Genomic DNA, 286,573 nt, shown 5'->3' with positions numbered 1-286,573 from the left:
TCTTCTTAACATTTTTATTTAAATTTATATTGAAATATATGTATAATAAGTTTTTTACACACTTTATATAAATTCATAAATATTTGACAAAATCGTGTAATTTCGCTTTAAGTTGAACTATTTGATTTTTCAAAAGATAATATGAAATAAGGCAAAGCCTCAAAGCGATTCATGATTAATAGAAGAAACTAACAAAAAACTTTAATAAAGATAATATTTGAATTAAATTATTAAAGGCACTTCCTAGCTAAGAACGTGGAGTTCGTAAAGACTGGTATAAAACTAAGGAAATGAACTTTTAATTATTATGTTAATCAGCAATTAAACAACAAACGGGCTTCATGTTCATGAAAGGGTTTCATGTGACCTGATGAACTGAACTGTTAGCCCAAAACCGTCCAAAACAGATTGTCACACTATCAGTTGCCAGCCTTGCAACCACAAGTTTACCTACGAAGGTCAGACCGGGATTCGAACCCAAATCCACACATGAGCCATCTAATGCTACCGGCCTGGGTTGCTCTACCATTTAAGCTATCTGACCTTTTGAAAAATTATATAGGTAAACTGCAATGCTGTATAATAGCACGATTACCTTGCTTAGGAAAATTTTACAAAGAATTACATTTAATTGAAATTTTGTTATGATTTAGAACAGTATATTGTCAGTTCAAAAGCTCACACGATGTAATGTTTGAAAAGTACACAAAAGTTTCTGTTTGTAAAATGGTGCTAGTTTGCCGACTGTGTAGTTTAGATAAAATCACCTTATTTTGCACAAATCTGGTAGAAATATATGTGGTTCGAATACCAACTGCGTATAAGAGCAACAGAACAGTCCTTGTAACTAAATAACTTCAATATTTTTTATAAGTAATTATCTCAACCATAAAGTGACCTATACTTAAATAATTATGTATACCTGAAGAGAATATATATAGGTGAAAGTTGCTGTAATGCATGAAACTATAAACAAATCGTGCAGAAAACAAAGATTCGTATATACCAAGTACATAAAGATATTAATCTAGTATGAATGTCCTTGGCATTACCTCTCCAAAACACTAAACAATCAACTAGAACATAAAATGTAAAAATTTAGAACAGCCAACTGTTGCTACCTTGTCAATTATAATTTTCAGGTGCACATCATCGTCACTGGCATCAGCGATGATTTCTCCATGTTGCATACTGTACTTAAGTCTTAGATTTCACAAGGGCCAGGCAGCATATTTGTTTTATTTTCCTTTTTGAGCATTTAAAGTCAAAGTAATTTCAAATTTCCATAATTTAGGTATTAATGCAAGGTAGGTCAGCGACAATTGTTTCACCCACCAAAACATGTTATTTAATACCATTGATATAACACTTTGACAATTTAACACTTGTAAGTATATATTTTTATAAGTACCAAAATACTATGATTTAAATAATTTGTATATCCCTAACTACTGTTTAAAAGTCATTCTGGTTAGTACTACTGTCACGTAACCCACCGTACTAAAGGTAGCGACTATCACGTTACCCACCGTACTAAAGGTAGCGACTGTAACCTCACCCACCTCAAAGTTATTTATATCTTATTTGAATTTATGTTTTTAATATGGCTAATAACATTTGATCACATCTTTTGATTGCTCGAATCAATCACATTTTATAGTATCTATAAACATTGCACTATTTGTAGTAATTATCAAATAATTAATTTAGAATCTACATGTGTAGCTTTTATACGGTCACCAAAAGCTGCACTATTTTGATAACTATCGGACGTTCCACTACATGGATCAGTACGATGTGATGATGCATGATTTAATTGTGCATAAGGGTGTTGTATATAAACATGAGAGTTTGTGGCAGGCATTTAGTAAGAATTGTCATGAAAAGGAGATACCTCGGACCTGGTCGAGTGTGTAGCGGTTTGGGAGATATTTTTTCAGTTTTACTCAAATACTGTTATTTTGTCTTGTTTGAGTTTTCAGTGGATTGCGTAGAAATTTGATGATTTACGAGACGGGACAATACTTTGAAATGATCATTTTCCAGCAGCAAAGAAATTTCCTTTTTTTCATTTGAATTTGTTGGATATGTAGCCAATGTGTTTGTTGGTTGTTTTGATTTACGCCCTTTAAATATACCTTGATGTCAAACTTAAGTGATTAAGAGGCTGCTTGAATTTCAGACGCATGTGCGCACCAATTACCATCCAGCATACCAGTTTTTGTATATATCTAATAAAATGGCATGGACATGATACTTTTGTACCTTATTCTGCCAATATATAGTCACAAGCATTGACAATTCTTTGGCAGATCAGATTTCGAAACATTTGAGAATTATCAAAATTGCTTGCCACTGCATGACTTAGACAGTGAAAGTAACAGTTGCCATCTGGTGGTACATCTTGTACCACATAGAGAACATTGTCTATTCTATGAAATTTAGTAAGTGACATTTTCTGTAAAATGAATTGTTGTCTTTTTGTTGACTGTCAAAATATTTAAAAATATGAACGATCGGATTTGTTTATTGAATGAAACGCAGATTGTATCAGTTTAAAAAGACAGTTTACGCTTTAATTGCAATTCAAAATTGTTGTTATCAAATAAAACTGATCTAATTTCCTTTACCCGAAAGAATTGAGAATGACACAACAATTTTGGTAGTGACAGACAGACTACAGAATGACGTCACAATCTGACATACATAGCCTCGATAGACTCCGCCCACCAGTTCATTTACTTTTTTTATTGAGATAATAAAATAAATGTGCATACTATTTACTTTTTATCAAATAGAAAAACAATGTGAAATGATGATTTCAAAAACGAAAACAATCTTTTTTGTTAACAACAAGGGAATTCCAGTGCTAAATTTGGTGATGACGTCATCGAGCGGAGAACTCCCGGAATGAAGACAACTGTTTTACACGAAGAATGCTGATGCGCTATTCGAAATATAGTCACAATACAAACAGAGAATAATTTTAGAATATTTAAAAGCCGTAAATTTGATCATTTTATATATTTTATCGTTATGATCAATCAGGAGACGCTGGTTATTTATTTCGAAAATTTCCGGTTCCGGACATTGCGCGCGCAGGTACCAAGCTTTTCAAAACAACAACCTGCACAGTCAAATACTCTTATTACTATATTGCTCGCCACGAGCACCCCTGCGGCGTGCTCTTCGAGCTCGCTATAAAATGGAAATATTTTTAATTTGGTTCCGTTTTAGAACATTCATCAAGATGTTTGCTTAATGGCATTTGTCTTGTTGAGGTATCGCGCATTTGTTGTTCATGAACAGTTCGTCGATTACGTAGTTTATCTCCAGTTTGTCCTATGTAATATTTATTGCAACCACTACATTCTAAGACATAAATAACATTTTAAACATCGAATGACATTTCTGTTTTTATTTTAAATATTTTACCATTAAAATTGAAGTTGTCGCTTTCTATGAAGTAACCACACATATAGCATCTTGGATCGTTACATTTTTCACATTGGGCTGGGCTGTGTTAAAATTAGATTTTGTTAGTAACTGCATTAAATTAGGTGATTGTTTTTTAAAACTTTATTATTTTTGCATTTTGTAAAATTTGGTTCATTCTTGGGTAATGTTACAATTTTCAGGGGGTAAAGTTCATAACTTCACAACAAAGTATATACACTCTATTTGCACACTATGATAATAAATATATACACCAATGAATAAGTCTCTCATACTACTTGTATCTTTACATCTCTACGTTCAATTCTACTCTCTCTCTCTCTCAGCTTCTCACTGAACCTGGCTTTTCATACAAATCTGCCCACCCTTCCATATTTGGATGTGTGGAAAGACACTGATAGGACCTAACATTTAATTGATATTTATTATTGCAACTGTTGAAATATTTGACAAGCAGACTTTGCAGAGCAACACACCAGACTAGTCTTTATTATGAAATGATGACCACATGGTATCCTGTTTTAATAACACATGTCCACCATGCCACAATGGCATCAAACAAAGCAGTCTAAATTCAAGTTTAGATATTAAAAAATACAACAGTAAGTTTTGAAAATGTCAATATTATTTTTCAGTACACCGAAAACTTATTTATTTTTAGGATTATATGTAGAAATGAATGGTATAGCATATGTATTTTCCGCAGGTTTTTCTGTTAGTAAAATTTCACGCAAAACCGAAAGAGACTTTTGGATACCTTGTTTAATGACAGATTGAGAGTATTTTCTTTGTAAAAGTGATTGTTCAAGCTCATTTAGACGTTTCAGTTTAAGTTCATGACCTTCGCAAGCACCAGAAGAAACTATTTTAACATCGTTTGATGATATAAATCTATACACAAACATACCACACATGTTAGGATTAGAGGCAGAATATTATTGGTTGACTAAATATCATACTCTAATTAACCAGCGTTTTCAGAGCTTTTTAGAAAGGAAAGTCTTTAAATAGTTCTTGAAAACAACAATTTTCACTTCCACGACAGATTTTATAACCAAATAAAAGGAACAGCTATGGGTACTAAGGTAACCCCTACATATGCACACTTAGTAATGGGGTATTTAGAACAGAACTTGTATTACCAAATCAAAATAACATATGACGAACATTTTGTTTCAGTTAAAAACATTTTGGAAAAGGTATTTAGATGACTGCTTTTTGTTCTAGTTTAAAAATATAAATGAATTGCACTCTTTTCATAGTATACGTAATTACGATTGCGAAATGAAGAATCATATAATTGGAATAAATTAGCAGATTTGGTGGTCATACGTCTACGGTTCATGTGGACTGAAAGTTCAAATTGATATTATGGGCATTTTGCACTGTTGAATTGAGCTGAAAATAATTAACAGGTCAAAATAGTTAGTTAAAATGTGGTTCCTGACCAATTATCTGCAACTCATCTTGCTACCAGTTGTTTATAAAAAATATATTTTATATTCGATATTCTTACGTGACTCACCCAGTCCTCTAAGCCGAAATGATCCGTAAAACAAAATTGTGTCTTTGTGTCGTATGAACGAATCTGCACTAAAACTAAATTTAGGTTCACATTGTACATGCATGATCGGTTGTCAAACAAACGTACGGTTGATATTCAAATGCATTATTTTTCTCTTTCCGGGATATTGTTTTAGAATGTTGATGCTGCATTAACAAATATAAGTGTTTATGAAGTGAAAACACCAAAAATAAACAACGGTTGCGATAGACACCTATAAACTGTTAGATGCCCATAGTGTCTATCGCAACCGTTGTTTATTTTCACATATGGAGACGCCCAACAAATACCTGAGTCACTGGAACTACTGATCCGTATAGTACTGACAAAAGTGTTGTGATAGGTAGTACAAGCACAGATCGAAGAGCATGATATGAGTGCATAAGTCGATGATCATAAGAGCGTTAATCTTAAGAAGAATATTTATGCTATTCTGGATGACGATTTGACTGGTGAAAAAATTGACGAGGTCAGGAAGAAAAATATAAATCTACCTTATAATACAAGTTAAGTAGTATAGGCAGTGAAACAAATACGGATTTACAGGATTCACAAGATGCTCGGGGTATTCCCAAACCAGCACCTAGAAGGTCAGATAGGTGTTAAATGACCTTATCTACATGTGCCGTGTGATTCAAGATTTATGGTTTTTAATAAATTTATGAATAGTGGAATGTTAAACACAATGAATACAATAGATATGGGAAAGAGATTTAGGTATGGTATATTGCAGTAATTGCAATGTGGACTGGACTGTCTTTATCTGTTTTACAGGATTATACGATTTAGTAATAAAATTACTCGTACTTGAACCTCATGTCGTTGCTATAATAATTCCATTTATTGATTGATTTTGGACTGACTACACACAAATACAAACATTAATGGGACACGTCGTTTGTAACTGACCATTAAACGCTTTTTTTTGCACGGACGGAGTTTTGAGACAGGTGTGGAATGTGGGGACATCTGCACCATATTGGGAACACGTCTTGTATTTGTATACTTTGCTACTTTGTTGATTTACCTGCCCTTGGATTATGTTTATCAGCCTAATTCAGTTGGCAAACGGATTTTCATTTCTGCAGTTGTCAGCCAATGCAACTGATTATATTATATCAACTTAGTATAGGCTGGTGTTTATGTGTTTATGAATGAATTGATGGAATGAGTTATATTTTCTTGATGTGCTTCTGCAAGTAAAATCTGGCTGTATATGTATTGTTAATTTTTTATGTGAAAATAGCCTTGCAAAAATGCCATTACTCTAATTGTTTTAATAGTACATATACAGTTAATTTGCAGTTCGGACTTAAACGAGCAATTTAGATTCTGTGAGAGAGCGACCTTTGCTTCAAATTTAAATGTTTGTTATTGCAATTGTGTTATATATGTGCTTGTGTTTTATGATATTTAATTCATTTAGGTTTCCATTATTATGTGTTGAGCCACTGGATTGCTCACTGTTCACTGCAGTTTTATAATCTATTGACTGATTTGATTTTTAGCTCATCGAGCTAAATGTGCTCATGGTGAGCTTTTGTGATCGCCTTTTGTCCGTCGTGCGTCGTGCGGCGTCAACATTTGCCTTGTTAACACTCTAGAGGCAACATTTATTGTCCAATCATCATGAAATTTGGTCAGAAGATTGGTCCCAATGATAACTTAAATAAGTTCACAAATGGTTACGTTTGCTTGAAAACAATGGCTGCCAAAGGGCGGGGCATTTTTTCCTTATATGGCTATAGTAAAACCTTGTTTACACTCTAGAGGCCACATTTATTTTCCGATATTCATGAAAGTTGGTCAGAACATTTGTCCCAATGATATCTTGGATGAGTTTGAAAATGGTTTCGGTTGCTTTAAAAACATGGCAAACAGTAGGCGGGGTATTTTTCCTTATATGGCTATATATGGCTTAAGTAAAACCTTGTTTACACTCTAGAGGCTACATTTATTGTCCAATATTCATTAAATTTGGTCAGAAGATTGGTCTCAATGATATCTGGAATTTATTCGAAAATGGTTCCGGTTGGTAGAAAAAAATGGCCGCCAAAGGGGCGTGGCATTTTTCCTTATATAGCTATAGTAAAACCTTGTTAACACTCTAGAAGCCATAATTCTTGCCCGATCATCATGAATCATTGTCAAAAGATTTGTCCCAATGATATCTTGGACAAGTTCGAAAATGGTTCCAGTTGCTTGAAAAATATGGCCACCAGGGGCTGGGCATTTTCCTTTTGTGGCTTCATGAATCTTCATGAAACTTTGTCAGAATATTTGTTTAAATGATATCTTGGATGTGTATGAAAATGGTTTTGGTCTGTAGAAAAACGTGGATGCCAGGGTGTTCACTAGTCATGAAAGTTGGTAAGAACATTTTGTTCCTGTGACATCTTGAGCTGCACAGAACAGGTCAGTTCCTTTGAATCTCAGGTGAGCGACTTTGGACCTTTCAGGCCCTCTTGTTTACAATAGTGTTTTATAAGGCATTAGTTATGATGTTCTGATTATGCTTACTAATTGTAAATGTTTTTTATGTTTTGGACAAATTATATTATTTATGACTTGAGAATTGGTATCCGTTCTTGTATCATTAACTTTCACGTCATGTACTTAATTGTCGACTTAATCTTGGATTTCATCGTTAAAGTTAACTTTGACTTTATTATCGTTATCTTCAGATTTATTCGATGCGATTAACTGAGAAACATTCCCCTTCCGTATGCACTACTGAATGACCAATATATTATAAGAAATATTTCCTATATCCTTTGACATATTTCTTTTATATTTTGCATACTTGTTTACCAACATGACCCCAACCTACAAACAAGAGCAGACCACTGTATAAAGCATTTTTACATAATTATGGCCCCTTTTACACTTAGATAATTGAACATTTTGCTTAAATTGCCATTTGTTGATTTATCTGCCCTTGGATTATGTTTATCAGCCTAATTCAGTTGGCAAACGGATTTTCATTCTGCAGTTGTCAGCCAATGCAACTGATTATATTATATCAACTTAGTATAGGCTGGTATTTATGTGTTTATGAATGAATTGTTGGAATGAGTTATATTTTCTTGATGTGCTTTGTTCTGCAAGTAAAATCTGGCTGTATATGTATTGTTAATTTTTTATGTGAAAATAGCCTTGCAAAAATGCCATTACTCTAATTGTTTTAATAGTACATATACAGTTAATTTGCAGTTCGGACTTAAACGAGCAATTTAGATTCTGTGAGAGAGCGACCTTTGCTTCAAATTTAAATGTTTGTTATTGCAATTGTGTTATACATGTGCTTGTGTTTTATGATATTTAATTCATTTAGGTTTCCATTATTATGTGTTGAGCCACTGGATAGCTCACTGTTCACTGCAGTTTTATAATCTATTGACTGATTTGATTTTTAGCTCATCGAGCTAAATGTGCTCATGGTGAGCTTTTGTGATCGCCTTTTGTCCGTCGTGCGTCGCGCGGCGTCAACATTTGCCTTGTTAACACTCTAGAGGCAACATTTATTGTCCAATCATCATGAAATTTGGTCAGAAGATTGGTCCCAATGATAACTTAAATAAGTTCACAAATGGTTACGTTTGCTTGAGAACAATGGCTGCCAAAGGGCGGGGCATTTTTTCCTTATATGGCTATAGTAAAACCTTGTTTACACTCTAGAGGCCACATTTATTTTCCGATAATCATGAAAGTTGGTCAGAACATTTGTCCCAATGATATCTTGGATGAGTTCGAAAATAGTTTCGGTTGCTTTAAAAACATGGCCAACAGTAGGCGGGTTATTTTTCCTTATATGGCTATATATGGCTTAAGTAAAACCTTGTTTGCACTCTAGAGGCTACATTTATTGTCCAATATTCATGAAATTTGGTCAGAAGATTGGTCTCAATGATATCTGGAATTTATTCGAAAATGGTTCCGGTTGGTAGAAAAAAATGGCCGCCAAAGGGGCGTGGCATTTTTCCTTATAGTAAAACCTTGTTAACACTCTAGAAGCCATAATTCTTGCCCGATCATCATGAATCATTGTCAAAATATTTGTCCCAATGATATCTTGGACAAGTTCGAAAATGGTTCCAGTTGCTTGAAAAATATTGCCACCAGGGGCTGGGCATTTTCCTTTTGTGGCTTCATGAATCTTCATGAAACTTTGTCAGAATATTTGTTTAAATGATATCTTGGATGTGTATGAAAATGGTTTTGGTCTGTAGAAAAACGTGGATGCCAGGGTGTTCACTAGTCATGAAAGTTGGTAAGAACATTTTGTTCCTGTGACATCTTGGGCTGCACAGAACAGGTCAGTTCCTTTGAATCTCAGGTGAGCGACTTTGGACCTTTCAGACCCTCTTGTTTACAATAGTGTTTTATAAGGCATTAGTTATGATGTTCTGATTATGCTTACTAATTGTAAATGTTTTTTTATGTTTTGGACAAATTATATTATTTATGACTTGAGAATTGGTATCCGTTCTTGTATCATTAACTTTCACGTCATGTACTTAATTGTCGACTTAATCTTGGATTTCATCGTTAAAGTTAACTTTGACTTTATTATCGTTATCTTCAGATTTATTCGATGCGATTAACTGAGAAACATTCCCCTTCCGTATGCACTACTGAATGACCAATATCTGTACATTATTCGCAACTACAAACATGTGTTATCTTTTTGTGTCAAATACTGTGTATTTTTGGCTAACGGCCTTTATTTACTTAATAAACTGAGTTGAATTGAGTTGAATTATCTAGTTTTAGATTGCAAACGGAGTTTACATCGTAGTTATTCAGACAAAGTATGATAATCGTAAACTTGGTGTCATATAGAATGCTTTCGAATTCAAGAGAACGAATATCTGCGTTGTGCTCTAAAATTTACAAATTGTAATAATTATCGAAGTCATTAATTCGCTTTGTCATATTGATATCATCTTTATGATCAAATCTTTACGTTCAATGTACGCTATATAGTAATTTTCATCAAATTTACTTAAAAAATGCCTACTTTCGCTTTCGTTGTGGCACGTAAAGCCTCTCGATCGGTTCACTTTTCTGGCACGGGAGGCCTAGTCGTCGAACTAAACCGCCTGATATATCAAAGTTCTCTTCTAAAGTGGATATGACTTATTATAGGCTAGACTTTTACAAAAATGAATCTTGTATGTGTGCCCTATTTTAGCTGTTAATATTTCATTTTTAGCTCGACTATTATATATGAAATATATATAGTGGAGCTATCCTACTCACCCCAGCGTCGGCGTCTGCGTTAGCGTGCAAATGTTAAAGTTTTCGTACTACCCACATTATTTTCATTGTCCCTTGACATATTGCTTTCATATTTTGCATACTTGTTTACCAACATGACCCCAAACTTTAAACAAGAGCAGACAACTCTATCAAGCATTCTTTCATAATTATGGCCCCTTTTCCACTTAGAATATGCAGCAAATGTTAAAGTTTGCGTACTACCCCATTTATTTTCATTGTCCCTTGACATATTGCTTTCATATTTTGCATACTTGTTTACCAACATCACCCCAACCTATAAACAAGAGCAAGCATTTTGTCATAATTATTGCCCCTTTTATACTTAGAATATGCATATTATTGATAAATCTATGTTAAAGTTTGCGTACTACCCCAAATATTTCCTATATCCTTTGACATATTGCTTTTATATTTTGCATACTTGTTTACCAACATGACCCCAACCTATAAACAAGAGCAGACCACTGTATCAAGCATTTTTACATTATGGCCCCTTTTACACTTAGATAATTGAACATTTTGCTTAAATTGCCATAACTTCTTTATTTATGGTCAGATTTTATTAATACTTTGACAAAACAACACTTACCTGTATACCACAATGGATTCCACCCAAACAGTATCCCACGCCCCTACCCAGAATCCCAACCTCCCCCCCCCATTTTTTTTAAACATCATCTAATAAATTACCCCACCCCACATTATAACCCCCTCTCACCCCCCCCCCCCCCAACTCCCCCCCCCAATTTTTTTTTTAAACATCATCTTATAAATTACCACACCCCACATTATACCCCCCTCTCACCCCTCTCCCCCCCCCAATTTTTTTTCTCCTTTTTTATTTTTGAAAGATCGTTTTATAAATGACTACACCCCACATTATACCCCCTCTCAACCCCCCCCCCCCAAAAAAAAAAAAAGATCGTCTAATAAATTATTGAATATGAACAATTTCCCCATGATTGCTTACGTTATAGTCGAATAGTCGAGCGCGCTGTCCTCTGACAGCTCTTGTTAAATATTTCTGCACACAATTTTGTGTTTTGGACTATTGGCGAATATTGAAAGATAAAAATTGCTATCAAAATAATAAATTTTGATACCAGGGCTCAGTGAACCAGGAAGCAACTTGTCCGAGTGGATTGACACGGACGGAATAATACGTATTGACTGGTTCATCCACTTGTAAAAAGCCGTTTTAAAAATACCAAATATAAATGGGCTTTTTTGATAATCTGAGCCTAACCGGCGACAAGTTACTTGACTTGCACGAGAAAATCCACGAACTCGTGGCAGTTAACCAAATCTTTGGTTATTGCATTAAGTACTGTAAACACGTTGTCACCAATATGTGTTCATTATTTCTGCAATTCATCAACGCGATCTTCATTACTGACGGATTTATACATGTACATTAAGATTCTTCAAATATGTAGCCGATAGCGTTAGTCCAAATAATTACGTTAAACGTCCCCTTTCGCATTTGATATTCACATCCAATATTCTGACATTTTAAATGTTTACTATCAATACGTTTAACAAGTATTAAACTCATCTTACTGAGAAAAAATATAAATGTCAATCGACAACTAGGCTTTCCCGTGCCAGAAAAGTGAGCCGATCGAGATGCTTTCCGTGCCACAACGAAAGCGAAAGTAGGCATTTTTTAAGTAAATCTGATGACAATTATTATATAGCGTACATTGAACGCAAAGATTTGATCTTAAAGATAATATCAATGACACTAGATACTTGACATATTACGGAAAAGCTATGTTAAAAAGTCATCGAAGTGGTATGTATGCACGATTGTTCCACCACCCTCGTCATCATTCCATCTTCGATATAGTTTGTGATAAGTGTTTGGACCTGCGGAATACTGTGAATCTGTAGCTGAATATATGCTTCAACTCATGGACCACCTCTTTTTATGCACAGATGTTTTACGGGTTTTAATGTTAGATTTTCTTACCTGTTTTGTGAATTCCGAGCATCCGCCCAGTGGGCACCCAAACGTTGCTGCAACGTTGTATTTAGGTTGCATTCAAACGTTGTAGTTTGGTTGTCACAATGGTGTATATGAAAGTTTTCCTGACGATGTTTTCCTGACGTTTTTTTTTCCAAACGTTGCTGCAACGTTGTATTAAGGTTGCATTCAAACGCAGTTTTTTTTTAAATTTAATTTTATTTTAAATTATATAAAAATTAAAGAAATTAAAAACTATTTACTGCCAACCGCTCTTTCGTGTATTATCGGCAGTTATGGACATTTTCGAGTCCGTTTCATAGAAACTAGCAGTTCTTGATGTATATAGGGAATTATGAAACGCTCCCCGAGTGGGAATCGAATCCACTAACTCCCGATCGCTAGGCGGACACATCATCCACTACACCACTGCGACATTTAAAAGTTTCAGCCAATTTTGTTGACTATTTATTTTTTGTTGAAACTTTGAAAGTAGATTCTACCATTTTAATGCATAACACAACTTAAAGCGAGTATATACAATTTTGTCAAATATTAATGAATTTATATAAAATGTGTAAACAACTTATTATATATATATTTCAATATAAAATTAAATAAAAGTTCAGAAGAACATGTGTCGAAAAATGCGAAATAAGCCAGATATTTAATTCTGAAATCGAAAACGGCTGTACAGTCGAATTCATCAGCATGTATATCATGCATGTACGATGTGAATCTAAACTTAGTTTAACGGTTCATTTTAAATTCCTGCAACGATATATATTCTTACGACACACGAACACTAACTCTGGTCCTAATAAAAAGGCGAATGCTTCGGTTATTGTAGGAAAACATGTTCGTCACAATCGGCTCGGGGCGCTAATTTGTTTTTGCTGCATTTTATGACATTCGTATTTAATGCATAATTTTTCTTTCCTATTTTGTGTTATTATAACATATTTTATCAATATTTTACAATTTAACAAATATAAAAAATCGTATAATCTCGCTTTAAACAATATATTTTATCCAGCGATTTTGAGTAAAAATTCATCTAAATCATCTTTCAGTTTAAGCAACTGATCTGCAAAATAAAAAAAAAAATGAATTTCTTAAATTTACAAGAAATCATATCTTTATTGATGCTATGCAGGAACTGTATTATTATAAAGTACGGTTCCTACTCGGGGAGCGTTTCATTATCTCCTCTTTAGACACCAAGTACTGGTTCTTTCTAGGAAACAGACTCGACAGTGTGCATATCTGCCGATACTACTCGAAAGAGCCCTTGGCAGTAAATAGTTTTTTTATTTTTTTATTTTTATATTATTTAAAAAAATTGAATTAAAAAATACTGCGTTTGAATGCAACCTATAAACAACATTGCAGCAACGTTTGGAAAAAATGTCGGGAAAACTTTCATTTCCACCATTATGACAACCAAACTGCAACGTTTGAATGCAACCTAAGTACAACGTTGCAACATTGTTTGGGTGCCTACTGGGAAGAGTGCAAAATTACATAGAAGCAACGTTGTTGCAACATACTTCTCAAACGTTCGACCGACGTTTCGCGTGCAACGTTGCAGAAACGTCCTTTCAAAGTTATGATGAATCGTCCTGGTATTGTTTTGTATGCAACGTTATGGCAACGTTCGGTAATGGTTGCCGACGTTGCGACCTAAATATTACGTTTCAGCAACGTTCGTAAAACGTTTGACGCCAACTAGGCGTTTGTCTTGTTTATGACAGAGAGGCAGCGAAGAATGAACAGATAGGCAGCATTTTGTCTTCGTTCATATTTAGTTGATCTTTTCAGCAAAAATATCACACAATTAGAACATTAACATATACAGGGTGCAGTATCAACGGGGTTTTCAGGGGTTTACACACGGGCTGGACAGAATGTAAACACACCGTTTAGAACTTTATTTTTGCAAATATCTCAAGCAATTGAAATACATTTGAAAAAACCTTAAGTGCATAAAAGACAATTTTTTTCTTTCAGTTTGTACCGATATCTTATGGTAGAAGAATAAATCATTGAATATTTCTGAAATCAGTGACAAGCTTTAACGTTGCGTGAAGCATAACCGTGTAGTATTAATCGAATTTTTGAACAGGAACACATGCTTATTAAATAAAATAATTCCGATGTATTTCACATTGCCACAAGCAGCATAAAAATCTGTCTTTTATGCACTAGTTGAAATTTATAAAAAAGGGTTTTAAAAAGATTAGAAAATAAGCACCACTTATCGGTGTGTTGACATCCATAAACGTTTAATTGGGATCCCCACAAAGTCACCTGACCCTGCACCCTGATATATCACAGTGCATGCGCTTAGGTGTATTGAGAAATATATATCGTTTTTCAACATGATAAACTGAACTAAAGCTTTAAAATGTAATTCGATCTCTTAGGTGCGTGTTGTGCTGACGTAAACCAAGCATTCAATAGTACAGCTAACCATTACGTGCTCATGTGATCTGTATGTGCTCAATTATAAGAGATTGTTTCCGGTAGGTGTGTTCATTGATTTTTTAACAAAAAACATTGGTTTACAAAAAGTTTTGGACGTGATTGGTTTTATTTAGTTCATTTCGTAAGTTTTAAGAAGTGTGATATTGTGTGTATAATGTTTAAAAACGTGAATGCTCGAAGACCTTTCTTATTATTAAGGAATGTCTGACCACAACATTCGGGTATTGCACAACCATATTTCAGGTATTCGTATAAGACATACGTTTGCATTTAATCTCGGCTTGCTAAGAAATGGTAAGACACATTTTTTGTCAATCTTATTGATATAATTTTCTCAGGTAATAAAAACAGAACAGACCATAATATGTCTTTTATTATTACTTGAACAATGTATATCGTCAGTATAAAAACACAAACAAATCATGATTAAAAAGTTTCGTGTCACGTTAATCATATAATTTCAGTACCTACGGTATACATTACAGTACATACCGTATACTGTATACCTGGTCTTTATTATAAAACATATTACATTTGAATATTATTTACATATACATTAAAGTGATGTTATGCGCATTTTTCACTGTTGAATTGAGCTGAAAAGAATTAACAGGCCCCATGTTCACAAAACAATGTTTGCAATCGAAAATTGATTTTGCTTGTCATTGAAAACTGATTTCCATTGAAGTTGATAGGCAAAAATGAAAATCGATGTCAGTTAAAATCGATTTTTGATTGCACAAATGTTTTGTGAACACAAGGTCAGGTCAAAAGAGTTAGTTAAAATGTGGTAACTGACCAATTATCTACAGCTCATCTAGCTACCAGTTGTTTATAAAAAATATATTATATAATATTCGATATTTTATATGACTGTCCCAGTCCTCTAAGCCGAAATGATCCGTAAAACAAAATTGTGTCGTATGAACGAATCTGCACTATAACTAAATTTAGTTTTACATCGTAAATGAAATATTTCTGTTGTCAGTTGTCAAAACGAAAGTACTGTTGATATTTAAATGCATTATTTTTCTCTTTCCGGGATATTGTGTTAGTATGTTGATGGTGCATTAACAAATATAAGTGTACATGCAGTGAAAACACCAAAAATAAACAACGATTGCGATAGACACCTATAAACATACCATGTACTGTTAGATGCGAATAATATCACTTTGAGTTATTTAAAAAAATAAGTGTGTGACTTTGTTTTACGAGTATGAACTCACATTTTACAATGATTTTCTTTTATTTAATGCGTATTTAATAAAAAGATAAAAAAAAATAATTTGGTTTTGTTATCATTGTCCAACTTTTCCAAAACATTTAACATCAATTTGCGTTGGTTATAGTACTTTGCTAATGTTTTTGCCTATCTCGTCTAAAAATGGACAATACGCATTAAATGATAGTCATCTTTAATATCTTGTGGATTGCAAAATAAACAATAACACTGATCCCTAGCCATTATATTTTTATAATATCTACCAGTTTGTATTGTGGCGAAACCGATAGTCTTAGGCTACAGGAAAACATTTTTAGTCTGCTAGCCTGCTAGGTAGTTAATCGAGGTATGATTCGTAATGAAAAGTGTTTGTGAAAAGTACATAATAAGTAAGAACATGTTTTTTCTGCATGTTTTGTGACCATTCCTTAATGAAATTGTCGATGAAACGTTGTTTAAAAATACAAATACATGATTGCAAATCGACATAAACAGCATCTTCAAAAACATAAGAGAAACCTTGATTGTTCAGCAATAACTTGACATTATATACCCAACTTTTAAAGTCATTGTTACAATCTTTCTTGGTTTGCTCACAAACCTTTTTAATTATAATACTATCTGCATGTATACTTTTGCTCCAGTATTTTGTTTAGATACATTGTAATGAACAGAGGTTATCGACATAACTCCCCATATACGCCCGAAATAGATGTATTAGTTTTAAGTTTAAAATAAGCTTGCAGAATTTCAGGTGTATTCTCTCTAGTTCTTTTGATTGTGTGAATCACCATACCTCTGCTGAATAGATCAGTATAGAAACAACAAACTAATAAAAGAGTTGACATAATATATTTGGCTTTAGTTCGTACTTTTAACGATGTTATTGTAGTATGTTTAATGCCCAAATAGCTTTAACTGCTTAATATTCTTGGTTCGGATAAAAACATACCCCGAGTTTAAAATAACATTAAATATATCACACAAATGAGATCCTAAAAGTGCTTATTAAGCAGATTATCATAGCCACATACTTTACCTGATTTCAAACACCTGACGACATTTACAATTTCGTCAGTGATGATTAGTGTATCAAGTTTCGGAAACGAAAATCACTGTTATTAAAAATATGTGAGCGACAAAATTGTTCCGCCTCGTCATTTAACATTGTGAAATATAATTACTTAGTGTATAGAAATATTTTAAATCATAATTAAAAATGTTGTACCTCTTTCTAATCTAATTATGTTAAAATTGCTTCTAAAGACTCCATAGATTTAGCGTGCTTTAATTTCTCAAATTCGTAAAGATTATTATTTTCAAATAATCGTTTCAGTTAAATTATTCCAGAATTATTATTTGATTTGATAACAGAGAACAACAAAAGCCACGCGCGAGCGGCGAGTTCTTCAGTTTTTTTGCATTTATGTTCTGTTCATTTGGTTTTCAGACACGAAACATTGTTTGGTCGATGTATGGTATAGTACTTCAAATTGCGAAGACAGAAATTCGTGGAAAAACGGTGGATTTTATACAAAAAATGATAAAATTCCATCGATAATCATCATGATTTAGATGATCAGAACGTATTTTAACAAAATAAAAATACTTGGAAATAAATCAAGAACGTGCCAACTATTTCAAATAAAAGATCAATATGTCCATTTATGTTACAACATGTTACATTTTAATTTACTAACGTATTTGAGGAAATTCAAATGTTTAAAGAGTCGGATGCCAAATTGTCATGGACACTTCTTTTACCGATAATCTCAATGACAATGGCACTTGTATTCCAGATTACTCGACACTTTTCGGCGTAGCTGTTTAACGTCACTTTTGAACATAGGTGACCTTTAATCATGACCAGTAAAATTCATATAAAAATTCCCGCGGCTAGACACGAATCAATACACTTCATTTATACCATTGACTGATTTGAGAATACCACCAGAACATTGGAAACATGACCGCGTCTTTGTAACACTGTTTTACTGCGTGTTCAGCATGAAACAATTTTATCTCTTATGAAAAGGCTTGATAGAAAGAACTGTTTTACACTCAACTCTTGACATCAATTAGTATGTGCGTACAACTTTTATGTTCAGAGGATTGCCAGCGCAAGAGCGTTTGTACTTAAAGGCTATGTTCTCATATTAAGTAATTTTCTTCCATATTGCTGTCTGTGTACTAGTATATTTAAGTTCATAAAGGTATCGTTTTCCCTATCCTGATATTCGTTTTGGCCAAACCATTTTAAATTGTTTTCGAAATTGAACATTAAACATGTAAAAGTATAAAGTTTTAAACAAGCGTCGTTCCAGCAGTGGAAGCGTGGCCTCACTTTAATTCATTGCATTCGAACCCGCAAGGTATCAGGGTCAGTTCGCGGCCAGTAAAATAATCATTATATAATATAGACGCTATCGCGTGAACTAGGTGAACTGGAATTTTCTTTAGAATAGAAATATGTTAAATGAAGATATTCAGCGATATAATTATGGTAAAGTCAATAATAGATTCTTAATGTGTTTTCAACAAAACGATGATAAATATTATTTTTGATTAATTTAACGAGGATTATTAAACCATATTGACTAATGTATTAAGCATAAGCGCGATGATTCTCGATACTGTTAATAATCGAATCAAATAGCAATGCCCGACAAACCACTCAAACAGGTTTGTTCGAAGAATAAATATTTAAAATATGTACGGATACTTCGCGTATGGCCGGTTGACTCATATGTTTTAATTTCACTTCAATTCATCTTTTGGTTTTCTGTTTTGTATCTATAGGTGTATGACCAGCAATATGTAATAATGTAAAATAAGCCGCGAACATTCCGCGTAACATCCCGCACTGCGTGTGATGCAGCTAAGAACTGCACAGAAAAAGACATTCGCTATCATTGATCTCATTCATTGAACTCTTTACCTTTCACCAACTCCAACCACAATCAACGCCGTATATCTTTTTTTAAAGATATTTCTTGTTCTATTTAGTGAATCAGAAATGCGGAATTTTCTGTGGAATACTGTTATAGTAAGCAGGCGATAAATAAAAATGTATGTGTTGGCGTAAATTAAAAAAAGAATTACCGAAATATTTGTATCCCTTTGAAGTATGACTATGATTTTGTAAAAATGTGAAAATAATTCGATATGTCTGATGAGTACAGTCTATATGACCATACATTTTCCAGTTTTCTAGTCACCCAACAGATGGATTTTCGTGTAGTACTAGATCTTAAACAATTTTAAATTACATTCTTTGTAGCGAAACGGCTGATCTAAAGCATGTATAATTATGTCCTAATGAAGGTACTAAGGCCATTTACTTATAATATACTAGATAACATGTCATGAAACGTCACTCTGCTAAAACTGCAACTTAGAGATAAATATCAGCAGCGATGCAGGTACGAAATTCTAGAGGAACGTTTTGGCTCAATGTCAGTAAATTAAAAAAAAAACACAACAATAATTGAACAGGCGGTCTATTAAATCACACGATAGTGGTGTCAAAGTTGTGTATACCCGTTGTTGTTATTAACACAACACATTCTGCATATGAACTTGGATATACATAAGTATATATTACAGGATGAGCGAATCGTAGTTAATGAATGTTTATTCGTTTCTTTCCACAAATGACGCATACAAGATTTCATAACATATCTAAATTTAATATCTAAATTTAAAGCATTAGTATGCGACTCTTAAATTACAACAATTGATATTTTCGTTAAAAGGGCCTTTTAACAGATTTTGCCATGTATTGAAGGTTGTCATTAACTGCTTTATTTTGATAAATGTAAGCATTAGATCTTAAAAACACCAGTAAAAAAAAAAGAAAAAAAAAGTAACCCTCGACAAGGCTTGAACCGCTGACCCCTGAAGCAAAAGTCTATCGCTTAGACCACTCGGCCATCTTTGCTTATACAATGAGTGATGTATTGTATACTTTATATAAGCAATCCTCGTAGTATCACAAAATATAACGACAGCAACAGATCTCTCCAAATTATTCAATCGTTTTGCGTTGCAACGCTTTATAATTTAAGGGTTTTTAAATCGTTAAAAGATGCATATAATGGATATTTAGGAGCATGATAACTGTTCAGTATTACTGTTTCCTAAAAAAAAATATTATAACTACAACGAAAATTTGCGAATCTGAAACAATTTTTTTTCAATGATGTCAATTTATCAAAACGTGAAAAGGCCTCTTTAAATTTTTTTTGTTTTGATGTTTCACTTAGTCAGCTCAATATAATTTTACTGAGATAAGGTTTAAATGTAATTAAGCATGTTTGTTTGTATTGTTTCTGCTTTTTTTATGTTGTTTTTTTTATTTGCAAAACAAGATGTGATAATCACGAAGACACATGTATACTGCATTATTAATTCTCAATCGCTTGTCTCATCAGTATTTACCAGTATATACTTGTTATTTTACTGTATTAATTAATGTGCAGTTATTATGCAAGTAGCGACAGCTTTGTATTGGCATCTTATTCATCAAGTATAGTGTTACTTTACATAGGATTTTATGAAGAACAAATGTGTATTTGCCGCTTTAGGATCCCTTTGCTCCCGTTATCTAGAGGCCTGCTATAATCAAAATTAAACACAATCGTGTTAATCCACATGATCCGTTGTATTTTCATCTCTCTGAATCTCAAGTTACCACCAAAAAACAAGTTCATTATGTAAACAATTATTTCCGGTTGTCACTTGAAAAATATTAGTCCAGAAATAAGCATTTGAATCTTATTTAAGAATTGCACTTGTAATATTAATTGTATAAATTAATAGTAATTAGATTTTTAACAACAAACAACGCCATTGGTTATATTTCACATGTGTAAATAATTACGTTATGCATAGATTCCAATTGTGTCGCGCTTGACAATTCGAATTGATTCGTACTTCAAAATGATTGGTAACAAAAGCCATAATATACATAAATGCATTTCAGGTAGGAGATAAAACTTTGTTGAAAGTCTCCGTTATCCGATGTGTCCTATATCGGGAATCAAAGTATCCGCAACTTCATGAAAACCACCTATTAAGAATGCTCTATCTTTGTTTATATTTCATTGAATACTATCAAAAGTTCAGTATTTGAAGCACATTGATTACTCCACATGCTTGAATAGCAAGCAATTTCTTGCAATATTTCTAAGTAGTCTTATTGTATTGAAATGTTTATACTGTTCACCCCGGTCATGCTGTTTTTCGACCGAACTTTCTATTTTTGGGGCATATATCTACCATTTTACCGTGATTTTTTTCTTCCCAATAGAAAGGGATACACCATTTATCAACTCAACCATGTGCCTTGTCCCGAAAAGCTATCTTTAGGACATAACTTTTGAAAAAAACTGAGGAATTTATCTCTCGCGCGTGGCTTTTGTTGTTCTCTGTTATCGAAGTGCCATCTGTTATCGAAGTATCCGCATTACCAGCGTGTGTTTTGCACGTATTTATTTTTCTCAAAGCTTATATTATAATATATATTTGGAATTGAACACACTCATTATCAAACCAATGCACATTCTCAACATGCGCTACGTCGTTGTAAAAAACATTCATATGTACGTAAGGTTTAAAAAAAACAGATCGTCTACTTAGTGCATAATTATGTAGAAGATTTTAGCAGTGTATTTATAGACTCCCTGTTTTGTTGACTTAAACCATGGCTACAGATCAAGTAATTAAGGGTCTGCTTCACTGTGTCCAACACAGTGTTCCGGTACATGGGTATACAGTACCCAAAAAATTGAAGGTATTGAGTGGGTGACAATGAAGAATTCGTAAACCAGGCCTTCATATAAAGAATGAAAAGTCATATTGTGTATGCATTCATACATGAAAGATTGTACAACTTAGCACATGCCATAGAAGTTACCGCGTGCATTTAATTCAAAGTGGCTTTAATTTCATTATATTTAGTGTGTGAAGAAATGCAACTAAGATGTTTCTCCACGTGTTCTACTCTGAGATATGCCATAATCGTAAGTCTATAGTGCGTGTACTCAAATATCGCCATGCTTCGCATTAAAACAGTACTTTAAAATGAGTAATTAAAAATTACAAACTAAACGTTTGCATAGGATAATAAAATGTTGTTAAAAATAGTGATCAATAGAAAGTGATGACAATTTCTTGACCGTTCCTACTTCCTTCTGTACATTTTTTATGCGTATCTTAAACTATAACTAATTAATGCTTATACAGATTCCAATTAACCATTTAAAAATTGCTTGACATGACCAGATATTATGTTGCATTTATTATGTCACCCAACGTCACAATTCCATGATATGAAAACGTGTTTTATTGTTTAAACTATTATTATTTAATGCTTGGCCAGATATTTTATGTTTACTAATACTGCACACGTGAATACATAGTAGTTTTCCAATTATGTATTCAAACGCTGTGGTTATTGATTTAAAGCGGGTATATACGATTTAGTCAAATATTTATGAATTTATATAAACTGTGTAAAAACGTATTATTTATATATTTCAATATAAATTAAAATAAAAGTTAAGAAGAACATGTGTCGAAAAATGCGAAATAAGCCAGATATTTAATTCTGAAATTGAAAACGGCTGTACAGCCGAATTCGCCAGCATGTATACCATACATGTACGATGTGAATCTAAACTTAGTTTAACGGTTTATTTGAATTCCTGCAACGATATCTATTCATACGACACACGAACACTAACTCCAATCCTAATACAAAGACAAATGCTTCGGTTATTGTAGGAAAATATGTACGTCACAATCGGCTCGGGCCGCTAATTTGTCTTTGCTGCATTTTATGAAATTCGGCTTTAATGTATAATTTTTCTTGCCTATTTTGTGTAATTGTAACATATTCTATCAATATATTACAATTAAACACATATAAATAATCGTATATACCCGCTTTAAATGTGAGTGTTGTCAATAATATGTATCCAAGTTTGTTATAGTTAAACAAATGCTGCCCTTATAAGATACTGTTACTGTTACAACTTTTATTTAGGATTACATACAATAGTAAGTATTCCCAGTTCTTATTATCACTTTTTTGTAATGTGTTTCGGTATGAATAAACGTATCTTCATTGATAAATTTATGCAAGGATTTTAAAGGAAAATGGCGGACCGTCCATATCAATAAGGATGCGATATCACGTTTTAAAGGAAGAAGTTCACATACACATATATTATAGCATATGATGTTTTTGCTTTATACATAGCGTGATGAAATCACATCATATACGGAAGTAAATAACCGATTTTTACCATTAACGATGTGTTCTTATGCAATGAATCGTCTCACCAAATGACAACTCGTCAGGGATTGCTAACAGATGAAGTTTGTATTTTTGGGTTGTGGCATAAAATGAGCGTACAACCATACTGATGCGTGATCAAGAATAACATAAATTCTGTTGGGGTCTTCTTCTGTATGAATTATTTTCAAGTGTGAAATGCATGACAAAACGGAATATATATTGCGGCAATATAGTTAACGCAACGAGGATAAAAAAAATTATGTCACGTAGTGGATATCCTGTATTAATACAAATGCACATGAAAATGTTTCATTTCAATAATGAGATTTTCTGGTATCGATTTTCATTACTGTATATACCTTAAAGCGAGATTATACGATTAGTATATGTGTTAAATTGTAATATATTGATAGCAATATGTTACAATAACACAAAATAGGCAAGCAAAATTATACATTGAAGACGAATTTCATAAAATGCAGCAAAGACAAATTAGCGCCCCGAGCCAATTGTGACGAAGATATTTCGTACATATTTTCCTACAATAACCGAAGCACTCGTTAACCGTTAAACTTAATTTAGATTCACATCGTACATGCATGATATACATGCTTGCGAATTCGACTGTACAGACATTTTCGATTTTAGAATTTAATATCTGGCTTATTTCGCATTTTTCGACACATGTTCTTCTTGACTTTTAATTTAATTTATATTGAAATATATGTTTAATAAGTGTATTTTACACATTTTATATAAATTCATAAATATTTGGCAAAATCGTATAATCTCGCTTTAAAGTGATATTATGGGCATCTAGCAGTTTATAGGTGTCTATCGCAACCGTTGTTTATTGTTGGTGTTATTACTTCATGTACACTTATATTTGTTAATGCAGCATCAACATACTAAAACAATATCCCGGAAAGAGAAAAATAATGCATTTGAATATCAACCGTACTTTCGTTTGACAACTGATCATGCATGTACGACGTGAACCTTAATTTAGTTTTAGTGCAGATTCGTTCATACGACACAAAGACACAATTTAGTTTTACGGTCATTTCGGCTTAGATGACTGGGTGAGTCATGTAAAATATCGTATATAAAAAATATTTTTAATAAACAACTGGTAGCAAGATGAGTAGCAGATAATTAGTCAGTAACCACACTTTTACTAACTCTTTTGACCTGTTAATTATTTTTATCTCAATTCAACAGTGAAAAATGCCCATAATATCACTTTAATACTTGTGTATGTACGCTATTGAAATAACGAGAAATTATTGTTTGCAAAAGATTTACATATTTTTTTTCAATGTAGATCAAAACTGTAAAATTGTGACATAAATTGTAGCCAAGCTGTCACACATGTATTAATAAATGTATTCGATAGATAATCGAACATACTGTGATACTTCGCATCGAACAGCGTGGTTTGATTGTCGAACAATATTTGTAGGAGTTATAAATATCCTTTATTGAAGTACTGGTTCTAGGCACAGGAAACGGACTCGAGATAGTTTCAATAAACCTGAGGCTTTCGATGCAATCGAGCTAAAATAAATAGGTTTAAACTCAACAATATATATTTAGAGAGAGAGAGAGAGAAAGAGAGCTCGTCCCCCACCAGCCTCTTATTTAAGGTTTAATCTCTCAATGCTAAGTTCTAAAAAAATCGAGTTAATTTATATGGCCACTAATTTATGGAGATGAGTAATTATAGTTTGTAAACCGGGCACAGTAAAACTTCGTGTTATTTGACAACATGTAACACTTCATCACATGCCATTTCCATTGTAATTATTTCCGTTTTGCCATGTATTATTACACTGTGTTGTATTGGTAATACGTAATGCAACAAATAAAAGGGTATGATAATGTAAATAAGTATTTCTTTCTATTTAACTCTATTTTCATAGCTTAGTTTGATATAATTTTCAGTTTAGTTTGATACAATTTTCAAGTGCATTTATTCGGGCATAATTATGATAAATGGAATGGGGGAAAAAGTTAACATTTATGGAAACATAACGTCGCATCGCTTTTTCTATTTCAGAAAATGTCCTGGTTGACACTTTTTTTCCTGGTGTGGATACTTCCTCTTACATGTAAAGGTGTGTATTCATTAATCTGCAATAATAAGTAGACACATCCTTCACACTGCACGATGACATTAGTTTGTGTATAGCAACACTTATATATGATTTGTATAAAATAGTGTACATGTGAAGGATGATATTGTCTTATGATGCGTGCACTTTAGATGCTCTACTTATGTGTTCACATGATATTGCTTAAACAAAATCTGCATTAAGTATTTGACAAATACATTTATAGTATGAATGGTTCCTATACCATGTTTTTTATGAAATGACAAGTGATGCGATAGTGTGTAACCCTAAGGTGAAGGTTGGAATACCTTTTCACCGGAAAAAAATGAAATAAAGTGATACTGGATACAAGATACAAGAATCTTTAAGAGCTATTTCCCGACAAAAAAATGTATATAGTATAACAAGTATAAAATGAGCTAATAGATATTAAGCATATTATAAAAGCATTTAAAGTACATGTTAAAGCACATAGTTAAAGCACATAAAAAACAAATTAAGTATAAGTGTACATTAAGAGCATAATATTTTGCATGCAACAAAACACATATATGTAAGGCAAAGGGTAAGATACCTAAAAGCTAAAAGAAAGATTATATAAGCTTTAAAGTACATGTTAAAGCACATAGTTAAAGCACATAGTTAAAGCACATAAAACACAAATTAAGTACAAGTGCACATTAAGAGAATAATATTAAGCATGGAATAAACACATACATATAAGAAAAAGGGTAAGATACCTAAAATTACATTAAAGATATCTTGCATGGTTAAATATTTACACATATATTATACACATGTAACACTTAAAACAAACCATAGCAGACCTAATGTAAAAGCAGGTATAGCACATAAATATATGTTTAAAAGCATCTTAGAGCATGTGAATAACAAATACATAACACATATATACATATTTAAGACATTTTAAAGTACACAAGAAGTGAAACATTCCGCACATAGATATGACTGGTTAATAGAACAAGCGTAAGTGTCATAGTGCCCACTACTACTCAACTAAAAAATATATAGGCAGGCAGCACCAAGAAAAAGCTTACATACAATAAATAACATGGAAAGAGTAACCAAGCAGAACAAACAAGGGGTTAACTGAAAAAGTATAAAAAATAAAATAAAATAAGCAGGACAACAAAAACAACAAAAGCGTGAGAAGCAGATTACTCACACATGGCGCATTTTCATTTTGGATCCGTCCAGGTGCGGATCAGCCATACAAAGTCTTTGTATTTGTCGACTGTGCGTAAGTCCTCTGGGAGGCTGTTCCACACCCGAACAGCTTCAAAAAAGAAAGGAATTTAGCCATACCTTGTTGTCCTTAATTGTGGCGCCTCTATGATGTTTGAGTACCTGAAATTATAAGTAGAGGATTTGACTTTTACCAAGGATTTAAGATATTCTGGGGAAAGATTGTGGATACATTTAAATGTTTCTGATGCAATGAGGCGTAACCTGTTTAAGTGAAGAGTAGTACTGTTAAACTTTTTAGTAGTGTATCATAACTTGATTCATAATCATTAAAAACAATTTTAAGGGCTCTGAACTGCATCTTTTCTAGTTTTTCTGTGTAGGATTTACTACAAAAATGCCAGATTAGAGGACACAAGTTAAAGTTTGACTTGATAAATGATTTAAAGATAATTAACCTAGTGCTTACATTCAGGAATTTGCTAAGTCTTTGGGGTACATTTAATTGTTTGTCTGCCTTTTTGCACAAATTTGTAACCTGGAGATCAAAGTTAAGCTGGACATCAAGTTCCACACCTAAGAGTTTTACTTCTTGTTCACATATAATTTCATTTTGACCTATAGTAAATTATTTTACTTTTTTATTTGTCTTATTACCTACACATATTGCCTGGAACTTATCGGGGTTTGCTTGCATTTGGTTAATATTGAACCAATGTATCAGGGATTTACTCTCTGATTCAATAGTTTCCCTAAAGGTATTTAAGTTTTTGTGACTAAAAGAGAGGGTATTGTCATCTGCATAGTTATGCAGGGTTGACTTATCTATAAAACAAAAAATATCATTGATAAAGATGTTGAAGATCAGAGGACCGAGTATAGAGCCTTGGGGCACTCCCTTAATGATTTCTTGCCATTTTCTTGTACAATTGTTTATTTTAACCCTTTGAGACCCGTTTGATAGATAATTGACATGCATGCTCAGTTAACCTATAGGCCTTAAGTTTAAGTACAATTAGATTGTGAGGTAAACAATCGAACGCTTTAGACAGGCCCATTAAAACAGCACCTACATACTTGTTTTCATCTAAGGCCAGTTTCCAATCATCTACTAATTTCAATTAAGTTGACTGACAACCATAAGATGATCTGAATTCTGATAGATAAGGGTGGAAAACATATTATTAAAGTGTTCAGTGAGTTGGTTGCTAATGATTCTTTCATATATCTTTGACATTGTGGGCAGGATACTAACTGGTCTATAATTGTTTTCACTGAATGGATCTTCTTTCTTGTAGATTGGGGTGACCTGTGATTGCTTAAGTTTTGCGGGAAATTGACCTTTATCTATAATGGCGTTTGCTAGATTTGTGACTGGGATTATAAGGCTATTTTGACCTGCTATGATAATTTTAGGAGGGATTGAGTCAACACCAGTGGCATTTTTAGGATTTAGATTTTGTATACATTTACTTACACACTTTTCTGTAACCTTATTAAAGTCGAAAGTCTCGGCCTTTATTTTACTGTGTACGGAGTTGATGCTAGGATGTTCATCATTTACTGGGACTTTGTTTTCAATACCTATATTCTTAGCATAAAGTGGATGTTGCAAATACTTTTGACTATAAGGTATGCTGTGACTTTCTAATATATGATGCGGAATGATGCTTAATATAAAAACATAGAATTTATAGAGAGAACTGTGTTTAATAAATACAGTCATCGACGTGTATGTCCAAAACTATACTGTGCAAAAACAAAAAGGTAACAAAAATGAATAGTGACGAAATATTTCAAAGACGATAACAAAGGTTAAAAACGAACAAGACAATGAAAAAGAAAGAAAAAGAAGCGAAGCACTGTCAAGCACAAGTGAACTAGAAAACAGCATGTCAGAACAAGCGACGCCCAATAATAGCAATAGAAAACAACAGAAGAAGAAATCAAAGAACAACGATGATCCGATTAATGAAAAAGATATCGAACCAAAAGTAGTTGAGGCTGAACTGACTGAAGTCATTAAACAGATGAAACAAATGAATAGCAAACTAGAACGAGTAGAATCCGCGATGAAGAAAATGGATAGCAGGTTAGAAGGTACAATTAACAAAGGTGACGGTACAATTAGAGAAACAATCAAAGACCTCTTATTAGAAATGAAAGAAGAGCTTTTTAAGTCAATGGTGAACAGCATAGAAGTTTTAGAAGGTAAACTTTTCGAGAGAGATATGGAAAATGACCAACTTTGAGCTCGAGTAGAAACATTCGAAAAGAGCATAACATACATAAAACAGGAAAGCGACTTAATTGTTCGCAAAGCACTAAGAGAAGAGGAAATGAGAAAACAGGGTGAAAATGATGCTGAACAATATAGCAGACGGAATAATATAAAGATCAAAGGAATACCGGATCCAGACCCAAATGAACCAGAAACAGAAACAGCGACAAAAGTGATAATTTTTATCAAAGATAATAAAAATAGCAGAGATCTCAATGAATGACTTTGACATCGTGCATAGAATACCAAATAGAGAAAACAAAAATCGCGACATCATTGTTAAGTTTGTCTCCAGATTCACAAATGACCAAATCATACGAAACAGAAAACTGCTGAAAAATTCGATCGTTTACGTGAACGAAGACCTGACGAAAATAAATCTGCAAGTCTTAATGTGCGTCAAGAAGATAATGATGGACGATATGAAAGATGCCTGGACCAGCAATGGGGTAATCAAATACTGGATCAAATGGGACAAGTACATACTGTGAAACAGGACGAATACCAGGAATGGCTAGACTTGCCATGGCCAAACCGCAGACAATAAGACAAAGGAGTATACTCCTTTTTTTAACAGTATACATACACAAATATACTCTATGCTCGTGAAAAGTCATGTGCGTTATATATTCACAAAATGCCCGTGCAACATTCTTTACCAACCATAAATAAAAACCGATCTGTATAAAATGTAAACCGTTATTGTGCATGGACTATCCACACAATAAGCAAGAAATTGTAAAGCGGATTACATTAATCCGTGCACTACTTAAATATCTATTGAAATATTATTACATTAAAAACACTTCAATGTTTATTGTATGAATGTCAAAAACAAGTTTTAAAACATATGTAAAAGTAAAATAATAATTTATACAAAAATGCTCTATTAAAACAACAGTGTAGTAGTATAACTCCATAATATGTTTTACATTTATCAAAAGCTTAGTGAGAAGCTTAATACTTTTTCTTTCGACAATTTAAGCCTCTACATACGGGCTGTAGTGGTATTTATTAGATATTGCTTAACATAAAAAATCATCAAAAAACTTGTTTAAAATAAGTTTAAAAGTAATATAATAATTTATACAAAAGACTCAATTAAAACAACAATGGAGTAGTATGACTCCATAATATGTTTTAAATGTACAAAAAGCCTAGTGAGAAGCTTGATACGTTTGCTTTCGACAATTTAAGCCTCTACACACGGGCTGTCATGGTATTTACTAGATATTGCTTACTTGCACATACATTTACTAGTATACCATTGTCGCGATGGATATAAAAGTAAAACTGTTCACTACTCTAATAGTGTATCAAATAAAAAGTCTTAAACATTTCTCGTTGGAAAATTGGCATTTTTTACGTACAAATAAATTAAAACAAATGTATTATATTTAAACGTATTGCAATTGTTAATAATAGTTTATTATAAAACTGCTGGGTGTTTTTGTACGGTCATATGTGTGTTTATTTTGTTGTATAGCTGTCTTTTATGCATAGTACTAAAACTGCTGTGTGTCTTTATTGTACATGCATATGCTTGTGAATCTTTTTGCATAGCCGTTTTTGTGTATATTACCAAAACTGCTGTGTGTTTTTATACATACATAATTATGCTTGTTAATCATTTGTTATACTGTCGTTCGTGTATATTACCAAATGAGATTACTGACTGCCTGTCAAAGTTCATTATATCTAGATAACGAAATGAGATTCCAATACGCATGATTAAATTGAACATTCCTTCTTCAAATGTAAATAACGAGCCCGTGGACTGTAACACAAGATACGTGGTTGTACCTTCTACCATACTTACTATACAAACACACATGTATTTTGTATAGCTGCGCAAGGTTATACGGGAAATCTTTCTAGTAGAATGCTCAATTAAGATGTATGTTGAAAAAGTATGTATGTTACAAAATTGTATTTACATGTTAGATAGTTCTACAAAGCGAACAGCTGAGTTACGATGTATTTTGTAAAATTGTGTATGCTGTAAAATAGCATCCACCTGTAAGACGTAAAATATTATTTTGATGCGATCTGCCCAACACACATGCACACACGCCGCACACAAACACACACGCACACGCATTCACACACCCGCTTACATGCACACAACGCAAAAGATAACGAAAAATAAAAGGTAATAAACGTTAAACCTGCATCATATAGCAGAACGCAATTATTTCCAACTCCAAATTTAAAAAAAAATAATTAAAAATAAGAAAACTTCGTAATAAATCTTCACATGACAATATAAATTTACATATTTTAAAGCAGTCAAAAAATATACGAAGACACATTCTAAGCAGAACTCAGTGCAATGCGATAATTCTAATATATTATACTTAATATACAAATTGTTACATTTAATGTCAAGGGTGTATGGACCAAGTATAAGCGTGATGAAGTATTAAGCTGGCTAAATCAAAAGGTATTCTCTGTTGTTTTATTACAAGAAATTCAATATAATGTTTAGAATGATAATACGAATTGGGGAGCTTCTTGGACAGGGCAATATTTTTTAAGTGGCGGTAGCTCCAATAGCAATTGCGTCTGAATTCTTATTAATAAATCATGTACTTGTGACATAATTGAATATAAAGAAATCATATTTAGAAGAATGCAACTTATAAAACTACATATATCAGATAGCAACGTAATTTTGATTAATCTATGTGCACCAAAAAATGATGACGTCAATTTCTATAACACATTAGAGAATACTATTGAAGACTACGAAGACGAAACATTAATAATTGGAAGTGACTTTAATGCCGTTTTAGACTATAATTGCGATATATATGGAAGGGATAATTCTAACCATAAAACATAAAATAAATAATATCATAGTAAATTATGATCTTAGTGATATATTCAGAACAACAAATCCAACTGCAAAGGTTTATACATGCCATTCCAACACTCACCCACCAATTTTTTTGCAGACTAGATTATTTTTCAATCTCAAACAACATCTTATATTCCGTGTCGGACTGCCAAATACACCCAGGTTATCGCTCCGATCATTCTATTGTTAAAATGATATTAAATACTAACAAGCAAGAAAGAGGTCCCGGGTATTTTAATATGAACAATTCGTTATTACTAGATACTGAATATCAGTCAAAAATTAAAAATGAAATAAATTAAGTTGTTGAGTTTAATCAAGAAGCTAACCCACACACCCTATGGGAATTAATTAAAGGAAAAATAAAGGATTAAACCATAAAATATTCAAGCCATTAAAATAAAATTTAAAATAAACAAGAAAATGAGCTACAAAATATTATAAACATTGAAAATCAGTTAATATCAAATTCAAACGATAATTTACTTTTAGAACAGTTAAGTAATGCAAAACAATTATTACATGAATTAAATAATAATATAATAAAAGGCTTTATGTTAAGGAGTAAAGCTGAATGGATTGAGGGAGCCGGAAAAAAAATATTTCGCTAATTTGGAAAAATATCATTCTGTAAAGAAAACAATAAAACAAATAAAAATGGACGAAAAGAAAATAGAAGGAAATCCTGAGAAAATCATACACCATGTAAATGATTTTTATCAAAAATTGTATAAAAAAGACAATTATATCGAGTAAAGCAGCCATTCGAAATTTTTTAACAACAATGTAAATAGGATAAATAATTCGGATAATATAGAACATCTTAGAGAATACGAATGTGGAGAAGCCTTAAAAGATATGAAAAACAACAAAAGTCCGGGATCCGATGGTATAACTGCGGATTTATATAAAATATTTTGGAGAGATATAAAGAAATACCTATTAAATTCACTAAATTATTCTTATGATAATGGCAACTTAACAGAAATTCAAAAACAAAGTATCATAACTTTACTTCCAAAAGGAGACAAAGATCTATTAACTTTAAATAATTGGGGACCAATATCACTGTGATTACAAAATATCAAAATCAATTGCAAATAGAATTAAAAAACACCTACCAACCATTATAGGCACTGAGCAAACTGGCTTTGTGAAAGGAAGGTATATGGGAGGAGATGTAAGATGCCTGTCAGAAGCTATTGAAGAAGTGAATATTTACAATGAAAATTGGCTATTTTTTTCTCAGATTTTTATAAGGCATTCGACAGTCTGGATCATGCTTTCATGAGGAACAGTTTAGCGAAATTTGGTTTTAACACCGCAATTAATAATTGGATTAATTTGTTTTAAAAAGATACTAAGTCATGCATAACAAACAATGGTCACTTTTCTGAATATTTTAGCATACAAAAAGGTGTTAGACAAGGCTGTCCGCTGTCTCCTTACATATTTATTATTTGTATAGAATTATTGGCAAATCAAATAAACACAAATGAAAATATTTCAGGTATAAGAGTGAAAAATACAGAAATTAAACAAACGCTCTTCTCAGATGACGCATGCTTCCTTATGGATGGATCCAGATTATCATTTGAGACCCTTCTTGCAACCATTGAGAATTAGTCAAAAATATCAGGCCTAAGATTAAATAAAACTAAATGCACTGTTCTGCGCATAGGACGTTTGCAATTTTCAAACATTATTTTCTGTAAAAAACACAATTTTACTTGAACATCGGAAAGTGCAAAAACATTAGGTATAACATTTGTTTAATAACACGGACGAAATGACCGAGTTTATTATCAAACCAAAGTTTAAAGAGTTTAAAAATTTTCTCGCAAAATGGCAAAAATGGAAACTAAGTATAATGGGGAAAATAACAGTTTTAAAAACATTCGCCTTTCCGAAACTTATATATCCATTAACAGTTTTAAATAATCCAGACAATGAAATTATAAAATGTATAAAGAACTCAATGTTTTCATTTTTGTGGGATTATAAACCAGATAAAATCGCGAGAAACAAAATTGTTCATAACTACAAAAATGGAGGTCTCAAAATGATTGATCTCGACAATTTTATAGACGCGCTAAAATCAAGCTGGTTGAAAAGAATGTTATATCGACCAACTACAAAATGGACAAAAATTTACAGTGACATGCTTGAACATAACGGCAATCTCTTTATCTTTAAATGCAACCTAAAATCATCAAACGTAGACTCTTTGGAATTGAAATCTAAATTTCTAACTGAATGCTTAAAAGGATGGTGCCGCGCGCTCTATAAAGAAAAACAGACAATCATAGGGAAAGATATACTCTGGAACGATTAAAACATATTACTATTTAATAAAACATTTTTTTACAAAACATGGTTCGATCGAGGTATTACACAAATAGAACATATCTTTAACTAGAGGAACAAACATATTCATATTCAAGAATTATATGATTTGCCCCGTTCTGATTTTTTAAAATACCACACGTTAGTTGGTTGTATACCAAAATGCTGGAAAGAAAAAATGAATAATGAAGAAATGTCATACGTGCCACCTAGTTACCTAATTAATAGAATCACTCCGACAACAAAAATATGCAAATTTACAAACGAACTGTTAAAGTGATTTTATATGGATCTTTTCACGTTTTGGTAAATTGACAAAATTGAAAAAAGTTGTTTTAGATTCGCAAATTTTCGTTTTAGTTATGATATTTGTGAGGAAACAGTAATACTGAACATTTACCATGGTCTAATATAGCCATTTATGCATATTTTGACGATTTAAAAACCTGAAAATTATAAAGCGTTGCAACGCGAAACGATTGAATAATTTGGAGAGTTCTGTTGTTGTCGTTTAATTTTAAACTACAAAGATTGCTTATATAAACTATAAAATTCGTCTGTCATACATACATGGCAGGATGGCCGAGCGGTCTAATTGTTTTTTACTTCAGGACTCCGGGGTTCACTGGTTCGAGTCCTGCTGCGGGTTACTATTTTTTCCTTTTTTTAATTTTATTCTTTTACTGGAGCTTTTTAGATCCAATGTTTACATTTATCAATATAAAGCATTTAATGACAAACTTCAAAACATGCCAAAATCTGTGAAAAGGCCCCTTTATGGGCATTTTGCACTGTTGAATTGAGCTGAAAAGAATTAACAGGTCAAAAGAGTTAGTTAAAATGTGGTTACTGACCAATTATCTGCAACTCATCTTGCTACCAGTTGTTTATAAAAATATATTTTATATTCGATTTCTTACGTGACTCACCCAGTCCTGTAAGCCGAAATGATCCGTTAAACAAAATTGGGTCTTTGTGTCGTATGAACGAATCTGCACTAAAATTAAATTTAGGTTAACATCGTACATGCATGATCAGTTGTCAAACGAAAGTACGGTTGATTTCAAATGGATTATTTTTCTCTTTCCGGTATATTGTTTTAGTATGTTGATGCTGCATTAACAAATATAAGTGTATATGAAGTGAAAACACCCAAAATAAACAACGGTCGCGCTAGACACATATAAACTGTTAGATGCCCATAATATCACTTTAATAGAGAATACACATATATAAAAAACAAGAACACAAATGGGAAATGCTTTTTAATAAACAGTTACATTGGAAATCAATATTTACTAATTATATTCAAATGACAATCGATTCCTCCAGTACTTTCCAGTATAAATCTGATGAACATTGCTCCCAACAACGAAGATCTGTTTAAATATGGCATTGTAGAATCTAGTCTCTGTGATTTATGTTCAATGTCTGTTGAAACAAATATGCATTTGTTTTGAAATTGTTCTAATGTTCATATTTTTGGAACAACATTGCGACATATATAAGAACTCAACTTAGCATTTCTACTGATTTCAAATTGTCTTATGAATGTATTTCACTTTGTAATATGTTTATCAACAACTGTGTCAATTTTATTGTATTACTAGGAAAATATTTAATATTTAAATGCAAATATCAACGATGTCCACCAATTTTTGAAAGATTTTGGGAATATTTTAAATCACAAAATAAAAATCGAAAAGATAATAGCAAACCGGAAGGGTAAAACTGAAGAACATACTCAGAAATGGAATAATTTTGTAATTTAATTCTGTTTTCTTAAATTTTTGGGGAAAAAATGAAGATAATATATTAATATTTCTACTTCATATGCTTTTCTACTTATCTACTTGTGTGTCCTTTATTGTTCAAAACATACCACCTTTTTCATTTTCATTCTCACGTTCATGTATTCTATATGCATATATTCACACTTTTCGGCTTTATGTATGTATTGTCTTCCGAATTATATAAGTCATACTCATGATTGGTTATAACAGCATAGATAACAAAATCATTCAAGTGTCATTGGGCATATTTTCTCTTGTTTCAGTGGTACACGCTAGCATTGGAGAATTGAAAATTGGCCGCTTAAATGGCATACCTGTTTCCTCTTATGAATGTCAGTCTGACGTTGACATTACTATTAAGTACTTCAACGAGACTGCTAAAGTGGAACAGACAATTGCCGAGTGTAAAGCATCAATAAATGGATGTTATCTACACGATCAGTTACTCGGTGAATACTATAGTGTATCTTACACTGGTAACGGCACAATTTTTAATGTCGTAAGAAAGGATGAGAAAACAAGTGGGATCTATTTTTTCTGTGAAACACATAATGTTTCGGCATGTCAAAGCGTTTATATAGGAAATTTAAATACAGAAGACAAAAACACAATCAATACACGAACCAAAGGTAAAGTAACATGTTAGCAATTACCTATATTTTACAACTGTATATTCCATACATTCAGAGATAGTTTCTTAAAGAACGATTTCATCTTGTAACAATAACGTTATTGTGAACCTTAATGTAGTTGAATTGCATTACAATAAAACAATGTTCATGCTCAGTGCTATTAAGTTAATAAATCACTTTTATTTGAACAAAAGACGCGTGCGTTACTCAAGCAGGATAATAAAAAGACACAAAAGACATTAAATAATGAGCACTACATTGACAATCACATATTGACATTGACACGACGGTATTCATCATAAATAATCTTCAACATATATATATATATATATATATATATATATATATATATATATATATATATATATATATATATATATATATATATATATATATATATATATATATATATATATATATTAATCACATGCTATACCCTGTTTCCCATGTAATACAACCAGTACATTTTTTTATTACACATGTGCAATACAAAAATTTTAAGCGTTTTCATTGGCTTAGTTTTCGTTTATTGACCAATCGCATTTTGTTATTTTGCTCAAATGACGTCACGAAATGTAAACAACATTCGGGATTTATCACTTTGATTGCGTAAATATATATTTAATTTGCTCATTTAAAAGCATGTGAAAAAAAAGATCTGACACTCGTTGTCATATCATACCATATTTTATTAAACTCGTCCAGGAAATTCGTTAGTAAGCTCGCCAAAGGCTCGCTTACTAACAAAATTCCTGAACTCGTTTAATAAAATATGGTATGATATGACAACTCGTGCCAGATCCTATAAATATGTATAGCTTATATTATTTAAGTAACGAAATCAAATGGAAAGGTTATACTGTTACAAGTAAGTTTATCCTAAGACTTTTTTCGTCCACGCTTACGAAGACTTTTAACATGCCAACAGGTTCTTATATAAATATATATGATCTTGCGAATATTTTGTCATTGCAGTTAAACCATCATCAATAGAGGATAGTGCAGGGGAGATATGTCACAACCTTAGGGTTGTTATGTATTTAACCATAAGCGTTCTGGTCGTGCACATCGGAAGTAGTGTAATTTTATTTTCAAGAATTAGGATAGATAAAGGTAAATCATTAATAATATTAAAATGTATAAATCATCAAGGCAAGCTGTTGCTAAAGCAAACAATACATATGGTCTTAACGTATTTAATATTTAACGTTTCCTCGGTTTCGCTGATCAGAGCTATGAACGTAAACACACATAATATTTTGCATTTGATCACAGAGTTTGAAAGCTGATTGAAATGGGTAAGGTGGGTATCGGATGTGAAGTAATTTAGTCATGTTCGCCAAAATGTTGAGTATATTTTCAGTGGTGTCCCGACTTATAGCAATCTCTAAACATAAGGTATGTACTCGACGTTAAGATGTATAATGTTATGTTGATTGCTGTAACGTGACATTGATATGTTTGAATAACACATCATACACAACATACTTATTTTTAGGAGTAAATTTTTACGGTATGTACATCAAGTTGCTTTATTAAATACCATGTTTTCATGTTTGAGAGCTATGTTAGTTTAATCGTTACATATATTCAAATTCAATGATGTTTGTATTACATATATAAATAATTCTACACATGTTTTTGTTTATAGATTTAATGGTATTCCGATATGTTTAAGGTTGCAGGTTGCTTTTCCAGCATTGAAAATGAAGACGAAAACACACAGGTTGTATTGATTTAATTTGAACATTTGTATAAAACATAAAATAAATGTATCAATTATACAAAGTGTGATTTATGTTGATTTCTGAATTGTTTCCTCTAATATTGTCGATGCTGTTACACCATTTCTGATATATTTATACTTGAGAAATATTGGATGAATGAGACATAAATTTGTATGATTAAATTACGTTTTTTTAAACGTTGCAGGTTGAAGTTAGCTTGGCAATCATCGAACTTGAAGATGCAAACATGAAGGTTGTATGTATAGCTTTTAATAAAGCACTTGAATGAAACATAACACTACTGTATCATGTATGAATACAGTGATGTATTTTGAATTATTATTTTAATCCACTAACATTGTCGATACTTGTACTTCGGGTTCGCAATTCTCACATGTATATACTGGAGATTAACTTGAATTTGGATGAATTTGACATTAATCATTGGTATATTTAATATGTAATATGTTAATAAAACGTCAGCGAATCGAACCATTCTAATCACGATTTCGTTTTTCAAATTGTACCCATACCTTATAATAAATAACAGTAACAAAGTGAAGAGATATGTTTGTATATATTTAAACAAATGAATGAATTAAAATATTTGCTCTCATTAGATTTTTTGAATTGTGCAGCGTGCTAAATTGCATAAACAAATACGAGCAAACGTATCGGCATAATACAAACACCAAAATAACATTTGATCAAAGATTATATATATTAATAAATATAATAAGCTATATTTGTAGAGCTTAACAGAGGACACGGCTGGGGTTTCAGACGTTGAAACAGGACCGCCAAAGATGAATCAGGTAGGATGTTTCAATGTCATGTTTACAAAATATGCAAGCCTTTATCATTTCGTCACGTTATTATTGCTTGTCATTTTTTTGCAAGTTAAACAAATACATGACATTTATACTTTATATAGATTCAAACAATAAGAGTATCAGACATAATTAACTAGCTTATTTGCTTAGACAATACTCAATTGCAGACATACGCATGCCTATAACCGTTATAATAAGTAAACGGATGTTCATTTCGGGTTGTTCGTTCACATGTAGTTCTTAAACTATACAAGCAACTAAGTGCATGATTTATTTGCATGCTGGTCAGGTAAGCAAAACTATTAATACGATACGTTTTTTACGAACAAAAAATTAGGACAAAATGACAAAGTGTACAATAACATCTACAGTTGTTTATATTAATCATGAGCACTCAGTCCATAGCTTACCGATAGCTGTGTTCAGAATGTAATATTTTTTAAATACTTGCAAGATGCGATAAGCACGACCCGACAGCGTTCTGCACTCTATGCCAATATAAAATGCCACCATAAAAGGACATATTTAACAGAGGGAGTAATCACGGGATAGTCAAGATGGCGACTTCCATGCCGAGACAGTTATTTCTCGGCGTTTTAAACCCTTTATTACTTTTATTACGTTTTTAAATGAAGCTCACTTTCCAGCCATATCATTAAAAAAAGTAATAAGCGTTTATTTGGAATTAAATTCGATTTATATCTCGACTTTACTCCCAGCAATTTTTCTTATTGGAGCTGTAATTAGGTCATCCCGTTAAGAAATTTCGCAGCTAGTGAAATCGAGATATACAACAAATATTAATACTAAATAAACTATGGTAACTTTCTTGCTGATATGGCTTGAAAGTAAGCGGCCGTCAATAAACAAATTAATACACGTAATAAAGGGTACCGTAATTACTCCTTTTGTAAAATAGAATAACGCCTGGACAGAGGAGAGAGACGGAGAGAGAGGAGAGAGAGAGAGATGAGGAGAGCAGTAGAGACGCGAGAGAGAGAGAGAGAGCGAGAGAGCAGAGAGAGAGAGCGAGAGAGCGAAGGAGAGAGAGAGAGAGGGGAGAGCGAGATAGAAAGAACGAGAGAGGAGGAGGGGGGATTGAGGTGAGAGTGCGTGATGTGGAGAAGGAGCGGAGAGAGAGAGAGGAGAGCGAGAGAGAGAGAGAGAGAAAGAGAGTGGAGAGCGAGAAGAGAGGAGAGAGAGAGCGAGAGAGAGAGAGAGAGGAGAGAGAGAGAGAGAGATAGAGAGAGAGAGAGAGAAAAGCGAGAGAGAGAGGAGGGGCAGAGATTGGAGAGAGAGAGAGAGAGAGAGAGAGAGAGCAGAGAGCGACGGAGAGACGAGAGAGGGCAGAGGACCGAGCGACGCGCTCAGCGGAGCTCGCTCTCTCTCGCTCTCTCTCTCTCTTCCTGCCTCGTCCTCTCTCTTCTCCCTCTCTGCTCCTCTCTCTCTCGCTCTCGTCTCTTCTCTTGCTCTCTCTCCTCCGTCCCTCTCCTCCCTCTTGCTCTCTCCTTAGAGAGAGAGAGAGGAGAAGACAGACAGACAGACAGACGGACGGACAGACAGACAGACAGACATAGTTAATGTGTCTGGAGATTCAATCGATCGTCTATTACATTTGGTTGTCATAAAAGATCCTTACTGTATTGTAATATGTATGCATATGTGTCGTTCATTATAGGAGGATGTTGATGACACAACGGAACAGAGTCCCATGGTTTGTATATATTTTGTCCTTGTAATATATCCACGAATTACTCATTTTTAAGTATCGATCAGAATTGCGCTAATTTTGAAACCCGCATATTATAATTATAAGGGAACACACGGAAGAATCGTTAATTTGTTACTTCATTATTCATCGCTTGCCTGTGTTCAGTATTAAGACTTTTTTTATGTTTCGGGTTTCGCACTAGCTTGTTAACGTGTTTCATTCTAAATTGCAGGTAGGTATTCATGAACAAACTCAACGATATTCGAAGGTAAGTTAGCATTTTGGGTTTGTAGTATATCCACAAATGATTACTTAATTCATTACATGCGTACACTCGGTACGCAGTTGTTCCTCACTTTCATCTACAGTTTAGTTTTTAACTTGAAGAACGGTGCCGGAAAATAAACAAAGTATAAGTCATTGTCTTAGAGCCGCTTGTTCAATTTCAAATGAATGCTTATGATACTTTGTGTAAGTTTTGAGTCAAGACAACTGTATTGCATTTATACGTTTAAACAAACTTTAAACAAACGCAAGATGTGGTATATGGAATGAAACATATATATTTGATCAATTTTATAAATTCATATAACTTAATGATACGTGTATTATGATAACTTACGGATTAATTGAGATGTATGTGATGGAGGGTTGTATATAATCCTTCTTAATTATTTTATTTCACATAGTAAAAATCTAACATAAACCACATCGACCAAAATAAGCTCTGACTTTTTGTCAAACGCAAGGTTGACCTTTTGAACCTTCATTTAGTTTTCTCAAATTGGAAATTACACCAAAGCTTTCAGTACACTTGACACATCGTCGTCAAATAACAGAATGAAAGTGTGAAGAAACTTTGCATATTTTTCTTCATCAAATCTCTTTAAAGGATGTTGAACAATTTGTTTCTATGGTCTAAGCCAGCAAAAGTATCATTACAACTATCAATGAAGAGCCCTTTATCAAAGCGATTCGGGTCCTTCTTTAACATCATCTTTTCTGCCTATTTAACGGTGTTTACAAGAACACTTTCCGAGATAACAAATGATGTTTATATTGTTCCACACTCGCATTGTCATACTTGCACTCATAGTCCTTTTTATAAATCATCTTACTGACCATCATCAATTTCAAATTTGTTTAATCGAGATTCGTACGAATCGTGTTAACGTTTTAAGCATGGTGTTATTTTGAAATCGACAAAATGTCATCATTTCGTTCATTTGTGATTGGGGTCATTTTTTACGCATCCGAACTCGCTCCTAATTATTGATACAATATGCTGTGTTTACATCATCAGGCACTTAAAAAAAAATCTTAGCATTAAAAATTGTTTTCCTAAAGGCTTTCTTTACCGAGTCTGTTTATTTGTTCTCTTCCGTCATTGTGCAATATGCCACACCGTTTGTGGAAATGATGTGAAGAAGTCAATTTTTATATTAACGACTTATACAGTTGATAGCGTTAAAACTACGAAGAAACATATGACCTTACTTTCTTAAAAACTGTATTAAAAAACTGAAATCATTTTCATTTACAAAATATCAATTGAACTGAAACGTGGAAAATACTGACAGCGAATTTGCAAACATTTCATTTCAAACCGTAGTTATTCGAATCATCGAAATTTATCAATTATAATTTGACAGATGAAAATATGGCTGTTTCCTCATTTACAAGCATTGCCTGAAACATTAATGTCGGTTTGCTTCTGACTAGAAATGCATCTAAAAATACCTCATTGTAGTGATTACGATACTTGCAGTTATTGTAGGATTCAACGGAAAATTGGATTTCATTACAAATGCGAATGTCAGGTACGTATACTGTTAATGCCTGACATGCACATAGCAAAATACTTTCAAAGATAAGTACACGATTTCCATATTTTATACTGCAGTTGAAAGTAATGCTTTATGTACGCTGCACCTAAACTGATTATGAGATTAACTACTGATTAGAGGTATGCGCATAATCGAGCTATTCAAAACATGATGTAGGTAACGACAGTCAACACCACACAATGTAAACATTTAGATCAGGCGTAATGGTAATGGGTGTTAGGTATTAGTATTTACTTTGACTTTTATATTTCCTATCCATCGACAAACCATTTATGACAAGTACAACTATAAAACGACAACTTAAGTGATATACTTAGTTTTTGTGTAGTTTCAAAGTGCAGGGTACTAACTTTCATATATGTCAAGATTTTTGTTTTTATCTTCAGATATAAAACCTTGGGTAGAGACAAGTGGAAAAGAACAAACGGTATATGTATTCGTTGTCGAAAGATAATAATATTGGTTTCCACAACCTGTTTTAACTGGCATTTGTGAATATTCTTTTAAAAGTCGGCTAAAATCGAGGTGAGTCTAAATTAAAATATTTAGAAGCATTCATGCTAAAACGTATTTCGGTAGGGCCATGTATAGAACTGTTGGATTATGTCCTTAACCAATAGCCACTATGTAATATTAATTGAAACAGCGACGTAACTGATTTTAACACGTGAGGCAAAAGCCATAACTTTTTAAAATAATGTCAAAAAACCTATTTGGAAATGGCTTGAACGATTTGTATGCTTACGCATGTGAAGAACTACCGTCAAAATACCAACTTTTGAAAATCTGATACTGATCTATACCGATGCGTAATGCAGCACAAATAAGACAGAAAGTGAATACAAATTAGGTTAAAGGGTTTTTTAATTGCTGTTTTATATGTAATGCAATGATATGGACATAAGTACCATTGCATATCAAATGTATACATATGAACGATATTCGCATCATTCATAATGTATATAGTAAAACATAACACACGGCCTATAAAAGAAACTGTATTTTTTTACATAATCATTGGTCTACGGTTTATGAATTTGTATTAATTTGTAAAAACCCAATATCCATAGGCTTACACTGTAGATTTATGTTCTAACAGGATACCATGCATGTCAAACTTAAACTGGATGCCTTAAGAGCCCGGGTACAGATTGATCGATGAGTTTGTAATTTTGTTTGCGAGCCGCGTAATACACCGGTTGAAAAAAGGGTCTTAATGATATATTTTTACTGAAGGTTGGTTGTGAAAATTCACATTATTATGCTCAAATGTCACAAGACTATGCTGGGGGTAATTTATGTATGCGGTCAATTCGCTTCGAATTCGTAAAAAGTGACGTCTATATGGATTTACATAAGATTTTTTATCATTTAATTTGTCTCTGTAAATCAATTTATTAATAATATAACAATAAGAAATATGTTTTGATAAACTGCTCGACAATACAGCGGCCGCTTTATACTGGATGAATGGATACTGTATATATGTTGGTAACGCAAATGCCATGGTTTCAATCCAAGTTGTCAAGATCGCAAGCACTTTTTTAGATTTGCGCTGACGAAGTGTTTTACTATTTTCCAAGACATATGTTCCTTTTGCAAGTATTGTCTCGTATTTTGCAAGTCAAGTCGAAGATTTAATGCACATTTGACTAAAATTCCATCGAATATAAATCTTAAAACTTCAAATCACTTGAGAAATAAACCAAATCCGAGGGCATAACATATCATCAAAATGTAATTAAGAATGAAGCATCGTACCATATATAATCTAATAAGCTCCAATGCGTACATTTTTTTATACATTGCGTACATTGTATTGTATTTTGACCATTCAAATAAACCATAACCATGAAAATGTATATTTTCTTACAAACGTCTTTCAACATGTACAACAAAATATTTTACACGTGTCTTATTTGTCTTACACGTGTCTTTGCGTGTCTTATTTATCATCATTATCTGAAAATCGTTAAACTAAATCTGTATAGACGCAATTTCAGTTTGCAAATAAAACTGCAATTTGAATTATATAATGATGCAAATAATTAACTTTGACTCGTGCTTTACAGCATGTTTGTGATACTTTCGATAACAACGCAAAATTCACTGGCATTAAATATGATTATCCGTTCACACTTTCGCAATTCGCGTCGCGACTGAGATCGTGTTAGTTTATTAAGTTTTCGAGATCTTATATTGGTGAGCCGATTGTGACAGTAGTATTAATCTTTTCCAAAATTGTATATTACTAACATGATCAACTCAGATGAATGTTCCATCGAGATCATGTTGCCATATCCTATTCCATCGTACTAAAACCTTGATTTTGTTTTATCGCGTCTTCACAACGTAGTTGTAGGACTTGTGAGTCGCAAAACCAAGATTGAAGTCATGTTTTTAAAACATATAATGATCATACCAAATATTGAGGATAATCGTGTCATACAAAATCATGTTCAATTGTCAAAGATTTGCTTTAATTGTTTGAGGATGACCACAATTAATGCGATTAACTGCGATCAACTAAGAAAAATCGTTAGTCGGAGTCAATATATTGTAGTATACCCCACCCTCAGGTACGGGCTATGTTAATTGTGGTCATTGTCTTCCATTTGCCCGTGTCACGATGGCACTTTCAATAATGTGAAGAACACAGTTGCACGGTTTCAAAATCGTGTTGTAATAGGTATTTAAATTATTCCATATGCATCAGTTCTCATATAAACAAAATATCATTGAACAGTATTATAATTTTAATAATGCCGATAAACTTTCATCATAAAGCTCTCTGGGGTTCCTAACGAAGCGCTCATTTAATCGAACAAAATAACGCTGACCATCTTTGTAATGGTGAATGACGCCATACGAAGTTATAGTACTCTAATTTTGAATGAAGAGATCAATAGATTTACATGAACGTTCAAAAAGTGATCTGAACTGATCTTGACAGATAGATGCCATACGTTGTTTATCGGCGCTATTTATACCTGTCGCTAAGTACTAAGGATTCTGCGCACCAACCAATGAAAATATTTAGGAATTTGACTAAGCCAATCATAAGGACTTAGGATTGCGACAACCAATGAAATGCATTTAGGAATCCTAAATCCTAAACAAAGTTATCTAGCGGCAAACATTCAACAATAAAATTATATTTAACTAATAAAAACATTTAAGGAGCATATATAGATAAGCAAACGATTCTACATCTAACAATAAACAAATATACTCCTCTCTGACCTAAACAAAAAAGCAGGTATGACAGAGAAGAAATATTAGGGTACAATATATCCGAAATATTGCAACATCTAAAAAGTGCTTTGTAGGAATGGCGAATTTTACACAAATAACAACACATATGAACATTTAACGACAATGAAATAGTATCTTAAAGTAACTTGTAGTCGTATTATTATAATTATACAATGTTAAGTCACTTAGAAATGAATATAACCAAAAGAATCATTGCAAGATGACGGTTTGAACTAGCTTCCTTGAAGTTCGGACAGTGACAGTAAGTTTTGGAGTTCAAGTTCTGTTTATCATTAGACAAAACATATGTAGATGACTACTCTATCAGTTAATATAACAATTAAACACTTCAACCATACTCTTTTGTATGGGATATTGTAATGGTTGAGTAAATGATTCTTTATATAATAACAGTTTGTTTACATTATGAAATAACATATAATAACAAGTGAATGAATACTCCAGGGCCTTACATTATGCTATCAAAGTGCAGTAAATCGTTAATAATCCCACGTCTACATCTTAGTTATCGCAGTCGACGGTATCCCTTGTTTCCAATTTCAAGACTGTCGCAAATTGAAGATCGCAGGATGGCGTTAACCTAGCATTAGACAAAAAAACACCATTATGTTCTGTTACGACGTTTTTTACACAATAAGTAAATGCTCGATAGATATGCCAGGCATGTTACATTCTTCAGTCCGCACACAAGCGTTCCATGTTTCGGATATGTTCTGTTATTTCATCTGATAGTGTGTGCTTTATTCATTGTTTCCTGTGGATAATGTAAATTTAACTTTTTCTTGCAGTGCACATTTATGTCCAAGTATGTTAATGAACTTATAGTACCTTAAAGAACATGGCGCACTCGTTTATATGTTACGTTAAAAGGGTGTCCTGTACGTCAACCTACCTTATATGATATATAATGTGTCTTAAAGTCTCATATTATCTACGAATAACACTCGATTTTATCATATTTTATCAATGTTTGTTGAATTTAATGGTAAAATATTTAAACAAATTATTGGCGTTCTTATGGGTACTAATTGTGCCCCACTTATAGATGATCTTTTTTTATATTGTTATGAAAGCGAATTTATGTTAGGATTATCTAAAACTAAACAAGTAGATTTGATTCAATGTTTTAACCTTACTAGTAGATACATTGATGACATACTTAATTTAGATAACCCATTATTTGAACAATATATTCGCAAAATCTACCCAAACGAACTAGTCTTAAATAGATCGTCTCAATACAGACGCTGCGTATTTAGACTTACATCTTACTATTAATAATAATATGATTAAAACTAGTTTATACGACAAATGTATTAAAGATTTTAATGATCGTAATCTTATATTTACAAAGATATTGCTTAAACAAGGCTTTTTGTATCGTAACCTAAGAAGTAAATTCGCTAAATTTCACTCAAAGTATGGTGTTTTAATTTCTAAATATAATGTTTCTTTAAAATGGCATTTAAATAATGGAATTTCCCATCCATCATTTTATGGAGATGTTTTGAAGCGTGTCCGCAAATTAAAATATGTTAAAGAAAATGTTCATATTAAACTTTTCAATTTAATTAACTCGTTTTTATCAAGAGGATATGATGCTGATGTACTTAAAAACACGTGCTTGATGGTTTTCTTCTCTTAAAATTTGGAATCATTAAGTGATATTATTGGCATTTGTCTCTGTTGAACATAATTGTGTCTTTGTGTCGTAGGAACAAATCTACATGATAAACTACATTTAGACTCACATCGTACATTGAATCATGAATTTCACAGGCGTCTGTTTATTACACAATTTTTATTTACGTAAATTAATAAATACAATAAATAAAACGACACATAACTCCAAAAAATAACCTCATGTTTTACAATTTCATTTATATCATAAACACCGCGGGCGCCAGTCTAAAGCACATGGCATAAATCAGCGTGAAGTTGTTTCCTGTGGCTGCAGGTTTTTACAAGACAATAGTTCTATTGTGAATTCGCATTGGAGAATCGTTAACGCATATCTGTATACACCCCTGAAGAAGTCATACGACCCACTTTCACTGTTGTAATCTTCTTTCACTGTTGTAATCTTAATGCATATGTCATTGGTTTTATATCGTTCAATTTTCATTTTATTTCATCTCTGATAGGTGTTTCTTGTTAGATTTATTTTTTAGCAATCGCATAAACAACAAAGGTATGTAATATGGATCCTTAACACCCATTATTGCTCCTTCTTCCTGTATTTGCGCGATGATGATCTGAAATATTTACTTTATGACGCTATATTTTTAAATCTTTTTCTATAAAGAAGGAATGTAGTAGATACTTGTTAGTAGTTTCATTTCATCGTACCTCAAAAAGTCGTAACTCTCTTGCTCTGGTATCTTTCCTACCATTGAGTAATTAAATGATAACTAAATTGAATGCGTTTTAATTCCCTTTAATTATTGTTTAATTTAAGTTACAATGCTATGAGGTTAATTTTTATTTACACTTAAATGTAACATGAATATTGCTGGGCCAAGTGTGAGGTTGAGCGCTCTAAAACCGGTTTAAGCCCCCAATGCTTTGCATTGACCGTTCCAATGCGGTGACCCCAACTTTATTCTTATTTGTGTTTATGTTGTTTTGTATTGTGCTGTTTTGTTCTGTTTGGGCAATTGGTCACTTGCCTTAAATAAAGGACCAACTGATTGTTTATGATAATAATTCAATACTGCTCCAGCAGCTGGAGTTTCACTTCTTTATATTGAGTATTAAACTGAGCAAAATACACATAAAACCGTAAGATCAGTCAATAAATCGACATAAACAGTGCGACAAATTACACACAAATAAGGTTAAGACACAATTTTCTATATAAGACTGGACATAATTGAAGAACAAACAATCGGCAAGTAATTAATACTTTCCTTAAAAGAGTCAAAATGATCAAAAGTAATGCTTTGGATTGTAAACATAAAAAGATCTACATTATATGTTTCAAGCCATCAACGTTTAATTTGTTAAGTATATATATTCCGTTAAAAAAACTCAAATTAATATGACTGGCTTTTATGTTTTATCAGCAAGGTTTGAATAATGAAATTTTTTAAGCAATGATTTGTGTTAAATTAACTAGAGCTTAATTGACTAGAGCTTAAAGTCACCCAGTGTGCGTGTGATGCACATGTGCCCCTGTGATTGATGAGGGGGGCTCTTCTAATGCTGAAGCTGTTTTCTTTGTAAAAGTGAAATATGTGTATGCAAGAAGGCATTCATTTGATAGCGCAGAAAAATGACAAGAGTATACTTACCATCAAACGTTAAATTATTCATTTGAACGGTACTGAATACTAAACTAACGCGTGGAATGCCTGAAACTTCTTAGAATACAGCGTAACAATACATAACATTGTCCCAATATTTATTATAAAAAACTAAAACACTTACACTCTCATGTTACAATTGCAGATCACAACACGAAATCCAATTGCTGTTTGGCTTGCAGATTCGGAATATCGATGTCGACCGTTATCGAAAACAGTGCAACCATGAAATATCTTCACGCGGTTTATGTTTCGCTTCAGTACGTTGTTACAAGTGCATATTGTTCATATCATAGATTTATGTTATATCCTTTGAATGTAATAAAATTGAAGTTACAATTTTGAAATGGAGTGAATGTATTGGAAAAGATGTTTGAAGTTTGATTGTGTGTGTTTAGAGATCTTAAATATTGCTTTAAAACTGTATAATATAATATTGATGAATGCAACAAGTGCTATATTCATTGAATAAGTCATGATGTTGGTGATAAAAACATATTTATATCATCTTTAAAGCAACCTGTTATTGATTGTTGCACGCAAAAATGGCACGAGGACGTTTCAAACTCGAGTCGATGTCATCATTATAAACATAACAAAAGCCTGATTAACACAGAAAAGTACTTATCACTTGATTTAACACTAAAATATAAGATTGCGATTTCAAAATTCCTAGCATCAAACCACAAATTACAAATTGACCTGGGTAGACGCAATAATGTATAGAAAGATAACAGACTATGTAATTGTTCTACAAATGAAGTTCGATATCTGGACTGCGAATACCATGTGCTTTCTTCAAGTGTACCAAATACAATGAAATAAGATTAAATTATCTTTATAGCTGTTATTCTTCAGGGGATTCGCCGCTTGATTTTTTTAACTTAATGAGCTCTAATGATGAAGCTATTTAAAAAAAGTTATGTACATATGTGTATTATCTATTAATAATGATTAATAACTAAATTAAATACTTTGGAGATATTAATACTGCATCTGTTTTGTCTGTGTTATTGGTGTTTGTGTATGTGTTTTCCTGTGTAGATATGTTCTAACCACAACTTCGTTAAGATCTAAAAAAATATCAATAACTGTATAATGTACATCGCTATATTAACACAACATGTATGTATTTTTACAAATAAGTTCTAGATACAACTCTGGTATGATCTAATAGTTTGTTTTAATTTTTTATTATGGGCATTTTTCACTGTTGAATTGAGCTGAAAAGAATTAACAGGTCAAAAGAGTTAGTTAAAATGTGGTTACTGACCAATTATCTGCAACTCATCTTGCTACCAGTTGTTTATAAAAATATATTTTATATTCGATATCTTACGTGACCCACCCAGTCCCGTAAGGCGAAATGATCCTTAAAACAAAATTGTGTCTGTGTGTCGTATGAACGAATCTGCACTAAAACTAAATTTATGTTCACATCGTATATGCATGACCAGTTGTCAAACGAAAGTACGGTTGATATTCAAATGCATTATTTTTCTCTTTCCGGGATATTGTTTTAGTATGTTGATGCTGCATTAACAAATATAAGTGTATATGAAGTGAAAACACCAAAAATAAACAACGGTTGCGATAGACACCTATAAACTGTTAGATGCCCATAATATCACTGTAATGTATTACTACATGTATGTATATGGGACGGAGGCCTTTGTTTACAAAAATAAAAGACTACTTGACTTGATTATTTATGTGTCTACATGTTTTTATGTATTTAAATTGTGTTCTTAAAAATGAGCCTTTTTAACAAATTACTTAAGCAAATGTCTGTTGTTAAAACTCTACCGAGGTCCTTTGCATAGTGTGTTCAAATCAAGCCCATGAGGTCTCATTGTTAAAGACTTATGCACAAAAACTATTTATAAAAAGAAATTTCATTTGAAAAGATATTCGGCGTATTTCCAGACTTTGAAACAAAGGTAGAAAATTTACGTTTTTCAAGTTATTAAATGTGAATATTTAAGTATTGGTGTGTCCTTTTTTTACTTAATAGTTGCAAACCCAACGCACGCAGTGTTTGTAATAAAGTACACGTATATTTAACTACATTATAGTATTTGTCGATACAATTTTTCCTACGTTGGATCACATTATATGTGTCCTCACATGACTTATTATGTTAGACCTTGAGCTGCATTATGACCCTGCTCCCCCCGTGGGATTTTTCAAGGTTATGTTGTTCTTAACCCTCTAGGTAGTTTGCATTCCCTGGCAAAAGTTTGCAAAATTCTGTTGGGGCTATACAGAGTTATGGGACTTTGAAACGCATACTCCTTATTTTGCCTTTTTACTCTTTTTGATTTGCAATAATGCTGCTATTTATTCTTTTAAAGCAATCTTGCTGCTAAATAACTGCTGCACAAACATATTATATCGTATTTGGACATTGTGAATGACAAATCTACCTACATAGTGTATCTGTGATACACACACATTGTAAATATCAACTATTGTTACAAAAAGTAACTTCCCTTTGTTTGGATCAGCTCATTTTATTGAATTTCTACAGACGAAACCAAAGTTTTGACTTTCAACATGTCATGAAATAGTAAATGGAATTTATTTCTTAATAATTTGATCAGTTTTGATAAATCAGAAATACATCTTAATATATTTTTCAAAAATGAGTTATAATTTAGCCGATATATGTTGTTCTATCAACTGTTATGTTTTCATACTGCAGGATTTGTACTGCAAGGAATGCAAGTAAATTTATCACCCTCAGGCTCTATTGATAAATGTGCTCAATTGGCTCTATAAATTTGTTCCAATGGCTATTATTATGTTCACATTTATATAGCTCTCTCTGTTTATTATATATCCAAGAAAATGTCATTGTTGTTTCTCTTTGAAATAATACAGATAGCACATTCCAGAGCAATTTTCATTTGAACTTAAACTGTGAATAAAAGAGGAACAAAATAATAATTATGTGCAAAAGATAACACCGTTTTATTTTGACAATGATTATTGTGAGTCTTTTGCGAAATTATTAAAATAAAATACTATTTTAAAAATATACAATAACATCATTAAAAAGTTGTTTTCTATATATAATTAATCTTGCGAGTAAATTATATACAGTCAGAAGAGTAATTTTACAAGAACTAGTGAAATCCTTGCTACACGTACTATTTAATTATTTTTACGGCTTTCAATTAAGAAAATGTTCAATGAAATAAATCTAGGTTTCTAGGTATATTGTGCCTTTTAAAAATGAAGTGTTATTGTATTCAAATAGAACTAGTGCCTGTAATGTGGCAGAAATTTTCTAAATTGTCTCTTTTTAGAAACTTATAATGGAAAAGGCTATTAACCTAAAACTAACATAGAACTTGAAATCTAGCCAAAAGGTACATAAGGGGCAACTATGTATTGTTCATTTTGAAAGTACAGTAAAGGAAGATGTGCATTTACTAACAGATTATAGTTTACAAAAGATTAAATATGAAGCAAAAACAATGTCGACATACAACTCCTCAAAACATAGACAAGAATACTTTACTAGTAATCTGCCCGCACAATTGAATTTTGAAAAACATGGAAAACACAGGTAAAGTTACCAGCTGTTCACCAATCCAAGTCATGTTCAAAAGCGGGTACATTCATTACCTGATGATGATGACAATCAGCCTTCTACATAAAAGTACATGCGTATATCCTTAGATGCTACCAGTAGCTCTGTTCTGTTTCCAGTCGATCGTTGCATTTTTGTGACAAAAGTATTATCAAAGTTAAGGGCTTCAAGCAAATTTTAGTAAATATGTTACAAAATGTGCTGAAGAATCAGTTTAGCCAACCAGCGATTCAAAAGTTTGATAAACGGATGCTTTGTGAAGTTCAGGATCAAAACGTTATTTTCCGTGAAGCAATGTACCATAATGCTTGCAGAAGAAATTATACGAGATCTTAGACTCGCCATGGAAGTCATGAAGGCTCAGAAGCAAGCGTTAACCAATCAGTGCTCTCTGAAGATTTCAATTAATGTATGTAATTATCCTGAAGAGCATATTGTACTCGAACATCATGTGAAACGGCTCACGATGATAAAAGAAATATACCTTAGCTACATTCTCAAACACCACCCTTCTTGATACAATGAAAAATATAAAACCTATACACTCAAAGATTAGCTGTCGAAACATTTACCAAACTCATTTGATGTGGAGGATTGAATGGATGAGTTGTATTGTTTATCATCTGGTGTTCCTGCTGAACCTAAAGCAGCTGCCAACATTCTTAAGGCAGTAGATATTGGTTTTGCTGCTATGGAAGCCTTTATCACTGGTTGTCTCAATGAAAATAATGCATTGTTACAAGACAAGACAATTTATTTTGTAAATAAAGGCCCAAAATACAATATACAGACATGTCATATTTTACATGCATGAGTTGTGAATAGTTTTATGTTTAAACTTTTTGCATTAACATATATATATAAATAATACAATTTTCTTCAATGTCAGATCATTATCATCAGATTAATAAAATATATTTCTTCTCTTTTTCCTGTATACCAAGAAAAAAGGCGAATGTTACGTTCTTCGTGAAATTTAGAACAATAAAAAATACATGAAATTCGTTTTCAATGACACGTGTGCTTTCTACATTTAGACAATGTATACAATATCGAAGACCATGCTCTATACCAAGATGTCGTCCAGTTTCAATAAGAAACTTGTGGTTGGAACATCTGAACTTTGCAAATGCTTTTCTATAGAAGAATGGTATTTTAAGCGAAAGATATTTTTCTGGTTCAAGCAATGATTTATACATTCTATATGTTTCACATCTAGACGAGTCGAATAAACTCCCTGACCATTTTTGCGTGTTACAACAAATAAGGCGATCTTTAAACAGTTGTAAAAAGACATCAACATTGCCAACATCCTGATACACACAGACATAACCAAATCCATAATTAAATAACAGATTTTTAACAGAAGTGGCCCAATTTGTCCTTCCGATTTCATCCTGGCTTTTTAACATATTATAACAATTTTTTGGAAAACTATGCAATGGCATGTGAATAAGTTTACACCAGTATTTAACACACTTGAAATGATATTCTACACATAATTCTAATCTACCAACCTCACCTAGGGCCATGCAATTGTTTGTTGACCTATTCAAACCAATAAAATCTTTGCAAAATTGAGCCTGGACTTGTTCTATATTTTCAGAAAGGGTATGACCCCAAATTTCAGCCCCGTATAAAAGGATCGGCTTAACCATTGAATCAAAAAGTTAAAAATACTCTTGAATGTCAAATTTTCTAAAATAGCCTTGGTAACTTTTTATGGCATTAATAGATTTTTAGCCTGCATTGCCAACTTAGCTTTAGCAACTTAATTTAGGAGTAAACAGTAAACCCATGTACTTGTACACTGACGTAACATTTACATGATTTCCATTATAGAACCAATTTTCATATGACCGCAATGGGCCACCATTTCTAAATACAATTATTTCGGTTTTCTTTTCATTTACAGTCATGCCACTTATTCGACAAAAATTAGAAATACTATTTAATTGACGCTGTAGTTCAATAGACGTTTCAGAGCAACTCGCAACGTCGTCGGCAAATTATATACATTGTGTATTTGGTATATCTTCCGTAATGAAAATTCCTTGATGATCATGGTCACGCAGGTAAAGGGATAACTCATTTATGAATAAATTAAAAATGATCGTGCTAGTTACGTCCCCTTGCCTTGTGCCAATGTTACACTTAAAATCAGTTGTAACATTGTTATTTATGACTCGCACGCGACTCTGTAAATTAGATTACATAGAGACAAGGACATTATAAAGTTTTCCTTTTAAGCCTATTTTTTGCATTATGTCAAAAAGTTTATGGTGCAATATACCATCATAAGCCCTTTGAAAATCAACGTATAATACATAAAACCTTCCTCCTGGATTAGTTATATATTTTTGTACCATGCTTTGTAATACGAATATGTTATCAATTGTAGAATAACCTTTCCGAAAACCTGATTGCGACTCATCTAGTTTGCCAAATTCTTCGGCCCTAGTACACAATCGTGAATTTACAATATTTCCAAATATTTTATACATTTCATTTATTAAAGAAATATCTCTATAATTTGTCGGTTCCAGTTTAGAACCGCATTTGTGTAAGGGAACAATAATGCTTTCGCTCCACATGTCAGGAAATACACCTGTATTAAGAATATGATTAAAAAGAGAGCAAAATACTGGACATATAACATTAGCCGTGTTTTTATAAAACTCTGCCCCAATACCATCAAACCCCTGCGCCCTTCCCATTTTTAATTTATTAATACTTCTCATTATTTTACATGATCCTGTCAATCGAAACAAACTTAAGACATTTGCTACATCCGAAGTGAGTAAGAAAATTAGAAGTTCTATTAACAAACTGGCACAAGTTAAAGTTGAACGCAACATATTGGCACATTGATCCTTCATTCAATTGAGAATGATATTGATCTTGAACGGACACTTTTTATCCACTTTCTCCAGTACCTTGGTCTTTGGAAACAGCTGATGGAATGCCAGTGAAAACGGATAAAGCAAAGCGTTTACATTATATGGAGACAAATTGAACCAACACCAAATGCTGATGTTACCAGTATCATTGATGGCAACGCAGTACTACACAGCCTGGGCCCGTATTCACCAAACAATTCTTAGACTTAAGTCTAAGAATAAAGAAAATTCTTTAAATTAGAATATTCAAGAATTTCTTTTATTTTGAGTCAAACATGGTATTAACCACCTCTATCGACATCATTATTCTTACAGAACATTTTGTGAATTACATAAATCACCAGTGGTAGCTTGTATATATTCAAACGCTGGAAGTATTTTTCTTGGTTCTTAGTCTATTCTTTATTCTTAAGTCTAAGAATAGTTTGGTGAATACGGGCCCTAGTATCAGTGCTTGATACCTTTGAAGAAGTAGCCAAGATGGTTTTTGGTCACCTTCCAATGTGTGGTCGTGATTTTGTCACAGATACCTATCATGAAACTGCAGTCAAATCATAATCATCATTTCTATTGTCAGGTGCAAAAGCCAAAACGCCCAGGGAGTTGAAAAGTTTTCTTTCACACGATTTTAACAAAACACAGCTTCTAAAATTACTATTGGAACAATGGAGCACTGACATATATGCAGAACAACTTTAGAATCGCCAAATGTATTATGTTCTTGGTGAACAATACTGTCTGCTTACAAGATATGACGGACTGATAACTGAGGTACTTCCAGACGAATTTCTGTTTTCGTCTCAAGAGGAAGCAGATACAAAAATTATTTTGCACTTCATGCATATAAAAGAATTTAAACCTGACACCAAAACCATAATTGTGAGCTCACCCGATACAGATGTAAAAATGCTTCTTATTAGGTATTTGAGACAAATTGGATGTTCAATCCTATTTGACATGGAAACTGGAAACAAACGAAGACTTATCGACATAGAAAAGATTGTAAACGCAAAAAAATTACTTATATTCAGTGTTACACGCAATTCACAGCTTTACTGGTTGCGATACTGTGCGCGCATTTGTGAGAAGGGGGAAAGTAGGTCCAGTAAAGCTTATCGAGAAAAATACAGACTTAATGCGTGCCTATGCCAAGTTTGGTGAAATACAGGTGTAGTGTAGTGATGACTTGTTAGTGGAAATAAAGTATTTTGTATGTTATATGTATGGAAAGCAAAATTACTCAGATGTAAATAAACTCCGGTCTGAAACTTTCTGTAAGAGAAGTGAGATCAAAGGTAATACTCTGAACTCATGCGACACTATTGACTGAAGTTTGCTACCTCGATGTAAAGCAACACTTTATATGCACACCAGACGTGCTACATTTATTACATTTCTGTTAGAGCGGGTTTCAGCACGTGCATTTTACTTCAATATTTTCTTTATTTATTCGGAACTATTTTCGAAACATTAATGACGTCACGTTTATTGATGCTACTGAAAAGCTGACATGCTATAAATGTTTTCTGAATTGCGTTTCCTAACAAATAACATTCTTTGTAGACGTGGTTATGCCACTTATCACCAAATATACAATTTGTTGTTTCATTACATTTATATACATGCTATATTTATTACATTTCTTTTAGGGCGGGTTTTAGCACGTGCATTTTACTGCAATATTTTCTTTATTTATTCGGAACTATTTTCGAAACATTAAGCTCCGCCCATAAGTTATTGCAGAATAACCCACACTTGATTTCCTTCTTTGTCTATAGAAAACAAGTCGCGTGCCGTGTTAGAATGTGAATTATATCGTTGCGTCATTTTTTCAAACTACGCATGACGTTTCTTATGGAACGGACTACGCTACAGGCATCATACGCTTGGGCACTGAACGCACGCACATCGTTTTATCATAAGGTCACAACTTGTTTTTTCAATATCACCGCATTGCATATATAGCGTCCGCGGAAGCGTCACAAATAACCAACACTACACCACAGGTAATAAGCGTGTGGCTATGATATTAATTAGTGAAAACATCATTTTGCATGATAAATAATAATATAATAACGAACAATCAACTTTCCTGAAAAAAATTCACTATCAAATATGTATATAACAAGGTATCCAACTCAAAATCACCCGAAAACGGGTGCATCGCTTTGAACAGCCATAACTTCATCAATTGTGCAGCGATATTCACGATCTCGGTCTTATAATATGATTATTTATCATTCAAAATGATGTTTTCACTAATTAATATCATGGCAACACGCTTAACACCTGTGCACTACATGTATCGATGACCAAAAATACCGTTGATTTCTGCTAGAATCTATTGAACACTGTTTAAAAATAAGTTCATAAGAATAAAGTCGTGCGTTTTATTAAGTATCGACTTTAAGCTTCATGTAGGCACATAATACCGGGCCGGCTAGTTAACTTGATTATACGCTGGACTTCAAATCTGAGGATCGCGGTTTCGATCATCGGCCGGGCCACATAACTTGTGTTGGCATTGGTCATTGAATCCTTTAAATGGCAATTTTACCCCTACCTCTTATTCAAGTAGGGTAATTGGCATAAGTGTGTGCACATAGTACTGGTTTATCAGCTACCCCGGGAAAAGTGTGAGTTACTTAAACTGACCGCCGAGCTGTGACGAAATACAGTTGAAAACTGTGGAAGATCCGACGAAACAAACAAATAACCGCTTTAAATACAACGAAGCACGCACTTGCGTCGGGCGTGTGGGATTACATTTTCATTTCTACTTTTTAAATACAGAATTCGCATGAATTATTTTATATGAAAACTTGCAATTTCTTGAAGAAGAATTCGACAAGTTAATAATCTCAACGCACGTAATGCATGACATGAAATATTGTGATTTTTTCACACGTTTTTCAGTTTTGTATTTGTTTTACTTTGTTTTATCTGATCATGCTAACGCCTATTGAATTTTAAGAATACGTATCAAGTATTCTTACTTCGTGCATTGTGGTATTTCTTTGCAATCGTATAATTCATGAGTAATATAACCCGAACGTTTTATCAATATTGAATTGTGGGTAAACTTTTGACCAATAAAACAAGGTTGACCAGACACACTACAATAGCGCATGAATATCAATAACTGTGAAGGTAGCAACTTAACATAAGTTAATAAACGACATCCATCACTCAATCGAAGCGTTTCAGCGTGACATTTTCGTAGTAGTCATAGCGGCCATCTTGGACGTCATCTTAAAAAAAACTAGTTTCCGGAGGTCGAATGTTGATAAACTGTTCATATATTTTATAAAGGGCCTTCTACCCTACCAGGATCAGGTTAAATACCTTGTGTTGCAATGTTTGCGCATCAAGGTGTATATTGACCTGACTATGGTATTTTTATGCGAAAATGAACTGCAATTGTGTGTAATTGCTATAAAATATATGTTTCTTATGCTGTTAAGTATCGTTTTTTTAATATAAATAAATTATCGATTAAATAGGGAAGTATTTTCAAATGACCGCTTACAATCAGTATATGAAATATGTCGAACATATATATGTAGATTTGCAATTGAATGTCTGCCATTAATAATATTACTAAAGCGACAATAGTTCCTGGAGGAAAAAAATATACTTACACAAACTCATATTCATTTTATATCCTCATAAAGAGGGGAAGTATACGTCAATGCACTTGTCCGGTTGAAAGCCGGGTTTCACAAAAGAGAATGTGATTGGTGAGAACAATCGGGCACGGAAGAAATATTGTTGAGTGTTACAACACGTTTTGTTCAGAATAAATGTATTAGCCTTTAAATTGAAGTGCGGATATTTTCAAGAAACTATGTCAAACCGAAGCCCCAACAATGTGGATAGTGGGTGTTACTGTGGCGATGTTTGCTGCAGTTGCAGGTAAGTATAATGGGTGTAATAATAGAGAGTAATTGGAAAAGCAAATTATTTTTAATCGTATACTACGATCATATTATTACATCTACATTATTAGAAAAATCAACAGAGCAAAAAATGTAACGATTGTGATCTTTCAGCTTACCCAGTGTTTGACTTCCAAGTGTTGCCATCATCTGTTATGAGTATTTCGTGTATATTCAATACATCTTCAGTACTGAATACCAAGTTTTTAAGAGGAACAAAAACACAATTCAATTCAGTTGTAGAATTAGTACAGAATACGTGTGGTGTAAATACTGCTTTTAACGCGTCTGACGTGCAATGCGAATGCTCGGAATATCGTGTGACGTGCAATATATCAAATTTTGAGATGTCAGAAGACATTGCCAAATGGATGTGTGATATAGTTATAAACAACATACGTGTTACCAGTAAAATTGTCACCGTAACTGTACATGGTAAGCACCATTTATTTAACAATTAAGATACCTTTTTAAAATATGTTTACAAAAATGTATTGGCAGTTATAAAGGAAGTGCGACTATTTGCAGATTTGCTGTATAAGAAAGCATTTACTTGTGAGCGTATTGGTTATCAGCATAGTGAATTTTAAATTAATACATATTACTCCTTATTCGTTACCCAATATACCCAGGCGGAGCAGTTGCGCAAGAACAAAGCCCTAGTGAACAGACGACACGGTTGAGTACATCAGAAAGAATCAAAACATCAGCCGTGTATACCAAGGAACAAGGTGTGCACAAAATCGCGTTTCATTTTGTTTACAGTTCAATTAGATTCGTTGACAATATCAGAAGCATGTCAATCAAATCTTAATGCATATTTTTACCCAGGCACAAGTGCGCAATGTTATCAATTAGTTACATATACGTAAACATTATTTATTTAAGTAAATTTTTAAGTCTTCAACTTATAGCTCTTCCGATTCGAACACCGACGGATGTCCATTCTACGGAAACCACAAATTTGACTACTTATTATGACATGAATACCCAGACTTTTGAGACTACTGATAATGGAGTCAACGTAAATGGTATGCATAAATCGTGTTATACATAACGAACATCGACATACTAGTATATAACTGTATTTACTGTGTGATAAATGCGCTTTTGAATGTATAATGACGTTCTTACAATATGGAAACATATATCAATAATATACTATTAGTTACAGTGATAGTTTTTTCCACTGCCGGACCATTCATCCTTTTTGACATTGTACTAGTCGTTTATCTGCATCGAAAAAAACATAGATTCTGTCCAAAACGCTCTCCAGGTATAGTATTAAAGTCTCTATAACGCTCAAAATCAACGAAAATTTCGTAAAGCATTTCGTAAAATAAAATAAAACCTACACAATCAGTGTTCCTTATTGCAATAGCCACAATTTCAACGCTAGATGTGGTATGATTACATAGATTTTTGTAGATACAAAATGCTCGTTTTTATTAATTTGTGGACACAATAAATTCCATGCTAATTTCCTGCGAATATATCTATTCATACGACACACGAATACTAAACTGGTACCATGTTAAAACCATAATAAAAACGAACATTTTGTATCCACAAACATCTATTTTACCAGACCACATCTTGCGTTGAAATTTCGGCAATTGCAATAAGGAGCAATGATTGTTTAATTATTTAGCTCTATTTTACGAAATATTGTACGAAATTTTCGTTGATTTTGAGTAGTAATGTAACTTTAATAGCATGGCTTTTATAAGTATAATTGCATGTTGTTGCATGTTTCTGCTTTAAAAAATATAAACGGTGTATGGAAAAAACGCAATGCTTCACAAATGGCATAAACGCAAATAGAGTCCTTAATGCTTCTTTCATTTTCAGTGAATGCAATACAGTGGAATGTTTCAAATAACAAGGGAAAATTGGTTTATTAATTATTTGGCTCTGGTTAAAAACTTTACTGCTGGAGATTTGATAACATTAAAAAGGTTTAGTGCTGAAAAGGGTTCACTGTTTAGTATAATATTTTGAGGCATATTTCACATAAATTTTAAGAACATTGCCTTTGTTCTATATTTTAATGAATATTTCTCAAACTTATCAGCTGTTGCGGGACGATCTGTTTGTATTGAGAGTGGGGGTGGACCAGTTGGCTTTACTTATCCGATCAATTGTGTTGCATTGTCCGGTGAAGTCAACAACACCAAAACAGGTAAGTCTACAATTAACATTTTCATGTATGCAATGTCAAAAGATAAACAAGATGTAAAGATGTTTAAATATATATACCGTACATGTAGGGAATTGCGATTGTTATTTAAGGATTATTGATAATTCTTTTAATGTTATACACAATTAACATGCATACTGGAATATTAGCTCTTTGCAGAAAACCGAATGGGGCATTTGCAAATATATGTTAATTAACACGTTACTGATTATGTAAGAAGTTTCACATTCTAGGCCTGATCGATCTGTTCATTTAAAAATAAAACTTTATAACTATATTTCAGCGCACAATTCACGCACACCAAGGTAATGTTTTATATATAAAAAATCGGTCTACTTGCATAGTGTCGCAAAAAATGATGGATTTTGAAATTAGTTGCAAATATTATATTACGGTTCATGCTTGCTTAACGTTTTTGTTGCTATTTAAATAAAACAAATATTGCAGATAGAAACTTATTTAAATTTATTATGCATTATTTTATAATGAACAGTGGACATAAGAAAAGAATGCAAGGCCAATTTCACTATGACGATGATTCGGTGTATAGCTTCGCAAAAGACACCGAGGTTCGATTACCGGGTGGGTACTAGATAACTCGTTTTATATGAATCTGTATATGTATAACATAAAGTTAAATTATATTTGCTTAAAATATCATATTTTATCTTGCACTGCATCTTTCAATTAAATCATATTAACTGTCTTTTAGATGATGCTGCGTTCGGCTTTCGAAAACACAAGTAAGTAATGATTTGTCAATGCAAAATTAACACATTCATATCTACAGGCTTTTATTTTTATTTTGCGCTTGCATTGGTATACTATGATACTCGGGTGACTCTTATAATGTGTGTACAAGAACTTGTGATAATAATGTTAATCAATGTTTAACAAGTGCATAAAACACTTCAATGATAAGTGCGAATTTGATTTGATGTTCAATAACGTTTCTGTTTAATGTTAGTTTTAGTATTTTTATTTAAAATTGATATTATGTTTTTGAATTAACTTTACTCAGATGAATGTTCAATTAATATGTTAACATGCATAGCCAAGAACTGAGCTCCGATGCACGTGGAGATGCAGTTAATCCGACTGTGCGCTTTACTTCACTGCTATATGCAAATGGGAGCAATGAAGAACAATTCTGCAACAAACATAGCTCGAACGAAATACACTACAGCACTGTAAAAGATGATGACTCACACAACGTTTTAGGTGACCTAGATGACCCACTGTACTCATATGTATGCAAAGAAGATCAGCTTTCCTCAGCGGTAAAAAAGAAAATTAAGACATATGACCGTTTCAACCTTGTTGTTCACTCACCCGTTAAGAAACTCGAATGTTCCGTAACTGATTACACACATCCTTCAAATAACCTTGATGAAAACGGATTATCCCAATATCCAACTGTGGGCATCGAAGACGAGGAAAATGTGCTGTATTCCACTGTACAAATGGATGGCACCTTTCACAAACGCTTTGCATACACAAAAGATGATACATTTGTCGCTGACGGATACGTTTGTGACTCTGTGAAACGGAATGAACCACAAGATTCATGTGCTAAGAATGATTCCCCAATATATTCAATCGCCAACAATTAGAGGTAAAACTGAATTGCTTACTTGCATTACTATGTTTCTTTGGCCTAAATTGCAAATAAGGGTACCTTGAATAATCAATTCAGTTGACTAATTTATATACGCTCAGTTTATGCATATATTTAAAGCGAGATTATACGATTTTGTATATGTGTTAAATTGTAATATAATGATAAAATATGTAACAATAACACAAAATAGGCAAGACAAACTATACATTAAATGCGAATGTCATAAAATGCAGCAAAGACAAATTAGCGCCCCAAGCCGATTGTGACTATCATATTTTCCTACAATAAAGCATTCGTCTTTTTATTAGGACCAGAGTAAGTGTTCGTTTGTCGTATGAATATATATCGTTGCAAGAATTTAAAATGAACCGTTAAACTAAGTTTAGATTCACATCGTACATGCATGATATACATGCTGGCTAATTCGACTGTACAGCCGTTTTCGATTTCAGGATTAAATATCGGGCTTATTTCGCATAATTCGACACATGTTCTTCTGAACTTTTATTTTATTTTATATTGAAATATATATATATAATAAGTTTTTTACACATTGTATATAAATTCATTAAAATTTGACGAAATCGTATATACTCGCTTTAATCGGCAAACGCAATGTTTGTTACAAAGTTGAATTTCGATTTTTATTTAGATGGAGAATCAAATGACAGGAATAAGTAGGAAGAAAATAGTCGTCAAACCTTATGAAAATCGTGCAGGTGGAGAAGTCGTCCGTCGGTTACACAATCAGAGTAAAACTAATGCGAACCCAATCATGCATTCAGTGATTTAAAAAATAGATAACTCAAACTGTGAACTTGATAACTATCAAAATATTGTATTCGCTTGCTTCATTCGACATGTTATTGTTAGAAAACACTTAACCTACGTAAGAAAATGTTAGGAACTCACAGGTTTTGACATTATTAATACTTTAAATCAGTTGAACGAATGTCCCCTTACATCTTACATGTATTACATAAACGTGTAAAAAAGCACTGATAACTTGCCTTAACATTGAGCTATAACTTAGCATTATATATTGGCTTGTGATGGACGATGTTTGGTGCACACTGCACATTAATTGCTAAACATGACGGTCATGTGAGATATCATTTTAAGCGATGTTCAATTTTCTTTCGAAAGTGTTCACTATGCATAAACGTAACGTATATTGCAGATTATGTGTCTGAATAGATGCTAAAAAAATTTAATGTTGTTTTATTATCGAATGTTACCAACGATAAATGTATATTACACAATATTCCCTTTTGTTTTTATACAAGCGAATGTGTGCTGGTCGTAATAAGATTGCGTACGATAAGAGAAATCATATACCATTTATGATGTTGTACGTATATGTGTGCTGTAAACAAAGCATTCCATTATTGATCTTGTGTAGTTAATCTGTGCATGTCCTTAAAAAGAACAAATATTATAAGACCAAAATCAATGCTCTGGTATAACATATGTGTTATGTAGAATAACGTTTGTGTAAATAATGAATACACAAGTTGGTTACTGGAAATGAAAACATTAAAAAATACTTGCCTTACGAAACGGACGTCGCGCTTTTGTCGTTTTCAAATTGATTTTGAAGGCGGTAAAAGTTCTTCGAAAACAACCGAGCTAAAAATCAATACACGAGTTCTTGCGAGATACGTTTGACCATATGTATGATTGTTAAAATTTGATATTTAGTTGAAAAAGCATTTCGTGTTTATAAAGTTATGGTGATATTTCATGGAACAATGTTAAATATGCAATACATTACATAGTCACCGTGTGCACAAACGATGCAGAAAACATATAAGCATAATTATGTTTTGTATTCAACATAATATACATGCAGATTTTATAGATGTGACCTCTAGAAATTTCGATAAGAATGCTGTTAGAATACTTTACATTTAACTGGTACTGTTGATTTTTCAAAGACATTTGACTACGATACTTAATAACTTTATGTAAATTTATGGTTTGTGTGCAAAGTACATGTAATATATTTAAAAAAAGCTGTTACAAGACAAGGCATCGATTATTCTTCCGCTTGATAGTACATGTTATGCCAGTCACTTGATATAATGATCACAATGAAATGGTTTATGTTTAACTTCCGCCGTAGTTAAATAATAAATGAACACTTAAAGCTGAAATATAACAACTTAAAATAAGAATTTTCAAAATGCCAAGGAACTAGAGTAATCGTTTTATATTATTTTCAAATAAACGAAGATAAATCTAATTTAGTTGAAACAAAGTCTGCATCTAGGCTTCCTACAATCACTATGACAGCACAGTAACTACATTCGAACTAAAATTATTGAGCGGAAACCATTTTCTTCCACCATAAATTTACATGTTAGCTACCTACAAACAATATTATAGCACAATACTTTCATCAAAACAAGCGGAAACACTGTTATCTATTTTTGGTAACAGTGGCATTTATTCGATTGGTCCAGAGAGCAATCTTTCCCCAGATAAGCATGTCACTCACTTGAATACACAATTTCAGCACAACATCTCTATTTTAACGGAAGGTTATAAAGCGGTAACGTTTTATCTATTTTCATCAACAGTAACCTTGATCTTTACCAAACTTGCCCCAAATGCAGAACAATTCTTGGTCTGTATTTAGGATAGAGATTGTAGTTGTTGCTTGCAAAGGCTTACATGACTAACCTACTGAAATTACATTGAGGGTCATAACACTTCAAAATTGCTTCTTCGGTATTTTGCATTGGGCGATGACCTCACTTGATAATCGCGCAAATTTTTTATTTAATATCAGCGGTAATTACATAGATATGTAATTATTGCATGCACGATTTAAACTGAATTCCAACTTGCAAGCAAACCTTAAGCCAACTGTTCTAAGCCCAAAAGGAAGGCGTAGATATGCTTAAACTCTGGTCAAAGTAATAGGTCTTGGTCAGTGACTGTTTATAACGATATTGAACACATATGTATAATTATATCAAATATTTGTAGTAGACATTGCAGTCTTGCACAATCATCATGGCAACTGATAATCAGCATATGTTATGTCGACCGAGTTTTAAAATGGTTTCACTCCGTTGAATAACATGGTAGCCGAAGTGCGCGAGTAGTTGACCTAAAATGGGTATGTCCTAAACGTCTGTCCTAATGATATCTTGGTCGAGTTTGAAAATGGTTCCGGTCGAAGGTCATTGTCAACAGGAACTAGCCAGTTTTCCTGATATGGCTATATTGAAGCTTTCTTAATACTAGAATTCACATAATGTACAATCTTCATTAAAATTTATCAGAACATCTGTTCTTATAATTAAGTAATTAAGGTTGGAGTGCTGGAACACTCTCTGGTTCCTAACATAAATTATTTTCCGTTTGCGCGTTAGAGTGCACAATATATGGAATGACCTTATAAACTTCGAAATACACACATTATTGAATCCTGAGATCTCACGTGGAAACGAAAAATCCATAAGAACATTATAAATTAATCAAGGGCGATAACTCCCTAATAAATCATTGGACCAGAACGACGTGAAAACACGCGGTATAATAGTATTACTTCATATGATCTCGCACGGACACGAATAATTATTCAAAGGAAAATTCCCCAAAGAATCAACGGAGCTGAACTACCCGAAAATCTACGCATGTCAACCCTAAAATTATTATGCTTATAAAGTGTACCCAAATTTATATCATTAGTTTCAAAGATCTCGCGTGGAAACGCAAAATCCGTTGGTAAACGGCATATGACTAATCAAAGGGAAATTCCTCTCTGAAAATCCTAGAAAGACGCCTGCTGCTGGAAGGACATTGAGTAGGATGGAAACGATGATCGGACAAATTACTTTCAGCCTCAATTTATCCAAATTTAGATTTCGGAGGAGTGAAGCAGCGAATTTATGCTACTCTTATAGGGCCGCATACACATTCTGCTTAATCAAAACCGTCCAAACGAAAATATGAATCAAACGAGAATACATGAGTCTGATTAAAGGTTTGAGTTACATTAATATGTGAAGAATGTATTAAATTGTCGTACAAATGATGGACAAGAGATAATGGATCGACGAGAAACTCAAGTTATTGAGCCGATCTGTTTTCTCTTTTTAGTACAGTGACATTGACCTCAACCTGAATGGAACTGAAACCCACAGCTAGGCTTGCAGAAAAGCTTCTTACTTATCATTGCCGAGAAAGAAATGCATAACGATTGGTCCATGCAAACAGAGTTAGTGACCGAAAACTAACAAGTAGGGATCAGAGAACATTCATTAATGAAAACCAGGGATAATGCAAGGGCCATACATCAGATACTCTTAAGAAAGGCGATCTGTTCTTATAATGCGCTTGGATGAGATATTGGTCCACCCATATTGTAAACAAGTTTGATGATAATTATACGATTAAAACGTTTCGAGTCAGAGGGCTGACAAGGTTATTTAACAAATTTTGATGCAAGAGCTCCTTGCAATCTGACCGGTAATCGAACTTGTGCGAGATATTACGCCAACTGACATAATTACCAAGTTTCACGATGATCCGATTTATACAGTTTAAATAGATTGGCAAACAGCATTACCCTGGACCACCGGCCTTACCGCCACATAATACGCCACGTTTTTTAACACGTATAATATAAAAAAATAAGATAACACATTATTTTAAAAATAATGATATACAAGCAATGTAGTCAATTTATAAAAAAAAAACATCCTTTCTTAACAATCCATTAAAAAATGGTAGCAACATATATACATTTTTATCGCACATCTTTACATCAGGAAGAAAAATAGGTTACACAAGCTTTAATAATGAAATAGTAACTAAATAAATAACCACAAGAGGGCCATGATGGCCCTGAATCGCTCACCTGACTAACCTTGCTACATCAACTTAAATTCTATCAGACCCATATACAATCCCAAGCCAGATTTAATTAATTAATACATTATGACAAATTTCATTAAGACATGATGAAATCAGTGACCTCTTTCATCACCACAAGGTGTTACTAGAATTCGCCCGGTGACCTAATTTTTCACCCCATGTGACCCATATACGATCCAAAAAAATCTGATATTATTAAGATAAACATCCTGACCAAATTTCATAAACATCTGATGAAAACTGTGACCTCTATTGTCTAAGCAAGGTTTTTCTATTAGTTGACCTAGTGACCTAGATTTTGACCCCAGATGACCTAAATACAATCCTAACCCAGATTTCATTAATATAAACTTTCTGACCAAATTTCATTAAGATTGGATGAAAACTGTGACCTCTGTTTTCCACACAAGGTTTTTCTGTTATTTGACCTAGTGATCTAGATTTTGACCCTAGATGACCCAAATAAAATCCCAACCCAGATTTCATCAAGATAAACATTCTGACCAAATTTCATTTAGATCTGATGAAAAATGTAACCTATATTGTCTACACAAGGTTTTTCTATTATTTGACCTAGTGACATAGTTTTTGACCCCAGATGACCCAAATACAATCCCAACCCAGATTTCATCAAGATAAACATTCTGACCAAATTTCATTAAGATCTGGTGAAAACTGTAATCTCTATTGTCAACACAAGGTTTTTCTATTATTTTACCTAGTGATCTAGTTTTTGACCCCAGATGACCCAAATACAATCCCAACCCAGATTTCATCAAAATAAACATTCTGACCAAATTGCATAAAGATTGGATGAAAACTGTGACCTCTGTTGTCTACACAAGGTTTTTCTATTATTTGACCTAATGACTTAGTTTTTGACCCCAAGATGACCCAAATACAATCCCAACCCAGATTTCATCAAGATATACATTCTGACCAAATTTTACAAAGATTGGATGAAAACTGCGACCTCTATTGTCTACACAAGGTTTTTCTATTATTTGACCTAGTGACCTAGTCTTTGACCCCAGATGACCCAAATACAATCCCAACCCAGATTTCATCAAGATAAACAGTCTGACCAAATTTCATAAAGATTGGATGAAAACTGTGAGCTCTACTGTCTACACAAACAAATTGTTGACGGACACACGCATGCACGCACAACGGACGCCGGACATCACACGGTCACATAAGCTCACCAAGTCACTTCGTGACAGGTGAGCTAAAAACTAAAAAGAAAAACAAATCTAAAACTATATGCGTGAAGTAAAAATGCGACAGACAAAAAAACAACAAGAGATGTGTTTGTCAGACACACAATGCCCCCTAATGCACTGCTTTGAAGCAATAAATTTGAGCTTGAAGGATGACCTTGACCTTTCACCACTCAAAATGTGCAGCTCCATGAGATACACATGAATGCCAAATTTTTAAGTTGCTGTTTTCAATATTGCAAAAGTTACGAAGAAGGTTAAAGTTCTGGTTAAAATTTTTGACGTTTGACCTTGAAGGATGACCTTGACCTTAACCTTTTACCACTCAAAATGTGCAGCTCCATGAGATACACATGCATGCCAAATATCAAATTGCTATCTTGAATATTGCAAAAGTTATGCCCAAGGTTAAAGTTTTGGGACACACACACACATACAATGACAGACTGGCCAAAAACAATATACCCCCGATCTTTCGATCCGGGGGCATAAAAAGTAATGAAGACAATACAAAGATCTATAAGATTTCAGAAAAATACTCTTTCAAAAGTAAATAAGTCGGAACGAATATAATATTGTGAAGAATAATCAAACATTGCACATATTAATGATACATGCTCCAAAGGGACTGACTAAATTTTCAATAATAGTGTATAAAACAACAGGGCAAAGATGGCTCAAAGAGCTTATCTGCACCGATTTCTCCTCGAGTATCTTTTATTCTGTTCTCGAATATTTTAGTCCGTTTTAACACGATTTGCCTAAACATTTAACAATAAAAAGTGCAAAATGTCGTTTAAAGAATAGTCGAACCTTAAATAAAATTGCATGTGAAATAAATAACATAAACACTATCATGTATTTGTATTTCACTATCAAATTTTAAAGTCTCTATAACGCTCAAAACCAACGAAAATTTCGTAAAGTATTTCGTAAAATAAAGTTAACACCTTAACAATCATTGTTCCTTATAGCAAAAGCAAAAATTTCAACGCTAGATGTGCTATGATTACATAGATTTTTGTACGTACAAAATGCTCGTTTTTGACGATGCTGAAACAGCATCGTCTAAGGTTTGATAACCAGTAAAAAAAATCTTCACAATGGCGACCTATGTAAAAGACCGAGCTAGTCCGATTGAGATAACTCGATTTTTCAGTTACTTCCCTTGGCATTCGCCACTGCGTAGGAGATTGCTCGTTGATTTTCATTGATAACATTCTCCTAGCAGAGTTGTCGTTCGTGGTGATAAAGGTAAATATTAATAGAACAGCATATCCTGGGGAAACAGATTCAATAAGTGTATCAGAACGTTAATTTCAAATTAGTAATTTTACATCCATTTTATTTTTATGGACCAATGAAACAACTATATATATTTTCTCTATTTTGTTTGATATTTGTTCTCGATTTAGTAAATAAATTGCGAATAAAAACATGTAAAATTAACTTTTTACGTGATCACAAAACTAAAGAATGCGAACAATTTCGAACCTGCAAATTGTAAACGCTGCACTGCTATGATATATATGGATAAAACAACATTCCTTTGTGTAATTGTCCGTCCCGCTAGCGCAGTGGTAAGGACGTTCGCTTTTTCACCTTTACGACACCGGTTCGATTCCCGCTCCCGGCGCAATGTTATATTTTGTCTGTTTTGTGGTCACCATTCCGGACAGGTGTTTTTTTCCGGATAATCTCATCCCCCCCCCCCCCGCAGCATTTGACCATATAAAAAATTACAAAGTATTTCAGTACAAAACAAATAGCTGGAAATTGCAGCTATCATTCTAAATTCGTCCCAACTGTCGTCAATCTAATCTTATTAGGTAGGAGTGCTGGACATACTTCAGGTCCCAACATTATGCAGCCTCAACGCGGTGGTAACTCATTACCTTGGAAAAACACAAATACACACACTGGTTGCAGCCTAGGCGCGTATTGACTCAAACAAGGCAACAAACTCAAGTTCGGGCACAATCATTTAAAATTTACATATTGAATACGATATTCTAACAGAAATTACACAACCACCAAAGTGTACATACCATGTTTGATATTTCGTTCGATTGTTAGATTTCAGCATATACATGTATAAGGTCATTTCGCTATTAGTTAATCCATATGTTCGTGGGCGAACACGGATAGTCAAGTGCTCATACGATTGAGCTCACATGGTCCGGCTATGTGCTCATACCTACTTTCGAGAATCATCATGAAGGTATTGCCATACTTAATGAACAAGAATGTGACCCGCCTCCCAGTTTCGCTCAATGGGTCAAGTTACCCACGGGTACTACTTCCCCGTCCCCCTAAACTTTTTTTCGTACCAAAAATGTTTCGTACGCAAATATTTTTCGTACCAAATTTTTTTTCGTACCCAAAATTTTAGTACCCAAATTTTTTATCGTACCCAAATGTTTGTATCAACATACACAATTGTGGTGATATAGATAAACTTAAATTGATGGTTAATATCCATCCTCTTCAAAAGCATCGTCACACCAGTACTGCCAGTACTTTGATTATTTATTTGTGGCCCGATTAATTCCCGCGAATATATCTTTTCATACGACACACGAACACCATGTTAGTGTTCATGCGTCGTATGAATAGATATGCAAAACAATAATGAAAACGAGCATTTTGTATCTTCAAACATCTATTTTACCAGACCACATCTGGCGTAAAATTTCTGAAATTGCCATAAGGAACACTGATTTTTTATTTGTTAAGTTTATTTTACAAAAAATTGTACGAATTTTTCGTTGATTTTGAGTAGTTATGTTACTTTAAGTAGTAATTTGAAAACTTCTAATTCGTATAACAATTATTCTGCAGAAATTAGGTATACAAGAAACCAAAGGCAAGAAAATTATGTGTTTATCTCTATTAAGAGAAACATGTTTTTGGATGATGACAGAATGCTGAGCTGAAAAGAATTAACAGGTCAAAAGAGTTAGTTTAAATGTGGTTACTGACCAATTATCTGCAACTCATCTTGCTACCAGTTGTTTATAAAAATATATTTTATATTCGATATTCTTACGTGACTCACCCAGTCTAAGCCGAAATGATCCGTAAAACAAAATTGTGTCTTTGTGTCGTATAAACGAATCTGCACTAAAACTAAATTTAGGTTCACACTGTACATGCGTGATCAGTTGTCAAACGAAAGTACGGTTGATATTCAAATGCATTAGTTTTCTCTTTCCGGGATATTGTTTTAGTATGTTGATGTTGCATTAACAAATATAGGTGTAGATGAAGTGAAAACACCAAAAATAAACAAGGGTTGCGATAGTCAGCTATAAACTGTTAGATGCCCGCAATATCACTTTAAGAGATACAAAAATAAATTAATAATTGGTTTTCGGGAGATTCTAGAATGATCAATGAGAGATAAACAATAAAGAGTACTTTCACGACTAATAATTAACAAAAAATGCATTTCAAAACCAATCAAGATGGCCAATTTATTGAAATAATTATGTGGTTTTTCAAGCTACCCAGGTAAACATTTGGTTGCAAACATGTAAAAAACAACCAAAAATAAAAAATTTAGTGAGAATTGTAATATATGGATTTTGAGCAAATGTTTTTTTAAATGTATCACATGACAACAAAATATACAAATTAAATGTGCCCGCAAAAAAAATTAATTAAGCCTAAAACACCTGTACAAATAACACTGGAATTATATAGCAGTGAGATCCACTTCAGCAGTTGTGTACATAAGAATATATGAAAATTCTAAAGTATATGTGCATAGAAATATAGCAAATAATAATAAAGCCTAAAACACCTGTACAAATAACACTGGAATTATATAGCAGTGAGATCCACTTCAGCAGTTGTGCAAATAAGAATATATGAAAATTCTAAATTATATGTGCATAGAAATAAAGCATTTTGCGAATAAAACATTAAATGTGTTAACAATAACATTAATTTGTGACAACCAAATTAAAATATTTAAAATAACATGTATTTATAATTGAAAAAAAACAACTCTTTTATAAGAATGTACCTATATATTTTTTTGAATAAATACAACATATTTTAATTTAGTCTCATGAACTCAATATCTCTCTTATACTTATTTTATAAACGTTTTATCAAGTTCAGTTATTGTAACGATAGATGTTGCAAACAATAAGGAATATTGATATTCTTTTTTAACTACACTTCAGAAATTGCCTACAACCTGTTGCATACACAATCTAACATTTATATTTAAATATAAATAATTTTAAAATGTATATGCATCAAAATCACGCAAATACATTTGAAGCACTTGAATATCAGACAATAAGGTATTTAAAGACTATAAGCATTTATGAACACAATTTAGTTAATAACAATGAAACAATTATGAGCTAGACTCACAAAAAATGAACACAAACATGTGCACACAACACTGTGCACTTTATCGTGTCAACAAAAGAATTCTACTCGGCAAAGTTGTTTATGCAGATAGATCTCTGCTTAATAGAATGTACACTATTCTTCATGTTACTGTTTAAGAAAATCATTCAATAAATCTGCATATATAACAAAATTGATTAACAAATAACAATACAGGATTTCTGTTTAAATAACTTATTTTACCACGCTCATAACAATTTAATTTGACAAAATATGTGAAAACATTAATAAATATCATTTTATACATAAAAAAATAATGAGTAATACAAATAAATTTCTCGATTCAAAACTCAACAAAACTTTAAAATATATAAACAACATTTTTTTTACTTTATTAAATAACAAAAACAAGTGGTTGAAATACCATATGAAATAATTCCCAAAGTAAATTATTGAACACTGAAACATATGATCATGCTTTGTAATTTTCTAAACGTGACACATTTCAAGAGGTGGTCATATGTCAATGTATTATTGAATCAAATATTTAGCAAATGTTGCACAAGTTCTTTTGTAAAAAGTGGTTAAAGGTATCATTAAATGTTAGCACAACTGTTTAATAAACGTTTTAAGTCTTTATTTAAGAAGCATCAACAATGATTTCGTTTGTCGTTATTTCATGTCGATCATCCGGAATGCGGGTCCTTGCCACATACATGTAAGCTCTGAAATCAAGCAGATAAAATTTGAAACATTTAAAAACATGACTCTATTCTCACAGACAGTCACAACTTTTCTAAACATTCCTAATTTAATCTAAGTCTTAAAACATTTATATTTCAAAACTATACAATTTAAAGATCATTCGGCTCGGGTCTCTAATTTGTCTTTGCTGCATTTTCTGAAATTCGTCTTTAATGTATAATTTTTCGTGCCTATTTTGTGTTACTGTAACATATTTTATCAATATATTACAATTTAACACATATAAAAAATCGTATAATCTCGCTTTAAAATTTTTACTAAATAACAATTTATTATTTAATTAAAAAATGTCATTTTGCCAATCTGTGAGCAAGTCCCTAAATCAAACAAAGTCTTGAGGTAACAGCTACATACAGTATGAAGACCACGCCAATGCACGTGATGGCACCCATAATGAGGAAGACGAATCCATTCATGATCTTGATCGTTCCGATGTAGATCACATTGTTGCTAAGGGCTCCTATCAGAGAGCAAAACGTCTCCACTGCACCGATGCTCCCAAATACAGCACCTTTAAATGGAACAGATCTACTGCAAACACCAGTTCTGCTATTTACACTTGTGTTTGCTGAATAAAGCTGGGCCCAGATTTGAATACAGGTGGTTAGCGTGTGGCTATGATATTAACAAGCAAATTCGTTAAATTGATATCCCCCGCCAATATGCTTCTTGACACGCATACCAAGTTTCAATGAAATCCACAAAAGCACTTCCAAGATATGGCTCCGGACACAAATCAAAGTACTGACAGTACTGGTGTGACGATGCTTTTGAGACGATGGATATAAAAGCATCAAGTTAATTTTATCTACATCACCACAATCACCACAATTGTGTATGTTGGTACGAAATTTTGCGAAAAAAATTTGGGTATGAAAACAAATTTGGGTACGAAAAAATATTTGGGAACAAAAAAATTGGGACCTAAAAAAATGTGGGTTCGAACAAAAAATTGGGGATGAAAAAAAATTGGGTACGAAAAAAAAATTGGGTACAAAAAATTTTAGGTACGGAAAAAAAATTGGGGGAACGGAAAAGTAGTACCTGTGGGAAACTTGACCCACACTCGCACATTTTCGGCCCTTTCCGTCAAACATGAGATAAGTTCCTCGAAGGCAATAGTATGAATACACATTTCGGAAGCGGTAATGCGGTCCTACCTACGCACGTCAAAATGTAAGCGAAATATGTACACAAATCTGTCAGGAATGATTGAATTAACGAAGAAAATCGTGTATTGATGTAAGTTTTTTGAAGAAATGTGCAGAAAATATATTAAACAAGAGCTGTGTTTGTGAAACACAATGCCCCCTGCTGCGCAGCTTTGACCCATATATTTTACCTTTGACCTTGAAGGATGACCTTGATCTTTCACCACTCAAAATGTGCAGCTCCAAGTCATACACATGCATGCCGAATATGGAGTTGCTATCTTCAATATTGCAAAATTTGACCTTTGACCTTGACCTTGAAGGATGACCTTGACCTTTCACCAATCAATATGTGCAGCTCTATGAGATACGCATGCACGCCAATATTGAAAAAGTTATGGCCAATGTTAAAGTTTTCGGACAGACAGACAGACGCTTTATATTTGACATTTGACCTTGAAGGATGACCTTAACCTTCACCTTTCACAACTGAAAATGTGCAACTCCATGAGATGCACATGTATGCCAAATATCAAGTTGCATTGTTCAATATTAAAAAAGTTATGGCCATTAAAGTTTTCGGACGGACGGACAGACTGACACACTGACTGACTGACTGACTGACTGACAGTTCAACTGATATAGGCCACCCTACCGGGGGCATAAACAGCAATGGCGATATTTTTCTCAGCCACATAATTGTTAATAGTTTGATATCACAAAATGAAAGTGAAAGTAGAACTGTCAAAAATGACAACCTGTCAACGTGTTGTTTTTGCTGGCACGAGAGGGCGATTACACTCAATGTGTTCACATTTTGACCATAGGCTTTGTCAATGACCTTTATAGCATGGATAGCTTTGATAGTATTTATTGCTATCATGTAACTGAATGATTGTGTTTATGTTTACAAAACACAAAGCATAAATGATGATATAAATATACTGATTGAGCTTATAATAATCTGAGAACTATAGCCAGGTCAATTAAGGAATTAAAATACAATTTTATGTCCTGATTTCATGAAGAAATGACCATGCATGTCCTAGATTTCAAATTCAAGGCCCTGGTGTGACACATTGGTAGCATTACCGTTAAACTGTTATGAAATTAGTTTTTTATTGAACTATCTAAGGAAATCTAAATCAGGCACTGATTTTTCTTGTTTTAATACAGTCATAGATAAGTTGTGGCCTCTAAGTAATGACCAATTTTTGCTTACTTGTCACACCCTTAAAACTTTCCACACGTCTATAATAGCAAATCTGGATTAAGGTGATCTTCAATGGTACATTTAAACTTTAGCTCTGTTACAAGAGTGCTGGTAAAGTCCAGTCACATATTTAAATCTAGGCCATGTCAAAATCAAAGTGTCATAGACAAATGAAAGATGCGTTCATTAATTATTGTCCAGTTGTTTACTACTGATGTAAGTTTTTATATAATAAGACTGATGAACATCATGTGAGAGAAAATTCACATTATCATTGTATATCAGGTTTAGCAGCCTTTTAGATAACAAAGTATGCTAGTTTTCAATGTCGCTTCTAGGGATCAAACCCGTAGGGCTTTTAGGAAGATTCTGAAATTTTCGATCCTTCGAGAGCAACCAAACCAAAAATTAAGTCAAATATTGCCGACTCGGTTTTTTGAGTCGGTTCATGAGGGATAATGGAGCTCGATTGGTCATTGTCGGCTCTGGTACTACTTACATGTACCCCGGGTACTCTTAAGTATACTTACATGTACCCTGGGTACTCTAAGTATACTAACATGTACCCCAGGTACGGTAAATAAACGTAATTGTACTCGGTCCATATTAGACTGTACCCGAGTTGTATTCGCGCCCAAAATCCGATGTCGTAAAACGCGCAACCGATTATCTTAAACACACTTCTCTTCAAAAAACACTGCATCAACATGCTTTTTGAGTATGTGTTTCGATAATATAGAGGCCAGTCTACAGAAAATTGACATAAATGTGCAGGGCTTAACACTAAGGCACGTCCGAACGACATTCACTGCCTGTACCTTGGTCCGGGCTAGCCAATGTCCCAGGAACATGCCCGACCGGTCGTGTGTATTTTGGACGGGATTATATGTTCTATATCAATAAACTGCGTTTTAAATAAGCTTTTCAAAGATGCAAAAATCTTAATACAGTACGATCAGATGACAATTAAATCCCAGAGTGAGTTCGGAGACAACAAACGGATCGTATCTCGAAAAAGATTCGGAACCCCCTGATTGCAATCAAAAAGAGGCCGACAACTCAGAAAATCTCAGGCGGTTTTCCTGGTAAAACACGTCAGTACCTATTTTTAAACGGAATGCCGCTAGACACGGTTTTTGATTGGTTTCCTCGAAGTGACGTGTTTTCTCAATGAAAATACGTTGGAAACTAAAAGCCGGGATAGCCCAGAATCGTCCGGAATGATGAAGGTATAAAACTCGACATTAACACAAAGTAACTATAAAATTAATAGTTATTTATCAATTTTAAATAATTTTAATTTGTTGTCATTATGGAAAAGTTATTCCATCCTTTAGACGATTAATAAATCCATTTAGAGGAAGACTTTATTTAGATTAGAAGTGTTTTGACAATATTTTTTACGCAATTCAATCAGCAAAACTAATATTAATGGTCGATCCCGGCTTTTAGTAGAGAGTTAACCCTGTACAATTGTTACAACTACCGTAACACGTTATTTTGCTAAGATTCACTTACCATTTCTTGTAAGACGGTAACCCGGCAATCTATGTAAAAAAGGTTTTAACGTTCATGTCGTTGTTTAAGTCTGGCTTTACGGGTGGCATGGGGGTTCCTCGGATACGAAAAGAAAAGGGAAGGAGGAAAGTAAGAGAAAGTATGAGGAAATAAAAAAAACAAGAAAATTTCTCCAGAAATGGCGTGAAGATTACAAATAGTTGTCTTAAATAGATGAATATTGAATTCAATAGCATTAGTAAAGCAAGCTATTAAGAATGATTTAATCATAATTGCGCATCTCCAAGCACAAGAAAATACAAGTTGAATGATAAATATAAATGTTTTTATAATACTTGGGTTAGGGCACATGAAAGATTGGTCAGGGCTAGTAGGTTCTGCATTTACTAGCCCGAACGGGCTAGTTGAAAAAAAGTTAGTGTTAAGCCCTGATGTGTATATATAATTATTACAAAAAAAATAGTCGACAACGACTGATTTAGGGTTAAATTTCCCGGGTACATTTTAGTATATTTACCGTACCCGGTATACATGTAAGTATACTTAAGAGTACCCGGGGTACATGTACGTAGTACCCGAGCTGACAATGAACAATCGAGCGATACTGGAAGGTGCAACATCTCTCACGCCCCCTAGCATCGCCTTTAGCAGTATTCAATTCTCAACAGGAAAGTGCTGGAGTCATTGATCCCGAGGGACAAGAAAAACAATTGATTAATGTTCGAAATAAATAATTTGATTAATGACAATTCTATTATTTGAGCCAGGTCACAGGAAAAGCGCAGTCAAATCAGTATCCAATTAAATTATTTGTTATTGTCAGAAAAACGCTTTTAAGCAAACAGCTTTCAAGCGACTGCAGGCTGATCTAGATCCAAACTGGCCACAATCGCCTTAATGTCTCTTTTACTGTGACACAGTTCATTTAACTTTAAAATGATAAAAAGTAGTAACACTAAGAAAGAGTATACAAACCAGTAAAGAGTTTGAAATCAATGTTGAATTTCAGGACAGCTTGGTGTTCTGCAAATCCCCGATGAAATGTTGATATCGGGTATCATAGTCATTCAATAAGTCGCAAAATGCTCGAATACAATTTATAAAGCACAATGTGACTTATATTGATAACTAAAAATACCAGTATGCCAGTTTTGCCGTGTCAAGCTGTTACGATCCAGAAAGTCCTTCATTCACATCGAGTATATATCCTTCGAATTCCAACTATTGTTGTCAAAAGCGGAGATTTAGTGAATAAATAATTCATATATCCTAAATGACAGCTTCTAAATAGCGAAACAAGCCAATTTATGCAGTAAGAAAGTTTTGAATCGAGACTCTCATGGGGGCGGCCATTGTTGAATGTTGAAAACACGAACGACAACTCTGCTAGGAGAATGTTATAAATGACGAGCAATCTCTTACGCAGTGGCGAATACAAAAGGGAAGTAACCTAAAATATCGAGTTATCTCAATCGGACTGGCTCGGTCTTTTACATAGGTCGCCATTGTGATTTTTTTAGATGATTATCAAACCTTTGACGATGCTGGAACAGCATTTTTTCAAGATACAAAGGGCCATAACTATGTTATTAACAGATGGTGTACAGTGCCATTTGGCGTGCATCATTCTCTTATCCATATATATACTCATACTAAGTTTCAATGCAATCTGCCAAAGCACTTCCAAGATATGGCTCCGGACACAAAAGTGAGCATTTTTTCAACATACAAAGGGCCATAACTCCATTATTAACAGATGGTGTACAATGCCATTTGGCCTGCATCTTCCTCTTATCTATATATATACTCATACCAAGTTTCAATGAAACCCGTCAAAGCACTTCCAAGATATGGCTCCGGACACAAAAGTGCCGGACGGATATACAGAGGGAAAGACGGACGGACGGATGGACGGACAACGCCAAAACAATATCCCTCCGCCTATGGCGGGGGATAATTAGTGAAAACATCATTTTGAATGATAAATAATCATATTATAACGAAAAATCAACTTTTCTGAAAAAAAATAATTTCACTATCAAATATATATATATATATATATATATATATATATATATATATATATATATATATATATATATATATATATATAACAAGGTATTCAACTCGAAATCATCCAAATTTTCTCGATCTTGGTATTATTCAACGCATAATAAATGAATTTCCTTTAGGGAAATGTACATGTCTTGCAATATTTTTACAAATACTGTGTAAACTTTGAAGAAATAACACGATTCACAACTCGCGTGACCCACTTGACATCGATCAGACAGGATTTCAGACTGAAATCTTCACGGAGTAAAGGGCATTTTCCCTGGGAGGCGGAAAACTACAACGGGCGAGGCATGGTATGGTATTGGGGGGGGGGGGGTTAGAGGGCAAGGGTTAGGGTTAGGGTTAGTGTTAGGGGTCGGGTTAGGGTTTGGGTTAGCCTAAACCCAACCCTAACCCTAACCCGACCCCTAACCCTTACCCTAACCTTTTTTTAGGGTTATCACCCCTGACCATGCCTCGCCCGTTGTAGTTTTCCGCCTCCCATTTTCCCTGCAAAGTTCATGGACCTCGATACCATAATTCAATAAAACGTATGAAAAAACATTCTTACCGTGCTTGCCGTTGCATTATGCATCAAAACTCGGTGACCAGCGCCGTTTGAAACCTTTGTTTACATACATTTCAGCTAACTGACATTTTAAACACACGAGTGATTTCATTGGTCCAATGCGAAAGAGTGTCTTTACAACCGGAGATTTCATTCATGAATCCTGTCTGATCGCTGTTAAGTAGGTCACGCGCATTATGTATCGTTTTATTTCTTGAAATTTGACCCAGCAGTGTATAAATATAACAAGACATATACATTTCCAGAAAGAAAATTCATTTCTGCGATGAACAAGACCGGGTTAATTAAAATCGATTCAAAATAGATTAAGTAATGGCTGTTCAAAGCGATGCACCCTGTTTTCAGGTGATTTCGAGTTGAATACCTTGTTAAATATATATTTGAAAGTGAATTTTTTTCCAGAAAAGTTGATTTTGTTCGTTATAATATAATTATTTATCATTCAAAATGATGTTTTCACTAATTAATATCATAGTCACACGCTAATCACCTGTGGTTTTGAGAAATTAGGCGCTGGAAAAATCGGTTATAACTTCAATGCTATGCATTTTCCAAGGTGGGTTTTGACCGCAACTTAATTCTTTGTTGTTAATGTGTATCGGACTTGATAAGTGATCACTGAAATTATGTGATGCATGGATTTTTTTAAAAAAGCATTTATTGTTTGCAACCTTTTTTCACTAAGGTTACGTAGACGAACAAATTAATCAACCTTGTTTCTCAGCAGGAGTCAGTGAAGACATAAGGCTTCGGATCATTGGAATAGGAAGACCTGAAGAGCATGTCAACACAGGGACTGAAACAAGAAAGGAAAGGAAAGGTATGCATCATATAAAGCAAGATATTCAATATATATGCCTATTTAAGGCGGGAAAAAAACATCCAACAGAACATGTAACATAAAAAACAAATTGGCTATGGGCTAAACTAAAATATTCTTAGAAGGTGGAGTTAATGATAATAAAAGTTCTTTACGAAACGTAAAGATTTAATTTCTATGCACATTTTTTTTAAATTGACTTAGATATCATTAACACAAAAGTCTGACCAAGTTACATGAATACATGACTAAAATGTGACTTCTAGAGTGTTAACAAGGTTTTACAACGGACATGAATCACCTCCAGCTCGGCCGAGATATCACTAGAAAACACTTCTGACCAAGTGTCAAGAAGATTAGACATAAAATGTGACTTCCTAGTTCTATGGTGTTAACAAGCTTTTCCTTTAATTTGACATAATGATCTAGTTTTGAATCCAAAAGACCAAGTTCGAACTATTTTGCGATATATAGAGGATATTTGTTGGATTCGATAGAATATCGATTTTATTTTACGAGTGATCATATAAAATATGTATTTTTTATGATCACGAGTGAATTAATATCGATATTCCATCGAATTAAAAAAATATTTCTATTTTATTGCTTTTTCACCGTTAATTTACCTTGTAAAAGAGTTTAACTGGATAATTTCGATGGATTTATGACGTCATTTTGTCGAAAAAATGACGTCATTTCACAGTAAAACAGTGAAAAATATCGATATTTTCACTTGTTGTTTTTCACTGTTTCAAACAGCGAAATACCAGTTTTATTTCTCTGATATTTCTCTATAAACTACCAGAAAGCATAAATAAAAACAAATATTCACAGTATGTTTCATGGATATTTGACAATAAATTTGGAAAATGTTGATAACAAAGACTGATGAACGACAAAAAAGTTCAACACAAACGCCCACATAAAGCGTTTTTGCTCAAGTGAGCAAGGAATACTGTCTCTAGAGTAACCAGTTATCAAGTTGACGCTGCGAGATGCTGGACACAATAAACTAACCACAATAGTCACCTTGAGCACTTTCTGCTCAAATGAGCTAAAATATTAACAGCTGTTTTTTTCCAAATTATAAACAAAAACAAAACAACAACAACATTTTCATTTACCCATGTACAAAACGAAGTCTGACGTAGCAAGTCCTTCTACGATGTATGATATTACAGCTCCTGATATACCAACCATTGCTATGCTATCATCAGCCAAGCACCTAAAATAATCATTAAAATAGGGTATTTCCATAAGGGTGATGTATTGCTATCATATAATTGTACTAGTTAATAAATAGTATACATAGTGAATATTACATAAATGTGGTTCGAAAATGGTTTGTATCACAGATCTTGATTGTGTGAAGTTGTTTTTCACCACATTGCATCATTTCTGGTCACACACGCGTCAAATGATGCAAATTCAGTTCAAATAAAATAGCATAATTGTTTGAAATCAATAAATGGGAATCCTACCTTTAAAAACACCTGCCAAATCAAGATTGCGTATTACCTTCATAGTACCCTTTGTTCCTAAATTATTTCTGAATACAATTCAATGTCCATGCTGCATCAGATAAGATTTATTCTATTTTTCTTTAACAATTTACCAGACCATTGACTTCTTTTAAAAAGGCGTTGGTGTTGTGCGCATTAACCTCTCATAGCTTCGTGGGCTTACAAAGTTTCATGAACATAGTTTAAGCACTATCTGTGTTACTTCCGTATTTAGTGTTTTCTAATTTTACTTTTCTTAAGTAACAGGAACCTTACCTTTAGTCTCTGCAAAATATTGTCATAACTTGTATTATGGTCATATATAATTATACTGTTGGATCTGTTAACATATATTTGAGATTTTGAGAAACGGAAGACCATTGAACACTGGGGAGAAATAAAGGAGGTACACAATAAATTTCTTTATTAATTAAAAAAAATATAGTTCATCTAAATATGTATATCTCAGATATTTCCATTAAAAAGTACTTAATATAACTCAAAAAGTGTTTGGGTCGTCATAGTCAGACGTGGGTATAATAATTAAAATTGTATTTGCATCCATAATATTTTAATTTGTTACATATATTTTTTCTTATTCAAAAAAAGTGTGTATATCTATGTAGTTCCTATTTCAATAAAACGTCATCTGACTTACTTTTGCATCAGAAAGGTGCCGACCATTGCCACCATGGCCGCTATTCCGATCTTGAAAGCCGAAAACCAACCAATCTTAGTTGCCGACCAACAAAATGGCTGTCCAAGCTGATACAAGACCTCCATCGTCCCACGGTTCATGTACGGTATGCACATGAACGTAAATCCTCCAATGAGTAGTATATACTTCAGTCGCTTCAATTTTGACTTATGAGTAAAATAGAACTTAAATGCTTCTAGCATGCTTTGAAAGACCTCTTCCAGTCTGACAAAAGGTCTTTTATTGGTCACTGCAAGTTTGTTTGAAATCGGTAACGTTTCTGGTACACAGAAGACTAGCAATATCAGGGCAAGCACTAGCACAAAAGTCGAAAGTGCCAAGGGCCAGAAAAATCCTATCCATTCCAAAAGGTATCCGGTTAAAAAAGAAGTAGCAGTGAATATGATGCCAAGTAAGAGTTCCATCATTACAATTCCAATGGTCCGACCTTTTCCGCTGCTGAGTAGATCACACGTGTAGGTAAACATCATAGCTAGAAAGGTCATGTACGACCCAGAGATGGCGTCAAACACCTGCCCAATGATGAAATAACTCAAATCCAGTTTATAGTAAACAACGTATGATGAAAGACCATGTTTAACAATAGCACCAATCAATGTCAACAGGAACACAAACTTTCTACCGTAAATATCAGACAACGGTATGAATATTAAATTTCCGAGCAGCGAAGGGACAAGCGAGGCAATGGAAAAGTATAGGGTCCACTTGGCAGTTTCTTGCTGGATTTCAACATATATCTGGTATCCAGGATCTGAATGGTTTACATGAGCACATGCATTAAATTTGTGTTTTGAGTAAACCGGGTCACGCCCTGCTATCTCCTCTGACTTAAAAAACTGTGTGTACTGAGGGAGTAGTGAACCAATTACCCCTGCGCTAAAAAAATACAGAAGAATCATTGGCACAACCATGAAACTGTGACGAGTGAATCCTTTGTACTCCACTCTAAGAGAGACGGTTGTATCAACGTTAGCTCTACCATTGTCATCCATGTTTCCGTTTCCCAACGGCAGTCTGTCAATGCTTCCATAAGAATCATGTTCCATGTTAGGTAAACCGTTCCGCTCTGTGTTTAAGTACGAATTGTTTCTTTCCCTTACAGGCCAATGAGTGTTAGGCATGACAGGATAACCATCTTTGTCAAAATTGGGGGTCAAAAGCGGCTGTCTTGAATCGTCCATGTCCGCAAAAGAGCAACACTGAAAATAAAGCAATAATACTTATAAATCTACTTAAATTGATATCAAGAAGGCTTTGATGGCTCTTAAGTACTCACCTTAATTCACAGACACCAATAGTTGAAGATTTGACCTGGGGATGTAATTGTTTGACCCGGATGTCAACATGGTCTTAATATGGTCAAGATTAAGTCATAAATGTGGCCTCTAAAAAGGTTGTCCAAGATTTGACCTGGTGACCTAATTTTGGAACACACAGAAACAACATTCAAATACAGCGTTAAAGATTGTCAAGATAAATAATAAGAACATAACATCAACATAGTAACTAATTACTTTACAACAATTTATGTGTGATTTTATTAAAATTGAAGTTCTTTTGAATGTAATTATCTTTTTTCTTTCCTTTCAAATAGTTTCTGTACTGAAATTCTCATTGTTTACATTCTACATAGTGAACCTAGTGTCAAGGTCGTCCGCTGTGCAATTTTTCTTACTCCAATACGGATTGACCTACTTGTATTATTTAGTAAGCAATTCAAACCAATCAGAGTCGTCGTTTTATTAGCCTATTATCAATTACAAACTCCGCTTTTTTAACAGTGTTAGGCACAGTCGTTATGTTGTTATCTTCTGTTTCTGCTTCTGCTTTGTACGGTGAAGGGCCAGTTACGGCCTAGTACACCGGGGGAGTGCGCTTTGTCGAAATGGAGGGCAGACTTAAATCCCTCAACTGTCTCTGCGTGAACCACTTTTTTCCAGGTGGTTCCACACCATGATTGTTTTCACGAAGAACGAGTTATTAAATTGTAAACTATTAGTGTTTTTGATCACAAAGACCCTATCGTTGTTTATTACTTGATTGTCTATTATATTTGATGTTACACAGTCTCTATATTGTTTTGCCTTAATATGTCTTTTAACACTTGCTGTTTTTAGGCATTCAGTTGCTGGTATAGCTGGCACCAGCACCTCGGCCACTTTGTAGAGCATCACTAGGCGGTTGATTTTGCGCCGTTCTTGGAGCGATGGCAGTTCAAGTTGTTTTAACATGTTGGTAACTATGCCTTCTTCTCGTGATTTGTAGTCTCCAGTTATAAAGGGAGCAGCTTGTTTTTGTATTTGTTAAATTTTGTCGATGTCACGGGTCAAATAAGGATCCCAAATTGAAGAGCCATAGTCTAAGCAAGATCTCACTAGTGCTAGGTACGCTGTTTTCCTACAATCTATAGGGCAGTTCTTTAAGTTCCTAAGCAGTATGGCCATTGTCGAATTTGCTTTCTTTGTTAATTTGTTTATGTGTGTTGACCAGGTTAAGTCTTCAGATAGGGCTAGCCCCAAGTATGGATTATCAGGCACTTGTTTAAGAATATGATCACATAGAGAAAAAAAGTGTGGAGTCTTGTTCTTAATTGACATCACATAGCACTCCTTTGCGTTAAAACGCATGCCCCATTTATCAGCCCATTTACAAGTTCTTTCAAGTCATTCTGGAGAATTTCAACGTCTTTCCGGGGTTTTAATTTTCGATATAGCAAGCAATCGTCCGCAAAAAGTCGCACTTGCGATTTGGCCGAAAGTTGCAGGTCGTTTATGTGACATAGAAACATGAGGGGGCCAAGAACTTGCCCTGAGGAACTCCGGAGTCCACTGTGGGTTTCTGGGAGACTTAACCGTCAATTACAACTTGCATATGTCGTTGTGTGAGAAAAGTTTTTAACCATGTATGTAACGTTCCAGTTATGCCGGAACATTCCAACTTGTACAAAAGTTCGTCGTGGGGCACAGTATCGAATGCCTTGGAAAAGTCTAGAGTATAATAACGTCCGTTTGAATTCCTTCATCGTAAGAAGATAATAAGTCATTCACAGTTACTAGCAGTTGGGTCTCACACGAGAAGCCTGGTTTGTAAGAATATTATTTCTCTCAAGATGGCTCAGGAAGTGCTTACAGATAATATGTTCAAGGTTTTTACACATTACGGATGTTAATGATACTGGTCTGTAGTTTTCAGCGAGATGTACGACCCCATTTTTGAAAACCGGTGTGACATTAGCATTAACCGAGTCGTATGGTAGATCGCCACTGTTTACTGATGTTTGGAAGATTGTACGTATCCCAGGTGCAAGTTGTTTAGCACATGTTTTCAAGATGGTATTTGGTATGTGGTCTGGACCGACGGCTTTTGCAACTTTCAGTGATATTAGTAGTTTCTATATTCCAGGTGTTGTAACAACTAAGAGAGGCAACTTTGATTTATACTGTTTTTCGGAGGGCGGTAGCTCCCGTTTATCTCTCCTTGTGAATACGGAACTGAATCGATCTAAAAGAATGTGCGCTTTATCTTTTCCCTCATTGAACAAATTTCCTTTTGACTTAAGTGGTGCTACACCAATGTTATCTTTTTTTTGGATTTAACGTACCTCCAGAAAGGTTTACTGTTGTTTTCTTTGAAGCCATTTTGGATAGTTTCATAAACATTATTTTTTACCTAGTTTTTGATATTGTTTAAATTCAATCCACTGGTTTGATTTTTTGGCCGCCCGATAGAGCCTTGCTTTACGTTTAGTCATCCTTTTTAACGATCTATTAAACCACGGCACTGTTATATTGATTATTGCGTTTATAACGCCTTTAATTAATTATAAGTAAAGCTATTTTTAAATTACTAGATTTTTATCAAAGCACCGCATCAACACTGCAAAGTATCCTATTTTATAAATGGTACAGCCCAGTAAAATCGGGCTTACCATATTATGGCCGTTTTCGACCTTTTTAAAGCAGAGTTTTATGTTAAGCAGTGTTCTCGGGCAATGATTTTAACCGAAGTCCCAAGGGTAAACAATCCCATTAGTCAGTCAGTCAAGATAAATATTCTGACCAAATTTCATCAAAATTGAGTCATAAATGTGGCCTCTAAAGTGGTTGCACGGTTTTGCTAAGATTTGACCTGGTGACCTAGTTTTTGGATGAACATGACCAAGATTAAACTGAACCTAGATATACTTCAGATTTATATTCTGACCCAGGTTTCATCAAGATTGGATGATGAATGTGGCATCTAGAGTGGTAAAGAACTTAAAGTTGTCGAAGCACACTGCCAAGAGACGCTGGTTAGGTTATAATTGATCACAATAGCTTATAATTACCTTGAGTACTTTGTGCTAAAGAGAGCTAACAATCTCTCTTCAGTGAAAAGGTCCCTTTATTATAGGAGAATAATAAGAAAAGAATAAATAAGAATGTCAACTTATTGATAGGAATCCATAGGCTATAAACTATATTATATAATTATCATATATGATTTTTTGTGCCGGGTCCCTATGCAGGAACCAGGTTATTTTGTTGAAAGTAATCAGTAGATTTATAAAATAAATACCTTTTCAGTTCAATTCAATGCCATGTGACATCCTTCAATCATTACAAATATGTTAATACATAATAAGCATAGGACATTTCACTCTCAAATACAGATAACAATATCTACACCTAGAAAATGTTCCAAATGCTAACCTTGGTTAGTCCCAGTTTCAGTATGTTATCAGAAATGATTACTTGGTCGTTTTGGCTACCATAACTTAAAATGTCACATTATGATTTTTGAATGGCGCGACTTTTACAGGTCTGTCAATACTATATAAACTGTTCGAAAGAAGTTTCTTTAGTTAATTATTTGGGTGATAAAAATACCCAGGACCAGGCATAACAACAGTTACAAATAATCCATAAATTGAAAATTTTAACTTGATTAACATTAAGCCCTGACTCTCTCAACGAAATTACAATTCTTTATTAAAAACTTGTTCAAAAGCATACAACTATATTTAACAGACATTAACTTACAAGGAAATATCCAGTCATAAACGAATCAATACAAGGATGTTTACATTTTGTTCTTGAATCCGGTTTTCAGGCATGACTATATTACTGTACTAGAGCCGAGTACCAATAAAAAAGCGCATAAATCTGTGACGTAGTTCACACTTCCTGTGAACTGAAGAAAATGACAATAATCTTTGAGTTAGGGCATTTAATATTTGTGACCTGAATATGTCACCTTTTAAAAGGTACTCCTTTATTTATATATATATATATATAATACGTAACGCCTATTGCTTGCGTCCGAATACAAACTCTTACATATTGAAGCAACGGCAGGTACAAATCCCGCATCATCATAAAGATTAAAGTAGTCCAAATAATGATACTATTCAAGCCACAGGTACTTGAAACAAAAATTTGGTCCTTACATATATAATAAGAGTAAAGGTATCCAACGATGATTTCACAGGTGTATTGAATAGCACAATGCAACAGCATAAACGATTTTTTTTTCAAGTACCTGTGATTCAAGCTACGCATGGCTTAAATTACGATTGCTAATTCCTTTATTGCCCCCTATTAACAAACCATATCTACTAGTCCAGTGATCCAGTGTTGTTTTTGACACCTTATCAGTGATCTATAGGTAAATTATTGATTTTATCGGGCATTTGCACCACAGTGTTTTTTAGTCTCATTTATAAGACGCGCAAAGAATTTAGAGATACTTTTTATATGGGCTAAATTCTTTGGAACGTCTCATCGTTGAAGGACCTTTTTTGTGGTGGAAACCAGAAAGTTTAAATTTTCATCAATTTGCGTAAAATTGCAAAATAACATTACCAACTCATTCAGTTTTAATTCAGAAGTTCATTTTTACATCAAATATCGTCGATTCGAAGTTAGAAAGGCATATATTCTTCAGTTAAACTTCTGCTTGAATCGAAAAACAATCACTGACCTGTAGCCATGTCATGAAACTGATTGAAATATGAACCAATCAGAAGAAGGCATTATGGTGTAACGTGTACGCGTAATTTTATTTAACATGAGCTTTTAACACCGACTTTTAAGTAAATAGATCTAGTATGCTAAACTTTGTCGATTTAATAAGCATATGTTCAAAACAGATATGGTGCAGTTTCTATTCACTGTTCTAAGTTTCAGGGAGTGTTTATGCATGTCTTTTTCGCACCTCTGTCTGTGTTGTTTTATGTACTTACATTCTACGTTACAAAGGACGGTATACTGTACGATCTGTATCAATATTATTTATGTACAGTATAAAAATAAAAGATGTAATTTATTTCAGAACTTTTTAATTGTCAATTTAGAAAAAAAACAATGCTAAATTAATCCAGAAAAGTATAACATCGGTTTACTATGTAACGCGCTGCACCACAACAGACAAACGCAAACTGTATTTTACGCTGTTTATTCTTCCACTTTAAACCAGATGCTTTACATCGAGGTCGTGTTATCGATTTATATCTACACAGCGAGCGAATCGAGAGATATTGAAAAATTGAATAGTGGTTGGATTTAAATTGCTCAGGCGTGCAAAATTCAAAGTGTCATTACATAATTTTTACGGAACATTATCGAGAAATGAATTATCTACACAGGTATGTAAATATTAATGCAATCCGTTGGTATTAAGTGTCTTATATCGGGGCTTGAATGTTGCGCACAAAATCCTTGCGCAACAATATAGACAAAGAACAAAAAATTCCCACCACATAATTGGTCTTTCACCCTTTGTACGCTCCAAATATTACCCATATAAAAAGTAGCTTAATATTTAAGAGCTTCAAAAATTTGGACTAGGTGTTTTTATGATAGGGGTCGCTAATTGCTGGCGAGAGATGCATCATTATTCATAGTGAATTAAAAGCAGATTGCTTTCGTATTTCATGGCAAAAGTCAAGTCCAAAGATACTATTGCGCGGTAATCTGTGCATTACACCACCTGAGGCTTAAAAACCTGTCAAAACACCAGTTTAGTATATGAAAGAAATTGAACACTAACCAATACAAATTGATGTTTCACATAAATTTACTTTCATTTTTATGCTCCCCCCCAAAAAAATTGGGGGGAGCATATAGTCGCCGCTTTGTCTGTCCAACTGCCGTCCGTGCACAATTTTTGTCCAGGCTATTTCTCAGCAACTTATGACCGGAATTCAATAAAACTTTATGGGAAGTTTCACTACCAAGAGGAAATGTGCATATTATCAGCCGGATCTGGTCGGATGATTTTTCACAGAGTTATGGCCCTTTGAAATTTTCCATTAACTGTACATATAGTGCAATTCTTGTCCGGGCTATTTCTCAGCAACTAATGACCGGAATTCAATGAAACTTTATGGGATGATTTTTCACAGAGTTATGGCCCTTTGAAATTTTCCATTTACTGTTCATATAGTGCAATTCTTGTCCGGGCTATTTCTCAGCAACTGATGACCGAAATTCAATGAACCTTTATGGAAAGCTTCACTACCAAGAGGAGATGTGCATATTATCAGGCGGTTCTGGTCGGATGATTTTCACAAAGTTATTGCCGTTTGAAATTTTATTTAAAAAAAATCTTGTCCCCCCAACTACTGTGCCCTCAAGACGTTTCCTTTTATTTGAATATATAGTGCAATATTGTGACAAAAAAAAACTTTGGGGAGCATCACCCGTCTCCGATGGTTTCTTGTTTTATATCTTTCTAGGTACATGGATCAAACAATCTTAGAGCTTGTGAGTAACACAACATACATGTACCATAGAAGTTCAAGATCAGAAAGTAATGCTTAGACAACCTGTAAAGGAACTGTTTATCAATCAACGTGAAGGTGAAGCAGAAGCACATTACACCATGGAACCATTTGATAAGTATACAGATACACATTTCTATGGCTCTGTTGAACAGTCTAATGAAACTGTGCAAAATGCTACAGAAATTGCTGTAGATGACAGTATTACCTGTACTAGTATTCATTTTGAAGATTCAAGAATGTTTAGACCAACATTGCTAGCTCTAAAAAAGGAATCAAATCATGAAGTAAATCTTCACTCTGAACAACATAATGACTTAACTTCAGAAAAGACAAAAAACAGTACGCAAGAGCATGTGCTGGTAAAGTTAATTGAAGAAGACAAATTAGATGTTTATGTCCACACAAATGTTGCTAATTCAGCAGAAATTGACCCTTGCTGTTCCTCAAAGCAAATGGATGAAAGGTTACTAAATGAACACACTGAAGGAGTTGACAAAAACATGCTTGAGGCTTCTGCAATTTATGGAAATGACAAATCTGCAATTGCTAAAATGGGAGAAGCCACAATTTTTCCAATTGCAATATTAGAAAGCAGACAGGCTGAAAAGCGAACAACTTCTTCTGAAAGATCATTGATATTACCCATCTCTTATATTTCTGACGAGGAGGAAAATTCTGGCAAGAAATCTAAACGCGTTTGCCAAGAACATCATTGCAAAAATTACCATACCAAATGTTCTTTGATTTGTGACTCTTTTAAAACTGGGGAGAGTGAAAGAATAGTGACCAAAGTGGAGGAAAAAAAGTTGTCATGGCCTAATGACATGCTTGCTGGGGAAGTACAGGCTATGGCTGAAACCCAGTATCAAAAAGAGAGAACAATGGAGGATATTGAGAGAGGAATTTCTGGCAATGTAGTGGAGCATAATTTGGATGATAATGATGAAAGGCAAAAGCAAAGTGTTCAAAATATGCCTATGGATACATCAGAGTTTAACAATTGCAGAAGAAGTGTTTGTGATGAGATTGAAGAAGAGTTTTCAGGGGCAGAGTGTGATATGTATGTTGATTTAGATGTACTAAAAAACTGTGGTAGTGGCACTATGTGTAGTGATGATGATCTTGGACAAACTTTTGCCAATTTTTATGATGGAATTACAGCTGCTGAACCTTCAGATGAGGCAGTATTAACTTTAACAGACTCCTCTTCCTTTCAGCATACTGAACATGCCAAAATTAAATGTGAGATATCTGATACAGAACCCAAATCCGGGTCTGGAAATATATTACTTACTGATTCTGGATTTATTGAAATATATTCCAGCTCACCAAGTAATGACAGTTTAGAGATAAGTTCAAACGCGTGTCAAAATCAAACAAGTGTTGGTGAAATTGTTAACCCTGACTGCACAAATAGCGATTATGGAATTGAAGAGTCATGTTCTAGTTATAAGAATGATTCAAAAAGTGTGGGATTAGCACATATTGGTCGACTATCATGTAATGACCCCACCTCGAGTGCTCACTATTGTAAAAATGATGAGTCTACGGAATGTGAGGGTAACATAAATGCACACATAATTGGCCTACACTACCCCCTGCTGATTCAGATCTTATCGCACCTTAGTGTCTATACTTTGTTAAGAGTGGTGCCCCGCGTTTGTCGGTTCTGGAACCAGGCATCAAGGGATCGCGACCTCTGGGTCAATATAAACATCCGTAACCAGCTACGACTTGATGATGGCGATTTGATACAGGTACAAAATATTGTCTTAGTAAAACCACTAACTGCGGTTTGACATCATTTCACAGTTTGTTATTTTGCTTGTTTGAATCTTTGCTTTCATGCTCAGGCCGGAACATTTTATTACTTTGATTAATATTTGTTCATTCTAATATTAGACATAACTAGGGTACATGTATGTGTATTAAACAAACAAAAAAACAACAACAACAATTGAAGTGTTTAGCTTTGCACAAACAGCATGACAGGGCTTTTTCATCAGGAAATTGGGAAGAGGCCCAAGCCTTTCAAATTGGGAATTTCATGCGCGATAACTGCTCATTTTGCAAAGACAGTCCTTGCTTTAAAAAGTTTTTGAAACAGGGTCTTTTTCATTGTGCAGCCGTATTGAAATGACACATTGTGGTGCATTCTTAATCATATTAGAGCTCATTGCTTTCAATTTGGGAGATGCCCAATATGTCTAAAAAAAAATTAATTTTTTTTTTTACAATTTGGGAAATTCCTCTATCAATTTTGGGAAAAAATGACCTTATTTTCAATTGGGAAGTAGCCGAATTTCGGCCTCTGTTGTATAAGGGTGAAAAGCCCTGCATGATTAACAAGCACACACCGGGTAAGCAAGAAATGTATTATAAAATGATAAGTGAGAGTTAGACAAATACTTTTCAAAGCCAATTTAAATGTGGCTGTAAACTTAAACAGCAACAATTAAATGTAACAGTTTTGTATACAAAAACAAACATTTAATATTTTAGTAGGAAAACATCTTGCAATTTTGCCCTTTTTGAATGGTTGCTGTCAAGAAGTAATAACAGTAACACAATTTAACGTCTCTGCTTAAAAATGAAAATGGGAAAAAAATCATATTTTAAAATTTTGTTGATTTCAGTTACTGTCCAGGACGGCTGGTCACACTCGGCATCTCAATGTGTCTGACTGTCGCTTGCTGTCAGACGTGGCAGTGCAGCATGTGTTGTCCACCAATCCAGCACTTGTCACCCTTAAACTGATCAGGTGGGTGTTGGATAGGTAGTCAGTCGAAGATGGGTATGTGTCAACCACAATCGATATGGGAAGATCTGAGTACATGTTAACTATAATACAAGTTGACCTGTTCACCATATATAGCAGAGGCTGATAAAAGCATCTTTCCAATGAAATATTTCTTTCAAATCATGCAGACTACTTAAAGCAAAACTGACACCAGCCTTTTCTTTTCCCAAAGCAGCTATTTATCCCCACGCTTTTTGAAAAAAAGGTGGAATTTTGAAATTTGGAATTTTGATCTGACCCCTGGGTCAAAAGTTATAGCGGTTGGGGTGGGGCCGCGTCAGAAATTATCACTCATTTTTTTAGGTTATTTTACATTTACTTCTTTATTTCTACACCGATTCACTTCAAATTGATACTGGACCTCTCTTATGACAATACGGTCAATCTCAACCATGCATGGCCCCATTCCCAACCCTGGGGCGCCCCGCCCACATAGGCCACACCCACCAAAAATTTCCATTTACTATATTTTTTTCATTTCTACACGGATTCACTTCAAATTGATACTGAACTTTTGTTATGACATTAGGGTTAATCTCAACTATGCATGGCCCCAATCCCAACCCTGGGGCGCCCGCCCACATAGGCCACACCCACCAAAAAATTCCATTTACTATAATTTTTTCATTTCTACACGGATTCACTTCAAATTGATACTGAACTTCTCTTATGACATTAGGGTCAATCTCAACTATGCATGGCCCCATAACCAACCCTGGGGCCCCGCCCACATAGACCACACCCACCCAAAATTGCCTTTACTATAATTTCTTCATTTCTACACCGATTCACTTCAAATTGATATTGAACTTCTCTTATGACAATACAGTCAATCTCAACTATGCATGGCCCCATTACCAACCCTGGGGCGCCCTGCCCACATAGACCACACCCACCCAAAATTGCCTTTTACTATAATTTCTTCATTTCTACACCGATTCACTTCAAATTGATACTGAACCCCTCTTATGACAATACGGTCAATCTCAACTATGCATGGCCCCATTACCAACCCTGGGGCCCCGCCCACATAGACCACACCCACCCAAAATTGCCTTTTACTATAATTTCTTCATTTCTACACCGATTCACTTCAAATTGATACTGAACTTCTCTTATGACAATACGGTCAATCTCAACTATGCATGGCACAATTACCAACCCTGGGGCGCCCTGCCCACATATGTCACACCCACCCAAAATTGCCTTTTACTATAACTTCTTCATTTCTACACCAATTCACTTCTAATTGATGATGAACTTCTCTTATGACAATATGGTCAATCTCAGCTATGCATGGCCCCATTACCAACCCTGGGGCACACCTAGGTCAAACATTCGGCGTGGGGATACGCGTCGGCCTCTGCCGCGCCATTTCTAGTTAAGTGATAATTTGTCCCAATACCGGTATGCTAGGGCCTCTTCCCAATAAGAAGAGAAAAAAACCTGATCAGGTATTTTTATGTCCCCAGTAGGGTGGCATATAGCAGTTGAACTGTCCATCAGTCAGTCAGTATGTCAGTCCGTCCGTCCGAAAACTTGAATGGTCTTAACTTTTTCAATATTTAACATAGCAACTTGATATTTGGCATGCATGTGCATTTAATGGAGCTGCACATTTTGAGTGGTGAAAGGTGAAGGTCAAGGTCATCCTTCAAGGTCAAATGTCTAAAATATGGCATCTGTTCGTCCGTCCGAAAACTTTAACATTTGCCATAACTTTTTCACTATTGAAGACAGCAACTTCATATTTGGCATGCATGTGTATCTCCTGGAGCTGAACATTTTGAGTGGTGAAAGGTGAAGGTCAAGGTCATCCTTCAAGGTCAAATGGGCCATAACTTTTTAAATATTTAAGATAGCAAATTGATATTTGGCATGCACGTGTATCTCATGGAGCTGCACATTTTGAGTGATGAAAGGTCAAGGTCATCCTTCAAGGTCAAAGGTCAAATTTTGCAATATTTAAGATAGCAACTAGATATTTAAAATGCATGCGTATCTCATAGAGCTGCACATTTTTGAGTGGTGAAAGGTCAAGGTCATCCTTCAAGGTCAAGGTCAAATGTCAAATTTTGCAATATTGAAGATAGCAAATCCATATTTGGCATTCATGGGTATCTCACGGAGTTACACATTTTGAGTGGTGAAAGGTCAAGGTCATCCTTCAAGGTCAAAGGTCAAATTTATGGCTTAAAAGCGGCGCAATAGGGGGCATTGTGTTTCTGACAAACACATCTCTTGTTCTGTACATGGTTAAAAATTGTGTATTTCCATATTTTGCCACAAGTTTTATTATGCCCCCGGTAGGGTGGCATATAGCAGTTGAACTGTCCGTCTGTCTGTCCGTCCGTCCGAAAACTTTAACATTGGCCATAAGTTTTGCAATATTGAAGATAGCAACTTGATATTTGGCATGCATGTGTATCTAATGAAGCTGCACATTTTGAGTGGTGAAAGGTCAAGGTCAAAGTAAAAAAATACAATCCAAGGGAAGTAATAAGCTTTAAAAGGGAGATAACTTCTAAACCTGCCAAATGATATATTGAAATTTTATTTCAAAGTGGCGCAATAGGGGGCATTGTGTTTTTGACAAACACATCTCTTGTTAACCCTAAAATATAAAATTGTTTTGCAAGGAATAACTTACGGAGGTATTGAAGTGATTTTTTCATATAGATTGCTTTATAAGCAGACCTAGCATGGGAGTCCATTTGTAGCCAGTGGAGTGAAGCCCAATGTTAAAGTAGACAAAACAATTTCTGAATTACTACTTAAATATGAATGGAGATATTTATACCCCCATTACCATTGGTAATGGGGGCTATATAGGAGTCACTTTGTCGGTCTGTCCGTCTGTCCCGAAATTTCATCCAATCTTCACCAAACTTTGTCAGAAGTTGTATCTAGATGATGTCTAGGTAACATTTGAATATGGGTCATGCCGGGTCAAAAACAAGGTCACGGGGTCAATAAGTGCGTTTTTAACCGAAAGTTTGTCTGGACCATAACTATGTCATTTATCATTAGATTTTAAAATGACTTGGTACATTTGTTCACCATCATTGGACGGTGTGTCGCACGAAAGAATTACGTCGATATATCCAAGGTCAAGGTCACACTTGGAGTTCAAAGGTCAAATGCTTGTCCGGGCCATAACTTTGTCATTTATTGTGAGATTTTAAAATCATTTTGCAAATTTGTTCACCATCATTGGACGGTGTGTTGCGCGAAAGAATTACGTCGATATCTCCAAGGTCAGGGTCACACTTTGAGTTCAAAGGTCAAACATGAGCTTGTCCGGGCCATAACTATGTCATTCATTGTGAGATTTTAAAATCATTTGGCACATTTGTTCACCATCATTGGACGGTGTGTTGCGCGAAAGAATTACATTGATATCTCCAAGGTCAAGGTCACAGTTAAAGTTTAAAGGTCAAAAATGGCCATAAATGAGCTTGTCTGGGCCATAACTATGTCGTTCGTTGTTAGATTTAAAAATCATTTGGCAAATTTGTTCACCATCATTTGACGGTGTGTCGCCCGAAAGAATTATGTCGATATCTCCAAGGTCAAGGTCACACTTTGAGTTCAAAGGTCATAAATGGCCGTAAATGATCTTGTCCGGGCCATAACTATGTCGTTCATTGCGAGATTTAAAAATCATTTGGCACAAATGTTAACCATCATTGGACGGTGTCGCGCGAAAGAATTACGTCGATATCTTCAAGGTCAAGGTCACACTTTGAGTTCAAAGGTCAAAAATGGCCATAAATGAGCTTGTCCGGGCCATAACTATGTCTTTCATTGTGATATTTAAAAATCATTTGGCACATATGTTCACCATCATTGGACAGTGTGTTGCGCGAAAGAATTACGTTGATATCTCCAAGGTCAAGGTCACACTTTGAGTTCAAAGGTCAAAAATGACCATAATTGAGCTTGTCTGGGCCATAACTATGTCATTCATTGTGATATTTTAAAATGACCCTGTACATTAATTTTGTTCACAGGCATTGGACGACGTGTCATGTGAAAGAATCCAAGAGTTCAAATGTCAAAATGGCTATAAATGATAATGGCATAATAATTCTTAAAAATTGCCATAAATTAGATTCTCTTGTTTTGTGAAGACAGCATGCAAAATAGTCTGCGTCAATGCGGCACATGGGGGTATACGTCACGTCTGTGACAAAGCTTTAGTTTACATATGCTTTTGTTTTCAATTGGGAACAGCTAGGTCAAGATCAAGGTCCCTGACTGTTTCTTAAAATAGACAAAAAGCATCCCTATAGCTTGAGTTTTACCAGGGTATTATTCTGAAAGTTTGTGTGTTGGCAGCTTACATGTAGACCTTGTTTGGGCTTAACAGTTATTTATATTTTAATAATAACAAGCAAATTTGTTGAATTGATATCTCCCGCCAAATTAATTTGTTAATGGATAAGTGCAAATCCCTTGATATACAGTATAATCATTAAGTGTAGGGTAATAATCAATAGATAATAATTAAGTGAAGGAAATTGTTTTTTTTTGAATTGCAATTCTCCTCATTGATATCTACACACCCATGAAGTTTCATGTTGAAATAATGTAGCAAATCTGAGATATAGCATTGAAAAGTTGCATCCTTCAAAAACAACAAAGGGCAATAACTCTTATTTAAGAAATTGATTTCTACACACCCAAGAGGTTTCATGTTGAAATGCTGTATCGTATCTACGATATAGCCCTGATAAGTAACATCATACAAAAAACAAAGGACAATAACTCTTACTTACGAAAATGAAGGGTTATGGTTCTTGTGAATGGCACTTTTTCTCATTGATATCCATACACATATGAAGTTCATGTACATATATATGTAGCCCTAAAAAGTTTTGTGACAGACGGACTGACTGACTAAAGGACTGACAAACTTACATATAACGCCAAATTTTATTTCTATATTCTCCGCCTTTGGCTGGGGATAACTAAAACATCTGTTGAAGGTTAAGATATCTTTATTTTAGGTGTTACAATCTTACGGATGAGGCTTTCAATGTGACACAAAACACCCACCACACAGGTTTGAAGAATGTGTATCTGGATGGATGTAGTCGCTTAACAGATACTGCTGTTGAGAGGGTAAGTCATAAGGTCCCATTTGTGATACATATAAAGGTCTCACTTGTTATTAAATAAAGTAGATTAACCAAGTGTGACTTGTTTCAGGTCAGAAGTGGTATATATACAGTTATTGAGAGTAATATGTATTAGGCCTCAGATGTGGTATGTTTTTCTAGTCTTAAATGTGTCCCATTGTGATATGCGGTCAGGTCATCAATGTTTTCACGTCTACAGTGTGATATGTTTACAGATAATGAGTGTGATATGTTTTTAATCTTTAGTGACAAGTGTAATATATTTTCAGTTCTACCTTAATTTATTTTTAGGTCTCAAACCTGTTCCCCAACCTTGAGTGTCTTCACCTGAACCAGTGCACAAAGGTCACGGACGAAGCAATTAAACTGCTGGCCAACAACTGTCCTCGACTGACAGTACTCCAGTTGGATCACTGCTTACTGGTACAAATACATGTATATCATACAGTAATTGTTCTAATCAAATATTCTTTAAGCCATCATAAAAACATGTTAAATGGACATATCTTTGACTTGTATGGTATTATATTTTAACATAATAGATGATACTTTGATAAGTACCAGTGTTAATGAGTCTCATCAACATAAAGATCTCTGTTTAATGTTCAGTACAATACATATTTTTATGCCCCCTTTCGAAGAAAAGGGGGCATAAAGTGATCGGACTGTCTGTCTGTCCGTCTTTCTGTCACACTTTGCGTTTAGGTTTCGAAAAATGCTCATAACTTCTATGTCTCTTGAGATATAACCTTCATATTTGGTATGCATGTGTATATGGACAAGGCCTTTCCATACCCTCAAAAAATTTTACCCCTGTGACCTTGACCTTGAACTAAGGGTCCGCATTTAGGTTTCTAAATCTGCGTTTAGGTTTCAAAAAAAGCTCATAACTTCTATGTCCCTTGAGATATAACCTTCATATTTGGTATGCATGTGTATATGGACAAGGCCTTTCCATACGCACACAAATATTAACCCCTGTGACCTTGACCTTGACCTTGAACTTAGGGTCCCCATTTAGGTTTCGAAATCTGCATTTAGGTTTCGAAAAATGCTCATAACTTCTATGTCCCTTGAGATATAACCTTCATATTTGGTATGCATGTGTATATGGACAAGGCCTTTCCATACGCACAAAATTGTTTACCCCTGTGACCTTGACCTTGAACTTAGGGTCCGCGTTTAGGTTTCGAAATCTGCGTTTAGGTTTTAAAAAATGCTCATAACTTCTATGTCCCTTGAGATATAACCTTCATATTTGGTATGCATGTGTATTGTGACAAGGCCTTTCCATACGCACACAAATTTTTACCCCTGTGACCTTGACCTTGAACTTAGGGTCCGCGTTTAGGTTTCGAAATCTGCGTTTAGGTTTCCCAAAAAGCACATAACTTCTATCAAGCCTTTATAGGGGGAATAAGTCATCCTATGGTGACAGCTCTTGTTTTAGTAATTACTTGGCAAAAGTGATTTGCATGATGCTACTGAGTAATGGGAACCTTTCCATAGGTTTGAGGTCAAGGTCACACTTGAAGGTCAAAACTCAAATTTAGGTGACTAATACATGTGCTTACACTTTGCCCAGCATGGATCAATTTTTGGCTCGGCTGTTTTCGGAGAAAACCTGATGTATTGTCATAGCCAGCTCATCGTCTGCCGTCCGCGTCATGCTAAAACCTTGACATTTGTCTCTAAAATCAAAGTGCTTCCACCTACAACTTTAAAACTTCATGTGTAGCTGCACCTTGTTAATTTCTACACACCACACCCATTTTGGGGTCACAAGATCAAAGGTCAAGGTCACTGTGACCTCTAAAAAAAAAATTCTGACAAGCTTTCATTTATTTAAAACTGCACCTGCAGCGGAGCGTTGGAACCAGCGGTGCTCTTGTTATATAAGGAGTGACAAGAATTTTGCAATATCATGTAACACGTTGCCCAATCTAGCACATAAATTTGTCCAGCATGGATGGATTTTCAAATAAATAAGTATATCCGAATTTTAAATAAACTTTGTTGAAGTAATAAGCAGGGTGTGACAGAGAGTCACAAGCACACAAGAACTACTTCCCTATGCCTAAGGTTAAGAACGGGTTTCACTCAAAACAAGTTGTTGCCACTAAAATGTGTTGCTTGAAATAAGTTTAAGCCTATGTTTGACCGTTATAATAATATTAACAAGAACATGAATTATCTTGACATGTGTAAAGTCTAAACAAACATCATTGTCACCATGAAAAAGCATTAACTCCATTTTGGTGATCAAAATGTAACATTTTAATTGTGAACTATTGTTAATAATAGGATATGTTTATTTTAAAAGACACTTTATTTAAATTCATTAACTAATGTCAACCTTGTTGACAGTTGTATTGGATCCCTAAAATACATGACAAAATCAAAATAACACTTTACTAGCAGAGTGCTAAATCCTCCTTCCAAGCAAGGTATTTATTTGTTGAGGTAATAAGTGTCTGCCCCTAGTCATGTTACAATTATCAGAGTTCAGATATCAAATCCAGTTGTACATAGGGTTTTCCATTCTGTAATAAAGCCTCGTTTTGGAATAAAAGGAACTGGCATTTCTGCATCAAAAAAGATGCTCAATTAAAAAAAATAATTATATACGCCAGTAATGCACCAAAGAAAATTTCTTGTCATATAGATTAGCACAATCTACAATTAAGGAGTCAGCAATAAAATTCGCCACTTTGAAAAATGGCTACCCTCAAGATCAACTGGCGAAACCCTTGGGTTGAGGTCACAGTTTTAGGTCATATGTCAAATATTAGAACAGCCCATAACATTTTGACCTTCATGTAACTTTGTCCAGTATTGATGGATTGATACATTTTTTGGGAGAAGTGACATATATTGTATGACAGAAATTAGCAGGCCCTACATAACGGTCAAAATTCAATATCAAAGGTCAAGATATTGTATTGAACATAACAATGTTTTTGCAATAAATTGGCAGAAGTTAAAAACAGAGTTAGACGATGATAACAAAGTCAGATAACAATGTTCTTAGGTTCCTATGTTAAAGGTCAAAATAAAACGTTAAAGATATCATGATTAACATGAATTTAGACGTTGTTCAATCTTACTTGAAACTACGCTTTATTTACGGTTGATCTTCGTGATGATATTACTCTTGATCCCTGTGGGATAAAGTCCTTATTTCTGAACAATTTTGCTTGAAAATAATTTCTGTAAATGTGTTTTGTTTCTAAGGTGACAGATGCTGGTCTTGCCCATATAGCGAAACAGTGTCACAACATGCAGAACATGAATTTGATGTCATGTGGGATCACAGATGACTGTGGGATACACATTGCCAAGGTTAGAAAGATGTCTGTGTAACCAACACAATATTTATTGTGAAAACATGACAATATAAACATCAATATTTTTTTAACTACAAGAAATATCAAGTCTGGAGTTTTCTACTGTTTTTGTGGGTCAGAATATCAGACTTTTCCAAAAGCAAAATGTAGCAATGCTTCTTAATTCTTAGGAAATAATCCCTTTCCTAATTAATTAAACAGGAAAAGTTTATCAACTAAAATAATTGTATCGTTCCATGTAATTTATGAAGTTAAATATATGGCAAAAAACATAGTGAGATAAAAGATGTGAATAATTATAAATCTACAGTTTTATATGATATTTATTAACGCACTGGAACATTGTAGAATACTAAATTCTCATTTGTAGCAAAAAGTCAGAAAAAAACTGGTATTTAGAAGAGCTGTAACAATTCGGTTTGATGCATTGAAAAACAGGTTCAACGCCGCCGATTTGATTTCAATACGAAAACGGCCAATTTTGATTCAATTCTCTGCAATCCCGATTGATCTGCATTGAAACCTTACTTTCCAAATCCGTCGTCTAAACATTCTTTTCATTTGTAATACTTCTTGTGATTGGTCAATAACCAATATGGCATCCAATGAATGAATAAATAATATGCTGAGCATTACATTAGCCGGTAAAATGGCTTCTTCAAACACGCCGAAAGACCCACTGTCAAAATTAAAGTACGGGAACATTTCGGGTTTCACAAAGGTTTTGATAAAAAGGAAACTTGCAAAACGTGTTTTGTCGACGTAAGTAACCCATATGGTTTGTTTACTAAACTGTGTGCATTCTGTTAAGAAGTCAACTGGAAGTTGTTTATCTATTTACATGTTTTTATGCCCCCTTTCAAAGAAAAGGGGGCATATAGTGATCGGACTTTACGTCTGTCTGTCCGTCTTTCCGTCACACTTTGCGTTTAGGTTTTGAAAAATGCTCATAACTTCTATGTCCCTTGAGATATAACCTTCATATTTGGTATGCATGTGTATATGGACAAGGCCTTTCCGTACGCACAAAAAAATTTACCCCTGTGACCTTGACCTTGAAGTTAGGGTCCGTGTTTAGGTTTCGAAAACTGCATTTAGGTTTCGAAAAATGCTCATAACTTCTATGTCCCTTGAGATATAACCTTCATATTTGGTATGCATGTGTATATGGACAAGGCCTTTCCATACGCACACAAATTTTTACCCCTGTGACCTTGACCTTGAACTTAAGGTCCCCGTTTAGGTTTCGAAATCTGCGTTTAGGTTTCGAAAAAAGCTCATAACTTCTATCAAGCGTTTATAGGGGGCATAAGTCATCCTATGGTGACAGCTCTTGTTTGTGTGTTTTTTTCTGTTAAACACATGTGATACATTGTTCATTTTATGTTATTTAAGAATAACTCAACAGGAAGTTTTGTTCCATAAATTTGTTTCTTATAAAACAATGTTGCGTTTTTAAATTTTATTTAAAAAATTAAACACTTTAAATGTACAACATAATAAGTTCATAACAAATACCAAACATATTAATTCATGCTCTGGACAAATCAAACATGAAATAGTTTGCAAAATAAGCAACAAATAGTTTAATTTGAATTGAATCGAAAATAATCGAATCGGAACATTTGGTTACGAAATCCAATCAAATCCAATCGATGGGTGAATCGTTACCGCTCTAATATTTAGTCATGTTATATTACCATTTCAGAAGCAAAGTGAAAATGGCTGTATGCAACCAGCATAAAACCAGAACAGTCTGTGAGATACTCGCAGTTGGTTCAGGTTTTATGCTATTTGCAGTTGGTTCAGGTTTTATGCTATTTGCAGCTCATTGGTTATTTAGGCTTGGACATAAAGCCTTTTAAAGTTGAATATATAAAAAAAAGTTCTTAAATTTAGTACGATGTTCTACAAGATTGCAAATGTGTCAAAATTGGTATCTCAGCAGTAAAGGGTTAAGTCATGTTATATTACATTTCAGATTATGACTCTGACCCACCTTGACCTGTCCAATCTCCCGAGAATCTCGCCGGGGACAGTGGTGTTCATAGCCCGGCACTGCAGCCTCATCCAGTGCCTGAACGTGTCCCTGAACATGGCGATAGGTGATCAATGTGTAGAACAGGTCGTCATTGCCCTTCCGCGACTGAAGCGTCTGTATTGCGTCTGCTGTTCCATTTCAGATGCAGGTGAGTAGTGGATATTTATTGAGGAATGAGCGGTAAAGTATTGTATCTTGTGTAGATAATTTAAAGAGGTACCATGGTTTCATGCTTAGCCCTTCAATTGTAGTATAAAGGCACAGCTGTGGATGTATAAATTATTGAACTTGTATAATCATAAGATAAATTGCCATGTTATGATGTTTTAAATTTCAATTTGTAGAAAATTAATCTATGTTGTTAAGTATCACATACTTTTATAAGATTTTACAGTAATTGTACCACTCATTTCGCATTAAATGTGTGTGCAAACCACTCGTTTGTTACAAAAAGAAACAGGAAAAACTTAGGATTTCATTTAAATCTTATTGGCCAACCTTTATGCAAATATCGGATGCTTAAATGTTTACAAATTTCAGCTTAATATATTTAGGGACTTCAGTGGCTTTCCATGTATGTCCTGTGGCAGACAAAGATCAAGGTGGACCAACTATTTGGAATCTGTGTTTTAATGTCATAAATACTTACCTGCTATCTATAGCTTTTGCGTCCGAAGGTTGGTTATATCATCCGGAAAATTTCTGGAGCCACCAACCTGTGTCCGTACTTTAGACTAGAGCGGAACATAGTGTAATGCAACCTAGCAAAAAGTGACACCCTACCTTCAGTCTTCTTCTGGATGAGTGAAGTAACGGACACGCCGTTTTGATGTCTCAGTTCTGATAATTGGGTTTAATTTTGCCTTATAGCCAGTGTGTTATTAAGCGGCCACGTGACTTAATCCTTTACATAGTAAACTGTGAAAATGTCAATCAATGCCATGTATTTGTTTAGACAAGTTTTATTATTTGTCTAACAAATTATTATCGGTGTTATTTTTGATTATTATATTAAACTTATGTTTAATTTTTGCCTTATTGACAGTGTGTTTTCAAGCTTCCATGGCATGTGGCTGTATCGTAATAAATTTAAATCGTCGTTTAAGGTTACTATTATCATATGCCTGCATTAAAAATGATAAAGCAACACAGTTTAATCATTTTTAGATCATCTATTTTTTGAAAAAAAATTATGAGCTATTGTCATCACCTTGGTGTCGGCGTCCGGTTAAGTTTTGCGTTTAGGTCCACTTTTCTTAGAAAGTATCAATGCTATAGCATTCAAACTTGGTACACTTAATTACTATCATGAGGGGACTGGGCAGGCAAAGTTAGATAACTCTGGCGTGCATTTTGACAGAATTATGTGCCCTTTTTATACTTAGAAAATTGAAAATTTTGGTTAAGTTTTGTGTTTAGGTCCATTTTATTCCTTAAGTATCAAAGCTATTGCTTTCATACTTGCAACACTTACTAACTATCATAAGGGGACTGTGCAGGCAAAGTTATGTAACTCTGACTGGCATTTTGACAGAATTATGTGCCCTTTTTATACTTAGAAAATTGAAAATTTGGTTAAGTTTTGTGTTTATGTCCACTTTATTCCTAAACTATCAAATCAATTGCTTTCATACTTGCAACACTTATTAACTATCATAAGGGGACTGTGCAGGCAAAGTTATGTAACTCTGACTGGCATTTGGACGGAATTATGGGCCCTTTATACTTAGAAAATTGAAAATTTGGTTAAGTTTTGTTTTTCGGTCCACTTTACCCCTAAAGTATAATAGATATTGCTTTCATACTTGGAACACTCGCAATCTATCATAAGGGTACAGTAAAAGGACAAGTTGCATAACTCTGGTTGTCATTTTTACGGAATTATGGCCCTTTTTTGACTTAGTAACTTTGAATATATGGTTAAATTTTGTGTTTTGATCCACTTTACTTCTAAAGAATCAAGGCTTTTGCTTTCAAACTTCAAATACTTTCATGCTATCATGAGGTTACTGTACCTGGCAAGTTGAATTTTACCTTGACCTTTGAATGACCTTGACTCTCAAGGTCAAATTATTACATTTTGCTAAAATTGCCATAACTTCTTTAATTATGATTAGATTTGATTGATACTTTGACAAAACTTCTCTTACCTGACATACCACAATAGACTCCACCCAAACCAGCCCCCGTGCCCTCCCCCCCCCCCCCGAATCCCCCCCCAATTTTTTTTGTTTGTTTAAGATCATCTCACAAATGACCACCACACCCTCACACTATACCCCCCCCACCCCACCCCCACCCCCAAATTTATTTTTTTTGAAACGGTTAAAAAACACAAATATTTATTTTTATTATTATATTTTTGAAATACCGTCCAACCATCGCACCCAAGAATCCCCTCACCCCCCCCCCCCATATTTTTTTTTTGCATTTTTTTGCATTTTTTTTCCCGCATTTTGGGAAGATAATGTAATAAATGTCCACACCCCCACATTATACACCCCTCTTCACTCCACCCCTCCCTCCTTTGTGATTGAAATTGAGAGTCCCTTCACCTTTAATAAGAAAATAGATGAGCAGTCTGCACCCGCAAGGCGGTGCTCTTGTTTTATTTGATACAAATCAACAATTAATGGAATTGTGGAAAAATAACGTTAGATATAAATGGTTATTTCTACACACTATTTGCATTGTGACAAGCGAAAACAAGATGGCGGCCGAGTCAGTTCGGTCGCTAAATAAACTGAGATGTTAATCAATACTGTGTATTTGTTTAGACAAGTTTTATTATTTGTCTAACAAATTATTATTGGTGTTATTTTCGATTATTGTATTAAACTTTTGTTTTATTTATACGGTTTTTGTGTTCATGAAACAAATAACTTAGAGAATGTTTATCATTTGCATTATGTGCAAATAGATAATTTCATGTGCCGTATAAAATCTGGTCAATGACCAGTTAATTGTTAAATATGTTTTACTCTTGTATTTCATGTACGAAGTTCGCAGAAAACAAGAAAAGCATCGTGCAAGACGTTGACCACGTGGCTTCGGCCATGCATCGGTGGACGTCAGACCATATGGCTCCCACCATACTTCAGTTTTTGCATGGTACCGGGCAAGACGTTAACCACGTGGCTCTTGCCACAACTCGGTCAATGTCAGACCATATTGCTCCCGCCATACATCGGTCTTTGCCCGGTGACGTCGACCAAGTGGCTTCGGCCAAGCGTCGGTCGACGTCAGACCATATGGCTCCCGCCATACTTCGGTCTTTACCCGGTAACGTCACCGGTCATTTTATGACCGGTCCGTTCACGGTCCCCGGTCTTTGACCGGTCCGGGCAACATAGGATCTTCCAGAGCCAGACCTTTGCTACGGAGCACCGTGCAAGACGTTGACCATGTTGCTTTGGACATGCGTCATTCGACGTCAGACCATATGGCTTCCGCCATACTTTGGTCTTTACCCGGTGACGTCACCGGTCATGTTATGACCGGTCCGTTTGCTGGGCACCAGTCATTGAACGGTCCAGTCGCCGGTCACTGGGTATTACCCGGTGACATCACCGGTCATTTTATAACCAGTCCGTTTACCGGTCTTTGGCCGGTTTGGGCACTGGGCAGGACGTCGACCATGTGGTTTTGGCCATGCGTCTCTTCGTCAGATCATATGGCTTCCGCCATACTTCGGTCTTTACCTTGTTTAATTCACCGTCATGTTATGAGTGGTCCATTCACCGGTCACCAATCCCTGGTCACCGGTCCGGCTGGACGACGGTCAGCTGTCTCCGGGTTTTACCTGTTGACGTCACCGATCATATTATGACAGATCTGTTCACTGGTATTTGACCGGTCTGGACATCAGGCAGGACAATGACCATGTGGCTTCAGCCATGCGTTGGTCAACGTCAGACCATATGATTTTCACCATACTTTGATCTTTGCCCAGTACCGGGCAAGACTTTGACCACTTGGCTCCCACCATACGTCGGTCTTTGCCCAGTGACATCAACCATGTTTCAACCATGTGTTGGTCTATGTGAGACCATATGGCTCTCGCCATATTTCGGTCTATAATCGTTTATGTCACTGGTCTGATCATTGACCGGTCTGGCCAAATCACGGGGTCCGGTTTCCAGTAGCAGGGACTGGTCACAGGCACCAGTCACCTGGTATTACCCGGTGACCTCACCGGTCATATTATGACCAATACAGTCACCGGTCATTGACCGGTCCGGTCACGGATCACCGGCTATTACCCGGTGACATAACCGGTCATATAATAACCACCTTTTTCTTTGCCTGCTTCAAACCATGAGTATTTTCTAGGTTACCTAGTTGTATACCCCCTGCTGCTACTCCATCGAGTCGAATACTTTATAGATTCAGCAGTTTCCAGGACACTTGTGCCTTTCAATAATAGAAGCTTATGAAATACCTCAATCTGGTAAACAAATTCCTTTTTCTGATTCAGCTGGCTACATACAGACTACTAGTCTTGCAGATGGTTCGGTTGAAGCGGGCTCAGAGTCTAACGTTGAGACCGAACATTACTATTTGGCCTCTATTAATCAGGTCTATAAATTAATTTTACCCGCCCCTTACCCTGTTATGGAACAGTTGGCCCGCAAAGTGAGCTCGGCAGGATTAGCGAAGCAATATCTAGTGTCAACATCCGCCTTCCAAGTGGCTCGACTACAATGTATGTTTTCCAGTCACTGGAACCCAAATAATTAGCCTGCTACATCGCCATGGTAAGCCCATAAGGACCTGACTGAGCTTAAACCGCTTATGGCGGTAAAAGCTACACCCGGCCCGACTACTGGTTTGAACCTTTCCAAACTGCGGGGTCTAGATTCTGACAATAACAAGCTTTTGCTTACTATGCCAGTTGCTTCTACCTCTATCTCAGTTCCTTACTCCATGTTGGAGAAAAGGTAACTGAGAGAGGACCAATCCATAGGTCTGCCTACCAGCTTGACTGCATGCGGCCACAACCTTGTAGATGGCTTGGGAGCTATCGGACTCAGGCCTGAGATGCTAAGGATCCGGAGGACCTCATCCTCTCTTCACTGCCTCAATTTTCTTGTTTGAACCAGGAGTGAACTCACTCAGAATTGCTCCTTTCACAGCAGATTCCCTTTTTGGAGGCAGGATACAGGCGGCAATCAGGGCTGACTGGGAAGACCAGATCTTTGCCTCTCTAACGAAAAACAACTCTGGCAAGCGCCTAGGGGCTATTTTGCTACCAGCTTCTAAGCACCCGGCGATCCCGACAGCCAAGAATACTATGAAGAACAACCTTTTTCTCTAAAAGGCCTTCTTCTATTCCACATCCGGCCTCTAACAGGCCGTCTTCCTATAACAGGTCGTCTTCCTATCGGAATCCGTCTGGAAGGTTTCTTAAATTAAGGGCAAAACCAAGCCGGATCAGAAGACTTTCAAGCCTTCGACCGTCAAGGGCAGACGTCCCTAAGGTCACTCCTAGGGTTTTCCCTCTCTACCAACACACCTCCGATGCAGGATGTACCAGTTGCAGCCATACTTCTGCACTTTGCATATCGATGGCTTATAATTAAGTGTTCAACACTTTTTCTATTCTACCGACTTTCAAGTCTGGTCGGAGTGGGGAAATTTCAGCTTGCCATGAATTTTTTTCCCCGCCCATAGTACCATGAGGCTCCGGCCACCGGTCGGTCTTTTACTGGTCCGGTCTTTCTTCTGGGACATTTTTTTCCGAAAGAATACTTCCTCTTCAGCATGCACTCTAATTTTTGTTGAAATTTATCTCGGAGCAATCCGCTTACACAGATTCTCATCCTTCCGTTTTTAGTTCCCCACATTCAGTGGTGACTAGACTAGGAGACTCTTGGCAGCAATACCGCTTCTTCCACCACAACCTTCCTTACATCTCATACAGATGCGAGCTGGGAAGGTTGGGGGCGCTTACCTGGAACTACTCAGCCTGATCATCTCAGGTATGTGGTCTCCTCAGGAGTATCACCTGCACTACAAAAATCTCGAAAAGCTAGCAGTCTTTCTAGCTGTTTCTCACATTTTCGCGACTCCTGTGTGATGGTGTCAATAGAAAACACATCAGTCGTGGTTTTCATCCAGGCACAAGGGTGTACACATGATCACCCCCTGTATCTGGAAACCAGGAACTTGCTCGTTCTTTGCAAGAACCTCAACATTTCTCTCTCGTTCAAACACATACCAGGTCGTCTCAACGCCCTGTCGGACAGTTGGTCTTGCAAACACCAGTTCCTTCTGTCAGATTGGACATTTCATCAGGAAGTGACCAACTAGATTTTTCTCCCATTCGGTTATCCACTGGTCTACCTGTTTGCGACAACCACAGACTTCATGTGTAAGTGAGTCCAGTTTACTATCCAGCAGTGTTAGCTATTGTCGCACTTTCGTCTGCTTGAGACCAACTGGACTCTTACGCCTATATATCACGTTTTTATGTCCCCCACTATAGTAGTGGGGGACATATTGTTTTTGCCCTGTCTGTTGGTCTGTTAGTCTGTTGGTTGGTTTGCGCCAACTTAAACATTTGCAATAACTTTTTCAATATTGAAGATAGGAACTTGATATTTGGCATGCATATGTATCTCATGGAGCTGCACATTTTGAGTGGTGAAAGGTCAAGGTCATCCTTCAAGGTCAAAGGTCAAATATATGGGTCAAAACGGCTCATTTAATGTACACTTTTGCAGTATTTTTAATATTCAAGATAGCAACTTGATATTTGGGATGCATGTGTATCTCATGGAGCTGCACAATTTGAGTGGTGAAAGGTCAAGGTCAAGGTCATCCTTCAAGGTCAGATGTCAAATATATGTGGCCAAAATCGCTCATTTTATGAGTACTTTTGCAATATTGAAGATAGCAACTTGATATTTGGCATGCATGTGTATCTCATGGAGCTGCACATTTTTAGTGGTGAAAGGTCAAGGTCAAGGTCATCCTTCAAGGTCAGAGGTCAAATATATGTGGCCCAAATCGCTAATTTTATGAATACTTTTGCAATATTGAAGATACATGTAGCAACTTGATATTCGGCATGCATGTGTATCTCATGGAGCTGCACATTTTTAGTGGTGAAAGGTCAAGGTCATCCTTCAAGGTCAAATATATGGGTCAAAATTGCTCATGTAATGTCACTTCTGCAATATTGAAGCTAGCAATTTTATATTTGAAATGCATGTGTATCTCATAGAGCTGCACATTTTGAATGGTGAAGGGTCAAGGTCAAGGTCATCCTACAAGGTCAAACATCATATAGGGGGACATTGTGTTTCACAAACACATCTTGTTATTCCTCTATCTTGGAGTATCAAGGTGAACTTTTGCCAAGTCCTCCTGGTCGCCCCTTGGTGGCCCAGGAGATTCTGGTTTTAACAACCTTCTCAGTCTCCTGTATGATTTTTCCAGGAAACTTACTCACAGGTCATTTTTCCTATCTCAGAGAGATAATATTTCATAAGCTCAAGACATGCTCCACTACAAGTCAGGCCATTATTTGATAATCCCTACAAAGAACGTTTTTCTGTTTGGGCTTCAACTCTCGTTGTCTCTGCAAGGAGAAAGTCCACCAGAACAGTCTACGATGCTTTCTGGAAGCTTTTCTCTGACTGTGGTATTCGAGGGCATATTGATCCTTTAAATAACTCTGTGAGATGCATAGAGGTTTTTCTTGTCTATCTTTTTGATGATAAGAAACTTTTTCCTATCTCCATAAAGAATACAGACTATGCTTCGCATAACTTGGCTTTTTGTAAGTCATCACAAGTCTATGCTGACATACCTGTTTCATGATCTAGCCATGGAACTTCAACGCTCTGTTTCTTAATGCTTAATGCTTTTGGCTTGCGTTCTTTGATCGCTTACTAGGTTCCTGATGAAACCTTCATCAGGCTTCCTAACAGTTCCTAAAACTTTAAGACCGTTTTCCTTCTTAATATGGCTTCAGCCAAACGTAAAAGTGAAATTCATGCTCTTTCTGTCGATGACGACCATCTTCATTTTGATCCGATGGCTTCGTCACTTGTTGGGTCAGCCAGGATTCCTTGCTAAATATCAACTCCCCTATATGGCTTCTAAACCCTTCAAGGTCCCAAGTTTTTTAGAACTTGGAGACATGAAGATGAAGATAGACTTCTTTGCCCAGTCAGGGCTTTGAAGTTCTATCTCAGCAGAGTAAGTTCATTCGAGGCTCTCGCTAGAGACTCTTCATTCTTTAAAGGGGGGGCGATGTGTCTGCGGCTTCTTGTTGGGTAGCCTCGATTAAGAAGGCTTACTCTTTTCTCTCTCATCTAGGGATTCATCCCTGTTTAAGAGCAGACCGCATGAATTACGAGCTCTGTCAGCTTTGTGGGTGTATATTATCACACACCACTCTCTGACGTGCTCCAACATACTTTCTGGAGGAATCCGACCACCTTCTCTTTTTATCTTCGTTCTCTGGAGTGCCAACAAATTGTAATTGTTGGGCCCCCTTGTTGTTTCACAAACGGTAGTGTCGTATACGACATAGACATACTTACTCTTTTCCGAGAAGTCAAAGTCAATACCGTACTAATGAAGATTACCTGATAACCCTAGTTATGGGTTCTGCTATCATTAGCTGATAACTCTGGATACGGGTTCTGTTGTGATGGGGATTGGGGTGCTATACGCGAACCATCCCACCGCAGCTGCAAATTCAGCTATAGATAGCAGGTAAGTATTTATGACATTAAAACAAATTTTGTAAGTAAAATTCGTTTTAATTATTAAACACTTACCTGCTATCGATGAGTCCCACCTCCCACCCCGCTCTTCGACTAATATTTTTATATTGGAAGAAGACTGAAGGTAGGGTGTCGCTTTTTGCTAGGTTGCGTTACACTATGTTTCGCTCTAGTCTAAAGTACGGACACAGGGTGGTGGCTCCAGAAATTTTCCGGATGATATAACCAACCTTCGGAAGCAGAAGCTATAGATAGCAGGTAAGTATTTAATAATTAAAATGAATTTTACTTAAAAAATGTGTTTTTGTCCCCTACCGGTGAAACTGGAGGGGACTTATGGTTTGCGCTCTGTCAGTCTGTCTGTCAGTCTGTCCGTCACACTTTTCTGGATCCTGTGATAACTTTAAAAGTTCTTCATATTTTTCATTAAAACATGGATAGATGGCAATATGGAGATTATGCATATCATTTCATTTTGTTCCTACTTCAATAATTATGGTTGCTTTGGCAACAAATATAAAAAAAAATATGATAATGGTGGAGTTTCACCGGTAGGGGACCATATTGCTTGGCAGTCTATTGTTTATTGCTGTGTCTCATTGTTGTATTGAACAATTTTATTTTCTATTTTGTCATATTAATATTAACTTAAATATGATAAAATAGAGAGGCTAAGGTAAGGCTTAGAAAAAGAAAATAGGGCGAGCTTTAGCCAGCCCTATTTTTTAGCGCACCTGAGCACAACGTGTTCATGGTGAGCTATTGTGATCGCCTTTTGTCCATCGTGCATCGTCAACATTTACCTTGTTAACACTCTAGAGGCCACATTTATTGTCTAATCTTCATGAAACTTACTCAGAACATGTGTCCCAATAATATCTTGGACGAGTTCGAAAATGGTTTCGGTTGATTGAAAAACATGGCCGCCAGGGGGCGTGGCATTTTGCTAAAGTAAAACCTTGTTAACACTCTAGAAGTCACATTTATTGTCCGATCTTCATGAAACTTTGTCAGAACATGTGTCCCAATAATATCTTGGACGAGTTTGAAAATGGTTCCGGTTGGTTGAAAAACATGGCCGCTAGGGGGCATGGCAGTTTTCCTTATATGGCTATAGTAAAACCTTGTTAACACTCTAGAAGTCACATTTTTAGTCCAATCTTCATGAAACTTTGTCAGAACATGTGTGTCAATAATTTCTTGGACGAGTTCGAAAATGGTTCCCGTTGGTTGAAAAACATGGCCGCCAGGTGGCGTGGCAGTTTTCCTTATATGGCTATAGTAAAACCTTGTTAACACTCTAGAAGTCACATTTTTAGTCCAATCTTCATGAAACTGGTCAAAACATGTGTCCCAATAATATCTTGGACGAGTTCGAAAATGGTTCCAGTTGAATGAAAACATGGCCGCCATGGGACGGGCAGTTTTTAGCTCCACTGGCCAAAGGCCAGCGGGGCTTATGTCATGGTCCTGTGTCCGTCGTGTGTGCGTCCGTGCGTGCGTGCGTTAACTTTTTCTTTAAACATCTTCTTGTCCTAAACTACTCGTCCAAATCTGATGAAATTTCTCAGGAATGTTCCTGTGGTGAACCTCTTTCAAATTTGTTCAAATTATGTCCCTTGGGTCAAATTTGACCCTGCCCCAGGGGGTCAAAAAATTGAAAATTTGCTTATATAAGGCCTATTTTGTGCAAACTTTATAAATCTTCTTGTCCATAACCATTAGGCCTAGGGCTACCAAATTTGGTATGTATTGACATCTTATAGTTCTCTACCAAGTTTGTTCAAATTATGCCCCTGGGGTCAAATTTGACCCTGCCCCGGGGGGTCAAAAAATTGAAAATTTGCTTATATAAGGCCTATTTTGTGCAAACTTTAAAAATCTTCTTGTCCGTAACCATTGGGCCTAGGGCTACCAAATTTGCTATGTAGTGACATCTTATAGTCCTCTGCCAAGTTTGTTCAAATTATGCCCCTGGGGTTAAATTTTACCCTGTCCTGGGGGGTCAAAACATTGAAAATTTGCTTATATAAGGCCTATTTGTGCAAACTTTAAAAATATTCTTGTCCATAACCCTATGGCATAGGGCTACAAAATTTGGTATGTAGTGACATCTTATTGTCCTCTACCAAGTTTGTTCAAATTATGCCCCTGGGGTCAAATTTGACCCTGCCCCGGGGGGTTAAAAAATTGAAAATTCGCTTATATAAGGCCTATTTTGTGCAAGCTTTAAAAATCTTCTTGTCCATAACCATTGGGCCTAGGGCTACTAAATTTGGTATGTAGTGACATCTTATAGTCCGCTACCAAGTTTGTTCAAATTATGCCCCTGGTGTCAAATTTGACCCTGCTCAGGGGGGGTTAAAAAAATGAAAATTTGCTTATATAAGGCCTATATTGTGCAAACTTAAAAAATCTTCTTGTCCATAACCATTTGGCCTAGGGCTACCAAATTTGCTATGTAGTGACATCTTATAGTCCTCTACCAAGTTTGTTCAAATTATGCCCCTGGGGTCAAATTTGACCCTGCCCCAGGGGGTTAAAAAATTGAAAATTTGCTTATATAAGGCCTATTTTGTGCAAACTTTAAAAATCTTCTTGTCCATAACCATTGGGCCTAGGGCTACCAAATTTTGTATGTAGTGACATCTTATTGTCCTCTATCAAGTTTGTTCAAATTATGCCCCTGGGGTCTAATTTGACCCTGCCCCGGGAGGTCAAAAAATTGAACATTTGCTTATATAAGGCCTATTTTGTGTAAACTTTAAAAATCTTCTTGTCCATAACCATTGGGCCAAGGGCTACCAAATTTGGTATGTAGTGACATCTTATAGTCCTCTACCAAGATTGTTCAAATTATGCCCCTGGGGTCAAATTTGACCCTGCCCCGGGGGGTCAAAAAATTGAAAATTTGCTAATATAAGGCCTATTTTGTGAAAACTTAAAAAATCTTCTCGTCCATAACCATTGGGCCTAGGGCTACCAAATTTGGTATGTAGTGACATCTAATAGTCCTTTACCAAGTTTGTTCAAATTATGCCCCTAGGGTCAAATTTGACCCTGCCCTGGGGGGTCAAAAAATCGAAAATTTGCTTATATAAGGCCTATTTTGTGCAAACTTTAAAAATCTTCTTGTCCATAACTGTATGGCAAAGGGCTACTAAATTTGGTATGTAATGACATCTTATAGTCCTCTACCAAGTTTGTTCAAATTAAGCCCCTGGGATCAAATTTGACCGTTCCCCAGGGGTCACAAAATTGAACATATGCTTATATTGGGCCCATTTTGTGCAAACTATAAAAATCTTGTCCATAACCATTGGGCCTATTTCTACCAAATTCGGTAGGTAGTGACATCTAATAGTTCTCTACTTAGTTTGTTCAAATTATGCCCCTAGGAACAAATTTGACCTTGCCCCAGGGGTCAAAAAAATGAACATATGCTTAAATAAGGCCTATTTTGTGCAAACTTTAAAAATCTTCTTGTTCTTAATTATAGAGCCTAGGGCTACTAAATTTGGTATGTAGTGATATCTAATAGTCCTCTACCAAATTTGTTCAAATTATTCGCCTGGGCTCAAATTTGACCCGGCCCCGGGGGTCACAAAACTGAACATATGACGTTTACCAGTGGAGATTACTGGTTTGGCTGTGACCAACAACATCAACATCTTGTAAACATGAGATAAAACCCTGTCATTTAGTGCCATTTTAGGTCAGATGGTGACTGCTTACAAAGGCATTGAAGTAAGAACATGTGTTATGAATGTTTTTCTTATAAACTGAAAAAAGTCGGGTTTTATTCAAATATGTCGAAAGTGACCATATATCCGGATGAAAATATTTTGGATGACATGTTAATTTCATGTCTTTTTTGTAGTGTTAAAACCAGTTTAATAATATATTATTGATTTTAAAAACACAACTTCCATGAACATAATTATTTCATGGAAAGTCAATATATGATACTGCACGGTAAACTCAAACTTTGTATCCAAGAGAAGGTGTTGAAATTAATGAAGTGCAATGTTCTTAACTATCGTATATGCTGTTTTTTAATAACTAATGATTCATTGTTCCATTTGTGAATAGTGACTGATCATGAATTGTTGAAATGATTGTCAATTGCTCAACAATCCATATATATTTCTGACCATTTTATAATTTTCTTAATACAAGTTATGAATTGATCTTAGAAGTCAAATGTATTACTTAATTAAATACATTTATAAATATAAAGAAATAATCTTTAGATTATCATAATATTCTCAGGCCTGTTGGTCTTAGGGATGTGTGGGTTGATGAGCAATTTCTCCTTTTATCAAAATTATTTCTACCCTACCTGATCATTTCCTTCATATTCCATTTTAATTCAATTTACGTCTGCAACCTCTTTCAAATTGGGAAAGTCCAAAATGTGTTGTTTGGTAAAGGGTTAAGGCATTTTGATTCCTATGGATCTTGTGAATCTGTTTCAAATCAAATGCGTAGATTTGATCTTCAGCATCTAAAAATATGTGAAATAGAAAGAACGACAATATCTTTTGGAGAGATAAATGTACCTATGTTATAAGCAAAGGACCTGTGCAACAATTCCCGGGCTTTTTTGTCTGTTTAGTTAACACGGTAGTAACTTTTTCCATATATAAAAATGCTCACCCTTCCAACTTTATGCGCCTAGTGGGACGAGGGATAGAAAGAGAAAGTCACATGCTTGAGTACATTTCAACCCATGCGCATTACATGTTTTTTTCGCAAAGAAAAAACAGTGGAGCGATACAGGGCCATCATGGCCCTCTTGTCTTTATTTGGCTTTATTGTATGGTAAAACCTTGTTAACACTCTAGAAGTCACATTTGTGGTCCAATGCTCATGAAACTTGGTCAGAATATTTGAACTAATAATATCTGGGCTAAGTTCAAAAATGGTTGAGATCAGTTAAAAAAACATGGCCGCAAGGGGGCGTGGCATTTTTCCTTTAATGGCTATTTACTACAAAACCTTGTTATCACTCTAGTTTTTAACCAGGTTTTCCGAAGGAAAAAACTGGTTATTAGATTGGCGAATGCGGGCGGGCTGGCGGGCTGGCTGGCGGGCGGGCGGGCGGAACAAGCTTGTCCGGGCCATAACTATGTCGTTCATTGTCAGATTTTAAAATCATTTGGCACATTTATTCACCATCATTGGACGGTGTGTCGCGCGAAATAATTACGTCGATATCTCCAAGGTCAAGGTCACACTTTGAGTTCAAAGGTCAAAAATGGCCATAAATGAGCTTGTCCTGGCCATAACTATGTCATTCATTGTGAGATTTTAAAATCATTTGGCACATTTGTTCACCATCATGGGACGGTGTGTCGCACGAAAGAATCACGTCAATATCTCCAATGTCAAGGTCGCCACGACTAAAAATAGATTTTTTTTAAAAACAAACTTACAATGGGGGTTAATTTTGTTTGTTCATTTCAAAAGTTCAGTTTGAGTTTTCTCCCTTTATCAGATTTTTTTTCACAATGAAAACCTGGTTTTGTGACAATTTTGTCCCTTGTTTCAGAATAGTCTAGTTCCTTTGGCTTTCAGGTGAGCGCCTTAGGGCCTGATGGCCCTCTTGTTTTCTTTTTTAGGCAGAACTGGATAAACTTTCCATCTCGGCACCAACCATGTATTCAATTTATCCTGCTTCATGCTGTCAACACATTTTATCAAAGACAAATGATAAATTGACATAACAATATAATTATACCCCCACAAACGAAGTTTAGGGGGGTATATAGGAGTGAGCATGTCGGTCGGTCTGTCGGTCAGTCCGTATTAAGTGTCCGCTCTCTAATTCAAGTTGTTTTCATCCGATCTTCACCAAACTTGGTCAGATGTTGTATCTAGATGATGTCTAGGTCAAGTTCAAATATGGGTCATGCCGGGTTAAAACTAGGTCACAGGGTCACTTAGTGCATTTTAAACATTAAGCATGGTGTCCGCTGTTTTTTGTGAAGACAACATGCAAAATATTCTGTGTCAATGCAGCATGTGGGGGTATTCGTCACGTCTGTGACGAAGCTCTAGTTATTCTTGTCGAGCCTCTTACATATACACAACATTTCTGACGACCAAATAACTACAGATTGTGTCATGTAAAAAATAATTCCACTTTAAATTGTTCCTTTTAATATTTTCCTATTGAAAATATGAGAAGAAATAAAAAACGAATCGAAAATGTGATATTTTTCTTGGTAAAAAATGAAAAAATAATGCAGCATCAAAACAAAAAGTAAATTTTATTTACCTTAATGACAACTTCAATCCATTGCTTATAACAATAAAGTTACAACAATATAGACACGATATCTACAAATCCATTTTCAGTTCTTCCATCCCTTTGTCGAAATCCATTATCTGTTCTTCCATCCCTATTATCGAAATGTATTTTAAACCACACTATTTATGGTAGCGTTTGTATCGAATGCTAACCACTCTGACCCAAAACCTGATTTACGATATCATAATCCTGTCGTAGCGAATTATATTATTCCTATCAAAGTTAACATTTATTAATAATAAACAATCCGAAATATGTTTATGATTCGTTTGATGCTTTAAAAATATTTTTTAAAAATACTGTTAAATACTGTTAAAACCGCCATGTCAAAAGTGTTGTCCCTAAAATCCTGAGAGAAACTAGATAGTAGCAGATTGCACAGGCTTATCTGGGATGACACTTTAAACACATGCATGAAATCCCGTTCTCTCAGAACAGGGCATATGTTTATTCTAACCTACAATGTTTCAGGTCTTGAAGCCATTGCCAAGCACTGTACCTGTCTGGAGTCACTGGACATCGGGTGGTGCCAGTCGGTCACAGACCCTGGCATTAGAGTGGTCTCCCTTGCTTGTAAAATACTTGAGTACTTCGGGTTGATTCGGTGCGACCAAATCACTTCGGAAACCATAGATGAACTCGTAGTGGAACATCCTCATATTAACTATTCTACGTTTCTTTTAGACTCAAAACGACTGTTTGAAAAGGCACGTAGAGAAGGATATAAGTTTGATAAATGACTTGATGGTGAACTTGGTTGTGAAATAAAAGTTAGAGTTTGGTATTGAAACCTAGAGAAAATGGTGTATTTATTTCTTTAAGATTCTAATATTTATTGGAGAGAGTGAATTAAGGAAGAGTATAGTTTTGAGATGAAAGTTTGGCCATGATACAAGTATAGAATGTAACACCTTGACTAACAGAAAATGACATACTTTTTCTCTTGAATTCTGAAATCTATGCAGAGAGTGCATGTTAAGTGACGATTTGACATGGAATCTTTGGCAGTGATGCACCAAAACTATTGCAGTGTAAAATGTAATTCTTCAAGAGTAGTTTGATCTGATTATCTGTGTAAGAACTACAGAAAGTGAAAATAACCAGCTTGTGGTTGAATATTCTTTCATTAACTAATTCTTTATACTTTTCGATAGAAAAATGTTGTTGAACATGGTCATGGAAACTTGACAATAGGAACAATACTTGTGAAATACTATCGGACAAGGTCATGTGATACTGGGAAGTAAGGCACACATAATAATTATATCTTTTAAGTTATGCTGTTTATTTGTGTATTTTACATTTATAAAAGTGTTTTTGAACTGTGTGATATCAGGTTAGGCTTGTTTTCTTTCTTCATGTGGCTCTTATTAAATGCCCCTTGGCCCTCGAGAGAATTTTTTCAAAATAATGCAAATTTAATTTCAAGTTCAGCATAAGCATTTCATCCTCTTTCTTCGTTTTGTTGATAATTTTTCCCTCAAAAACATAGGGCTAAGCCCTTTCCCCCAAGTCAATAAAAAACGCCATGTAAAACCTTCTGTCAATAATATATTTCTGTTTCTTACCTCCTACTGAATACTTTTTTATAAAGTACTTATTAAGCACACATTTTTGTTTACTTATCCAGATCACTTTGTTTGCTTAGCATAGTTTCCATTCTCCTGGAAATATTAATTTACCGACAACATTGTATTTGGACAGTGAGAAACCATATGGCTAATAATATATCACTTATTTGTATAAAAAAAAAGGTAATTATGACCTTTGTTACCCATCAAATCCTTACCGGCAAAGGCCCAATCGAAAAGCTTTAACCAACATGAACCATCATGGACATCTGTTTACTTTTTAGCTCATTTGAGCACAACATACTAATTGTGTGCTTTTTTATTTATTTTTGTCTGTTGTACGTCGTTAATATTTGTCTTTTAAATTCTCTTCAGGCCATTTTTTACCTCATTTATAACATGAAACTTTGTGAGAATATTTGTCATAAATATACCTTGGTTGTGTTCAAAACTGGATCATGAGGTATACAAAAACTAGGTCACAGGGCCAATTTAAAGAAAATCTTTAACACTCTAGATGCCACATTGAATTCCCAATCAATATGAAACTTGGACAGGAGATTTTTCTTGACTCGTCTGAGTTCGACACTGGGTAAAAAATAAAGTTATAATTTATAAAAAAAGCTACTGAATACCTAGGCCACATTTAATGCCTTATATTCATGAAATTTGGAACATTTTATCTGAAAGATGACTCATTCAAATCTGGATCCCATGGAGTCATAGACTAGGTCACATCTTGAAACTTGGTCAGAACATTTGTTATCTCATTTGGGTTTTAAAATGGGTCACCTGGGGCCAAAAGGTTGGGTCATTATGTTATATGTTTAAAAAGGTTGTAACACAGAGGAGACCAAATTTGTTTTTCTCCATTAACCTTGATATGCACATATCTCACTTGAGATTAACACTGGATCACGTGAGATCCAAAACTAGGTCACTAGGTCAAATGAAAGAAAAAGCTTCAGAACACTCCAGAGAAAACATGTGATGCCCAGTCTTCACTAAACTTTGTCAAATAATGTTGTTTCATGGATATTTAGGCGAGTTTAAAGCTGGGTCATGTGGAATCAGAAACTATGTATTATGGTTTGATTAAGCAAAAAGCTTATTTACACTAGAGACCACATTTATTACACAATCTGTGTGGTACTGTGTCAGAGTATTTGTCTCAATGATATCTCAACTGACTTTGAAACTGGGTCAGGTGGGGTCAAAAACAAGTTTGTTTGGTCAATTTATAGGAAAAGCTTAGTAATACTATAGCAACCATATTTATTGTTTACTCGTAGAGACTTTTTCAGGATATCTGTTCATATGATGTTCAAAATGTGGTTAATGTGGGGCAAAATACTCAAGTCTTCAGGTCAAATTAACGAAAAATCTTGTAAACATTCAAGGAGCCTCGTTTAATGCCCAATGTTCAGGAAACTTGGCCAGTATATTTATCAATGAAAGCTGGACTGAGTTCAAAACTGGGTCAGATGGGGTCAAATACTATCCCACAAGGTCAAATGATAGAAAATGCCCGTGAACACTTGATTGCACAAATATTTGTATTTCGCAGCTAAGTGAGAGGTGCTACAAGGCTGTTATGTTTTCCTTATATTTTTTCCACTTATCATGTAACTTGCTAAAAACATGGATGAATTGTCTTGTTATGATATCTTAGCATGGTTTGTTCAAAAATAAGGATTTTAGCAGTTTTTCCTTTGAATTGTACTGTAAGACCTTGTGGACAGTAAATCCAAAGAACAGTTTAGCTCTTTGGGGTCTCAGGTGAGCACCTTTGTATTTAATTTGTATTTGTTACTGAAGTGCTGCTGTTGTTATTGTTGACATGTTACTGGTGAATTTATGTATTTGTTGAAATGCTTAATTATATTGTTGATGTTTCTTTGTGTTTATTGTTTAACATTTGTCACTGTATGTTTGTAACGAAAAGCACAATGCAAAGAGCATTTGTCATATACCAACATGCAATTTAAATATGTCAGCATGAAGTTGTGTTGAAGCAATATGTAATTTTGATTTATCAAGTTGTCCTTCCAAGTAAAATAATATAGAAAAAAACATTGTAACCACTCTTGATGCCACATTAATGACTCGGTTTTGATGAAACTTGTTCAGAATACATATTTAGCTTTACTTATATATAGGCTGAGTTCGAATCAGGGCCGAATGCGTCCAAAAACTAGGTTACAACGTCAAATCTAAGACAGGCATGGTTAGCACTCTAAGAAGCCATATTTATGACTCAAATTTGATGAAACTTAGTCAGAATGTTTATCTGAAATTTAGGTAATGTTTGAATCTGGGTTTAAATTAGGTCACCTGGTCAAATATTAAATATCAATATTATTATTATAGATGCTACATTCGTAGCTCAATCTTGATAAAACATGCCCAGCATGTTTATCTTGACAATTATCAAGGCTGCTGTAGAGTCTGGGAAAAATAGGGTCAAATAGGTTACCAGGTTAAATTTTTGATATTTGGAGTACCTTGCACTCAGGGGTACGGTCCATTTACATCATATCCCTCTTGTTTTATCAAGACTTAGAAAGAATATTTATCTTGGCAATATCTAGGCCAACTTCGAAATCGGGTCAGGTGTAACTAAAAACTAGGTCACCAGATTAAATCTTAGAAAAACCTGAACAACACGGTTAGAGCAAAATGTATGACTCAATATTTTATCTTTAGAATGTCTAGGTCTATAACGAATTTATATGGATCAAGCTGTATCATTAATTACATCGGGGTCACTCTGTCGGCGGCATAAAATTTTATACATTTCTAGACATAACTTTTGTCACGCTTCTTACGCGATTTTATTGAAAATGCAGTCAATCATGGCCTGTAAGCATTATTAAGCCAGGCACTTTTTATCCCAAGTTATACACATGTTCTGAAGTTCTGAGCCCTTGATTATTGCTGAAATGGCGGTGCAGTGGTATTTACGTTTGTATCATGCATGCCATAATCACAACAAACATCAGAAGGGTTTAGCTAATAAATTTTATTTTCTGTTTCTATTCATATTGTACAAGATTGGTCGCATTGGATTTCAAGTCCATGAAGTTACCACGGATGACATACCGTAGAGCCAGCGCATGCGTTCTGTGTAACCGATGCCAAAATGCACTTTTTAATCGTTTCTCAGATTCAAGAACTTACAATATTCATGGACTGGTTGCCGATTAAGGGACAAACCAAAGTCTTGACAACACTGTGTCGCAGAGCCCCGGTCAAGGCATGTCATCCCAATGGTGCGCATCAAATAAAATTTAAAAAATCAATGTGAATAGAATGATTCAAGTAAAACATGACTTAATAAATTTGGGCGGGGTAGAGAAATCTTTTTTTTTAAACACATTCATAAAGGACATGTTTATTACATTATTTGAGACAAGTTCCTCCCTGTGTGGTGGATTGCTTTCAATCGATCTATCTTTCAAAATAAAAATATTTACATAATTATAAAAATGAATGCATTAAACAAATTTTGATCAATAAAAGGCTCTGTAAAGCTTACTCAAACTGTTAAAAAAACATGTTTATATCCATTGTTTGTATTCGTAAGTATTTCTAAAATTGTTTTAATTATTATACTTACTCAAATCTTTAATTATTACCTTTAATGGAGAATGAATGTGTTATTGTAAAAAATATCAAGAATCAGTATAAAGAGCAACAAATGCTTAGGATTAGACTAGTATAGGTATATTGCACATTCATTTCAATATTTGTAGTCGCCCTTTGTACATTTTCACGTATTTTTTTGTCCTAGGCGTTGTTAAAATGGTTTCACTTTAATAACTTTTTTTTTTATTTTTTCAACGGTAAAAATGAAATGATGTCCTAAATGGACAGTGGTTTACATAGTTTGCAGGTGTTAAAATATCTATAGATTTTCATACCTGATAATTAACTAAGAATGAATAATATACTTGTGATTCAGAAGTTTTCTGTACGGAAAGCCTTACATGCTAGGTGAATTGGTATTGTATAAAAAAATTCTATGTTATGCATGGTTTGAAATACAGGTATAATTTATTATTATTCGTACATGTATCTTTCAATGTTCTTGTAATTGCTTACTTAACCATATTCTAGCATACAAGACTGGAATAAATAAAATACAAAGGGCGGCTACTCATATTGAACCTATCGAAAATAACGAGAACGTACTGGATGAAACATACACAATCAAAGATGAGTGATTTCAAATCAATAAAAAAGGAATCAATCACACTTAATGTTACAGAAACAAATAAACATATTTATTTTGCGAAACACAGCCTTACAAGTGTTAGCAATATGTTCTAGTCTACATAATTAACTACTACGGTATTTACACAAATGACAATTTGGCCTTCTATCTAATTCGGCTTTTGTTCTAAACGACTTCTCCTCCAGATAGAGCGTTGCAACAATTTTAAGGATGGTTTGACATTTTTTGATACTACCACATGCTTTTTTCAAACGGAAAGATACATGTTTATAGGCAGTAAAAAAATAATTTATTTTCTGTCGAATTTCAAATGTAAGCATAAAGGTCATTTAGAAAAAAGTAAGTATTAATAAGTTTGTGCAAACATGCAAAATATAGCCATATTCCGTTATATACAAGCACGCAGCAAAAACTACAACTGTCATGAGTTCGCTCCCTTTCAAATAAACACCCATACAATTGTATAATATAAAGAAATAAATTAACATAGCTTGAATAAAATATGTACACCTTTGATAAATTTATTTTCAACAATTTAACTTTGAGATAGATACAGTTAACAAGTTGACCACATAGTTGGACTTGTTTTAAGTCGTAATTTCCAATTGACAAATTATAATGTAACAATAACTGCTCAACTGGTGAAACGAAATTGCTTAAGAAACAATTTTTACAAGTGAAAGGGAAACACTTTGATCTAATAAGCAATTTGAACTTGTCACAAATAAACATCCTATAAAACTAACTTGTTAGCGATGATGGCAACAAAATAGTGATTATGTACTCATATTGAAATGATTTTAACCTAAAAATGTCTACCAATAATCTACATCTAAACATATTAAAACGTTCGTATATCTGTATAATTTAATGTAATAAACTATGTACAAAAACCTCTGACGTAACCAATGAATGAGGTCAATAACTGATCATGACGTATCATTATGCACGGAATGGTCTAAGCGCCTAAGATGTTGTTTTATTCTTTCGGCGAAACAAACACTTGTGTGTGTTAACGAACAAACGGCTCGCCAAATGAGGCGGTGAACTTTTGTCTGTTGACACACAACGCATGGACATTTGCAACAAATTCCATACTCTGCAACAGAAATAGTAGCTCCCTTTTATGAAATAAAAATTTAAAACAAAGCATAAGTTACCACACGCTGTCACCGGAAAATAATTATGTTACGTCACAACAACCACGTGACAATGTGTATCACCTCGATTAAAGATTTTCTTTCTAAAATGAGCACAAACTTTATAAGTTTTGCGAAACTACGACACAAGATTTAGTAAATTCTAACACTAGAACCACCATTTACAAAATACCAAACCACAATATCAAGAGTTTGTGTTAGTGAACCATATAAAATGATATAAAAATACGGTAGAAAAATGTACACCTTACTGTTATTTAAAATAGCACGACGTTGATTGGTCAAAACTGTATTTACAATACAACAGCGAATATATTTGTGTTAAACACAATTTAATGAAAAAGTAAATATTTGGCATGCAGCGATTCGTACAAAACTGTGTAGGCCCTATGTTTACAATGTGAACCCGGAAACACAACCTTTGAAATCTTAGTTGTAATTCGAAATTGATGAGTAATTATTAACTCAATGTTTGTCGGATTATACTACTACTAGTTGTACCGTATAATTGTCTCGTGAATGAAAATAATTGCATATTTTGTTTTTTTCTCAATTGTGCGCACGCACGCGTTGTCATGTTCCCGGTCACATAAAGACTTTCCCCACCCAGGACTGGCGTATGAACATTTGAAATTGGAATGTTTAAAGAAATCAAAAATCCATCAAAAGTTTAAAAGGGAGCTAAAATTTCTGACAAATTATAAAAACACAAACAGACATCGATGACGATACGTTATCGCCCATAAAAGACATACATAGTACATTATAACAATGGTAATAATAATCTCCTTCCAAACAAATCAAAATTCGTAAAACTTATTATGCCATCAAAATTGCCAAAGCAATGATTTATCGGTCACTGATTAATCATTAAATGTTTTGATAGCTAATTCCAACCGATAATACCTATAATAATAACCGATAAAATTACGTCCAAAAACAAACACGCAGTTCACTAAGCGCTTTGACGAAATATTGTAAATTAGTTAAATGATTTTACCTCTAGTATTTAAAATACGGATAATTAGTCTTCCTAGAAATGTTTCATGAAAGGAGTATATATGTTTTACTGCAGCACTTGCCTATATATAAATATTGCACATAGTTCATTAATAAATTACTTTTGCCGACCGGACAAATTCATGTCCGAATTCCGGAAAATAAATCGAAACCGGTCGGACAAAAGAAACGCAACAATAAAATAAGAACAAAGTAATGGCAAAATATAACAAGTTCAAACAAGTTTCTGAGAAATCGAAAATCATTTAAATATATACACAATGTAAAAGCAAACATTTTGTTAAAACGAGTCAAGTAAAATGAATAAACAAGAAAAAAATATTTACACTGATTCTAAAAACACCATCGCTGTTATATCAATAAACGGGATTGTGATAATTTCCTTTGCTGCTCTCGTCGAGAATGCTGTTGAAGTTGTTCATTGTTTCAGCTTGATCACGATTTTTTTTTTTCAAATCATGCGCGACGGCCGTATGTTGTTGTTCTTTTTTTTCGGTGGGGGTTTTCACATCTCAGCTCTTCTTCCGACTAGACTTTGCATCACTGACCTGAAAAATAACAATTAGAAACATGTGGGTAAATACAAGCTTTTTTCTATGAAACGAAGTATTTAAGATGAGTTACAATTCTTCATTTCATTTCTGGACATTGCCTTCATTTTTACTCCACCTAAAGAAAACAGCTCCGGTCAACTAGACGTTTGTATAGATCAAAACACGTTTCAAATTTCAGTTTAAACAATGCATAATACTAGAAACACATAACTGATAGAGAAGTAAAAGCACTTTGTACTAGTAATTGACAGTTATTTCACTCATGCCCCTATCATAATGTTTCAAAAATGATCTAATAAGGTCATTGTGGCGTATACAAGTATCCCTCATTAATCAATGAAGAGGTGTTGAAAAGCCGTTTTCCGGTTTTCCCCCGGGTTATGATTAGAAAACACACAGACAGACGAACACCAAGCAAAAACACGTGTCAGAAATATAGTGACAGTACCCACGTGACTACGATGCGCATGCGCGCATAATTGAAATGATAACATTCGTTAAGAAAATATTTATTTCTATACCGTCGAACTTATGTATAATAATTAGTATATAGAAACGAATAATACAAATATTTTCGTTGGACAAATATTTATTTAAGTGTGCCGTCGTGAATCTTCAAATATATTTCTACTCTGCAGTTGTTTCGTTTTTTTATTTCAATAAATACACGAGCTGTCACGTGGTTCTGTCAGGTCACAAAATGACACTAATGTAGACGATATACGAAGTAAAAAACTAAACAGATGCTAGCTCGTTCTTCGAGCGGAAGTGATGGCGTTTGCTGAGAGTCAGAGATGTTGTTAGTGGTTCAGGTACATGCGCGTCATACGAGTTAGTAGCAGACGCGGTGTAGTAAAAATAACACATGTACACAATGGGAGTGAATTGTTTGTCTCAAAAAGGATCGGATTTAAGATTTGTAGATACTTAATAATTTATTATGTCCGTTGCGTGGCTGGATAAGGAAAGGGATGTAATTCAAAATAGGCATTAATTGAGTTGTCGTTCTTTTAAAATCGACAATCCGAAGTTACCCACCTTACATCTCATAATTCACTGTCCGAGAAAAAATCGTTCAAAACAAGGAAAATCAAAACCAAACAATTACTTGAACACTTGGATAAGTTATCATCAAGTTGACATCGATTATCAAAAAATACAAACAACAAACATGATTTGAGTTGCAATTTACAAACTTAAAATTTCTTTTAGAAATAAAATAAATACAATAATTATAACACATGGAATTGGCTTCGAATACAAAATCCATGACAAAAAAGCACCGAAAGGTGGAAAAAAACATGTAGAAACATGGACAAATATTATAAATTGATTAAGCGCTATGTATTACGTAATGCGCAATAAATTTGTAATATGTGTCCATGCATAGAACTTTTTTTCCACCTTCCGGTGTTTTTGGTAATTGATTTTTTATTCGAATCCAATGCCTTGTATTGACTCGTTAAATAGTGACCTTAAACGTAGCACAAATAGCCAAATTAATTAAGAACGGATATAATGCATAATAAATTGATGATAATCGAGGAAAACCTGGATTTTTAAGTGTCTGATAACGTCACAAAAAGAGTGACGTCACACTATAACGCCTAGGCCTGTATATTTATGGCCGCTTGAAGGGGTGCACAATAAGATGACAGGTAGCAAAATCTCCGAGAATGTAAATAATATATTGTACAATAATTACAAAACGACATCTCAAAGTCAATCGTTCAATCCAAAATCAAAACCACCATATCACGTTACTAGATATTAATTAGAAAAACCATGGAAGCGTATAAAAACAAATGTGCGGAAATCGATTGACATGATTGAAATTTTGTTCTGGTTGTTTGTCTTTTTGGATGTTTTGAGTAATTATTTCAATCGCAAAACACATTTAGTTGCATAGGAATGTCTAGAAATATGCTTTAAATAAGAATATTTCATTATTTACGTTTTTAATGTTATGAAATCGCATTTATCGGCAATGTGTTTAAAGAGTCCACGATTATGCATGAAAAACAATTTAGTTCCTGTAGTTTAGTTTCCAGTCATCGAAAATATAGTGCATAGAAGCCGACGATTAAGTGCGTCAGAAGATGCTTTAGTCCGTACCTTATGGCAAACTCCCCGAGAGTGGTCTCCCCTGAATATCGATTATCATATACAGGGGAGTTCATTCTGAGCGATTTATCTGTCCCTACATGCATAAAGTCAATCGTTGTCCCTACATTGGAAACAATCACCCTGGCACTCGAGACGTGAAAATAAACTCTACACAATTAGAACAATATCGTCCTCGCAGCACGACTAAACAACACCAGCCATCAACCACGTTCACTTACTAGGTAGTTCGTGTTACCATGGTAATGGTTGCTAAGACCCCGAGATCGCATATCAGCGATCTCATTTGCCGAGGGGCGTGGCTATAATGACATAATATCACATGGTCAAGTGGTTGACACCCTAAAAGCTATTCTAGTAAACATATTAATTTAGACACGCAAACTATCACCTTCTTTTTATTTTTAAGTCCGAAACCTATACATCCGATCAAAACAAAGAGACAACCCCCGTAGTAGTTAACAAATATTGATCGTTTAAATAAGTCAGTATTATTTCCAAGCCTATAAATGCCTATTAGGTCATGGCCTCCCATTAAGTAGCAACCATGTATATTTTAATAAATGTACCATTTTCTATGAATAATATCAGCTAATTATAAACAAAATATTGTATAAACACTTTATTCCGTTGCCATAATACAACTGCCTTGAAACACATCGCGCTTAAAAAAATCTCTGACTGCGCTACTGTATAAGATATTTTTGTGTTAATATACGAATGAAAACATGATTCTCCGTCGATATTTTTTTTAATTTGAAAACACAATTTTTAATCGTCCAACATTTGCAAAGCTCACACACAACTGTATTAATCCTAAATCTCCAAAACCCATATAAAAACGTACACAAACAAAAACTCGCATACCAGAACATTTCCCCTCACGAGGCGGCTAATAGGGCTTTGAGGCGTCCTTCGGGCGCTTCAGTTGCACCTTGAGTCGCTTCATCCCGATCTGAAACCCATTCATGGCTTGAATAGCCGCTTGGGCACAAGCGGGGTTGTCGAAACTCACGAACCCTGTGGAGAGAAATTAAATGCGTTTGTTTAACATTTATTGAAACCATAAAATACCAACTTCTTCTTACGGGTTTCAATAACTCTTGATATATCTGGCGACCGGAACGTAACAGTGCAACAGCAAGCAAGCGTGTAATTTTAGCTCAATTTGAGTATGTAACACACGCTTACTATGCACTTAACACTAATGCATAAAGAAAACAATCTCACCCAGATGCGAAGGAAGGTATCTTATTTAAACAGCAGGTATTAAATGTTAAATACAAATGGCACATGTTATGTTTGTCTCATTTAGAACTTAAAAAGAACGCTCTTCAATCATTTTTAAGAACCGTTTTCTGATAAACTGTTTCGTTATACAAAGCTTATAACCAACCAACACGTAACTCACCGAAGCATTTGCTCTGGTTCGTGGCCCTGTCCACGTACACTTTAGCGCTGATAACATTTCCAAAGGGCATGAACATCTGCGCAAGCTCGGCGTCTCCAAACTCCTGAGGGAGGTGGTAAATGAAGAGATTGCACCCGTCAGGGCCTGTAGAGGGCATCAGAACTACAAGTAAGATTTTCATCGTCCTGTATACACTCACACACACACACGCATGACAACGTACAACATATCTCTAATAAGTCGTCTTATGACTAAGTAGAATTATTAACCATAACGATATTGATATACACGGCTATGTCATCCATGTCATGGCATTGTATGTCATTCAAATCTAGCATGTTATTATATCGTAGAGGCTTATTGACTCGACTTTCTGGGGACATGTGTCTTTGTGGGATCAGAATTAAAAGAAAGATTCCCACCCTCTTGTATACGCCCTCTGGGGGCCCACACAATTTGAAAACACATACATAATGTCACTATGGGTACCAACTTTGCTGGATCAGCCCAAAAGTCGTAGTTGTATTTCATTATGTTAAACTGTGTCTTTGTAAACAATAAGACGCTAAATCATACCTTTATAAGTTCATTTGCTACAACAATTAAATAACACGATCAATATGATACAAAAATAAACAGTTTGAACGATAATAAGATTGGTTCAAAACAACAAACGCTGTGTAAAAGATACACAGACATGGTGTGGACTGTGCAGCCGTTTTGACTCCGTTTGTACCATCGTTTGAATGAATAAACGGCCGTTTTCTTTTGCACCAAGATCTTTCGTCGAAAATGCCCCTAGGCCTAGGTCAAAGAGCGTACACATAACATCTATGATAACGCATGGAGTTCGCCAATGACTTACTAAAACGCATGGAGTTCGCCAATGGGTTACTAAAACCCATGTCTATAGCGTACCAACAACGACGCGAAGTAATAAATCTTACCTTCTTTCTGTGCAGTAGGCATTAAGGCTGCGTTCTGTAGCAGCGCTTGTTGGATGGGATTGAACGCGGCGGGGTAGGCAGCTGAAGAGACAACCAGAACGCGTAAAGGCATTAGACAAAACTAAACATAACAGGACATGTGAAAGCAACAAATTACCGCGCTTGGATGCCAACGATTTTTACGTGATCTTGCGACGATTCTTCGCACATTGAGAAACGAATTATATGTAAATTTACGTGCAAATCAAAAACACATTTTAACACGAATACAATCAGACAGCACAACCGACAGACATTTGTACATATTTATAGAGAAGCTGACACATTAACCAACTTAAAAACGGTGAATACAAATTTAAAATACTGGTATATATACTTTGTTCGCAATGTCGAAATGGAGACATCGGAGTGCAATACGTACTCAGGTATTCACTTATTCCGTACGGGGTAACTGCCGTGTAAATCTGGGTAGGGTCGCCGTTAGCTATAGTTTGCGCTGCAAGTAGATAATCTGCTACAATCAAGTTAGATATCGGTTCTTAGGCTAGGAAAGCCAGAAAAAGTAGATCTTGAAGTTCCTAAAATAATTGGATCCCTTTGTAAAGAAACACACTATTTACGGCTTTATAGAAAGCAATACACATTTACAGTTTTTTACAACCACATTAGATATATTCTAGATAAAATCGTTGGGATATAAATCTGTTTTCTTTAATTATTCGTTATTTATTATATTTAATCCACATTTCAAACACGTGACATCGTCAATACCTGTGTAAGCTGGAATGCCGTTCGCGTATATCTCGTGCGCTTGACCGTTCGTTTGCAGTGCGAATCCTGCCATGGGGGTCGGAGAAAGAACGCTAGGGGGAGCGCTGCTGATCGGGGTGGAGGCAGTACCTGAATATGCATTAAACATTGAATGTTAATAGTTAACGCCAAGTGAAATAATATATTACTTATAATAACACATAGAATTTTACATGTTGCCAATCTGTGTTATTAGAGCCGAATTCGATAATTAACAATGTCAAAAACTTGGAAAATATTGCCCATCGATAAAAAATACATGCGAAAAAGTATACATAAAACAACTTTGTGAACGTTACATTTAGTCGCTCTTTCCGTAATTTCACAATTGCAAAAACACAAAGTTATGATTTAATCTTTTCTATATAATTTGTTAAACACATTGAAAAATGTCAATTTTCAAATATGTCTGAAGAGAAATTCGCACGGAATGTGCACTAACCATTAGCCAGAGAGGCGGTGGTCGGGGTCATGGTCGCCGTGGAGATGCCGTTGGGAGCGGCAAGGGCGGCGACCGCCTGCGGAATCTGTGCCAAGGTCACCGGGGTCAAGTAATGACCTTGACTTGCCGCCATGAGTGCCTGCTGCTGCATGAGCTGTGGAATAAAAACGAGGCTGTTGAGGATTTTGTCCAACACGAATTTATTCAATGCAAAGCAAATTACTCGTTTCCCATGTATCCTTCAACGTTGTTAATTGGAAGAAAAGCTCTATTGATGCGACAATTATTTTGATTGTTACTTGAATTTAAATATATTTTTTATTATTATTCATTTGAAACTAGAATCTGACGCTACTGTGATTTCGGTGTGTGATGTTGTTTGTGTAGGTAACAATGATAGTATTCATCAGTGAGCAACGATATTAATAAAACAAACAATAGTGTTGAAAACACAATAATCATGATACATTTTATCTTTCGTTAAATCTAATTCTACGTTAATAATCACCGCTTCGGGGTAAACCTGGAGGTCGCGAGGCGATGTGTAAACGCCATAGCCACTGCTTCCTATCTGCGAAAGCGCCAGTGGATTCAGAATGCCCACGGACTGTGCCATCTGCTGCATCCGGCGCAGCTGTCGCTCCTTTTCCGTGTCGGCGAACTTGACCACGAGGCTAGAAGAGGCGCCCTGGAACACGAATGGGGATAAAATTTAGAAATTATTATGTTTTTGCTAAATGTTGAGATTTAATAGACTCTCATATCCATAGCAATTTTCTCGTTCAAATAAACTCCTTGGCATGATTTTAAATTAAAACAAGCTGGCGCGAAATGAGCACGGAGTTAATGTAATGAATACTGTTATTAATCTATATTTAAATACTCTGCTACGCTCCGGATTGGGACTGTTTGGCGCTTTTTATTGTGTCCGTATTGAACTTATTGGGTATTTAACATGAGCACACCTAAGAATTTAACAACCGTGTGTGACCAAACAAGTCTTGAACATGACGCAGACGTACTTAAAAGGTGGAAAAAGAAGCAAATCGTTGAACAAAAGGAGGAAATAATCGCACCCTGGTGTGTAGGTGCGCACGTACCGGCATGGTCTGGCTGCCATGGAGATTGTTGATGGCCGCCTGCGCCTCTGAGTGGTTCGAGTACTTGACGAACGCGCAACCTGCAAACAACAGCAACATTAACACATGCACTATATATACAATTAATTATCAATCTGTATAACAGTATATGAAACCATCATTCAAATAGTGTTCTTCGGTGAAATTGATACTAGTTACTAGCAAGTTAACGCCGACACCGACACGTTTTCTAGTTTTGTAGTAGAACCAAAAATGTGTGTATGTGTCGTATTAACGAATTTGAACAGGGTTTTCTGATGTACAGTAGAAAATTATTGGCAAAACAATTCAACTTTCTTAAGTTCATTTTCATCAACATTGTATCAATTTAGAAAAGAAATTGATAAGGTCGTGCATACTCGCTTTATTACGGACCCACAATTGCATTCCATGCGACGCATGTGGTTTTATTAAAGTAATAAATTACACTTCCTAGACTTCGTAGAAACGACGACATAAAACATCATTCAAGCCTTTGTGAACGTTCCAGGCACATGAATCTGACTTAAGGCGAACTTGTCTTATTTGCATAAGTCCAAGCTAACTCTCTGCCTTGGAATCTAATTCTGCTTGGAATCCATGGCAAAGAAAAATGCCTCTGGTTCGATAGCGAATACGAAATATTGATTCGCGCGTCGTTTAATATGGATGGATAAAGTAATACGAAACCACGCCATAAAAAGAAAACGCGTGGCTCCGTATAAGGCTCACGAGAGGTTTATCTTTAAAGTCTCCCGATCGAAGTCGTGGGCAACGTCTTTGTGGACAATCTGATGCGTTTTATCAGCCAGATTCCATATTTCCAGCCAATCAATAACGTCTACGGGTTCTATGACATGAGAGCTTTATGGAAACATTTCTTCCGCATTTCTATAGTATTGTGTTACCCCATCACAACCATATTGCTATTAATCTTCAAGTAACCAATTGTGTCGCATTTCTAAAGATTTTTTTGCGCCATCACAACCATGTTGCTATTAATTTCTTTACCAAATATGGCAGCATTCAGAATTGAATGAACATGTATTTTGATGTTTTCTGACTCTTTCAATAACGAGGTAACAAAATTGTGACTGATGGCGTTTGTTTTATTGTGAACGTTATTTAGCGTGTTATTGATGGCAAGATGTTGACTATTTAACCAATTAATGGAAAATGAAGTTGATTAAGTGACCATGTTTTGATTTCATGTCTCGTTCTTCCATATATTTCGAGTATACTTAAGTCTTGTTGGACGTCGCCATTGCGCTCACCGAATTTCCATGCGAATACAAAATTAATTTAGTTATGCCAATATGTACCTAGCATGAATATCGTACCCAATTAGGGAATGTCGTGTATCCCCTTGCCCGCAGAACACTGACCACTGATACAGACAACGAGGTGTGCCCTGAAAGTCGGCTCTTGCTTAAAATGACACACATATAATATATCAGTGACGTATTTTTCATCTGTTCATGGCTTCTTAAGTTAGTTTAAGCAAGGATTTTCAGTATCATCTGATTGTGGACTTGAAATTGTCCAAAGACTCATGTTAATCTAAGCACACTATGGCAGTTTAGACGTTGTCTGGTTCATAATACCGACACATCCCCCCCCTCCCCCCCTACCAACCCGCGTAAAGCAGTTTAAGGCAGTTCATGATTCCATACACTTCACACGCCTGTTGCAGATTCTCGCCAATTTTCCCATAGGAATCCTCGGAAAACGTCGGATCGATTCTGAATCAAGCCATTAGATATCAGTCTGTCTTTGTGCAGTATTGATCAGCATTTTAAACCGGCCTTTGTGTTATGCGGAGACAACATTTCCATTCGTTATCGGTCACAAATAATGACAATCAAGCAATCTGGAACTGAATCCGTGCTCCTTTCACTTGGCCGCGAATCATTGGCATAATCGATTATTTCTGTTTCTATCAACTTTTCTTGCAGGCGACTGTGCAAGAATTCAAAGCTACAAGGTGCCACCGGATAACTGGATTCTGAATCACCATTTGAAATCGCCCTTAAATAACGGCTTCGCAGATGAATCACACATACATCACATGTTTCAGTGTTTTAATTAAAACTTCGAACAGTAGGATTAATAGCTTCAGAAGCGGAAATCGAACATGTGTGGGCAATAGTATTTACTGGCATCCTAAATTTTCATACTGGAGACATTCCCTTATATTTTCCCAATCAATACCGTTCTCGTTCAAGTCTAATGAATCATACTTGCTAACAAATGACGTAATTCTTTGAAATGTAAAAGTCACGCTAGGAATTCTGCATGTTTCCAACAGCAACAGGTTAAATTGGTTGGATGTTATGCAGTCAATTTGCAAAGAGCGCCTATACAACTCTGAACTTCAACTAAGTCATTAACAATTACTTTTTCTGGTTGTTTGCAAACATATAAATGAAGTGTGACACGATTTGCTACTTTTTCAACACACATTAATCTTGGTGTCGAAAGATCCTAACTGTGTCATTTAGCAAACGCTGAATACATGATCTATATCTAAGAAATACACACTAATTTAGCGAGTTTTATTTTGAAGACCGATATTTTGCCTCTAAATTGTAACGTGTCGGCATCGAATGGACTCACGTAACATACGAGCCGTCGAGCAATGTAATTACTTGTCTCATCCCCGTTATTACCCGGCCCAAGAAGCGTTTCTTCAAGAACACAAGAAACAAAAGAAAACACTCATAGGCGCTAACTATGTCATATGACGAAGTAATTGGTGCCCTCGAGACGGTATTTTTATTGTGTGACCGATAATTAACAGTTCATAAGCAGCGTGCATTGTCCGATTGCCCTTCTTCTTACTTTTAAGAAATACGGTAAGCAAGGTGAAACTGTATACTATGCGTCCGTATTATTTCGTTTCGTGATTTGTATTAGTTAGATAATAATATTAAAGATTTTAATTTATTACAAATTGTTTTGTTTACATTTGTTCTAAGAATATTCAATAAGAGCATCACTAAAGTAATTGACTAGATATTCGTATCATCAACATATTCGGATAATAAATGTATTAGGACAGAAAACTGCTTGGATAACAGATCTCATGCACCAATGCAACGCCCTTTGTTAAGGAATTTTAGACGTTCCGATTATGATATCTAGGTGGAGCATGGCAAGCCAACAATAACGTTTATAGTAAGACAGTCTTTACGGCAAAAGATTAAAAAAAATAAGTTAACGATTTTTCTCTCTTTTTGTACCAAACTAGGAATGTATTGTCATCTAGGTCTGTATGTAAGACCTACCTTTGCTGTTTCCATTCTGATCTCGAAGTATGGTGAGCTCCTCAACTTGGCCAAAGGGGGTGAACAAATGTTTGATATCATCCTCCGTCTGCTGCTTGTTGAGCATGCCCACGAACAACTTCCGGTCTTCTAAAAATAGAATTGACGTGAACATGTAAATTTTAAATCCAGTGTGTTACATGTATGATATGACAATTAAAAATAAAAAATGGTGATTTTGTCAATGATGATCGATTCATCTAAGCAAGAATGACCAACCGGCAATCTTTGCATATTCACTGGCCGGGCCTTATGGCGTCAAGGGACACTATTTTAATATTTTGTAAATTTAATTGCCATAAGTTCTGTTCCGTTCTTACCGGATATTATTCACGAATCAAATGGAGTCTTGCATTTTTTTCATAAAAGAACGTCATGTTTGAAAAAGCAATTAAGTTTCTATCATTACAAATGATGAAACGTGATCAAAAGAAACGCTTGAGCGATGGTGGAAGAAATCAATGGAACTATGCGTTAGACAGGTATAAATTGGAAACAGACAGAAGGGACTAAAATGTTTATTATTTGCTGGATACAAAAGGTGGCATGTTAGTGTAGTAAGCCATGTGGTGACCGCGCTCGGCTTACCAGTTGACTATGGTTGTCTTAGGGTGGGGCGGGAATCATATTTAGCGCGGGTTGAAACGAGTTGTGCTAGATGATTATATATTTATAAATCTAATCGTAGGTCATGCTTACTCGTTATACATTTACGAATTATACCATCTCGTTTACGTTTTACTTAAATATTTAAATACATTTCTTTATTTTCCTGTTTTACTTCAAGACAATTGAAAATACTCTCTTAAGAAAATCAATATTCAGCAACAGTTGCCACTGAAGAGCTTTTGAGGCAGAGGAATAATTTCTGGAGAAACGAAAATCGATTTCATGTTATATCTGCTAATAAATTTCGATTAGAACTTGGAAAGCATTTAATGAGTTTGCAGAATTACTTAAAACGAACAAAACAGGCCAAAAGCAAGTTATTTATGCGTTTGTAAACACGAATTTGGATATTAATGATCCGGATACTCCGAATGGGAGTTGGCTGTCTACAAATGGACGTGGATTGAAAGCTATTGCACATAAATTTTCAACAGCGGCGAAACTGGTGATTGTTGTGTGTTTGTGACTGATGAGTAACAATTATAAAAGCTCACTAAACAAGTGAATTCCATTAAAATAACAGCTGTAAAACTACCGAAGCTTATTTAGTTCAAACTATGGTAAGTATGTTTATTAATTATACAATTCAAATCAGAAAATCGTAATAATTTCCAAAAGCGATAAATATAGGAAACAATTTACTGGGTTCCATTCAAAGGTTATCGGTAATATATTATTAAAGGCAGCTTCCATAATCTGAACACTGATCTCTGATTGAAAATTACGTTGGCTATGAATGATTCAACACAAAACAGGATAGATTGCTGATTAGAAATCGATTTTCCGATGGCACATTGAAAAAAACGACATCCTGAGAATTGTATACATATAATTTATATCTTATTTTTAACCCTTATATGGCTGGCGCAAGGTGGATTGGTTACAATGAGAGCACTGTGGAAGTATTGTTCGATGATTGCAATTCTTTAGAATTAGAAAGCATGCTACCAAGACATTGAAGTACCAAAACATAGGTTAATATGAAGGTAAAAACATAAAAAGTTATACAGTTAACTAATTGTTGTTTTTGTAAAGCTTTGAAATTCAGAGAACCAGAGATGAAGAAGAACAACGAAAGTATATCTTATACAGGTTTGTCAACGGGTAATAAACAAAGACCACAGCATGCAACAGCGCTACAAACGTTGAATTTCAATTCGATACCCAAGCACACGCTTTCAATCTTACCACACCCAACTTCGGCACCCTTAGTAACGCAATCGCATCAAACGTCCATAGCAACGAAATAAACGGTATCATGAAATGGTCCTTCAAACAACCATAAATACAGGTTCACTATCAACAATTTAGTCTTGCGATGCTAAAAGTTTATCTTACGGTAATTTAATAAATTATCTGCACGTGGCGGGCCTTACGGAAGTGTAACTGTGAACAAATTGATGCGGAAAATCGCAAACACATGGTGGCGACTTAACTGCATAAACCTGTCATATGGAAGCCGTGCAAAAAAATAGCAAAAACAATGGCAGTACCATGTGTGCAAAGACACGCCGTCAACCACTAAGACAGTTTATTGGCGTCGTTAGTCTTTATCTTAAGCATACAGGCAAATGGGAAATGGACATAAATAGCTACAACTCAAATAGTGATCCTTAATTTCACATCTTCGGTCAATGCATTTTGTTTTCATCATAACAAAGTACGTCAAAAACGCAATTTATCATCGATAAGTGTCCATCATAACATACGAACCATAAAACAGATTCTTATTTACCATAAAAGAGCCTATGTATTATCAAATGTATATAAATTTCTATGTATTATCAAATGTATATAAATTTCTATATCTATAGAATGATTAGTCTCCATGTAAATTTGGTGCATAGTTTTCCAGTTATCGTCAACGGAATCGGTCTGTTCCTCATAACAAAAAATGAATACCGGCAATTTATTTGTTGAAGAGCAGACCATACGCCTATATGTTTATATTTCCCATTCGTCAAGTGGAAAATTGAATGCCAGAAGCCCTTTGGTTCAGTCTCAGAAAATTGCATTTTTGCCCGTTCTAATTATAGCAACTAAGTGCTCACCCTGTTCAACGTCTTTCTCATTACAAATGGAGCATAAAATAACGAAAGTAAGAACGCAGAGGCAAACTGAGTCGCTCCAGACTTTTGGCTCTGTTATTCTGTCTTTCTGCAGATCTAATATCCGAGGAATCTTGCCCCGAATTGTTATAGGCTGTTAACACGTGATTATATGAACAAGTTTCTACGAAGAGTTTGTCAATTATATGTTCAACCTACAAACGGAAAAGATATGGCATCGGTGGGATGTCGGATAGTTTTTTTTATACTGTTGCGATCTTTTGGAGACCTCGAAATTGCAGTGTTTTGAAAAGGTACAAACATGAGAACATTTTTTTTTTTGGGGGGGGGGGGGGACACGAAAGTTCATATCAGTTTAATATCGCCGAATAGTGTCTTTCCTGGCTGACAGTGAGTCTGAACATTTCATCCAACATTAATAAGGAATTTAATTCGAACTAAATAATTGACTTAACCACGACTTATGACTCAAACATGCCTTCGATTTTATATAAATATAATTATCAAATAAAATCAAGAGTGGGTCTTCACTCGTCAGCAATATTCCAAAAGAGGGATGTCTCTGCCATTAAGGGACATAAAAGAGCTCATTTATTATGCGCTTCATAGAAATCTGAGCCAATCAGCCCTCGCTTCAGTCTTCGCACTGTGCCTATATACCTGTTCAATCTGCGGGTACAGCTTGCACGCAGTTTTATTTACCAGGTATCGCGTGTTGTTAATTATACGAACGAAAGTTAATTAAGCACAGGTTGATTAACAAGCGCCTACTTCAAACGACATTTAGTGTGTTTAAAGAAGGAAATCGAAACCCGTTGTTTTGGAGAGTAAGTACTCGATGGTTAATGAATTCCACAAAACTCTGTGGCTCTATGAACATGGCTTTATAATTAACGACTCATGTAAGACTGATGGATTGAACGAAGTGTTCATGCCACATTGAAAGCTATAATTGTATTATTATTTTCCTAGTTCATTCATTTTGAACGAAAAATGAATGGATAGGACTTCTTGGTAAAATAAAATAATATTTATTTCAGAATATGTTGTTGTTCTGTTGGTATGAATGAAATATGCAAAATGCTATTAAATAGTGATGAAGAAGATGGTTGTACGATGATTATTATAATGATGATAATATTGATAACTATGATAAAGATTATGTTTTTGATAATGATAATAATAATAATATTAATAATAATAATAACGATGGTGAATATGATGTTTGTTTATGATGATGATAAATGACGATGACGTCGATGCTGATGCTGCTGTTGGTATTGATAAAGTGCAAACAAGTTCTTAGATACATTAGATCAATATATATCGCTGAAGGTAATTGCCATTTCATTGACCCACATATGGGAGAGAATAGTCACGGATGTATAAAAGGTAAGATGGGGCACTTTCCCAAACTGTCTTAAGAGGCATCACCTGTCGGTTCAAGAAGTCCCCGTGAATTTCAGGAAAGCGCGCGTCTTGCGTCTGCTTTCCTCGATGAAAACGACTCCCTAATTGCTCGTTAACAATGGTTTATGTGTTCGCCGAACGGCGGGAAACAGGCGCGAGCCTGAAGACGGGAAGTGATCTACCTTGTTAAATGGTTCGTTTAGGTTTCAGTGAATTTGATAATTTGAATATATAGCGTCTAAATTGTTTCGACAAATGTGAAGACAGTTGTTATGATTTATCAATATTGTTGCTTAAAAGGCTTACATTCCAGATGGGCAGAATAATTTCGGTGCAAGTATAGGAGGTGATTATTATGTAATTTGTGTGTTGTTGTTTATGATGATGATGATAATGACCGACGATGATAAATCTCCTCATGATGTTGTGATGGCGATGCTGCTATTGTGGTTGGTGATGATTACGACGATGGCGTAGTGATTATATCTAGAAAATATTACAACAAAACTCAAAAGATTTTAGTACAGAGATATTAAAGCTACACCAATTATTCATCTGTCATTAATGCTAAACCGTATTTTAAGCGCTCATGTGCGAGAACGGTAACAACAAAGGACCCGAACTCAGTGGGCAAAAATAAGCCCCTGTCATTTGTATGTCAACACGTGCTAAGGATTTCACGATAAAATTACACCTGGAACCCAAATTTATGTATTTTGTCTTTAGACCTAGTCCTAGTTCACATGAACATCTTCAGCTTGATAATGTATGGAGTGAGGTGTTTATATTGTACTGTCGGTCCATAGCAGTCTAGAATGCGTCGCGACTTTAAATTAAAAATTAAATAAATCTTGGCTTTTATATATAAACCACAATTGTTATGAAAGAGAAAACGAGGAGCATTAATGCAATTAACACGCATTTTAATTGCAAGTCGGAAAGCGTTGATCTGGTTGTAAATACATCATTAACTATAATGTATTTAACGACACACGTATCGCCCAATAGTTTGCGCGGACAATCGTTATTCAGTAAAAAATATAATAATATTTCAAGCATTAACGAAACAAGTTTCGAAATGTTATCTTAAATTGATCAACTTTACAATAGACGTATCTGTTGTGAAATCAATAGTAATGTTTGTTGTCACGTGAATTTGACGTAATTGGACACGCATCGATGGATATTCAATTGGACGGACAAAGAAGTCAATAAAATAATGTCCCTGGGGCTTACAGTATAAGGTTCGTCAACGTTACATATAAACTTTATACACCTCAGTATAATTTGTTACTTTTGTTCTTCCAATAAATTTTCATATGTGAAAATGTCTATATTGCCGTATATTGCGAGGCCGTAAAAAAACTTTTCATATCTCTTATTCGTGCGGAGATTTTGATTCAAATAGTAAAATATTGTGTAGCGAACGAACATGTGTTGCAATTTATAAAACCACACAAAGCGCTTTTGAGATTGAAAAGATGGTTGCATATGTACATCTTTGGTGACAGATGCGAAATTTCGGCTGCTCTGCTTTGTTCAATGTGTTAACCGGAGTATTTCGACTAACGTTCGAAATGCTATATGCTCGGATGACTGATTATGATCCGACAAAGAAAATAGTAATTCATAGTCTAATTATAAATTAAATATGTAAAAGGGGCATCTGTCAACCGCGCATGCCCCTCGAAATGCGTAATAAATTAATAATCAGCACACAAGTAAAGCAGTAAGGGAATTCGAAACTGCGCGCTTAGGGTAGAGGTTATGTAACATCTTGCAAGGCAGATACACACAGTTTGACAGAGGTCGTCTGCATTTCGAACCAGAGTTCTTGCATGATTCTAATGATTCATACAGCTAATTATCTTCAACTATTTAACTCGAAAACTTAAAATATGACGTTATTTTATAAAACCAGATAATGTTTTTTTTTACATGAATGACTTTCGCTTGAATCGTTTTGTTTGATATTTGATTTAATAGTCAATTAAATATATTTAAGGAGTTGGTTTAAACAGTTCACAGTTATTCTGTTTGTATTTGTACCTGATGAGTAGTTGGTGTTTTAAATACACTTCTCTCGCTTAATTTAGACAGCATTCTCCGCTTAATCGAATTTACATACTAAACAATACAGAAGGTAGTTTTTCCCTGTAGACGATGTGTCGTCTGCTTTCTATTTACATCTGTCACAAAATCCCGCCAAAAGTTTTACAACTGCACCTATAGGCGACGTGTGTTCAAATACATAAACGTCTGATAACAAGCGAATTGAATGTGCACAAATTGGTTTAAATTACCCAGGATATGGTATAAACATTTGCCATTTTTGTAAACACGACCTTCTGTATATACTACACTATCTTCATGAAAGTCGTTACTTTAATCCTATTCAAATCACTGAACCGGGGTTTTAAATGCGACATTTCCTTTGCTTTGTTCAAGTCGCGAAAAAAATCAGATCTGTTAAAATTACATTTGATTTCATACAACTCAGGTAGCGAGTTTTAGGTTGACCTTGATCAAACAGTCAATACAAAGGCGCCCGCGTGTACATGTGTAAAAAGCGTTTGCCAAAGAGCCTTAGGTGATTTTAACAATTGTCGAAAATCATGACTACAGAAATAACTATTTTTGCCTTAAATTAAGAACGAATTATGGTGAAGATATTGTAACTTTTTTTAAATACGCCCGATGCCAATTAATTCCGTTTTTTGTTGTTGTTGAGGTATTGAGATAAAACACTTATCGGCACAAAGTTTGAAATAGTGTCTAATAGTACACAGAATCTCGATAATGGCGATTATTGAAAAAGACAATCATTTGAAACATTTGCAGGCCAAAGTTCCATCAACAAAAGGTATTGTTTACAAATCCTTATCCATTTATTGCCTTACTGAAACGCGGTAATATTTGAGTTGTGCATCAGACTGATTGCGTGGAGATTGAATAATTGATTGGTTCTCATCCGGGAATACAGAACAGCATATCGATAGGGATGACCCATGATATGGATGGCAATTTAAAGGCATCGGGCATTGCGGAATCTACCGTATGGTGGGATATTGGACAATTGTATGGGTTCGTTGAATAAATTATGTTTTTATTTCGCCATCAATAACGGATGTCAATAGCGAAAGTGACTGTACAATACAAACAACGCATATATTCACTGTTCATTTAGCTCTATGTTATTTCAGCCATTTTTAGAATCAATAGAACTATTTTAGAAGACGACAAATAAACCGATCATTGCAAACCCGATCCCTACATAAGCAGCATCATATCCTCAGCATTTATGACAAACACGATATATTTCCATATGCGACTTCTCGTATGTCAATCATCCCTGCACTAGCCCTGTGTTTCACTAACAATTTCTGTCAAATTTCCTCCCATCAATCGACAACGCGCAACCACCCAGCGGAGGCTTATCAGGTGCGATTGTGTCGCGATAAGCGATATCGCTTCTACCTGCGGATTAGTCGACACCTATCTGTCCATATCTGTTAATCTTAAATGGTCTTTAAACGCTCTTCTGCTTATTTCACGAAGTTGTTTATGGGAGTAAAAACACTTACCCTCGGATATGTACCTTCTTGTTAATATATAGTTAAAGATCGGTGATGGTATATGGATAATGCATCTCTTGTGTGGAAAGGTAATGAGATAATCGTTACCGACAAGTTGCATAGGGCAGGTAGGTTATGCATATATATTTAAAACGTAAATATCTATTTAACTCTTCATGCAGATTGCAGGAAAGGTCTTGATTTCATGTGTATTACGTTTAAATATATAATTCGTTTCATTGAGAACAATATGTATTCTTAAAGGGGCCTTTTCACAGATTTTGGCATTTTTTAACTTATTCATTAAATGCTTTATATCGATAAATGTAAACATTGGATCGTAAAAGCTCCAGTAAAAAATCAAGAATAAAATTTAAAAAAGGAAAAGAACATTGCCCGGACCAGGTTTCGAACCAGTGACCCCTGGAGTCCTGCCAGAGTCCTGAAGTAAAAACGCTTTAACCTACTGAGCTATTCCGCCAAGTACACACATTAGACGTATTTTATACCTTATATAAGCAATCTTCGTAGTTTCACAAAATTTAACGACAAAAACAGAACTCTCCAAATTATTCAATCGTTTCGCGTTGCAACGCTTTATAATTTTTAGGTTTTAAAATCGTCAAAAGATGCATATAATGGCTATATTAGACCATGGTAAATGTTCAGTATTACTGTTTCCTCACAAATATCATAACTAAAACGAAAATTTGCGAATCTGAAACAACTTTTTTCAATTTTGTCAATTTACCAAAGCGTGAAAAGATCCCTTTAAAGCGTGTACAATTTATAAATAACTAGAACGTTTCATCAGTGAAGTACTGCATAAAATGTCAAGCTTGAACAAAGGAGTTCTACAAGCTCTCGGGTCCAGAAGAATTCCACTGTCGTAAACCGAGGGGTCAACCCGTGGCCACCGAAAAGTCGTGAATTAAATAGCATGAATGATGAAAACATTTGTCGAAAACGGGGTCAGACAAAGGAGCTGGCCCTGATTTAATGATCTGCCCCAATCTTGAGAAATTAGGCGAAATCGTTGACACACAAATATCGAATTGTTCACACGCGATTGACCCCAAAACACTGACACCAAGATTCAACGCAGACAACGAGAACAAATTGAATTCAATCGACGACTTTTAAAACGTTTATGCATACTATTAAAATGACGCTTTTATGTTACCTTGGTAAAATATTTAGACTCCGGTTATTTAAACCCGAGTCTTCAAGTCTATTGCCCATTAGGCGTGAAGTAAGGTGCTTTTACCATATACAAACAAATACAGTCAAATACTATGAACATTTGGCTCTATTCATTACTTTTTTTTACAAACTTTTAGTAGTAGAAGCATTCATAAGTGGGTAACACATCATTCGTGGAAATAAACGCTTATAGTTAATTGCTTTTCAAGAAGCCATTCAGAGGTTTAACGGCGTTAACATTTGCGCTATGCATCAAGCTCCTCAACTGCAAAACTGGATCTTCAATTGTTCACACATGTACACACAGAAGCCCGAAATTTAGGCTGCTGAGAAACACGATACTCATTACGGTGGGCGGAAAGCCTACTGTCGGCTTATCAGTTGGACATGGTAAAGCCGAAGAGTTAAAACTGCACTCTCGGTTTTCAGATTTCTATCATGCGTGTATAGCACTATGCAGCGGGTTCACCTAGAATAAAGAGTGTACTACTTTTACTCCTCATTCGTGTTTTACAGCTATAATCTATGCATTCGGTTTAACGAAGAAAGTGCGTGAACTAAACGAACTGTGATCCCATTCGTGTTTAACAATTTGCGGCGGGTAAATTGAAAAAATTGTGTTAGTACGGGAATCGAGTCAAACCAACGCTTTTCCAACTATTCATTAATCTTTACACAGCGATGTTGCCCAGCTTGTTTTTTAATAGCATCGTGTGCATAAAACAATGGATCCTAGTTTTTATTCCAGAACTAGATAAACTCATAAATGCTTGCAATCATCAAATACATTAACTGAAGCTCGTGCACGTTAGGTGCATGTCCCGGAACCGAAATTATCCAAATATACACTCTCATCCGTGACTTCCGTTAATGCGTACCTAGGTATTTCCGGGATTCTTGCCTTGAAAGACATACTGCACGGAAATGATGCACGAAGGTAATTAAGCGGTGGCTGAAGCTTAGAGGCTGAGATGTGCGAATTCCGGAAATTCTTGTCGTTTAATGCAAATGTGTTTTTCTTATTCCTATCCCTATTACCATGCGATCGCCTTGCTTTGTTTTCATGAGTCATCGAGCAAATATTACAAAAGCATTTAAACGTACCTTTCCAGAACGTTTTAAACGTAAAACGTCAATTTTGTATAAGCCATGAAGACTGGATGCTTAAATTTAAAAAAATATGTAAATTTTCGTAGTATACACATATCATCAAGCCTCATGTAAGCATATTAAGTAAATCTGAAGTGAAAGTCGACGGCAGCGTTTTTGTTGGCAAGTGCATTCCGTGGAAACGTAGACAAAATGAAAACTCGTTCATTTTTTGTAAGATAAAGCAAATTATCGAGCGATACGATGCCAACAACGATTTAAGAAATGAACCACTGATCGGTGCATGGGGAGTTGTATTTTGGCGTCATCCTTTAGACTTTCAAAACATGAAAGTGGGGCGATTTGGCAAGCTTGTTAATGAGACCATTGTTTGCCATAATTTAAGGCATTCGGTGGGTTAAGAAGGCCTTTGAAGGTGTTTGTTCATTCTTTTCAAAACAAAACCTCGATAATCAACAGAGTTATACAAAATAATAAGATGATGACTTACGACTGTCTTAGCAACAACATTATAAAATTATCAGAATGTATGTTTTCGTATTACGATTAGTATTTAAAAATTCCACCCCCACCACCCACGCCATCGCTGCATTTCCAACGTAAATACTTGCTACGATAAAAAATAGTTGGAATAAATAGTTGCACATAATATGAAAGTTGGAGTACACGCTGCTTATGACACAGAAAACTGGACCTTTAATATAATTTCCATACAAATCAATATTATAATAAATGCAAATAGCATCGATGGAACTCTCTCGGAGAAACCAGCATTGTCTGACTTATCGATCTCCTGTTTACTAGAACTATCCAGGCCATCTGACGAATAGATATAACGATGTTCTATGAGCAAAATTAACTTATTTGTTTCATAGAGACGTAACGAAACATGTAGGTACTAATTGTTTGATAAACTTAATGTTTGAAAAGTAATTAGGTGATTAACTTTAAATCTAGAATATTCGTATTAAACGTGAATTACAGATACTATTTTAATGATAAATTTCTTTTAAAATGCAATGAAGAGTAAGAATGGCCTTATGCGAACGATCTTATACATTCACATGAAACAAATATATACATCGACAATACCAAAATATAAAATACGTAACTGTAGTTTCTCCCATGAAATCTCGTCGGGTGATTTGCAAACATTATTGACTCGGCTATATCTACGACCATAAATATATGTAGTTTGAAATCAAAAACATTGAAAAATATTTCGAACAAACACAGAAATGTTCACTCACCATCACCTGCAACCATGGTTGTCGAGTTGATGTAGTTGTTGTAAGAAATTGGGTGAATTCACAGAACCAAAATGTGCAATTACAAAAGTTATAACAACACACTAATACGCTATTATATACAACACGTATATAATAAAATTTTCACGAAAAACACACGTCTCCGTAGTCCTCTGGTTGTTTACAGTCCACACAGCACAACAGTATATTTTAAATTAAAATAACAAAAAATCAACAAATTCTTTATATATCTGTGATAACAATAGAGTTTTATGAATAAATAATTATTTTATTTCATTCAACAATTCAACTTTAAATTTGTTGTTTAATAAATTATTATTACAACAGAGTCACTGACACAACATCGAAATAAATTATATCACGTACACCTATGTGTTCATCTTAACAATGAACCCGAATTTGCCTCCGTGCTGTATTTATTACAGTAGCAGACGATCGTTTTGAAGCATGCCGATAGCAGTAATCGCGACTCTCACAGCTTGTTTTTCACGCGGATGATTCCATTGAGCGAAAACGGGTGCGCACGCATCTGGCAGCGGCAAATCTGATTGGCTCAGAGCTATGACAGCGGCTGAGCTCGATGAAAGGCAAACAAAGGGGCCGAAATAGGGTCCAGGTGTTCCCTACATTAGTACATTGACTCGCCCAAAAAGCGAATAGCAAAGAAACATAAAGAGGCAGATGGTGAATATGCGACGATGTCGGCAGAGTTAAAAGACACGATTTATAATAATTATGGTGGCCCAATTATTGCACATAATTTATAGAAAGATGATAATTTGAACACATGTGTTTGACGAGAGTTTAAAAGACATAAAAAATGACAATAAAATGCCAGGCTTTAATTTTATTTAAACATACATTTTTTGGTTATGGTATCAAAAATAAATTGGCTTCTATATATTTTTATTCTTGTAGCATTGTCTTCTTAATCGGGACAATTACTCATAATTTATTATGGACTAAGATGCCATAATGCAGGCCATTCGTTTGCAGCGTTTACGACACTGAAACCGTGCTTGTGTTTAAACGGATCTTTTCACGGTTTGGTAAATTGACAAAATTGAAAAAAGTTGTTTCAGATTCGCAATTTTTGTTTTAGTTATGATATTTGTGAGGAAACAGTATTACTGAACATTTACCTTAGTCCAATATAGCCATTATATGTATCTTTTGACGATTTGAAAACCTAAAAATTATAAAGCGTTGCAACGCGAAACGATTGAATAATTTAGAGAGTTCTGTTGTTGTCGTTTAAATTTGTGAAACTACGAAGATAAGGTATAAAATACCTTTAACTTGTGTTTTTACCTCAGACTAACTCCAGGACTCCGGGGGTCACTGGTTCGAGCCCTGGTACGGCTACTTTTTTGTCCTTGTTTTAATTTTATTTTTGATTTTTTACTGTAGCTTATAAGATCCAATGGTTACATTTATCAATATAAAGCATTTAATGACAAACTTCAAAATATGCCAAAATCTGTGAAAAGGCCCCTTTAAAGCCACACACCATGAAATGAAGTACATGTTAATCAATACATACAGATGCAATTTGAAAATGTGCAAAATTGTCATTAAATCTAAGGCCTAGTAAGCAAGTAATTTATATAGATATATTTTTTAATTTTAAAACCGAAAGTATTATTTCTATACGTATACGTCCATTTCGACAAACGCGATTATTTTTAAGTTTTAGAGCGCAAAAAAGACGGATGTCTATCTTGTAACAACCAAATATATTCTAATTGGCAAAGATAAATTAAATCTGCAGCCTAGTTAGCAAGTAATTTATTATTTTTCAAACGGTACCGCTTTTAAAACCGAAAGTAGGATTTCTAGACGTATACGTCCATTTCGACAAACGCGATTATTTTTAAGTTTTAAAGCGCAAAAAGACGGACTTCTACCTTGTTACCACCAGATATATTCTAATTGGCATAGATAGAATATCTTTCTAATTTAAACTTAAATTTAATATGCCATGTATTTCATTTCAAGGTGTGTGGCTTTAAATGTTAAATCATTTTTTTCATGTAGTCGAATGGATTGAGGAACGAAAACGTAAAATCGCTTTAAATGAACATTATATTGTAAGAAATTAGAATATAACAGGACGTTTATAATCTATACACCGAAGCAATTATTCTTTTATTACTTTTCCAGTTCTCGAACCATGCCATATTTAAAGTAATATTTCCAAGAATGAAATATTTGCAATCTGAAAAAGTTTATAACAGCTGGATTTTGTAGAACAACAGCATTTCAAAACAAGTTCAATATGAACTTAACTTGGTATTTTTGTCAACAGTTTCTGTTATTGCATGGATATTGAATGCCCCAAGCTTACACTATGTTCCTCTTCTCGTTGAATAGAGGAGCGTTTTATGAACACAGTCTATAATAATAAGTTTAATAAAATATTGAGGAAATAATAATTAAATTGTTAACAAGTGATTGCCAAAGAACAATGATGCCGATGCACTAATATAACGAGAACATAAAAATCTGTCAAACACTGTACACACTGATCAATACGACATCTGGAAAACTGTGAAATTTAAGTGACACATTGGCGAAATTGAAATAATTGGAACAATTACTGAAACGACGTGACCAAAATAAACCGTGAACAAAAAGCATTTGGAAAATATTGCCCGACAATCTCTTTTTTAAGTAGACAGCTCAATACGTCGACACGAAATTGCCGTTGATATATTTTTTCTAAAATCAATACGGTTTTTCATAAAAAAAAACTTTTGTACATACGGTTCGTTTTTTATATCCATTATCAATGTATCTTAGTAAAAAAGGCATACATTTCAAACCCAAAAAATTCATACCTACGTTTGTATTTTTTTTAAAAGTAATTCAATGTGTAGATATTAGAACACAAACACATACGTTTAAATATTTTATTCAAATTGTATTTGTTTATGTTATGCACGGATGTTTTTTGACGGAAGAATATTGTGTCTCTCAAATGAAACAAGATTTCGCTACATTTTTAAAATTGAAGTTAATGATAACGTAAGAAAAACGTTTTAGATTTATGTAATGAGTACATCACGGTTAAGCATTGAATTTCTTTAAATTAACTTCATTGTTTGACAATTTTGACGTTTCGTCTACAGTGAAAGATCGCGCGAAAATTGCGTCATTTTTTCTTCTTATTGTATAGAGTACAAAATAAGTATGTTAATGTAAGCTTTAACAATGTATGGTGCCTTTACGCTTTCGTTGATGTTACGGAATTAATGTTCTGTCGTAAAACAACTACAGAAATATCGGTGATGACATTGCGACCTTGGAAAAATCGTTAGTTTTAAAGGAGCCTTTTCACGTTTTGGTAAATTGACAAAAAAAAATTTCAGATTCGCAAATTTTTGTTTTAGTTATGATATATGTGAGGAAACAGTAATACTGAACATCTAACATGCTCTAAAATAGTCATTATATGCATCTTTCGCGATTTAAAAACTTGAAAATTATAAAGCGTTGCAACGTGAAACGATTTAATAATTTGGAGAGTTCTGTTGTTGTCGTTATATTTTGTGAAACTACGAGGATTGCTTATATAAAGTATAAACTACATCATTTATTGGATTCGCACGGATGGCCAAGGGGTCTGAGTGGGTAGACTTTTACTCCAGGACTCCAGGGGTCAGTGGTTTGAGCCTGTTGAGGGTTACTTTTTTTGCTTTTTAAATTTTGTTCTTGATTTTTTATTGGAGCTTTTTAGATACAATCTTTACATTTATCAATATAAAGGATTTTAATGACAAACTTCAATACATGCCAAAATCTGTGAAAAGGCCCCTTTAACGAAACGGCTCACTGAACTCGAAAATTAAAATACATTACTATGGTCTTATATATGCTCTGCGGATACCGTTGTAAATAAGGACTTAAACACCGTTTCTAAGGGAAAAGATTTACTTACAGTAGAAAAGGGGAATGTTAAGTGTTAGGAATAGACCTGATAGAAAATGTCATTCGCAGAACGAACAGTATTTTCGTACAAACCACAACACTAATTGTCGTGTTATGCCAAAAAAGTTCAAAACCATTATGTCTTAGTATAAAAGTTATTTAACTATAACGTTTATGTAAAACAATATATCTAAAAAATAATTCCGAAATACGACAGATCTACAAACGAAATAACTACGACTTTGGGAATAGAATACATTACACACAAAAAACTCAAAAATAACATGTTCCGAATAGACAACAATAAACACCTTTACATTCGAAATGAAAACTAAATAAGAAGACGAAAGCACGCCAACGGTATGAAGAAAATGGAAAAAAAAACTACGACAAAATTGAAATTGAAACCATAAATAATTGAAAATCTTGAATTAAACACGACACGTAACGTTTGTGAAACAATTCATAATGAAAACAATAAGTGTGTCTTAATTCGTAACATAAAACCACATGTTTGTAAAAATAAGAAACAAACATTAATTTGCAGACGTGCCCGATTTCCTTACCATGTTTGGCAGGGTCTCTTTCTACAAAACAAATAAGAATATGCATATTTGAAAAAACATTCATTCGAACATAAATCGACTACGCTTTGGAATCGTTACAAACAAGTTAACTTATAGCTAATATTTATTGGTGCTTTTATTCAATGTTACTAGCATGTTATAATCATTGATATATTTTGTTAACAAACTATTTGTTTAATTAGATGGTTGATTAAAAAAACCTATGCAATCCGCTTTTATGATTTGTTTGGACAGATTTCTACAGGATAAGGAATGCATTTCGGATATTCCACTATCGGATATGCCGTGGTTGAAAATCTTCTTTTGTATGTTTGTACATTCGTCTTGTTTGGATAACACAATGCAGTGAACTAATTGGCAAGAGTTTTAATAAGATATTTGTTATGCTGTACATTAATTCACTAATTAAGTGGCGGAATCATGTACACTGTTAAATGTTTTAAATTTAAACATTTAATCTACGTTTGTATGAACGTTTTTATCAAAGGAGACCCCGAGGCAATATCCAGATACTCGCTTATTAATGGTTAAGTTGCAGCTAGAAGTCATTTCGAGTTTTCTTTATTTTGTTCATCTTAATTTGTGATCAATGATGATTTCAATGTCGGCGGGTTACCGGGACATTCCAAATAAAAAACAGCATCTTTTCCAAACGACATACTTCAATAAATTTAAAAGCAGAAAGAATTATGGGCCTAAAGGTGACACCAGCTTAGATAATGTGTATGCTTCGTGTAACTTCTGTGTTCTGTCATGTTTCTTGTAATAATAGCTGACAATATTTTTTTCATATTTTTTTATACATATGGGCCGAGCCCTCTGAAAAGGGGTTTAATGCATGTTCGTAAAGTGTCGTCCCATATTAGCCTGTGCAGTCCGCACAGGCTAATCAGGGACGACACTTTCCGCTTTTATAATATGTTTTGCTTAAAGAAAGTCTATACATAGAAAAAATCCCGTTAAGGCGGAAAGTGGAAGTGCACAGGCCAATCTGGGACGACAATTTACGCACATGCATTAAACCCCATTTTCAGAGAGCACGGCTCATATAATGTTCAAGGAGTTCATGTTTGGTACATACAACACGATATTCAGGTAACATGTTCAATATTGCTATTTACGTCTTTTGCGAGTGGGTGGAAGCGACTTGTGAGGCAGAACCGAGATCGGATTGAAGCGATAACTTCCATTTCCAAAATCAATATTCAGTCACGTATGATTGATTAAAGATGCCTCCATGAATCAACGCGGCTTCATTGACACAGACAATGTCATTGTTTCCCCACTCCTTTGTATACGGCTTCGAGTATAAAACATAGAACAAACATAGCTCGACAATGCTAGTATTAGATCAGTTTGAATTGATTAGCCATCAGGTTTTCGTCGGCATTATCGATCGCAATTCGAAAGCTGGGAAATCGGAAATCGGATGTCATCACCTATTGGTCGTGTGTCAGACGCTTGCATAGCTATCCGAATTATCTGAACTGTTGACAAGTCGAGCGTTCGGGTGTTATTGATCACGCTCTTCAGGACCAAAATCACCTGTCGTCTACAAAATCTCGTCAGCGTGATATTTTGGGTTACATCAGTATCTGACATTATTGTCATGTTTCTAATGTGTAGCAATAATCCCCACCGCTGTCAACAATAGTGTTTTACAAGTCACAGACTATCTACATTTTTGTTTAAATTCATGACTGCGAAATAATTATTCTTACGTGTTTATATCCGAAACTCATTTACTACCGTGATTTACAAAAAGTGAGAATACTGTGATTGAAACATTATCTATTATTATTTTATTTGAAATGTGCAAATATGCCCATGTGTCCATTTTTGTGCGCGTGCCATTCATTTTTAAACAATTTGTTTTAGCAGCAAATTACCGACTTTCACATGGCCACTGTGTTAGTCATATCAATAATAAAAGTGCTATTACGACACGTGACCCTACATGTTAACCGTTATAACGTGCACTTTTCTATTTATATATAATATCACACACTAAAATAACATATATACATATTAAATATAAATACAAATAATTTTTATTGAAAATAAAGTCCCTCATTATAGTAACAATATGAAGGTTAAAAATGTCCATCGACACAAACATGTAGAAGAGTATCACATAAATTACATGTGCATTTTATGTAATATTTATGATGAATATAATGCTCGTTTAACAATTTGGCAAACAATAAGTGTTATCGCTCATAAAGTAAAGATTAAACTTGTTTGTTATCTGTTACACATTCAATAAAAACTGAGAGAACCATATTCAGTTCAGTATTGCTTTTCAACCAACATGTGGTTTCTGTTATAAGGCAACAGACCTCGTCTTAAAATGAATCTACTAGTATTTAATAACTGTTCATTCAGGGTATATGATATGGTGTGTCGATATCATATGTGATATGGTGTGTCGATATTATGTGCGCAATCTAAGTCTTTAAACACATATGGACACAACACAAATAGAACATGTGTTTTTCTTAATATTATGTATTTGTTATGGTATACAGACACTAACAATATTACAATCTCTATGCTGCCCAGTCATATACGGACTCTCACGAGAAAATGAAATCGTCAGCTGTTATCCAGACGACATTGTCTCTCCGACGGAATTCGCGTGCAATAATGAGTGGACAGATGGTCGCAGCCCCGGGTATGCTTGGCGGCCCTTAATTGGGTCCCTTTTAAAGCCACCTGCCTTCAGTCTTTGATGTGACCGACACAGCCTATGACCTCCGGGAACCCAGGAAAATAACGGTAAATGACCGGAGATAACACCATAGAGGCTGGAAATCTTAAATAGCTGGAATAGAATAGATCGAATGGTGCTTGCAAGTGCCAATAAACTTTGTTGACCCCAGTTGCTATAGTAACGCATGTTGCAAGTATTGATTTCCGATCGGAAACGTCTTTAGACGGGTTCAGATAAGGGCAATGGCAGTATTTCTGTATTGATAATAATTATGGGTTTCTCAATTAAGGACAAAGATTTTCTGGAAATAGGGAATGGGCGACATGAAAAAAGAAAATCATGGAACATGAGTCATAGTGGGGCTGTCCTGTTAGCGCAGTGGTTGGTACACGCGCTTCTCACCTCGGCGACAACTGGGTTCAAGTCCCACTATTGGCACATGTGCGCTTGGTTAGTAGTTAAACATACCGCTGGAAAACGGTAGTCGTTTATTAATAAATATGGTGTATTTCGTTTGGTCATGTGGTATCAGGTCGACTTTGTCTCTAAGGGGAGTTCTTAAATAAAATATTGAACACGAAATGGCATCAAACCAGCGTCCATTCAAGTTTTCATGTCATCATGGGTAACAACTCTTTATTTTTTTTCTAAAAATCATAGCATTTGAATCTCATTGAAACTTTGAAATGTTTTGTGTGTCCATATGTTTTACAAACAACATTGTGTAATTTTAATATGCCATTTGTACCTCGAATTCTTTGCCGACGTAATTCTTTTGAACTAATTCCGAATTCTGCAGCTTTACATGTATACATACATAAATTATGAAAATGAACTGAAGCGAAACTAATATAGAAAACGGGAGTCGGAGTTAATAGACAACACGTTTTCTTTGTTTAGTCAGGGATATATGCCTCTAATCAGACGTACTCTCTGTAATTTCAAGGAGCCCAAACTGTTTATTGCGGCGTAATAGCCCGTGAATCAATAACGAAAGCTTGTATAAATGATTGAAGTATATTTATGTGAATTTCACATCTTTTGACTGTGATATAAATAGCAAACTGAGGCAGAAACCACACATCTCTATACGGTACCGAAGAATTTACACGCACAATGGGTTCATAGCAATATTTAAGCAGGTTTAAATGATAGCAGCGTCTTAGACTTTGACTAATACACGGGTAACCATTTTTGTACCGATATATCTATTTCAATATTTAGCTAATTTAGCTAGAGAAGTTAGATATGCCACTTATTTGATTGGCGTTCACGAAGAAAGCGCTTCTATTTGCAGGTTGTTATGGTTACAAGTCATGATTTCACGCACGACAATACATTAACTTCAAAGGGTCTTTAGTAAAAATATCAGTCATAGGCTCTGATCAATTCAATTCACCGTAGTACTTGCGTCAATCGTTACAAAAATGGGAATTTTAAGATGCTTTACAATAATGCCAACCGATACCACATAAATAAATGCCCTACATATTATGCAAAGAAAAATCAGGTTACAGTAAATACCGTTTAAATACTGACCTGGTTAACTAAGAATCATAAGAAAGTATATCAGAGTTTAATTGTCATGCAGATACAATTTCCAAAAGATTCAATAAATTATCAAGTATACGACCGTCATTAATAGCCTTAACAATAGTTCATTAAATAATAAATACATATGAGCCGTGCTCTGAGAAAAAGGGGTTTAATGCATGTGCGTAAAGTGTCGTCCCGAATGTGCATGTGCGGTACACTCAGGCTAATCAGGGATGACACTTTCCGCTTAAACTGGGTTTTTGCTTAGAAGAGACGTTCTTTAAACAGAAAATATCATAAAAGCGGAAAGTGTCGTCCCTGATTAGCCTTTGCGGACCGCACAGGCTTATCTGGGACGACACTTTACGCACGTGCATTAAACCCCCTTTTCACAGATCGCGGCCCATATGTTCTATTTGTGCTGATATTGTAAACAGACCCTATAGAGGTGACAGTCCGGTCATAGATGTACATTCGGTCATACATACCCTGGTGCGTATAAATATGTACTGTTAGAATAAGTGCGTTTATATGAAGCGATGTCTTGTCAAAAATATTCATCAATATAATGAAAAAATATTTTAGCACATTAAAATAGCTTCAGCATTCGAATGTGTGACAGAAATGTTGGGAAAGCATGATATAAAAACACAAAACCCACCTCTTCTTGTACATGAATTTAGTGTTATATGAGGCTAAAACAATGGCTTTTTCATCCTCGAAATGTTTCCTCTATAAATATTTAAAAGGTTTCAACGATTACGTGAAATACTGGACGCAAGTGTTCACCTGACTAATACCTGATGAATAATTAAGCTGAGTGCTTTGAACTTCCATAATGCCTGTCTGTCTCTGAGCGCACGTCAGGTCACGTGACAAGTTTCACCGAAGCACAGAAGCCGAGTGCATTTTTATAACGAGTCTTGTGATTTCGAAATGCTCAGGGAAAAAGATCACATGACCACCCTATTAATCTTTGTTGGAAGAACAACAATAATTTTCTAATTGATCAAATGTTAATAAGACCACGCACTCTTCAGTATAGTTAAAGAATCTCTCAGATTACCTAACATTTGAAACCCTACTAGATCAATATGATAGCGCGTGAGCGCAATAGATCCATTTCGAACTTCGTTTGATTTCTTGAAACAGTTTCATTAAAGGCACGCGCTAGCTCAGGTACTCACGACATGAGCGTTATTTTCGTCGCGTGCCCTACACGTGCCCTACACGCGACTGAACATCTACACTAATCGATTAACAGCGTATGGGATCGCACGCTTCACTGCGCAGTCAGTGAACCGGTTTATTTGAAATAACAATGGAGCGCCGAGTGTCGACAGGCATTTTAGAATAGCTTTTTGTTCAGTTTTTGTCCACCTGTAGTTTTTAGTCATAACAAACAATGGATTTGAATTTCGAAATGAAAAATCATTATCAGCAACATCCGCCAAAAGTAAAGGCTTACTTGTCAACAAAGAGTTAACGAAAATATGTACATACGTAACTATGCAATGTTACATTGTATATAAGTGGTTATTACTGCTCAACTGGTCGTTGTCGCATATTTTTGGTACTCCGGGTACTTTGTAGTATACATTAAAGTACCCGTGTACTTTTAAGTAGTTCCTGAGACGACACTTGCCAATCGGGCGTCATTAATGCTATTGCAATAACATCTTTATTTGCAAGTGTCACTACGAAATTTCTTCGTTTAATCACATTATAAAGCAAGACACACAGTTTCACATACTTTTGTAACAAACAAAGAATCATATTGGCTTTTTTAATCATCAACAATAAACCTTGTAAAATAATGTCATGAACTTAAAATATTTAGCAGTCATTACATTGCTTCAAATCGTATGTCTAAATCAATATTTATTTTAAATCTGGAAGATAATTTATTGCGTGAAATCCGACTTTCAAAATAATTAAAAGTTTGGCATTTTATAGTTAATTAAAACGGATATAAATACAATGTAAAATAAATATTTTTGAATATGCACAACCATTGTCTATTAACCAAATGCACGAAACTATGTGACGATAGAACAAACCTACATGTTTACTTTTGCTTTTACAGACAAAGCCTTGAATTCAGGAGTCAATAGCCCCGAATCAGTTTAATTTGAACAAGATTTAGTGGAGATTTAAATCTGATCGCTCTGTTAACTGCGCATACACACGACGCAGGTGCAACACAAATTAATCACGTGACTTGTTCGCTAAGCTGGTTTCACTTTTGCAGGTATGGTGTGACCACGGACTCTAGATTACAATATACACTCCGTGGTGTGACAGAGGGGTAATGAAAATTTCAGTAACACAAAATAACACTATTTATTAATTCTACATACTCTAGTTTATCTCTGGTATATTAATGCACCGTTGATTTGTACTAATTGACTTAAATTATTCATACGCGCGTGTATTTAACTCGACTATTATTTGCCACCATAAGTTGTCCTTTTTCGGAAAAATTTCGTTTGTGCAAGGGAAGGAAATCCGGATTAGCCAAACACAACATTTAAATGTCCCTATTTTGTACACGCCTTACACCCGAAACATCGTTTGCTTAAATGGTCTTAGATTTTAAAAGGACATAACATAAATATATCGAAATGAAATGAAACTAATACATGTATACTATTAGTTGCATCAATTAACAATACCGAAACGCAGTTTTTACACTAACAATTTGATGTATATGAGTCTTTATAATTCGTACAATCTAAAAGTAGCGTTTGACAATTATCAAATTACTTAAACAATGAACGGTGGGTGCATATATAAAAAATCTACATAGTGGTGTTGGGAATCTTGGAGAAATGCCTGAAAACAAGTGAAAACTAGCTTTGGAAACAAATGCTTGATCGCATTAAACGCCCGATACCTAATTATTGTTAACGGGAAAATTGTATGAAACGACTTTGTACTGTAATAACGACCTGTTGACGACAGATAATCACGAGTGTTCAAATAGGGACATCAGATGATGATGTGGGAATTTCTGATAACGACCACAATGGGCGATTAAACAGCCAATATGGCTTAATTGCGTTGCCAGGGAAACCATAGACAAGGCGTCTGAAATTCCAAAACAGTGATTCGTATCTGTGGCAACGCTCGATAATTAATTGTGTATTCTGCGAGGATGCTTAGCACGAATTCATCAGCGTTAATGAGAGATTGGATTTTTAAAGCGACACGACTTATGCGCAGGTGCGTAGAAAATCAAAATTAACGACAACTGGGTTACATGCCGTCCGTGTGTTATTTATCAAAGCGCTGAAGGCACTGAAAATGTTCGCTGTTGTCGTCCTTGATAAGCTTGTGCGCATTGCACAGGCTAATCCGTGTGCACAGGCTAATCTTATGTGACATGCATTAAGCCCCGTTTTCCCTGGACATATTTCAATGATAAACACTAGACTGGCCAATGTCGTCTTACAAGCTGGTAAATACACTCACTGCAGTAGTAGATGCAGACGCTCCTAAGCATTCGTCGTCTGCAGTGCAGACAGGCAGCGGTAATCGTTGCTAACATAGTGAGTTACGGTTCTTAGCGTAGCTAAGGCTTCTCAGCACATACTGATTTGCAAAACATGCTCTGTAAATTTAGTCGTGAGCTAACGCTCACAACCAATAACCAATGGTGGAGTGCGCGTTGGGCAGCATTTTTAATGACAGCTTTGATGATGTGCTTAGGTATCCATTTAGTTCAAACATGTTTATTGCCCAACTAATTCACAATCACAGTAGGATATACAATATAACAAGCGTTTGAAATATCTAATATTTGGGAAAGAATTCAGAGTATGTGTATGTAAAAAGGCATAGTGTAACAATAAAAGAAGTGCCACAATGTAACGAGCTGGACAATAAATTATATAGTAGAGAAAAGAGACAATTCAAACATGAATACAAGAAAACAATGGAATAAAAACGCAACAACAAAAACGCAACCAGTTACAAAAATGCAAAATCTCACACGCTCACTCAAAAGTAAACGTATACAAATACAAACACTTGAGTTTGACTTGTGTTACCGGGTATAGTGAATGATCGTGTCTGCTTGCGTGCATATTCGATTTTAGTTTATCAATTTTATTGTAAATAATTATATGTTAGCAATACATACATAATCCGTTCCTAGCAATACTACTTCAAAGTAGTGTTTAGCTTCACGTCTTTTTGACAAGCTTGTTCGTGCTCAAATTGGCAGTCTCTATGCCGGTAAAACCGGTTTGTTATTTCTAGGGTGAACATTGCGAGTAAACAACGCATACAACGCTTTAACCCATTTATGCCTAGTGGACTCTCCCATCCTTCTAAATTGGATCAATTTATTTCCAAAATTAGGTATATCTAGTATATTTATTTCTAACTTAAGAATATCTCTTACAGAAATTTCTTTAAGCAAACAGCGCAGACCCTGATGAGACGCCGCATCATGCGGCGTCTTATCTGGGTCTACGCTGTTTGCCAAGGCCTTTTTTCTAGACGCTAGGCATAAATGGGTTAAAATACATTTTGTCAAAACTTCATGACATTTTTGTGTTTCCATAATACATTTACAGTTGCTTGGCCATGGTGAAATTGCAATAACATGTATAGTTCATATGTAACACAGACTTAATCTATGTATAACATTGAGCAACACGCCCACAACAACGTCCACTTAGTTTTCAAATAATGTCATAATTGCATAGCCTTAATGGTAGTCTGAGTTAAAAAAACTGCTACAATTAAAATCTGTAAGATTTCATGCAATTTCATACAATCATGCCGTTTTTGAAAGTACTTTCGACGTGCAAAACATAATATGCCACATAAGGGAGTAACAACTCAAATATGTGGGTTAAGTCTTTAAAACGACCTTTATAATGTACGCATAGGCGGAAAACAGAAACGAGCTGTGAGCTGTTCAACCCATTTATGCCTAGCGTCTAGAAAAAAGGCCTTGGCAAACAGCGTATACCCAGATGAGACGCCGCATGGTGCGGCGTCTCATCAGGGTATGCGCTGTTTGCTTAAAGGAATTTATGTAAGAAGTATTCTAAATATAGAAATAAATATACTAGATATCCCTAATTTTGGAAATCATTTGGTCCAATTTAGAAGGATGGGAGAGTCCACTAGGAATAAATGGGTTAAAGTGGTGACAGTAGTGCTGCTTTGAAGCCAACATGAAATATTTCAACAAAAGTAAAAGAATGACACTATAAATGCGCCAGTAAACAGGCATTTCAGTTCATTATTAGTAATAAATAGAAGCAGCATACATTAATCCACATTTCCGATTGACGGATTATTTGAAGTGAATTAACAGAAATGCAAATGTGTAAGTAACGAACAATTTTCCAATCTTTGACAATTTATTATTTAATTTAGAACGTGCATGTGACCTCAGGGCGCAAGCTTAATGAAACACAACGTCTAGCATGTGACGATTCCATGAATCAGCTGATTGATTCTGAGTTCTCTCGTAGGAGTGAATATTAGAACCTTAAAATTTCCCGAATTGTAACTTACAGTCTAGCCGACAATAAAATTAAAATGTTAAACTAATTCCGAAGTATTTTAGATTCCAAGCAAGATGGATGATAGCTTACTTAATTTGATTTAATTTGATTTAATATTCCGTATTTGGGGAAAATAGGTTTATTATGTTCGAAATACGCTCATTTCATCTCAGCACGTAGACAAATTAATGCACACGTATATATTAAAGGGGCCTTTCCACGCTTTGGTAAATTGACAAAATTGAAAAAAGTTGTTTCAGATTCGCAAATTTTCGTTATAGTTATGATATTTGTGAAGAAATAATAATAATGAACATTTACCATGCTTTAAAAAAGCATTTACATGCATTTGTTGACGATTTAAAAACATGAAAATTATAAAGCGTTGCAACGCGAAACGATTAAATAATTCGGACAGTTCTGTTGCTGTCGTTATATTTTGTGAATATACAAGGATTGCTTATATAAAGTATAACAAGCAAATTCGTTGAATTGATATCCCCCGCCAATATGCTTCTGGACACAAAAGTATTAAATTGGACACTCAAAAAAGCACAGTTTCAAGATACAAAGGGCCATAACTCCGTTATTAACAGATGGTGTACAATGCCATTTGTCCTGCATCATCGTCTTATCCATTTGGCCTGCGTCATCGTCTTATCCATATATAATGGCATTGTACACCATCTGTTAAATAATGAAATGGGAATTTTAAATTTACGATACATCGTGCAAAGACTTGCGAGTTTTAATGCAACTCGTTGGAACTATTTTATTGCCCATTTACGCAGAGGGAATCATTCCACGCACATTACAAATATAAACAATTGAACATAATTTTTATTGAGTGACGTTAGGCATTGCTTCGACGTATGCATTCATGTAGGTTTGTTTACATCAAGAAAACCGTATCAATTTTGTAAAAATGAATTAAGACTGATATAAGATATGGTATGAGATGGTTTTCTTCAATGCAGTGAATGTAATGTAACCGTCATGCAAGAGATTGTTTAGTATACTGTTACCTCAACGATGAACGCTTGGAATGATGATAACATGAATGAGACGCTTTCATAAAAATAGTCCGTTTTGAGCCCATCACAGAGGTGAATGTAATGTAACCGTCGTGCAAGAGATTGCCTTTCAAGCTGCAGCTCTTTCGGCAATTTTTGTAGTTACCAGAAATAAAGTCAACATAATTCTGATGTCTGCACTGAAACATTGCCGCAGTGTGTTGTTTTTATTTATAGCTGTTAATAACATTTTATTGATGTTATTTTTAATTGTACAAGTAAGAAATATGAGTGGCGAAAATACACACAAATCACAGACTGACTTATGCTTAAATACGAGAGATCACTGTTTGTACTTACAATAGTCATCTGAACAGAACAGAACAGAACAACTCTTTAGTTTACACCCAAGTATACAAAGTATACAATAAGGGCAACATAACAAAAACGAGTTTCACAGTATTTTCCGGTTCAAGGTGGGAACAGTTATAGGACAGCTAATATTAGTGTTAGGTAGTGTTTCTATTAAAGATGAAAAGGGGAACTATTTAATGGGAGTTCAAACACATACAGTGTGTATACAAGTTCGTTTGGGGGGGGGGGAAGTGACATATTATCTTTAGATGTATATATGCAATAATTAATCAATATCAAAATACATCGAGATAACAAAAACACACAACAAACAAACAAACAAACAAACATTTGAATTAGATGAACACAATGCGTAATAAACAATAAAACTATACAAAGCAATGCAATGACAATACAAATTTTATATATTGAATAGAAGCACTTAGCCCGGGAGCAATAAATTATTTCGTTCGCGGTTTAGGCTGACGAGTACAAAAATGAGCGTTCGAATGTGAAAACGTGTCAGCAATTATCGGATTTTAAGCTAAGGGGTGGAGTAAACCGTTATAGCACCAGGTAAGCAGGTAGTTTTTAATAAAATAAGCTTAGTATGTTATTTGAAGTGCTATATCATTTTTTAAAATTATGGTATTTAACTGTATTGTATTAGGCTAATTTTTTTTTACCTCCCTTGAAGGCTTGAGAATGTCGAAGTTGACATTTTTATTTTATGTAAAATGGTCACAAATATTGTATTAAATAAAAATAAACAGGAAAAACTCCGTTACTTGGAAATCAAAACGGAACAGCAGCATGCATATAATACATTGAGGATGGTTGTCATTTGTAAACTTTGGAAGATAAGGAGACATTGGCCTGGGTTGGAAACATACTGGACATTTCACACTCTAGTGAATATGAGGATTTAGCAATTGTTTACCAAGTCTATTTAGAAAACAGATGCTTATGAGATAAATAAATGGTGGGATGGAAGAAAAAAAGAAAGGAAATAAAATAATGTGAAAAGAACACACTTATGATAGTAATTGGATGAAATGGTAGTGGAGTGGTGTGGCATTACTATTGTTTAAAACTTTTAAGGATTATATTTATTAATATGCACACTTCTTTAAGATGTGGTGTTGACGTTGTAGATAGAATTGTTTTAATAGTAAGGCTTGACATTTGAAAGTTATAATCAGACCATTTATTATACCAGTTATAAGAAATAACGGAGACAACTCTGTCCGTTCGCTTGGTCCATATTTTCCGTTATCAAATGAACCGATCGTTGCTATCCAGACTTAATTAAACACGTGTTTAAAAGTTTTATGTAATTTTATTGGTCAGTAGTTATGTTCCTGACTACCGGTAATAATGAATGCGACATTTTGTTAGCCTATTCTTACACGGTATGTTATGCCGTGACAATGGAATAACACGGGTGACTTCCGACGGTTCACGTAAATGTTACCTGAAACAATAGAGGCACATTCTGTACCTGTGGAAGTTACTGAAATAAGGGCGGCAGAGTTTATAACAACAAGGGAGATACATGTGTGAACTACTGAGCCTTATTTGAATATAAAAACCCAACGGAGTTTGTCTTGAAGATGTTTGAAATATGGACTATTTTTGTACTTGTAGGATGTTAATTTATCTAGTTATTTCATACATTTTTGTATTTTTAGCCCCGAAATATTTGTCTCACCAAATGCCAGTAAATAACTTTTAAGATAAAAAAATTAAACGAGATTATACGATTTTGTATATGTGTTAAATTGTAATATATTGATTAAATATGTTACAATAACACAAAATAGGCAAGAAAAATTATACATTGAAGACGAATTTCATAAAATTCAGCAAAGACAAATTAGCGCCCAGAGCCGATTGTGACGAAGATATTTCGTACATATGTTCCTACAATAACCGAGGCATTCGAATTTTTATTAGGATCAGAGTTAGTGTTCGTGTGTCGTATGAATATATATCGTTGCAGGACTTTAAAATGGACCGTTAAACTTAATTTAGATTCTCATCGTACATGCATGATATACATGCTGGCGAATTCGACTGTACAGACATTTTTGATTTCAGTATTAAATATCTGGCTTACTTTGCATTTTTTGACACATGTTCTTCTTAACTTTTATTTTAATTTATATTGAATTATATATAATACGTTTTTTTGCACATTTTATATAAATTCATAAATATTTGACAAAACCGTATAATTTCACTATGAAAGTTACAAAAACATACAGCTTTCACTAAAATAATTTCAAATGCGGTACATGTAATTTGCCTAATAAGTTATTACTTTCAAACATGTCGTAGTATTTCAAAGTTTAGTGATGTCCTTCCGCGATCGAGGCTCCATTATGTGAAGACCCTGAGTATGTCTCAGCATTCCTGACGAGTACACATACTAGACTCACACAACTTGGGACGAATTTTCAATTTAAGTTGCAATTTCAAACTATTTTTAGTTTTCACTCAACTCTGTCCAATTATAGCGTGGAAGTAGGGATTGTGAGTGAGATGCGCATGCTTAGCGGACAGCCACCAACGCGGGGAAATAAATACGACGGGGTGTTAGGTGTAAGAACAAACTTCAAGCGAGCCCAAACATTATAGCCATGAGCTACGCACATGCATCAAATGATGCGTGCGTGTCACCTGGGTAACGTATTCGTTAGGAATAATGGCAGGAAGAACCGATCACGTAATACGAGGCAAAGATCATGCGAGTGGAACATATAATTATTTTGTTATGCAGCGTTTTATATCTAGAATCTACGAGATCACTTATTTATATTGTGAAAGAATGTTTCACGATACAAAAATACGGAGGTGCGTAAATCAATAGAAATTAAATGTATTTTGATTGCATACAGAAAAGTCTTATGTAAAATCACATTTTGTGTATTTTCTCTATTAGTTAGTAATGCAAGTACTGTAATGCGATATTAATAATACGTTGTCCGTATGTCTGTACACTCGTAAGTAAGTTCAAAACGAAAAAACAATATCCTTCGTCACTTCATTTTATTCCAAATGCGTCAACCCTGGTATATCTTTGGAAAAAATGTTAAAAGCAAGCAAAACGGGAAAGATCACCTGATGGTTATTATAAAAAAAACACAGAGCACAATTTTTTACGATTATGATGAACTATTTGCTGTTTCTACGAATAAACTGGTTTAAAATGAAATCTCAATTACTCCCGTATAACAATAAATCAAAATACTCAGCTGGCAGGTCACTGTCAGGAAATGACAAGTTAATGTCAACTATTTTTTTAAACAGAATTAAAACGTTTTGAATAAGTTGTCTCCCACAACACCGGGGAATTTCGCAGCATCGTACCGCTGTACTAAAGGAGGGACCCAGGAGGCATTCCGCCAGTCTTGGTTTATCAGAAAAAGCAATGAAAATTCTGGTCCTAGTTTAATAACACGTTGTCAAAAACTCTGCTTATTAGGCTTTTTTCAATCGCTGATAATAATCCTAGACGCGGTTTACATAATACCACGAACGCTTCCTATATAGACACACTCGACAAATAGATATCTTTGAAAAAAAGACAACTGGTTTTGAAATTAATATTGCTAGGGATTAACACTAGAAACATCCTTAGGGACGAAACCGGTATGTTTTTAGTGAAAGCACTAGGTATGGTTAGATAAACAGTTAACATTTCAGTATGATTTTAAAATGTTTCGATTTTTTTGTCCTTGCCTTATTTCAAAGCTTTTCTTGTTTTGTTTGATGTCATCTTATTTTAAAAGATCGAATAAGGGTAAGAGTGTGTGCTAATGTAAAAAATGGAAAATCGTAGAAACCGCTTTATTACGGGTCAGAGACTGCAGACATATTTCCGGTGCGCTATTATGCAAAAAACGCAAGGATGACAAGCCAAATTACGGAATTTTGGTTAAAGTGGGTCGACAGAATAGTTAAAGAGTAAAGAATGAAGATTCTTCTGTAACTTTACAATGTGTCATCGCCGCATCTCACTTACCCACGTAACAATCCAGTTCCTTATTCCGAAGACGACGTCACTTTGTCGTCTAGCTCAAGGAATCATACAGACGATGCATACCTGTTTGCGAAAGCTGCAGTGCGTGATCGCAGAGCCAGACCGGTCACCGGTGAGTATTTCAATTTACCCATTTATGCCTAGCGTCTAGAAAAAGGCATTGGCAAACAGCGTAGACCCAGATGAGACGCCGCATGATGTCAGCAGCCACAACCTCCGCGTACAGATTTGAGTGGTACCAGCATATAAAATCCCTGCCTTCATAAGCCAATACGTAATGATAGCCGAGCCACGTGGTACAATAATTTTCCCGTCGTTAAGTTTACTCTTATTCAAATTTGGTTATTTTTTTATTATGGACCTAAACTTATACAATATTTTCATAATATAAAAGAAAATGATACTACTTTTCATATTATAATACTTTAACAAAAATAAAATCCTCGCTAAATCTGGTAGGATTTTCTTGCGATGGCTGAAATTGCATGTGAGTGCATGGAACGACAACTCTGCGTTGAGACTGCAGCAGTCAGTTTCTTGTTGCATAGAATTATCGCAGCAAATCTATGTCAAAACCCATGTAAAACAGCTAAGCCAAAATATCTTGCTTTGTTTTTGAAATGCGTCATCCTCATTCATTATTTACTTCAGGAATGGATGCATGTATCACAATACTCGATTCTTGTAGGTTGTATGGATAGATCAAAGGTCAAAATGGTTACAAGATGCTGTTAGAAAGGGCAGTGGAACGCATGCCAATTCTGGTTATGTTCGATAATACTTTGCGAAACCCAAGGACTTTATTGGTCTATTTTTTTTTAAGTGATCATTTTATCTTCTTATGTTCTTTTTAATACTTGCAAAAGTATTTCACATTTCAAACGATTTTTATTAGTTAAGAGGGCCAAAGAAAAAAGGAGCATGTACTAAATTTTATGTGGGTTGTGGACGGGTATAGTCATATAGAGCTTTGAGAACTTTTTCGTCTTCTTGTTTCGTCTAAAGCTACGCACCTGAATGCGCCATACATCCAGTACACTACAAATCAGTTCATAAGATGATTACAGTATTGGCAAAATCAACTCAACAAATGAGGAAAAAAGGCGTGCACGAAGGCGTATCCAAAAGCATTGTTTTTAATTTGAGATTGTCAAAGCTTTACCGTGCACAGTCAACGCGTTATAGTGACCTTGTATGAAGAAATGAACATTATTTTTAAGGACGTAAACATTTGAATATTTAAAAGTATGCCTTAATATTTTTTTTATTCAATATCATACATACAATGTAAACATGTATATGATCATACAACATAGTGATTGTACAAAGCAATATAGTTCAGACATGTTATACAAGATATGCTAATATATATATATATATTTTTTTTTTGAGAGATAAGAAAAGAACAACAGAGGAATAGTTATGAAAAATGATGAGTTTTATAAAGTTGGAAGAAAACATACTGGACTTGTGTGTTTTGTTGTATATTCACAATGATCTTGTCTGATTGAAAAATAAGAATTAAAAAAAATAAACAAAAATATTTTAGAGAGATAAACTAACATTAGAGTGAAATGTATATAAGTGGACAAAACATTATGAGAATTTAATCCGATTCCATTTTTGTTCAAAGATTTGTAATGTGTCATTACTGAGGGCTATTTCTGTCTCAATCTGGATTTTTAGTTTAAGACTATGGACAAAACAATTAAAATTTGGTACTTGTTTTTTGAAATTCATGTTTAAGATAAAATATTTCATCAATATAACCATAAAATTCACAATATTATTACAGTCTATTGATTTCAATGAGTTAATTCCGAAACTTACATTTAAGAAAGATAGTTTAACGTTTAGTTGATGTTGTTCAAGAAAAGATATAAATTTATTCCAAATAGGCTGGATGTGTTTGAACTCCCAAAAAAAGATGTTCTATAGTTTCAATGTTTTCACTGCATAAGTCACACAGATTTGAGTTAGATGCCTAAATAATTATGGTGTATAAATTTCCGACCCTCACCATTGCGAATTGTGGTTTATGCGCTATTTATTAGGGCTGCACCGCATATCCGAAATATATGAGATTCTCGGATCCAAACGAGGATTCGCGGATCTAACCGTGATTGGTAAAATCGGTTTCGAATCCGGATCTTATTTGAGTTTAACCTTTCGTTTGCGTTAATTGTTTCTTTCGCCCTAGTACGTTTCGTTAAATTGTTTCTTTCTGTTTGAAAGGCTGACTGGTATGTAGTTTGTCACAATTATCGCTTCTTTTTCGACAAAAACATGGTACTACACAGTCTACTTTCGTTTTCGATGGTGCAAAATGGCGCAGAAGAAAAATCGCGATGCACATAAACAATTAAAATCCTCGGTGTGGAAGCATTTTGGGTTTTATCCGCATACTAATTCTGGCTTATAAGTGGTCGTTACGAAGTATTTTATTAATACTTATTGCAGATTGCGTGTGACGCGTTTTTTGCTTGTTAAAATACAGCGTTATTCATATTATATCTGACTAACATACATGTGTTAATTATGAGACATTATTATTAATGTTTGTCGTTAAAATGCTTACACTATTTCGTGTATGTGCGATTTTGAGAAATTTGCGGAATCTGGACCCGGGTATATATTTTTTTTCGAACAACGTAAGTCAATTTTGTCATCTACTTAGTATTTGTTTTTGTTTTTGATGTCGTTATTTCTGCTTCCACTACTGCTGTTGCGGCTGCAGCTGCATCTACTAATGCTGCTAAAGTAGTATAAATATTAGTAGCTGTAAAGTATATAATACTAATACAAGTTAATTACTTTTCTCATAAGACATATATACGTTCTGATGTTTCAAAACATAATTTTGGTTATAACAATATACATTATAATTTATTTTGCGTATTTTACTTTCAAATTAGGATTCGAACCGATATTCGATATCCGAGCCTTTGGATTCGAATTCGGATCCGATTGAAATTTAGGATTCGGTGCAGCACTACTATTTATTAACACTTTCGTCAATTTTGGTCTTTTCGTAAAACAAATATTGCAGCTATATTTAAATGATGCCGTGGCAATTGTTACCAGTATATTCTATTTCAAAACAATATAATTTGCGTAACTTTCTAAAGCTTTACCCCACCACGCACTTAGCACTTTTAACAAATCCTTGAAAAATCATTGCATAGGATGATTACATGATGATAAAATTAGCTCAGCTAATGAGCCGAAAATTATAGCCTTTTAAGCCTCATGATCGTTTTCATAATACATGTATTTCAAATCGATTCGGCGAAAGGAATATTCCAACCGCTGAATTGATTAAAGGCTGACAAACGAACTCAGAAACGCTGTTTTTGTTTCAAGTGATGATACGCGAAGTTTATTATAATTGAAATAATCATAGAGGTCTTGTTCAGTTGTTGTAAAAAAATACGAAATTGCATGATGTATATTATCTATTACATTTTGACGATACACGCCTCTGTTTCGCACTTCCGGTATATATTATAATCATAACATCAAACCAAATCAGTTCTCGTTAGAAGATTGCATGGACACAATTATAGCTCAACTAATGAGCGAAAGAAGTGTTTTATACGTTAACAACTTGTTTCCTTCTGTATTTGAAATCTGCCAATAAAACACGGTCTCTAAGCCTCAGGATCGTGTCCGTAATGTTACACAGCAAATTGGCGGAAAGGAAATAGCAGCCACTGAATTCATTAAAGGTTGACAAACGATCTAAGAAAAACCGGAAATTTTGTTTCAAATTATCGTACAAGAAAGTACAACCGAGTTTTTGTTTCAATAACTGAAACCATCAACAGTGTCTTGTTCAGTCAGCCCATACAATTACATTTTATGATCTGCAACCAATACCGCATTGTAACGACCATATATGTTGATTTTATTTCTACATTCAGCTCTATCGTTTTAACGCATCGTATTTTCCGACCAGTTCGTGAAAATGTACATTAGAGATGTATTCAAATAACGGTATGATCATGATTATTTCAAGGAAATACCACTCATTTTAAAAGCTTCTTGAGATCCCTGCACGCGCTTTACAGCTTTATTAACAACTCCACACAAACCAGTTCAATGGTAGAGTACATGTTGACAAAATCAGTTTAGCTAATGGGTACAACATAGTTGTTGATTCGTTTTGAACTTGTTACCGTTGTTGAAATCAGCCCCCAAACAGGGTCTTTATAAATCGCAACTATTTATAAATGTTTCACAGCAAATTGGAGAAACTGATATTGCAAGTGGGTTTTCTAAAAAAACACCTAGTCACAGTGCTGCCTACAAGTATCTCATAAACCTTGTGTTTTCAAGACACAATCGATATTCAAACTTAAAACTTAAGAAAAGCGAGAATTCCTTGGAGTTGCTGTTCTTCAAACAGGCACCTGAGTCGCATGGCATGGAACGTGCGCATCGCATACTGGATTTCTCAGACTTAATCGATGTTGACAGAAGATATCCAAAAGCAGCCGGAAGTCATTAAATTGAAGAATAAACAAACGTTTCAAGACTGAAATTTCCTCAGCATCCACTCTACTGGATGATGTAAAGCGCATGGAAGTCGACCATTGGATGCCAAAAATACATATCTGCACATGTGCAAGACAGGTCAATAGAGACTTCTTGCTCTTCAGTTACGAAATGAAGTGAAAATCAAGGGTGCACAATTACGTCGAGTGCACATGGCTTTTAAATCAACGACTTATAACTCTGGACGAAATATGGGAGTTGAGTAAATGGAATGCCAAATCTTGCGTGCGCATTCAGTACACAAGTGCCAATGATAGTTCCTTTGATATTGTAAAATGTATATCAAAACAACATTGGTATTTTCATTCTGACAATAACGCGTCATGATTTAAGAATAATAATACAGGCACGTGAATGCTATCGGTTGCATGAGTCGCAAATTAACTCTTTCAGTGCTGGAACCGAATTTTGAAGGCCTTTGCAAACAGTTTGGATCCAGATGAGACGCCACAGACTCATCAGGATCCAAACTTTTTGCTATTCTGATAGTAGTCTTTGAAAAAAAAACTAAGACAATGCTAATTTTAGAAATTCTGCAGACGACATTTTAGCAGACGACAAATTTCCCAGCATGCAAAGGGTTAAGGATACCGTTATTTCACAGGCAAATTTATGTTTACCCGGTAAATTCTTTTTCTCAGTGAAAAAATTAAATTTGACGAAAGGATTTTGTTCATGCAACTCTGTACAATTGTTCTTATTTGGAACTCAACTCGTCTCTAGGTAAAGCAACTTTTTAGTGTAATATCTCCTCGTGCCAAATGATTATTCATCAATTGACATCATCGTTGAGGTCACCCTAGTTTAAATGACATAACCATAAACCCGTGGATATATGCCACTTTGTTCCACGTGCAAATTAGAAGAAAAACACTAATAGACCTGTAAACATGTTAATTAGTCAATTTGAGGACCGCATGCGTTTATAAAAAGCACCTAATGTTTAATACATCATTATAAATGGGGTAACTAATAAAAGTGATAACTACGGTGTATGTTTTTGGAACTCTTCTTGACATATCGAATCACGTCCAAGATGTAAACTAACGTATTCTTGGGCATTAATAAGCATGTCATCATGCAAACATGCGCAGATCTGATGGTATCGTGTCGCCATTTTGAATGTTATGATCAGATGACAAAACCGCGCTAGTTGGGGCAGTATTCGAAGCAGCTCTGAGATTTGAATAGTTTCGAAGATCAAATAAAATCCCTGACGTTATTACAACCACGTGATGAACAATTCGATTATTGTTTTTATTGTGTAATGTTTAAATAACAGAGTTACTATTAATGTCGCATATTCCAGCGATTATAAGAAAAATCATAAAATAAAACAAACTCCTTTCAGATGTAGAATTACTTTACTTGTGACGGTAATGGCTAACGCAATGCAGGTAAGGTGAATTGGGGATTGGGATGTATGTAACGGTTGTGCAAGACAAAATCGAAAGTGTCAAAATTATTTTCTGAATTTGAAATTCACTCGCTATTAGTAACTTTTAGTCTGGGGAATAAACAAAGGGAGGTTACTGACCCGCTCTACTTTCGCTGTCCGCTGGTTTGACTTGTATCGGACGATTCATCTGTAAATAGAAAATGGATTTATCTGTAACTCAATGCACATCAATGCTTTGCTATGTTGTTTCGGTTGATGCTGTTTCTATTCGCATTGATTTTAGTGTAAATGGCTTGAAGAAATATCGGCATCAACGGATGGCTCATAATTAAACTACTAACGCTACAACTCCTACTACTACTAACGCTACAACTCCTACTACTACTAACGCTACAACTCCTACTACTACTAACGCTACAACTCCTACTACTACTAACGCTACAACTCCTACTACTACTAACGCTACAACTCCTACTTCTACTAACGCTACAACTCCTACTGCTACTTTTACTATTGCTGCTGATAACTATATAGCTGCTAAAAATCTACCACTGCAACGATGACGACACGAACTAAAAACCTACCGATACTACTACTACTGGCCGAATGTCAACATATGCACAACTTGTCAGTTGAATCCTTATTCCTTTTTTGCTGTGCGGATGAAAACAAAACAGTTACTCAACCAAACCTGTATGGTTAGTCATTACAAAATCACTAGATATGCTAGAATAGGATTATTATTTGAGTAGGTGAACATTTAACCAACATTTCTTTTTGAACCTAAACATTGTGCAAGAAATAGTAATGTCTTTAAGCCTTTTTTGTGGAAACACCTGTGTTGTAATTCTCTTTTGTAGATCTAAATTAACATAAGTTATGTGTCTGCGAGGTTTAAAAAAACGACGATAAACGAAGCACGTTTCATAGTCGTAAGTATGTCTGCGGAGTAAAAACCTAGGAAAACAGAAGCAATAACCGTTTCTCCTTATTATCGTATTAACATTTAGGAATTGTTTTACTGCAAATCCATAGTCTGTGAAGTAATAACATATAATTGTTTGAATTAAATGTCAATCACAGCTTTATAGTATTGATTAACGCATAACCATAAACAGAGGTAAAAACGTTAGAAACCATTATACATGTATACCTGTGCCTCAGTGCTCTACTTTTGATCTGAAATACCAGTAGCTCTGTTTATAAAAGTGAATGTTTCATTTAACACCATAATTAAATAAATACTTAGCATTACGCGTTCTTTTTCCTATATATACGAAGGTGGTCCCTTCATACCACCAAATATTCGACTGCCGAGCTTTCAGTAGAAGAGAAACCATCACCAGAATGATTCGTTGATTCTTAAGCACTTCATATTCACCAAATATCAGCGAATTTCTGTTACTTTACTTTTAATATAATTTACCCGCTTCTAATAGATGAAGGATACAACAACCCGCTCAATGTATCACTCGGCCAATTGACGTTTGTTACCGCTTCAGTGCAGTCAACGCGTTTTCAACGCGTATCAATGTTGAACGGTTCATTTGAAGTCTGACGTTTGGGTCCGCGCTGGGCATCAATCGAAAGATCAGAACCCACAACTCGCCATCGTCCCTCTAAGTATTTAATTTTTGTTTAGATGAATATTATCAGTTATTTTATCTGGGTATCTATTTGTTTAAAAATTCCTCGTTGCAAAACCTAAATAATATAAATATCTAGCTTTGAGTGTTTTTTTTTCTTATGCCAATTTTCACATTAAATACTTTGTTATAACAGTGTTTTTTGCTTTCCATAGTTTGGTTTACTTCAGTATATTTTGCCTTTTTACCGATTCTAAATTCATGTTATTTTATTAGTTTTGCACTGAGACGTCGACAAGCCCTTTCGGTCGCAATAGAGGTCGTATCTTGGGCTTAACCCTTTCAGTGCTAGAACGAATTTTGAAGACCTTTGCAAACAGTTTGGATCCAGATGAGACGCCACAAAACGTGGCGTCTCATCAGGATCCAAACTGTTTGCTATTCTGAAAAAAAATCGAAGAAAATGCTAATTTTAGAAATTCAGCAGACGACATCTTAGCAGACGACAAATTTCCAAGCATTCAAAGGGTTGACGCAAATATTCCACGCAATGAGCCTGGTTAACAGAAATACATTCAGGAAATGATATTAATATTTTCTAGCAAAGCACTCCGCATATGAGCTAATGCAATTGTTCTGCATTACCTTCCCCTGTCACTGCACTCTATATCAGCTGCGAGTGCATGCGACCGGGAGCCATAATGTTGACTAATGTAATCATTCCCGTCCATTAAGGACGGAAGCTAGCAAATATCGACGGAGAAAATGTTCATCACAAGGAAAAAGTACGTGTAAGCATTTACCGTCTAAGCCTAGAAAAGGCATGGCTTCGGATATTTTCATTTATATGCATGACACAGGCTTACAGAGAATCCAGCGGATACTGTCGGTAAGACTTTCTGCATAATATGACAAGTACACTTATGCCTCGGAAATCACGTTAAAATTGGAAAACATGTAACATACTGTTGTATAAACTGAATTCTTAATATGACGTTACAATTTCAGTTTATTAATTTGAGTTTCAAATTTGACATTCCAGAAACATGTGTTTTTCTTTATGTCCCGAGAGAGATAACATGGTAGCTTTAATATATGTCTTTGTGTTTCCACACACTCCAAACATCTCTCACGGAACTAACACTCGAAACACCGCTTCATTCGAACAGACTGAACACGTGGAAGCTGTACACCCTTAATAATATTTATAAGGAAGTCTTCAACCCCAAGTAAACAGCCGTACTTAATCATTGTCGTAGCAATCTTTCTTTAACCTTTATCGTAGTGACCGTATCATCTGGCTGTGCGGTTAGCGCAGTGGTTGGTATACGCCATTCTCACTGTGTGTTCGGTTGAAGGTCACCAATTTGGTCAAGTGGGGTTTCTTCCGGATACGCCGGCTTTCCCCACAAAACAAGACCATATCAAAACTGAAAATCTTTGAGATACAACTAAATAGCTCGAAATTTCAGCTATAATTCAAAGTTCGTTTAACAGTTCGTAAATTAAGTAAATTTATTAAGTGGAGTGCGGGACACACTCCGGGTACACACATAATGCGGCCTCAGGCGCGAAAGTACCTAATAAACTTCGAAATACAGACCCGACCGTACAGTCCTAATACATTTATCTGCAAGCGAATAAACAACCGACTGTGAACTCCTTACCGTGCTGAGGGTGTAATTTAAACCAGCTTGGACGTAGTAAGGACGAGACAGGAGCATTTCTTCCCGCAACTAAACAAGTAAAAGTCTATGCCTTAATTTCCGGTATAAATTGTGTTGGTTTTCAAGCGGCTCAAAAGCAAAATCACAATTCTGGTGTTTTATAATGTCACTTACACCATAATTCCACTTGCATGCTTGCAACAGAGAAAATCACGCGATAAATCACCCATACACTCTAAACATAAAAAATATAACACCCTGAAATGTCCACTCTCTTCAAGCAACGTGTCACCAAACCATGGACTCGCGTTATCCAACAAACTCGACGATTTATTCAACGCTCAAACACATTGTTGTTTTGGTCGCCATAGCTACCCGTCTTTACCTGCTATCTGTTATTTTACGGCATTTAAATTACTTCTAAATTCAAAGCGATATTTTGTAGAAGGTCGTTTTAGACGACGCAATTTTAAATTATTCACGTGCTAATTAAGAGAAAATTGTCGCTTAACACGGATCTTGTACCATGATCCTTGCCAAGAAAGGACATTCTAATTATCTGAGAAAACGCACGTGGCAAAGGCTGCAAGTGAACAGATTTCGAAGTGGAGATCTTGTATCAAGGTACTTTACGAGTAATCCTTATAATTCCTTTTGTTGCATTGAAACGTTTTTATTACAAGAGTGATATAAGAAACACGACTGAAAATGTGTTTTTGTGTAGATAAATCGCATAAGTTAAAAGAAATACAGCAACTCCTAGATTTACGGAATACCTTTTTGTATATTTTTCACTTTTTAAACATGTACATGACACATACAAACTTCAAATATTTCGTCTGAAATATGGACAATGGTCAGTGGTTTATACATAATTTTGTGTACATGCTGTTTCTTATTAGATAATTGATACTAAATGCAATAGCACTAAGAATTCGTAAAAGAATACAATAATATAACGTCAGCATACATGTAAACAGTTAACTCGTTTTGTTTTAATCCAAAAAGCATACACCTTTGCTATAAAATTTAGATGTGAATTACAATAGCTACAAGATAAATTGCAAACTTTCATCTTAATAAATGAATCCTAATTTATCACTCACATGTTTTTATCTAACGTTAACCCTTAGGTTTTCTTCATTAAAACCTGGCATTCCATTTTCCATAGTAACATGATATTTCGTATTACTTGCATCAATCCTCAAACAACTATTGTCATCCCCCGCGACTCAAGGGAAATTAAAATAATGAACCTTAAGATAATGATCCACCGACAAGAAATGAAACTAAGCAAACGTGAAATTGCAGAAACACGCAGGTATAAGATACGATGAAAGAAGTTTTGCTTTAAATTACAATTAATAATATCACATTTTCCCTGGCGCATCAAAATAACGATTTAACATTTAGAGCCTTCATTTGAATTCGAGTCTTTACTTGAAAACAAGCAAGCATAACGTACGCAAACCCTCACGTGCCCACATATGACCCTATCGAACGCACGTGACCGAACGTGACGTTCACGTGTCTGCGATAAACATAAACCCTGTGAGAACGAGAGCGCCACGTGCCACTCATGTGATCATATTGTTCCAACGGGTCGTAAATAGAAATAGTTTCCGACTGTTATACCTTGTCTTTTTTTTTCCCCAGACAATAACACGACGAATGCTTTCCGGATAAATCTTCAACTTGAAAACTTCATTCAGTGTAACCCATGTGTGTGCATTCAGATGTTTATGAGGTTCCTGCGCGCCCGAGGCTCCATTATGAGTGTACCATATGTGTGTCCATGCACACCTAATTTACTTACTTAATTATGGCTGCAATTCGCAGCTATTGAGTGGTTATTAAATTATTTTCAATTTTGGTGTGGTCTTGTGTTAAGAAGAAGCCGGAGTACCCGGAGGAGACTGCACATGTCCGGTATGGTGACGGGTAGCGGGGATTGAACCCGTATCGACTAGTTAAGAAGAGAATGTACCAACAACGGCACTAAAGCACAGCCAATCGTCTGTATCCATTTATATGTAACATTCGTTCATATCAATAATTCCTTATAATAATGCATCCATGCCGTGAGCGAACAGTATAATCTGTATTGCAGACTAAACGCAGTTTACTTTTAAGATCTCGGACGGAATCCCACTACAATTTGCTATAAACCATAGTACAAAATCCTTTCGTTTCGTAATAAAATGCTGTATTGCAGCAACAAATCGATAAATTCCAGTATTTGACGGCCAAAACTGTCAGAATCGTGGTCCATAAATCCCCCCGCTTTGTCATTAATTGCATTAAAAATACATTAATGTCAATTAATTTATATAATAAAAGCGCACCCATTATAAGAATATTATAATTTGAAAATGTGCATGTGTTTTGTCAGACAACTATACGACTTTATGATTATGTTTTGTTTTCTGAGTCTGAGTCTGCAGAAAGCTAATCGGAAATAAAACATTTTAGAAGGTTTTTCTTCATTTTGTAGCAAGGACCCAATTGCAAGTGTGACAGAACGCATGCACTCGACACAACAAACAACTATACAACAGACACAAACTTATTCATAAATATGGGGTCAACGATTTGGAGCGGTCGATTCTAAGGATTGTTTTTTTAAAAGGTTTTAATGACCCTGAATCTTCAGTCGTGTCCAAAAGTTATTCATAATTCGTTTAAGTGCACACACAAAGACTTTCATAAGATACTCGAACAAGCATGCGAACAATTCGCCACTGTTAAATGCATAATTGCTCATATAATGCGAAACACCTGAGGAATTTCGACTACTATATGGAAATACACCTAAATGCGGAAAAGCCCGAGCTTTACATTAATTTTATTGCACTTCGGCTGCTAATTACATGATATAAACACAATTAGTGTAACCTAAATTACTATTAGGATTCAGAGATATTTGTCCATTTAATTGTTTGAATAACTCTTATGTTTATGTCAATACATGTATTTACATAAACTTAAATGAAAAGTCAATGTCACAGTTAAAGTTGGAAAATGAATATTGTTTGCCAACATTCAATTATTTGCGGTGATTACACTGTCCCGTATCACCCAGTGTGTACACTACGTATCATAATGCAATCGACCTTTGACCGCATTTGATTTATTTCTTAAAAAAACTTTGAACTCTATATTTCATAATTTCTACCAAGTAACTTCAATATGCGATATATGGCTACTCAACAGTAACATTAAATCGAATCAGCGAGAAGAGATTTTAAGACAAGATTAATTGAATTTCTTGTCGGCTTGCTTCGTGTTCCATTTATGTTACTTTGTAATTAATCAAAGAATAATTTTTTTAATTAAAATTAACATAATTATCCATCCCATTTCACTATTTGACACTTAAACGTGCATCAATCAATAAAATGAAGACATGCAAAACGGGAAATAGCAGGGCGATATACATATATTGGGACGATAGTTTGGGTCGAATAGTCGAGCTTTGTTTACTAGGGCGAAATAGTTATAAGATTAATGCGCATATTGAAAATTACGAAGAAGGTGGTTTATTATCGTCTCCATAAGACTGACTAGTTCGCATGAACTTTTCCAAACATTACCTATTAATAATCCAGATGTATAATATGATAAATAACGTTACTAAAACGGTCCTACTTTTTTCGTACGTAGATGAATTACGGTTATTTGGTAAATAGTACTACCAGGTGATTCTGAAAAAAACGGTAATAATATTAGCGAACAGTTTTATACAGTATGAAACCACAGGAGATACGGCGCCATTTTGCTTAGATCAGAAAAATTGAACCTTTATCACCTGTGGGAAATAAGGAAAATCTGAGCTTAACGGTAACCCGGGTCCAGTTACTAAGTCATTAGAACGAGTTGAGTAATCGGCTTAGAATTCGATAAGCCTTGAATACATTTATCGAATTGTTACTCAGACTACCAAAAATTTTAAGCGATTCAATTTCATGGCAACCTTGTTACATACCTACATGTTTTACGTGCTGCAAATCATCTTAAACGAATTACAATTTACATTGACGTTATATTGACAATCGCGTTTAATCGTCGCAAATAATATTTATGAATTATAAAACATCACGTTTAAGGGTTTAAAATTATATCTGTCCGTTTGAAAATATACCAGATGTTGAGCGTTTATGTTGGTTCGAAAGCACTTTAGATTATTTTATTGACAGTTATTTCTTTACAAAAAGCAATGCTGTGTCTGTTACTGTTGTACACAATAAACAAACCATCCCGATTGTTTAAAGAAATACCGTTATTATAAAAAAATAAAATGAATCTATCTTACACTAACAACACAAATATTTTACAACGCGATCAATCAAACGAAACACGTGCAACTTCTTTGTCTGAACTACGATTGTGACACATTATCAAACCAGTTCGTGGTCGCACGTGACCTATTTCGGCCGCACGTGACTGGCACGTGGCTGTCAGAAACATAGTCCCATTTGAGATCTCGCGGTTTCTCGGCTGACCTGGAAGGTCGTCGTGGAAGTTTATGATAGGCTCCGTGTATTTCCTCCTCCTGAGTGATTTATTCACCAGACAATCAATAGAAAAAGGTCCAACAAAGCTGGCGAGGTGCAACTTTAAGGTGAATGTGATTATCTTTTCACACACAACTAAAATGGTAAATGTTAAAAAATAAAATTAAAGTTGTTCATAAATAAAGTTTGTCATTAATGTAAATGCAAATAAAACATTCTGCTTGCATTTCTTTTTCCCATGAGCCTTAATTTCATATGTAAATCATGAACAAGTTATAACTATTTTCGAGACTAATCGCGTGGTTCAAAATCCGAATTCCACTTGCAACTTGTAAGGAAACCGTATGAAGAAATTCGTTTCGTTTTTAATAAAATGCTATATTATATGACAGAACTGAATCAATATTTCCCAGTATTTGAAGACCGAATCTGACAGAATTGTTAGCATCCGCATCCCTTGTCATTTATTGCAAATTTAAATAGCAAAACAGATAAATTACTTTCTTTCTTAAAAGCGGACATTTGCTATTTACATTCGAAAGTATATGTGATTTGTGATTTGTTAGACAACCAATATTTATTATTCCCTTTAGACAACCAATAGTGTTCTGTTTTTTATTCTCAGTCATGATCTGTCGTACAGTCTTAATTAAATAATAACGCCTAACTGCTTACACTAAGAAGTGCATATACTTCACAAATTGGCAAGGCATATTTGTCCATTTATATCGATCATATGCACATAGGATTAAGTCGTGATTATTACTAAAATTATAAGATCTGATTCTTCTGTCATATATCCTTGATATGTACTATAAAGGTTATACATGTGTATCTAAGTTATGCGTTCTCATTTATCTATTTATTCTGCATGATAAGTTTTCCACTCATTACAATGTTAGAAAGAATTTTCAAGATGCATATGTTGCATAACCATAAACTACGGTTTCATTCAAGAAACTTTATCGTTTGATGGTGTTTGCATTGTCTGCGTCCGGATAACTTAAATGCAAAATTATTCCTGTCACAACACCATTAAAATGAGCAATATCGTAAATGATAAGCTTTATAGATAATTATCTTCGCACCATATCACATACAATCATACTGATATTAATACAAGTAAGGCAGACATCAACTCTAATAATGAAATTCATAGCAAAACGCGGTTTGCACGATGAGCTATTTTTAATGCGGGATTTTGCTACGTTAAAGGGATCTTTTCACGCTTTGGTAAATTGACAAAATTGACAAAAGTTGTTTCAGATTCGTAAGTTTTCGTTTTAGTTATGATATTTGTGAGGAAACAGTAATACTGAACATTAACCATGCTCTATTATAGCTATTATATGCATCTTTTGACGATTTGAAAACCTAAAAATTATAAAGCGTTGCAACGCGAAACGATTGAATAATTTGGAGAGTTCTGTTTTTGTCGTTAAATTTTGTGAAACTACGAAGATTGCTTATATGAGGTATAAAATACGTACAACTGTGTACTCGGCGGAATAGCTCAGTAGGCTAAAGCGTTTTTACTTCAGGACTCTGGCAGCACTCCAGGGGTCACTGGTTCGAAACCTGCTCCGGGCAATGTTCTTTTCCTTTTTTAATTTTTTTCTTGATTTTTTACTGGAGCTTTTACGATCCAATGTTTACATTTATCAATATAAAGCATTTAATGAATAAGTTTAAAAAATGCCAAAATCTGTGAAAAGGCCCCTTTAAAAGTAAAAAAAATAAACACCGGGTTCCGTGTTTACAGACAGTTGCATAACGGTTCCTCGCACATTTGAACTATTCCTGTTTTCAATTAGGAGCCCGGTTTCCAAAGTCTTTTAATTGAAGACGAAACGTGCACTAACTATTTAAATTAACAACACATTAACCGAGTATGAGCTCTTGCAAACAAAACCCCGCGTGATCTCAGTTTTATAGCTTTTATGGGAGAACATCAGTTTTCAATCTCGGGAGAAGATTTTAAAAAGAATACTTAATACATTAACTACCGGTGTGATTCTTCACGGAGACTTGAAATAATAAGATAGGAAGATAATAGCTATGAGATGGTGATGGGCGTGTTTCTTTACTATGCCACACTTGTTAAGCGTCAACAGATTGCACTCCCGTAGAGGTGGTGGATAATCGTGTCTAATTGTCGTACATTTAAAGTCTCTATAACGCTCAAAATAAACGATAATTTCGTAAAGTATTTCGTAAAATAAAGTTAACACCTAAACAATCAGTGTTCCTTATAGCAAAAGCCACAATTTCAACGCTGGATATTGTATGATTACAAAGATTTTTGTAGATACAAAATGCTCGTTTTTATTTATTTGTGACACAATTAATTCCATGTTGATTTCCCGCGAATATAACTATTCATACGACACACGAACACTAAAATGGAACCATGCAGAACAATAATTAAAACGAGCATTTTGTATCTACACACATCTATTTTACCAGACCACATCTGACGTTGAAATTTCGGCAATTGCCATAAGCTTTATTTCACGAAATAGTGTACACAATTTTCGTTGATTTGGAGTAGTAATGTTACTTTAAAGCGGGTATATACGATTATTTATATGTGTTTAATTGTAATATATTGATAGAATATGTTACAATTACACAAAATAGGCAAGATAAATTATACATTAAAGCCGAATTTCATAAAATGCAGCAAAGACAAATTAGCGGCCCGAGCCGATTGTGACGTACATATTTTCCTACAATAACCGAAGCATTCGTCTTTGTATTAGGATTGGAGTTCGTGTGTCGTATGAATAGATATCGTTGCAGGAATTCAAATAAACCGTTAAACTAAGTTTAGATTCACATCGTACATGTATGGTATACATGCTGGCGAATTCGGCTGTACAGCCGTTTTCAATTTCAGAATTAAATATCTGGCTTATTTCGCATTTTTCGACACATGTTCTTCTCAACTTTTATTTTAATTTATATTGAAATATATAAATAATACGTTTTTTACACAGTTTATATAAATTCATAAATATTTGACTAAATCGTATATACCCGCTTTAAGCGTTTAATTAACTGACTACGACTTCGTAACGAAGATACAATGCATTGTTAGTTGTATTGATAATTGTTGGTATCGTTCAAATGACGTTCATTAAAGGGATATTTTGGATTCACATTGTTAAATATGCTAACAATGTGCCGTATGGTTAAAGGCATAGTTCGCACATCTAATGCGAAACACCTGAGGAAATTTGTCTAGCATTTGTGAAGCCATTTATTTTAGAAATAGCGGAAAGTTTTGTGTATAAAAGTTTACCATTGGCTCAAATGCCGAATTACTTCTGCATTTCAAGACATGATAGGATTCCACAATGTTTTACAATATTTCAAAGAGCTTTTGCCGATTTCGTTTAATATATTTGTTATACATATTTTAAAGACAGATTCTACAAAATATAGTATTTTGATTTTGAAAAGTAGAGAAGACGACTGATAGTAACGACTTTCAGTGTGTGACAAATCGTGGGGTTTTCTTTAAAAAAATTCAATGTAAGTATGGATGCTTTTAGCAATAAGTTCAGAGGCGCATCTTTATATTTCCCAGTATTCGTTTGATGATATGAGTGCAAAATGTTAACAAATTTAAATCAAACATTAAAAAAACTTCGAACGATAAACTTGATTTATAATCCATGCCAAAATAAACGTTTTGTTTTGAATTGTAAATACTCTTAATATCCATTTAACATCATAACACAGTGCGTTGTCCAATCATGAGGGTAACATTGACCAATTTCATGTTTACAAACCAGACGTCAACCAGTTTACTTCGTTTATTAGAATTATTAGATATTTGTTTAGATATTGGACACATTTGAGAATAACCTGGTTTGTGCACCCATTTACGTCCACACACTGTCGATATCAAATTCAAGAGAAATAGAAGTAATACACATACTGATACTGATGCAACAGCAAGTTATGAAATCAAGCTAATGTGAATTTACGGAAAAGTACATAATTACAGGTAAGATTATGAAAAGCTTTCCAGAAAAAATGGTCACTTAATGTTTTAAACTCTATGTAACCTAGCTGCATTATTATGTGCCAAAAAAAAATATGAAAACTTGTCAGACAATCCAGAGTAATAACGCAAACACTAAGCTCGTACTACAAGTAAAACAGAAATTACTAAAATATTACCGGTAAGTTAACTTTAATAAAAGGAGAGTCAGCAAAGTACAGACAACGAATTGTAACACAGTGTGTTGGAAAAAAAGTGTTTGCCGTGTTTTTATTTATTTAACTGGTTTCAATACAGTTGAGGAGAAGTAAAGCGCTGTTTGCACGTCATTACTCGCATTCACTCCTTGCGAATCAAGTTCACGAGTTACAAATTACATTAAGCGTTACACATCAAATTTAAAGGATAAAAATCACGTTAAGCTGTACCATACATATTTACGTATGGCAAATCAGATTTACGGGTCCAAAAGTTATAAATACGCGTTCCAAAATTTTTAGACCTTGAAGAATATATTTTTAATTTTAAAACCACAACACCGTGTTTGTTAATTGTGAACTGAACAGTCCCTCGTGCTTTACGGAGTTTTTACCAAATAGCTGGAGACCAATATCGTTTATGTTTGCACAAAATAACTGAATTTCAGATAAATAGAGAAAAATCACACACAAAACACAACCTACACTAGCCCAATATACCGAATATCATAATATGCCAATACAGAATAAATATATCTCAGTTCATACGTAATTACAATCCGATATGACAAACAAGACACGTGAACCTTTTTTGTCCGAAAATACTCTCATGTCACTAACTGAAATTGAAACTTGGCCGAAAGGGACCCTTTCCACCTACACGTGACCGGCATAAACATATTACCAAGTGCAACCAAATGGGTCGAGTGGTTTAACTTAAAAAATGTCGTAAAGGAATCTTTAGTAATTGCCGTTGAATTCTTTATCCGTCGTGAGTGACCCATGAAATTAAATGGATAAGGTTCAGAAATGTTGTCCACAAAAGACTTAAAGAAATGAATAAGACAGACAAAGATGTTATGCTTTTCGAACTCAATTAGTAGAACCGCGGATCGGAACACAACTATTTGTCAAAATATGTTTGGTATTAAGTCAAACGGCAGACATCAAAATACAACCTCATGCTTACAACTCAAGAACGTTGTTTACTACAAAATCGCGGAGGAACATTATATCTTTAGTTTGCAGGCAAAGCGCATCATATCTTTAGTTTACAGGCTAAGCGCATTATATCTTTAGTTTGCAGGCTAAGAGCATTATATATTTTGTTTGCAGGCTAAGCGCATTATAACTTTTGTTTGCAGGCTTAGCGCATTATATCTTTGGTTTGCAGGCTAAGCGCATCATATCTTTAGTTTGCAGGTTAAGCGCATTATATCTTTAGTTTGCAGGCTAAGCGAACTTCACTGTGTGAAACCGCATTGAAATCTTTTCATTTTGCAATACAATTCTTAATATTGCGGAACTGAATCAATATTTCTCCGACTTAAACTGCCGAATGGGCCGGAATTGTTAGCAATTAATCCTCATCCTTAGTCATTTATTGCATTTTAAAAATAGGCATTAATGTCATTGACATGTACTGAGGCAGATGACTATACTGTTTTTTTTCTTCGAATTATTTTAATTTGCAAACATTTTTAAACCATACAATCTTATAACACCATCATGTTTTTTAATAGATATGGAACATAATCTTCAACAGGTTTGATGATCTTTTAAAGCCTTATATTAACAAGAAAATGTTGTCATTAAAAAGCAAAAGCTTATTATTTGGATGCTCAAACCATACCATAAATTTAGTGCATTATACACATTATTTTTGCATCCTATAAAACTAGATTCATCTTTACTAAATAATGGGATTTTGAGGAAATTCTTAGCATAGTGGTCTTATTTGATGGGCGGAAAATATTCGTTTCATATACATATGTATAAACATCAGTAATAAAACAGCAGGTTATCTTATTTTTGACAATTGCATACTGGCTCCTAGCACGTTTAAACTATTTATGTTTTCAATTAGACGTCGGTTTCCTCGAGACTTTTAATTGCAAAAAGAAACTAGCACTAACTATTTCAATTAACAAGATATAAACACAGTGTTCGCTCGTGCCAAGACCAAGAGATCTTCGTTTTATTGCTGCAACATAAGAACAACACTATTCAATCTTCTTGTAGTGTATACAACAAACTGTTCTTCATGAGCCGTTTGTACAGTGAGTCTTGAAACAATAAGATTAGATGATCGACATTGGGTGATGATATACTAGTGCGCGTTTTAATGCTTCACACGTGTGAAATGTTTAAAGAATGCACCTCCATAGGGGTGGCGGAAAAATAATTAAACTGTGTTGTACTGTATGTAAACACTTGGGACGAGTAATAATTAACATCGTAAAGAATATACTTATTTCAAAATAAATAAAAAACAAACACGAAGCAAGTAGTCTGTACATTAGAATATATTCAAGCTTCTATACTAAAGAGTGAAATAAAATTACGTCTAACTAAAAAAACCTTTTTTCTAAATAACAAAATCTTTTGTTTTTTAAAATAACAAAATACATATTAAATTTGGAATCATAATTATCAAAATTATCTACCATTCCTAATTACATACACAATTCATTACATTGATGACCTTTTGGAAACTTTTAATCACTTTAACGCGTTGCAGATAAAGTTCTTGCGTTGCAGATAACCATAACAGGTTACAAATACCGTTTCCTTATGCGATTATAAATCACAGTAACGCTCTATAAATCTACCAGACAACATTTAAACAGCTTATATGGGTTTAAAACCGAAACGCCTTCGAGTAATTTTCCATTTCATTTGTTTCTAAAATAATGCAAGAGTCATGTTTGCTAATGTTGTTTATACATGTATAATATTTTCGTGATTATATTTAGAAATAGTACGACGATAATTAGCTTATGCCTGCAACAAAATAATTGTCAACATCAAATGAAAAGACAAATATCAACGTAAAACATGTTTGAATAAACAAAAGTGTTAAACGAAAATACTTTATACTTAAACTCTATATCTTACAATTCCATCAATGGAAGGAAACACGCGAAAATTCTTTGTCTGAAAATATGCACGTGACCTATTGCGACAGAACGTGACTTGCACGTGTCTGTAATAACTATAGCCCCGATATGAGGTCTGGACTGGGCAGGTGACCGTAGAGGTCAACATGGTCACAATCGAATTTTAAAACAGTTTCCGTTAAATAATTTCTTTCTCTTGATTTCAGTGGTTATTAAATGGACAACGCTGTTCAGATAAAACTTTTCGCTATTAATTTAGTACATATAAGATCAAGATTACTAACTCATCCAATGTTTATAATTAAGCAAGGGCTGTTTGTAAAACATGCATGCCCCCCTATATGGGCTATAAGTTGTAGTAGCAGCCATTGTGTGAATACGTTTTTTGTCACTACGTTTTTTGTCACTGTGAACGGTGGTGGTGGTGGTGGTGGTGGTAGAAATAGAAGAAGTAGTAGTAGTAGTAGTAGTAGTAGTAGTAGTAGTAGTAGTAGTAGTAGTAGTAGTAGTAGTAGTAAAAGTAGTAGTAGTAGTAAAAGTAGTAGTAGAAGTAGTAATAGTAGAAATGGTAGAATAAGTAGTAGTAGTAGTAGTGGTAGTAGTAGTAGTAGTAGTAGTAGTAGTAGTAGTAGTAGTAGTAGTAGTAGTAGTAGTAGTAGTGGCAGTAGTAGTAGAAGTAGTAATAGTAGACATGGTAGAATAAGTAGTAGTAGTGGTAGTAGTAGTAGTAGTAGTAGTAGAAGTAGTAGTAGTAGTAGTAGTAGTAGTAGTAGTAGTAGCAGTAGCAGTAGCAGTAGCATCAGCATTACAATACCAAAACTTAAGAATGATCAAATGGGAAAAGGTAACCTAGCACTGGCAGTAAATATGGGGCTCATTTACAGGTCAGATTTGGAATCTCTGCTGTAAAATGAGATTTTTGAATGAATTAAAGGGAGGCACATTCTGTAATAACTAGTGACCTGAAAATCAATAGGGGTCATCTGTGAGTCACGATCAATGTACCTATGAAGTGTCATGATCCTAGGCAAAAGCGTTCTTGAGTTATCATCCGAAAATCATTTTACTATTTCGGGTCACCGTGACATTGACCTTTGACCTTGTGACCTCAAATCAATAGGGGTCATGTGCGAGTCATGATCAATCTACCTGTGAAGTTTTATGATCCTAGGCATATGCGTTCTTGAGTTATCATCCGGAAACCATTTTACTATTTCGGGTCACCGTGACCTTGACCTTTGACCTAGTGACCTCAAAATCAACAGGGGTCATCTGCGAGTCATGATCAATCTACCCATGAAGTTTCATGATCCTAGGCGTATGCGTTCTTGAGTTATCATTCAAAAACCATTTTACTATTTTGGATCACCGTGACCTTGACCTTTGACCTAGTGACCTCAAAATCAATAGGGGTCATCTGCGAGTCATGATCAATGTACCTGTGAAGTTTCATGATCCTAGGGTCCAAACGTTCCTGAGTTATCGTCTGACAACCACCTGGTGGACGGACCGACCGACAGACCGACATGAGCAAAGCAATATACCCCCTCTTCTTCGAAACATTAAACGTTCTGCATACGCATCTTTCCATTCGCGAAATTCTTTTAATACCACTCGGTGTCACGAACAACATGCACTGCACAGTTACCGAACTAAATGCACTTAACTATGTATCGTTTCCGAAGAAGTTCTATTTCAAATTGTTGGAAAACGTATTTAACATCGTTTCACTTTGCAATAAAATACTGTATTTGAGCAATAAATAAATATGCTCTCAGAATCTGACGGTTGAATCTGTTAGGGTTGTGAGATTGTGAGAAATGAATCAGTATCATTTGCCATTAATTGCATTTTACATTTTAAAAATATCTAGCGATGTCAATTAATTTCTGACTTAAAAGCGTATCTGTTATTTCCAATTTGTATTAAAGTGTATGTGATTGTTGTTTCCGTAGACGAATCTATTTCTGACAACTGTTTTTATTGAATACATTCTGTATTATTTTTTTATTAATGCTACATATGTACGTTATCCAGAAGTGCATTAGCTCTCTATGTTTCTGACATGTCGTATTTTTTACATTCTTCAATAAGGTTATGCTTAACTCATTTATGCCTAGTGGACTCTCCCATCCTTCTAAATTGGATCAATTTATTTCCAAAATTAGGGATGTCTAGTATATTTATTAAATTTTATTTTATTTCTTTATTTATAATATTTCTTACAGAAATTCTTTTAAACAAACAGCGAAGACCCTGATGAGACGCCGCATCATGCGGCGTCTCATCTGGGTCTACGCTGTTTGCCAAGGCCTTTTTTTCTAGACGCTAGGCACACACCGTGCAATCGAATGACGCATCGTCTGCGGTTCATCCATCGGCTGCGGAAGTGTATACATGTCGGGTAAAAGCGGAGTGAAAGTATTTCCCTATTTTTTATATTTTACGAATTGAATTGATGAGATTTGCGTGCGTTCTTTCAGAGCCTAAGTAAGAATGACTTCGTGAACGTAATCCTTATCTTCCTAGCTGCTTACTTTTAAAGAAATCCGTTTGAATGTGGTCAAAAATCAAACAAAATGCAACAATGTTTCTGTCAAACTGTAATTACACAGGATTTAGACCAAAGATAAATATGAACAACATTGTATTGAAATATTTAATCATTTTTCTTCGGTTATTCAAAATTACAGCATCCAACATGAACACGCAACATTTTATCACCGTTTAAATTCGAGTGGGGTTGGAAAAAACGGCTCAAGACAACGGTCGTGGCAACTTATTAGATGGTCATGATATTGGCTGCGAAAATAAAATTATGCTCAAGCCATCGGCTGCGGCAATGAAAATTGGCATGATGAGATGTGGACGTAACTCATTGACCATATTCGATAGAATTATCAGATATTTTGATCACAAAAACAGTTTTAAGATTTTCATTCGTATTTTGAAATAAAATAGGATGGGTGGGTGGATTTCGTTTTAAATAATTCATACTTTGACATTTTTTAAACAAGTGATTTACACGCAATAAGTCTCCACATCATGCAGAGTACACTTGACTCTCGCTATGCCGAAGACGGATATATCGAAGTAATGGAAACTTCGAACATAAATGTTCTTTCCCTTCTCAAATTTGAGATACAAGGTTTTCCTTTATTAAAACGCATGAATGAATTTACAAACTTAAAGGCAGCTACACGAAGGTTGACAGTAATGTTGGAATTTCCTACTGGAGAGCTTTCAGAATCGTTTGCCACCTGTATCTAGTTATAACTAGTCAGAAAAGTACGTGTTATAAATCGGGTTACTCGAATAGCTTTCATCTCGAAATAATTTGAATGGTTTATGAACTTCGACATTTCGAGATTTCACTGTACTTCGAATGAGATTGTCAAATGTGTTTGGCATGCGTTGTATTATATGCTTTCCTTCTATCCTTTTGTTAAAATAGCGATAAATATGGCAAAACTCTTATTACGAGCTAACTTTCGATATATATCGGTTGCGGCTTTCTTTCAAGATTATACTATTTGGAATTTAAGGACCATGGAAAATTCATATGTGATTTGTCGCGGTACGACTGAAAATAGTTGAAACTGTATAGAACTCACACATTCAAATAAATTAACAAGTTGAACGTTTAAGTATCACGCAGATACGGAATCCGGATAGTGCAATCTATAATCTAGCCCTTCTTACATCAAGGGCGACACACGACATACGAAGCGATACACGATATTTTGCGCGACACACGAAGTGTTACAGTTGTGCAAAATAATCAAACCATCCAGATTTAAAAAAAAATACCGATATTATATAAAATAAAATGAATCAATTTTAAGCTAAAAAACACAAATATTTTACAACGCGATCAATCAAACGAAACACGTGCAACTTCTTTGTCTGAACTTCAATTGTGACACATAATCAAACCAGTTCGTGGCCGCACGTGAACTATCCCGACCGCACGTGACTGGCACGTGGCTGTAAGAAACATAGTCCTATTTGAGATCTCGCGGTTTCTCGGTTGACCTGGAAGGGCACGGAGGTTGAAGTTTAAGTTTAAGACAGTCTTCGTGTATTTCCTCTTCCTGAGTGATTTATTAACCAGACAATTAAAAAGTCCACCAAAGTTGACAAGATACAACATTTAGGTGAATGCGATTCTCTTTTCACACACAACTAAAATGTTAAATGGTAAAAAATAAAATCATTTTTTATAAATAAAGTTTGGCATTAATGCAAATAAAACATTCTGCTAGCTTTTCTTTTCCTCAATTTCCTTAAATTCAAGTAACGAAAAGGTACGATTTTCCGGACTAAACGCGTTGTTAAAAATCCGACTTCCACTTACACATTGTTAAGAAATTAGTTTCGTTTTGTAATAAAATGCTAGATGATAGTACTGAATCAATATTTCCCGGCATTTGAAGACCGAATCTGACATGATTGTTAGCATCCGCATCCATTGTCATTTATTGCAATTTTAAATAGTAAAACAGATCAATTACTTTCTATCTTAAAGCGGACATTTGCTATTTACATTTGAAAGTATATGTGTTTTGTGATTTGTTAGACAACCAATATTTATTATTCGCTTCAGACAATCAATATTGTTCCGTTTCTAATTCTCAGTCGTGATCTCTAGTACAGTCTTATTAACAATTTGTCGCTTAACTGCTTACACTAAGAAGTGCATATACTACAAAAATTGGCAAGGTATATTTGTCCATTTATATCGATCATATGAACATAGGATTAAGTCATGATTATGACTAAAATTATAATATCTGATTCTTCTGTCATATATCCTTGATATGTACTATAAAAAGGTTATACATGTGTATTTATGTTGTGCGTTCTCATTTATCTATTTATTCTGCATGATAAGTTGTCCACTCATTACGCGGTTAGAAAGAATTTTCAAAGTGTATATGTTGCATAACAATAAACTACGGTTTCATTCAAGAAACTTTATTGTTTGATGGTGTTTGCATTGTCTGCGTTCGGATAACTTAAATGCAAAATTATTCCTGCCAAAACACCATTAAAATAAGCAATATCGTAAATGATAAGCTTTATAGATAATTATCTTCGCACCATATAACATACAATCATACTGATATTAATACAAGTAAAGCAGACATCAACGTTAATAATGAAATTCATAGCAAAAAGCGGTTTGCACGATGAGCTATTTTGTAATGCGAGATTTTGCTACGTTAAAAGTAAAAATATTAAACACCGGGTTCCGTGTTTACAGACAGTTGCATAACGGTTCCTCGCACATGTAAACTATTCCTGTTTTCAATTAGAAGCCCGGTTACCCAAGACTTTTTAATTGAAGACGAAACGTGCACTAACTATTTCAGTTAACAACATATTAACCGAGTATGAGCTCTTGCAAACAAAACACCCGCGTGATCTCAGTTTTATAGCTGATATGGGAGAACACCAGTTTTCAATCTCGGGCGAAGATTTTAGAAAGAATACTTCAAGCATCAACTACCGGTATGATTCTACACGGAGACTTGAAATAATAAGATAAGAAGATAATAGCAATGAGATGGTGGTGGACGTGCGTTTTTAATATGCAACACTTGTTAAGCGTCAACAGATTGCACTCCCGTAGAGGTTGTGGATTGTAATCGTTGTTAATTGTTGTGCATATAGTCGTTTAATTAACTGACTACGACTTCGTAAGGAACATACAATGCATTGTTATCCCCACGCTTTTTGAAAAGCGTGGGGATATTGTGATTATCTCCGCCGTCCGTCCGTCCTGGCCACTATATCCTCCTACCCGATAAGCACTAGAACCTTGAAACTTACACACATGGTATCTATGAGCATATGTGCGACCCTGCACTATTTGGAATTTTGATCTGACCCCTGGGTCAAAAGTTATGGTGGTTGGGGTGGGGCAGGGTCAGAGTTTTTCACTTTTTTATTTCTTATTTTATGTACTTTAACATTGGTCATAACTTTTGCAATATTGAAGATAGCAACTTGATATTTGGAATACATGTGTATCTCATGGAGCTGCACATTTTGAGTGGTGAAAGGTCAAGGTCATCATTCAAGGTCAAAGGTAAAAAAAACAATTCCAAGGGAAGTAATAAGCTTTAAAGGGAGGTAATTAATGAACCTGCCAAATTATTTTTTTAAATAAATCAAAACGGCGCAGTAGGGGGCATTGTGTTTCTGACAAACACATCTCTTGTTTTATGTTATTTTACATTAACTTCTTCATTTCTACACCGATTTACTTCCAATTGATACTGAACATCTCTTATGACAATACGGTCAATCTCAACTATGCATAGCCCCATTACCAACCCTGGGTCAAACCTGCAGCATGGGGATACGCGTCGGCCTCTGCCGCGCCATTTTTAGTTTATTGTAGTGTTAATTGTTGGTATCGTTCCAGTGACTTTCATTAAAGGGATATTTTGATTCCACACATCTACATTTTAATTACAAACATCAATCGTAAATTTAACTTGTTTTTGAGATATTTGATGTTTTGTTAAGACGCTGACATGATTTATATATGGCGCTTCATTTAAGTTTAAGAAGTAAAACATGGTGATTTTGTGAAAAACTGGTTACACATTTTGCGGATTTATATTATCTATCATTTTCACTTTCAAATTATAGGATTATTTTGTTTAAGTCATTTGCATTCTCTATTTTACTTTTTATTTTGTTAGTTCTATCACACATTCTTATGTTTGGCTACACATTATAAAATATGCTAACAATGTGCCGCACGGTTAAAGGCATAGTTCGCACATATAATGTGAAACACCTGGGGAAATTCGTTTAGCATTTGTGAAGCCATTAATTTTAGAAATAGCGAAACATTGTGTATTTACTAAACTTATCCATTGGCTCAAATGCCAAATTGCTTCTGAATTTCAAGACATGATAGAATTCCTCAATTATTTACAATATTTCAAAGAGCTTTTGCCGATTTCGTTTTATGTATTTGTTATACATATTTTAATGATATGATTCTAAACAAATGTAGTATTTTGATTTTGAAAAGTAGATCAGACGACTGACAGTAACGACTTCCAGTGTGTTACAAAGCGTGGGTTTTCATTTCTTTTTATTCAATATAAGTATGGATGCTTTAAGCAATAAGTGCAGAGACTCAACTTTATATTGCTCAGTATTCTTTTGATGAAAAGAGTGTTTACAAATTTAAATAAAACATATCACTAACTTCGAACTATAAACAAGATTTATAATCCAGGCAAAAAATTAAACTTTTTTTCGAATTGTAAACACTGTTAATATCAATTTAACATCAAAACACCGTACGTTGTCCAATCATGAAAGTAGCATTGACAAAGTCCATGTTTCAAAACCAGACGTCAACCATTTTACATCATTTATTCGAATTGTTAGATATTTGTTTAGATATTGGACACATTTCAGCATTACCTGGTTTGCACACCCATTTACATCCACACTCTGTCGATATCAAATTCAAATTCAGCTCGTACGACAAGTAAAACAGAAATTACTTAAATATTAAGTAAACTTTAATATAAGAAGAGTCAGCAAAGTACAGCCAGCGAATTGTAAGTCAGTGTGTTGGAAAATAAGTGTTTGCATGTCTCGGAAACGTTTTTAAAATGGATTTTATTATGTGTCATGTTTTTATTTATATAACTCGTTTCAATACCGTTTAGGCGTAGCAAATCGCTGTTTGTCCGCCATAACTCGCATCCACACGTTGCGAATCAAGTTCACGCGTTACAAATTGCATTAAGCGTTACAGATCACATTTAAACGATAAAAATTACGTTACGCTTTACCATGCATATTTAGGTTTAGCAAATCCGTTTTACGGGTCCAAAAATTATATATCCACGTTCATAATTACGCGTTCGCAAATTTTTAGACCTTAAAGAATAGATTTTTTTATTCAATAAAAGACATACAATGTATACATGTATATGATCATAAAAACAAAGTGAAACCATGTAGCAACAATAATGTTCAGACATGTTATACAAGATATGCATATATATATATATATATATATATATATATATATATATATATATATATATATATATATATATATATATATATATATATATATATATATTATATATATTTACCTTGTGGTTTCTTTAAGCAAAAAAAGGTTAATATGTATTTTTTGGTTGCTTTTGATTATTGATGTATTTTTAGAACAAAAGGAGAAAATTCCAAATCAAACAGAATAGTTATGAATACGGATGAGTTGCAAAAATGGGTAGAAAGCATACTGGACTTGTTATGAAAGTTTAATGTGTTTCCATTTTTGTTCAAATATATAAAGAGTGTCATTGTTTAGGGCTATTTCTTTTTCAATTTTCATCTTCAGTTTTAAATAATTAATGAAGCAGTTCATTGTAGGTAGTTGTTTTCTGCTTTTCATACTGAATATAAATATTTCATGAATATAAATATGTAATTCACATCGTTATTAACCTCTTGTATTTTGGAGGTATTTACCCCTAAACTGATGTCTAAGAGAGATAGTTTAACATTTAATTGTTGTTTCTCTAGAAAGGTTGTCAATCGATTCCATAGAGATTGAATATGTTAACACTCCCAGAAAAGGTGTTCTATTGTTTCAATATGTCCACTGCACATATCACATAGATTTGTGTTGGATAGTGTGCAATTAAAACGATATTTATTTGTAGATATGATTCTCTGGATGTATTTATATTGAACATTTCTCAGTGTGCTATTAGTAGTTGATTTATATGGCATGACAAATTTTTGTTTCCAATTTAATTCATTTTTTCCAATCTATGGAATAGATTTTTAATTTAAAGGGACTGTCAACCACGAATGACGAAAATAGAAAAGTTCTAAAATACCGTATTTTTTTCTAATTATTAGTTTATATTGATTAAAATTTCACGACTGGTATTTAACATTACTTGAAAAAAGTATATATTTTCAGTATATTCGGTAATACAATTTTGCGATGTGAAATCGAAAGTACTTCGCGTAAATAGGTGACATAACGATATCTCATCTCATCTTCGCCTGTGGTCCCATCTGGGACATAGGCCGCCAACCAGCTTCCTCCAGGCGTCTCGGTTCTGGGCGAGTCTCTTAAGCTGCCCCCATGTTTGGCCCATCTGCTTAGCATCTGCATCCAGGTCACGGCGCCAGGTGTTTCTAGGCCGCCCTCTCTTCCTTTTCCCTTGGGGGTTCCATGGGAGGGATTGCCTTGTCGTATTGGATGCAGGCTTGCGAAGGGTGTGGCCTATCCACCTCCAACGTCTCTGAAGGATGTCTTCTTCAACTGGCTGCTGGTTTGTTCTTCTCCATAATTTTTCGTTGGAGATCTTGTCTGGCCAGCGGATCTTGAGGATCTTCCTGAGGCAGGTGTTGATGAAGACCTGTATTTTCTTTATGGTGGTGACAGTGGTTCTCCAGGTCTCTGCTCCATAGAGGAGTAGCGGCTTCACGATGGTAATGAAGAGCCTAATCTTGGTGATGATGCCAATTACGCTGGATCCACAGATGTTCTTCAGCTGATGGAAGGCTGCTCGTTCTTTACCGTTGCGGGTTCTGACATCTGCATCCGTTCCTCCCTGGTTGTCCAGAATGCTGCCGGGAAGGTGAAGCTGTCCACCTCCTCCAGCGCCGCGCCTTGGACTGTGATGGGTGTGTTTTTTTGATGCGTTGGTCCTAAGCACCTTGCTATTCCCTTTGTTGATGGTGAGGCACAGTCTAGCTGAGTTGTCCGCTACCATGTTTGTCTTTTCCTGCATCTGTTGTTGGGTGTTGGAGAGAAGAGACAAATCATCGGCAAAATCGAGGTCTTCCAACTGTTCCCAGAGAGTCCACTGAATTCCATTCCGCTTCTGCTCCGTTGATGTCTTCATTACCCAGTCTATGGCCAGCAGGAACAGGAAAGGTGAGAGTAAACAGCCTTGCCTCACACAAGTTCTCACTTCAAAGGCATCCGTGAGCTATCTGCCGTGAATAATTATGCAGGTCATTCCCTCAAAAGACTTCCTGATGATGTTGGTGATCTTTTCTGGCACTCCGTAGTGTCTCAGAAGTCTCTAGAGGGACTCCCGGTCAACGCTGTCGAACGCCTTTTCATAGTCAATAAAGTTGACATACAACGGCGAATTCCACTCCAGGGATTGTTCCAGAATGATGCGCAGGGTTGCGATCTGATCCGTGCACGATGTCTCCTTTCGGAAGCCTGCTTGTTGGTCACGGAGATGTAGGTCTAGTGGGTCGTTCATTCGGTTCAGTAGGATGCGATTAAACACCTTCCCTGGGATGGACAACAGCGTGATTCCTCGATAGTTGTAGCAAAACCTGAGGTCGCCTTTTTTGGGAAGCTTGATGAGGTAACCCTCTTTCCACTCTGTTGGGATTTCTTCTTCTTCCCATACCTTGCTGAAGAGCAGGTGTAGTAGGTCCACACTGGTCTCCACGTCAGCCTTCAGCGATTCTGCCGTTATGCTGTCAGGTCCTGCAGATTTGCCGTTCTTCAATTGTTTGATGGCGCTGCTGATCTCTTCCTTTGTGGGAGTGCAGCATTTGATTGGCAGATCGCTTGTAGCTGGCAGAATCTCCGGTGGGTTCACATGGGCTGGCCTGTTGAGTAGCTCTTGGAAGTGCTCAATCCACCTCTTCTTCTGCCCTTCATCATCTGGCTTGGCAAACTTTCCTGCTAATCTCTTGGTGATGGAGTACAGATCTTTCGTTCTGTTCTGATAGGCTGCCTCTTCTGCTTCTGTTGCACGCGTCTCTAGGTAGTTCCTCTTGTCTTCTCTGATACATCGCTTGACGCTCGTATTTGCTTCGGTGTACTCTTCTTGTGCTTTCACTTTTGCGGCTCGTGTTCTGCTGTTGTTTACACTTGCCTTCTTTTCTCGTCTTTCCTCAACTTTCTAAAGCGTCTCTGCTGACATCCACTCCTTGTGGGTGTAAGACTTGGGGCCCAGTACTTCTTGGCATGTTGAAGTCACTGCTTTTTCACGTTCTGTCACTTCTGCTCTATCGCCCCTTCTTCAAGCGGCTCCTCTAGGACCTGGACCTTGTTGGAGAGAGTGACCTTGAACTATTCTTGCTTCCAGGTGTCTTTCAGAGTGGCAGTGTTGTGCCGTTGGCGTTGGTTGGGCCCCCTGTCCAACTCTTCATCAGCTTTAGTTTTAATCGGGCGACAAGGAGATGATGGTCCGAAACCACGTCTGCTCCTCGCTTGACACGTACATCCCGAAGAGAGCGACGAAAACTCCTTGCGATGCACAAGTGGTCAATCTGGTTCTCCGTTGACAGGTCTGGTGACCTCCAAGTTGCCTTGTGCATCCTTCTGTGGTGGAAAACACTTCCTCCGATGACCAGGTTACTTGTGGCGCACAGGTCGGCGAATCTCTCCCCGTTGTCGTTCATCTTGCCTAACCCTTGCTTTCCCATGATCTCCTCATATCCTCGGTTGTCACTGCCGATCTTGAAGTTGAAGTCACCCATTAGAATAATGATATTTCTCTTTGGTCTGTCTTGTATGATGGTTGACAGTCTATTGTAGAAGTTGTACTTCTCATCCTCTGTACTGTCGTTTGTTGGGGCGTAGCATTTGATTATGTCCATGTTGATCCTCTTCTTCTTTGTAAGGAAAGAGGCCGTATTGATCCTAGGTCCGTGTGCCTCCCACCCGATGAGCGCTCTCTGTGCCGACTTGGAAAGCATTAGGGCTACTCCCTGGGTGTGTGCTGCATCCTCCTGCTCATGCCCTGAGAACAACAGTAACTCACCGGAAGTCAGTCGCTTCTGCCTAGAGCCAGTCCATCTTGATTCACTGATCCCAAGGATGGTGAGGTTGAACTTCCTCATCTCTGCGGCCACTTGTGCTGTCTTCCCGGTCTCATACATGGTTCGGACATTCCATGTACCGATGGTGGTAGTGGTCCTTTTCATATATACAATTCACTACGCATGCACAATTTGAATTCATGGGTTTAAAACGTGACGATGATGATCGATCTACTGGTGTTATTTATAGTTAACTGGTAGTTACCTGGTAGATATACCCAGTAAAATGTATTACCGAATATACTGAACATATTAAAATTTAACAACTTTTTTTCAAATAATGTAATATACCAGTCGTGATATTTTAATCAATATAAACTTATCATTGTAAAAAATACGTTATTTTACAACTTTTCTCTTCTTCGTCGTCGAGGTTGAGAGTCCCTTTAAACCACAAATTCGTTATTGTTAATTTTGTGAACTGAACAGTCCCTCGTGCTTTACGGAGTTTTTACCAAATAGCTACAGACCAATAACGTTTATGTTTGCACAAAATAACTGGATTTCAGATAAATAGAGAAATATCACATAAAAAGTACAACCTACACTAGCCCAATATACCGAATATCATATTATTTCAATACAGAATAAATATATCTCAGTTCATACGTAATTCCAGAATTACAATCCGATATGACAAACAAGACACGTGAACGTTCTTTGTCCGAAAATATTCTCATGTCACTTACTGAAATCGTAACATGACCGAATGGGACCTTTTCCACCTACACGTGACTGACATAAACATAGTGCCAAGTGAAACCCAAGGTGTCACGTGGTTTCTTAAAAAAAAGTCGTAAAGGAACCTTAAAGGGATCTTTTCACGCTTTGGTAAATTGACAAAATTGAAAAAAGTTGTTTCAGATTCGTAAGTTTTCGTTTTAGTTATGATATTTGTGAGGAAACAGTAATACTGAACATTAACCATGCTCTAATATAGCCATTATATGCATCTTTTGACGATTTTAAAACCTAAAAATTATAAAGCGTTGCAACGCGAAACGATTGAATAATTTGGAGAGTTCTGTTTTTGTCGTTAAATTTTGTAAAACTACGAAGATTGCTTATATAAGGTATAAAATACGTCAAGATGTGTACTCGGCGGAATAGCTCAGTAGGCTAAAGCGTTTTTACTTCAGGACTCTGGCAGGACTCCAGGGGTCACTGGTTCGAAACCTGCTCCGGGCAATGTTCTTTTCCTTTTTTTAATTTATTTCTTGATTTTTTACTGGAGCTTTTACGATCCAATGTTTACATTTATCAATATAAAGCATTTAATGAATAAGTTAAAAAAAATGCCAAAATCTGTGAAAAGGCCCCTTTAAAGTGATATTATGGGCATCTAACAGTTTATAGGTGTCTATCGCAACCGTTGTTTAATTTTGGTGTTTCCGCTTCATATACATTTATATTTGTTAATGCAGCATCAACATACTAAAACAATTACCCGGAAAGAGAAAAATAATGCATTTGAATATCAACCGTACTTTCGTTTGACAACTGAACATGCATGAACGATGTGAACCTAAATTTAGTTTTAGTGCATATTCGTTCATACGACACAAAGACACTATTTTGTTTTACAGATCATTTCGGCTAAGATGACTCACCAGTCATGCAAAATATCGAATATGATTTATATTTTGTATAAACAACTAAAAGCACGATGAGTTCCAGTAGTTGGTCAGTAACCATATTTTAACTAACTCTTTTGACCTGTTAATTCTTTTCAGCGCAATTCAACAGTGAAAAATGCCCATAATATCACTTAAAGTCATTTGCCGTTGAAATCTTTATCCGTCGTGAGTGACCCATGAAATTAAATGGATAAGGTTCACAAGTGTTGTCCAGAAAAGACTAAACGAAATGAATAAAACGAAAACAAAAATGTTATTCTTCGAAATCAATTAGAAGAACTGCGTATCGGAATAACACCAATATTTGTAAAAAGATGTTTGGTATAAAGTCAAACGGCAGACATAAAAATACAACTTCATGCTCACAACTCAAGAATGTTGTGTACTAAAAAAATGTTGAGGAACAACAATTTAGTTTGCAGGCTAAGCGCATTCTATCTTAGTTTGCAGGCTAAGCGCAATATATCTCTAGTTTGCAGGCTAAGTGCATTATATCTTTAGTTTGCATGCAAAGCGCATTATATCTTTAGTTTGAAGGCTAAGCGAACTTCACTGTGTGAAACCGCATTGAAATATTTTCACTTTGCAATACAATTCTCAAAATTGCGGAACTGAATCAATATTTCTCTGACTTTAACTGCCGAATAGGCCGGAATTGTTAGCAATTAATCCTCATCCCTTGTCATTTATTGCATTTTAAAAATAGGCATTAATGTCATTGACATATACTGAGGCAGATGACTATACTGTGTTTTTTTTTCTTCAGAATTATTTTAATTTGTAAACATTTTTAAACCCGTATAAAAATACAACCTTATAACACCGTTATGTTTTTTAATAGGGATGGAACATTATCTTCAAAAGGTTTGATGATCTTTTAAAGCCTTATATCAACAAGAAAATGTTGTTATTAAAAAGCAAAAGCTGATAATTTGGATGCTCAAACCATACCATAAATTTAGTGCATTATACACATTATTTTTGCATCCTATATCAAAATAATCGTTGAACTAGATCCATCTTCACTAAAGAAATAGGACTTCGTTCTTAGCATAGTGGCTTTAGTTGATGGGCGGAAAATATTAGTTTAATATACAAACATCAATAATAAAACCGCAGGTTATCTTATTTATGACAATTGCATACTGGCTCCTCGCACGTTTAAACTAATCATTCTTTCAATTAGATGTCGGTTTCCTCGAAACTTTTAATTGCAAAAATAAACGAGCACTAACTATTTCAATTAACAAGATATAAACACAGTGTTCGCTCGTGCCATGACCAAGAGATCTTCGTTTTATTGCTGCAACATAAGAACAACACTATTCAATCTTCTTGAAGTGTATACAACAAACTTTTCTTCATGAGCCGTTTGTACAGTGAGTCTGGAAACAATAAGATTAGATGATCGACATTGGGTGATGATATACTAGTGTTCGCGTTTTAATGCTTCACACGTGTGAAATGTTTAAAGAATGCACCTCCATAGGGGTGGCGGAAAAATAATTAAATTGTGTTGTACTGTATGTAAGCACTTGGGACGAGTAATAATTAACATCGTAAAGAATATACTTATTTCAAAACAAATAAAAAACAAACACGAAGCAAGTAGTCTGTGCATAAGCATATATTCAAGCTATTATACTAAAGAGTAAAATAAAATTATGTCTAAATAACAAAACCCTTTTTCTTAATCAAAATAACAAAATACATATTACATTTGAAATCATAATTATCAAAATTATCTACCATTCTTAATTACATACACAATTTATTACATTGATGACCTTTTAGAAACTTTTAATCGCGTTAAAGTGATATAATGGGCATCTAACAGTTTATAGGTGTCTATCGCAACCGTTGTTTATTTTTGGTGTTTTCACTGCATATACACTTATATTTGTTATGCAGCATCAACAAACTAAAACAATATCCTGGAAAGAGAAAAATAATGCATTTGAATATCAACCGTCATGCATGTACGATGTGAACCTAAATTTAGTTTTAATGCAGATTCGTTCATACGACACAAAGACACAATTTTGTTTTAAGGATCATTTCGGCTTAGATGACTGGGTGAGTCACGTAAGATATCGAATATAAAATATATTGTTATAAACAACCGGTAGCAAGATGAGTTGCAGATAATTGGTCAGTAACCATAACTCTTTGACCTGTTAATTCTTTTCAGCTCAATTCAAGAGTGACAAATGCCCATAATATCACTTTAACGCGTTGCAGATAAAGTTCTTGCATTTCAGATAACCATAACAGGTTACAAATACCGTTTCCTTATGCGATTATAAATCACAGTAACGCACTATAAATCTGCCAGACAACATTTAAACAGCTTATATGGGTTTAAAACCGAAATGCCTTCGAGTAATTTTCCGTTCCATTTGTTTCTAAAATAATGCGAGTCATGTTTGCTTATGTTGTTTATACATGTGTATTATTTTCGTGATTATATTTAGAAATAGTATGACGATAGTTAGTTTATGCCTGCAACAAAATCATTGTCAACATCAAATTAAAAGGCAAATGTCAACGTAAAACATATTTGATTAAACAAATAGTAACACACGAAAAATACTTTATACTTAAACTCTATATTCTAAAAATCCATCAATGGAAGTAAAAACGCGAAAATTCTTTGACTGAAAATATGCACGTGACCTATTGCGACTGAAAATAACATACACGTGTCTGTAATAACTATAGCCCCGATATGAGGTCGGGTGGGCAGGTGATCGTAGAGGTCAAAATGGTCACAATTAAATCTTATTTGTTTTTCGTCAAATGCTTTCTTTCTAATGATTTCAGTGGTTATTAAATGGACAACGCTGCTCAGATAAAACTTTTCGCTATTAATTTAGTACATATAAGGTCAAGATTACTAACACACCCAATGTTTTTAATGAAATTAAATGCAAATTAAACATTCTGCATACACATCTTTCACTTCGCGAAATTCTTTTACTACCACTCGGTGTCATAAACAACATGCAATGCACAGTTTCCGAACTAAATGCACTTAACTATGTATAGTTTCCGATGAAGTCATATTTCAAATTGTTGGAAAACGTATTTAACTTCGTTTCACTTTGCGATAAAATACTGTATTTCAGCAATAAATAAATATGCTCTCAGCATCCGACGGTTGAATCTGTTAGGGTTGTGAAGTTGTGAGAAATGAATCAGCATTTATTGCCATTAATTGCATTTTACATTTTAAAAATATCTAGCGATGTCAATTAATTTCTGATGTAAAAGCGTGTCTGTTATTTACAATTTGTATTACAGTGTATGTGTTTGTTGTTTCCGTAGACGAATATATTTTTTACAATTGTTTTTATTGAATAAATTCAGCATTTTTTTATTAATGCTACAAATGTACGTTCTCCAGAAGTGCATAAGCTCTATGTTTCTGACATGTCGTATTTTTTACATTCTTTCCATTTATGCCTAATAAACTCTCCCACCCTTCTCAATTGGATCTATTTATTTCCAAAATTAGGGATGTCTAGAATATTTTTTTTCTATATTTAGAATATTTCTTACAGAAATTTCTTTAAGCAAACAGCGTAGACCCAGATGAGACGCCGCATAATGCGGCGTCTTATCTGGGTCTACGCTGTTTGCCCAGGCCTTTTTTTCTAGATACTAGGCATAAATGGGTTAATAGTTCTCTGTTGGCATGTGATACTTCTGTAATACAATAATGAGTAATAAATATAACATACATTACATATAGACAGGTTCAGGTCCGAGGCCAATTATGTTAGACTATATATATATGTTTATGTTATACTTCTACCCACGTTCAATAATTTATATATTCTGCATTTCATACCCTTTAATTGAAATAAAGAAACTATATGTTTGTATGTATTGTCAATATCAATAGGTTGGTAAAACTAAAAGCAGTTTAAAGCACGATGAGCCCAAGAAAATAAAATTAAAACATGTGCTGTTTGCCTTTTTCCTTTGATTTTGCACAGTGTTTGAGTTGAAATGATCTAAGGCATAACAATCATACAAAAAACACTGTGTTTATCAAAAACTCATCTAAATATAAAAATAATTCGTACAATGACTTTCTAATCCTTTAAATAACAATCTATTTATTTTTACTAACAGTAAAGTAGAACATTAACTAAAATCATACTATATATAACAATGAGGATTCAAAGTGTCTTAAAATTTCGGGTTAAAGACATTATTTTATTAAATGGACGGCATAAATTAAACCAAGGGTTCTCCTTTTTGCAGACCTCGAACATTGAAACTATTCATGTTTTCAATTAGACTCCCCTCTCTTCAAGACGTTTAATTGAAGCTGAAACGAGCACTGACTAGTGTAACTAACAAAATGTTAACATAGTTCGCGCGCGTGCAAAACCTCGAGATCTTACGTTAATTACTACGATGGGAGAACAACAGTTTTCAATTATGCACGATATTTTAAAGAACATACATGTTTCTATAGGGAGTCTTTAAACAATAAGATTAGATGATAATAGGAACGAGGTGGTGATAGCACTGTGTTTATGCGGTATTACTGATACACACTGTGCTTTTCTGCAAAGTGTGTTGATTTCTCATTAATGTTGTCGTACAAGTTGTAATTTACGATTGTTTTCAATAAATTTACCATAATCTGAAGGAAGTATATGCTTACAGTGAATATTCACTGACATTGTTACATAGTCCTCCAACTAGTTACTACTTTCCACTTTTACAATCTTCGATACGCATATCCGGTACGTGTAGGATAAAATATGCATGCTTCTTAAGCCATAAGTTTCTTTGCTTTTTCACCAATAAATGGTCTTAAATCTACTGACCCAACACCTTTTGACTTAAAAACAATTTAATATCCACCATTAATACTTAAAATATCTAAAAACAAGTCTGACTGTACTTAAGAAATATATAATTACACATAAAAAAGACAGCACATACTAGTATTCAAAGTAATCGGTATAACAAAAATATGCCACTGCTTAGTTCCGTCATTTGTAAGTGCATTGAAATAAATAGTTAACTGTAAACTAACAATTTCCCGCACACATGCTTACCTCTTCAAAAGCCCCACACCTGGGGGATTGTGTAAGGTATTTGTAATGTTATACACTTTTCATACTTATATTTATTCCATTCATCAGAACTGTTAATTTATATTGCGTTGTTCAATATGCCTACTTTAATTAACCTACGATTTATAAACCTAACAACCATGCTTTGATACGTTCGTCTGAGAAATATTTTACAAGATATAACGAACCTACAGTTCTAGTAATGCTGAACTAAAGGAAATATACGGTCGCTTAAGATAAAAGGCGCTGCTTGCATGGAACATGTGTTATTAAATATAACCAATATAAATGCTTGTTGCAATAAAATATACAGTCGAAACTCGATGGCTCGAACTCTGCAATACATTGTCACCTCCAGTTGAAGAGTACACATATTGCTTAAACTCCGTACTACTTCTGCTTTTATATCAATAGAAACCAAATATATACTTAATACTTTTATTTACTAATATTTTAAAACAGTTATAAATACAATCAAACAAATATCATATAGTAAATCATATCAGCGCGTTTAAACATAGCACATTATCTGGTAACACAGAATACTAAGGAACAAAAAATGCATCAACACTATATACTCATCATTTACATATGAGACAGTACTACATTTATTGATGGATTTATATTTTTTGAAGAATAATATTATGTCAGTTTGTGTTGCGTTGCTGTCGTCGAGAAACGAAGCTTTTTATTACATTCAGTTGAGATTGAACATACTGTGAGTGTCCGCACTCCTCGAGAGAGTTTCTGATTACATTAATACAAAACTCATATCAATTAACGATAAAGTCGATGACATGTTTGCAACTGGTGTTAAATCAACTATTGAGTGCCTTCAATCAATCGGTCCAAATCGATTAAAAGTCTATGCGAGTTCGAGCCATCCGAACAAAAAAACGCGTGAAAATTATCACCGGGACTGTGAAAACAGATTGAGCCATCCGATAATTCGAGCCTCGCGAATTCGAGCCATCCGACTCAATTTTATTTGAATATATAGCAATGAAAATCGGTGCTTTGATGAGAGTTCGAGCCGACCGGAAATTCGAGCCAAGCGAGTTCGAGCCATCGGGTTTCGACTGTATATTGATCCTTTTCATGTAATGATCAGTCTGAAATTTCGTCAGAGTTGGGCATGTGGCGGTCATTCTGCAATTTCATTGTAGACCTTTCCCTTCGGTCATGCATTTAGTAGATCTATTGATAGTTGCTGCGGTTGAATATTCATAAGAGAGAGAGAAAACTGACAGAAATCCATGCATATGTAATCACATACGAGAATCTCGCGATGTTCGCCTCTATATGTAAAAGTTGTATGTCAAACATTTAAGTGAAAATTAATCACTCGTTTACATTTGTGAGCATGCAAACAAAGAAGACATATTATCAGTTAACACGGTGAGGGTATTCCGTATAAACATCACTGTGTTCTGAAGGTCCAAGTCGGTCAAAATACGCCGAACAGACGCTTTCTACAAATCCATGGACTGGACTCATTTACCGTACGGGTAATAGTTTGCATCATGTAGGATTTATGTGTATACAGTCCGAGTATTAACGCCTGGTTTCAAAGCGGTATCCGAGATCTAAATTAGAATATCAAAGAATGGGCCTGAGATACTTAAGCCCCGGAAAACGAAGGTTTCTAAGTATTCATGAATATTTTAGTCCGAATAATGGAACTGACAATGCCATCTCTGCGGTTTGTATTGACAATTTTATTCCAATGCATGTAAAGATGCCATATTTAGGAAAATGAATTCAATTCGCAAGGTCGACTGATAGAAACCGTTGTGTTATGTGTATTGAAAGAAAATAAGAAAAAAGTGGCTTTATTTGTAATAACGAGTCTAATTTAAGGTATGATGGAAAGTTAAAATAATTGTTCATTTTCGTCATTATTTTATCACCGCTTGATTCGTGTAGTGTTGGTCACATGCTAACGAAAACATGAACTTACATGTCCGTATGTATAATACTTTTGACGCAGACCACATATTACTCGATTAAAGTTTTAATTTCTGATTTCACATTTATGCTAGATGACATTTCATTAGCATAGAATATAGGTGAAAACAACAGCACGATCAAAATCCTATACAGTTGCTATTCTGAATTTAGATTTTATGAAAGTGGATGTCTTATTACATATTAGGACGCATAAATTGCAAATGTACTAATAAAACATGAACAGTCGTCGAAGTATTGTCTAAATACATTTATGTTCACCCTTTAGTAAGCTTCACCTTTGCTATAAAGGTCTGTACATAAAGCGCCACCGATTGTTTACACTCTCACGCATTTATCAAAAACAAAATTATTTCCATTAATTGAATACAGCCTGTAATCACATACAAAACTCATATTATTGTTGTATAGTGTTAGCTATGTTTAAGCATTTAACATGTGATATCTTTGTAATATGACGTTTTCCATTGTTTGATCATTTTGAGTTCAGCTGTCTATCAAGAGCGTCATATTGCTGTAGTTTGAAAATAATGTTTCACGTCGAATGGTCAACAAATGAAGCTTCTACAGTGTTAATCAGTTTTTTGTCTGTTTACCTAACATTTTAACATCACACGGCCCAGTTTAAATTTCGTCCTGAGAGATCACCGTAAAGAGGGTTGTCAGCAAATGTAAAGAGGAATGCTCATCTTATATGGTCTAAATGATTTTGTCTGGATTTTTTTTTGTCTTAAACCAATGAAGGAAGGACCCACGACAACGATGGACCAAACTGCGATCTGAAAGGATATAATACAACATGGCTCTCCGTGGTGCAGTGTGCTTAAACTGTTTAACGTACAGTTCTACACGTTCTTTTGTTTGATTATGTTTATAACCCAATTAAAATTATCATGATTCGTTCAAATAAAACATCGTTATTATAGTCATCAATCACCATTAGAAGTATGAAGGGTTTTAGAGGTATTGACGTCATATCCGGTTTCGTGACAAAGGACAGTAACTCTTAACAAGGCTTGCGCAATAAAATCTCCCCTAGACAGATTCTTGGTAGACGAAAATGTCTTGTTGTTTTTATTGGAAGAACAAGTTGGGATCACGCGATACTAAATTGAGTTGCAACAAAGGTGAAATCTAATCTATGAGATATTGATTCACGACCAAAAAACTCTCATTGATTTTTTTCTAAACTAAATCTTATTACTTGTGTCTTAGGTTGCCTTTTTCTGAGAAAGAGGTAAGAAATAATTCCACGAAAAAGATACACTAACTGCCTATTAGAACATGTAAAGTATTGAATTTTGTAATGTGGTATACGCGGTACTCGAGTTTCTATTTAAATTACAGCTAACACAATAACTTTAAATAGTGATATAATAATCCGATTTACTGCTATAAACATTTATATAAAATAATTGTTTCGCTGGAACATTGTGCGTTTTTTGGCGTGTTACTTCCAGTTACTATGGGAACATAAACGAAGTTTAACTGAACACGCTATTACTAATTGAAGCACATTTTCCGAACAAAATCATTAAAAACCGCTTCAGTCTGCAAACATGTTTTTTCAAGTTACTCTAGTTCCTTTCAACCTTAGAACACGCGATATTCTATATTCGTTTGTAATTGCATTTTGAATGTAACACAATGACTTTTACTACCATCATCTTAATTCATACCATTTATAATACATTTTTATAAAAAACATGCATGTTCTTTTCGAATCTATGTAAGGCATGCATACACACTATAGGTTTAATTCACAGCATGTATAATTCATTTTCATGATAAGTCAATGTTCTTTTCGAATCTGACTAAGGCATTCATACACACTATGGGCAAATGAAGTCTCTATAGCGTCCGCCTAAATAACTTTTTTTAAAGGTATTCTTTTTCGAAATGTCTTGTAAATGAATGATTGCATTGAATTCTTAAGATGATTATAATTGGTAAAAGTGCCATTATGCAATTCACAGAAGGTAATACAACGTTTGTTTTAGCAATCACAGAATAAAAAAGAGTCAAACTTATAATATAAAAAGCTCATTATAGTATGACACATGCACTTGTTGTTTGCATTTGCGTGCACGAACCGCTAACTTGTAAATCCATCTAAGTTAATATCATGATGCAATAGTTTACGCACAGATGGTAACTTCTTTATGAGGTATACGTATTCATTGTGCTATGATATGACTTATTAAGATTATGCTTTGTGCTGTTATTACAAAGAAATAATGCTATTAAAAGATAATGTGTTCAGAAATACACAAATAAAGATACGAATATAGAAAGTACCATATGTAAATACTTGAATCATCTCACAAAGTGTCACGTGGCAATCATAAAACACATGTTAAACGGGCGTTGTGCACTCTTAAAGTGATATTATGGGCATTTTTCACTGTTGAATTGAGCTGAAAAGAATTAACAGGTCAAAAGAGTAAGTTAAAATGTGGTTTCTGATCAATTATCTGCAACTCATCTTACTACCAGTTGTTTATAAAAATATATTTTATAGTATATATTTTACGTGACCCACCCAGTCCTGTAAGCCGAAATGATCCGTAAAACAAAATGGTGTCTTTGTGTCGTGTAATCGAATCTGCACTAAAACTTAATTTAGGTTCACATTGTACATGCGTGATCAGTTGTCAAACGAAAGGACGGTTGATATTCAAATGCATTATTTTTTCTCTTTCCGGGCTATTGTTTTAGTATGTTGATGCTGCATTAACAAATATAAGTGTATATGAAGTGAAAACACCAAAAATAAACAACGGTTGCGATAGACGCCTATAAACTGTTAGATTCCCATAATATCACATTAAGGGGTGTTGCGGCAGTTTATTTAACTGAGGATATATTTATAGCAACACCGATGCTATTATCACAACCCAATAATTTTGTTATCAGAATCATCACAAATTAATGACCGAGTAGGTTCATAATAGGTACTCAGTGGTTCGATCCTAGGTGCGGTTAACTTTTTTTAATTCTTTTTTTCTTTCTTTTATTTCATTCTTGTTTTTTTCTTGGGCTCTTTAGTCCTGTTGTTTACATTAGTCAATTTAAAGTATTTAATCAGAAACTTTAAAGCATGCCGAAATCTGTCAACAAGTCCCTGTTATTGATGATAAAAGCGGGTATATACGATTTTTATATGTGCTGAATTGTAAAATATTGATACAAATATGTAATAATAACACACAATATGCAAGAAAAATGATACATTTAAGACGAATTTCAGGAAATGCAGCAAATACAAATTAGCGCCCCGAGCCGATTGTGACGAAGATAATTCGTAATTATTTTCCTACAATAACCGATGCATTCGTCATTTTAGTAAGTGTTTGTGTGTCGTATGAATCGATATCGCTGCAGGAATTTCAAATGAACCGTTAAACTAAATTTAGATTCACATCGTACAAGCATGATATACATGCTGGCGAATTCGGCTGTACAGCCTTTTTCGATTTCAGAATTAAATATCTGGCTTATTTAGCATTTTTCGACACATGTTCTTCTTAACTTTTATTTTAGTTTATATTGAAATATATGTATAATAAGTTTTTTACACATGTAATAAATATTTGATAAGATCGTATATACCCGCTTTAAGGTCGAGTTTGATACTGTATGGTCTTATGTTTGTGATCAAATATTGTATTAGTGTTGTTGTTTTTTAGTAAGCCGTTGTGATCACAATTAAGATTGTAAACTATATTAAAAAAAATTCATATCTCTAACAGTCTATGCACCGGTACTTGGGTTTCGCCTAATTGCTGTATTGTATGAAATTTGACACAGACGGTAGGGATAGTTAAACAAAAAAATCTCTGTTAAAAGTACGGTGACCCCCTTTTTTAATTTTTGTTTTATGATAAAAATACGTAGATGAACATATTTGAGCAGTTTCGCAAAAGGTTAGATAGAACTTTTTTAAATTCCATTTTTGTGGTCAAAATAGTAAAAAATTGATGTTTTTTTGGGTGACATAAACATTTTAAAAATTAAATTACTTCAAGTTTAACTTGTGTTCTCCATTTTTTGGTTGTTTGTGCTTTAATTAAATGGTATATGATATATATTAGCTTATATAATAGCTACATGTTGCCAATTTCATAGGTTATTAATCAGTTTTATGCAATTAGAGATTTTTCAGTTTTAATGAAAAAGTACATGTTATATAATGGTGAATAAAATCAAAATAAGGCCGGTGACCCTATGTTTTTATTTCATTTTTCATATAGTATTTGTATGTAGTACTTGAATAAAAATTTTGAGCAAAAGTTATTAGATGGAAAAAAAATCAGCAAAACTGCAGCAACGCCCCTTAATTGAGAGGATTCCTAACAGTTCAATCACGTTATGGAATATTTGCTCTGCAAATAAAATGCTACAGTAGATCAGTTGTTAAAAAGAATAAATACATGACATCCTTAAAGTAATAGGTCTGAGATGTACCTTTCAACACTCATTTGCGTGGATTTGTATTTTAATGTACATTTCAATAAGCCTGTGTCACCCTTCAGTAACAACAAAACGCCAGTTATTACAGTAAAGGTAATTCCTCTCATAATCTTTACATATGTGTGAATCAGATTATCTCATTATTCTCATTTCTCGCAATTCTGTCGCATCAAACAACATGAACATGGTATGCAATTGGATTGAAGAAAAATTCACTTATTGCATGCCTTTCAAAACTTTATGGTGGCACGTTCACCTAAAGGTTTATGATACCAATTTAGTGCGTAATTTCTATTATTCCATTTGTTTAAACCACTCTCGAGTAATGTTTCAGTTATTTTTAGCCAGATTTTTCCAAGAAAATCGCTGGCGCAATTACTGATAGACTTAATTCCGACTCTCCGTTAACTCAATTAATCCAAATAAAAGTGTTTATTGCTAAGTCATTTGTGTTTACATGCCATGCGTGATGACAGTATTTACTGGAAATTATTTGCATTGGAAAATACAGACCTAAAGTTTCGTACTTAGTACGCATTAAACCGGTGTTACGACGCTGTTTAAAACAGCGCGCTAATGGACCTGTAAGAATAAATCATCATTACAGAAGACCGATGAATCTGCTAATAAAGAAACATACAATCTGCCTTGTCTTTTCGCAGACGACAGACGTTATAAGTCAGGGGCTGATGTCGAAATAAAGTACTCGATGATGACCACAATATTGTTTTATTATTCCAGTGACGGGCGCTCTTGATTCTTGATACCACACGGATCTTTGTACGACACATGCTTCAATGTTTATGCTCACGTATTCTTTAAATTTTGCTGTCGTCTGCTTTCATCATTTTGGGATGGCCCTGTTCGGGTTTCGTTTGACATATGATGTATTTTTATTTAGCATACCTCTTAAACAACGGGTAACAAGCAGATTGAGAAGTCTTTTAATACTTTTAAAATGCATCTTACTTGAAAGTAGCAAGCTGCATTCGAATCTTCAAAACGAGGACATTTCCTATAGCACCAACATTCTGGGAACTCAAAGCTGAAGTGTATGCTTGACAAGTCAATTTCAAAGGGACTCATCGTTTACAGACAAAACCCGTTAACGGAAACTTTTGATATTATAAATGCCTTTCTCTTTGATTTCATTTTGTCTCTTTTATTAAAGTGATTTTATCGGCATCTAACAGTTTATAGGTGTCTATCGCAACCGTCGTTTATTTTTGGTGTTTTCACTTCATATACACTTATATTTGTTAATACAGCATCAACATACTAAAACAATATCACGGAAAGAAAACATAATGCATTTGAATATCAACCGCACTTTCGTTTGACAACTGATCATGCATGTACGATGTGAACCTGAATTTAGTTTTAGTGCAGATTCGTTCACACGACACAAAGACACAATTTTGTTTTACGGATCATTTCGGCTTAGAGGACTGGGTGAGTCATGTAAGATATCGTATATAAAATATATTTTTTATAAACAACTGGTAGCAGGATGAGTTGCAGATAATTGGCAAGCAACCACATTTTAACTAACTCTTTTAGCCTGTTTATTCTTTTTAGCTCAATTCAACAGTGAAAAATGCCCATAATATAACTTTAAGCCTCAAACGACTACATGAACGCAAGTGAGCCGATATACCAGTCATTGGCCGGTGTGATAGTTATTTGTTGTCGGTGTGATCATACATATGCACGATATGCGAAAGCTCGCATATACTACTTTTATATGCTATAAAGTCTTAAAGTGTTTATTTCGGAGGCTTTACATTGATTAAAGGTTCTAGATGGCAGTGCTACATATGCGCCAAGGCTAGTACCCTATTGGAATGTGTTACTAATCCATTTGCACGCACATGTTTTTAAAGACATATGTTTCTGGATTTATATTATGGAGCATTTGTGATATTGGTGTATGTCCATTTGCATATGATGTTAAAGTAATATGCTGTGTAGAAGGTTATAGTTTGTAACAGAGTCTCTCTCAAGTCGAGTGAAAACAAAACCATTTGCGAAACATTATGTGGCTGAGAAAATCTTATTAAGAAACCAATATTCTTCCATAGAGACAGGATCAAGGTACATCCTTCAAATCATTTCATTTCTGTGTTACGATACAATTTAATCAGACTGCACATTAACACTGAATCGTCCATTAATACGATTTTGAGAGATGTATTTGAAGCATTATTAAGAGCATTTTTGGATTTAGTCTTATGCCACAAGTCCCTAATAGCTCGGCAGCTGTTTAGTCCGTTAGAGAAGATAATGTCATTCCTATTTTAATTTCCCAATTAAACATGCCTTACTAAGGGTTTAAAGATACAATTTCATATTAAATTAAAATGGTCTGTCAGATTATCACAAATATCTAAGTCTCGCGATTTCACATTTATTGTATTATGCTATTTTTGGACTGATAAAAATACATATTAAATCAATTATCCCAACGAAAAGGTGTTTATACTACCGCGCAACCGACAGAACGATCTGGGTGTTGCAAGAATTTGTTTAGCTCTACTTCAGCTTTGTTCAAGAAATACAATTCATTGACCTAGAATTACAAACGTTTCCAGGTGCGTTATGGCAAACAATGTACACATATGCGTTTGTTTAGTAATTGTTGAAAATTTGATATCCGATTGAGATATTTTGATAAAATTTAAGAGTGATATAAAACTTATTTACATTTATTTAAGCATCTAAATATTATTTGCAACATAAGTTTCTCGTTGGCTATTAATTGTGTTCATAATACACATATTCGAAAATTAATTAAGTTTTTTCACTATAGATTACCCGATAAAGTTTGAAAGCAATCGTAAAAAATGATTCAGCATTCAAGTATAAATTCAAAATAACAGACCCCCGATGCTTTGTTATTACATCTGTGGATCTTGTTGGATATACTATTTTCAGTGCTTCATCTATTTCGTTCCAAAGAAAACATAAATAATACTTGTCACAAGCAGCTCGAGGAAATTTAATCTTTGATGAATTTTAATAAAGATTTAATACATTAAGCTGATGACCTCTTATATAACCTCTTGGTGAAATACCCCGGGGGTATCTTTTATCAGTAACGAATCATTCGCTTACACATAAGTTAAAGTGATATTATGGGCATTTAACAGTTTATAGGTGTCTATCGCAACCGCTGTTTATTTTTGGTGTTTTCACTTCATATACACTTATATTTGTTAATGCAGCATCAACATACTAAAACAATAGCCCGGAAAGAGAAAAATAATGCATTTGAATATCAACCGTACTTTCGTTTGACAACTGATCATGCATGTACGACGTGAACCTAAATTTAGTTTAAGTGCAGATTCGTTCATACGACACAAAGACACAATTTTGTTGTACGGATCATTTCGGCTTACAGGACTGGGTGAGTCACGTAAGAATATCGAATATAAAATATATTTTTTATAAACAACTGGTAGCAAGTTGAGTTGCAGATAATTGGTCAGTAACCACATTTTAACAAACTCTTTTGACCTGTTAATTCTTTTCAGCTCAATTCAACAGTAAAAAATGCCCATAATATCACTTTAACACATAGTTTAGCAAATTTTAGGAAATTATATATATGTAATATGATAATAGTGACTAATTTTGTGTTAAGGGGATTAATCAAACGAATCCTAGTTGAACTATTTGAATTTTTGCTGTGTGTTGCAATTGTAATTAACCCATGTATGCCTAGTGGACTCTCCCATTCTTCTAAATTGGATCAATTTATTTCCAAAATTAGGGATGTCTAGTATATTTATTTCTATAATAAGAATATTTCTTACAGTAATTCCTTTAAGCAAACAGCGCCGACCCTGATAAGACGCCGCATCATGCGGCGTCTCATCTGGGTCTACGCTGTTTGCCAAGGCCTTTTTTCTAGACGCTAGGCATAAATTGGTTAATATTGTTGATATTATTGGTCAGGTGTATGTATACATTCAGAAATTGTATATTAAGTTATTTTTTGGGAAATTGTTTTATTCTGATAAATAATGTATACACATTTATAATTCTGATTATCAAGTTGAGTGAGTATTTACTTATTGTAATTTCTATTTATTAGTTGTATGGGTGAGGGCACGACACACTGCATTGTGACAGTTTACAAACGGACACTGGTTACCATAGTGTTTTATTTTCTTTATGAGGTCCAGATGTCCAAAGGGTTTATTCCTGAGCGATTCGCTTTGCATTATTCGATAACGATTTAAAAAGGAATATTGTTAATTATGTATTATGTGTGTGGAATTTTGTGTGTTGGTTCGTAAATCAGAGCTGTTTATGTTCATGTTGAAATTGTTTATTAGCATTAAGTAATTTGTTCGTACGAATAACAGAACAGAAGACTGCCATCGAAATATTAAAAAAATTATGATTGGTCAAGTGATGCTGTTGATTGTATTTAAGGAAATTATGTATTTACTATCTTACGAACACCGTGAGTTTTTATCAAAATAACATTTTCAGTTGATACAAATCTGTTCGAAAGGAGGAAAATGCATTTTTAATATGAGTTTATATATAGAGCAAACTTCTGTCGATATTTTCCTAAATAAGCAATGTTGTCTTTAGCACTTGATATGAAATCCTTCAAGAGAATAACAGACACAGACTGTGAGTGGCATTTTCATTAAACACTTGTCAGATGGATAAATACATTTTTTTGGAAAATCGAATCTGTTTAAAAATGAAAATGAATTTCTTTACCAGTGCATATTAGATTTGTACAAACGGCGTAGTTTGTATTGGTTTTCATAATAACGCCGAGTCTTCAGGTTCGAAAACAATAACAAACGAATGTTTCAACAATTATTATGCGAAGAGAAACATGTAATCAAATGCATTAATAATTTGAGGCATTTATATTAATGATTAAACGAGTTTAAACTTATATTCACATGTATAAATTAAACTGAAAGATATATTCATATGAGTAACAAAAATGAAATATGCATCACATTTAAGTATACAAAATGAAACATAACTAACACTGTATAAATAAAACTAAACCTACCGGTATATACAAATAAATATTGAAAACGGAGAAAATCAACTGCATCAACGGTCAGACCTGATGTAAAATCTAACATTTAAATTACTGATGTTTCTGGCAGTTATAATTTCTTTACGATACGATGCTTAAGCCGAAAACGTTTGCATACAATCCTGGTACATACGAAAATAAAAACGTGTGTTTTTGTTACTGACAATTTAAATGTTTGAATATTCTGCTACTGTATTGCCAAAGAAAAACTTGTTTATATTGGGTATATGCCAATGAAACAAGTTTATAACATAACACGTGTGTATATGTTACTGACTCATCTCAGAACATGTAAACATTTTCTACATATTATTGAACCACTTTAAAGGATGTTTTATACGATTTAAGCTATATATTATTAAACCAGATTTGCAAGTAGAGACGTTTAAATGTGCATGCTACTAAATCATCTTAAAACTTTGAAACATGTGTATGTGCTACTGAAACAATTTACAGATTAAAACATACTGCCAACTTACCTCAACGTTGATATAGTAAGGCATGATCGGCATTCGTGCGGTGTATGCACACTTTAGCGATCAAACAGTTCTGAAGTTACCGATATATATAGGCTGAAATCTGCTTTTCTTAGATATTATCCTCTAGCCGCTGCAACGCTATCTTTTCATCACTAGATTATGTCTCAAATGACTTATTTGTCACGTCAGATATTAGTTCATCAGATTAATAACAAGCGAAGTAAAATAAAACTTCATTAAATAATACAATTAAAATCGTTCAAATAAACCAATCTTGTAGTAATTCAGATATAATACTGCAATAATCTACAGAGAAACACTTAACGCAACAGTGAACAAGTGCTGTTATTGTAACCAAACTCCGATAGACAACAACACAGTGGTGTCTTTGACGCTATCCGAAATCACGACTATCCGAAAGTACCGACACTGAAGACCAATACGGCATGGCACTTACTAGAAGCAGGAGAAATACTCCGGGTCAGAAAGCTGAAGACCATCGACACGACAAGAATTCCCAATCGAAAAGCACAGTGAAGTGAAAACAACATATTTTCTATCAATGACGCAACGGCGCTGTTGTTCTATAATGAAATATTATATTGCGATGCCGAGCAAAATGTACTGAGGGAGTTGATTTCGTTCGGTACCAAATAAGTAAATTCAAATACCTGGGTATTTGTACTGTTTTATATTAGTGCTGATTCTTAAACAATCGTGTAGGTATGCACGCAAAAAATGATCATATAAGCATATTTATCGGTTAATTGCCAAATTGTGACAAAAACAAACGTTCTTGAACATTTTACGTGCACAAGTAACGAATCATGGCACATGTTTAATGGTAAAAAATATATAATCAGTAATTGGAACCAACACGATGACTTGAATGCAACCATTAAGTAAAAACTATGGTAAGAATGGTATTTATGGATGCTTTCTTTAACTTGTCATTGGTAATTGGTAACTTTCATGTACCGAATAACTATTAAACATTGTCGACATTTACATTTTCACGTATTTAAATGTGGTACGTGTTCATTATTCCTATAGTTGGACAGAGTACGTAAATACTTATCGGTGTATACAATATAACAAAATCGATTTCCAAGTATAGTTTAGACTCAATAGAACCATACACAATTTAAGGCAAAATACTTTATTGTAGTTGTATCCGTAAGCCGGTCTGGTACCGCTACAGCAAAACACGCAACGTTCCTCATTCATTTTCTGGCATTCGAGCAAAGGAAACTACGGTCAATGGGCGATATACGAAAGGCCAGGAAAGGGAAGATATCGACATCAATACTATCGGAGTCTGAGACTGCGGCGAAATCGCGGGCATAAATAGTGAATAATTCATGCCTAATTGCAAATGTTCACCACGTAATGAAAGACGCTCTGCCAAGGTGTCAGAATGCCTTTCTACGAAAGCTGTGCACAACTGTTTTGGTTCTCATCTGGTTAGCTTGGTTTATTTATTAAACAAAAATAAAACATTTTATAAGAGCACATCGAACTAATTTGACAATAGTATTCATGGCTATTACAAACATCCTATTTTTGGGCGATGAAGAGCATAGTTACATAAAGAAAAAGGTCTAGAATATAATGCAACATTTTTCTAATTGATAATATTTGGAAACTAGCTTAAAGGGTGAGTATGTTCAACACATTCCACAGATTGTCTTCAAGAGACACACAATCATGATGTATTCGAACCATAATGTATTTTCTTGAACTTTGGCAAAGGGGAATGCTTATTGCGCCATTCTTATTATAGGTACCATTCAACCATGTCAATACAATAATATTCACTTAAATAACATTACTTATTGATTTTAATACTATACATAACTAATTTTTAAACACCGCGTCATCAGTTGAATAAATTACAATCAGAAAAAATGAAATGACCTAAAAGTCATACGTTGACGTTGCATCTTTTGGTAGAAGCAAGATATAATGCATGATCTACAACATAAAATGCGAACATAATACAAAACACATAATATGACACTATTCAAAGATGGAACATACTTTTCGGACTTACTCACTTAAATTTAATCAGCAATATTGTTTAAAAATACTGTACGATAAATACACGATAAATAATTAAAGAAGTAAATCTCCAATTTTATGAACACAGTCCATGTACAAATTTTGTTTTTCACTAAGAAAGATAAAATCAAGCTATTGCTGATGTTTTAGAAGATGAAAAGCATGTCATATTAGAGTGTTCATTATATGATGATATAAGATATGATTTGATTGATGAGGCAATTTCTATGGTGCATGAGTTTCAGGGTTTGCATTCTGTTGATAAAATGTCAACTTTATTCACGAATTTGTCACTTATAAGAAGTTCTGCCAAAACCTGCTATTTGATTTTACAAAGGAGACATTTTTATATATGTAAATAAGATCTTAATTGTTTTTATTTTATGGCGAGTTATGGCGTGGTTTAGTGCCATTACTTAACATTTGATTTTACTATAATTCAATAGACACATGTAAATAAGACCTAAAGTTTTAATACAGTGGAGAACGATGACATGGCATGTGGACACATCTATTTAAACATACATATATACATATGTTTTATACTTATATTATGATGTATTTTGTGCAAGTTGTGTCAAGCATTAATCAGCTCTCTGTGTTGGTGGGTCTGGCTTTTTAAGCGCGTGTGCTGGGGCTGTTTAATGAATGACATAATTTGTATAATACAACCATCTCTTTTAGCTCAGAATGCTGAGCAGCAATACATGTGTTTTATGATACTATTGTAAATAAGACCCAAAGTTGTAATATAGTGGAGAACAATGACATGGCATAGTCTACACCTTTTATATTTGGTTTGCTGTAACGTCACTCAGATTTCAAATCACAATGATAAGTGTTCCTTTTTACCTGATCTGTTCTTGGTAAATGGTATTTTGGATCCTATGTAGATCTGAGTGCCATATCTGGTATACGATTTGCTCGATTTAACCTGCCGGATCTTTCGGAAATGCTCAGATAGATCAAACTCACTATCTATGTGTGGATTGTTGGATTGTCGCAAGTCATCGTTCTTCACGCAAAGAAATTGAAGTAATACTATTAGCAATATGTGTAAATATTTCATGGCTGTGTTTTACATATATATAATGATGTATTTTGTGCAAGTTATATCAAGCAGTAAACAGCTCTCTGTGTTTGTGTGTCTGGCTCTTTGAACGCCTGTGTCGAGGCTGCTTAGTGGAAGACATAATTTGTGCAACGCCACCATCTCTTATAGCTCAAAATGCTGAGCGGCAATACATGTGTTTTATGATACTATTGTAATGTTCCGTAATGTGTAATATTGTGTTGATGAGATGTAAATAAACTATTAAATCTAGCTGATTTAAACGATGAGGTGGGGGATCTAAAGAACGCTCTCCCAGTGGTGGTCGAACCTGTTACCTCCCGGTCGCTATGCGGACACGATATTCATTACGTCACGGCGACCTACTATTTTCTTAATTAACGCATTGCACTGTTTGAAACTAAACAAAAGTATATTATGTTCCCAAATTATCTTGGTTTTTCCCGAATATGCAGTATACGAGTCGTCAATACGAGCGTCATTTTGTAGATTTAATTAAAAAAGAACGACATAAACCCCAAGGAATCCTGTTTTATGGACTTGTCTCAATGAAATTACATTCAGTATAATATTGCACATTCAGAAAGCAATAAATGGAGCACATTATTAAACAAGTAAGGCATCAAGTTAATATGAATCTATGTTATTATTATGTTAATGCACACATTTTATTCACTTTTCAAATGTATTTGGAATTGTGTTATTGGATTCTGAAAAACAAGAATAAATGGCACTGACCACAAAATACTATGAGCAATACAAATAATAACATTTTGAAATATAATCATATATGAATTTTCGTGTGCGTCTGTTATTTCATTGAGTAAATAACCTTTGTTGTCAGTGTACACGTAATATACTCGAATGTCTTTCTGTTTCGTTAAGGCCACTTTATAATATAACAGGGACCACACATTCGCGCTCGACGGTGCAAATTGCACTTGTATATTGCAAATTAAAGCAACATTTCACCTGTTATCGGTAATGCATATAGGAGTAATGATAATTAAAGGTATTGTGTCACCATTTAATTGCCAACCCATTTATTTTGCATAGAAAATCGGCACCAAACGTTTTGTTTAATTATAAATGTATATACGGATCTTATTGTGTGCTCTAAGCGAGTGACGTAAATACACATTACTTCGAAAAGATCATAGGGCGAATGCACTGGCACACGAGCAAGTAAATGGAACTTTAGCTATTCCCTATCGTTATTCCAGTATCGTCATTTTGCACCGTTTGTTAACCATTTGAGAATGGTGTCAATCTCATTTGCACTTTTCTTCGGCCGTCATGTGCGGGACACGAAACGACCAAATGGCGCGGCTATAATTAATACTGGGGATGACAGTCCTTTGGGAAATCAATCGTTTTCGTCCCATGAATTATAAATAAAACAAAAACATTGACGAATGTGGTCAACCTGCAAATGCTTAAAAGTTTTGCATTGGTTTGAAGAATTATGCCGAAACAGCCATGTGTTTCAACCCGGTCGAACTCACATGGTTTGAAAATAAATGTTTTTGTACATATTGTTGTTTTGCTTGTACTTTTCAATTTAAAACTTCATCCTGATTATAACAGAACTTATGGACTTGTGTAACGCAACTTGTATGTCTTTTTTTAAGGACCACATTGTGTTCAAAAAGTACAAGTGATCTTTTCGGAAAACAAGCAGATTCTTATTCATGCCACTGGAAATGAAACCCAGTTGAATGCACTATTCAAAATTAAATCGCAAGCATAGATGGGTGATGGGGTAAACTAGTTCATGTGAACACCACACACAACTCAATCATGGCTCATCCTAACAAAAACAGCTCAGGAAAAAATGGAGACATTAATTCAATTAATCAAAGTCCTTAAGGCTCATGAAATATTGCTGATTTTGTTTTTACAAAAAATGATATAGATATTAGGCAAATGTTGCTGAAATTATTTTTTGGTTCATTCTTTTGTAATCCTACACAGAAACTTTAAATTGCAAAGTTCAGTCCCCCCAAATGCTATATGAATACCGGCCCTAACCTACACAACATTACAGTATACATAGAAATATTTAGAGACACGTTTTAATTATGTTGTATGTAAAGAAATTACCAATTGAATTCACGTATACTTTATTGTATTATTTTATTACTTCATCTGATAGCTTAGATGCCGTCGATTTTATTGCATGCGAATGAGCGGGATTACACGTCATCAAAAGGTCAATCTATTCACGAAACAAAACATTGCTGCTTTACCATATTAATGGCATATACTAACGAATACAACTTGCTATATAAGAGAAAGCCGTTTTTGCATTCTGAGATACAAATCGTTGTATGATGTTTGGCCTATTTTGACATCATTATTGTGAGTATTCTATACACATACGCAACTCAAACTAATTTACTAAGCATGACAGCGCAGTTGGTTAAAGCGATGTAAGGCTCCTCAGTCACGAGTTTCATACCAACTTGGCGTTTTATTTTCTCTGACTCTTTGCTAATTTGTTTTTATAATTTTTCTTTTGTTTTCATTTTAACATAATGTATATGTTTAAGTCAAGTTGATTTATAATAAAATAATGTACATTACAGTAAGGAATTCAGATTAACCATCTCGTTTTTCCTTCAATAAAACTAACTATCAAATTTAACGCTCTCTACAGTTTTTTTCTGTGTAGCTTGTGTTTCTCAAAGGGAAGTAAGTATCAGCATGATTAATAAAAATCGACGACGTTATGTCCCTTGTTCAATTAAAATCTTAATTTCATAAGTTTGCTGTGATGAATGATAACCATGTTCGTATTGTAAGTCATATATATGTTTCACGTCACAACACATGTGTGAGTTGATACTATTCGCTTTAAAGTGTGTAAGTGAATGTTCTGTGTGTATTGGTATAAAAAGGCAATGCATTAAGTAGCAAAACTTTAGTGCCTTCAGGACATAAGTAATTTGAATTGACGATACTATATAGAAAAAAAGCACATATTTTTTTGGTTGTAACCGGCGCGTAATAGATCTCCGTTTTTCGGGATTTTATGAATTTTAAATTTGCATTTATTGATAAACGCATTCTTCGAAATGTGTAATGAAAACGGGAAACAAATCTTACTAAACAGTGTTTATACAAACACGATTTGCCTCCCCTGCTGTCCAACTCCGAATGAATATATAATCGATCATTAGATGATAGTAAAACAAGAAATGTTTCAACGTGGTCATTTCAGCAAAACAAAAACAGTGCGCGCATCAATACGTGTTTCGTTATAGAAAAAAATACGAAAAATATCAAGTTAATCACATAGCTTAGTTCATTACAGAAAAAGTTTAACAAATGCCATAAGATGGCAGTACATGTACACAAATTTAACTTTATTGTGTGTTAGTAAAACTGCAGTTTCACACATTCATGAAAGTCGCCTTCTTCAATTCATCAATGTCTATGGGTAATCAAACATGGTAGAACTTACTTAAAATCTCTTAAAAGTCCGAGTTCGACTTTTTCACTGTTTGTTTCCATGAGTTTTGTTTTAAACAAAACTAGAAACATACCTAGTGCTGTCAGCAAATTGTTTGTGGAAAGATGTTTTTGATGTAGTTTAGTTTATACGACGTGTCGTGCAAGAACTCTGACACGTGTATCCCTTTCATTTATTCATTGTATACTATACAGGGTATATTTCTTAAAGGACCATTTGCATCCGCTGTTAGAATAACACTATTTATTTTCTTACAAGCCTTCGACGACAAATCACGCACTTGAAACGTTTATCATGTATATACCGACACTACATAATCTGCTGATGGATGTATTGTTGCTCTCAAAGATGATTCTTGGCTTGATTAATTTGTTATTAGAAAATATCTGTTCTAGTACCCGTGTTTACAATTCGCTTTGATGGATAGCATAATTAGTGCAAACTACTGCCAACAGTTTTGTGAAGATGTAGACCGGATGATCTGAAAATTATAGACTTTATTTCTTTGATAGATTGCGTCCTGGTCAATAGGGTTTTGAAAAACGTGTACGATTAAGACTTTTCAGTAATCAAATATTCGAATCGCTGTTTATGTGTTAGATAAATATTTATGGTAAGAGCAGAAAAGCGAGTATAATCTTGCGCAATATGCAGAAATTAATACTGTCATACTTGGCAACTATCGCATCGATGTACTGAAAACGTTTCTTAACTATGTTGTAGATGTATATAGAAATATAAGACAATAACAACATTAATATTGAAGAATATTATTCGCAAAGAAAGAAGAAACAAAGAGTTTTTTATTGTTACATTCATTATTGTCATAGATTAACGTAAACTTATTTGATGACAACTTCTCCATGTAACTCAAATAAATATCGCACACTTATTTTACGTTCACTTTTTAATTGTCATTCTTCGTTTTCTAACGGTTCTTACTAATAGCGAGCCTTGTCAATTTGATTCCCTTTTCTTGCCGTTATAAACAAATTAAATATATTTTCTTTTCAAGCTTTACTAAGCTTTTGCACACTTGAATTAATATTTTGAGCCTAAAAACGTTTGGCAAAATATTTCTGTGCAGGTACGAACATAAAAGCTTAAAAGGAAACTTCAACAGAATAACTTTAGGAGGCGACTAATGCGGACTCGTTCGATCTTCTTAAATTGTTTTTTAATAAAACAAAGGAAAGTGAATAATGCAATTAAAATAACTCAATAAAGGAGTGCAAACACAAATAGAAATGCCCTTAACGGTACTTCCAATGCTGTACAATAACGTTCTTTTTCTAAATAAACGATTTTCTTGGAAACTGAAAATGTAGCAGAAAAACGGTTACCCTGGTTACCAGTATATAACCAATTTAAAAGTCATTACGGCGCACCAATTAAGTTTGTAAATAGGTTGTCCCGAAGCTATAACGACTAAATAATTCGTTTAGGAAAATTTAAATAACGTTTTAGAGCTTTTCGAAGCAGGTTTTGAAACAATAAAAACACGTGAAAGAACAAGCAATCTTCTGTACATTTTATAATCAGCTACATAGCATCACAATACAGTAATGTGTGAACTAAGCGATTCATCTTTCGAAAGGTGATACAGAAGTAATTGAAGTACGTTAAGAGATCAGTTCAGAAACGATTTTTTTTACAGAAAATATAACGAAAATGACACAAAGAGATCGGGTATTGAGTTTCATATTTGAAGTTTCAATAACGTAATGACTTTTTTTTACTCATGAAATTGGTGAGCCTTTACAGTTTTTGAGTCGCAATAAATAATTGAGAAATATTTGTTACTTTTGGCAACTGCGAATCCACTTTTGTGCTTTGCATGAACAGAGGGACAGCTAATATATAATTTAGCTCTATTGTGAAGCAAAATGTAAGGTCTCAGACACCCACCAAAGTTTATATACTTTCTATATAATAAAATGAATAATATATATTAAATAATACATCTTTATAGTCATGTAAGATAATTCTTCGTTATTTTTCTTTTTTGCCCCGCTCAATTCACTGTCGATGATATAAGTAAACAAAGAAAGTAAGTAATAGTAAACAAACCAAGAACACGCTTCTGTCACATGCCTTAAATTTGAAGTTTATTATTCATCATACACATACTTCTGTCAATTACAAATACAGTTTAATAACATTCAAGGGCAAAGTACGAGGAAATAATATGGGCTTCATTTGCTATTTAATTTCCTTTATATTTCACAAAAAGGTTTCTATGGTAACTGTTGTAATCAGACGAAAATTACGGGGTAACCACACACCGAGATGTTCTGAGAAAAATGTCATATTGATCTCCACTCCCTACGATCTTGTCATCCGTACACCATTTAGAATGGGGCTTTTATAAGGCATCATATTTCTGTGGTGAGGCGTCATATATTCTAACATAATTACAACTAATAAAAAGGTGTGTATTAATGTATATTTTCGTTTCTCTTCAACGACTTTTTTCAAGATTTTACAGAAATGTAAACCTATATTTTGTAGGAGTTTATTTCCATTATTGCTTTTACAATAAATACTGTGTATCATAGCATACATTTACGTTCAATTTCGCTGAAAGAAAACGGTGAACCATGATGAATGATACAGCTCTGATATAATAATAACGATGATGTAAAATATACATAACTTAGTGAAAATCTTGCTTTGGTATGGTATTTTAATAATATTTTTTCGTTATTTCCCTTCGTTTTAATAGGAAAACATCTGATGAAATGTTTTCCTGAGATATCAATACATCAACATTACAGTTATCAGGCGTTTTCTAATGACAGTTAATCACCAAAAAGAAACGCATTAAATCAAGTTAATATCAGCTAGAAGTCTCAGCCATTCAAGAATATCTGAATACCAGAATTTTCACCGCTCAACAATATCATTATCGTAAGGGTAAAACAAACTTGTCATAAAACGCCTCATAAATGACGGAACCACGTTCGGACGACATTGTAAAGATGCCATTGTAAGATTAGACTACAATAGAACTAGAAAAAACTGTAAAAGAAATCGATTGTCGCCAGCACGTGATTTATCCCATTCATCTGGTTACAGAATGAGAAAAAAGGCTAATAGTTCCTATCGTATTTCTTTAGCAATTGTGGAAATTAGTCCTGTGATTATTATAGTATTGATACTCATTCTGATGCACCTGCGACATTCATTTAATCACGTTAACGATGCAACTATAAGGTTTCTAACTGAAATATTAATTTAACTCCTAGAATTGCTGCCACTAATAATACTACTTCCACAACTACTACTGTTACTACTTTTACCGCTACTGCTACAGTTACTACAACAACAACAACTACTACTACTACTACAACAACTACTACTACTACTACTTCTACTACTGCTGCTGCTGCTGCTGCTGCTGCTGCTACTGTTACTACTGCTACTACTACTACAACTACTACTACTACTACTACTACTACTACTACTACTACTACTACTACTACTACTACTACTACTACTACTACTACTACTACTACTGCAACAACTACTACAACTACTACTACTTCTACTACTACTACTACTACTACTACTACTACTACTACTACTACTACTACTACTACTACTACTACTACTTCTATTACTACTACAACTACTACTACTACTACTACTACTACTACTACTACTACTACTACTACTACTACTACTACTACTACTACTACTACTACTACTACTACTTCTACTGCTACTACTAGTACTACTTCTACTACTACCACTTCCACTGTCACTACTACTTCTACTACTACTACTACTACTACTACTGCTAATTTAACATATAATTCACAGCGTTACTAAGTGAACTTTGGATGACTTCTCAGAATCATGTCCATTCTAAAGGAACAAGATCTGGTTTATTCAAAGATAATAACTCGATAAATGACAGTTAATAATGACAAATTGGTCAGAACCATTGTGAAGCAACATACAGTCATATCGAATGACAAAAAGAATTAACGCAATTGTCAGACATACGTCGCATGTACCATACGAAGAGTTTATATATCATTATAACTGAACGAGAGCTTTTACAGCTCCTAAAGAGAATGTTATAAATTCAATAAGCCATGTAGCTTTCAATCACAATATCGTGACCGACACAATACGCAGTTTATTGTGCATTTGTTAACAAAAGCGTAATTGACATACCCATTACTACTGAATCCCAATAAACGGGAAGGCCTTGAAAGTCTTTGGTAGCGCACCATAAAAACTGTAGCTCAGTTGTAATATACTCGAGACCACTGGCTTTGGGGCTACTTTTAACGACATATGCTCTATAAGTCTATATCAAATATTTCACACCACTAAAAGAGTTTGCCCAGTGCGATCCCAGATAAATAATTCGAACAAACATAGCAGAGGATCATTACATGACGTTACATACACAATACTATACCAAAGGCATTGTCCTTTGAATACAATTTTGTTTCGCTAATGAAGTCTATATCTAAAAAGAAACACCTGGGGCACTTCCCTTTTTGGCCTCAGGGACATCATTTAAAAAAAACTCCCTAAAAAACCATCTGATGGTGCATACTAAATATCAAAGTTCGGTGCTTTTTTGTTGCACGGTAATAACGGTATTATACGGTAATAAGTTAGTGTGCTATATGTCCATATAAAAATGTAACCCCTATGGCGTGGTCACCAATTACACCAGGGGCTTGATTTCAAATATTTTTTAGATGATCTTTAGATGATGCGAACAGCACGGACGGTTTCAGATAGGAATATTTGTTAAAGGTTTTTTTCTGTGTTAGTTAAGGCTAACCCATTTATGCCTAGCGTCTAGAAAAAAGGTCTTGGCAAACAGCGTAGACCCAGATGAGACGCCGCGTCTCATCAGGGTCTGCGCTGTTTGTTTAAAGGAATTTCTGTAAGAAATATTCTAAATATTTAAATAAATTTGCTAGACATCCCTGATTTTGGAAATGAATTGATCCAATTTAGAAGGATGGGAGAGTGCACTAGGCATAAATGGGTTAAACTGAAACCATCAAAGCAATTTTTGAACACACGGACATGATTTGAACATATAATGTAGGGGATCTTTATTCGATGCAAGATACCAAGAATTAAAGTATTGGTCTTTACAGTTTCACACCAGAATATTCAGTTTTCCGCAAAGGAGCCAGATGTGAACTATCTTTGTCGAGGACCTCTAGATGATGCTGCATAGAAACAATGAAAGCCTTGGACGTTGATGTAAAATTGTTGACCCCATAGGCGAATCCAGAGTTGAAATGATGGGCATACTCTGTGAACCGAAAGTATTCGTCTTCAGCTAATTGTCATAGATTTTAGTTTGGTGGGTCCACGAAATAAAATAGGCCGTTGGGGTTTAATGCATGTCCGTAAAGTGTCGTTCCAGATTTGCCTGTGCAGCCTGCTTTCCGCAGTCTGCATTAAACCCCATTTTCAGAGAGCACGACCAAAATGTTCAATGAACACTAAAATTCGAAGTTTTTATCAGATATTATACAATATCCACGAACTTAAGATACAACGAATATGTCGATTTTACACATCTACACAATTTCATATCAATGAATCGACACTACTTTAAAGTCTCTATAACGCTCAAAATCAACAAAAATTTCGTAAAGTATTTAGTAAAATAAAGTTAACACCTAAACAACCAGTGTTCCTTATAGCAATAGCCACAATTTCAACGCTAGATGTGGTATGATTACATAGATTTGTGTTGATACAAAATGCTCGTTTTTATTTATTTGTGACAACAATATATTCCATGTTAATTTCCTGCGAATATATCTATTAATACGACACAAGAACACTAAAATGGTACCATGTTAAAACCATAATAAAAACGAGCATTTTGTATCCACAAACATCTATTTTACCAGACCACATATGGCGTTAAAATTTCGACAATGGCCATAAAGAACAATGATTTTTAATTGTTAAGCTTTATTTTACGAAATATTGTACGAAAGTTTCGTTGATTTGGAGTAGTAATGCTACTTTAAACAAAAATTACAAATGACTATAGACGATGCTTCATATAAATAGGAAAAACGCGGGGTTGTGGTATCAGATAAGAAAATGTACTATACACATATAAGGGAAACAAATACTACCAGGGCGGGGGCAATCTCCAGGAGGAGGATTTGAACAATCGGTATAGAGGACCACCACGCAATGTTACATGTAAAATATTAAACATCTGGTTCATGTGGTTTTACGAGGAGGGGATTTGTTAGTTTTCATTGTTTCATGTGTATGCCCTGTTACCTAACTTATCAGCGATACAGAACTATTTGAGCAACTTTCATACAGGACAACCGATCGAACATCCTGTCAAGTTTCATTAAAATGTCGTTTTTAAGGAACAATTTCCGAACGCACTCACGGGCGGACGAACGACGTTTCCCAATAGCTCTCCATGAGCACGTTGTGCTCAGACGAGCTTGACACATACGATTATCAGCTGATCCGAATGACACCGATGTCTTTTGAAAAAAAAAGATACTTAAATCCGGACCCTATGGATTCAAGCCAGTAATGTGTCATGCGATGTGCATTTAAGTAAAAAGGCGAAAGCAAATATTCGGCCTGTTTAAAAAAAAAATTCGGGCTATATAAACAGTAATATGCAGTTATGTTGCGATTTGTATGTCAACATAAAAAGTACGCTGACTCACCCCAGGAAGTGTCTTCTGTTCGTGTAAAGCCGCTTGAGCTCGGAGCGCGCTCTCTCGGCCACAATATGTGAGAAAGGCACATCCTGAAACAGGGAACAAAAATATGTAATGAATGATATATACACACATATATATTGATATATACTACTAACAATAAAAATACAATCCAGGACTAAGATGATGCACTATGGTTGTAACAGCATTTATTTAGTAGCTCGTTAAACGGGCAAGCAGAACAAAACAAAATATACACATATATACCGCTTTTGACACAATATTTCAAACAGGTAGACACGTTTTTAAATTAAGAATGCCAAGAATGATTTGAAAGAATCGAAAAAAGATCAATGCTTACGCTATGTCTCTCTTTTGTTAGTTCGAAGTGCTGCTGATATGGTATTTATTATTTATCCTTATTAACCCCATAAGAAGCAAAGTGAAAACGGCTTTTGCAACTAGCATAAAGCCAGAACAGCCTGCGAGTAACTCGCAGTCTGTTCGGGTTTTATACCGTTTGCTGTTCATCAGTAACTAAGGGTTGGAAATGAAGCCTTTAAAACTTGAATTTAGTAAAAAGGTGTTTAATTAAATTCAACTTTTTATGGGACTCCACATGCGTCATCTAAGTGGCAAAGGGTTAGTTTGTAAATACAATGTATACAGATGTTAACAATAGAACAATAAACAACATTAGTATAACATCAATAAGATATTGGATGGAAAGATGATACATGTTATATTACAAAAAGTACATCAATATAATGTAGATAACGAAACAATGTAATATATTATGATTTAACAGCATTTACATGTTATTTGTTCAATATTATTAGAACGAGATAAATGTAGTAAAGTTTTAAAATTGAGGAAGTTGCAAAGATATGGGTTTAAAATCGGACAAAACATCAAAAAGGAATATCATTTTTCAGTTAAAATTTAACGAGTAACGAAAAAGTGAAAGGTATCTTCAATTTCCCAAAACTGACATTATGGAGCTTTATATATTTTGTTTTACGCTTACTAAACCTTTTTAAACTTGCAATTATGCATTCGAAAACCTGCTACAGGAATGTCAGACATACGCTCGCCATCCGTTTATCTTTGTTTTGATTTACTTTGAAAGCAGAGAGAGAGTATAGCCGATCTTTCAGAATCCGGAAGAGTGTTCCATACGTTGATATTCCAAGGTAAAAATGATCGTGAAAAAAGCTAGGGATTTACTTATTAATACGTTCAACTATTTATAGCATGAGTATTTATTTGTATATTATGAAAAGAAACATACACCCACGAGATCACAAATAACGAAAACATGGAGACATGCGCCATAATGCCTAAATTAGTTTAAAATTTAGACTTTATGTTAAATGCCAACACAGCGTGTATATATATTTAAACATTCCAATAAAAGAACACACGATAAAACAAAAACAAAACCAATTACGTATATACACAGTGAGACTCATAAAATTTGGAAATAATCGTATCTGAAAAGTAAAACGATTGTAAATGCATCAATTATCTGAGGAACTCAGCAAAAAACGAAAGCTCAGAAATGTTATTGATCACAACTACACGTTTTCCATTTAAATCTTTCGATAATACAATAATTTAATAATCCTTCAACGCCCCGGGGAGGAACCTGATGTATTATATTCATTTAAAGAACACAGATTATACTTTGTTGATGTTAATGGTGACAGTTTTCCGTGACAAGTCATTGTTCACTGCTGCATAATGCAATTATAAAGCCGCTAATTATGCTATTAGGACTCAGAAGACTCATTACCAAATAGGACTATGTATGAAATATTTTCTAGGAAGGTGAATATTATACTTTAAGCACGTTTGCTAATAACTAGTATGAATAAATAATGTTTAGTTAAAAGTATGGACATATAAGATTTAATTTCCAATATTGGCTGATACATAAATTAATTTCAATATCCAACGTGATATTTTGTTCGTCTATTTCATTACTTAGTCCTTTTAATCCCAATGTATGTATTTTATGATATGCGACCAAAAAATACGTTACACAAATGTTCTAACACACAGCAAAGTAAGTACAGACACCTTTCAATAGCATTGCCATGTTCGCTGGATTGTCTTCACTATACGGAATTGAATAAACCTGATTCACATGAAGGCACGGCAACATTTTGTGATTTAAAAAAGACACACATCGCGTTAAATTGGTAGAATAAAACATGAAGATACATCCACCGGGAAGATGGTTAAATTTTATCGTAATTTACGTCAAATTGTTTATACTTGCGGGATAAAATATATAATCATATTGCTTTTAATAACATAGTATTTTGTTCGTTATTAGTGCAGATAAACATATTTATTGCATAACATGTCTGCACGTGCCATTTACCAGTTTGAGATAAAACAAATCGACTCGTCTTACTTTTTCACAAATGCTGTTTGTTCAAGGGCTAGATGTAAATCTTTGCTAATTTCAACGCGTGTGCTAATTATAACTACTGACTTACATAAAGGTATTTTGTTATGTAGTTGAACGTAACTACCACTCAAACACAAATGTGTAGTAAACGAAACAAGTCTCTATGATATGATTCGCAATAACATAAAAAAAAGTAAGTGAACCATGCGTGATTATCCAAATCCCATAGACGTAGAAGAGGATATATTATTCAGAGTTATAAAATCATTAATAAATTAGATGATATACCATGTGAACGTATTTGCTCCTTCAACACATCTAAAACTAATAGACACTGTTTAAAACAACCCAAACCAAGATGTGAGACAATGTTTAAACTAAACAGATTCTCTCAAAGAATCATATCTGAATGGAATAATTTACCTTACGAAGTAGTATCTGCTCAGTCATTAAATATTTTCAAAAACAGACTCGACCGACTGTGGGATAATTATGCTCAGTACATGTTCTTACCAGTGTTATATCTCAATTGAGGTATTGGATGTACCAAATATCACTAGATCTTTTTTATGTGAAAAGTGTATTAAACATTGTTATTGCTAAAGAACGATTATTAGATAACGAAGATGTAGGCTAAAAGGGATCCTGTTCATTACTTATGAGCCTCACAACGATTCTACGGTATTCTACGGTAGAAACAGTGAAGTTCTTTTTAAAACAGAAGAGAACAACTCTATATTTACACCCAAGTATACAAGGTATACAATAAGGGCAACATAACAAAACGAGTTCTTACAATATTTTCCGGTTCAAGTTGAGATCAGTTTTATCATGCATTATTTAACCAGGTAAAAGTGGTGGAAGATAGTGTAACTAAAATACAAGATACAAAGGGAAACTATTAAATGGAGTGTTCAAACAAATTCAATGTTTACAAGTTCGTTTATGATGTTGACCATTCCCGTCAAGGACATAATATGATATTCCTACATGCTGTTTACATCTTTTTGTATTTGTTGTGACAGATTGACAAGGTCGCTAAAGATACTGTCAATGCAGTATGGTGTAAGAAAGTTTATAGTGAAATTGTAGTAACTGACAAGCTTTGTATGTCATGAACTTTTTGTCCGCACCAAAACTATATGTTGGTAGATTAAATGTCATTGCTAGAAACCCGTAATAACATCCAAACGGGAAATTAAAAAGCGCCTTCTTTTAAGTCTATGATACGTTTGCACTTTTTGCAGAATCGGAAATTGCCTATGGAAAAACATCACGCAAAGAGAAGGATTTTTTCATTGTTTTTTTTTCAGAAGCCTTATTCACTGCGCGTAAAGTAGTGTTCGCCGTGAATGTATATTTTTCGTTGAAGTCAGAAATTGTCTTCAGCGTTATAATGATGTCTGGATTTTCGTATATTTGTTGTTTTTCCAAAGCCGTATTCGCGCAATGATTTTAAATCATTTCCTAGGACCGGTATTCACCAAGCTCCTTGAAGAGATCTTTTAACGAATATTTTGCATACAAGCTGCGCAAAGACATGGTTTTACAGTCGCCTCAATTATTGCCGTTTTCAACACCTCGGTACGGACTATAATACATGTGTTCGCACTTTTGCAACATGTTCCACCAGAAGTGTTAGATCGTTCGCTGCAGTAGTTTGCACCAATGCCAGAAATGTAACCGTTAATTAAATTCTAGCACCTCGAATGCATTATGTTACCGACTTCCGCGTTATTACTTCGAGCAAAACATATTCAAATGTTTTGGCAAAAGATAGAAGAACGAACAAGAAACAAAGTCACCACCATAAATTGATCGTAACACATATACAGAAAATATCTATATCTCAAAAATATACCGTTTAATAAAAAATGTCCTTCTACATATTCTTTAGAACGCATTCATTTACAGAATATATTTTTTTATTGAAACATTACTTCTAAAGTACACTGTTTAAAAAGTATTTTAATGTTTAAACAAAACATTGTTTACTTTGTGATACATGTATTAAATATGTGGTGGGTTTCTTTTTCTTAACTTGGAAGTCATTTGTCAATTAATAATTGTCAATGCGCATGTTTACATTATCATAACAATTTCGCGACACAAATAACGTAACGACCTAACAATAATGAGGCACCTTATATATTACACGCATTTAACTCATTAAGCAATAAGACAAAGCATATATTTAACATGGTGAAAAATAAGACACTGCAACATTATAATGAGCCATGTTATAACGATTTAAAATGAACAATTAAAAGACTAAAAGAACATGCGAACACGCATGGTACAAGTTCTGACGTACCGAATGCTGTTTCCACTAAGAGTAGTCATGCAGTGAAAACTTGTTTGTTTATTATTGTACTCGCAGCAAAACGTGCATAAATTGTTCAGACTCTCCATGAAGAATTTTGCGATTGTTTGATTCAACAATTATCCGTTTCAAATACTAGTAAGTCATTTTAATTGGACAGCCAAGAACGTCCGTTTTATATATTTACAGACATGATTAAATAATAACGTGTTTTAAGCGGTGCCGGAATAACAATTAATCTATTTCTGATAGTATGTCGTAAATGTACTTTGAGTGTTCCACACATCAAATTATTCATACAATATCACGCTATTTACTTAGTTTAACTAAAATTACGTAGATGATCTACATTATGAAAATCAAAAACCCACTAGGAAACATTTTAAGCTTAAAGCGCGCATTCTATCGGATTTTGTTTCATGTTATTTGTCTGGTTATAACTCCAGAAAAAAAGTATATTTGCGTCACATTAACACACTAAAAGAACATTACATATATTATTATATGAGATATGCAGTCGTAAAAACACTTTAAACTCATTAAAATCATTTAAATTGTTCCTATTTAAAGCTGTAAAAATTTTGCCGATAGTTATGATATGAACATTTAACCGCTAAAGAAATGGTTTCGACCTTAACGACTGTGTTGTTGTTATACGAGCTGCACTGCGTGAATCCAATCCATTATTTGCTCCTCTAGGAAGAGCACAGTGCATTAAGAAAAACAGCAAAACAAGAATTATTCATTTTATACGATGCATACTGTTTCAATGGGTTTTAATCATGTTTAAAGTGTTGCATATGTCCTATTTGTTATTCTGCACTGAATTACCAATGCTATATCTAATAACATTCTACGGTCGATGGAGTTTTATGCAATTGACATGGATTTAAAAAGACGGTTTAATCATCACGCCTACTGTATGTGATCTAATTCATGTAATCCTTACTGTGTGATGAATCTCGTGCGTTTTATTTCGTACACTACCCGTATGTACACCATTGTTATTGTTTGGCCTGTCAACATTCATATTTGATTATTGTCCCCTACCGGTGAAACCGGAGGGGACTTATGGTTTGCACTCCGTCTGTCAGTCTGTCTGTCTGTCAGTCAGTCCGTCACACTTTTCTGGATTCTGCGATAACTTTAGAAGTTCTTCATATTTTTTCATGAAACTTCAAACATGGATAGATGGCAATATGGAAATTATGCTCGTCATTTCATTTTGTGCCTACGTCAAAAAATCTGGTTGCTATGGCAACAAATAAATTTCATTTTTTTTACTGACAATGGTGGAGTTTCACCGGTAGAGGACCACATTGCTTGGCAATCTCTTGTTTTTCCTCATTTCGTAATTTTAGTATAAGTCAGGTTAATCGAGGGACTTGTTGTTATCAATAATCGGACATTCAGCAATGCGATAAATATGTCCTTGTTGATTACATAATTATTTGCATAAATCGGGTATTCCTCTATTTGGTAAACCCGCTTTGCTGCTCATCGGAATCATTCGTGGATTGCAGTCTTTGTGAAATACCAATTTGCAAAGTTCGCCAAACTGCGTTCATTTAGTTTTTATCAGACGTCAACGTGCACCTTCGTCACTTTGCAAAAATGATTTCCATTTAGCTCGTTTTTGCGTAACATGTTAATCGAGTCGCTGTTAACTAGTGATTGTGTGTTGTGAACAGAATCAAAACAGATTTCATGAGTAATAAATTTATACATTTTGTAATTATTCACTTATTTCAATAAAAAATCACGGATACATTAATTATTTGGCATATCAAATTCCTCTATTTCGTAAACCCGCTTTGCTGCTCATTGGAATCATTCGTGGGTTGCAGTTTTTGTGAAATACCAATTTGCAAAGTTCACTTAACTGCGTTCATTCAGTTTTTATCGGACGTATATAACTTTCACCTGCGTCACTTGGCAAAAATGATTTTCATTTAGCTCGTCTTTGCGTAACCTGTTACTCGCGTCGCCGTTAAACAGTGATTTCGTATTGTTAACAGAATCAAAACTGATTTCATGTAGTTTATTTATAATTATTCACTTATTGCAATACAAACTCGTTACGTTGCCTACTACATTCGCAGCTCGTAATTTTGATCCAGGTCCGTGGTTGTTGCGTTTTTAATTTTGCAAATGGTATGCTGAACTTTCGAGTTCCATTATTCCATGTGTGTCTTTAACTAATGCCAATTAAAAACTCAGACAAGACACGAGATGTATCAAAATTGTGTTTATTTTGTACCAATCAAAAACCCCATTTACATCAAACGACACGCATTAGGACTGGGTATTTGTGCGAAGATTTTTAAGCAGCTTCAAAAAGGGAGCATAACTAGGCATTATTTCAATCTAGAGAACGGCCAATTGGTAACCAACTCACTAGTTATATTTAATATCCTCTATAAAACTGGTGCTGGAGATCCTTAAAAATCTAAAAAACGGAAATAAACTTAGGCGTAATTTGAATTTAGAGAACGGATGGACTTTCTTTCCATAGAGGTCAGACATTTATTTGCATAACCCGTAAACCAACCGGAGTTTTAGGAATTCGTGTCATTCGTTAAATCAAGTAAAGTAAATACCCAGGTCGTTCATAGCGACATAGCTAGCCTAATTATGGCTGATAATCGTTTTCTTAAAATTGATTTCCTTCATGCGCCAAACCAAAGTGCGCTTGTTTTTTCAATCAGACTCAAAACTAATACTATGTAACCTACCGATGGATATGCTGACAGGTTTATTTCAACAAACGTCAACAAAGATGATAATTATACATTCCCATCTGTTTTGTTTTCTTCTTTGAGTTCTAAGGATGAGACTATAAACATAGTTTTTCAAATGCCAAAGTCCCAATATAGATGCACGTGGCCACATCAGTATAAATGTAATTAAACCAGACGTTAAAATGTATAAGGATCTGTATCAACTGCACGACTGCACGAGGAAAGTATGTTATCATGTTTTTGGAAGTTTTTAAAATATAAGCATTGTCCTCCCAGTTGTGCTACGGAATCGCAAACTGGTGGTCTATCGTCAAGTACAGTGTGTCCACGAAAGTAAAATGTATGTGATATAATATTTTATTCAAATGAACATTGTGTCATCAAACAAGGTATTATGTATAAATTGCTAGAAACATTTTAACATTTTACGCTCAAATGTACGACCAAGTGTTTGGATTTATTGAAGATAATAGCATTAAAGATTATTCAATTTGAACCATGAGCTGAACATATTTTATTCTAAGCACTTCATTTCGAACAATTACCAAAATAATTGTGTTTCAAGAACATTTGAGGCGTAATTTCACATTTCAACACCAAAGCCTCTTCACAGAGTGCGCATGGAAGTAGTAACTGAAGTATTATGTTCAAAATACTCTCCTAATTCTACACGTCGGTCGGAATGCAATTCTTGAGTTCGCACGTCTGAAAGATGTTCTTCCCGAGGTGGCAGATCGAAACTATGATTCAGCAGTTTGCCACAATGAGCATTTCACCACCATTTTTGTCGACATCTGAATTCTTGTAGTAAATATTAATTTAAAAAAATTGGTTGTTGAAAAAAGAAGCAGTATGAATACAAAACAGAGTATTAAAATAAAATTTATTAAAAATGAATAGTGTTTCAGCAGATTTTTTGTTTTGTTTATTTTACCACAAAGTTACAAATTTAAATATCACAAAGTTACAGGGAATAGTTGAAACAATCCTGGCGTAAAAGCATCGACACAATGAATGATCCTAATCCCGCTAGGTTAGTCGTCCGTCATAACCTAGATTTGATAAGGTGGAATTTCCCAACTGTGTTACACCCACTTCTCAGGATAAGTCTTACGGAACATTTCACTTCAATAAACTGATGCAGTACGAACCCAATTTGAAATGTATGTTTCTGTTGATGATTTAAATTTATGCATGTTGTCAATCAAGTGATTCTTGTTGATGACTGAAATGCTGTTGAAAACGGCGAAAATCCAAATAAACATACAAACAAAGTCGATGACAATTGTTGTTGAGTCTGGAGTAAGTGTTTTGTGAATAGTTCTAATACGGGTAAAAACGATCATATGAATACACATGTTCAGTAGTAGCTTCAGAAGGAAGGAAATAATGTTTGTCTATTCCGAACATGATGATAAGTGTATCGCCATTCGAATACTCCATTAACTGATGTATTTCGTCTAACAAATTGATCGAGTTGTGTGCACGTATTCTGGTTCCCGTCGTACTAATACTTCAGTACTTCAGGCAACCGTGGAAAATGGCAGCGCACTACGTATGTATTTATTATCGAAAAAAAATTTTGGAGTAAGCGAAAATCATTCAAGCTTTTGTTAAGGTCTAGTTATAGGTATCGATCCGTCTATTGTTTTTTTTCGAATCACTTATGATTTATTTAAAAAATGATATTATCCCACTTTTACAGCGATTTCGGTTAATTAAAGCCCCATTGATTAAATATCATCTATAATCAATGGCAGGAAATGACGTCAATATTTCGACGAAATGACGTCATAAATCCAGCGAAATTATCAAGTCAAACAAATTTTGTTTAAATAAAAAGGTTTACAAAATAAAAAGTGGGATAAATAGAATAATAGATTAGTGTTGATTATAGATCAGGTTTATCATGCTCGGCACGAAAACGAAAAAGCACTCGCCAAGGCTCGTGCTTTTTGTTTTCTAAGCCTCGCATGATAAACCTGATCTATAATCAACACTAACCTATTATTCTCTATTTATGTCATGTTTACCCAATTCGGACACAGCGTCTTTCGGATAGTTAATGTGTACACAATTGCACAAGAGAATATCTGTTCAATGTACGTAATGTATATGATGGATATTTTTTTGGTCAACAATAGCAATTGCATATATATATACATCATTATCATTACTGTCGGATTCAAATATATCTTACCAAGAAAGGGTAAATACTTTAATAAATCCATGTACCTGCTTGTTGATTATCTCAGGTTATTAAAACATGCATAACAGGATACCTTGCAGTGGATCTAATCACAAAAACAGCAACACTGATCTTAACTTAAATTAAAATCATAACAATATTTGATAGGAAATATGATTTAAAATGATTTGAGCATGTTAAATGAATGACCAGAGAAAACTAATCAATTTCTTCAAAATTACTTTTTACATTACATTACAATAAATTGTTGAAAGTATGATATGTGCTTTATCTAGTGACTTTACAAATTGTCTTATTTTTTAGCACATGTCCGAGAAATTGGACGAGCTGGAAGAACGGGCACAGATGCACAGGCCATCCTGTACCACCTCAACCAAGGAGACTTGGTGTCAACAGCAATGAGGAAAAACTTGAAAGTATATTGTTTAAACAATTCAATGTGCAAACGTGTAATAATAATTTCTTTATTCGGATTCCACACAACGGTTAAACCACTTGTCTGTTGCAGCGTTTGTAATTCTGATCTGGAACTGGAATGGCAGTTTGGAAATCTGAGAGTTGTTTGAACAATGTACTGCAGTTCTCTACTGACTGAATACGCTTAAGTGTGCCCATAAGGATATTTTCTTTAAAAAAAATTGAAAAATTCTTAATAATGATTATTTAATAAAGATGCTGTTATTTTATATTGTGAATTAAATAATTTCATCCTAAAATATTGACGTTGACTTACCGGTCCTGGGGGCCGTTTCATCAAACATCATGTGACAGATTTAGAATATGATGCATATTTGAAATAAACATTATTACTAAACATGAAATAGTATTGCTAATTTCGTTTAATTGATACATGTCATAATGTTCTTACCCATGGTCCAAATTTTGAGTGCATGTTGTTCAACAGCTTTTATATGTTCAATTGTCCAGTTTTAATTGTATATTTGAATTGTCGTACGACCTTTGATGAAACAGTCCCCAGCATCTTTAAAGTTTTTGCTTCATTATGATATACCGGAAAATATGTACGAACTTTTTTCTTAAATTACGTGCTATAAAAAGAAAAAGAAATGATTTAACAATATCTCCTTCTGATCGTTTCCAGGTAAACATAGCCATGTAAGCAATTAATATGTAAAAAAAGACTATACAAATAATAAGTTGTATACTATTTGACAATTTAAAGTACATGAAATTACACCAAGGGAAACACTTAAGTCTACAATTCATAGAAAATGTTGACTTTGTGATTTACTTAAAGAATCAATTATGTATAGATACTAACTACATTTCAGTATATGTGAATCATGTAATGTAAAATTATATTATTTCAGAGCAATAACTGTTAAAGGTTAGTTTTTAAATATTTTTCGAGCCTCATGATCTGGAGTCCTATGTGTCATTGGGTTAACCATCAAACAAGCCAACCTTAACTGTCATTTTTTATCCTTGGCTCCAAGAGTCCTTCGTGCTTCGCTACAAAATTCAAGTGGGGAAGCAGTCAGTTGCTTGCATAAAGTGCTCAGTACTTTTGATGCAAGAAATGCTGGCTAGGTGGCCTTTCCATGTGTATTTTGTTGTTTTCTCCGTCCACTTATATGCTTAACAATACGTTGGAGATTTTGTACTAACATAAACTATGGTCTTAAAGAAATTCTGTAGTGTTTACTTTGCATCATGCAAACTAAATCAACAGTAGAAAATTCTACATATGGAAATATCTCATGGCACATGGAATAATTGTCACAAATGTGTCACTAAGATAAACCAAAGAGATTGTAAATTATAACTTAAACATTGCGTTATAAAAGTTTATCCGAAATCCGTTCTCTCCAAAATATAACCATATATCATATGTCTATGTATTGAGGTTAGGCGTAAAAAGGAAGAAAAATCAATTTTGCCAATATATTAATTACAATAAAACGTACCGATTATCACAATGTGAACTCCTTGCTCCGAAAATAAATTAATTGTCCATTTTAAAGAACACACTGGCTGCCGACATGAATCATGTATGCCTGACCCAATACAAAGTGTCAGGGGCAGGTTATCCAGACTAGTGTGCACGTCGCTAAAAACACACGAGGAAAACGTGGGTTAAGGTGCAAGCACAATCTGAATATGTGTACCCCGGAAAAGCAACTTTTTTGACAAACCCACTGTCAACTCTTATTATTTAAATTAAGGTTATTGGTTGATATAACTGACCAGCGTTGCTTGTACCGATGTTTAATGGGTTTTTCTAACCTCGTGCAAATTCCGGCATCCGACTGTTTCCTACTTGTTGGCAACTACAGTAAAGGTATATTTGCGTCACAGGCACTTGCTGAAAACACATCATCTTGTAGAATCAGTGCAGGCGTTAGAAATGTGCTTTTTACTCGCACTAATATAAATCATTCATCTTGTTCATACATAAAGTTATAAGCATATTTTATGTTGCAGACAGCTTTGATAAGTACATTTTAACCCTGTAGAGATGGTTATGACATTAACGACTGTGTTTTCTTTATGAGCTGCCATGCGCGAATGTAACTCGTACATATTTGTTCAGAGGGTGCATAGAACATCGTGAAAAAACGAACATAACAAAATAAGAAAATACATCAAAGATTCCGTTTTCATCATGTATTGCAGTTTTTTTTCCGCACTAGATTACGATGATCTAAACTAGCACTTTACGATGCTGGGTCCTTGAATCCTGTTTATAAGAAGAAAGATGGTGCGTGTATCTACATTTATTTATGCGTCACCGTTTTGTTGCTATTCTGTTGCTCTTGTAAACAATAAACATGTGAACATTTTAATTTAATTACAATTAAATCGCTTATCTCTTTTATTGAATTTGAATGGAAGTGCTATGAAGCCAATATTTATATGCATGCATGTTTTGTGATTTATGCTCGGCTAGGTTTCAGGTTCATAACGCATTTTAAGTGATATTATGGGCATTTTCACTGTTGAATTAAGCTGAAAAGAATTAACAGGTCAAAAGAGTTATTTAAAATGTGGTTACTGACCAATTATCTGCAACTCATCTTGCTACCAGTTATTTATAAAACTATATTTTATATTCGATATTCTTACGTGACTCACCCAGTCTAAGCCGAAATGATCCGTAAAACAAAATTCTGTCTTTGTGTCGTATGAACGAATCTGCACTAAAACTAAATTTAGGTTCACATCGTACATGCATGATCAGTTTTCAAACGAAAGAACGCTTGATTTTCAAATGCATTATTTTTCTATTTCCGTGATATTGTTTTAGTATGTTGATGCTGCATTAATAAATATAAGTGTATATGAAGTGAAAACACCAAAAATAAACAACGGTTGCGATAAGACACCTATAAACTGTTAGATGCCCATAATATCACTTTAAAGGGGCCGTCCAACAGATTGGTAAATTGACAAAATTAAAAAAAGTTGTTTCAGATTCGCAAATTTTCGTTTTTGTTATGATATTTTTGAGGAAATAGTAATACTGTCCATTTACCATGCTGTTAAATACTCATTATATGCATCTTTTGACGATTTGAAAACCTTGAAACGATTGAATGATTTTGAAATATTTGTTGTTGTAGTTATATTTTGGGAAACTACGAGGATGGCTTATATAGGTAAAAAATACATCCGCTCTAAGCATGAGCATGGATGGTCGAGTGGTTTAGGCGGGAGACTTGTTACTCCAGGACTCCAGGGGTCAGTTGTTCGAGCCCTGTTGAAGGTTACTTTTTTCCTTTTTTAAAAGTGTATGCTTGTTTTTTACTGGAGAATTTTGAGTCAAATATTTTAATTTATCAATATAAAGCATTTGATGACATTCTTCAATACATGCCAAAATCTGTTGGACGGCCCCTTTAAGTTGCTTGTGCAACCAATACTTTGCTTTGACCAGTCTCAGACATTTGAAACGGTTTTTGTTTAGTTTTGTTTTTCATAAATCAACATTTATATGCAACTTAATACTTGTCTTCGTTGAAAGACTTTCGGTTCATTGTAAGACCTTCTGGTGAACATGCTCCACGTGCCGATATTCAACCATAATTATTAACACTTCGTAATTATGTGCGTGCACACCATGATTTCATATTGCATTTTATTGCACAGTATGTCTCCAAATCACTGGGAAGCTTGTTTGATGGGGAATTATTATGCACGTGAAGTAAATGCGGGGCGTTACTTTTAACGTATTGGCATGAAGTTACTGTGCTATTGTTTCTCGTAATGTCTATCATCTAAAAATGTTTCTTCTTCCTCGTCGAATCTCTTGCGTTTTGTTCCCATTATTAATTATTGGTATATCTCTCTCTTATAGTAAGGCCTATATTAATACTTTTATTATTTCTCCGGATTCCATAAAGTCTTTGAATGATAACAGACTAACAGTGGGGTTTTCACGTTATCAGCATTCCCACATTCAGCACCACGATAAACTTGTCCTCGTACATTGCTTTACATGATAATTCGCTTTTGATCGAGTGCATGTGTAGTCTGTAAAACCGGTTCGCTCTAAATCGAGTATTTCCGTCATTGCCCAAAGGATATTAGCGAAACTCTTTAATTTTTACGCTAAGTAGCATCGATGTTTATCGTAATTCTGTCATTGCGCAAAGGCCAATGTCCAAGTTGAAGACACAAAGTTATCAAATCACAATTGTATACAAATATGAAACTTAGATATTATTTTTTTCGAGAATTACATGGTTTCTCATGTCATTGCAATGCATTGTTAAAGAACACCATTAGCATAATCCATTAAACAACATCATTAAACGCATAATATAATTATACAATATTTAGATAACTTTTAAAACTGTACCATAATAAGCTATTTTTCACTACACGAATTTCGATGTGAACTTACCATACTACATGAAAAAAATCGCTGCGACTTGAATGTATTTAGGGAAACGATACCCTCGATCTCCTGGGTGCAAAATAAAACCGGTTAGGCAATTTACACTATTGGCAAAAACATACTGTTAACTAACTCTTAGTGCATGTTAAATCAAAATATAATAATTTGTCTGGCAAAAACACTGGCAAGAGATCCGCCTCACGAACGTCATTGATTCGCAATGTGCTGTACATTTATTTTATTTCGCGAATGTCTCGTTTGCTTCTTCCACAGTACACACATAATGCGTATATTTAAGGCCATTCGTACGTTTTGTTTTCCCGCGTTCAGGCTAGACATTACTAGATTGACGGCTTGACGGCCAGTTAAGGGAAAATGTTCATCAGTGATGCGGAAGAATTCAACGCGTTGAGACTTTTAGTGAATGCATCGGGAATTGTTTCGTATGACAACTGACCTTTGTTAATTACGGGTGATTGTGCGAGAAACAGGGGTGTTCCACAGAATCAATGTATCCAAAAACTTTAAACATAAGACTGAAACAAAGTAAGACCAAAAAATAAATAATTATTGCAAAAACACAAGACAGACAAACTGGAAAACGTAAGGATTCATCTGTTGATTGAAAAGATCTGATAATATCTTTTTAAATGCGCAATCAAAGATTTTCAAACAAATGACCAAGCGGTTTAAATATGATGCGTTATTTATTCCACCTGCCATTCACCGGAAAACTCCATTCAACCATCAACTACAAACTGCTTTATCGATTAGCCCGGAAATTGTCAATGCATAGGTCGCATGCATTTCTTTATTTATTTGTCTAGTTATATGCGCATTGGGGAAATAGGAAATAGATAACGATCAACGTCCAGATTTTGTCCAGTTTGTTATAAAGCAGTTCTCCGCGTTTGTTTGTTGTTGTTTTTTTACCACGGAATACCCATAGCAAACAATGCTTGGGGTAATGCGCTTGATAAACATATAAATTGACAGCCATTGTGGAACGATGAGGACATAAGTACTACGCGATGGTACACACAGCATACTGTTTCAATAATTTCAAATACAGATGTAATTGTTTTACATTGTTTCGTATTTCCTCTGTTTTATTTTACCGAATTCCAAAACGTTCTTTGAACTATAACATATTAACAGCGGTGTCCCCACGTTATCAACATTCCCGCATTCAGCACCGTGATAAATGTGTCTTCGTGTAATGCGCTACAGGTTACAGTATACTAAATCTTTGTTGTGTTCAATACCCTCTAAAAACAAAATCGTCATTTATTTGAACACAAAAGTTTTTGTATGGGGCTCTTGCCATGACTTAATTTTTTTATGATTTCTGTGTGCACATGGTTGGGAAAACATTGTTGTATACTACACATGCACTTTTTTGCTTCTAAGATGGAGACAGATATAACTTTGACAGTTGGCGGGAAACCCGCATAAACTGAAGAGACGCCGAAAAAAGATGGCCGTAAAGCAGTGACCGTTCATTCGCGCCCAATACTTTCTTACATATTCTGCATGACCTATCTTTTTTATTCTTTAAATCAATTCAGCTTGGAATGCTCTTTAATAAAAGACATGGTTATGAGGGGCTGTACGTGCAAAAGTCGATGTTACTTTTTGTTTAAAATATTTCTCTTACATAGAATGTGTTAAGGAATTATTTTACAATATTGTGACCTACACGGGAATCTGCTTTTGATTAGGTAATTTCGTAAGAGCGCTTCGGTGATGACCGGAATGATTCGTAAATCCCCTCAGAAGATAATTGGAATCATGCTCTGTTATTTATTTTTGAATTATTTCTTTTGTCCAAAAATGATTTGTGTTCGTTAATATTCGTGTAATAAAATTGCGTCAGTGTTCATATGATGTATCCGTGTACCTTAGTTATTGTGCAAAAATGATTTCATTTCAGTCCATTTTTGCAAAAATACATTAGTTTCGATTACAATCGTATTAGGTTAGGCAGGTCGGTTTAAATTTGCTTTTCGTGTAATCTTTTTTTTAAGATTCCCAATTTGATAATTATTTGCAATTATATGCAGAATTATTCTAGATCTGCACTTGACATTTTAAATTTTGTCATCTTTAAAGGGACCGTCAGTCACGAATGGCAAAAACGAAAAGTTCTAAAATACCGTATTTTTTACAATTATTAGTTTATATTGATGAAAATATCACGACTACTATATTACATTACTTGAAAAAAAAATCATATTTTCAGTATATTCGGTAATAAAATTTCGCGATGTGAAATCGAAAGTACATCGCGAAAATAGGTGACATAACGATATACACACTAAAAATAACGCAAGTAGATTGATCATTTTATATATAAAATATATACAATTCACTACGCATTCACAATTTGCATTCCTGGGTTTACCACGTGACGATGATGATCAATCTGCTTGCGTTATTTATAGTTACCTGGTAGTTACCTGGTACACATACCTAATACAATTTTATTGCCGAATATATGAAAATATGAAAACTTTAAGTAACATTACTGCTCAAAATCAACGAAAATTTCGTACACTATTCGTAAAATAAACTTTACCAATTAAAAATCTGTGTTCCATATGGCAATTGCCGAAATTTCAACGCCAGATGTGGTCTGGTAAAACAGATGTTTATAGATACAAAATGCTCGTTGTTTTTCCATTTAAATTTCCCGCAACGATATCTATTCATACGTCACATGAATACACATGTGTTTCTGTGTCGTATGAATAGATATATTTGCGGGAAAATAAAAACGAGCATTTTGTATCTACAAAAATCTATGTAATCATACCACATCTAGTGTTGAAATTGTGGCTATTGCTATAAGGAACACTGATTGTTTAGGTGTATACATAAAGATTCGCAGCACATATCTCTATATGTTGCTTGGATAATTGCGTTGTTGTTTTTTTTATTTTACAAATTGATTCGCACAACTTGTATAATTCCAGTTGTACATCTCGTTCTTTTTTATGTTGAATCGAGATTATACGATTTTGTCAAATATTTATTAATTTATATAAAATATGTAAAAAACTTATTATATATATATATATACATATATATATATATATATATATATATATATATATATATATATATATATATATATATATATATATATATATATATATATATATTTCAATATTAATTAAAATAAAAGTTAGGAAAAACATGTGTCGAAAAATGCAAAATAAGCCAGATATTTAATTCTGAAATTGAAAATGTATGTACAGTCGAATTCGCCAGCATGTATATCATGCATGTACGATGTGAATCTAAATTTAGTTTTACGGTTATTTTAAATTCCTGCAAACGATATACATTCATGCGACACACGAACACTCACTCTGATCCTAATAAAAAGACGAATGCTTCGGTTATTGTAGGAAAATATGTACGAAATATCTTCGTCACACTTGGCTCGGGCGGTAATTTGTCTTTGCTGCATTTTATGAAATTCGTCTTCAATGGATAATTTTTCTTGCCTATTTTGTGTTATTGTAACATATTTTACCAATATATTAGAATTTAACACATATAAAAAATCGTATAATCTAATAAGAGAAAGTGTACAAAAAAGATGCACACATATTCGACTTTCGTGCAAGCCCCGCGTCTGCGATCGATCGAAAGCGATCGTAAAATTGGGCATCAAGCTGAATAGGAACATTAAGCACTGTGTATTTTGAAAGTCCCTGATTTTGTTGATAATTTAAATATCAACTTAGCATGCGCGGAATATGAATCTCTATGATCACTTAATGATTGTTTTCATCTTTTGTTTATGACTCAACGCTTAGACCGTCCTTTTACGATTGAAAACGTATGGGCGTCATTGTATTCATATTTTAATGAAAGTAAAAGGGCAATCAGTAAAATGTGCACGAACCAAGTTCAAAAATGGCTTCAAAACGTTGTTTCCGTGTTTAAAATTAAGCTTGCACGAGCAGTATCTATTAGGATAAGAATTTAGATTTCCACTTGATTTATTAAGATTTGCATTTAATCCGGTTTTTTTTTCATCTTAAGACGTCACTTTCGACATTCTAGTTGTAATTTAAATAACCTATTTATCACATGCAGAGTAAAGCAAACATCTTTTTCGTAATAAATACGAACACTTGTTTGATAGTTCATGCGACCGAAAAAAGTTCAATGTTGGTTTTAGTACAAAATAGGCACATCCGTAGAGCACTTCTCGATTACAGATTACAGATTCGACCGAACAATAGAGTAGCAATATCAATCGATTACTCCGGAAGTTGCTGCTGTTTACACCACCAGCAAATATTTAATTGCTGACTCTCATTTCCGGTTCACTGTACGTAACTGAATAAACATTTCGCGCGTAATTAACATGTCAGAGAACAAGTGAGGACCGAGCTATATTCAATACCTATCGGGAAACACAATCGCGTTCAGATTTATAAACAAATCTGTATAAACAACTAAAGAACATTATAGTGTCACAGCCATTGAGGGTCAACATAAAAAAGGTGGTTTAATTTGCATAATAAAAGATAATCAAATAGTTATTTCTTAAAACAAAAACAGCATCGTTAATACCGTGAAAGAACCTGGTTGGTTATATATACATGAATGCACCATTATTATACCATTTTCAACAAGAACAAAACAATACTCGGGAATAAATAACATCGATTCAATAAATGTTTAAACATGTACCAAATTAGAGCGATATGTGAAATAACCGGTTAAATTTTCTTCGTCCTTTAGCAATAAAAAATCGTTGTGTGTGTGTGGCCGTTACAAATAATGTGGTTTGAGATATACTTTATATCACTTTCAATCAGGTACATCGCACGAGTATGATAAGCGTAGGTAGAACAAAATCCCAACTAATTGAAATTACATGTTGTGGCAAATGATTTTGGATTATCGCTGGCAAGAAATGCATTACACACGTCTTTGCCTCTTTGAGTTTCATGGCCTTCTAAGTTTTCGCCATGCTCTTGTTTTCGCTTATTCCGCGATCCGAATACTTTCGATCGCTTTCATTTTGTCCAATATGTAAGCGTGTCTTTTAAGATTTATCTATCCTTATCGCACAAGATGTTATATTCATGTTAGAAGAATTTCAAAGGACTGGTCCGCACGAATATATGTGAATTGCATACATAAGCAACTATCACATACATGTAGTTACACAGCGAGTTTAACCCATTTATGCCTAATGGACTCTCCCAACCTTCTAAATTGGATCAATTTATTTCCAAAATAAGGGATGACTGGTATATTTATTTCTATACTTAGAATATATCTTACTGAAATTCCTTAAAGCAAACAGCATAGACCCAGATGAGACGCCGCATTATGCGGCGTCTAATCTGGGTCTACGCTGTTTGCAAAGTCCTGTTTTCAAGACGCTAGGCATAAATGGGTTAATGTTAGCATCAGCTAAACACGAATTTCAAACCTTTAGCAAGTCATTTAGATCCTGAATGCTCTTAATATATTTACTGTGAAATAATATATTTCATCATAAACTATAGAATTTCACATGTAATGAGATTTGCAATTCAAAACTTTTCTACACGTATTTCAAATGACATTCATATTTTTGTTATTGAAAAACAAACACAAAACAGTTAAAAAGGAAAATCAATGATCTGCAAATCAAAATGACAGAGTGTTTCTTTGAAGCAGATGTGATTTGATAATCACCTGCCCTTCACTGCAACACTCCAATAATCATCGACTGAAAAGCTTCTTGATCGATTTACACCGGAAGTAACCAATTCAACCGGAAGTAGTTAATGTACAGGTCGCCTAAACGCTGATTTATTTCGGTCGTACTGATGAAGTAAATACTCAATAAAATAATAGTTTCACGCTTGATTTATCTAGTTGTCAACAAGCATTCACAAAAACTGCTGACATTTGTATTCACATGATTTTTTTTCGCGCAGATATTACGTATGTACCGAACACTATTTCACGGAACATGATTACTTTGATTTGAATAACATTTATCTATTAAAATACTAGTATTGTTGTAAGACACAATCAAGATAAATAAATGCGTTTTAGGTGTGTAATTTGATTCGCATGCTTTATTTATTAAGAGGATCGGTTTTCTGTAATCATTAATTAATCTCAGACATTTCTTATTTTACTACAACATGGAGTTTACATCTTTTGCTACATGCAGTATCGGTATCGTTTTATTTTTTTAAATTTAAGAAACATTGTTCTTTCTTAATTAATTATTTTTATTTTATGGGACAGATGATAACATAATAAATGCTTATGCAAGTTCAGTGTTTCGACTAACGGTTTGATTCATTTTTTTGTAATTGATCAAATTTATTAAAAATACAACTGCGACTAGAGACGTAATACTGCCCCATCTCATATCATCCAACAAAATTAGAACTTAAACTGTTACCGACGCAACCATTGTTATCAGGCCTAAATACAATACATATTTTTCAATGCATAATTGTAAACACTACAAAGCTTGACGAACATATGGCCAACGTCAGACGGCCAGATGCGCTATTTTAAACACGTTCTATTTACAAACAATCATAATTAAAAATTGCAATTTGCGAGGAAAATAAGAGAGAAGAACATTGTTTTGCGGGGATAAACGTTTCGGGAATAATGGTGTGTGCAGAAAGAATTATCTGCTTATTGTTCTTGAACCAAGTAGAACAATGATATGATTTGCGAAAGCCAATTTGTAGATGAAAGTATGTTGTGTGCCTAATGCGTTACACGGATTCTTTCCGTAAAAAACTTGAAATCCGATTCGGAATAGTTAGCTCTCGTAAATCAAAATGTCATCCGGTAACTGCGCTGTCTTAATTTAAATGTAGACACCGCTATCACAAATGTTCTAGCTTTTCAGGAGTTCGATGTAGACCGATAATTAGGGAATCTGATCTTGTTGTGAGGCATTGTGTAGACTAGACAATGGAGAGTATCGCGTCCATTTACAGGCCACAAAATCAATATCGCCACTGCAGTCAATATCGGTGGTATTTATATCAGTCAAATACGTATTGAACAAGTGTTGTTTTGAGCTATACATTGTGTTTTTATAGAACCATATTTTTAATGTTTAATTATAAAATTAACTTCATGCAGAACTTATAAGTTTTACAGGTCCGATATGGAATTAAGTCATCGGCACATGACGGCGTACATGTATATATTCCATAAGCTTTTTAAAATCACAAAAACAACATTTTTAAAAACAATGTAAATGTATAAGCCAATTAAAAAAAAAGGACCGGTTTCCCCAAACCGCCTAATGTTCGGCACCATATTCCTTTTATAGCCCCAAGAATTTCCTGTGATGCAATACTGAAAATAACATCAGAGCTCTCAAAGTCTTATACAAATGCAATAAATCGTAAAAAGGCGCGCTATTCTGTAACAATTATGTGCGTTTTAAAGATGGGGATATCGATCACACAATTCCCCAACAGACTCAGTTGTGAAAGATTGGCGTCCCGTGCGAACAGCGAAAATCCGGTTTTAGAATAAGAAGACTTTTAAATCGTATTTAAGGTACATGCACGCATTGCATTATGCAGAATGACTCATGGACATTAAGAAAAATGCATTTCTGATGGCAAATGATCATCAGTTTAACATAACAACGAATCGTCAATTAACAATTGCTTGAGGGTCAAATAAATACATAAAATATAACAGGCTTTGCATAACAGTCGCTGTTAGATTAAACTTAATAACACACTCGCCATGTTGTTGCGCAAAAGAAAATAGTTTCCGAGCAACATAATGTAATTTCCCAATCTTTTTTCTCTGATGACACCAGCGCATCCATTAATCGTCTGCACTTGCGATAAAATGTGCGTTTTAGAGAGGACAAAATCGACAAACATGTATCACTTGTAGATTTAAAGTTGTGACAGATATGGCCGTCTCAGGCGAACTATGCGTCACTCGTAAATTCGGAGGTTTATGGCTTTATTCTTTGAGATGGACGTGAACTAGGAGACACCAATGTGACCGTAAGCATTATAAGCGCGTGTTTGTGACTTAAGACGGTTATGACGTCAATCCGCTTTTATGAGGAGGAGGGGGGGGGGGGGGGGTTAAATGAGCAAATGCAAAACACATTTTCTTTCATATTAACCAACCAACCCAGGAACATCCCAAGGTTTAACCAAAAGCGCTGAAGGCACTGCAGTTGTTCGCTGCTGTCGTCCTTGATTTGCTTGTGCGCATTGCACAGGATAATCAGTGTGCACAGGCTAATCTTATTTCACATGCATTAAGCCCCGTTTTCACTGAAAGCAGCCACTATGTACAGATTTCAATGATAAACGCTAGACTGGCCAATGTCGACTTACAAGCTGGCAAATACACCCACTTCAGTAGTATAGCAGACCCTCCTAAGCATTCGTCGTCTGCAGTGCAGACAGGCAGCGGTAATCGTTCCTAGCATAGTGAGTTACAGTCCTAAGCGTTGCTAAGCTAGCTAAGCGAATACTGATTTGCAAAACATGCTCTGTAAATTTAGTCGGCCGCTAATGCGACCAACTAAAAATACACTATTTAACGGATAAGTATGCACATATTTGCTTATCCATACACATGTATTCATAAATGTATAAAACGTGTCGTCATAAACATTTACATTTATACTGTAATGGGAACTCAACCGGCATGAATATCCTGTAATATCGGAACATTACTAGCAAACAAAATCGGAAGCAAGTTAACAAAGACAAGCTAAACATAAATCCGTTCATATTCGTTTATGTTAAGGATATTGAATCTTATTTTGGAGGAAATATTTGATAAACATTGATTTAGATTTGGTTTGTTTTAGAGAACAAACCTTTAGATGGTTTTTAAAATAACATGTTATTTCTTTACATATAACTTTGAATAAGAAAATACCGCCTTAATACCTCAGCCACTTAAACACGTCGATATGCAATTGAAAAGGTCAGAGTAAATATGAAGAAAGAAACATCAACTGCATCAATATCATATATTATATAAAGTATACACAATTAAACACTAGTAAACTTTTATAGGCAATAGATCAATTGCTAAACATGTGTCAAAGCTAAACAGCGCCGGACACAGAACAAAAGTGATAACAAATCAAACGCAACAACACATACAATGCCATTTCATTTACAGCGATGGACGACACATGGGGAACATTTCGGAAGGTTGAAATGCTCATAGCATCGAACAGAACGCTGCCATTAATTGCGTGACAAGAGAGGTATTGTATTACTGTGAAGACTGAATACTTGCGCTTTCTGAATAACCTGATAATTGGCAGGCAGTTTCTATGCAATACCGATTTATGGGTTTTTATTAGTCTTATGGCTGATATTTCAACGTACAGTCTTCCTTAAATCCCGACACAAGAAAACTGTTTTATGTGAATATGTTTCTTAGGAGTATCGTTGTAAACGGATGAAAACCATAGTGAATCCCGGAAATGATGAGTCGGTGGTGCTGTTTACAGAATGAGTATATTCAATTAAATTGTACAACCTCAAGGTTTGGGTGCTGGGGTTGGAGTGTGTGTGTGTGTCTGGAGTGGGGTGCGGCAAGTTTTCACGTTTACAATAAGTACAATTAGGGTAAAGTTTCTTTATGTATACAGTATCTACACAATACACATCTTGTCCTTTTATGCTGGCATTTTGCAATTTATCATGACTGTATTGGAACACGTAATCAAGCGCATATTCGCGCATGTTGTAAAAACACTGTTTATGTACAATTGATGATGAAAACTTAAAACCAGAAATTTTTATTTGTCGTCACCCGTTTGCTTTTACTAAACATATTAGACGGTTTATTATAATTTATTGTTTATTTATATGTTCAAAATCGCAGAAGCTTTATTGTTCTCATTTGTAAACTCTATACAAATTGTTAATAAATAAATCAATCAATACTTTCAATTAAAAAAATCCACCACATGTTTAAGGCAACACTAGAAAAAACTATACGGTATTTAAATATCAAAACTATTGACAAAATATCAAAACTATTGACAAAGTAATCAAATAAATCAAATAGCCTTTAGAGCATAACAACAACCAACACATACAACAATGCAAGGAAAATTACAATTCTTATCTGTTTCATTATATCATTTTTTGTAGAGCAATGCATGATTTTTCAAATTTTTTGTCCAGGCGTCTTTTCTAAGAAGATGTGATTTAATTTTCACCTGCCATTCAATGGAAAACATGCGTTCAATTATTGGCAGAAAACTGTTGTATTGATTAGACCGGAAGTTATCGATTCAACCGGAAGTCGTCGCGCACAGGTATCCACTCTAACGTATATTGTTACATAAGTGCTCGTTTCCCTTGTGATACATTCGCAATTATCAAATATAGTTTTCTCGGGCAAACAAAACTTGTTCTATACCAAAAAATCACACCACAAACAGTACATTGGGCAAAGAGACATTTTGCAAAAGCGTGGAAATATGTGAAGACACATAGCTTTTTCATACATGCTTAATACATGATATACAAACTGCGTATTATTCAAGATGACAGAATCATCATGTTGTTCATATTGTATAAGATCATTTAATGTAAACATCTTCGCAACGGAATGTGATTGTATCAAATACAACAACCACCAAGCGAAATATAAATGTAGGCAATTACACAGATAGATGAAGATGAATTCGAACCATGTGGCCACCGTCAGACGGCCAGACACGCTATTATAACCTTGCTATGTTATCAAACCACATGAAGGTTAAAATTTGGGAACGCAAAGTTAATATATTAGTGAAAATGGTTTCTGCATTTACTTCAATGCAATTAGACATATTGTCTAAATGTGAAGAACACTTTATGTTATATCAAAATATAACTTTTTGGGCGGGAGACATATTAGACGGATCCGGAATTAGAATTTGAATTTAACACTCATGCTTAGGTTTTATAAAAAAGATTATTTTTATTTATCCAAACTCACAAACATCAATACGAACTGATTTTCGAATAACATTAAAACCCATCTGCACATTTTTAAAATAATGAAACTTGTACACGTATAAAGTATGATTTCTACAAGCGATTAATAGTTTCAGAAATAAGTTAATTTAAATATTATTGACCGGTTAAGATGGGTCTAAGCCAAAACTACAACAATTATATGTCTTGAACAAAATTGAAAAGGCAATCACGTTATTGGAAAAGCAAACAATAAGGATTGTTAATAATCGTATATTTCTGCTGCGTTCATATGTTTTCATAACATAACAAGCCGATGCGAAAATGCCTCGTTGATCAGATGTTAATACAAAAAAGATTAAGTATATGTATTCTTTGCTTATTCTAGATAGAAACAAGGTATGCATAACTTTTTGTTAGTTAATTATTACTAGGAACAATTCTTCTATTCTAACAGTTTTCAGACAAAAAATAAAGGCAAACGCATGATTGTATCAGCTGGTTTTCAAATGGAAATATTGTGACTACATGTACTTGTATCGATAGACTATAGTTTTGAAACAACTTCGGTAAATATTTCATGAAGCGTTAAGTTTCACAAACAATTTCAAAGAATCGAATTGTTCTCCACCCATGCCTAACTACCAGTTATTTGAATACATCTATGTGTCAGCCCTTATCGTTTGTGTAGCACTTTAAAAAACGCATGTAACAACAGTCCACTAAAAATTCATCAACCATATGGGGGGGGGGTGAAAATCAAGTTATTCCGTTTCAGACTAGAACAGCTTATAGATTGACGTCCCGTGCGAATAGAGTTTCACTGGTGTTTACAATGTTGTCCGTTATTTTATTTCGAACACAAAATGGAATTACCATATAGATATTGTCGTCAAAATTAGCATGATTAGTGTATAGTATACGCCAAATTTATTCGGGAAACCTGACACACGTTCGTGTTGCCTTCAGTCCTGGCATTCAAGCGTGGTTGTGTCGTTTGATCTTTTTTAAAGCTAACTACGAGATAGAGAATAGTAGGTTGGTGACGTGGATGGAGAATGGTTATCTGGCTCGTCGGAGGATCTTATCGGGTTCGCCGAATCATTATATTTATCCTGTCACATTTACAACATTCGTTGAAATGTTTCTAAAATATCTAGTTTTCGAGTATTTTGTAATTAAATACTTAATATGGGAAAAAACACGCGCTAACAAACACACTGTGACGTCACGTCATGCAAAACGCTTAGGCTAGCTTTTATCGTGTTAAACAACACAAAGCTCAGTCAATCGTTATTAATTCAATACACAAAGACGAAATTATGCTGTTAAAATAATCATGTTTAAACAAACAGTACTTTACATGTATTTTGTATTTTTAATTGTAATTTATATTTGTAATTGAAAACAAGTATATTTTATTAATAGAAAATAGTACAGGCATGCGCATGCTCGGAGAGCAACTGACGGATATTCGAGGTCACGTGGTCATCTAGCCTAATATCTTTTGGGATGTTAGGTTACCTGGTTATCGGGCTGATTTAAAGGCATGTGCCAGGATTAAATTATATTTCCTCCCATTTTAAAGCGAATATGTGCGATGCTCTTATTAACATTTTATATACATTTAAACCAACATATTGGAATGACCGAGGCATATTAAATACAATACTTTGTATGGAACCATCAATCACATTTTGTTTTAAAGGGTTAGTATGGGCATCTAACAGTTTATAGGTGTATATCGCAACCGTTGTTTATTTTTGGTGTTTTCACTTCATATACACTTACATTTGTTAATGTAGCATCAACATATTAAAACAATATCCCGGGAAGAGAAAAATAATGCATTTAAATATCAACCGTACTTTCGTTTGACAACTGATCATGCATAGAACGATGTGAACCTAAATTTAGTTTTAATGCAGATTCGTTCATACGACACAAAGACGCAATTTTGTTTTACGGATCATTTCGGCTTACAGGACTGGGTGAGTCATGTAAAATATCCAAAATAAAATATATTTATATAAACAACTTGTTGCAAAATGAGTTGCAGATAATTGGTCAGTAACCACATTTTTAATAACTCTTTTAACCTGTAAATTCTTTTCAGCTCAATTCAATAGTGAAAAATGCCCATAATATCACTTTAAAGTCTCTATATAACGCTCAAAATCAACGAAAATTTCGTAAAGTATTTCGTAAAATAAAGTTTACACCTAAGCAATCAGTGTTCTTTATAGCAATAGCCACAATTGCAACGCTAGATGTGGTATGATTACATAGATTTTTGTAGATACAAAATGCTCTTTTTTTATTTGTGACCACAATAAATTCCATGCTAATTTCGTGCGAATATATCTATTGATACGACACACGAACACTAAAATGGTACCATGCTAAAACCATAATAAAAGCATTTTGTATCCACAAACATCTATTATACCAGACCACATCTGGTGTTCAAATTTCGGCAATTGCCATAAGGAATGATGATATTTTATTGTTAAGCTTTATTTTACGAAATATTGTACGAAATGTTCGTTGAATTTGAGTAGTAATGTTACTTTAAAGTGAAATAAACGAACCGATAGCGACAACGCCGACAAGTATATTCGTTATTGGTTTGAAACAGTTGGAGTGTCAAATGTCAGAATGATGATTTTTAATTGTTTAGCTTTATTTTACGAAATATTGTACGAAATTTTCGTTGATTTTGAGTAGTAATGTTACTTTAAAGTGAAATAAACGAACCGATAGCGACAACGCCGACAAGTATATTCGTTATTGGTTTGAAACAGTTGGAGTGTCAAATGTCAGAATGATGATTTTTAATTGTTTAGCTTTATTTTACGAAAAATTGTACGAAATTTTCGTTGATTTTGAGTAGTAATGTTACTTTAAAATGAAATAAACGAACCGATAGCGACAACGCCGACAAGTATATTCGTTATTGGTTTAGAAACAGTTGGAGTGTCAAATGTCAAATTTTACCAAATAATAAAGAATATTTAGTACATTAAAATTTTAGACCTAAGTCGAAGAATTGGTAGGTGTATACGGGCCCCGATACCCTGAAGCTGTCTCATTCGAAAAGGCAATTCAAAGGTTATGATACATTTACTATAAACGCACACATATCGACCGCCGTCGATAATTGCGTGACAACACAAGTATTGTTCGAACGTGATTATCGAGAACCCGCGCTTTCTGTAATAACTGATAATTGGCAAGGAGCTATCGCGATGAAGATTTATGAGTTTTGTGCCATTCACAAGGGAATATTTTCGATCACTCCTGACATATGTAAACTTTTTCCTGTGAATATATCGCATTCTCTATGAAAAACGCGTTTAACAAATTCCAATCAAAGTAATGGTAAATCGAAGTTCGAAACTGTATTATGATCCGCGATGTTCGCACAGTCGCTAATGCATAGCTTAAATATTTAGATTTATCGCAGGTATGATGACTTTATCAGTAGTTCGTTGTCAAGATCGGTCTATTGTTATAGTCAAAGCAACCCACACTACAATAACTGCAACCATAACATAGAACTAACAACAAAATAAACAACAAATACAATACAAACAACAGTTATTGGCATACAAGTTTGGCACAATGCTTTCATCTGGCCACAATATATACGATTTTCACCGATGAAACAAACTATGTTCGATTAAACTATATGCAAATAATTGCGTGCTTTTAAATGCGTATATTACTTAATTAAGAATAAAGAGTGTACACTAGCCTTGCTTTAACGAAAGTCTAGTGAGTAAAGTTCGTAAAGAAAATATAAAATGACAAAAAACATAAATATACCTCACGAATATTGTTAATATTTTTTTTCGCAATACATTAGGATTTATTTGTAATCTAAAATTGATTAATATTGGTGAGATTTATTCCCATTCAAATCTGACGGAAGTTCCCATGCAAATATACGAAACACATTTGAATTAAAAGTTTCGCAAAAAAGAAACAAACGTTTGGCCTACATTGTACGGAAAGCAAATCGGGGTTATCGCCGGAAATTGTCGCCATTTTATCGATAAAAGTCAGCGCTGAATATATGAAGGAGTTCCGTTGTAATTGATTTACCCAGTTTCCAATTGTTTAATCGATGTAATCTCCTACCCGCTAATTCAAAGCTTTCTGATATGACTTTTGTGACACTTCGACTATTTATCGGGTCTTTTCAATATTGTGAACTCATGTTTACTCATAGAATGCCGTGTAGAGAATTAATAGTTTTCATATTTTTTTCTATTATCAAAGATTTCCAATATTTTGGTAAACTGATAATACACATGGCTAATAAAAGACTTATATCGTTACTTATGTACTGCAACTAAGGTACACTTTGTAAAATAAAACGAAAGTAGATGCTGACATGGCTGAATTAACACGTATGTCCTAAAAACGAACATTCTCACTGGCTATTGATATGATTAATTGCCAATATCGAACACGAACAAACCACGAACCATTCGCTGTTCAATTGAATCGATTATCTTAAATACGTTCAAAATAAAACACGTGACAACATATTAAATGGATACAGAAAAAACAACAATAGGCATATTAATGAAATAAATGAACCATCTTAATTCCAACCCAAAAATCTAATAAATGGTGTATTGCGTTTAATGTCGGTAATCGCCTATTGCAACGATAATTGCCAACGGTATAAGGTATATAGCTTAAAACAATACAAACGTATACTTAAAAGTATACGTTCAATGGTTGCTGGCCGTAAAATTCCGTAATCTCCCATCAGCGTTGCTAGTGTTAGTATGTTGCGTTCGACTGCAAAAATCGGTTTTTATGCGAAATACGTATTATATCCTGGAAATTTAGATAAGCATATTTTAAATTTATTTTTCTTCAAAATATGCTTAAGTCATTCATTTTTATTGTTATCTGTTACATAAGCCCGTTTATCTTCATACCAGGTATTTTTAAAATAGATCTTGAAAATATTTTGCTGTCATGATCTGTTGAGTTAATTGCACTTTATAAGACTTCTGATTTTCGCTGATTTCCGCTTTTTTTACCTTTATTAAAATGTATGCACTGATAAAACAGAGTAACAAATGTTTATATATGGTATTTATTTTGAAAACATCATAAAAACAAAAGTGTATAAGACGGTAATATATTCAAATATATTTTTTAAAATGGGAGCATAACAACTATAACATATAGGTGTACAAACATATCATTATTCTATGAATATGCATGAACCACGACGGCAATATTCAACCCTAGTCAATTGGTTTGAATGAAAAAACGTGTGTTTCGCTTCTTCGTTTTGTTTCTTTATACAATAGGAACATGTTCATAATATGTGATTAAAATGAGCAAATACAAGTTCACACAGCAAAGACACAATGTCAATGTTTGTCAAGTATAATAAATATTTTAGCCAAATAATAAAATAAAACAAAAATAAAATGGTTACTTATCAGCAATTATAAATCAGTAAACCTCTTTTTACTGACCGCTGTGTTTGCATAGATAACAGTATAATATAACCCTATACATCGTTTTCACTCTGTATATTTAGTGTATTGTAACCATTTGATGTATTCACATTATTCTTTTTAGACGTCACACGGTAATGCGTGACTAGTACAATTAGAGAAGATAAAAAATATATGAATACATTATATGCCAAATCTATGATTAGATAAATTGCCTGCAATTACATCGTAGACAAAATACATTATCGCCATCGTTCATATAAAACACTACAAACTCATTCCCTTTCTCGCTTTCTCGAGTGTGCACATTATTTCCTACGGATGTGTCGAATAGTGCCGGTATAGTAGTATGACACATGGTAAAAATGAACACCTGTGTTTATATTAAAAGATTACCGTTGGTGAAAGTGAGTATATTTATAATAAGAAAACTCTACCTGGAATATAATACTCGTGCACAAACTTGTTTTATAGTTCACATAAACATATCAACTATTAATATTGTATTTGACATAAACCGAATTTCCATAAATATAATATACCATAGCGATAGTTGTGTATAAATAACACATTCACACTATTTAAAATGCGCGATACGTTTGAAAAGGCAACCCCATGTACATAAAGAATGGAATTAAAAGAAAATAATTGCTCTTGTATTTAAAGTAAATCATATGTGTAATCAAAGGGTCTAAAAAGCTCCAGTAAAAAAAAAACAAGAATAAAATTAAAGAAAGTAAAAAAAAAGTAACCCTCGACTGGGATCGAACCCCTGACCCCTGGAGTAAAAGGCTATCGCTTAGACCACTCGACCATACGAGCTCATACAATGAGTGGTGTATTTTATACTTAACATGTATATAAGCAATCATCGTAGTATCACAAAATATAACGACAACAACAGAACTCTCCAAATGATTCAAACGTTTTGCGTTGCAACGCTTTATAATGTTCAGGTTTTTAAATCGTCAAAAGATGCATATTATAACGGATATTAAAAAAAAAGTTTTTACAAAATTTATTTAAAAATAGTATAAGGGATCAGGTTAGCTCCCATTAGGTCTATGGGAGTTATTTGGTTGTAAATATCGTGGTTAAATTTACAAAGATATACTAATAAGGATATTAATGCGTCACATAAATACAAGACATTAACAAGTTTGTTCTGAAAAAGGTGCATGGAAATGGAATAGATTTGAATCTAGTTTTTGACATGTACAATCATACAATTTATAATGCTGATTAGGATATGGTTATTGGAGGTTTTATTTGATTTTGTATACGTATATGAACACGAATAGTCCATGAAACAACATCGCTGATTGAACAGACAGTATTTTTAACCCACTACATAATATTATTCTTTAAATTGATATTTCCAAATATGAATAATGACACAATACGTATTTTATACTTATTGATATCTATTGATGTTGTACGTCAAAGCTGTTTTCGAATCAATTCCCTCGCGTCAGGCGGAAAAGGATCTTATGTCATGCGATGCAATCGTAGCTGCAGACCAGTCAGTGCATCCGCGCAGTCCAACCGGGAGCTATCCTGCCCACTATAAATTCACACAAGGTCTCGCGGTCTCATTTGCGGACAGCTCCTGACCAGTCTGTGTGATTGCGCAGGCGCAGGCTGGTCTGGAGCTACGCTGGTCGCCTATGCCATAAGACACGTTTTTGCATAATGAGGTAAAAATTGCCTGTCCATACAGAATTTTTCCCCAGAGAATGCATACAAATCACAGGACGAGCTGCTCGTTTTCCAAAGTGTAAATCTGTATGTGTTAAATTCGATAATTTGGCTTACATTCATCATCTTTATATATAGTTAAAAAGACAGCATGAAAACGATTTTATATAAATCGTACAGAAATAATATTGCTTTATTTAAAAAATAATATATAAACGAACACAGCGGTGTTTAAACCAGTTGCTATACCGTCTTACATTTCAATTCATTCATTGAAAACGCCGCTAAAAGTTGTACATCTGTAGCTCTGATAAACAGAGAACTATTGATACTTTAATTTTAATTAAAAACATAAGCATTGCGAGTATATGTTAAATGCTACTTTTATAACTATATTTTTTAGATATAATTAATAATTCAGTATTTATTTTGCACTAGAAAATATACAAATTGCTATTCATATCAAGTGCTATTGACGATATCTCACAGATCTAATTCGAATACATTCACAAAATCCAAAGGGATTTATCCTCCACTTATCCGCGCTGAACAGGAAAGCTGTTTCTGTCAATTCAGGTCCTTTGATAACGCATATACATGATTAATCAAAATCCGGATATTTAACGCAGAAGTAAAAGTTATTTGGTAATACAGATAGCGTATCTGAGATTATAAAGGGTATACGACTACTGTATATATTTGACACCTGTAACATCCCGGACCTGATAGTAGAATTCGTGGAATATTTGTGCGGCGTCCTCTCATACACTAGTGATATTTTGTACTTTTTATGCATAGATTGCCAAGCAATTTACAACGCAACACGACGTCGCCAGTGATGCAGGGTAGCCGCACTTCATTTATATGAGTCGTGTTCTGAGAAAACTGGGATATGCTTGTGCGTAAAGCGTCGTCCCAGGTTAGCCTGTTCAGTCCGCACAGGCTAATCAGGGACGATACTTTCCGCTTTTATGTCATTTTTCGTTTAAATGAAGTCTCTTCATAGCAAAAATCCAATTAAGGCGGAAAGTGTCGTCCCTGATTAGCCTGTACGGACTGCACAGTCTAATCTGGGACGACACATTACGCACATGCATTATGCACAGTTTTCTCCGAACACCACTCATTTGATTACATGTAAAAAGTGCGTGAGCAACATAGAAATTTTAATTTATGTTACTAAGTGTAAAATTTGGTTTGCCTTTAAACCGGGTTTAGCCCCCTATATTTTCAAAATTAGGGATGCCTAGTATATTTATTTCTATATTAAGAATATTTCTTACAGAAATTCCTTTAAACAAGCAGCACAGACCCTGATGAGACGCCGCATCGGTTTGCCAAGGATTTTTTTCTAGACGCTAGGCATAAATGGGTTAATACTAGTCTGGTGGATGTTTTTTTACGTTTCTTCAGTATCATTATTCCTATATATTGGTATTTTGTGTAATTCTATTACACAGGCATTGTGTGCGCGCACAATGTTCGTTATTTTAAAATTCGAAAACATAAATTAACATTCAACTGTGGTTATATTAAGCACAATGATTTTATGTGCATTATCACACGATTGTGCGTATGTGCAAATATGTTGTTGTATAACATGACTTATAACTATTTCATTACATATTTGAAGATACAAAAGTGTTCTAATAAAAATGATTCACAATACAAAATCATAAAAATATACGCCTTAGTAAGTTATGTGAGAGTAACATATATGATTACACTTATAATTATACATGTTTAACATTTACCGGCTGATTTAAGACCTTAATTTTAATAATAATAAGAAAGAACAGGGCTGAACGCACATCAGTTATTTATTTACAATACTTGTAACAAAGCCGACTTTCACCAGGTGATATATTTCAAAATCTGAAGGAATCTTGGCAATATAAACTTTCCCATATGCCAGATATTTAATGTCGAGAATTACCTAAGCACGTTGTGTAGGGTACTTTGAAATTAATGACACAAAATCAATTACAAATATCATCTTTACATTTTTGTAAGCACAACTATTTATTGCGGAATGAATTATTAGAATTTAATGTAATAATAAAGTATTATTGCGAAACAAATAAGTAATCAGATTTACTTTTTGTAAGCGTTTGTGCCTGTGTTTAAATGAGTTATTCGTAATAAATGTAAACCATATCGAAAACAGAAAACAAAGTAAAACACGTTTTGTTTTTCAGTTAAGATGTATTTAGTTAGGTAATAACCTTCGATTAAAAAAAACAACACAACACACAATATACGTTTTAACAATAATCGATCGCTTTATCGTATTATAATTTATGATAAACTGTGCTTCGTTCAAGTGTATCTACATTTATGATGCAAACACGCAATTATCTTTTGCTTAATGTGCGAGATAACAATTCGATTTGTAAAATAACGGCACCAACTACTTCTTCAATTAAAATATTTTATAATCTTTTGTAACAAGATACCAAACTACAAGGTCGGACATTTGCAACTGTTCATTTACATTATCATCTACTTGTGTACAGTTGTGGATATCTGTTAAGATCTGTTTTACCCATCAGTGTGTCAGAACCACTGACGGTTTATCTATGGAGTAGATCAGTGAAAACTGTGCTAAATATATTAAATATCCTACGTGAAAGAATTTATTCAAAGACGCAACCGACGTTTAACATGCGTGATGTTTAATTTTGATATAGACGAAGCATACGTTTACAGCATTCCTAACACTATGTGCTTTCAACAATGTCCACTAAGCGTACATTTATACGACAGATATGTGCATACATGTAGTGGACATTCGTTGCAAAATATATAATCCGTTGCCTTAGTAACGTGTCTTAGCGCTTTACTGTTGTCAGCTACTCCAATTTCGGATCGTCTGGGCTTTGTGCTATCGGAAAAAAGATCTAAACCTAGGCAACGTTATTAAATTAGGTGTACTATGTAACACATCAGGGGAAATTCGGTAAAGATTAAATAAGTTATTGAACGCAAAGTCGCCTTTATTGTTGTTCCACTGCGTTTTGTTAAGTGCATGTCTGCCCTTGTTAACTGTCGCACACATTTGCCTTTATTTTTAGTCATGTATTATTGCATTGCCATGTATCTGTTCGTTATCGAATTCAACATATTCCGCAAAATGTTTTATTTCTTGTATCAACCAATTGATATTAGATGACAGTTGAATATTGTGTAGTGTGTTAGAGTTGCTTAGTTGTGCAACAACTGTATACCCTGTAGCGAATCTTTAAAGAAAGTATATTGTAATTCATTGTAATTATCGTTGAATGGCTCACTTAATATTATATTTACTTGATTATTAATTAAGATTGTCGTGACATTCTATAAAAAGCTTGTTCAATTTAAATTTAACTCATATATGTATTGAAACATTTTGGGAAATTATAAAGAATGTGAACACAGACATATGTCCGTTACACTTCCGACAAATGAAATTTAAATGTTGAAAAAAGGACAATCAAAGGGAATGTGAACCAACAGACACTAAACAAGACACCGTCGGAGACGGGTGATGCTCCCCAAAGTATTTTTTGGTCACAATATCGCACTATATATTCAGATAAAAGGAAACGTCTTGACGGCACAGTAGTTGAGGGGACAAGAATTTTTTTTAAAGAAGATTTCAAAGGGCCATTACTCTGTGAAAAATCCTCCGACCAGAACCCGCTGATAATATGCACATCTCCTCTTGGTAGTGAAGCTTGCCATAAAGTTTCATTGAATTCCGGTCATTAGTTGCTGAGAAATAGCCCGGACAAAAATTTCACTATATGTACAGTTAATTAAAAATTTCAAAGGGCCATAACTCTGTGAAAAAATCATCCGACCATAACCCGCTGATAATATGCACATCTCCTCTTGGTAGTGAAGCTTCCCATAAAGTTTCATTGAATTCTGGTCATTAGTTGCTGAGAAATAGCCCGGACAAAAATTGTGCACGGACGGACAGACAAACAGACACACACACACGCACGGACAGACGAAGCGGCGACTATATGCTCCCCCCAAAATAAATTTTGGGGGAGCATAATAAAAAGCCAAATAAGCATGATTCCATATTACGGCAAATTGTTTTTAAAATAAATCATTATATGACACTGTCAACATGCCTTTGTAAGTGTCTCACACGTAAATAAACACACATACAAAAGGTATTTACATATGAAATCCGAACATACCTTTGTGCATGCCTGTGAACCGGTCCTTTAGAACGGTAAGCTCGTAAATCTGTCCATACTCCTCAAAGATAGGCCGTAAATCCTTCTCCTCTAAGTTACGCGGAATTTGACCCACGAACAACTTAATAGCATCGTGGTCCTTCATTGGAATGATACCGGAAGAAAGACTGGATCCATTCAGCGAGCCGGAACCCAGATGACCAGCTAGGTGGCTCTCGCCAACACCGGAAACGAGCGTGACGCCATTAGCTAACGTTGTGAGATTAGGACGCATTTGGAGGATTCTGTTCTTGGAAATGTGTAAATTTCCTGAACTACACGCTGATGACGTCAGTGATGACGAAATACTCTTGTGAGGTTTTTGAATCCCGTGGCTCTCGCTCGGCACGTGAGTTTTTCTGAGAATTTGACCAGGCGGTTGGTCGACCGTGCGCTGTGGTTTCCCAATTTTGGCTAAGGAATGCACCGGTCGCATAAGATATGTTACGATATAGATAGTTGACAAAGTATGAACTAAACGTACAATTAATTATATGTAATTTTATAAAACGAATTCGGCAAATATAAATATATAATTCCAATACTGTAACAATGTAAGTGATCCTCAGATATCGATATTCAATTAACCACGTATACGCACGACACCGTTTGTAATCTCATTGATATGATACAAAACTATATAAATGGTATACTTTAATTTCAAATCACAAACGGCAAAGTTTGAGCAAAATATCAACTGAAGGTGTTGAAGTATACAAAAATATGCAGCTTCACAAGATTATCTTTGGAGAAATATAAACATCCGATTTCAATTTTTTGGCATAAAATCACAGTGTTTAGGCGATTGCAGTCTCAATAATGTCGTTCCTTAATCAATGAATTTCTTGCGTTTCTTTTTTTATCTTAGATGATTTCCGTTTCCTTATTTTATTGGTATGTTCTCGAAATTCCAATAGATACACAGTTTAATGGAATAATATAAATGACGCCACGTCAAATCCAATATCTAACGAATTAAAAAAAAAATTGAAAACAAAATACAAGCAAAACTATGTTTTCACTAAACTATGGTAAATATCACGCAGGTACAACGGCACAATGAACACATTTACTCACATATTCATATCTTCCAATCGCACGTCTGATAGAGACGCACTGTGCACGTAATTCCAAGCGCTTCAGCGAGCTAGATTAGCGGAAAATCTGTCGTTCCCATAATGCCTTCAATAATCAATTTGGTCTCCTCCAGTTTTAAACCATGTCGCCGGTATACATAAAAATCAATAGTCGTGATAATCGCAAAATGTTTTCTCCAGTCAAGAGGAGTTTGCACTTCGAGGGGATGAGTAGAAATTCCAATAAAAATACAACCTAACATCATTGTCAGAGAAGACGATGCCGTGGAAATAAGAAACGCCAGTGTGTGGAAGGACAGAGGAATGGTATAAACAATTACCGCTTTCTGAGGTTGTTATGATACATATGTCTTCGAGAATTAATGGCATTCCCGATAAAACCAACTTTCAATTTACAAGAAAACGGGCGTTAGGCATTTCAAGAAAACAAGATCTCTGCAGAGAATAGTTTATACGGAATTAAAATTTGAGAATTCAGTCTGGAGAAGATTTCGAGATATTCGCTGTTCCTTACCGATGATGTATTACGAGATACACGCTGTGCTTTGCCGATGATGTATTATAATTGTGCAATAAAATTCCGCACGTACACACTATTCAAAGAATGTATCAGTCGTTAATGCATTTCCCCCGCATAATATCTTAAAGAGAATTCGAATACAAGAAAAGAAGTGTTATATTTAGATTAATGAGCTTGTTATAACAATGTATGACGTTACTCTATAATACACATAACATTGATAATACAAGTTGCATAGATTATGTTTGTATATGTTTGTGTAGTATGCTATCACAATAAAAAATAATGGCTACGAACAGTCGAACACATCATAGCATCTCTATTACTTATTCATGTGTATTTGTGTTCATATTATGTTTTTTTAAATAAATATTGTTTGGATAATTATGGAAAATAATGTTTTAATATGGCGAGTAAGCCGTTACACACTTCTTTGTTCGAGAAAGTATAATTGTCGGCTGCGCTATGCGTATAATGCAACAGGCTAATTGCATAGCTAATGGCGGAGAAAAGAACAGCAAGAACTTATAAAAACATTACATTCTTGATTACTCATTCCAAAGTTAACAATTATAAAAAGTGACACTATGAAAATAATACACGTGCAGTATAATGTTATTCTGTGAAGCTTACTGATTTACTTTGATATAGATTAATGTGTTATTTGATGCAGCGGTTACATTGAACGACAATCGAGTTGCGCGAATTTTCAAAATTTTAGAAATCCAAACATACGACGGTTGTTTAACAGGAAGCAATAAATATTGCATATTTTTATTACTTCAAATGATACAACTGTTTAAATAAAGCCTTAAAAATTATAAAAAAATAATTGAATAAATCAATTAATAAATAAGTAAATTAACCCTCCAGAACTAAACATCCTATTTGCGCATTTTCCTCATGTTTAGTTGCAATCAGAATGTGCTATGCGTTCATATAATCAAATAAGAATGTATAAGGCCTATACAAATGCGACGTGAATGTCAATGACGATGTTGACAGAGGGCTCACGTCGATAATACTGTTCATTGTACATACTTTCGATTGTCTGTCCGCGGAAATTAGTTTTACTTGTTGTGTAAAGAAAGTACACACTATACAGAAATAAATTTCTAGTAAACAGGTAAAATACTTTTGGACAAATTAATTGTGTTTATATATTCGTATTTATTTAATTGCTGTTTTAAACTATAATTATACGTTGTCTTCTACTCGGATGCCGCGAATTATTTCGTCATGTTTTCTCTAAATATCTCGTTGTGTACGTTGTACTTAAAAGTTTATTATAATCAAACGTGTTAACACCCTTCATTAAGCAGCATAGAATAATAACTTTTATAAAATGGGCATTTGTTATATATAATCTTAATTGAAATAATCATTTATTTTGGAGTTTAGGTCGCATTGCTTTAATGTCCCCTTTTAATTAATAATACATTATCAAGAATATGCTGTTAAATCATTCACATAATTAGGTCGTAATAGTAACCATGTTACAGTTATTCTCTGCGGGGTAAGAGTACACAATTCACAAAACTCATAACACGTATTGTGTAAAGTTCATTGGACCCAAGAAATCATGTTTCTTATTTCCAATGTACTTTTTTATGGCATACCAGCTTGTCATTAACTTCAAAGTCGATAGTCATTTTAAAAGACTTTTTTGTCGTTATATATTGTGTAAACATTGGTTGAATATTGCTTGAACTGTAATAGCAAATACATAGTAATGTTATTTTTTACCATTTCCATTGAATGATTAAAGCTTGGGCGTTCATGAAATCAATCTTGGCTCATACAAAAAAACACGATGTCAATTAGGAACACCCACATATTCATTCTAAAACATCGTTTAAAATTCATTCAAACAAGTTGTTTACATTATGATCTTTGATTATTTATATTAAATACGAAAATAATGTTTCCTGCATTTTTTTGTTAAGTCTGTGTTAAGGCTTTAACATGCAATGGTGTTCCAATTAAGCATCTTCATAAAAATACATTTGCGTAATCATCATCCGTCATTTTGAAGCGAAATGTTCCTGACATGCACGCAGATATTTCAAATTCCATGTGCTAAAGGGAAGTATCTGTTTGTTACTTAAGGTCTTTCCTTACGATTGTGTTCTATTGCTTGTTATCTAAATTAACGGTATCGAAAAGCACAAATCACGTTTGTCTCAAAGGGTTTTTTTTGTGTATAAGAACAGTTTTACCACGACAACTCATTTGTATTCACTTTTGTTTCGAAAATGGCAAACATTGTTTCCAAATATTTTCAAATGCATTAAAGTGATATTATGGGCATCTAACAGTTTACAGGGGTCTATCGCAACCGTGTTTTTTTGTGTTTTCACTTCATATACGCTTATATTTGTTTTTGCAGCATCAACATACTGAAACAATATCCCGGAAAGAAAAAATAATGCATTTGAATATCAACCGTACTTTAGTGTTGACAACTGGCGACAGAAATGATTCGATGTACGATGTGAATCTAAATTTAGTTTTAGTGCAACTTCGTTCATACAACACAAAGACACAATTTTGTTTTACGTATCATTTAAGTTTTCTGCAACGATATCTATTCAGACCACACACGAATACTAACTCCGATCCTAATAATACGACGAAGACTTAAGTTATTGTATAAAAATATGTGCGAAATATCTTCGTCACAATCGGCTCGGGGCGCTAATTTGTCTTTGCTGCATTTAATGAAATTCGTCTTCAATGTATAATTTTTCTTGCATATTTTGTGTTTTTGTAACATATTTTTATCAATATATTACAATTTAACACATATGAAAATCGTATAATCTCGCTTACATAGATAACATGATAATACTATATGGATTATATCAGTTTAATGTACGAAATCTGGCGTTTTCTGCTCACACAAGATTAAAAATTATTCACCGTAGTTATATCTACTGATATAAAACATATGAATATAAACATACCTAAAATAACATAGCCATACATTTTAGGAATATTATAAATTTAGGGCATTTATAAGGTGTTAGGTTTTATGACTTCGGAATCAGATGCATTATAAAGAGATTCTCTTCAGAGTCCGCAATGTTATTATTCAATGCACGTGACAAATTTACAAATTGTTTATGAAATGGAAAACAACCACGCCTTTAACGAACATTTTGATTTAAGTAAAGTGGTTATGTAATTTGTGTAAATCGACAGATGAACCGCGTCCTGCGATAAAGGGTTTTATGCCGAACGCGCCCAGCGTTGCTCGAGACCAGCCTGCTTATCCGCGCAGTCTGATAAGGAGTTACCAGTTCGCTAATTCAACCAAGAAACCTTGCGCGACTTCATAGAACTTGAAGTTTTCGTGAGTTATCAATACTTACAAACTATAAAAACACATAATTATTTTTTAAATTATTTTTTTTCTGAGCTGAAATATAGTAGTTCAAGTCAGAACGAAGTCTAGTAATCTCCATGCAATTTCTTTTGTTCAATAACTTGTGTCAAATCAGATGCTTAAGGGAAGCAGGTGGTCGTTACATTTTCGACGGACTTTCCACAGAACTAACACGCGTCGCATAGCAGCAAAACAACAACCTGTCATAAACAATTAGAGAAAAAACGTTCTAGAAACTTCTGCCGTTGACACACACACACAGACAATGGAGACATTTATTATCAGTTACCAACCAATACTGTTAACATTCCAATATACATAATAAGGTATACCTTGTATTGCACTCTATTTATATATTTTGTGAATACAAAACAAACGCATCATTTTTATAACGGCCACAAACACCAAACACCATTAACTTATGTCTTGTGTACATTTTGGACGTCATGGTTATACAGTAATGAAAAAAAAGAATTATTCAAGTGTATTAATAATATTTCTGTATTATTCTTATGCATATACGCTACAGAACCAATGTGGCTGTATAATACATTGATGACAAAGAGAAATTACATGGAAAACAAAACGTGCAATATTAAAAGCCATTTGTATTGCCCGGATTTCAAGTTTTTCTTCGATGCGACGTTTTACGCCATAAAGAGAAATGTATCTACAAACAACACCTTTGTGCTTTTAATCACATCTTTTATAAAATCAAAGTCAGACACGATGCCAAAACACACAACCAACACATAGCGTTTTGTAATATACCTGTTTGCAAAAAATGCTTGTTAATATCATCGTTATCGATTATTTATTAATTCGCCAAACGCATGCTTTCTAAACACGAAGACCTTATTTTGTATGTATACAATTATGTGTATTGAACGGATAAGAGAAGAATGTGCTGTTTCAAGTATGCATCTGCACTGAAATGCATTGGCGCCATGCATACAACAATGTAGATGAATGGTATTGACACTAAACCATCTTTGAAAGTTCCTCTTACTGATAGCAACCAAACTGTTAGAATGATCACATCAAGATTTTTTGTCTTGGAATGTTATCATCTAGACGATTATATTGGAATGTCCAATCGTGACCTACAAAATATGACATATTCCAAGCATGATATGACGTTGGTAGGCCACTAATAATATATAAATGACGTTTGACATTGAATTGTGAAAGCGAGTAGAGCTTCACACAATAAAACTCGTTGCGTATACAGAAACAGTAATACATATTTTATTTATTGACGTGCGTTTTTAAATAAATCTTATAAATCAAAATGCCTGTTCCGATTCGAGTAATATAAAAATGGACATTTCCACTCGAAATAAAAACTAAACCCTGCACAGAATCCGTTGTGTCTGGAATATATTCCGTCATTATTTATAAAACTTAATGTTTAGAAATTGGTAAGTCTATCAAAAAACTATTAAAGGCCGCAGGTGGCGTTTTTTGTTAGAGCAATTTGGATAGAAATAACACCCGTCGCATAGCAACCAACATTTGTAAGCCAGCCTGTCATAAGCAATTAGACACCTTTGCCCAGCTGCGTTTTGCAAACTCACAGACAATGGGGACATTATTCGCAGATACCTTACCTGTTGAAAAATTGATTGAGTATAGGTTTGTGATTTGTGTGTAATATATACTGATTAACAATATCAGTGACCAATATTCTATTGGGCTTTAGAAATGCGCGTTATTAAATACAATTATTTATTCATTAAAGGAACTTGTTCTTAGATTTTTATTAGTTGTAGGGGAATTATATAATTAATTTGGCTAGCAAAACCTAAGAAGGACATTTTAAAAAACAATCAAATGTAGGCAAGCTCTGGAAATCGAACCCTTTAACTACGTAAATAAAAGTTTACTCGCTTTTACTACACCACTGGGAATTTTGATTACGAGACGTATTTAAAATCCCATGTCGGTACTAAACGTTTTTGCTTCATTGTCGATGAAAACCGTTACAAACGCTTTCTAATTTGCACGATTGCGATTGATGATTATCAATTAGCGGGCATATATTGCCTAATCAGGAGTATTATTTCCCTTGATTTGAATATAAGGCAGATTTTCATGTTTAAATCTTTTGCATATTTTTTAAAACTTGTTTCAAACTTTGGCCATTCCCATTATCACATTATCGCTAATAATAATATAACTGCGTATTATACTAGTACGAAATATTGATAAATATGTTACATTTTTTAATTCCACTTTATATGCGTTTACATATGATAAAGCATGAGTATAAGTTTTTTGTGTGTATTATAATGCTGGTTACCAAATACTGTATATTTGCAAACAAACATTCTTGGTTGTTCGTGTGAAAAAAGCAAAAACAAGTGCCAATGTTCACTAACACCCAACTTTCCATTCCAGACCACCTCGAAAATCGAAAATACATATATGCCATTCCAACATATGATGTTTACATTCTCCCGGAAAAAGGGTTTCTTTATTCCTAAATTTATTGCACTGTCTGTGCTTATGTTTAAAAGCTTAATTTGCAAAATTCTAATTAAACATCTGCGCCGAAATGCCATTTGCGCCATGCATGCATCAATTTGAAGTCTAGCGGAAATGTTCTTCCAATAGATATTTCAAAACCGTAACTTCAGGCTTTCATTATGGATGCATAACGTCTATGCCAATGCAAGAGTCGCATGTCGTTCATGAATGTATAATTGCAAAGACAAGACAATAACGCATGCACCTTTATGTTCTATTTTACGACTTAGACAACAAAATACTCATATGGATGTTTCGTTTATTAAAAATGTTCATCATTCAGTTAAAAAGAACTACTTATTGTTTGGTACAGTCTCGTTATTTGCCAAGTAACTGAAACACGAACACAGCACAAAAATCTACAAACCCACGTTATTAAGGATTCGGTCAATATATTATGTTATCCATAGCTTATACTGGGCGTCATTCGTATTTTTTTTTGTAACCTTAATGATTTATCGGGCGTGTTATCTGTGAAAACTAGTTGCCTGTTATTGTTTCAGAATACGATAATCGGTTAAGCTTGGAATTGTTTAACTGTTTAACAGAGCCGTCTTAAAAAACACACAAACGATGTCGTAGAATTACAAACGTAAATGGTAATATTACTGAGACAAAGCTAACTATTAGTGACAAATTGACGTCGATCCATTATGGAACGTAGAAGTTTATGTTCAAAAAGTAAGTTTTACAATGTACTTTTTCCGATGTTAAATAATTGTCAATAATATAGCGGGAGCCGTTATTTGTCAGACGGAATGTTTTGTGAAAACAGCCTACAAGAATACAAACATCGCTAAAATAATGAGCCTGTCATAAACATTAAGCTACCCCGGACTCAGCTGCCAATGACACATTCACAGATTATACAGACGATTTATTAGCAGTCACCGTAAATGATAACAAAATATAGTTTTAGTTTAATTTTTTTTTAAATGTTTTATTGACGTAAACTTTACAGTTTTGTGTCATTTACAAAATAGTTATACAAGGCATAATGTCAACGTGAGTACATATAAGAATATTTAAGTATCATATTGATCGCGTAAAGATTATATACATATATACATGAATTTAATTAATAAGTTATACACAATAAAGATTTGTTTTACAAATATTAATAAGAAACAAACAAATAATAATATAGTATTCGTGTTTCGCTAGATTAACATATACAGATGATGAAAACAATTATTTGTCATTAACTTTCATAAAAATATTGGAGGATGAAAACCATTAACATATTGCAATTATTTAAACGTTATACAAGACAAGTTGATATGAAAAAAAAGAAGAAAACTTAGTTAATATTTTAACACATTTGTTCAAGATAAGTAAACTTGGATCATGCTTTAAGACTATACGTGAATTATTTGAAATATACTAAACTGTACACTGTACAACATAGATAACTTAAAAACAAAAAGTAATTGTACACAAAGTGATTTTTTTAAATTTTACAAAATATGCAACAATAGTATTTAAGTTGAGCTAGGCTAACATATTCAGATAATGAATAAGGTGAATGTAATAAGAACTTGTACAGACGAATGTGGAGGATGGACATAGTACGTCATCAAACATTAAAAAGACGAGTTTATTTACCCAGCTATTAGATGAAGGGAAATTAATAAGTTAATATTTGAATATCCAGGGTTAGTTAGCTAGGTGGGGCTGCATTAAGGCTTTACACATGAAGATGCTCAGGTTCCTTACTTGTGTTTTGTTTGAAGTACCCATTAATTCAACAAATTAAAAAATACTTGGTCTTTTATGCTAGTAGGCTTTGATTAGTTCTTTTCTCAGTGAACTGAAGGCTGGGCATATCATGATAAAATGGTACTCGTCTTCAATATCTCTGACTTGACATTTTGCGCATAATCTCTGAGATCTCTCTATATTGTTATGTCTACCTGTTTCAATGGCTAGTTTGAGCGACGATAATCGTAATTTGGAAACACATATACGCAATTTGTTTGGCAAATAATCGAGATATGCTTCAAACTCAAAGGTGCATTTAAATAATTTATATGTCATTACTGAGTTGCTATTATTAATCGAATTGTACCAGGATTGCTTAAAAACGTCTATAACAGTTGACTTAAATACAATTTGGAAGTTATCGAGATTGACAGAAGAGGGGTTGTCCCATACGTATGAAAATCCGTAGGTATCCAATAACTTCTTCACATTTAAAGCCCAATTACCTTTACATAATTTCATACTTTTGAAACGTTGATACAATTTTGATATGATTATGTTATTTGAATGGATAAGTTTAAACCAGTATTTTATTATTCGAACATTTCTGTTAATGTAAAGTGGATACCTTCCTATTTCCCCATATACTCCCATGCTGCTGCTAGATGCTTTGATACCTAGGAGCCTTTCACAAAACTTTAGATGTATACGTTCTATTTCGATAAACTTATCAGATCCCCATATCTCGCAACCATAATTAAAGGTCGCACCCACGAATGCATCGAAAAGTTGAAAAGCAATACTAGGTTTGATATCAAGGTTTTTTAAGTTAATCATTAAAACATTTAGGGCTTTAAGTCCTTTACCAGAAAGAGATTCAGCGTTTAGAAAAAACGAACCCATGTAATTAAAAACTGTTCCTAAGTAATTGAAGTCATCAACTATATCTAACTTTTCACATTTAAATGACCATTTTTCATTGTTAAAAATCGGTCCTCTTTTTCTAAATACCATTACCTTAGTTTTGCTAATATTAACTTCTAGACCCCAAAGATCGCAATATTCACTACGGTTGTTAATACTTTGTGTGAGGTCAGTTACAGACTTGCCGAATATTACCATATTATCAGCAAAAAGCATAAGTATAAATATCAAGTCATCATAATTATGAAAGTCCAGAATAGACGTCTTTTTCTAAAAATAGTTCAAGGTCATCTAAGAATAGAAAAAACAGCACCGGCGAGAGTACCTCTCCCTGTTTGAGTCCAATCGCACAATTAAAGAAATCCGAGTATGAATAACACTTTTTTACACAGCATTTAACTTGATGATACATGTCTTTGATGAGCGTTAATAATTTACCGTTAATACCTGCGTTGTAAAGCTGATACCAAGTCCATTTAAATAGACCGAATCAAATGCACGTTTCATGTCGATAAAACAACAGTACAAACGTCCGTAAGAATTCACGACATTTTGAATAATAGCATTAAGTACAAAAATAGCGTCAGTAGTCAAGCGACCCTTTCGGAAGCCGAATTGTGCGTCACTTAAAATGTTATTATTTTCAATCCAGTTATTTAAACGACTGTTTAGAATGCTCGTAAAAAGTTTGGACATGCAACTTACCAGAGTAATCCCCCTATAATTACGCACGTCGTCATGGTCATTCTTTTTAAAAACAGGCACAATGAACCCCTTGGACCATTCTGGAGGAATGTATTTAATATGTGTTGTTTTTCCGAGATCTATTTTTTCCAATTTTGACAGAACCATTGCCCGAAACAATTAAAAATATGGATTATAAATGCTGATTTCAAAATCTATTATTCAATGAGGAAAATGAAGCTGACAAAAAGCAACAACAACATTCAATTAATATTATATCAGATAGAGTTGTCTCATTTTCACTTATTGTATCTTCTTATAAACACAAATCAAAACTCATCTTTATATTTATGTTTGTGAGCAAAAATATATACAATTATCGAAAATTGATAAAATTTCATGAAAAGTAATCACAACATATAAACAATGATCATGCGTGCTAATAAATCAATACACTTTATGTAGTTTTGATTATAACTAAGTGTAATGCACTCTTACATATAAATGCAGTTATAAATGTTCCCAAACTTAACATATTTTTAAGATCATGGACACAACCTGTTTAACGTGAACTAAATAAATTAACCGCTTTTATCATATGCGGACAAATTGCAAAAGATACACGGGCATGTAGGAGGTAGCAACTCTTTGTTTACAAATATTTATATATAAGGTAATGCGGCACGAACTCTTGGTTTATAAAACCCAAATTAAAACAAACTGAGCAAGTATGACAGAGCATGGTTGACGCATCCACTGTCATTTGAGATCTAACACGAACAGTTACTTTACGTATTTGCATATAAACGTGTTTCTCAGTAAATTTAATACATACTTGTAGACTGTAAGAGAAATGCCACTGCAATTTGATACATTTCTCATGACTCACCATACATTTTGATAAAACTATACGTGTATTCTATATATGGTTACCACTATATTATGAAAGTAAAAACCTACCTCACGCTTCATTAGTTGTTTCTTGAATTAATATCGGCTGTGATTTTAATTAGATAAATGTCGTACGTTTTATTAGCATAGTTATACTTTAACATTGATTTAATAAACAATTCAATTTAAATCATGTACATAAATTATTTATAACAAGCTGCTTGCCATGATCGCAAACATTATTCTTCATATTCATGAAATAATTAAGGACCGCATAATACCTACGCGTGTTTACAGATACAACAAACTTTAAATAAAGCATTTCATTCATTCATAAGCATTTTTTATACAATTTGTGTTAAGGCATATACGTGTTAAGTATTTATGTGCTTTATACGATATTCGTGAACAGACTGGTTTGCATGTTATATTATTAACTTTTAAATTAAGCTTAAACACTTGGAATCCAGGCATCTTCCAATTCCAAACAAGAATGCACATGTCGCACTAAAAACGAAGTCGTATTCGAATTTATATTTGTTTTTATTTTCATGTGTTTGATTTTTTAAATTTAAATGCATGCTTTTGAAACAATGTTCAGTATATTATATCCGTTTATATACGTATTATTAAAATGGATGAATGGATTTATTTACATATGTATTTTATAAATTGATTGTTACTGTAAGCTAATCAAACAATTGGTAGTAACTTATCCATATGCGATTCACCTCTTTCGTCTCTGAATCTAGACAATTTTTGTATATTAATTCTGAGAATGTCATCTTGCAAATGAAACTGCTCATTTGAATATATATCAATTAAATAATACATTTATATTGACCATGATGCACTACATGACTTTTTATTATTGCATCGTTCATTTTGTATGAAATGAAATTGCAATACATTCTATTGGTATGATACAAATAATAACGACGAAAATCTTATAAGAAAAAAAACTCGGTTTTTGCATAATTATAAAATTATTCTACCTGTCCTTAGATTGAATTACGTTGGCTCACCTTGTGTTTGTAAACGGAACGGGTTTAAAATAGCGCACCTGGTAGCTGGTCGTGGGCCATATGGTTTCTATTTACCTACGATATAAATAGCGATGTCTCCGAATTTGATTATACTTTATTATATTTTAACGTTGCCAGCTCGTGGGGGCTGAGGGGTGGGTGAATAATAAAATCCTATCTTCGTATTTCATTATTGCCTGCTCCATTTCACTTAAATTTGGCTCCATGGATTGATAAAGTAAGTATTTCGAAGTTAAATATAAATTACACATTTAATTGCGGATATAACGCGTGCGGTAATACGGACTGTTGTAAAGCATTGCATTACCATACGTTCGATCGAACAATCAGTTTTTTGTTTCCAATAAACTTAAAATGGGCCTCTGTGCAAAACTCTATTTGATTGTAACATTTCACACCTAAAAAGCGCATTTTTATGTATTAGCGGAAATATTTATAACATTTTTTTTCCTAGAGTTTTGACCTCATTTTACACAATTTGTAAAGCTCATTATAGGATTTGCAAGGTTACTTGTAAGAGTGTAGGACCAATAAAGTCACCACAATAATGATGAAGGTGGAGGTGCAGGCGGGTTAAAAGTCCCTAAAATTTGGGGACGCGAAAATTAATGATCGGTGCTTAGGATTTTGATGCCAAGTTTTACTTTTAGACATTCATAATTTCGAAATGAGATTCATAAATAAATTTGAATGAATTATTAATTTAAAAATGACTTATACAAATCGGTGCATGCAGAAGTCGATAAAAGAAGTTGAGTTTTTTTTTCGAGTAAACTCAATCACAAAAGTTAAAAAAAGAATGCATTTAGATTTTCAATGTACAATGCAAGGAAAAGAGTATAACAATGAAACAATAGTTGCATAGATTATGTCTGTATATGTTTGTGAAGTATGCTATCACAATTAAAAATCCTTGCCATGAACAAATCACAGCATCTCTATTTATATTATATAATGCATGTGTAGTTTTGTTCATATGATGTTTTTTTTAAATAAATATTGTTCGGATAATGATGGAAAAAATGTTTGAATATAGCGGCTTAGCCGTTACACACTTCTATGTCCGAGAAAGTATAATTGTCGGCTGCTCTATGCGTATATGCAACAGGCTAATTACATAGCTGATGGTAGAGAAAACAACAGACAAGTACTTATTAAAACATTACATTCTTGATTACTCATTCCAAATTTAACAATTATAAAAGTGACACTATGAAAATAATACCCGTGGAGTATAATGTTATTCTGTGTAGCTTACTGATTTACTTTGATATAGATTAATGTGATATTTGATGCAGCGGTTACAATGGAACGCCAAACGAGTTGCGCGAATTTTCCAAATTTTAGAAATCCAAACATACGACGGTTGTTTAACATGAAGCACTAAATATTGCATATGTTTATGACTTCAAATGATACAACTGTTTAGATTAAGCCTTAAAAATTATTTATAAATAAATATTCTCTCCGGAACTAAACATCATGTTTTCGCATTTCCCTCATGTTTAGCTGCAATCAGGATGTAAAATGCGTTTATATAATCTAATAAGTATGTATAAGTCATCTACAAATGCGACGTGAATATCAATGGCGAAGTTGACAGTGGGCTTACGTTGATCATATTGTTCACTGTACAAACTCACAATTGTCTGTCAGCGGAATTTAGCTTTACTTGTTGTGTATAGAAAGTACACACTAAACAGAAATAAATTCATAGTAAACAGGTGAAATACTTTTAGACAAATTAATTGTGTTTATATATTCGTATTTATTTAATTGCTGTTTTAAACTTGAATTATACGTTGTATTATACTCGGATAACGCGAATTATTTCGTCATTTTTCTCTAATTATCTTGTTGTGTACGTTGTACTAACATGTTTATTATAACCAACGCGTGTTAACGCGCATTATTAAGCAGCATAGAATAATAACTTTAAAA

The 286,573-nt window shown here is 34.4% G+C and overlaps 5 protein-coding genes and 1 long non-coding RNA gene across 13 annotated transcripts; 4 read left to right on the top strand and 2 right to left on the bottom strand.

Annotated features, from left to right (window-relative positions):
• Positions 1–36,151: 36,151 nt before the first annotated feature.
• Positions 36,152–37,916, top strand: LOC127867729 (uncharacterized). Its single transcript, XR_008043631.1, has 3 exons — positions 36,152–36,513; positions 37,492–37,629; positions 37,880–37,916. It is a non-coding gene; the product is annotated as an uncharacterized LOC127867729 (long non-coding RNA).
• Positions 37,917–38,158: 242 nt separating this feature from the next.
• On the top strand, positions 38,159–50,923 carry LOC127867728 (uncharacterized). Of its 2 annotated transcripts, XM_052409076.1 has the most exons (8): positions 38,159–38,242; positions 38,449–38,499; positions 38,996–39,058; positions 40,755–40,790; positions 41,020–41,055; positions 42,565–42,607; positions 43,021–43,061; positions 49,361–50,923. In XM_052409076.1, the coding sequence occupies exons 1-8, from the start codon at positions 38,186–38,188 to the stop codon at positions 49,442–49,444; spliced, it is 411 nt and encodes a 136-aa protein (XP_052265036.1). In that variant the 5' UTR covers positions 38,159–38,185; the 3' UTR covers positions 49,445–50,923. The 2 variants fall into 2 exon arrangements, with proteins under 2 accessions (XP_052265036.1, XP_052265037.1); XM_052409077.1 differs by lacking the exon at positions 42,565–42,607 and having other exon boundaries at positions 49,361–49,458.
• Positions 50,924–59,381: 8,458 nt separating this feature from the next.
• On the top strand, positions 59,382–64,734 carry LOC127867726 (uncharacterized). 5 transcript variants are annotated; one of them, XM_052409071.1, is made up of 11 exons: positions 59,382–59,628; positions 59,766–60,086; positions 60,284–60,382; positions 60,566–60,682; positions 60,826–60,927; positions 61,726–61,833; positions 62,135–62,156; positions 62,345–62,433; positions 62,564–62,594; positions 62,906–63,466; positions 64,125–64,734. In XM_052409071.1, exons 1-10 carry the CDS (start codon positions 59,583–59,585, stop codon positions 63,462–63,464), a joined length of 1,494 nt encoding a protein of 497 aa, XP_052265031.1. In that variant the 5' UTR covers positions 59,382–59,582; the 3' UTR covers positions 63,465–63,466; positions 64,125–64,734. The 5 variants fall into 5 exon arrangements, with proteins under 5 accessions (XP_052265031.1, XP_052265033.1, XP_052265030.1 ...); XM_052409073.1 differs by having other exon boundaries at positions 59,383–59,628; positions 59,889–60,086; positions 60,820–60,927; XM_052409070.1 differs by having other exon boundaries at positions 59,383–59,628; positions 60,820–60,927.
• Positions 64,735–68,132: 3,398 nt separating this feature from the next.
• Positions 68,133–89,406, bottom strand: LOC127867725 (solute carrier family 46 member 3-like). 2 transcript variants are annotated; one of them, XM_052409068.1, is made up of 6 exons: positions 89,303–89,406; positions 84,222–85,480; positions 83,186–83,286; positions 81,954–82,037; positions 75,070–75,226; positions 68,133–74,675 (listed from the first exon to the last, which is right to left on the bottom strand). In XM_052409068.1, the coding sequence occupies exons 1-6, from the start codon at positions 89,318–89,320 to the stop codon at positions 74,591–74,593; spliced, it is 1,704 nt and encodes a 567-aa protein (XP_052265028.1). In that variant the 5' UTR covers positions 89,321–89,406; the 3' UTR covers positions 68,133–74,590. The 2 variants fall into 2 exon arrangements, with proteins under 2 accessions (XP_052265028.1, XP_052265029.1); XM_052409069.1 differs by lacking the exon at positions 89,303–89,406 and adding an exon at positions 88,839–88,952.
• Positions 89,407–89,413: 7 nt separating this feature from the next.
• On the top strand, positions 89,414–123,902 carry LOC127867723 (uncharacterized). The gene is made up of 8 exons (XM_052409064.1): positions 89,414–89,526; positions 91,999–93,803; positions 94,683–94,807; positions 99,859–99,973; positions 100,282–100,413; positions 103,225–103,332; positions 105,319–105,526; positions 120,907–123,902. The coding sequence occupies exons 2-8, from the start codon at positions 92,076–92,078 to the stop codon at positions 121,173–121,175; spliced, it is 2,685 nt and encodes an 894-aa protein (XP_052265024.1). The 5' UTR covers positions 89,414–89,526; positions 91,999–92,075; the 3' UTR covers positions 121,176–123,902.
• A 1,111-nt stretch (positions 123,903–125,013) lies between these two features.
• LOC127867724 (CUGBP Elav-like family member 3-A) lies at positions 125,014–273,087 on the bottom strand. Of its 2 annotated transcripts, none has more exons than XM_052409067.1 (13): positions 271,814–273,087; positions 234,908–234,990; positions 176,260–176,308; positions 139,117–139,245; positions 135,788–135,891; positions 135,220–135,399; positions 134,712–134,865; positions 134,231–134,359; positions 133,881–133,955; positions 133,460–133,540; positions 132,513–132,674; positions 131,969–132,121; positions 125,014–128,971 (listed from the first exon to the last, which is right to left on the bottom strand). In XM_052409067.1, exons 1-12 carry the CDS (start codon positions 272,286–272,288, stop codon positions 131,994–131,996), a joined length of 1,749 nt encoding a protein of 582 aa, XP_052265027.1. In that variant the 5' UTR covers positions 272,289–273,087; the 3' UTR covers positions 125,014–128,971; positions 131,969–131,993. The 2 variants fall into 2 exon arrangements, with proteins under 2 accessions (XP_052265027.1, XP_052265026.1); XM_052409066.1 differs by having other exon boundaries at positions 133,836–133,970; positions 135,812–135,891; positions 271,814–272,456.
• Between the last annotated feature and the right edge of the window lie 13,486 nt (positions 273,088–286,573).

The sequence above is a fragment of the Dreissena polymorpha genome, chromosome 2 (genome assembly GCF_020536995.1).
Source record: "Dreissena polymorpha isolate Duluth1 chromosome 2, UMN_Dpol_1.0, whole genome shotgun sequence".
Taxonomy (NCBI): domain Eukaryota; kingdom Metazoa; phylum Mollusca; class Bivalvia; order Myida; family Dreissenidae; genus Dreissena; species Dreissena polymorpha.
Note: the sequence above shows the minus strand (reverse complement) of the source record. Positions and strands in the feature narration are given on the sequence as shown.

Coding starts and splice junctions, on each gene's coding strand:
- LOC127867728 (XM_052409076.1), top strand. CDS start 38,186: ATGTTTAAGGTTGCAGGTTGCTTTTCCAGCATTGAAAATGAAGACGAA. Junction 40,791..41,019: donor CAACGGAACAGAGTCCCATG/GTTTGTATATAT, acceptor TCTAAATTGCAG/GTAGGTATTCATGAACAAAC. Junction 43,062..49,360: donor CAAGTGGAAAAGAACAAACG/GTATATGTATTC, acceptor TTACAATTGCAG/ATCACAACACGAAATCCAAT.
- LOC127867724 (XM_052409066.1), bottom strand. CDS start 272,288: ATGCGACCGGTGCATTCCTTAGCCAAAATTGGGAAACCACAGCGCACG. Junction 135,892..139,116: donor TCAGAATGGAAACAGCAAAG/GTAGGTCTTACA, acceptor TGTTGTTTGCAG/GTTGCGCGTTCGTCAAGTAC. Junction 132,675..133,459: donor GCCTACTGCACAGAAAGAAG/GTAAGATTTATT, acceptor TCTTACTTGTAG/TTCTGATGCCCTCTACAGGC.
- LOC127867723 (XM_052409064.1), top strand. CDS start 92,076: ATGCTTAGACAACCTGTAAAGGAACTGTTTATCAATCAACGTGAAGGT. Junction 99,974..100,281: donor CAGATACTGCTGTTGAGAGG/GTAAGTCATAAG, acceptor ATTTATTTTTAG/GTCTCAAACCTGTTCCCCAA. Junction 100,414..103,224: donor AGTTGGATCACTGCTTACTG/GTACAAATACAT, acceptor TTTGTTTCTAAG/GTGACAGATGCTGGTCTTGC.
- LOC127867725 (XM_052409068.1), bottom strand. Junction 83,287..84,221: donor GGCACCTTTCTGATGCAAAA/GTAAGTCAGATG, acceptor TGATTATTTTAG/GTGCTTGGCTGATGATAGCA. Junction 75,227..81,953: donor GACTCCTGCTGAGAAACAAG/GTTGATTAATTT, acceptor TTCCATTTAAAG/GTGCTGTATTTGGGAGCATC.
- LOC127867726 (XM_052409070.1), top strand. CDS start 59,583: ATGTGGATAGTGGGTGTTACTGTGGCGATGTTTGCTGCAGTTGCAG. Junction 61,834..62,134: donor AGTCAACAACACCAAAACAG/GTAAGTCTACAA, acceptor ACTATATTTCAG/CGCACAATTCACGCACACCA. Junction 62,157..62,344: donor CACAATTCACGCACACCAAG/GTAATGTTTTAT, acceptor TATAATGAACAG/TGGACATAAGAAAAGAATGC.